The sequence below is a fragment of the Equus caballus genome, chromosome 15 (genome assembly GCF_041296265.1).
Source record: "Equus caballus isolate H_3958 breed thoroughbred chromosome 15, TB-T2T, whole genome shotgun sequence".
NCBI lineage: Eukaryota > Metazoa > Chordata > Mammalia > Perissodactyla > Equidae > Equus > Equus caballus.
Genome location: NC_091698.1, coordinates 23,118,228 through 23,406,585, shown reverse-complemented (window position 1 = coordinate 23,406,585; position 288,358 = coordinate 23,118,228). Strand labels below are relative to the sequence as shown.

The window sequence follows — 288,358 nt, the reverse complement described above, 5'->3', positions numbered from 1 at the left end:
ATCAAGCATTCTGAATCTCCTAAACATTGCACAATCGATAGTGGGCTGGAGCATCCAGAAATTTATTGTGGGTGAGCGTTGTGGACTGAATCGTGTCCTTTCAGAATTCATATGTCGAAGTCCTAGCCCTTGGTGCCTCAGAGATAGGGTCTTTACAGATGCAACTAAGATTAAATGAGGTCAGTGGGGTGGGCCCTGATCCAGGGACTGGGGACCCTAAAGAAGAGGAGATGAGGACACAGTTACACCCAGAGGTAAGACCACGTGAAGGCACAGCGAGGCAGCCATCTACAAGCCAAGGAGAATGGCCTCAGAAGAAACCAACCCTGCTGACACCTTGATCTTGGACTTCTGGCCTCCAGAACCGTGAGGAAATAAATCTCTGTTGTTTAAACCGCCCAGTCTGCAGTCCTTTGTTATGGCAGCCCGAGCAGAAGAATAGAGTGAGTATTTGTGTCTCAGATTCTTAAAAAAATTGTGCTATATTTTTCATTCCATGCTTTAAAATTTTTTATTCCTTTTATAAACTGTAAATTAAGAAAATCATGTCCCTCCTCTGGGCACATTTTAAGGTTTCTGTTCAGCAGGAAGCCTGTGGGCCAGAGGCAGAGGGAGGAGTTGGAACTCACGGGCCTCCCCCCTGGGGGCCTGGCCGCCCCTCGCCCTCCGCCACAACTTGAGTGCCTGCCTCTCCAGCCCTAAGACAGCACTATCGTTTGACTTCTGTTTACTGACTCCGCCCTGGTCAGCTGACAGGGCATTTCCAGGTTGTTGCTTCTACTTTGTATTTCATATTTGGTTGAAATACACCCCGACCCAGAGTAGTTCATTCAGGTTCTGAGGAGTGCTGAGAGGCAACAGGCCTTCTATATGCCAACAACAATGCAGCGCTGGGCACCCACCAGAGGGCAGCCAGGGTGTGGAGGGAACACCAAAGTTAGTCCCGTGAGTCCTTTGGGGGAACTTCCTCCCCGGATAAGTCAGGATGCTTTTGGTTGCAGGTGACAGACAACCAACTTAGGGGCTGGCCCGGTGATGCAGCAGTTAAGCTCACACGTTCCGCTTCTTGGTGGCCTGGGGTTTGCCAGTTCGGATCCCGGGTGCAGACACGGCACCGCTTGGCAAAAGCCATGCTGTGGTAGGTGTCCCAGGTATAAAGTAGAGGAAGATGGGCACGGATGTTAGCTCAGGGCCAGGCTTCCTCAGCAAAAAGAGGAGGATTGGCAGTAGTTAGCTCAGGGCTAGTCTTCCTCAAAAAAAAAAAAAGAAAAGAAAACCAACTCAGTATAGCTTAAAACAGAAAAAGGGAGGGATGGATTTAAGTCAATATAACTGGGATGTTTAAGATATGAAGGCTTCAGGTACAGTTTGATCCTGGCTGCAGAGTCTGTCATCAGAATGCTGTCTGTCTCTCTCTAACTGGAGACTCTGCTTCCCTGTGTCTGGGTCTATTCTAAGACAAGAACACCTAGTGTGTTGGCAAAGATGGCCACAGATTTATCAGCCAAAGAGACAATGATCCCAAAGAAAAGAACATGTCTCTTTTCCCAGAGTTATAGCAAAATTCTAGGGTAGGCCCCTGAATGGTCCAGTTTGGGTTGCCTGCTAATATCTAAAGCTATCATTGTAGCCAGGATGATAGAGCACTCTGGGCTACTTGCCCACCTCTGGGATTGAGAAGTGGGGTGGAGGTGGTTGGCCCCATCCAAACTGCTGAGGAGTCAGAGGGTTGATTCCTCAGTGAGGTGCCTGAAGAAAAAAGTAAACACATAAAACATTAATCTAGTACTACATTAGGCTGGCTTATAAAAACGTCCGCACTGGGGCTGGCCCTGTGACCAAGTGGTTAAGTTCACTCACTCCGCTGCGGTGGCCCAGGGTTTCGCCGGTGCAAATCCTGGGCATGGACATGGCACTGCTCGTCAGGCCACAGTGAGGCGGCGTCCCACATGCCGCAGCTGGAAGGACCTGCAGCTAAGATATACAACTATGTATGGGGGGGATTTGGGGAGATAAAGCAGAAAAAAAAAAAAATTGGCAACAGTTGTTAGCTCAGGTGCCAATCTTTAAAAAAAAAAAGCGTCTACACTGGCTGGCTTACATAAAGTACTTAAATGACTAATAAAAAAGGGAAAAGTGCCTTTTCAAAAATTTGGAAGATTGTCACATGGACTGGAAAGAGGATGAAGCTCAAGATTACACAGAGAAGTTATAAAAGAGGCAGAGTTCAGTTCAATGCAAGGAAAAACCCCTGGAGAAGCAAGGACAAGAAGGGGTGCTTCTTGAAGCGGCGAACCCCTTTCCTAGACGCCCCTAGTGGGGACGAACGGCCGTCCGCCGTGGTGCAGAAGACGGGGCTCTGAGTCAGGTGGGCTCAGGGACAGACCGATCTCAAAGACCTCTGCCAAGCTCAGGCTCCGATGATTTCCCAACCAGTTTCCACCGTAGAAAACACCAGAGCAGCAAAGAAGGGGCAGCCCAGAGGGAAGCAGGGCGGGCAGCACTGAGGTTTGGGGGTTTGAAGGTGACATTCCCGAGGCCTTTCTGTGTGCCAGGCACTGGGTAAGTCCTTGCGCCCCTTGCCCCATTTAGCCCTCACAGCAAGTCTCGAAATAAGTTTTAGGGACCCCCATTTAATGAATAAGGAAACTAGGGTACAAAGAGGTGGAGTAACTTGCCAACAGTGACACAGTAAGGAGTGAGGCTGGGCCCTGAATCTAGGCCAATTGTAATTGAAGCCCAAGCTCTGAGCCCCTTCGCTCTTGGGGTGCAGGCAGGCCCGCTTCTTTCCAGAGCAGTGTCCTACACCTCCCTCCGCTCACCTGCTCCCTCCTCCCTGCTCAGGATCAAGGTTGACAGGGTCCAGATGGCGGCAGGTGGGTCTAATGAGATGTGAAGGGTATTACTCACAGGGAGCCAAGAGTGGCTGGGAGAGAATCCCAGATTCACATCTCCCCACTTGAGATGTCAAGAGCACAGCTTATGGTCATGCATTAAGAACAAACACAGCAACAACAAACCCAGTGGTACCGTGAGCCCTTCCAACTCCAGTCCCTCCAGTTCCTTTGCTCAGCACATCAGTTAAGCCGGGCAGGCCCTGCAGTAGCTTTTATCTTCCTTCTTCACTTTCAGAACCAATAACATCGTCTTTCTAAGTTTTCTCCTTATTTCTCTCTTTTAAAAAACTAATTTCATCGCATACTTAAAGAGATACCGGGGAAAAAACAGGTGTCAGGAAGAAAGTGGAATTATTTTCTGTTTTCGTTGACCTATTTGCTCACCAAGCATTTCTTTAGCACCTATTATTGTGCAAGGTTCCAGGTTTTGCAGCAAAGATAGATAATTGTTTTACGTAGCTGTTGAAAATACAAGTCTTCTCGAGTAAATAATAAAAGAATCCATAATCAAAAACCATCCTATTCATCTTGACGATTCCTGGCGGGCATCAGTAACTGAACCACCAGAATTCATACTCAAAGCTGTGAAGGTGCCCTGCCATTCTTTGAAAGGGCCTTCCCCAGACACATTCAGCATGGGGACCTTACAGCTGGCTCCTCAAATTGCAGGCATAAATGACGAGTCTTGAGCCTGCCTTCAGCCCTCACGACCCTTTAGCCGTCTATTACATTCTTTAACACACAGATCCATGCGCCTCACTAGTTTGCCCTGGAGCCAAACCGAGTAAGCAAGACAGCCTCCCGTATTCCACGCTGAACTGGCTCCCGTCCAGGCTTTCTCTAGGGAGCACAGCAAGGAGCCTCTCAGACACGGAGGGACAGCAGACCAGGACTGCTCCTCAAGTCCGCCCCTGGCCCGTCCCACTGTTGTCACCGCGCCTGGCGCCTGAGCCCAGCCATGCCTCCAGCCCCAGCACCAGTGCCGTCCTTTGCGTCCCTCTGTGGCCCCGAGATTACCGACACTGGCAAACTCTTTAAGAACCACTTCACACACTAACTAGTAGGAAAGACTAAGAAGTAAACAGATAAAGAAAATACAAGAAGCATAAAACCATCCAAGCTTAGAGAGGACCACTTCCAGTCCTACTGCAAAGTTACTCATGGACCAGGCTCATAAGGTTTACCCCAACTGTTCTCTACCCTGGAAGCACATTAGAAGCACCTAGAAAGGGGTGTGTGTGTGTGTGTGTGTGTGTGTGTGAGATACCTGTCTCCTGGGCCTCATTCTCCAGAGGTTTTGGAACTTGGCTGGCTGCCCTACAGATGGCTAAACACACTCCCACAGACTCTGATTTGCTTGTTCAGAGGTGTGACCTAGACACAGGTATTTTTAAAAGCTCCCAAGTGACCTCATGTCCCGCGAGGATGGGAACCACTGCCCTGGACCAAATGAAACAGAATGAAGGTAGACGCTGTTTAAAAACTTCCCAGGTACAGCTGACCGCATTTCTAAAGATGGTGCAGCAGCACCTCCTGGCCCTCACGCTCGTCCACAACGTGACCTTGACAATGCCTTCCTTTAAAGGCGGAGGCTGATTCCCGTCCCCTTTCACTGAGTGGGCTTGTGTGCTTCAACCAACAGAGCGTGGCAAAGGGAAGGCCATGTGACTGACTTCCCAGGCTGCATCATAAAGGCCACGCATGTCTGCCAGCTTTGCTCTGGACTCTGATGCAGTCCAACAACCGTGAGACTGCTGTGCTGGAAAGGCCACATGTAGGCACTCAGGTCATCAGGCCCAGGTCCTCCCCTCCAAGACACTACACAAGCGGTAAAGCCATCTAGGACCCTGCAGACCAGCCCATCCAGCACCTGATATCACTGAGGAAGTGCCACTGGAGCCAAAGAGCCACCAGCTGAGCTCTACTCGGATTCCGATCCGCAGACTCCACGGGTGTAGCAAAATGGTGGCTGTTTTACACCACTAAGTCTCGGTGGATTTATTATGCACGGTAATATTAACTCGAATACCAGTTAACTCTAATGTGCAGCCAGGGTGAAGAACCAGCCTCTCATTCTGTGGCCATTTGCCTATGTAAATGGCAGATCGTGGTCTGTGGGCAGGCCTCATCCATGGTCATCATTGCAAGGGCCTCAAGCCCCTGGGTGTGGCATGGGTCCCATCTGTCACAGGTCCCAAATTTTCACTCTCAGATCTCCACGTATGCTGTCCCAGTGTCCACACAGCCAACATTACCCACAGGCCCAGCTTCCACAGCAATTAGCAATATGTCTACTCCTAATAGAGTAACTCGGAAAAAACAGAAACCAGATCTTCTCAAGCCTGCGCGCTCAGCGACACTGACCCGTCAGCTCACTGCACGCCCACTCTGGATGGTTTTACCCTTCTTTTCAGAGGACTTTTTCTGGATACCACTTGTTGTTTCCTCTCAAACTGGTGGCAAACCTCTGCTAAGACACTGAGACTTACCTAGGAATTTATATTGCCCTTTCTGAGAGAAGGCAAACCTTGAAACAAGACACAGACGACATGGAGGCCCATGGAGGACAATGGGCCCAAGTGTGTACTGTCTGTTAGAAAGGAGTGAGCAGAGCTGGCGCACCTCTGGATGCAAACAAGCACGCCGCGGCTGCCGCTCTGGGAGGGTCTGTTGTTTTCTTCTCCCACACTCGTGTTTCTCTTCCCCTCTGGGCCTGATGCTGATCATCAGATTTCCAGGTTGGTCACGGCTCCAGAAGTGTCACCGAAGCATGTGGCGGTCTGAGTTTGGAGTCCTTATTTCCTTTTTCATCAGAAGGCTCTGCAGTTAATGAGAAACACTTTAGCAGCCAGCTTCTCAAATCCTTGCTTCTGAAAGACAGCCTGCAATTGACAGGAGAGCTTGACAAAGGCCAAGGACACGGGCCTTTTCAGGTGAGCATGTGATGGCTCTGACAGGAGTACGTTTTGCAAGGTTAATTTCGTACCAAAGAGAAAGACAGTTTATTTCAAGGGCAGGTCTTACCTCAGGCCCACCAGCTTGGAGACTTGAACACAACAAAAGGCAACCAAGCTTGGCTCTTTGCAGGAGCCATTTGAAAGCCCCCTCCTGTAGATGTGAGCTGTGTCCTGGCGGTCTTAAAGGGTGGATTCTGAAGAGACAACATCTCGTTACCGTGACTTTGAGCTGTGTTGGGGAAAATTGTGCAGGCACATTCTTAGAATATATCAATTAAATATAATAACGTGAATACTAGAGTTAAAATGAAATTCAAATTCCTTGCCAGTAGCAACAATAGCAATGACTCATCCTATTTGTCTTGAATAAAAGTTATATTTCAGTAAAACTGCATATTTTAAAACCACAGAATCAAGGGCTTGCTTTTTCATTCAGTCACCTAAAAAGTACATCAACACTATCCAGGAATAATAACATTGCACTTCAGAGACCTAACGTGATATTGTTAGCATGGGTTAGAGGGGTGGGGGGGTGTCACTGCCTCCTGATTTGTTCTTTGCTCAAAGCTGCTGCCAATAAGCTACTGCTAGAGGAGACTGAAAGATGCTTTTCTGTTTTTAAAAGAACTAACATGTTTTATCAAGAACTATTATGATTATTGGAAGGAGGCTTTACTGCAGCATCTCCATCTCTTTTTCTCCCATTTTCCCGAGTAAAAAACGCAGTTCTATAATTCAAGATCTAGTCACAAGAAAAAAGGACCTAAGATAGAGCGTGCTGTGCCAGCAATCAGGCAAATAGACACACTGCTGTCTTGAGTTTCTAAGCTTGGCTCAGTTAAAGAATAAAACTGTCGTGTAACATCCACAGGATACTTAAGGTGTGATTAAGGCGTGATTCCTACATGCGTCTAATATTTAAAAAAAATTTTTTAAACAAGATAAAATAAATCTTAGGTTGTTACCTGTTGTTTCTGCAGGCACCACTCTGTGTTAGAAGAAATAGCTGTGCATCTTCACAAGTTAAATACAGCTGAGAAATGGAGGCATCAGAACGCACTTGGACAAAGCCAGCTCCATCAGTTGTGGCTTTTTAAAAAAATTTTCAGTGAAGGTAATATATATAAAGAAAAATGCACATATCATAGGTGTTTGGCTGAATGAATTTTCACAAACTGAACACACCTGTTGAGCCAGCACTCAGGTTAAAAAAACAGTATATAACCAGCACCCCAGACACCCCCTCCTTCTCTCACCCCTAGGGTAACCAGTGTCCTCATTCTAACACCGTAGATTAGTTTTGCCTGTTCTTGTGCTTTGTATAAATGGAGTCCTACTGTGTGTTCTCTTTTGTGTCTGGCTTCTTTCACATAAGGTCATGTCTACGAGATTTGCCCATATTGCCACATGTGCCTAGAGATGGTTCACTCTCTTTGTTGGTGGATATTCCATTGTGTGAATACACCACGATTTATTTGTCTATTCTACAGCTGATGGACATTTGGGTAGCTTCCACTGGGGGCTGTTCTAAAGAGCCAGCTGCACGGGTTTTTACATCGGTGGCAATATGCTGGCACCCAGGACTCCTCCTAATTTGCATGAACACTTTGTGGAGCTGTTTGGAACAGCACCGGCTTCAGAGCTCCTGACAGCATTGTCAGTCTTGTCCTCCCACTGGCAGATGCAGACCTCAGAAGAGAAAGGCCACAGCTCCCCACCTGTGAAAACTGACTCTTGTTTTCATGAAAAAAGTTTTAAAAAAAGATCAGCAACTGAGAACAGAAGTAAGTATTGTTTGCATTATCATAGAGACTTGAGCAGCTGGCCACAGGGAATTTGGATCAGAGATAATAAGGTGACTTATCTTATTGAAACAGGATACAGCCTAACAATTCTTGAACAGGGAATAGAGCATGCCCAGAAGATAGTATAAGCTGAGAGTGAAATGCTGCCAAGAAAACTTAACTGAACCATCTCATCTCAACGGGTTATGAGTTTAAAACAAGGGCAAAAAGCCAAGAGTCTTCATAAACAAAATCGCTGGCTTAGCTCTTCCCTGAGAAAGCAGGGCTTGCATCTTGGCCCTGGGCCACCCAGGGGACGCTGCCCAAGCTCTCTGTAGAGTTCCTCCTCCATCTGTAAACAGGGGTCAAGGCAGCACCCTCACAGGGCTCTGGGGCCACGAGACATCAGGTGAAAGTCCTGGGAACGTCCAAGAAGTGCTGATCAAATGCCCTGTTCCCTCTTGGCCCCCAAGTGCTATGGTTTAGACAAGACTTATGGGGCACAACCAAGAGCTCGCACGCTTAAATGGGCTAGAATGTGGTCAGTTGGAGGAAAATCAAAAGATCGACAGTTTGCTCCTTTTGAAAATGTGAAAGAAAATCAGCGAGAAGACCATGGCGGTGCCAGGCCAGAGCAGGAGAGTGAGGAGGAGACCAGGGCTCTCTGAGGAGAGCGAGTGGTGGCCGAGAGGCAGGGTCAAGGGGAGAGGGTGTGACCAGGCTGTCCGCCTTTTTATTCTGCTTGGCTTGACTCTATGTGTATCAGACTGGTTACCAAAAGAAAGGCCTCTAGAGTTATTTGAATCTTGGAATATTCTCTCCTGTCCAGACAAATCCATCTTCTTCCGCACTCAACCATTTGGCCAGGTTAGCAAAGTGGGGCCTGAAGTCTCAGGATTCAGGGCAGCTCCAGGCGGCCGCTTCCCAGACCTTCTCTGTGTGGGCCTCAAGTTGGTGGCTCCAAGACAGCCCTTCATTTCCACTGCCAGTGGTAATGACAAGTTTGGTGAAATCCAAACTTGGACAAAAGACAATATTATCTTTGGAAATAAATGGCAGGCAACACAATGATGCTTTGGGGTCCTGGCGCCTGGCTGAGGCTGTGCGCAGGTTTCCACCAGGCTTGGAGATGCCTCACCAAGCTTTCCCCACAGAACAGTGGCTGCAGCAAACAGAAAGAGCGAGTGCCCTCGAGTCAGGCCGGCTGACTCCAACTCCAGCTCCAGCTCTGTTGGCTTCCCCACCTTAACATGAGCCAGAGGCTCCCTTTGCCTGTTGGAATACCAGCCCCTGGCCTGACAATACTTCACACTTACTCATGGATGCGATGCTCTCTGGTCCTCAAAGCTACTTATTTTATCCCAACATGAAAGAGATAAGGCAAATATCACTACACTTGTTTTACAAATCAGCTCAAACAAACCCAGAGATAGTAAACGATCGGCCAGTGTATGAAGAGCCATAGGCCATGGGTCCAGTTTTCCTAGGCATGCTCCCAGACCACACCCTCCAGAAGGATGAATGTGAGCCTCTGACACAGGCAGAAATGAACCCCTTTCACGTTCTGAATGACCAGACCCTGGATTCAGGAGTCACAGACAGTAGTGACTCTGATGCCAGTGTGGAGAGGTTTAGCTTGCTACTTCCTATGTAAGAATGCGAGGGAACAGACTGGAGAGATGTTTAGGTGGTGGAGCGGACAGGATTTGGTGACAAACTGCTGAGGAAGAGGAAAGTCACGATACCCCTAGATATCCGGTCTGTGGATCTGCACGGATGGAGACACACTCACTGGGCCAGCGACCCTGGTGGTCACCCTTGATTAGAGAGAATAACAAACTGGATTTCAAGAATTGTCACTCATTTACTGCAGCAACATGTGTTAATCGAGTGCCTCTATGTGCCAAGCACACTGTTGGTTGCAGAATCACGTGGGGCTGGAGGAATTGGTATGAGTAATCAATTCCCCTGGGAGCTGATGGATCTGCTTAAAAGCCATCCATGGCCTCCTGTTGCATTTAGAATAAAATTCAAACTCCTTCCCGAGGTCTCTAAAACCACACAAGAGCTGACCTGTGTGGACCTGCCCACCTCATCTCCCCATTCTTTCTCTTACCTCCAGCCTGTGATCGCCTCCAACCCTTAAACCCTTCAAGCTAACTCTCATCTCAGGACCTGTGAATCTGAAGCAGGCCTGGAGTCCTCTTCCTCAAGATCCTCGAACATCGCCTCCTCAGAAGCCGCTCCCAACCACCCCGGGTCACTCTCTAGCCTACTTCCCTGGTATTTTTTCTTCACAGCAGTTAACATTATGAGAAACTACCTAATTGGTTTGTCAGTGTGTTTGTTAACCATTTCCCCCATCGCATTTTGTGTTAGAAGTTAGAAGACAACGGCCAAGCAGGAGAATCAGCCTGGGGTCATCCTGGCGGAGATGGAGAGACACGAGCAAACGCGTTTGAAAGGTGCCTAGGAGGCAAAGCTGACAGGGCTTGTGGGTAAAATGGATGGGAAAGAGGAATGTGAAGACACCTCCTAGGTCTGCATGGAGCATCGTGCCAGTCGCTGAACCAGGTTGCCCCGGAAGGGGGTCAGCTGTGGGTGTATAGGCATGAGTTGGGCTTTTCGCTTGCTGAGTCTGCGGTGCCTCTGAGCCATCCAGGAGGACCTGTCAAGAGTGCAGTTGATGCCTGGGTCTGGAGCTCAGCCCAGAGGTCTGAGCTGGAGATGTGATTTTGTGCGCCGTTTGTGTGTCGCTGGCAGTGGACACGGTGGGTGTGGATGAGATAGCCTAGTGAGAAGAGAAGAGGGAAACAGGAGAGGGCCTTGCAGCAACCCTGGAGGAGCTTCACAGGGAAGAGCTGAGCAGACGGGGGTGAGCTTGGAAAGGAATCAGAGGGGTGGAGAAAGAAAACCGGGTCACAGGAGCCGAAGATAGAAGAGTATGTGGAGGGGTGGATGGACGTGCTCGGCTCCCAGGCTGGACTCCCAGACAGCCAGTGCCTGACACATACATGTGTGTTGCACTGGACGTTCAGTCTCTCCAAGTGACCGTTACACAGCCTTTCCAAGTACTAAATCACCTAGGCCTTACAAGGATCCTACCCATTACTTTCCTCCATTCTTCAGAGGAAACCAAGACATACGGAGGGTAAATGACTCACCCAAGTCACACAGCCCGCAAGTAGCGGTCTCAGGATTTGACCCCAGAGTCCCTGGTCTGTATTACCACACATGCTAACACATTCCTCCATTTTTTTCAGCCTCCCCTTTTGACACCACTGATACATTATCAGATGATTTGCAATTGCCAAACTTCAACTTTAGTAATGAAAACACTAGCTTTGAATGCAAACACAAGGTATGAGCCAATCTCTTCTTAAGCATTTGGTTAAGATGAGGCAATCTTGATTCTCGAGTCTTTCTTTTTTTTTTTCCTTCCTCTATCTCCCTGAAGAATTGCTTTGTCACAGTCTGGAGGAGTTCCTGAGCTCTGGGAGGCTTCAGAAAAGCCTCTGAGGTCAGGACCCCTGCACAGGGACACTGGGTCATTCAGGCCTTCCCCTCCCCCTGGGGGTGGCTGGAACACCAGAGCCAGAGCACACTGGGGCCATTCACAGTGAGAGGGGCCGCTGGCTAGCCCGCCCGCCTCAGAAATCTGCACAGGGCGTCTCTCCCATGGCAGCTGGGCTTCCTGACTGGAGTCTAATTTGGGTCTCTTTCAGTTATGACCTGAGTCAGATGCCCTAAGTTATGGAGGACCTCGCTGGCTTGTGTGAGAGTTCCTCTTCTTCACAAGCTGCCCTCAGCATCACTCAGCCAGGCTTCCTTTCCTGTAATGGTGACGACCACCCCTTCTTTACCGCCATTCTCCTCACAAATGAGTCTCTTTAAACGTTCGAAAAACTGCATTTTCTTGATAAGCAACTAATCTTTCACAAGACTAAGCAGGAGTTTCTCTTTGGCTTCATAAGATCCCAGAGCAGCCAAGCTTGGGGTATATTTTAGTCACTTCGTATCCCAAGAACACCGTATGATCTGGAGAAAAGCCGTGTGTTTACTATCATGAACCATAAATGTGTTGAAAACATCAAACTGCTATTGTGCAGGCTCTTTGAGCAGCCTGTGGGAACTTCCCTCACTTCAGAAATGACACACTTTGGGGTAGAACTTCCTATTTTAAAAACCACATAAACTCCCCCACCCGTTTCCCTTCTAGCCCTTCAGCAACCCGATTAGGTTGCATTTTTGTTTTCCCACTGCGGCTGATGCTTTACGTCAAACGTTGCCGAGCTCGGAGGAACGCTGGGACTGCAGGCGCACGAAGGCAGAGTCACTTTGGTTACTGTTCTTGCTTTCAAGGTCATATATTCAGTATTTGGTCCCCAATTTGGCTCATTGCAATCAGGAGCTATCTGGAAAATATAGTATTGCCCCACGACCAGAACCCAGAGGGAACACGCCTGCCTTTGCAGTGATGTGACATTATGTGGATTTTGTAGTTTAAAAACAAAGCAACTTGGGGCTGGCCTGGTGGTGCAGCGGTTAAGCGTGCACGTTCCGCTTTGGTAGCCCAGGGTTTGCTGGTTCAGATCCCGGGTGCGGACATGGCACCGCTTGGCAAGCCATGCTGTGGTAGGCGTCCCACATATAAACTGGAGGCAGATGGACATGGATGTTAGCTCAGGGCCAGTCTTCCTCAGCAAAAAGAGGACGATTGGTGGCAGATGTTAGCTCAGGGCTAATCTTCCTCAAAAGAAAAAAAAAAAAGCAACTCGATTCTGCAACTGCATTCTTCATAGAAATCCGACCTTTGGCTTGGCTGACAAATCTCATCAACCCGTTAATCTCACACTGATGACCCTGCTCGTTCATTCCCAGCAACCAGCTGTAAGCAACACTTCCACGAAGGGTGGCCCACTCTCACCTGGGCTCTGCCTGGCTTCAGATCCTTCCTAGGATCTATGTGCATGATGACAGTTCTCGACCACAGGTCTGATTTGTTGGCTCTTCCTCTCTTAGCGCCAGTCTGAAGGGCTATGGAAGCAGAGAGACCCGGGCTCAAATTCTTGCTAAAAGCCCGCCATCTGAGCCAGAAACTTCTGTGCAGGGGCTTCCTTGACTTCTCCCTCTCCTTTGTCCCGCCAGACCCAGCCCATCACCAAGTCCTGTCACTTCTGCCTCTTCAATATCACTCGATATCGCTTTCCTCTCGCATCTCCACTGCTGCTCCCGGGCTCAGCCTCCATTGCCCTAGCCTCATAATAGTCCCGGAAGTGGTCCCCCTGCCCCCATACATGGGGTTCATCCATATAGAGGGTCTTGTAAAAACGCGAATTCGACTGCAGCACCCTCCTGCTTAAAACACCTCGACTGCCCACCATTTATCACCTCTGGATTAGAGACGAGGCACCTCTTTCTTACCTCGAAGCCCTTCTCCAAGACATGACCTGGCACTGCCTGCCTCCCCCGGCTAGTCTCCCACACTCCTGTTACCGAGCCCTAAGGGACTGGTGACCCGCAAGTGGGTCCTTTTGCCGGGAGCTGCCCGCGCCAGTAGAACCAGAGCAGGATCGGAACAGCAGAGCAGAAACGCTATTCACTGATCAACGAACGGAGGAGGCAGAGCTCACGTTCTCAACACCTTCTCCCCAAGGGAAGGCGAGCAGGCGTCTTGTAGGATGTGGAGGTGGAGGCTTCTCTGCATCATTGCTCGGGGTGGGGGCTTGGGGGCATGCGCAGATCTTCCCTCCTAGCGCGAGGCACCTCCTGCAATGGCACCCCATCGCCATCTTCTATTTTTCTGGTTTGGATTGGTTCTGCCATTTGGCCACGCAGCATGCTTCTGCCTTGGTACCTATAAGTGAGCACAACTTAAAAACAAAGCACGAGACAAGGAAAATGTTTTAGGGACTTCCCTGGGTGACACTCCCACTGTCACTTCCAGCCACCTCTCACAGCTTGAGACCCACACAATGTGTTAGTCCACAGTTCCATGTCGTGTCTCTTGGCGTTACTTCTGAGGGACTTCTTTCTGCCCCTCTTCACCTGATTTCTGACGATCCCCAGCACAGACCGCTGGAAACCTGCTCTGCACCCTTGCCCTGCACCGCAGCCCATCCCCGTTCACTCCGCCGGGTCCCCAAGTGGCTGTCTCCTGAGCAACCTGAACACTCTACATTTGATGGAATTTCCCTCTGCGTCTACCTCATCTTCCAGGCCAAAGTCCTTGTGGCTGAGGGCCAGCTGTGTTCTCTTCTGCATCTCCAGCCCAGTACAGAATCCATCACAAAGCAGATATTCAGTAAATGTTTGTTGATGATGGGGTTGGGGCTCAAGGCAGTTGTTAGGATACTGGACTTCCATCTATATCCCAGAGAAAGCTCCATATAGGTTTCCACAAATATTTGATTCAAATTTCATTTTTAAAAGATTGTTTGGGGCTGGCCCTGTGGTGTAGTGGTTAAGTTTGGCACACTATGCTTCAGGTGCCTGGGTTCATGGGTTCGGATCCTAGGCACAGAACTATACCACTACTCAACCATGCTGTGGTGGTGACACATATATAAAGTGGAGAAAGACTGGCACAGATGTTAGCTCAGGGCTAATCTTCCTCAGCAAAAAAAAGAAGAAGAAGAAGAAGATTGTTAAATTATTTTGCACATTGTAGTATAATAGATTCAAATATGTTATTTACAAACATATGACAGTGCAGATCAGCAAGCCAAGTGTGTTGCAAAGATAAATCATTTTGTAAAGACTCAGCATATCATTTGCTGGTTCCTTTAAAGAATATGCCAAAGTTATAAGGCTGCTTAGTTAAAAAAAACTGTTACAGTTTACAACCATTTATCTGTGAATTAGGAACTTTCTTATTACAATGTGACCAAAGCAAATGGCAGAAATAGACTAGACGCTGAGGCTGGCATCGGCTTGTAGTGATTTCCCATAACCCCAGTTTCTATTTTTTCCATTTATTAAAACAACTTGTAGTTCTCATTGTTTGGCTTTACAATGCAAGAGTATAATAAGTTTGAAGTTATAATGGAAATGTATGCTAATAAAATGTACCTTTCGCCATTTGATATTTTAGCAATTTCTCTAAGATGTTTGAAAGATGGGCTTAGCCATTTCTTTAAAAGTTTGAAAACTGCTGGCCAAGGGGAAGCAGCGCCCTGGGGCTGGGGCTGCCCAGAGATTCAGCACCCAGTTCCCAAGAAACCAAGGCAACCTCCCAGGGCCCGGGCCCAGGAGGGCCGTGGAGAGCTGCAGGAGCTGGGAAGAACATTTCAGAGTTCTGCCGAGGAACGGGGAAGCGCAGGCAGCAGCTGTGGGTACCCTCTGCACATCCAGGACCCCTAATCTCAAAGGGCTGTAGGCCGGTCTCCTTGCCTACCTCACAGCGGCGTCTCTGCTCTGCTGGTGGGGAAGCCCTGGAGGAACAGATGCGCACGCGCCTGTGTGCCAACCCCGGGGAGGACAGTCCCTCTGCCTCCGAATCTGCAAGGGGAATTCTGGTGGGACAGAGGTGAAGGGAAGCCAGGCCTCGGCTCTTTACAGGAACCTGGTGGAGCTAAACAGAGAGGGGCAGTCCAGGGGCTGCTGGAATTAGAGGGCAGCTCAAACGCCCCTTCCTTCTCTTTCCCCGGACATCATGGCAGGCCAGTGCTGTGCATTAGCTGTCCACCTGGGCTTTGTGCCCTTCCTCCTGGTGCCTGTGAGGTTCCTTCCTGCTCATGTAACAGATGGAGACTGGGCCCCCTGTCTGGGATTTCTCCAGCCACGCTTACCCGGGGCTTCCTAAATCTCATCCTAAAAAAAATCCTTCCTGCCTTTGATTCTGGTTGCTCCTCAAGCTGCTGTCCTGTGTCATCCCTACCCTTCAGACTTAAACTTCTGAATAATGAGGATTCTCTGCCCTAGATCATCACGTCACATCCCTGCAGCTTAACTGCATCTGGTTTTCCCCTGTGGCGCCAATGACATCGTTCTCTCAAAGGTCACCACTGACTTCCTGATGTTAAAATCCAGCAGCTTTCTGTAAGCCCTGCATCCTCACCGACAACGGGCAAGCGCCCTTCCTCCCTGAGATTCTCTTCGCTTCCGAGCCTTCACCTCCTGCTTCTCCCTCCGCCTCCCTGACCGTCTAGCCTGTCTCCAAGGGCTTTTCTCCCTCTTCTTGTTCTTCTCGAGGAAGACGGTCGTGTTCGCTTGCTAGAGCTGCTGTAACAAGGTACCACAGGCTGGCTGCTTAAACAACAGAAATTTGTTTTCTCACGGTCTTGGAGGCTGGAAGTCCAAGATCAAGGTGTGGGCAGGGCTGGTTCTCCCGAGGCCTCTCTCCTCGGCTTGTAGACGGCCGTCTTCTCCCTGTGTCTTCACGTGGTCTTCCCTCTGCGTGCGTCTGTGCCCTGACCTCCTCTTCTTATAAGGACTCAGTTGTATTGGATTAGGTCCCACCCTGATGACCTCATTTTAGCGTAATTACCTCTGTACTGTCCCTAACTCCAAACACAGTCACAGTCTGAGGTACTGAGCATTAAGACTTCAACATACGAGTTGGGGGGGGGGGGTGGGGAGAGGTCACAATTTAGCCCATAACGTGATCTTCCAGATTCAGTTCTTGACCTTTTTTAAAATTTCTTTCCTACACCCACTTCTAAAGCTTCACATATTATTACTGAGTAAATGATTTTGTCAATTTCGTTGTTTCGAAACTACAAACGTAATGTATCTCATTAAAACAAAGTGCATCATCCTTTAGTGTTTGAAGAAAAGGTTAATAGCAGGATACACTTGCCAAATAAATAACTATATTTCCAAGTTCTTTCCTGAGCTCTAAGACCAAATTCCCCACGTGTTTTGGAACACCTCCCCAGGATGGCTGGTGTATCACACACAGCATGTTCTCTCCACAAACACCATCTTACCTCTCACTCCTCATCTGTTCACCTAAATTCCCCACAACTCCCTCAGTTCCTTCTCTCCTCTGCTGAACTCCAAGCCAAACATTTTGTTGGGCTTATAGGTCCCCCTTTCAAGACTGGCTACACAATTTGGGAGACCCAGTTCAAAATCTGGGAGCTCTTTGTTCAAAATGTTAAGAATTTCAAGGCAGTGACAGAAGAGGATCAAACCAAGCAGAGGGCCCTTCAGAACATGGGCCCTATGGTACTGTGAAGGTCACAAGCCCTTGAAGCTGGCCAGGCCCCCTCTCCGTTATCGCTCCCACATCACCCTTCACTCCATCCCCACTGATGCCCTGGATTTCCACAGTGGCCTCCTGTGACCCCACATCTGTCTCTCCTCCCCCATCCCATCCCATCTGCCTGGTAGCTCCTACTCTATAGCGTCTGCACCTGGCATCCTCTGCTCAAAGCCTTTGGAATTTCCTCATTTCCTACCAAACTGGGCACGGACTCTTTAGGCCAGCATTTCAGGCCCTCATTTCCTGACTTGACTCCTACTCATGCCTCAACCGGACACAAAGCTCGAGGCAGATGTTCTAGTCACTTTCCCCTGACTCTTCTTCAAACAGCTTGACTTCCGAGCCTTGTCTTTCTGAAATCCTACCCTCTCCATCTGTGTCATCGGAACCTCTCCAAAGATCAAGGCGTACCTCTTCCAAGAAGTGTTTTCCGGCCTCTAACCCAGGTCTGATCACTTCTTTCCAGTCAGCCCCACGCATTCAGGAACCCAGATAAGCACGCACTGCATGCTGCTCCTTGCCCAGGGCTTGTGTACTTCATCCTTTAAATCTTCAACACCCCCAGAAGCAGGTTCTATCATTATCCCCTTAGGGGCTTAGAGGGGCTGGCTGTGTTGCACAAGGTCACTTGCATTGGCAACTGGTAGACCAGGGTTCAAACCCAACAGTCTGGCTCAGAGTCTGTGCCTGTCTTGTGCTTGTGTGGCTGATATTTGTGCATTTCTCCTATCCCCACGCTAGACAATGGGCCCTTTGAAGAAAATAGATCTTTTTCATCTTACTTTTTCCTTGAGGCACTTTCTTTGTCTCCACATTCAGCCCATATTGCTTGTGTGATGGAGCAGGAAGTTTTGAAACACTGGGTTAGCCCAGGAAGATGCAGTGATCAAATATATTACCTTACATTTCCGAAAACGCCACCAATTAAGGATTCTCTGGAGTGACAACAACCCCTTTCAAAAGCAATGTACTTTGGGGGCCATTTAGGGAATGTGTGTTTGTCAGTCACACTTTTATGAATTGGGAGATTCAGCCCCACGTTGGCTTCCCTCCTTCCTTCCGACTGAGAGCCGTCCCCAGGGGATCTTTGACTGGAGGGTGGCAGCCCAGCTCCCCCACACTTACACTTTTGTTTGGTTTTGTGTTAACTTCTGTCTCCACCTCAAACTCCCTGCTCACCCAGGCTAGGCTATCAAAGGGGAAAGGAGGAAGCCATATTCCTCAGTCTCCCAATATTTCTTTTCTTCCCGCTGGCGCTGGGAGCCAACTTCTTCCAGAACGTCCGTGGGGCCAAATGTAAATGGTTCTCTTCTCTTCTTCTCAGTCCCTTTCCTGCCCAAGAACCAGTGCTTCAGAGCAAAAACTGAGGCAGGTTTCAGAGAGAGAGGCTCGTGGTCAACGAAAAGTTAGAGAACGTGCAACCATTAAATACATCGTAAAATAATAGTTAATGACATGGAAAATGTTCATCATATATTACTGAGGGGAAAACAGATTACAAAGCAATATGTGTAACAGGATCACATTCTTATATTTTTATATTTAAACAAATGTGTGTCTATTGTACTTTATCCATAGACATTTGAGAAAATATGTATTGTAAAAAGGAAGATATACTTTCCAAAGATATTTGCCAAAGTATTTTCAGTGGTTGTATCTGGGTGGCAAATTTTGGGTGAAATTGTCTTACTTTTTTTAAACTTATTTTAAAATTTTTTCTACAGTTAAGGTGTATTACTCTGGGACGTGTGTGTTTTGTATTGAGTTGGAACCTTAGAAGCAAAGCTGCGTGTGACATTTAGGCACCACTCCTCTGGCGTCCATCTCCTCACCTTGCACAGTTCCCACCCTGGACGCTATCGGGAGAAGCAGGAGGAACTAGGTGTCACCAAAGGTCCTTTGCCCTCGGTCTGCAGGCGTGTGAGTGCCTTGCTGGGCAGCAGCTTGGTCAGGAGCATACCACTTCCCCTTCAGGCGGGAATTCCAGGGCCAAAATGGTGATGCGATTTGACCTAAGAGGGTGTAACAAGCCCAGAGGAAAAGGGAATTGAGCAGAGCGCTCCTGATTCACCGTCTTGTGTTTTCACCACAGTGCTCCACTTCCTGGGGTTGCTTTTTGCCACACTTGGGGACAATGTTGGCCTAGAACTCATTGGTGGTTTTCTTTCTGGGACCATGTGAGGTAGGGGCAGAGAATGACGGCTCAGGGGGGGTCCTTCCACCCCGCCAGCCAATGTCCCCTCTCTCTCCTTCGTGCCCCCTCCTTCAAAAATCTATCACCTGCTCTGCTCCTGACCTCTTCTCAGCTCACTGCAGTCTCCCACCGCAAGCTGGCACATTGTTGGCATTCTAGAAGTGCTGGTTGAGCAGCCAGATCTTCACACTCTCCGCACTCCACCCTGATTCCACTTTGCCCCTCACAGCTCTGCTTACAGAGAGACCTCTTAATAACTCCAGCCCTCTTCCATCCCATGATGGAAATCCAGCCTAAGGGAACAGAAAGGATATCATGTCAAAGAACACCACATTCCCCCACCTCATTCCCCAGCTTCAGAGAAAAAGAATGGGAGAGAAAAAGCATGAACACAATGAAAACAAGCCGAGAGTGTCTGAAAAGTTGGACACTGAGTCCTGTTTGCTCCTGACAGCACCATCAGAACTGAGACCTGCCTGGGTCCATGCTCTTCCACTTGTCTGACGTGGATGCTCTCCCTCCCACTTCCTCTGGCCTAGCCTTCTTTCCAAAGACTTCTCAGCCCATTTCAGCCCACAAAAGCTGTTTGTGACAGAGCTGGCATTATAATTTCACTGTTCAATTGTTTATATCTTAGCTCCTCTCAGACACCAAGCTCTTTGAGGACTGAAACCACATTCCTGGCCACAGCAAAGTGCATTGGTCTTGGACTGAGACCTGGGCAAAATGCCGGGCTCAGTTCCTTGGTGGTTATGAGTTGCTTGAACTGCTTTGAGGCTTCATTCTCTCATCTGTCAATCAGGCAACAATAATCTCTACCTCACAGGACTGGCGGAATGATGAAACGAGACAACGTATGCAAGAGTTCTGGTGATTTCCTTATTTCCCCAACATTGAACATCTGTCCATCCTTCACATCGTCTGCGAAGGGCCTTTCATGTAGTAGCTGTTCAACAAATGTTTGTTGATTGATTGACAGACAGTGAGTTACACTCCATTCCGCCCCGAATCTCATCCGTGTATCTCAGACAGTTGGCCCTTAAGAATGTGTTACGGGAGGGTTTCGATGTATACCTGGACAGCCACAAGAAATTAGAGATAAATATTACTGATTTTTATGTAACAATCTATCTATAAAGTAGTCTAAATATTTTTTATGCCATAGGCTTCCTATACCCAGAGAAAAATAACAAGAAAATAACGTGTTGGAGAAAAAGTCTGTGCCTACCAATCCAAATGGAGGACTTATATGAGCGAATGGTAATGTCTTCCAAAAGAGAGATTTAAGAAAACGTGATCTATCCAACAGAAGGTAGGTGTATGGCTCAGGGATCTGGCCAGAGACAGATGACATTCTCAAAAGAAGTAAGTGAAAGAGTTTGTTGAAGGGGCTTTTTATTTACAAAGGGTTGGAGGAGACCGATAAGGAAAGGAGAAATACTGTGGGTTAGCAACAATGGGGAGCTTTAGCTCTGCTAGACCTGAAGGATCAAAGGAAGCAGGAGTTACTGGTAAGCAGCAAGAGCTGTACCTGTCAGAGAAAGGCCACTTGACATAGGCTGCGGTCTCCACTAGAGGAACGCAGACCTGCAGAGAGCGAGCTGCTGGAACCAACAGCCTGACTTCCCTCTCCAGTGGTTCTTCAGTATCCTGCTGGGGCTTCCATTGGCTCAACCCAATGAAAAGCCAAAGGGGAGGGGGCTATATTGGTAGTCTATTGAGGTGAGCCCTTGGGCACAAAGTCGGTGGACAGTGGACCTGAAAGGCAAGTTAAGAGTATCCAGCATGATAGGAAAGGAGAAAGAGAAGTCAAGAGAAATTATCATAAATAAGAATAACAGCAAAAAATAAATGCTTGAAATAAATTCAAATATTTTGGTAATCACAATAAAGATAAATAGGTTAAAGAGAATCTCAGAATGAAAAGTAAAAAGATAAATTATCACAATTTTCATTTAAAGGAGACAGATCTTGAGCATAAATATAATGATAGGTAGAAAATAAATAGAAAAAGATATACCATGTAAATACTAACCAAAGGCAGCCTTCTCTAATCTCAAATGTGATATAATTTAAGGTGAAAAGTTTTGATGTAAATAAAGAAACCAATACACCACGAAGACATAAAAATCATGAAATCATACCTACTTAGTAATATAATCTTAAAATACACAACGCCAAAACTGATGGATTTACATGAGGAAATTGACAAATCTACAATCACAGCAGGAGATTTTAAAGCATATATCTCAGAAACTGACAGATAAAGCAGACCAAAAATTATAGAAAATTAAGATCCTCCAAGTATGAACAAAATATTTAAAACACGCTAACTCCGGTAGATAACACACAGACTCCCGCGCCTGTCAAATAAATAACACACATTTTTTTCAAGCACAAACGGAACATTTTCACACCTTGATCACACTAGGCCGCAAAGGAAGTCTCAACAAATTTCAATGAATCAATATCATAAAGGCCACATTCTCCGAAAGCAAGGTGATATTAGTGACGGTTAGAAATCACCACCAAAAAGATCTCTAAACCGCTTCTCACGTGTACTTTGAAACTAAATGGCATATTTCTAAATAGTTCATAATTTAACAATGAAATTCAAGGGAAATTATAAAATATTTAAAACTAATAGCTGTGAAAACTCAACATATCAACTCTTTTGGAATGCAGCTAAAGATGTACTTAGAGGGGAAATTAAAGCCTTAAATAGGTATACTAGAAAACAAAAAAGATGATAAAATAATGAGCTTGGAGTTAAATTCATGAAACTAGGAAAAAACAACAGTGAATTTAATTTTTATCTTAAAGAGTGCTACGTTTCAATGAGATGACATGTATGTAAATATATATCTATATTTTTTTCATCCATTGCGAGGCAAATCTATAAATGCTCTTTTTTTGTTGCTGTGGCTGTTTTGCTTACTCTGTATAATGAGTGAGTGGATGAGTGAAGGCAAGAAATTTCCTATTTTCTAGTAGCTACATTAAAAAATGTAAAGACACAAAACCAGTAAAATTAATTTTAATATTTATTTAATTCACTATATCAACATATTATTACTTCAACATATACTCAATATAAAAAAAACTGAGATATTTTACAGTCTTCTTTCCATACTAAGCCTTAGAAAGGCAGTGTGTATTTCACACTTGAAGCCTGTCTCCATTCAGGTGCCAAATTTTCATCAGAAACATTTGATTGGTTATTAGATTTCATAAAATTTACTGTTGAAAAGTATTTTCACATACTCAAGTTGTTTTAAACTTACTGAAAAGTTCTCTAGTAACTGAGTTGTCCATTTTTAAATTTAAATATTAAAATTAAATGAAAGTAGAAACTCAGTTTTTTGGGCACATTGTAAACGCTCGATATCCACATGTGGCTGGAGGCTGTGGGACTGGACAGTGTAGTCCTAGTCCAGATAGATATTCATGCAGCAAGGAACTGCCCTTTCCAGACTATTCCACCTTGACTTGTGTGCTAGCCTATGTTAGGATGTGGAACTTTCCATTCTGATCTCAGTATAAAGCAACTTTCCTGCCTAAACGTCTATGTAGAAGTAAGGTGGCCTTGGACTATCAAAGCACACCCTCCCCCGACAGCCCACAAAAATTTTTATTTAACAATAGCACTAATCATGCTGTTTTCTCTCTTGGTCAAGGATCAGTAAATTATACTTCAAAAAATATTCAAGTCTTTTGTAACGGAAGCATAGGGTAGTTTGCAAATGAATTCACAGCACTAGATCTCAGAGGGCCCCAGCAAGAAAGCGGTGAGAATTCCCCGGGTCTCTTCTCTCCCCAGTCTCTGAATTGGGTGTTTCTGAGAGTGAAATGGAAGGACAGCTCATGGCAACATTCTCATTGAGCTTGAACTCCCACCCTCCACCCTCCAGAGCTTCGGACAGGCCTGAGGCCAGCACGCCAGGCCACCTGTCTCCTCTCCCCGACTTGGATTGGTCACAAGGAGGACTTATTTCAGCTAAAGAAATTGAACACCCCAGTCAGGTGGTTCTTTGCACTTTGGCATAAATTCAAGACTTGCAGAACCTGGGGAGGCTCCTCACCACGTGGCTGCGCCCTCTTTGCCTCTCAAGGCTGGTCCTTCCAGCTTGCGGAAGGAGAAACTCAGAAAAGCAGCTTAAGGGCTCTGCTTGTATTGCCACTGAGTTGCAGTGAAACCTGGGCAAGTCTTTTTGGCTGAGCTCCTAAAATGGGATAAGAAGCTCTTTCCTACTTATACCACAGACTACGGTCAGGCGTTGCTTAACGGTGGGGATACGTTCTGAGAAATGAGTCCCTAGGTGGTGATTTGTCATCATGCAAACATCATAGAGTGTACTTACGCAAACTTAGATGGTATAGTAGGCTACACCACTAGGCGATATGGTACTAACCTTATGGGACCACTGTCGTGTGTGTGGTCCATCGTTGACTGAAACATCATTTTGTGGTGCATGACTGTACTTTATGCAACTAAGTATCATTTTTAAATCACTGGCTGCAAGTCTTCCAACATATGCCCAGGAAACACTGAAAAGGTAGGGAAGCCCAGCAGGCTTTCTTGGTTCTTGTTGGAGATACAAATTGGAAAAAAACATTTTGGAGGGAAATTTGGCCGTAGCAATCAAAACGTTAAATATTCATACCCTTGGAACCATAAATCCCACGTCTAAGAGTAACCAGAGAAATACTCACCTGTCGAAGATGTATGTACAAGGAGTTCGCTGCAGCATTGTTTGCAACACTAAAAATCGAAACCTGCCTGAAGTTCCAGCCACAGGAGGCAGAGGAGACCTGTGTGTATCTATGCAAATAAGGCCCTAAGGTGTTGATAGTTTATAAAAGCAGATTGCAGATGAAATGTATAAAATATAGCATAAATATATTGTTCATATTGCATTAAAACTATGGAAAACATCAGTAAATAACCTCTTAGGAGACGGACCTACGTAGACCTTTCACTTTTTACTTTTTGTTTCTATATTGTTTAAACTTTACATTGAACCTATGTCACTTTTTGATAAGCAAGAGCAGTAAAGATGTTTCCATCTTAAAAAACAATGAAAGAAAAAATTGTGACAAAAATGTGCTAGGCAGTGGGGATTTGAAATGATTTTAAAATGTGGTCCCATTTCCCTGAGGGATTCATAAATTGCCCAGGCGTGTTTAAAGAAAAGAGCACCGTCTTACTCTCCAAATCATTTCAGTTTTCCAAATCACTTTGTAAATTTTTATTTTTATGTGATTACGTGAGACCTTCCTTCCACTATTTTTTAAGTTTTTTGTAGCTTTTGAAGTCTCGGTATATACTTTACTTCACGTTTTCCTTTGTTCATTCAAGAAATATTTATGATACACCCCACAGCCAAGGCACTGTGCTGTGTGCAATGGAGGAACCAGAGGATTTCTCCATCTGACCTTGGGGAGTTGGCAATCTGATGGGAAACACAAGAGATTTGTACATAAAAGAGTAATGATGCGAGGGAGAAAATGACGATAAGTGCCCAAAGAGATGAACCAGACAAAGGGTTCTGGGGCCTCAGGGAGCACGCCCCAGGGAATGGAACAGGCAAGAAGACGGCGAAGGATTTGTAAGAAGAGTGCTGGACCTGGGCTGTGGAGGAGTGGTGGGATTTAGAAAAGTGAATACCACTTTCCAAATTTAGAAATGAAGTGAGAAATGTATAGTAGCTAAAGCAAGTGTTAAAGCTTATTCTGTCATTTGTATTTCCAATGAGTAAACCAACCCTCTTGCCACACCCCGCTCCTTTGTGTTATTCAAACAAAGGGGGAGTACACGGACTTGGTGCCCACTGATGGTCTACCACTCTCCCTCCTGGCAGGAGCGTGACCCGGGGACGGGCCTTTGGAGCTTTGGCTGAGTTTTGGCTATGCTGGTTCAGGGTTACCACCCCTCACCCCATAAAAGCAGCTCTTGGATAGATCTTTCTCGTAATTGGAAACCTCTCAGCAAACCTGATCTCTGAACTGAGTCAAAAGCCACGTCTGTGTGCAACCCACACTCCACCTTCTGCATATCAGGAGGCAGCTCATGTTCCCCGGGGCCCTGACACACAACCAGTGTGACTGGTGTGTGGAGCCAGTCACTGCCACGCTCCATGGAACCACACCCTTGAGCAAAATGCTCCTCTGTGAGACAGCAATTCTAATTATTTCCTCCGAAATCCTTATTTCAACATTCTAGAATGTCCCTCCATGAAAACACTCGTTTTCTTCTTTCTTTCTTTGTTCTCATGGCAGTTTAAGGAAAGCTTGCATGAAGGTCACCCCATCCTCTAGTAACAGTGTTGAGTCCTGGTAACCAAGTGGAGCCAGTCATATGGCTAGTGGCTTTGGTTGAGTAAAACATTATTCTAGGAAACATTTTGAGAATCACTGAGACTGTGAGCCACAGATGTTTGTAGACACAGTTAACCAGGATGGTTCTCTTCCATTCTGTCCTATAGACATTTATTAAGCAGTGAATTTGTCCCAGGCACAGGGGATGCAAAAATGAATGACCTGGTCCTTAACCTCTAGGCACCTGCAGTCCCGTGGAAGAGACATTGCTACAAATCATATTAACAACTACCATTATTTGGGGCCTCCTCTGGGTCAGACGCCATGCCAGTTTGGTTTCAATCATACTCTGCAACCCTGCAAAATAGGTTTCGTTAGTTTCTTTCCACAGACGAAGAAGCAGAGGCCTCAGGGAGCCCAGAGCTCAGGAGAGCCCAGGTAGAGGCTGGGATAGGAACTGTCCCACAGATGAGCTGGAAGTGCACACAAGGCCCACAGTGAGGAGCAAGCGAGTGCACAGAGGCTGGGAGTTCTGATGAAGCAGAAAGGACCAGAAGAGGTAGGCAAGCAGCCCTGATACCAGAGAGGTCTACAAGGATAGTCCCAAATCCATGAAGCTTGGAGAGACAGAGATGGCAGTGCTTGTGACCAGGAAACATGCAAGGGCTCTGCTTCCAGAGCAGAGATGGCTTGAGCTGTGTCTTCTTTCTTTCAGCAACTCCCTTCCCCTCGGTAGCCAGCTGTACCTCAGTCAGCCATCTTGGAGATTCAGGAGGACAAACACAAGAGAGACGTAAAAGGAGCATTGCTAATCTACTTTCCTGGAAGGGTGATGCTCCACTGGGAGTGACTTGGCAGAATCACCTCACATCAAGCAGAGTGCATTGGGTGTCTGCCACAGACCAAATACCCCAGTGGGAGGGAGTGGGCCCACGGGCTAGTCGAATTTGCACTGGTCCCAGAGATTTATTTATCTTTTCCCCCATTTCCCCAAAGCTCTGCTGGTAGTAGTCAAACTTGACCTGTGACGTTGGGCAAGACACACTTCCTGTAGATGCTTGTTGAATCATTAGTATAATGTGCAGGGTTGGACTTGATGGTTTGCAAGGTCCCTCCCTGCTCTCAACATCCACAAGCCCAAGTCAGCATTTTGAGAAGTAAGATGAAGTCTCACACCTCTCCATCTCTATTTGATGAGATGTTTTTACTGCAATAATCAAACTTTACACGTGAAAGGAAGTATCCTAAGTCTAAGAATATTGACAGAATATGGAAAGGTGGGTTTTGAAGAGTCTAAAAGCAGCTGTTGTCAGAGAATGCAGGTTTTCATCTAGGTTCTATCACCTTTTGGCTACTGAGCTTTAGACTCACTCTGCCCAAACCCCAATTTCTACACCTGCCACTTGTAGGAAAGCATCTTAAAGTGCAGAGCTGTTGCAAGGATCAAATAAGATGATGGATATAAAAGAGTTTTTGGAAAGATAAGAAACCAGACAAATGTATGTTAGGAATAGAATTTCCAGTATTAAATTCCTAATGATCCAAGATTTGGCTGGCAGGCAAAAGACAAGAGGAAATGTATTATGGGTGAATTTTGGCAACTACGGATCAGGGCCCATAAAGCAGAGAAAATAGCTTGTTGACGAAATGAGAATCGGGAAAAAGGTGATTTGATTTCAGCTGGGAGAAGGCAGAGAGCTATTGTGAGCATACGGAGTACTTCAGAGGAAGGATAGAAATCCATTAGGTGGTTCTCCTTTATGTAAATGTATCTCCTCCCACGGGAAACCAAGCACCTGGGTCGGAGAGGGCTGGAGTTCACGTTGCTTCTCAGATTGCTCACCTTGGGATCATCTGGCTGCCCCAACCATGGCATTTAAGGATGAGGAAACAGACCAGGGAAGGTGAGATGTTTTACCTGAGGTCACAGGAGTGGAAGCAAATTAAAAGGACTCTCCATCAGAAAGTGAGGGGGGCAATCATCTCCTGAGCTGGATCTCAGCTGGATTCTAAAGGATTGGAAAGGATCCCACCAGGAAAGGATTTTAACCTCAAAGATTGGAGTTAAGAGGGGGCTTGCCCAGTGGCGTAGCAGTTAAGTTCACATGTTCTGCTTTGGCAGCCCAGGGCTCACCGGTTTGGATCCTGGGTGCAGACCTACGCTCTGCTTCTCAAGCCATGCTGTGGCAGGAGTCCCACATAGAGAGGAAGATGGGCATGGATGTTAGCTCAGGGCCAGTCTTCCTCAGCAAAAAGAGGAGGATTGGCAGCAGATGTTAGCTCAGGGCTAATCTTCCTCAAAAAAAAAAAAAAAGATTGGAGTTACGAGTCAACCTCTTGTGTGAGAGGCAGGCCAGAACCAACAGGGCACAGATATGTATCTTAAGCTGTGTCAAGCCAGCTTCAATGATAAAATGTAAGTTTATACATTACTTACCTCTATGCAGTACGAGTAGATTCTTCATGTTATCATGAAGTAACTTTGTATTCTACGTGGCTTCCTTGGACATAGGATACGCAAATGAGCCACTAACAACTGGTTCGTTGTTGTCATCCCCCCCATTAAAATGGTGGAAATTATTATTTTGTTATATTATTGTGGCTATTATTTACTCAGGGCTTTCCCTGTGTCCCATGCTGTGCTATTATCTGTATAACCGCCAATCTGCACAATGACCCAGTCACTTAGACACTGGCAGATGAGTAAACTGATGTTCAGGAAAGTTAGGTAATTTGCCTGAGGTCACACAGCTGGTAAATGGCAGAGCCAAGGTTTAAACCCAGTTATGTCCGGTTCCAGAGGCCAGCCAATGTTCTCCCCACCAGTGCATGTTGCTCTGGGCCACAGCTCTAGGCAGAGAAGCAATTGCAGATCCCAAACTCTGGACAGTCCCTGAATCAAAATCATTAAACCAGTCAAAAATTGAAACTTCGGTCGGCAATAGAAATCATCATTTCCACACTGTACTTAACCACTGTTCCGTTTAGGTCAAGACACCGCTTTCCAGGTTTGGTATAGAGAGCAAGTATGCCATGGTTGCAGGTAGTCCCGTTCACATAGGATCTCAAAGAAGATGAGGACCCACGTTTGTGGGGCGTTGAGCACACCACAGGAAAATATTTATTCTCGGGTAACAACAGCTGAGTCAATTCAACAGGCACTTTTTGAGCTTCGACACTTACTAAATCCTGTGTACCTGGGAAGGAGTGGCTTCTTCATAAGACCTACAGGTGACATGTAAGAAGACAACATCATTATATTTGACTAATACCTATTAAGTGTCTTTGGACTCTTTTTAAAGATAATCTCTATTAGCTGAGTCAATAATTTCATCCAGCTGGGCCACGTTAGAGAAATGATTAAAAGAGGCTCTCTTTTTATAACATGGTTTAGAGGCTAGAAGAGAAATGAAGAAAGAATTAAATTCAAGTGCTAAGTTTGGAGGCGTGAATCGGTGTCTTAGGCAAGATGAAGGGGAGTGTAGTGACCCAAGCAGAGCGCTAGTAACAGTGCCTCCCTGATGCTGCTGTGGGGGTGGCTGGCGCACTGCCATGGATGGCGGCCGCCTGCACCCCTTGTGTCTCCAGGGCACTCCTGTTATCCCTTCACGAATGTCAGGAAGCTGGGAAGAAAGATGGTAGGCAAGCCAAGCTGGAAACATTCTGGTGATGGTAGTACTGAGTCTAAGGGGTGACTGACCCTATTTCAGGAACCTCCCCTCTAAAAGTATCCATTAATAAAAACAATAACATTTATTAAATACCTACTAAGAGCCAGGACTGCAGCAATGTCTACAGATGCTATTTTTCTTTTTACCTACTATCTTGTAAAGTAGGTTTTAATACCTGATTTTGGGAAATGAAGAAAACAGAAACTCGGTGAGGTGAACTCGCCCAAGTTTACACATCCAGAAATTGTCACACTTGCTTTTCTAATTCCAGGACCCAAGCATTTCCCTCCATCTCATACAACCTTCCTCTCTTCAAGCCAACCAACATTTACTGACCCTTCACTCTGAATAGTCAGAAACTATCAGGGAGGAATTGAAGAAAGCGAAAAACATACTTTTGGAGAGCAGGGAGCTTGAAATCTAGAAGTGCAAACAGATTCTCGTAAGAAGATAACTCACACTACAACAGGACAACAAAGAGATAAACAAACGTATGAAAAGAGGGGCTGGCGGCTTACAGATGGAGAGCGTTACCCTCGGCAAAGAGGGAGCTGTGCAGGTTGTCCCTGAGTTGGTCTCGGAGGATTGAGTAGAAATTAGACAGGAAGAGAGGCAGGGAAGACTTTCCACAGTAAACGTCCCTGCTCCGGAGAAAGGAAGGACAAAACTCTTGGTGCTTCTGAAGTTTGGGGGAGAAACAATGTGAGCATTCTGGAGGCATTTTGAAAGTCTGATAAATATGATAAATATGAACACTTACGTGATCACCACTCCAATCAAAGTATAAAACATTTATGTTACTCCAGAAAATTCCTTCATGCCCCTTCTCAGTCAGTCTCCATGCCCCGTCCCTACTGGCGACCATCGTTCTGATTTCTATATCCACAGATTAGAACTTCTTGTGAAGAGAATTGTATAGCGTGCATTATTTTGCATCGGACTCCTTTTGTGCTGCATAATGCTCTTGAGATTAGCTCATGTTGTTGCATGTGTTAGTAGTTTATTTCCTTTATTTCTGAGTATTAGTCCACGTGTGGATGTTTTGTTTATTCAGTGTTCTTCCGTTGATGGGCATTTGGGTTATTTCCAGTTTTGGGCTTCTGTGAACAAAGTTGCTGTGAACATGGTTGTTTACCCCAATAGTATAATAGTATTAAAATCCATTTTCTAGTCTCTTCTTTTTCTCTCCTTTGTTTATTTTCCGAGAATTCAGACGACATCCTGCTATAGACACCAAAAGTCCTAGAGCCAAAGTGCCTTGCCTGTTAGCACAATCACACACACGCGCCTTCTGTTCACACGTACCCACACCACATAGGAAAAGTCAATAATTTATGTTCACTTTGTTGTACTTATAAAGAGTTTTGATGAACTCAGATGAAATTATTTGCAAGAAACTTTGGAAATGTTTTACAGCTCACAATCCATGGAAGTTTTTAGCTGCCCCACATTTTAACTACTCTGCTTCTTCCTGAGCAATGTTGTAGTAACAATTTCCCCTATATTTATAGAAGGATGTCCCACCCCCACCCCCATCTATGAACCCATGCTGTTAAGGATGAAGGAGGTAAAAAAGCAGATGGTACTTACATTTCTCTTTCTCTTTCCTCCATTTGCAACAAATTAAGAGTCACTGAGGTCAATAAACTAGTTAAGTAACAAGAAGAAATTTGCCCCAGAATCACTTCTCTGTCCATATACCACTTCAGTCTTCCTTCTCCATCCCCCTCTACTCAAGCCACTAGTACCCTGCAGATTGGGAGTGCTCCATAAATGCTGAAGACTGACCACCTTTGGATGTGGCCATCATCCCACCCCTCAGCCACTCACATCCAAGGTGACTTTTTCTGTCAATAAACATCCATGTTTGAAGACCTTTCTCATTACTAGAATTTCTGATTCATTTAGGAAGGCCTCTAGAGGGATAGCTAGTCAAATACGGTCGACTGAGTCATGTATTTTCTTCCACTCCCTCCAAAACCCTCAATAAAATAATGGGCATGATAATTTTAAAAACGAAAAAGAAACCCACAAGGACACAGAAGAAGAAAGGAAACGACAGCAACAAAATTTTGGAGCCTGGAAATCATATGGGCTTGTGCTAACAGACTCAGCACTCTTGAGAAAGCTGAAATCTAACTAGTGGGAGACGAAACTCAGAAGTAGGCTGACTTGTGCAGCAGAAAGTCAGAAAGACTCAAGGATTCCCACTTTAAAAGTGGGAAGCCAAGTGAGACTGAAAACAGGTATATATGGCTGAAAGTCGTTTAAAGAACCAGTTACACCTGAATTTCCACTCTACCCTAAACAACCAGGCAACTGTTCCAGCCCCCCTGGGATAAGACCAGAGGTTTACTCTCTGGAGAGGAGGAGCTAGAGAGACTCTGGCCCCAAGGACAGCAGGAATGGTGGAGAATGGGGTTATCATACTGAAAAGAGGGTATTAAGTAAAGGTCAACACTTGGGAGAGTGACGTCTCTCATCCTGTCTCCAACTTGTCTCCAAGGACACAGACAGCCATGCTTATGTCTCCCAGGAGAAGGGGGACTTCCTTCCTTGTAGAAATAACTCGCCCGAGAGAAAACACCTACTATTTACAGCTGGGGATTTCCCAACAAAACATCTCAGCCAGATCACCCAACAATGAGGTCCGCCAATCAATAAGCGTCACATACCCACACAGAATTTCCACTCTTAGTTGTGAGTGGATCATGAGACATTTGAAGAAGGCCTCTAACATGAACCACAAGGGTGGAAACAAAAGGAACATGGGGTGGGAGGTGGAGATAAATAGGTAAAGAAAAGAAAAAAACATATATAATTAATATCCTTAAAGAGATATGTAAAGATAGTGCATCCAAGAGACAAGAACACGAGGTTATAAAAGAAATTTTTAAGAAGAGGGCTCTTAGGAATTAAAGATATGAGAGCAGATATTCAATAAAAGGGTTAGAAAATAAAGTTAGAAAGTATCCCAGGCACAAAACAGAAGGAGAAAGAAAAAAAAGCTGGAAAAAAATGTTAAATAGTGAATAAATGGAGATGGTCTAATCTGGAAAGGAACTCAAGAATGAACAAACAGCGCCGGCCCGGTGGCTGAGTGTTTAAGTTCACACACTCTGCTTTGGTGGCCCAGGGTTTCGCCAGTTCAGATCCTGGGCACGGACCTAGCACTGCTCATCAAGCCATGCTGAGACGGCATCCCACACAGCAGAGCCAGAAGGACCTACGACTAGAGTATACAACTATGTCCTGGGGGGCTTTGGAGAGAAGAAGAAGAAGAAAAAAAAAAGAAGATTGGCAACAGATGTTAGCTCAGGGGCCAATCTTTAAAAAAAAATTTTTTTAAAAAAGCATGAATGAACAGAGAAGAGCAAGGAGAAGAAATGAAGCAAACAATTTCCTGGGATGGAAGGATGTGCGTTTGTAGATGGAAAGAGTTCACCAAGTACCCAGAGCAAGGAAGGAACAGCAATGCACAGGACACATGAAGTTTCAAACAGCGAGGACAAACAGAACATCTTAAAGATTTCCGATGACTGAGAAAAAAAGACAGTCAAAGCCTTAGGAAAAGACTGGGAATCAGAGTAGATCAGACTCCTCATACGTGACATTGGAAACTAGAAATCAGTGATTATACACCTTCAAAGTTCTAGGGGAAATTATTTCAAAACCAAAATTCTACCAAACATCAGTGGAGGGTGGGGGAAGAAAAAAATTTCTGAAACTTAGCCTTACTTTCCACCTCCCCATTTTTTTTTTTTTTTAAAGGAAAGCTGTGCTCTACCAAAATGAGAAAGTGATCCAAACAGAGGCAAACACAGGGTCCGGGAATGGGTACTCCAACTCAGGGGAGAGGAAGGGCACCCCCCGATGAAGGCCACGGTGTCCTTCCATGACTACAGGCCTGGAGCGCTACCGGTTCAAGTAGAAACAGGAAGACAGAGAGTTACAGGAGGGGTGGCCCCAAGGGGAAAATAAAAAAATGAAACTGATAAATTAGCTACTATATTTGAATATATTGAGAGGTAATTTACATTTTAGGAGATTAATTAGTGATGGGCACATAAAAATCTAAATAGAAAAATTAAGACAGTTGCTGTTCCCTTAGGAAAGCAAAGAAAAAAAAAGATTGAACGAGAAATAAAACATAGTTAATTACAGTACTTGACATGGCTAAACTTTAAGTAATATTCCCATAGTCGTACTAATATAAAAACTGGATACTGATTTCTACTGGACACAGGAGTGGAATACATTTATATTGGGAGGGAAAGGGTAACGTGTGAGAGCTAATTCTTCTCTCCCACAGAAGGAAGACAAAGCATAACATCAAAGCAGAAAAAGAAAGAACAGCCTAAGCAGGTTATTTTAAAAATATGGAGGAAAATTAAAAATAAACAGCTAAACTAATTGGAACTGGGAACCTCTTAAAGTGGCCGCCAAGAGTGGGGAGGCAGGCATAGGGCTGCTGCGCTTGTTACAAGCTTGTAAAACGACTTCACTTTTTATGTTTGTACATAACCTAAAAAATTAGAATTTTCTAAAGAAAAGAAAAAAGGTAGGCTTCTGGACATCTTTAGGTGCCTAGAGACATGAGCACATTGAGTAATGCAGGATCTGACGAATGTCAAAAACCCCCATCCAGCCGGACGCAGCCACCCACGAGTCCCCAGGGTGGTGTCTAAACCTATTCAAGGACTCTGACCTGCCTCTGGTTCCTCCTTCAAAGTTGTTTTACAGGTCACTAAAGGCAGATTGACTTCTCTTTGGCGGTTTACACCCAGTGACCAGAATGCATGCTATAGCCCCAGTATCGTCTTTTTTAGCATGTGAAAGAAATGCATAGGTTGCCAGGCGAATGAACTAAATGTTATATTTAGCTGGGAAGATAACATATCCCTAATGTTTGGATTTATCAAAACAAATTCCAGATGGCAAGCAAGCCAGAGAAAGAGGGGCCATCTGGTAGGTTAAAACAGGGCCCATTTTTTAAAAGGTGAAAGGTAGTAAATGTCAAAACTTCTTATGGGGAAACTGTATCTATCTGTTGCTACTACTGGAGAAGCAATCCCGAGTCCCACATCCTATACGTGCTAATTTAAATAAGTGTAACACTACGCTCTTTCAAATACCTGAACGATTAACTACTTTCAAAAAACACTTAGTGAATATAGTAAGGTTTCAACGTATACCTGCTAAATGTGTCTTGTATGGTGACAGCTGTAGGCATTAATAAAACCATTTAACAGACTCGACAATTACACAAATTCTTTGAGAGTATAAACGAATAAAAACTGAAACAATATTTTTCAAAATGATTTAAGATGTTGCTGCCATTTTTGATTCAGTTCAGCAGTGATATTTTTAGTCCGTCTTCTCTTTGACAAGATGTTTCTTGCACATATTTTCTCCTCTGCCCGTTCCCACTGCTCCCTCTGAAACTAATCATTACATGCCTGTATTTATTCACCAATTTCCCAGCCCCTCCCTTCGCCCCCCACCCCCACCCTGGCCCCACTTGCACACAACTGCCAGCTTAATCTTCTTTAAACATTGCTCTGTTTACATAACTTGCCGGCTCAAAAAAACAGTCAATACCTCTCCAATGTCCAGATAATGTGTAGGCTTCTGCTTACCAACACCCCCCACTTCCCCACCTTACCCCCTGCTTGTGAATCCTGCTCGTCTCCCCAGGCTGCAGCCAGGCTATCGTCCCCAAGAACTGGAGCTCTGTCCCCAGCCTCAGTGCATCTGGCAGGGCCCCTGATTCTCCCTGCTGGGCCTAATAGCCTTCTCCCCAAGGAGTATGGACACTACTCCCTCCACCACATACTAAATCCAACATGCTACTTCCAGCTTGAAGGCGGGAATTGCTCCAGTAGAGGCTTCTGTGGCTGAGCCCAACTCTGAGTCAGCTTCCAGGGGTGATGCCATTAGCCCAAATCTTATGTGATCGGAAATGTCACCCTCAGTGGTAGTCTCAATAATGACCCCCAAAGATGTCTATGTTCCAATTCCAGTGAATGTGGCAAAAGGGACTTGGCAGATGTGTTTAAATAAAGGAATCTGAGATGAGGAGATTATCTCAGTGGGCCCAGTGGGATCACAAGGGTCCTTACAAGAGGGAGGCAGGACGGTCGGGGTCAGAGAAGGGGGTATGATGGAAGAAGCAGAGGTCAGACAGAAAGAGAAATTTTGAAGAGGCTAAACTGTTGGCTTTGAGGCTAGAGGGAAGAGACCGGGGACCAAAGAATGGAGGCGGCCTCCTTAAGATGGGAAAGGCAGGGGATGGATTCTCACCCAGATCCTCCAGAAGGAATGGGAAGTCCTGCCCACGCCTTGACTTTACGCTAATAAGACTGGGTTGGACTTTCGACCTCCAGATCCGTGAGATAACAAATGTGTGTTCTTTTCAGCCACTAAAAGTGTGGTAATTTGTTCTGGCATCAATAGGAAACTAATACAGCCCCTGTGCAGGCTTTCCTGGTTCCAGCCCTGATCATCCCGGCTAGCTCTTGTCTCTCTGTTGGCCCCGAGTCAGGTCCCAGCAGGTTTAGGCTGAGATTGACATAGATTAAAACCTGCACTGTCCAATATATTAATCACTAGTCACATGTGGCTATTGTACTCAAACTTAACTTCATTAAAATAAAATAAAACATGCAGTTCTTCTGTTACTCTAGCTATGTTTCAAGTGTTCAGTAGCCACATGTGGCTGATGACTACCACCCTGGATAGAAGATACAGAATAACTCCATCATCACAGGAAGTTCTACTGGACAGTGCTGGTTATAATGACATGCTGTGCAACACTCGTTTTCATAAGCCACTGAGCCCTTGACTGAATCTGGTTTTACCTTTCCCCCGTGGGCTATGGGGTAGACGATATAAGTTCCTTGGGGACCTTCCAGGCTGGGAACACAGGGCTTAGAAGTGAAGGAAGTGAGCACACGTGGGCGAGTGTGCATCCTGGAACGCTCCCAGTTCCAGGGAGTGGGGGTGGATGTGGGGGCCTCGAATAAAGCCAGGGAGGTCCTTCCAGAACAACCCCCAGTGCTGGGTCTTTAAGTTTCTTTAATTCATCTGAAATTTATTTTTGTGTATGATGTGAGGTAGTGGTCTAAGTTTCTTTTCCCCAATGGATAGCAAATGTCCTATCATTTTTTCCCCCGACTAATTTGAAATGCCACTTTGGTCATGTAATAAATTCCCACGTACCCACAGTGTTTTCCTATTTCTCTCTCCCTGGATGACTATCATCCTACTTTAACTGCTATAGCTTTGCAGTTCATTTTGCTGTCACGTAGGGCAATTACCCTCTCATTGTCCTTATTTTTCAATATTTTGCTTAATCTTGTCATTTTCTCTTCCTGATGCGCTTCAGAATCAGTTTGCCAAGTTTCACTAAAATATCCGGTTTGAATTTTTTTTGAAATTATTTTGAATTTAGACTAATGACAACAATGACATCTTGAAAACATCAAGTCTCTCAATTTAAGAACAAGATTTGCTGTTCCATTTACTTCGGTGCTTTTTTTTTTTTTAAGATTTTATTTTTCCTTTTTCTCCCCAAAGCCCCCCGGGACATAGTTGCATATTTTTTTTAGTTGTGGGTCCTTCTAGTTGTGGCATGTGGGACACCACCTCAGCGTGGCCTGACGAGTGGTGCCATGTCCGCGCCCAGGATCCAAACTGGAGAACCCTTGGCCGCCAAAGCGGAGCACGCAAACCCAACCACTCGGCCATAGGGCTGGCCCCTTAGGCGCTTTTTTTTTTTTTTTTAAAGTTTTATACTTGTCTTCATTTCATTGCAAGTCAATTCTTTTCCCCATGGATTTTTTAAATTACTTAATATTAGTATATAGAAAACCGCTGATTTTTGTGTATGGCTTTCTGAATGAATCTTCTTTCTATTTTAGTAGTTTTTCTATTGAGTCTCTGGGATTTTTTAGATAATCATACCATCTACAAACCAAGACAGTTTTTCCTCTTTTGTTCTTGGTCTCTGTGTCCCTCACTTCTTTTCTGGGCTTAACTCATTGGGATATCCAGCATGATGGTGAATAGTGTGGTAACAGCTAGTCTCCCCTATCTTCCTGACTTTTTAATGGGACTACCACTATTATCTCACCATTAAGTGTGATGTTTACTGAAGGAAATTTCTTTTTCTCATTTACTCAGAAAGAGATGTCAAAATTTAACCAAAATATTGTTTTACATTTGAGATGATTATATTGTTTTTTCTTCTTTAAATTGTAAATATTGAATTACCATACCAGATTTCTTAATGTTGAACTAGCCTTATACACCTGGAATAAACCCTACTTGGCCAGTCACATTAGAGTTAGCCTTTAAATACACTGACCCATTTCATTTGCTGGTGTTTTATTTGTACTCCCATTTTAGGATTTTTGCATCTATATTTTCAAATGAAGTTCTTTTACAGTTTGTTTATTATTTATTATTTGAGTTTTGTCCAGGCAGGTTTCTGTTAGCCTTGTAGATGATTTGGGAAACTTTCCATCTTTTTCTAGCTTCTGGAATGCTCATATGTCCTAAAGGTCTGTGAGAACGTTGCTGTAACTGTGTGAGATAGACCTTTCACTACCTTTCATTTCTTCTATAGTGATTGGTCTATTCTGTGTTTCTACTTCTTTAAAAGTCACTTTGGCTCCCATGTTCGTTGCAGCATTCTTCACAGTAACCAAAATGTGGAGACAAACCAAGTGTCCATCAACAGATGAATGGATAAACAAAATATGGCATTTACGTACAATGCGATATTATTCACCCATAAAAAGGAATGAAGTTGTGATACATGCTACCACATGGATAAACCTTGAAAACATGTTAAGTGAAATAAACCAGTTACAAAAAGACAAACATTGTATGATTCTACTTTTATGAAGTATCTAGAATAGGCAAATCAGAGACAGAAAGTAGATTAGAGCTTACCAGGGGCTGGGAGAAGAGGGGAAATGGGGAGTTATTTCTTAGTGGTTATGGAGCTTCTGTGCAGAGTGATGGAAGAGTTTGGGAAACAGATAGTGGTGAGGGTTGCACAGCAGCGTGCATGTAATCATGTCACTGAGTTGTGCACTTAAAATGGTTAAAACGACATATTTTAGTTATAATATTTTATCACAATAAAAAAATTTTGACCCACACAAGGTGCTTTTTGTTTCAAAAAATAGTTACTTTTGGTAATTTATGTTTTCCTAGAATGTCTTCCATTTCCTCTAGATGTTTAAATTTATTGTGAATTTACAGTTTCATCCTTTTCTTAATTTTATTTATTCCTATGTCTTTCCTTTTTTGTTGTTCAGGCTTGCCAAAAACTCATCTATTTTATTGTCCTCCTCTCCACCTCAAGAAATAGGCTTTTGTTTTATTGATGAAATACGTTAGTTTTTTTCTTTTCTATTAATTCCTCCTATTATCTTGATAAATTTCTTTTTCAGGAGTTATTTCAATGTCTTTTTCAGCTTTCTGTTTTGTTTTGTTTGTTTTTCCTCACTGTCCTTTATTTCAAAATAACTCACAATTTTAATTTGAAAAGATTTTTATCCTAGGGAGTAAACATTTTAAAAAATTTGTTCTCTGCTACCCTTTTGTTGTTGCTCATTTCTGACTTGACTGCCTTGAGACTGGACAATGTCTTCCGCATGTGTGATTTGTACTTGTTGAACTATGTTGAGATTTTCTATGTGCCCTAATTCATGGTGGCTTTTGTGAGTGTTCTGAGGTCACCTGAAAAGAATGTATGTGAATATATATGTATGTATGTGCAAATGTATATACATATATGTGTGTGTGTGTTATTCAGTAGTTAATTTTATTATTCAAAGCTTCCACATACATACAGAATTAAGTTTTTGTCTGTCTAACCTTTCAGTTTCTGAGAAAGTATGTTAAAATGTCCCACTAGATTTTTGATTGTCAATATTTTTGCATATTTGTATATATATTAAAGCTTCATTATTAAGAGGGCAAAGGTTCATGACAATATGTTTTCTTGGCAGATAGTACTTTTTATCATTATGAAAGGTCTTTTCTCATTCTATCTAATATGTTAGCCTTAAATCCTATTTTGTCTCATATTAATATTGGCATACTTACTATCTTTAAACTATTTTCTAATCTGCATACATTTTAATTTATATGGGTATATGGTTTTAAAAATAAAATAATTTTACAAGACTTACAACAAAATGAATTCCTTGCTTCCTCTCTCCCACTTGATTTTCTCTCCCTAGAGACAACCACTAACTACTCTTTTTATTGTTTCTTCTGATAATTGCTTCCACATTTCCAAGTAATAACCTTCCCACTGTTATCTCATGAGGTTTCAGTTTTTATCTATTTCCTTTTGTGCAAAATTATTATTTAGCTCCCTTCCATGACTCCACCATATTCCCATTTTCATTCCCCACGTCCTCCCAAAATAGTTACAATTTTTGGTTAAATCAATATTCAATATTCATTATTATGTCTATGAAAATATGGTTGTCAGCCAAGTTACTTAGTATGTTATGATTATATATCCTTTGAGGTGTAACTTTCTATTTTCCCTGGAGTTAATACATTTTCCCCTTTGCCTGGTTGTTTAGATACCCATCACTAATTCATCCCTAACCCTTCACCAGCAGTCTAAATCTCCCAGCCACATCCAGGCTTCTCTCTGCCCCCTTGTGCCACTGCTGGATCTCAAGACCTCCTGCATGAGAGTCCTCCTCGGACTTCTTGGCATCCTCATCCTGGCCATTCCCTTGATTGTTCTCCTGTGTTTTTATTCGCTATCTTAATCCCCTGTCTTTTTTTTTGTTTGTTTTGTTTACTCCCTTGTTTTGGTATACCCAAAGCTTCTTCGGACAGTGTACATAAGGGTGGCCTGTGTGAAATGTCCTTATTCTACTCTTCCATCTGATTGACAGTTTGGGTTTCCAAATTTCCCAAATTGCTAGTTTCCAGCCTTGCTCTTGAGACACATGATGCCAGTCTGATTCTCGCTCCTTTGTCTGCGGTCTGTTTTGTTTCCTGGAAGCATTTAGGATCTTCCCTTTGTCCTGAGCGCTCTGAAATTTCACAAGGAGTTGCCTTGGTATGGATCTCTTTTCATCCTCTGTGCTGGGCATTAGCTTTCCATCTAGAAACTCACATCTTTTATTTCTGGCGGATCTCCTGAGTTGATGACTTGATAATTTCTTCTTCGTTTTCTGTCTGGAGTGCCAATTTCTCAGGATAATGAGCCTGCTAAACTGATACCCTGATCTTCTATCATTTCTAGTCCATTTTCATCCTCCTTCTTACTCATGCTCTTTATTTCTTCTACTTCCTGGGAGACTTTCTCAAATTTATCTTCTTATCCTTTCATCAAATTTTTCATATGTGCTATTGTTTTTAATTTCCAAGACAATTTTTGAATGTTCCTTTGCTCATAGTCTACTGGTCTCTTTTTTTGTAGATACAACTAGCTTCTTTTACTTGTCTGAAAATATTGCTTTATTTTGCTTTCTGAGTTTTTTGTACTTCTGCATTGTTTCTATCTCCCCCAAATTTCGTTTTTCTCTTTTGTTGGTTTTTTGTTTTGTTTTCTGCTTTCCTGTGGAAGCTTTCTTCAAATATCTGGTGATCCTTAGATGATCTTTCACAGTCAGGAGTCACTTAAAAGTTTACTGGAAGGTCTCTTTGAGTCGCTGTGGCTTCTTTCCTGGTGGGTACGCTATGAGGAGATCTGGCTGGGCAGCACAGTTGGAGAACCCCAACCATCAATATTTGAAGGTCTTTTCTCTCAGCTTCCTGAGGGACGTCGTGTCCAAAGCCTGGCAGTAATAGTGTAGACCACCAGCATTCCTGGGGCCAAACGGAGGAAGGAGACCAGCGGTCTCACTCTTCACACCACGTGGCATTTCCCTTAACCCTGCTTTGTTCAGTATGGTCCCTCATTCCTTGCATGAGCGCTGAGTTGTGTCACTCTAGTTCATTCTCTCTCTAGTCTTCTGTGGAGGTCGGAAGCACAACTGGAGAACTAACACATCATATACAGACTTGAATCAATCACCTCATTTTTAGCCTCACACACACCCCACTTTCCATACTCAGAGCGGTGCCCCCTGCTTTTGAGCCTTTCTGGTGGTTTGTGGCACAAAGCTGCCTACTTCCGGTTTTCCCCTACTGCCAAACAGTTATCAGCTTTTTCTGTTGTTTTTCTTTAATCATTTACTAATTAGATGTCTTACTACTTTCCTTTTCTCAAGATACTGTTGCATCTCTTTGTCCTTATGAGTCTATGCCTCCATATATTAAAAAAGAATTCCCCTCACTGTATCGTTAGTGGGCTTTTGAATGGGAATGGGAGCAACTTCACTCCATCATATTTAACTCAATTCTCCGTTTATTTTTATTAGTATTTGGTGGCTCTATCTTTGCTTGTTTTTGTGTTTTTAAACTTTAAACTTGTCGTTTTGTTTCAGCCATCTCCTGTAGTAATAATAAGAGCTAACATCTATTGGGCACTAATTGCTAGGCACTTTACATGGACTGTACACGTCTTGGAGCACAGGTACTGTGCACGCATTGTCTCAGTTATTACTCATGACCACACGGTGAAGTTCTCACGCTCACTTTACACGTACCTAGTGAGCAGTGTGTCCCAAATGGAAATCCAGAGCCTGTACTGCTGTACTAATCACTGTAGTACTACTAATGACATCTAGATTTTTTCTCTAATCCATTAGAGTTTTTGTTTTTTAATAGGGGAATTTCAACTCATCACATTTATTGGGATAAATGATACGTATGATTGTATTCTTACTATCTGCGGTAAATTGTATTATTACTAGTGAATATTCACTCTCTTTTCCATCTGCATGATGGTTATATTTCAGTGCCCCTTTGACAATGGGTTTAGACACGTGCTTTGTTTTCGCCAATTGAATGTAGACGGCTTCTCTCTCCTTTCTCCTCTGCCATGAACGCAAGTATCTCTCAGTTAAGGGTACTCCTTCATTCCAAGTCTCAGAATGAGAAAACGCATGGAACAGACCCTCAGCCTAGAATAGAGACATAGCAAACCCATGACCTCATGTAATAGGAGCTGGAAATAAATGTTTACTGTCACAAGCTACTGAAATTTTTGAATTGTTTGATACAGCGTCCTTTATCTTCTAATTTCTACAAAAACTTGTTTTCTTTTGCTGAAGTCCATTCTTGAATATTATCTCTCTCAGAAACCCTATGGGATATAAACTTCTTAATCTTTGAATGTCTAAGACTGTCTTTATTTTGACCTCCCACTTGAATGTTAGTTTGGCTGAGTATAAAATTTGAGGTTTGAAGTAATTCTCACTTGGAATTTTGAAGTTTTTTCTTTCTTTTTTTCCCTTCTCCTGTCTTTGCTTTCTTATCATTCCTTTCTAGATAACCTGTTTTAGTCTTTTGGAAGTTTTTGGAATTTGTCTTTATCCTTGGAGCTTTAAATATTTTTTTCCCGAGGAAGATTCACTCTGAGCTAACATCCGTTGCCTACCTTCCTCTTTTTTTCTTTTTTTATGTGAGCTGCCGCCACAGCATGGCCACTAACCAACGAGTGTTGTGATTCCATGCCTGGGAACTGAACCTGGGCCACTGAAGTGGAGTGTGCCGAACTTTAACCACTAGGCAATCAGGTCTGGCCCTAAATTTTTTTTTTCACATTGTATATACAGTTGCAATGGTGACCTCTTTCACTTTTTTTTTTACTAAGGTGTAATTGACATATAACATTATATTAATTTCAGGCGAACAACATAATGATTTGATATTTGTATACATTGTGAAATGATCACAACAGTAAGTCTAGTTAATATCCTTATAGTTACAAAAAAATTTTTTGTGATGAAAACTTAAGATTTACTCTTTTAGCAACTTTCATATATGTAATACAGTGTTATTAACTATAGTCACCATATTGTACATTATATCTCCATAACATTTATTTTACAACTGGAAGTTTGTACCTTTTGAACCCCTTCACCCCTCCCCCCCACCCCCCACTTTGCTTTGGGCAACCACCAATCTTTTCTCTGTATCTATGAGCTTAGTGTTTTGGTTCTTTGTTATTGTTTTTTAGATTCCACATGTAAATGAGATCATACAGTATTTGTCTTTCTGTGTCCGACTTATTTTACTTAGAATAATGCCCTCAAGGTCTCTCCATGTTGTCACAAATGGCAAGATTTTCTCTTTTTTTATGGCTGAATAATAGCCCATTGTATATATATATATATACACCACATTGTCTATCCATTTATCCATCAACAGACACTTAGGTGGTTTCCATGTCTTGGCTATTGTAAATAATGCAGTGATGAACATGGGGGTGCAGATATCTTTACAAGTTAGTGTTTTCATTTTCTTAAGGTAAATACCCAGAAGTGGAATTGCTAGATCATATGGTATTTCTATTTTTAATTTTTGGAGCAACTTTCATACTATTTTTCATAGTTGCTTCACTAATTTACATTCCCACCAACAGTGCACGAGGGTTCCCTTTTCTCCACATCCTCATCAATGCCTGCTATTTCTTGTCTTTTTGATAATAGCCATTCTAACAGGTGTGAGGTGATGGAGGTTTAAACTTAAGATGACATTTTGGAATTATTTTTCGTTTTTTTTGCTCAACATACAGTGGACTCTTAATTTTGAAAATTCATATTTTCCATCAGTTCTGGGAAATTTTCTTCAATTATTGATTTGACTATTTCTTCCCTTCTTTTGTCTCTGTTACTTAGGAAAAATGTTAATTTCCATGTCTTCCATGTCTTGTACTTTCTGTCTTATAACTGATAACTGTCATTACTTTATTCTTTAGCACTATATTGAGGGAGAATTTCTTGGGTCAATCTTACATTTTCAGCTGAATCCATTCTTCTATCTAGCCCAGTTATTTTAGTTTTTATTGCATAAATCATTAGGTGTTGGAGCCAGGATTCAAATCCAGGGTCTGTGCTATTAACTACTACACTACCAGTAAATGGTATAAAGACTTTTTTCTTTAACCCAATTAGAGTCTTTGTACTTTAATAAAGAATTTTTAACCCATGTACATTTATTGGGAAAATTGGTATGTATGAATGTACTCTTACCACCTTGATTTAAGGACATGAAAACTTTAAAAATTTCTCTGATGATATCACTTACAACGTATTTTTTTCCTTTCCTTTATTAAGGCTATTTTCTCAGGGTTTATTTTTTCAATTTGATAATTTTTGATGCCTTTCTTTTCTCAGTGTTGCTTTTCCATAAATACTAGGTTAATCTTGGCTTTCTGTGTTCACATTTGAGATTTCCTCTTCACCTGTCATTGAATGTTTTGATTAGAATAGTCTGTCTCCTTCTGATTGTGGAGAAAGATGAGGATTTGGGATTATGTTGGTGTGGGAAGCTTGTCTTCTGGGTCTGCCTCTCCCCTATAGTTTGATAGTTCTCTGGAGGCCCAGCCTCACTACCTATTCTGTGGGTCTCCTCTGCCAATTTCCCACTTGGGAGGAACATTCTTGTGCTTTGGAAGAAAATACCGAGTCAGCTCTTTCCACCTCTATCTTCTGTCCTCCAATGTCTCTGTGAAGGTCTGGAGACACTTCAGAGTCCTCCTGTATCTGTCTTTAACCCCAAACTAGTGAATATTTCTCTTTTGAAAGCAGTTCTAAGGGTTTTAACCTGGGGACATGCTGCTGTCACCACTGGTGCACAGTGAAAGAAGGGGAAGGGGAAAGACTGCTCCAAATATAGTAGTTTAACTAACTGCCCTGACATTTGCTTGAAAGTCCAGGCCTGTGCTTTGTAATCAGTTACACTGAGTGTGGGGGAATTTTAGAACTGCTTCTATGGCCCTGAATTTTAAACAGGACTTTTGCTGTTCTCATTTTGGCACCAATGCAGTCCTATTCACTCTTTGTCTTCTAGGAATTCCTAAAATTTCTGGACCATGAAGATTTCTTTCATATTTTTTGTATTGTTGCTATTCTGCTTTAGTTATTTCTTTAATGGAGAGAGGGATAAAACATGTCTTCAGTTCTTCAGTTAGCAACTTGATTCAGTTGCTCTACTTCATTTCATTTAACTTGAATATTCAGAGTTGTCTAGTAGTCTACTTTCTCCTATATAGAAAATCATCTAAGACACTAATTTGCATTAAAAAGTTAGGAATTTAATATATTTTCCCTACCAGTAATATGTGTATATACTTTGAAAATGATGAAGGCAAGCAATGCTCACCTTAAGAGGTTGCTATGGACTGAATGTTTGTGCCTCCCAAATACTCACGGGGGTATGCACATGAAACAGGTTAATCATTTCTGATAATTCCCCCCAATCATTGGATTCCTCTTACATTGGGTGGCCAGATTCCATACCTCTCCTGCTACTTTTCGGTTTTTAACAACTCACTTCATTTTCATTTAATTACTTTGATAAGCTTAGACTGGAGACCTCCAATCTACCGTCCTCTAATTTGAGGTTCTTTCCACTTTACCATTTTGATTCCTGTCAAACACAGCAGTGTTTGTTTGTTTTTAATTGAGATATAACACACAGTAACATGCTCTAATCTTAAAGTGTACACCATGATGAAGTTTTACATTCATACACAACCAGATTAAGTTATGGAACACACTAGCCATGACTGGGTAACCTAATGGTTTTACTTTATTAAGTTGAGAATGAGTAGGCGTACCACTGTAGTGTGACATAATATAAAATGAAAGAAAGCTTTGGAATTCCAATACAATTTGGAATCAGAAAGATCAAGATAACAGATTTGTTCTAATATTACTATTTTTGCATGATCTTTCCAGAACCATCTATGTAGGAACATCGTGACAAAAAACATTTTTAATGTTAATTAAACATGTTTTATTATATGCAAATTAAAATATAAAATATTAAAGCCCCTGTGTCAGCCACATTTTACTACTCATCCCCCCATCAGAGTCAGTTTCAGGGTTCAACATGCTATTCTCCTCTCCCGGGTGCTGGTCACGGTGACTTCCAAGATGCAGAGGCACCAAAACCCAAATAGCAGCCAGGTTTCTGCAGAGCTACAGCTACACTCACTCCTTTCACAAATCGTCTCATGCTTCCCATTCCAGCCCCACTTTAACACTGTGTAAGAGAAGTAGGTATTCGGTAAAGTTTAAATCGTGCCTCTGTGTGTATAACACATTAAATACATCTGAAATGAATAGGCAAATCTGAGAGTACTCTCTAACGTTTCATTTTTCTTTGTCTTTAGTGAATTTAAGTTCACATCACACATAACGATCCGTGGCTTTCTTGTTTCAGCATTCCAAAATGGCGCACAGAATCACAGTTGGGGTTGAGCCTGTTTGCCTTTGTTCAAACCAACAAACTGGGCATTGTCTTTGCACAGTCAGTCAAAGCTCTAAATAGTTGTCAAGAATGTATAACCAGACATGTAATTACCCAAAGTGCCCTTTTACAGACCCCATTTTAAGTAAGCGCATTCCCCTCATTTCTCACATTTGCCAGGCTTGTTGGTTTCTCAGGATTGCAAGCCCAAAGGCTCAGGACCATCTGTGTCTAGGACAGCACCTATTATGTGGCTAGAATTCAGCAAATGTTGAAAAATAACAATAATTACTTGTAGAGCAAGTTCGAGGGTCCTTTAACATAATGCCAAGTATTTCCACTTGTCAAGTGATGGAATCTTTGACATAGAGGCCTTTTTCTTGAGAAGCAGCAGGCTGATGTAGGAAAGTAGGACAAGACAGATGTGGTCTGGGCTTCTCTGCATAGAGTGGTATGATCGTAAGTCACTTACCTTGCCTAAATCTGACCATGATTCTGTGCAAAATGCTGATGGTCATAAAGCTGCATCATTCCAGGGCTGTGATGAGGATCGGAGGAAACAGTGGGCAGGAAAACCCTCTGTAAACTAGTTAATGTCCCACCATCTTTACTACTCTTTGCTTACTCAGAGGCGGTAGTCTCATGCTTCTGAAAGACCAGTGAACTTATAGCCTTGAGCTGGGTAGGTAGCGCAGAGCCCTGATGTAACATCCTGTACTTCAGCACTTCTCTGATGGACAAAGGGTTCTTCTTGGACCCCATGGGAGACGTCAGGTGGCTAGCCATAAGGTATGTCTTGAGAAGTGATGGATAATCTACATTCCCCATGATATGTCCCTTGAGAGCTTGCATTAGAACTTGAAATATCCACCTTTGAACCTCGCCCTCTGAGAACTTGCCAGAGCCTCTTTGGAGGGAGTTTGACAAAATACACCAAGAAATTTACAAACGTTCAAAGTCTTTGATTTTGCAGTTTCATGACTAGAAATTTATTTTAATGAAATTACTAGCATATGTGGTATTTAAAACAGTGACTGATTAGAAACAATCTAGCTACCCAACACCATAGGATTGGTTAAATAAATTATATCACAGTCAACATAGCCATTAAAAATTAGGTTGTAACAGGGTATTAAATGATGTGAAACTGTTCACAATATATGAAGTGAAAAGAAGCAGGTCACCAAACAGCACAACTCTGATTACATTAAAACACACACACACACACACACACACACACACTCATGCTTAGGAAAAAAGACAAAGGAAATATATTGTGTTAATGATTGTTGGTAAGGATTAGGTGAATTTTATTTTTTATTTGACACTTCTCTGTATTTTCTTCAATTAATATGTATTATTTTAATTATCAGAAGACTGTTTTTTTTTTTTTTAAAGTCCCTCTTTTGTGTTAGGGAATTGGATCTTCCAAGACTTGGTTAAAATTCACAAGTTACCTAAAACTTACTGGTCAAAAGCATGGGTTGTCCACATGAATCTGGTTTTTAATCCTGGATTTGCTCCTTTCTAAAGGTGAAATTATGGCCAAATTATTTAACGTCTTGTCTTGGTTTTCTCATCTGTGAAATAAGGATAGCACAGGGTTGTGTGACGATTAACTGAAATAAGGCAGGTAGGGTGCTGAATAGAGTGCCTGGCACATGGTTAATACCCAGTTAATGGTGGCTACTACTACTAGTAGCACTCGTGCTGAGAGGCTACCAATTCGGCTGCAAACTACCCATGTCACATCAGCACAGGCAGTTCATCGGGTCAATTTGTGGCCGCCATCTTGTAGAGTAGAGGGGACGGGAGTGGAAGAGGGTGAGCACCTAGCAGATCCAGAGCTGGTGGGTGCCCTCTGCCCATCCGGTCAGGTCAGCCCTGCCCACGGTGCTGTGCAGAGTGGGGAGAAGTATATTCTTTTGTAGCCCAATAAAATTCCTATGAGGACAAACTGTCCTACTTTGACTTTTCTAACATGTAATGTTCAGAGTAGCCGAATATCAGCTGCTGAGAAAAACAACAAATTCTGATTTCCTGACTTGTATGTAGTAAAGTTTCACTGTACTGACATAGCTTTGTATTTAATTTCCTTAGCTTTTTAGACACAAAGCATTCTTAACAAGAAAATGGAAATAAAAGGGAATAGCTACACAATGGAACAGACACGCTGATTTGAAGATGTCACTGAGGGTCTCATAATTACTCATTAAATAGAAGCATGCGTGTAACAACTGAAATAAATATTTTTGCTTCCAAAGGCTTGCAGCAGCAATATAAGCATATTTTGAGAATATAAAGTCATGCTTGTCTTATCCATGCCACATTATATTCCCTTATTTATATTCTTATGTCAACCAACTCTGTCAAACTTAGCAAAAGACAGTATTCTTTCGAAAAATTAAATAAACACCCTTAAATTTCAATTAAAAAATGAAACTATTTCCAGCAACGCAGTGAGAAAAAGTCACAAAGAATGGTTCAAAGCTTGTAAGACGCTATTTTAAAACATTTAGCTAATTTACAAATATCCCAACCAAACTGCAGATTACTCAATGCTGAAAAAATATTCCTTTTGTCTTTAGAATAAGCAAAATTAATTTCTATTTGGATCTATTTCTACTTCAGTTTTTTCCCCCTTTTTTCCTATCATCTGTTATATGTTTGTAAAAAGGTCTAAGAAATTTTTTTACAATTTAAGTTAAAGATAATTCTTCATAGTGATTTGCAAACTGAAGTTATTCATTATAGTCAGTCTACTCAAAAATAACAATGTAAATGAAAGAAAGCAACTTGTAGCTAATGGTTAGAAGAGTTTTGTGTGATTTTTAAAAAAATTTTTGATAGATTAACACAGTGCTACAAACTCAGTATGTCCTAATAAATACATGTTAGATAACCAGAGGGGTGGCAAGAGAGAAGGTGAGGAAGTCATAGCAAAAACTATCAAACCACCACTTTCCTAAACTGTCCACGTGCTAAAACGTGGAAACCACTACATTGTAACGGTAAGAAAGAATAATGGTCTTCAACTTCTGTAAGAAACATCAAAATGGTTAAATTACTGTTATGGGTTGAATTGTGTCTGCCCCATCCCCCCCCAAAAAAAAGATATGTTGAATTTCTAACCCTCAGTACCTCACAATGTGTTCTTATCTGAAAATAGGGTCATTGCAGATATAAGTAGTTAAGGTAAGGTCATACCGGAGCAGGATGGGCCCTTAATCTGATATGACTGGAGTCCTCATCAGAAGACGGCCATGTGAAGACAGCCAGGCCAGAAGAACAACTTGCGATTGGAGCTATGCAGCTGCCTGCAAAAGCACGTCAAAGGCAGTGGCAACCCCCGGAAGCTGGCGGAGGCGAGGGAGGACTGACTCCCCCACAGGCTTCAGAGGGGGCATGGCCCGCCCGCACCTTGACTTCAGACTTCAGGCCTCCAGAACTGTGAGACAATACATCCCTGTTGTTTCAAGCCACCGGGTTTGGGGTACTCTGTTAGGGCAACCTTCGGAAACGAATACAATTATTTTATTCATTTTATTTTAATATTTGAGTTTATATTATAAAATAAGACGCTACAGAGGAAATTTATAGAACCACACGTCTTGAAAGAAGGAAAAAAATCACTCACAGTTTCATCGTCGAAAACCACTAAAATTTGATGTATTTCTTCCCAATTTTTCCTATGAATAGTTTTCTTTTTTTAGAGATTGGCACCTGAGCTAACAACTGCGGTCAATCTTTTTCTTTTCCCCCTGCTTTTTCTCTCCAAATCCCCCCAGTACATAGTTGTATATCCTAGTTGCGGGTCCTTCTAGGTGTGGCTCTATGACTAGTTTTTAAAGTTTATGTAGCTTTGACTATAATCTCATACCCATTTTGTATAGATATTACATTTCTATATTATTACAAACTTTTTATAACAGCTTTTAAATTTTTTAATGTAAGCGATGCTGTCCAGATTATTATTGGGCAATTCTGTTTTATAATTCTACTATTTTCATTATTTCAATCAGTCTTTTGGATCAAACTCTGAGGAATTAAAAATGTTTTTGATTATCTCAACAATTCTCTCTAAAATGTGCTGTGAGAAATACTAGGTAGGTTATCTAGTGAAAAACAGGCCATCAAATAGACTCTAATATACCATGGTCACGCTTAAATAGACAGGAACGGGGACACAGCTCATCCTCAGAGCTATGGATGGGGTCTAGCATGAGAGTGGAGCATTTGATAGTTAACGAACCAGCAGTTAGTGAATACTTGGTCCGGTGACACCAGGCTGGGTGATCTAACATTGCAACAGTGTAGGTTCTGCTAGAACTGAATCCAGAGGCCAGGTTTCCTGATTCCCACTCCTGCATCATTTCTACTTCTTTACTCAGGTCATGGCAAGGATTAAAAAAATGCCTAAAATGCTCCTTAGTTTTGAACTCAGCACAAATATGTGTAATAGATATCTCTGTCATATGATCACAGAAATCTTGGTTCTAAGAGCTTGTGACTTGCAAACTTTTCTTTGCAGTGGAAATCTTTCCTAATAAACTATTACTCATATTCCCACTTTAAAAAAACATATAAAAGCAGAACTTGTGTGCTGGAAGGAGAGAGGCCAGGCAGCGAGCTCAGCAGTTGTGTTACTAACTCCCTAGATCTCCCTTGGGAAATCCAGGAAGCCCCTGAACGACTCCAGGGAACCCTAGGGCTCTGAGGAACACAGTTTGTAAAACAGAACATATACCCTAGTTCTTCAACCCCTCTGTGTAGAATGGCTGTGCAGAAAGGGACTTTCTTAAGGTCTGATGTGTGCAAAGAATTAATAGTTATGAAAAATAGCTTTTCAATTTTTCCTAGGCCGCTGGTTCTCTCTTCTGAGTGACTGCTTTGTTCCCAGTTCCTGGAAATTTCAAAATAGATGGTGACATTTACAAGCTGGTGTACGCTGAGTCCATATCCAGAGCATTCCCTCTCCAGTTCCTCTTGCCATCTACTGGCATCCCACTTCCTCTGCTTTTTCTCCTCTCTCTATAACTGAAGAGCTAAGCTGTGATTCTAAAGACCATTTTTGTGTAGCACTTCTCCACAAGTACTATTTTAAATCTTAATACATTTTTTACAAGCAAAGCAGCTAATAGTGCTAAGTTATAATGCAATGAAACATAATTCTGTGAGAATAAGTGGTCCTTCCTTTTTGTGACTCTGAGTTGCATTTCCAGGAGCGGTAAAGACTTGTGCTGATCCAGACTCACTTTCTTGTCCAACTCTTCCTCTCCCCCGACACCTCCCCACTCTGCAATTCCCAATTAACCTCCAAGAGCTGTCTGTAGCTAAGTATTAGGACAAATCCAGGTGATCCATGTCAGTCACAGCTGGCCTCTCGACCTGGTCCTGACCATATTTTCTAAACTAGTTGGCCACAGAATATAGACTATAGATACAGAGAAGAAAATGGAGATAATTATCTTTGTTCAAAAGAAAGGAAAGGCCTCACATTTTATAATTCATAAATACGGCTTTTTCAGTTCACAGTTTATTGTTGGTATGTCATCACTTAATCTTTTATTACAGGGCATATTTTAGAAGATTTTGAGACTGGAATCACTATAATTAACAGAGAACAGCAAATCAATAGGACTGGCCAGCTTGCAGTATCACTAATGGAAGCCTGTGGTTCATTCATTTTTAAAGGGATAAACTTGATTATGATTGAACTCCTCTTCAATAGGGGTCCTCATGCATATTGGCCAGTATCTGATGCATTGTATTCAAACTCATAATTCTATTTCACTTGCGACACATTAAACGGCTGAGCATAAGAGGGGCCCACTGGTCTGGTCACTTCCTGAGATTTAGCTACACAGGCTTAGGACACAAGTATGTGATAAAGTGTAAATAAAGAAGTCTGTTATCTCTTTATCTAACAGGCCCAGAGTGGCCTTCCCTTGGCAGAGATCCTGATTCCCTTGTCCAACAACCTATAAAAACCAGACACACACAACAACAATTCAAGGTCCCCAAACAGCTTCTCCCAACCACTTCGTATGGCTCTCATCTTGATTTCCAAAGCTAGGGCTATCTCTGATCTCATTTCTGAGGCCTCTTGAGGATTTTGCAGATAAAGGACTTTTCATAGCTGAATTCAATGTAAGCAATCCTGATGTATGAAATATAAATTTACAAAAAGGATAAGTTAATGGCCAGTAATTCCCTTTACAAAAGATTTCAAATAGGTCTTTTATAAATAGCAAGTTCCTCTACATTTAAAATACTATTCTGTTTTTTTTAAAAAAATGTTTACAAAAACCTCTTCTGTGAACACAGGTACACATAAAGTAAGGTAAATTTATGTTTTCTCGCTAGAGAGGTACATCGAGCCCAGGGGCCCACAGTGATGACCTGCTCATGAACACACTCCTCACGGGTTCCTCTCCACTGCAGGTTTCACTTCCTCTTCTCCTTCACTTGTGCTTCCTGGGATCAGCTCCCAAATCCTTGTCTCAGGATCTGATCTGGGGAGACCCGAACTAAAGACAACTTCCTCATCACAGAAGTGACAACATCCACAGCCCTGGTAGCTAGGGTAGGATGTCTGTCTTGCCTTTGGTCTGCTTCTTCTTTTGTTGCCCTTTGATATGCTTCTGCACCCCACACCTTCCATCCTGTTGTGCACTAGAATATGTAGTTGCTTCCTTTTAATTCAACTGATACACTAGTTAAGAAAGGTTCTGAATGTCTCTACCAGTGCTCAAAGATGGCCTTCAAAGGGCTGAGCTTTGCTACTGAATCTACAGCACTCCTCATGTTCCATTAAATTCCATTGCTTTTGTCAACCCTCTTCCACTCTCGCTAAGAGGTCTGAACAGTTATAGGGCTGAGGCCAAGGTTATATAAATTAGAGTCTCTAAGGCCCTAAGAGGCCCTTTGATCATTTCCATCCAATCTCCTAAGCTTACGTGTTAGAACACTGAGGAGCAGAGAGGGTAAGCATTTGCTCAACACCTTGTCCTTGAGAGAAGAAGGACTGAGATCTCTGACCCCTAAGCCTATGCTTTTCCCTTTCTGAGCTTTATCTGAACACATCTCACCACTGTTTCCTTTGTTTGACTCAACTCCCCTTGCTCGTCACTACTTCCATCATTTATTTCTGGTTGACCTAAGTCCTCAGTGACCCTGAGCCTTTAAATTATATGGATGTAGTCCAGTTTCACAGCTCTGTGGCCCTCCTTGCCCTGCCCCATTCTGAGGCTGAAATCAGTTTCCATCAAGATTTTTGCAACAAAGAAACAACTAGGAAATAAGTAAAATGATGTACAGGGAGTTGTCATTATTGGCCTCTTGCACAATTAAGCTCCCCCTGGAATTTCTGTGACTAGGACATAAAATTTCCACAGCTGGGTGTGAGATGAGTGCCAGTCTGGCCCATCCTACCCTGGGAGGACGCACATATATGTAGCCCATGGCCTGCTGAACTCATGGCATCTTACCTCCCATCCAAGCTTTTGAAAGCCACGGCTAGGCTGTTTCTCCCTTGACTTAATTGATAATCTGGGTTCTGTTTTTAACCCCCATATTGCCCATGCTCAATTTTGTGTTCTTGTCCCACTTAACCTGTCTAGCTTTATCTCTCAGGGTCCTCCGAACTGAGTCCTCTGACCCAGCGTGGCCAGTTTCCTCATTATTTTAACTTCTCCTTCTTTGCCCAAGAGAGCTATTTTTTCCTCCAGCCTAAAATGCCAAATTAGTATTTATTTTCCAAATTGTTATCTTGATTATCTTTTTGGGTGGGTTTATTTTGTATTTTCTTTTTTTTTTAGATTTTTAATTTTTTTCCTTTTTCTCCCCAAGCCCCCCCAGGACATAGTTGTATATTCTTAGTTGTGGGTCCTTCTAGTTGTGGCATATGGGACGCTGCCTCAGCATGTCTTGATGAGTGGTGCCATGTCCACCCAGGATCCGGACCGGTGAAACCCTGGGCTGCTGCAGCAGAGTGCACGAACTTAACCACTTGGCCACGGGGCTGGCCCTATTTTGTATTTTCAAATAGATTTTGGAGGATAATGGCCATGACTTCGGTCTGCTTCCTGACATCACGTATTGCATAGGGCTTGTAATGGACTGAATGTTTGTGTCCCCTGATATGTGGAAACCCTAACCCCCAGTGTGGCTGTATGCTCCCAGAGATGGGGCCTCTAAGGAAATAATTAAGGTTAAGTTCATAAGGTCATAATAGAGGGGCCCTGATGCGATAGGATAGGTGTCTTTATAAGAAGAGACACTGGAGAGCTTGTTCTTTCTCTCTGTACTAGCACTGGGGAAAGCCCATGTTGAGCACACAGTAAGAAAGTGGCTGTCTGCAAGCCAGGAAGAGAGCTCTCACCAGAAACCAAATCAGCTGGAATCTTGATCTCGGACTTCTAGCCTCCAGAACTGTGAGAAAATACATTTCTGTTATTTAAGCCACCCAATCTATGGTATTTTGTTATGGAGCCTGAGCTAACACACGCGTGTTGATTGAGAACGTGGCCCCTACCCCTGGAGCTCAAGCAGAGTTGCAAGCTGGGCAGGTGTACACTGCTTCTGCATGACAAGTTAACCAACTTTGCACAGAGGCCAAAACCAAACCTCCCTCCGACACCACTCAGGCAACTCCTTTCCTTTCCTCTGTTCATGACAGCAGTCCCCTAATTGTGAACAAGGCTTTGAACCACAAGCACATCTTTTATCTCCTTGTCTACACTGCCTCTGGTATCCCATCAAATGCTAAGCCTTAAGAGAGTCTACTGGCCCAAGACCTCTTGCATCTCCTTTCTCCAGGCCTTGTTACCCTGGCCTGTGCTCTTGAGACTGACTCTTAACTGTTCTCTTTACCTCTAGTCTTCATCGAGTATATAGAAGAGGAAACAGAGGCTCAGAAGTTAAGCAACATATGCAAGGTTGCACAACTAATAAGTAATAGAACTAGGTTCAAACTCAGTTCAGCTTTGCCCCCAATCCAGGATACTCTCCACTAGAACTGTTTAGTGCTCTTTCCATCCAGCTAGAATTTACAATGTTCTCCCTTTAACTATGGCTATTTAGGAAACTCGTCCACCTATTGTCAGACTGTAAGCTCTTTGAGGGGAGGCTGTCAGAATCTTCCTTATATCCTGGGCGACGGCTAAGCCAGTGCCTTGCGCTGGGTAGGCACTTCAAGAAATGGTACTGAACTGACAGTAGGAAATGACAGTCACGAGGGTGATACGGGAAACAGCAGCATAGGAGGGAGATTTAGAGAAAGCTTGGAGGAGAAGGAAGAGACGGTTTCTGAGTTGAGCTGGAGGTGATGGAGAGAATTTGGCTAGGCAGAGGAGAAGGGTGGTCTGAGCTCGGCCTCAATGTCATGAGTTTAGAGCTGAGGCTACAAACCTGTGGAGGGACGCTGACTTGAGGGGCCTTGGCATTCCTGCGTTGAGTTAAGCTGTGCACACCTTAAGCTGTGAAGTCACTTAACTTCTTTAGATGTTGGTTTCCTAATGCACAAAGTGGGAAAAATAGGAGTACCTATGATTCGAGGTTAATGTGAAGAACAATGAGATCATATATGTAAAGAACTCAGCGTGTTGTCTGGACCCAACACATGTTATCTATTGTTAATAATAAACCGCTACTAGGGCCAGCCACGAGGCGGAGTGGTTAAGTTCATGCACTCTGCTTCAGCGGCCCCGGGTTTTGCCAGTTCAGATCCTGGGTGTGGACCTAGCACCGCTCATCAAGCCGTGCTGAAGTGGTGTCCCACATGCCACAACTAGAAGGACCCACAGCCAAAATATACAAGTATGTACTGGGGGGCTTTGCGGAGAAGAAAGAAAAATTTTTTAAAAAATTAAAAAAAAAATAAACCACTACTAAAATATTATTAGTAGCATTATGGTCTGAAGTTCACATGTGTACCAATCTAGCTCTGAGTAAACTGTTTAATTTACACTCATAGATAATGCCATTGCTGTTGATAAATTAAAAAACAAAAGCATTTAAAAACACTGCTAAATTCATAGGAACACTTTGGTTACTGTGATTTTCCTAATCAATGGATTCCAGGAGTCCCTGAATATATTTAGCCTCACAAAAGATTCTCAGAGTCGAAAATCTTGGAAACCAAACTGTTGGGAGGCAGGCGAGTGCTAACATGTTCGGGTAGAAGACTAACTTGGGGCATCAGAGACTGGGATTTTGGGAACAGGCTGACCTGGTGAGAGTCCCTGCTCCACCTCCAGGCTGTGCTTTAAGGAACTTAGTCACAGTCCGCATCTTCCAGTCCTTTGGTTTCCTCATCCCTAAAATGAGGACAGCATCACTCCAGGGCTACCGGAGGGATTAGACTGAATACTGTATTAAAGCAAGAATCGGTAGGTAATGATGACGGTGATGTGTGTGGAGCCTAATTGTGAAGGAACTGGATTTTCTTCCTGGGAGGCTCCTGTTCTCAAAGTGCGATCCCTTTATCAGCAGTGTTAGCACCATCCGAGAATTTGTTAGAAATGCAGATTCTCAGGCCTATCCGAGGCCTGAGGAATCGGAAACTCAGCAGCCCGGATGGGCAGTCAGTCCCTCCTGGTAATTCCCATGCACTCAGGTTTGAGAACCTGCTGTGAGGCAATAGCGAGCCATTCAAAGTTTTTGTCCAGTGAGTGATGTGATAAAAATGATTGTTGTGCACAGACGGCATATTATTGTTCAATAGGATTAATCTGCCTAACTACTGACTAGCTTCCAAAGTTGCTGGACCTGTTGTTTACCAATTCTTAGTGATCTCTAGGCACAAAACTTGGGTTACTACTTATGGCCCCAAACACAGGGCTCACCTACTGAGCGAGGTAAGGAACTCAGCACAAGGCAATCAGAGAAGCTGTTTTGGATTCTGTTTCCACTGCAAGTGGACCGGGCAGCCAAGTGATGCTCAGCAAATCCCGCAACGACAACCGTGCCACAAATTTAGCTCGGAAAAGAAGAGAAAGGAAAAGAAGAGCCGGGAGAGAAACCGGAAATGAGGGTCTTAAGGGTGCAGAATCTGGTGGTGGGGGATGGGAATGAGACGAAGCCGGGCGAGAAGAAAGGGCGGACCCTCCTCTGCGAGGATACAGCCTCTTCGGAAGCGTCCCCTCGGAGCGGGGCGCGGCGGGCCGCCGGGGAGGGACACAGCCTCTCCCCGCGGGCCGGGCGGCCGGCCTCCGTGCGCTGGGGGCCAGGTCAATTTTCCTTCCTTTATTGTCAGCGCGAGGCGGGGCGTGTCCGTCCCTCGGCACCTGGCCGGGGACAGCCCCTGCGCGTCCCCTCTCCCCGGGCCGTCTCGGCGAGCGCCGCGCGGCCGCGCCCGCGGCCCGGCCATTGTTCGGGCCCCACCCCTGATGAATATTCACGCCGCGCGCCGCCCGCCGCCCGCCGCCCTCCCCCGGGCTTCGGCGGGGAGCGCGTTTCCGCCCGCTTTTCCTGCCCGGGAAGGCGAGGGGGAGCTGTTCGCCCTCCCCGGCGTCGGTTGGGGTGTCCCGTTTCTCCTCCCCGCGCCGCGCCCCCGCCCGCGCCCGCGCCCCGCCCCCGCCGCCCGGGTTATCTTTGTCTCGCAGCCTCGCGCTCGGCGCTCAGCTCTCGGCGCCGCCGCGGCCCCTCGCTCCGGGCCGTCCTCGAGGCGCGGCGCGGGCGCCGGGGCCGAGGCGGCGGGCGACGCCCGGGGGCCTGCCGGCCGCCCGCGCCATGGTGTGAGCGCGCCGTCCCGCGCACGCCCCGCGCGCCCCCGCGCCGCCCGGGCCGCCGAGCCCGCAGCCCGCCGCCCGCCGCCCCCGGCCTCGCGAGGCGGAGTCGGGCCGCCCGGCTCCCTGCGAGGCGGCGCCGCCGGCGGCCTGGCCTGGGACTGAGAGAGAGAGAGAGAGAGATTTATTGTGACTCTTTTCTTTTGGTGGAAAAAGGGAAAATGGCGAACGACTCCCCTGCAAAAAGTCTGGTGGACATCGACCTCTCCTCCCTGCGGGTGAGTGGCCGCGGCGGGCCCGGCGCGGGCAGCGGGCAGCGGGGCCGCGCCCTGGCCGCCGGGCGCTCGGGCGCCGCCGCGGGGGCCCCTTTGTCTGCCGGTGGCGGCGTGTGGGGGACGCGGGGCGACCCTCCGCCGCGCGCCCTCCCGAGCCCCGAGTGCCGAGCCCCGGAGCCCCGAGCGCGGCGCGGCCCTCGGGCGCTGGGGACCGCGCGGCAGAGCGCCCCTCCTTTGTAACCGCCCCGCTGGCTGGATTCATTGTTGTGCTGCCTTTCGATTCTAACCCTCCCTCCTTCTTCTCCAGGATCCTGCTGGGATTTTCGAGCTGGTGGAAGTGGTGGGAAATGGCACCTATGGACAAGTCTATAAGGTCGGTGCGGGGCGCCGTCTTTGTTTCCCGGGGCCTGCTGAAACTTCTTGCGGGGGGACGAGGACGGGGTGATGAACGCGCTGCTGACTGGAGGCCACGCCGCTGGGCCGGAGTTGGGATGGGGGTCTCGCCTTGCAGTCCCTGTGTTTTTCAACAGTTTATGTTCAGACTGGCCTTAGGAGACCTTGTTTCCTGGCTTTGAGATAAGGAAATAAGCTACGCTCTTAGGCATGCACTTTTTTCAGTAAAATGGGAGAGCATTTTTTCATAAGACAACCTTAATTTTGTCTTTTCCCCCAAATCTGACCTCTGAGTTTGAGTGTTAATTATAGTTCAGTAGAGGCAGGCCTTGCTTTTGATGATCCTAAAGCTCTGCCTTGGCCGTCTTGAAAATTGTCATCGTGTTTCCTCGTTTGAATGCTTGCCAAGTGCTCACGGTGCGGAGTTTGGTGTTACCTGGGACTCCTTTATAACTCGATCATACGTTCTAGGCATGGATACGTATTTTGGGGAAGCAGGGAGGGGTATGTGTTTGGGCAACAGGAGCAGGAAGAATTACAGTGTGAGGATTATAAAGTCTGAATTCCAGGAATAACCTGTTTGACAGGTGTGTAATTGAAACAGAAATGGAGGAGAGCTGGGAGTAAAGAGGATGTCCAGATTGCACATCCACCCCGGGTCTTTCTCTCTTCTTTTACCCCCCGCTCCCCCTCCCCCCCCCCCCCCCCGCCTCCCCGTCGCCCCTCCCCCCCGTAAATGAACCTAACAAATCTGGAGACTTAGGAGTCCGCCCTGAGTAGCGGACATCTGATGTGACTGCTGTTCATTTTATCCACTGCACATTCTGGGGATTATGAAAGAGCTGTAGGCAGTGGAGGCGCAGGCCTTGAAAATTTGAAACAGAATATTAAATTCTCCTTGTCTTGATTTGTTTCTTATTACTGAACGTTTTCTAAAAGTTATCTGCACTGGGGGTGTTTTCTGGTTGTTAGAGTCGGTACAAGGTTGGGATGGAAGAAAAGAGCTTATGAAGCAGGGCTTTGTGGTTTCCCATGAAGAACTGTCATTGTCTCATTAAAAAATGGAGGGGAGGGGGTTGGAAGCTGACTGTAGATATTTTCTTAGGCTAAATTAAGTGTGGATCCTATTGTCTCTTTTCTACTTTGTGACTAGCGTTTATCTGTCACTTGAACGCCTGTGCCCTGCCCCAGCTTCCCCTGGCCTGGGCTGTGTACTGGCCTGTGGTCTGAACTTGAGTCAGTATTCTTAGGTGATCTCAAGTGAATTAGCCTGTGTTTTGTTGGTTAACTGTTGGGGCCGGGGCCAGATTTTTGAATTTGAAAGGGAGCCCTGTTAACTCAGCCTGCTGGGCTCAACTGAATTTGGAAGGCTTTGGAAAATTTTGGAAAAGCTTGTGTTGCAACTCTCTTGAGTGGCCTGGTAACTGGCTTAAAGGCATTCTCCTCGGCCCCAGTGTTTGTTTAAGCACCAGTGGGTTTTTTGTAACCCAGTTTTTCTGGCCAAATCTAAGTGGCAAGTGTGGTCTTCCAAGTGAGTTAGCCAAAGCTTGTTTTTGACCTGGTTACACAGTAGTTGGACTGTTTGTACCTTCTTCAGTCTGCATGGATGTGAAGGGCAGTGAAGTCAACTGGAAGCCAACAGGCTGTTTTTAAACTGTAAGAGAAAAGAAAGAATGAAACCTGAATGTATATTAGTTGGTTTGAGAGGTGGGAGCTCTTGATGGTAACACTTTGGGCACATTGGTTGTTAAGTGTTCCCCTCCTCGTTTCCTCTCGGGTTCCATCCTCTCCTTCCCCCAAGCTTTAGAAGTAGATGTGCTGAGCACTACAATTGGGCAGCCTTCGGGAGACTGGCAGCGACACAGCTCTCTGACTGCAAAGTCTGTACAGTTGAGGAGAAATTCTCAAATTATGCAAACCTAAGGAATTAAGAAATCTGTGCAAAGATGGCATATGATCATGAACAAAATAGTGCCTGAGATGTTGCTCGCCAGCTGTTCCATTTTATTATTATGGAAAATGTCAGACATACACAAGGAGGGAGACTAGATCACCCAGCTTAACAGTTAGCAGCACATGACTGATCTGCCTTCATCTGCAGTCTCCCGCTCCTCCATTATCTTACTGGAAAGCCTGGACAACCATCTCCCCCGTAAATACTTGACTGTGTCTCTTTTTTGTTTTTTAGATAATCACAATGCCATTCTCACACCTAAAAATTAATTCCTTAGTATCACATAGTCGGTGTTAACATTTTCCTGATTGTTTCTTACGTTTCCTTACTGTTGCACGAAATTCTTTAAGATTTGTGAACCGATGCTGGGAACTTTAGTCTTAGAGATGATGGAAATAGTAGGGGCAGTTAACCTCTGCATTTTCTTCTCCCTTTAAACATGTGATTTCTAGAACCATTTGCATTATGCTTAGGAGTTTTGTTGGCATGATTTGCATATACCGATTTGGGGATTAGATTATTAACACTCTAGTATTTGTTTATTGCTGCTAAACATCCATTAGTGTGAACAGCATCAGGGTTTGTAAATATTTGTGACTAATTTGTTATTTATAAAGATTTTTTTTTAAAAACATAATTTCAGGTAAAACAGCTGTAAGCTGAACAGCCTGTAGTCCCAATTTACTTCATTGTTATATTTTCTTTTTTTTCTATGAACTTTTCATTTTTTAGTGATAGTGGTTGCTTATTTTGAGGAGACTATATTTCTGTGAAGTGGATGAGTAGAAAGAGGGAGTTTTCTGAGTTTTGATATGTTCTATGAAAATGGCTTTTTTAAGGGATAGTTTATGATTTTCTATATCTCTGATAAAAATGGTAAATAGTCTGGGTATTGTTGAACGGTATATAGCTTTGTCTTAAAAAAAGGGAGTTTGAAACACAGGGTATATTGTATTTAGAGAAATCTGTTTTTTGCCTCAGGTTTTTGAGAGATCTTAAGGGAAGGATGCTCATAAATTAAAACTTAAAAACATTGTGAATTTCTGTTCACAAGGTTGCCTTCAGATTACCTTATAGTATTTATAAGAAAAGAAGTGTCTATGAGATAATCTTTTGCATGTTGAATAAATATGGTGAATTTGAATTATTTTCATCAAAGGGGGACAGTGATAGTGTGAAAAATCGAAACCAGAGAGAATAAAAGTTTGTTTTTGTGTTATTGGACTTTATTATTTTTAAGATTTGACCGTTTTTGTTTTTTTCTTGGGGCAGCTGCTGTTGTTTTGTGTTTTGTGAGCATGCAGTGGCTGGCGTTGGAAAACCACTTCCCTAGGAGGAGGGAGATCGTGCGTCTGGAAGGGCCCAGTGAGGAGTGAGAGGGGTTAGAATCCAGGAGGTGCAGTGTCTGGAGTCAGGGCTTACTGACGGGAGGGATGCAGCCTCCCTGAGGACTGAGCGCCTTGACCCTATCTGACCCTGTTCTTGGAGGAAGGGTAGGCTGTAGACCTGGGAGGCTGAGGAGGAGAGTACTCTAGGCCCAAAGATGGCAGGCAGAACCGACACTGAGAGTTTGCCACCTGTTGGGCACTGTGCTATGCTGTCCCCTCATTCATTGAAGAAGGCTGAGGGTGACCTTTGGGAATGGCAGGGGGTTTAGGGAGTAGTGGGCATCTCTGGGAGAGCTTATTTGCACACGAGTTGAGGAGGGACCTCATTCTTTGAACATTGAGGAGCCGGTGAAAGTTTTGTTGGGATTGGCAATCTCTGGGGGTAGGAGATGTGCTGGAAGATGTTGCTCTTCCTCGGAAGATGTTTACGGAGGAGCAGGTGAGATGACTGGCCCAGGACAGTGGTCCTGAAGAGAGGGGGTGAAGGGTGAGCGAGGCAGGGTAGAGGTGGTGATGGTAGAGAGGAAGAGGGGTGGGCTGGATTCTTGGGCATTCCTCCTTGCTAAGTTTGATGTGTTGAATTCACTTATTCCTTGCAGCTTTGGTGTGGCCCTTTAAATGGGTACACTGTTTGCCCACTGGCTTAGGAGGAGCCTGGGGATTTGTGAAAGTGCTAAAATTACCTTTGATTGCTCAGCAATCAAGTGCCATATAAATCGTGTAGCTTTTAAAAATCGTTAGTCTAACATTTTGGAGTAAGCACTTAAACTTGTGTGAGGGCTTCTCTAAATGTTATCGTCTAAGAGTAGCATCTCTTATTCTTAACTGGAGGTAAAGACGTCCCGTGGGGCACAATGAATTCTGTAGGGCTAGATGTTTTCATTCTGAAGAGGGTTGATCTGCTGCCGAGGGGCATGTACAGACTTGTTCTCAGATGGAGTTCCTTCATGCTCGAGGCATTCTGGCCTTGGGTGATGTGGGAGGAGGCCAGCCCTCTGGAACACATATTGGCGTGTAGCTCTCTTAAAAAATATCAACCCCAACCTTCGGAAAACTGTTGTGAAACTGAACAAAGTCGGGAAAATAAAAAACCTTACAGAAGTTCCAGCCACTGTTGGTCTGGGTGCTGAAGCCAGCTGTTGACTAGAGGGCAGCACTAATACGAGACAGCCGGGGAGGCTCGCTCCCCAGTGTAAGTACAGGTCTGTTACCAGCACGGAGGTAAAACGTACAAAAGTGCAGACTGTCTGACAGTTGATATTAGAGGCAAGGGCTTATTCCACAGTAAGGTCTCACAATCAAACACCGCTTATTTAGAATTTTAAGGGTTGAAACAATTTTAGGTCACAACCTTACCTTTTAAAATTGGTGTTTTAAAAACTTTGTTTCTCTCACAAGTAGATAGATATATAGTTAGTGGATCACAGGTCATCCTGTGAAGAACTTGCAAGTAATTGCTTTGAATATTTACTACAGATGTTTTTCATGAATTCAAGTTGGTTTCTGTAATACTAGTCTGAATTACCAGTGTTAAAATATTAAGATATATTTAATATTTAATTTAGGGCCAATTACTAGATTATCAGGCATTAGAGATTCCCAAGTACTTATTTAACTTTTGGAAGGTTTGGTTGACAGTTATTTTGTCTGATAATGTGATAACCCAAGAATTGAATCGGGGTAAATTTTTTGGATATTTGGAGGGATGGCTCGGAAGAGAACAGAGAAGGCCAGGGTAGTGTTACCAGTGAGCAGTGGGGCAGCTGTGTGCTCTTAGGTTTTATAATGTCATACAACTGTTCGCCAGACAGAATCTGACACTGTTAGGAGGCCGGGTCAGTAATGAAAGTCTGCTGGCGTTATTCAGAAGAGAAGTGATGTGTCGGAGGTAATGAGTTGGGAGGCACTTTTTTTCCATAAGAATTTCAAAAAGAAGGGCAGAAAAAGTTTTAGGACTTCCCAAGTTTTAAAAACTGGGATCTTAGACATTCTCACATCTATGTAGCATTATGAGGAACTTAGAACTCAGTTGGGGAGACAAGCTGTAAAATGATGAACCACACGGGCGGTCTCCTGCCACTTAACTGCTCACTGTGCTAGTACCCAGCTGGTACTGGCCCCGTTCTGTGTGTTAGGTAGACAGACAGAAGTGAAGGAAGCAGGCAATACTCAGGAAAGCCTGATGTGTGGGCACGAAATGCCAAACTGTGTAACAACTATCAGTCCTGTGATGTCAGCCTCCCCATGTGCTCCACCAGCGCGCTTGCTGCAGACACAGCACGTGCGTGGCACCCCGTGCTTTCTCAGCCTCGGCAGCGCTTCTCTGTGCTGTGAAGTAGAGTACAGACAGATGACTGGAAAAGTAAAGTGAAAAGTCAGACGTATAAAGAACCAGCCCAGATCTTTTTATTAATAGAGTCAAAGGAGAGAGTGTTAACCTGAATTTACTATGGAAGTTTTTAGACAGTTATTCTCAGGGGCTGCAATGATCTTGTTGAGGACCCCAGTGAGCGGGGCACTTGGAGGAGCACTGAACTGGCTTGAGTGGATCCTGTGCAGGGCTCTTCATGTGTTGCGTTAGCAAGCTGCGGAGCTGGGGGCCGCTGACCCCGCCCAGCACTTCTCCCACCTGGGGAAGTAGGGAGCCAGGGCACGAGCTGCTTAAAGCTTTGTGCTTAATTTGCTTTTGATCCCTGGGGCGTTGTAACTGTCTTAAGTTTGGCCAAATATTGACAAATTAGCCTATCAAATTTAAATAATTAAGAGAAAAAACCCCTACTTTTATGATAATGTCTTAAAAACTTTATTGTTATTATATGATAAATAGGGCCTTAAAAAACTTATCAAAGTTATAAATGCACATAGTAACAATCAAGTGATACTGAAATTCTTATATCAAACTTGGAGTTATCCTAGTCCCAAGAGGCATCAATTTTCGGTGTGTTTAGTTTCTATGTCTGAAATTTACTGCCATATTTTTAAATTATCTGCTTATGTCGCTATTTCTTATTTATCAGTTTTCTGCATTTATTGACTTCTTGTAGCAGTAGTTAAAAGTAGTTCTAGTTGTTGAATTACTAGTGTAGCTCTACAGCAGTTGAATACTTAGCTCTTATACTCGCCCGCTCCCTTAAATGAGTATATCATAGTTTTGGGTTAAAGTGTTAGTTTTTTATATTATTGTGACTATGTAAATGCCATTGATCTCTGAGGCAAGCAGTCTAAAAAGATTACATTTCGTTTTTTAAACACTCCTTCCCCTTTGCATTGTCTTACTTTTTCATTTGAGTGGTTTTCTGTGTACCTGTCATACTTCTCCCCTCAAACGCCTGGCAAAGGTAAGCCTTTATCAGCAGTTTTTCCAAATGCTTAAGTACGTCAGATAATTTATTGTTTCAGATAACCTATTGATTCCACTTTTTTTCTCCTCGGGAGGTAGCTCAGAGCTGGCCAGGTATGGTCGCTGCCTAGACCTGGTGCATTGCTGTTGTCCTGGAACGTCTCTGTTTCCTGGATATTGCAGTCTTCTTTTTTAGTTTACTACCTTATTTTCCTGAAGCACATCCTTCAGTAGCTTTATAAGAAAGGGTGTAAGTGTAAAGATTTCCTAGGATGGCTGAAAATGTCTTTATTCTTCCTTCACATGAGATTTATGCCAGCTGGTGGAAAATATTCTAGGTTGAATATTCATTTTTCCCTTGGAATTTTGAAGACATTGCTCATTTGTTTGAGTGTGACCTGTTTTAAACTTCTTTGGGGAAGCTTTTAGGATATTCTCTTTATTCCTGATGTTCTTAGATTTTCTAAGTGTCTTTTGTTGTCATTCACCGTTCTAAGTACTTATTTCTTTTTATCTGGAGATGCCCTTTTTTTCCTGGGAGATTTTTTTGTTCTCGCCTCCAACTTTTCTGCTTTCTATTTCTTGAAGTCTCATTAGTCACCTCTTCAATTTCTTTTCTTCTACTATTAGGTATTTTATTTTTTGTCTTTTTGCTCTATTATGAGGTGTCTTTGACTTTATATTTCACTATTTCTATTGAATTTTTAAGTTTATCATATTTTTTAATTTATAAGAGCAGCTCTCTTTCACACTGTTTTTTTTGTTTTTAAAGATTTTTTTATTTTCCCTTTTTCTCCCCAAAGCCCCCTGGTACATAGTTGTATATTCTAGTTGTAGATCCTTCTAGTTCTGCTATGTGGGACGCCACCTCAGCATGGCTTGATGAGTGGTGCTAGGTCCATGCCAGGATCCAAAGTGGTGAAACCTTTGGCCACCATAGTGGAGCATGCAAACTTAACCACTCAGCCACGGGGCCCGCCCCTGCGTTTATCATCTATTCTTTCATGGATATATCTCTTATCTCTCTAAGGATATTGAGTGTAGATTTTTCTGTTTGGTTCGCTTTCTTGTGCTCCTGCATTTTTTCCCTGTTTCCTCCAGATTTCATTTTTCCTGTTTGTGTATTTTGGCCTTTATCTCTAATGCTGAAAATTTTCCTTAAATGCCTGGAGATTTGTGGCTCTGCTCATATTTACGAGTAAGGAACTGGAAATGAATTGGAGGCTGAGTGTATATGGTCAGGAGGTTGTTGACTGGTGGTTACTTCAGTGTAAGGAGGACAGGCGGCCATCAGTATGTTCTCGTGGATGGGGAACCCCACTTCTAAATAGCTGTAGGTCTTTTCTTTGGGGTCAGTTTCACTAAGAAGAAGGCTCAGGCTTTTTCTATGTAGGGCCTATAGTATGTCTCTTTATTGGAGTTCTGGGGTTCAGGGTGAAAGAAGGAGGCTGCGATCCTACGGTCTTAATATCTTAACTTTTCAACCCACCAAAGTGTCCCACCACTTTGCCTCATGTCCCTTCATCTGGAGCGTTTCTCCTTCAGTTTCTTCAGGCACTAAACCTCTGGTTTCTTATGGGTGTGGAGTGATGTAGGATAGTCACCAGACTGTGTGAGCTAGAGAACGGGGACCTGGGGCATTCAGTCACTAAATACCAATTCTCCTGATTTTAGGTATTAGTTGCTTCCAAATGATAATCTTCTCAGGATTCTGTGTGGCAAATTGCCTGACATTTGGTGTCCTTCTCAGTAGGCACTTAGGTTGTACCATTTTCCTCTTTACTAAGTGAATTACCGCTCTATCCTTTTTTGGCTGTCAAAACCTGATAGAAATGATCTCTGCTGTCCTCACTTCCCCTTTGTCTCTTTATTATTCTGTTTACCTTAGATCATTTGTTATGAGAATTAACCCTTGTGACTCATGCTACCCCTTTACCAGACTAGAAGTTGTATCTTTGATTTTAAACTTATGGTTTTGCTCAGGTGTTTGTTACTTTTCATACAGATCAGTAACAATCACAAAAATAACAGCAACACAAAAGATGAAAACAGGAATAAAGCAGTGCCTTAGTGCGTGACCTCTGGGCTGATCCTTCATTTGGGAGATAGGAGCCCAGGGAGATGAGGACGAGGAGAAGGAAGAGTGAGACAGGATGCCTCGCAGTGCGATGTTCTGTGTTAGCAGGCTAGCTGCTCTAAACAAGCCTTCAGGAGAGAGAGATTTGTTCAACAGGTGTTTTTTTTAACAGGTTTATTGAGGTAAATTTTGTGTATCATGCAGTTCACCCATTTCAAGCCTACATTTCAATGATTTTTAGTAAATTTAGTGAGTGGTGTAACCATCACCACAAATCAGTGCTAGAACGCTTTCATCACCCTGGCAAGATCCCTCATACACCCCTTGACAGTTAATCCCTGTTCCAGCCCAGAGCCCCAGACAACCACTGATCTATTTTCTGTCTCTCTAAATTTGCCTTTTTTGAACAGTTCACGTAAATAGAATCATACAGTGCGTGGTCTCTGGTGTCTGGTTTCTTTCACTTTGCATGTTTTTGGGGTTCATCTGCACTGTAGGTGTGGTAGTTAGTTCCTTTTTGGTGCCGAGTAGCTTTCCAGTGTGTGGATGTGCTGCGTCTGTCTCTCTGTTCACCAGTTGGTGGATGGGGTATTTGTTTCTAGTGTTTGGCTCTTGTGAATACTGCTTTCAGCAGGTGTTTTGGGCTGGTATCCTGGACGTATTCAGAAGAGCTGCCTGATGGAACTGCACTTGGAGTCTTACAGAGGCAGGAGAAAAGAGTGGGGATTTACCTGCCTAGGTCTTCCCATTTCTCGGCAGTGTGACCAAACACCTCCCAGTTCTGATGACCCTGAATGCGTGTCTGCTTCCCTGAAGCCTTTACCTTCCCCACTCTCATTATTAGTCATCGCTGTGACTTTAAGTCATTTCTTTAAACATGAATACGGTTTCTTATCGCTGTAACGGCAAATGGTTCACTATCTGTGAGGTCACAGCTATCAGGAACTAGGCCAAACCTGTTTTTCCTTCTCACTGTTTTTTTGGGGGATTCCACTGTGTAATAGCCACTCATTCGCCATGTGATGCTAAAGACTGGAGTTTTGCTTTATCCCAGGCAGAAGCTATTGACTCGCCAGGATTTAAGAAACAAAACAAAATCTATTGTATTTGGTCAGAAGGATATATACCAAGTTAAATACATGATTTGTTATAAGAGGGAATATGATTACTCATTTGATTTGCTTCAAGTGTGCCTTTTAGAGTATTTTTCTCATTTTTTTATTCTGAACTACTTTTATGATGTCATAATTTTATTAGGGATTTATTGCATTCAGATCAATTTAATAATTTACTAGTTAAATTTAATAATAGTATACTTTTTAAAAATTCTCATTCTTAGAGCTTTCATTCTTGCCTGCTTCTGATAGTAAGAGAATTCTGTTGATGACCAGAACCGTCCCCCCATCAGTTTGTCTGAGACCCTCTTTATGTAATTGCTGTGTAGTTTTATGACTATTTAGTTTGGAGATCTCAAGTCAGAGACGAAATATTCCCTGAGTTAGGGCTGTACATCCAGTGGCCATAGGATTTATTGGGGAGCCCAAGTTGGGCACCGAGCGTTGCCTGAAGTTGAGGATGTGTGCTCAGGTGATTCACTGGTGTGTTCACTCACCTGCTGGGACATGCCTTAAATCCTAGGGCCTTTCCTGTTTGACTTGGCTTTTTAGGGTATCTCTCCTCTCTCTCTGTACATATGTTCTCTCCTCTGTTCTTGTTGCTCCTTCCCTTAGTTCCCAGGGAAGATTTGTGGATGTTCAACTCTGCTCTTTAGTGGTTTGAGGGCTTAGTATCTGTTTTGTGTTTTCACTGTTTGTAGTAGATGTTTTGAGCCTGCTCTGCTAGGCAAGGTCATTTATTACTCAGCTACTTAATGCATACATGATATGTGCCAGGCACCATGCGGGGCTTGCTCACTGCTGACGATGACCAAGAAGAACAGTTAGCTCGTGCCTTTGTAGAGCACACAGCGAGCAATTTTAAGAGGATGATACTGCAGATGGGAAGAGCAGGGTCTATGGGAGAGTAGAACTAAGCTGGATCTGATAAAGTAGATATGGTGGTATGTACAGTGAAGCTTTATGATTTGAATTCAGATTCTCTGGATGAGGCATAGATAGGTGTGGATCAGTGAACAGCCGGCCTGTAGTTAATACAAGCCAGTGAGCTGACGACTAGTCGCCTTGGTTAATAGAACTTTGAATAAAGATAGGAGGGGTGTGTTCCATTGATTATGGTAATTGCTGGCCTCTTTCAGTTGCCTTGAGCCGTCCATCTCTTGGGAGGCCTTGCGTCTGACATCTGGTGCTGTTTTGGTGTTCGTTACTGTTTTGAATCTCTTGCATCAGTTGGGAGTTATCAGCTTATCCATTTAGAACCCTCAGCATCCTCTTAGAGAGGTAGCCCCTCTCAGAGTGTCCTGTGAGCAACGTCTGGAGTGTTTTGGTGAATAGATGGTCCAAAGTAGGCCACAGGCTGCCCTGCACTTAGGAGAGACCTCTTTATTCAGCTTCTTGCCCCTTGACCTTAGGGCTGGAAGAGATCTCTGTAAAATGGGAACAATGGTGTACAGCTTTGTGGTAGTCAGATAGTTCTTAATCACTTTCTGGAGTTCAGATTGTACAAGGAAATGACTTAAAAGATGAAGTTTTGCGTTTCTTTTCAGGCGCTGTGTGTTTGCCTTTTGATAATGCAGACAAAAGATAGTTTTGTTTTCTTGACCCTATTGAGTGAAATGGTTTTGTGGGCTTTTTTGAAAAAATTTGGTATTGAGTGAAATATTTCTACCCTTTCTCTAATTGTACTGGAAAGAAGGCCTTTTTAATTACCAGTGCTAGCCATCAAAGTGTGAAATTCTTTGTGTTTTAATTTTGTTTAAACAAGGCCTCTGTCATTCATCATCCCCAATTTGCTACTCAGTTGGCTGAAAATATATATTCTCCTTTTTACTTATATGAAAAAAGTGATTTGAAATGCTAAATTTTACAGGGGATGTTGATTTTTTTTCTCTTGACCTTTATTCTGTGTTTCGTTTCTTTCTGGCGCTCTGCCGAGGACTAGGTATCATTGGTAGTTTGTCTTTTTGCCTTTTTTTCTGCTTTGTTTTACATTAATTGTTTTTATGATTCAATTTTCTGCCTTATTAGCTATAATGTCTACTTATATTTTGTAGGTTGCTTTAGGGTTTATAGTACACACTTAACCTGTTACAGTTTACCTTCAGGTGATATATACTTCATGTATATATACATATATGTATATGAACATTAGATCATAGTATTACTTCCATTTCTTCTTACTTGGCCTTATAATATTTTTGTTATACATTTTACTTTTATATGTGTTACAAATATTGAAATGTATTGGTGTTATTTTTGTTTAAACAGTCAACTATCTTTTAAAAAGATGTAAATAGTAAGGAATAAAAACCTAATACATCTACCCATGTGTTTAGAGCACCTCTGGTGCTCTTCACTCCTTGTAAAGATCCGTATTTCTCTCTGGAACCATTTTCCTTTTTCCTGAAGAATTTTATCATTTTTTTGTAGGATAGGTCTGCTGGTGATGATTTCTTTCAGCTTTTGTATGTGTGAAAACTTTGTGCTTTCATTTTTGAATGATACTTTTGCTGAGTATAGAATTCTAGGTTGCTAGGTTTTTTTCTTTCGATATTTTAAAGATGTTATTCCACTCTCCTCTTACTTGCATTGTTTCCACTGAGAAAGCTGTCTTTATTTTGTTCCTTTGTATCTGTATATGTCATTTTTTTCTGACTGCTTTTAAGATTTTGCCTTTGTCCCTAGTTTGGAGCAGTTCGATTATGATGTGTCTTGGTGTACTTTTCTTCATGTTTCTTGTACTTGGGGTTTGTGAGCTTCTTGGATCTTTGCCTTTGGAGGTTGCCTCAAATTTGGAAAAGTTTTGGCCACTATTTCTTCAATTTTTTTTCCCTCACCTCCCTTTCCCCTTCTTAGGCTTGGAGACTCCCATTGCGTGTTTGTTAGGCCACATGAAGTTGTCTCACAGCTCAGTGATGCATCTTTAATTTTCCTTTTGGGCTTCACTTTGGCTAGTTTCTTTTGCTGTGCCTTCATGTTAACTTATCTTTTCTTCTTCAGCGTTAATTCTGCCCTTAATCCATCCAGTGTACTTTTCATCTCAGACATTGTATTTTTTAATTTCTAGAAGATTTAGGTCTTTTAAAATATTTTCTGGGTCTCTACTTAACTTTTTGAACTTATGGAATACAGTTAAAATAGCTGTTTTGTCTGTAATTCTGATATCTCTGTCAGTACTGGGTTGGTTTTGGTAGATTATTTTCATCGCTGGTTGTTTCCTGTCTGGTAATCTTTGAGTGGATGCCAGACATTATGAGTGTTACCTTCTTGGGTGCTGAGTACCTTTGTGTTCCTATAAGTATCCTTGAACTTTGTTCTGGGGTACAGTTAAGTTACATGGATCCTTTTGTGTCTTGCTTTTATGAGTTTTGTTAAGGAGGTCTGGAGGACTGGTCAGTCTAGTGCTGATTATGCCCTACTGCTCAGGCAAGACCATTCTGGGTACTCAATTCCCCGTGATTTCTGAGTTTTTCGTTTGTGTGGTGGGAACAGGCACTCTTCCCATCCCTGTGTGAGCACCTCTACTGTTCCTTCCAATCATTTTGGATTTGAATTTCCCCCAGCCTTGGGTAGTTTCCTCACATGCCTGTGGTGATCGTTACTTGGCTGGATACACAGAGGTCCCTCTGCAGAGCTTGGGAGTTCTTCTCTTTGTGCACCTCTCTTCTCTGGTACTCTCTCACCTAGAACTCCAGCTACTTTGGTATATCTGGACTCTCAGCTCCTTCTCCTCAACTAAGGGAGTATGCCAGACTCTGGGTTTTCTCTCCCTGTGTCATGCCCAAAAATTTTGAAAAGGGAGTAAGTCCAGGCAGTTGTGTGGCTCACCTCATTTGTGTCTTATCTCTCAGAGATCCCTCACTACTTGATCTCTGTTTTCTTGAAAACCTTTGTTTTGTAAATTTTGTATGGATTTGTTTTGGTTGTTTCAAGTGGGAGGGTAAATCCAGCCCTGTTTACTCCGTCTTGGCAAGAAGTAGAAGTCTAATAGTATATCCAGTCTTTCTTCTTTATTCACCATTCATTCGTTATGAGACATCAGCAACACGGCAAACTGAAAACAACCCTCCTCCCTTTTTGATGAGCGTGGTGGGGAATAGGAGGAGAAAAACCTTGGATTGTAAAAACACCGTTTTTTAAAAAATAGTTTATTGAGAAGTAATTCAAACACCATAGCATTCACCCATTTACAGTCTACAGTTCAGTGGCTTTTAGTATATTCCTAGAGTTCTGCAGTCATAGTCACATTTTAGAACATACTCATCACTCCAGAAAAGAAACCCCATACCCCAGTCCTCCTGTCACTGCCTCTCTCGCTTCCCTCACCTCAGCTGTGGGCTACCACTCATCTGCTTTCTGTGTCTCCGGATTTGCCTCTTCATGTAAAAGGAATCAAACAATACGTGTTTTATGACTGGCTTATTTCACTTAGCATGTTTTCAAGGTTCATCCATGTTGTGTGTGTTGGTACTTCATTTCTTTGTGTTGCAGAGTAATATTCCATTATATGGATATACCACATTTTGTGTGTTAATCAGTTGATGGGCATGTGGGTTGTTTCTACTTTTGGGCTATTAGGAATAACACTGCTATGAACATTTGTGTACAAGTTTTTGTGTGGACTGTGTTTCCATTTCTCTTGAGTATATATCTAGGAGTAGAATTGCTTGGCCGTAGGGTAACTCTGTGTCTCACCTTTGGTGTACCTGCTAGACTGTTTTCCAAAGCAGCTCTACCATTTTACATTCCTACCAGCAGTATATGAAGATTTCATTTTCTCCACATCTTTGCCAATACCTGTAATTATGTGTCTTTTTGATTATAACCATCATAGTGATATTTTATTTTAGTGGTTTTGATTTGCATTTCTCTGATGACTAATGATGTTGAGCATCTTTTCATATGCTTGTTGGCCATTTGAATATCTTCTTTGGAGAAATGTTATCCAGAGCCTTTGCCCATTTTTAAATTGTGTTTGTTTTTTAAAAATTTTTGAGTTTAAGAGATCTTTATGTATTCTAGATTCAAGTCTTTTGCCAAATATATATATGTCTTGCAAAATTTTTGTCCCATTCTGTGGGTTGACTTTTCACTTTCTGTTTTGCTGGGAAAGATTTGCCCCCAGCTGACATCTGTTGTCAACCTTCCTTCCTCTTTTGTTTGTTTTTTCCCCCTCCCCAAAGCCCAACCCCAGTATATAGTTGTATATTCTAGTTGTGAGTCTTTCTAGTTTTTCTATGTGAGCTGCTGCCACAGCATGGCTACTGACAGACGAGTGGTGTGGTTCTCCACCTAGGAACCGAACCTGGGCTGCCAAATGGGAGCACGCTGAACTTTAACCACTGGGCCAGCAGGGCTGGCTCGTGACTTTTCACTTTCTTGATGGTGTACTTTGAAGCACAAAAGCTTTTAGTTTTGATGAAGTCCAACTTATCTGTTTCTTTTGTTACTTGTGCTTTTCTAAGAAACCCCTGCCTAAGCCAAGGTTATAAAGATTTATTCCTGTGTTCTCTTCTAAGTTTTATGGTTTTAGCTCTTATTTAGTTCTTTGACCCATGTTGAATTAATTTTTATAGATGATGTTGAGTAGGAGTGCAGCTTCCTTCATTTGCTTGGGGGCTATCCAGTACTCCTAGCACCATTTGTTGAAAGCACTATTCTTTTCCCATTCAGTTGCCTTGGGGCACTTGTTGAAAACCAATTGATCTTAAATATGAGAGCTTCTGAACTTTTTATTCCTTTTGAAACTTCTGGACTCTTAACCCTATTCCATTGATCTCTCTGTTTATCCTGTGTCCCATACCATGCTATCTTGATTGCTGTAGCTTTGTAGTAAGTTTTGAAATTGGGACGTGTGACTCCTCCAACTTCGTTCTTCAGAAGAACCTATTGACGTTACTAATCTTTTTACTAATGACTGACCCTAGCATATACTTCCGGAGAAGCTTTTTTTGCAGTTGCCAAAAGTTTTGTGAATTGGAACTTACTCCTCTCATGATTAAAAGCCCTACTATTTTGCAGACTAATATCTGTTCATACATATGTACATATGACAGTAGACACACTCCCCCATATTTGTGAGACAGTGTCTAGAGATATTCCTGAATCCTCTTCCCCCTGCAAATGCATTAGAGAATAATTTAATAATGTCTCTGATTCTTTCAGAATCTGATATCCCTGTAAGTTAAGTACCAGGTAGCACAGAAGAGGGACAATAAAAGATCTAAGGAAACGGAACCAAGTCGCGATATCTAGATGCAGAATAGCTCTGCCTAGATTGTTTTGCCATTTCTTATAAAAATTTCACTGTAAAAAGTCTAGGGGGATCACAGACTCTGGCCCTGAACCACTAAGAAATAGTTTGCCTTGAACTTCAAGAGTTGATTAATCAAAAATTGCTGTTAAACCAAAATCTTTGCTATGCTTAAAATACTTCATCTAAGAGGAAAAATGTGCTTTGCTAACACAGTATTCCAGTTTGACAATGATAAATGACAAAGTTCCTAATCTCCCATCACCCTGACCTCAGGAAGAGTAACAAATACCCAGGGAGCTTTCCATTCCAATTACAGTCTGGAAACTCAGCTGGCCTTGTGACAAGAGCAGGTTGTTCACTATCTTTAAGAAGCTCCCTCACACGATACAGATAAATCTTGATCTAATCCAGAGCGTTCAAGAAACAAGGGGACTTGAATGCACTTTGGAAGCCTGACGGTACCACATAAATGCTAGATAATCAAGTCTTGTCAGGTGTAGTTTAACTTTGATTATTCTCATACTCAAAACATAGTTTTCATTTAACTTTTTCAACTGCTTGTTTATAAGCAAAAGAGGAACTACCCAGAACACAGATTTCATTCAGGCAACTTGTTCTGACTAAATTACAGGAAAGGAAGATTTTGCTAAAATGCGTTTTCTCTATGTATGAAGAAATTTCTGTTGAGAAATGAACTTTAACTCTGAGAAAATTATGCCATCTCTATGCAACATATTTATACTTGAGAGACATAATCGTCTTTTATTTCAAAAGAGCTTCTTTGAAGAAAGCTCCTCTCCTCCAAAAAAGAGTATAAAAAATATATTCTACGACTGTCTTAGATAACTAATCATAAGAACTCTGTCTTCTGTTTCATAAACAAACTATGGGAAAACGGTTCTTTCTGTGCAGTTCAACACTGGCATCAACCAATGCTGGATGAAAATGGCAAGTAAAACTCCTCCTTCAGTCATTTGCAGAACTCCTCTGCACATCCCGATCATTATTTCCATGTGTGCTCATTAAACCTTAGGGCTGGGAGGAGGCTTGACGATTATCTGGTTCAGACTCCGAGAAAGAGTAGATCTGAGGTCTGTTCTGCAGAGGCTGCAGGCCCCTTCCAAAATCACAGAGCTCATCAGTCACAGACGTGGGCCCGAAACCGACCTCCTCCTACTTAAAAATCAGTTCAAAAGATTACTTGCCATCCAACATTTCTTCTGTGAATCCCTCAATAATTTTTCATTTTTCAGAGATTGTGGTAAAAATATGGGGCCACGAGAACAAATGTGTGTGAACTCCACACCTGTATTGCTTTGCTTGAGCTCCTCTACCAGAATGCCACAGACCGGGGGCCTTAAACCACAGAAATTGATTTCTCACCGTACTAGTGGCTGGAAGTCCAACATCAAGGTGTTGGCAGGTTTGGGTCCTCCTGAGGCCTCTCTCCTTGGCTTGCAGATAGATTGCTGCTGCCTTGCTATGCCCTCGAGTGGTCTTTCCTCCCTGCATCTGCATCCCTGGTGACTTGATATGTCCAAATTTCCTCCTCCTGTAAGGATACCAGTCAATCCGAACAACCTCAGTTTAACTTAATCAACTCTTTTTTTTTTTTGAGGAAGATTAGCCCCGAGCTAACATCTGCTGCCAGTCCTCCTCCTTTTGCTGAGGAAGACGGGCCCTGAGCTAACATCCCTGCCCATCTTCCTCTACTTTATATGTGGGGCGCCTGCCACAGCATGGCTTGCCCAGCTGTGCCATGTCTGCACTCGGGATCTGAACTGGTGAACCCCGGGCGGCCAAAGTGGAACGTGCATGTTTAACCACTGCGTCACTGGGCTGGTCCCCTTAATCAACTCTTTAAAAGGTCCTGTCTCCAAATACAGTCACATTCTGAGGTATGGGGGGCTAGGGCTTCGACATACACATTTTTTGGGGAGAGGGGACACAGTTCAATCCATGACAATACTATGAAATTTTCTTCACAGTAAAGACAAAAAATAACTGTGTTCTTAAGTACTGAAGATTTATTAACTGATAAATTAAGAACTTCATTGTTTAAAATGAAATATATGTGGTCGTCTGTTCAGATAGATAGCATATTTTATTCAACGCAAAAATTCTACAGACTCGATTGTAGGTGGTGGAGATACAGAATTGGCAAAGAGACACAGCTCGTGCTTTCGTGGAGTTTAAGAAGACGGAAAATAAACATATCAGTTGGCCTTTTCTGGGTGACACACCGCCCCCAAGACTGTAATGGCTTAAAGCAGCCATCGTTTTGCTTGCTGGCGGTTCTGTGGGTGAGCAGTTTGGCCTGGCGCAGGTTCTGCGTGGTGGTTGCTGGTTTCCCCCCGGGACCTTCAGGCAGCTGCAGTCACCTGCCCGCTCCCCGGGAGCTGCGCGCTGTGAGATGGGCTGGCAGACTTCAAACACCCTGTCCTTTCCTTTGACCACTGTTTTCTTTGTCACATCTCACTTCTCTCTTTCTCTTCCTTTTGTTCTTCATTAAGGAATATTAAACAGGTTTTGGATATTGTGCAAGATTCTGTTTTTGGGGATTGAGATGGAGATATAATGCTGATCTTTTTTAGTATCTTCATTTTACAAAAAAAGTCTAATCATCATTAGTTGTGGTGTTAACACATGTCCTGTTTTACAAGTAGGATTTTTTAATCTATCTATTTGGATAGGGTGATAATAGCAAAATATACGTACGTCGTCAGTTGCTTTGGTTTAGGTGTTCGAGTGCCTGGATTCTCGGATGGCAGCACTAGAACTGCTTTTCTTGGCTCAGCAGGAAATGAGAGTGGGGCGCGGGCCAGAGGAAGCTTTCAGTCTGCAGGCTCCTCGTTGGTTGTTTAGGAGAGTAAGCGAACTTTGTTTCCTTCCCTAAAGTGTTGGTTAGAAGGAGAAATGAGATTGTCTCCAGGTAAACTCACCAGATTGTATCTGCTGCTTATGTGTCAAAAGATGAAGTTTGAAGATGAGTTTCCGTTCTTAGGCAGAATAAAACAGATGGTGAGATTTGAGGGTTAAGTGCCTGAGGTTAAGGCTCTCATACGGTAACTGTTAATTTCTTTATATGTAGGGAAAAGAACAAACTCTCGGCTTGAATTAATCAGTTATTTTTAAAATTGGTAGCCTCTTCTCGTTAGAGGAAAAGTTGACATGGGCTCCATTACCAGGTGATTTTTAGCTTCACTGGGTTGGGTACATGGGGAATGTCTGGGGTATCTGTCTACAGCGCACAAGCCATTTGTTTGACAGTTGAGGGTATTCACACACAGTGATTATGGTGGGTTTAGAAAAGAATCAAGATGTGCTAAGCTCAGTGAGAACTCATTAGCCTTTGATAATGTGATTATATAAATTAATGGAAATGGAGAGGTGAAGACTCAGAAGAGGAAAAAATGCTGACGTTGAGGGCTGGACTGATTTGTGGGAGTTTTGGAACCAACATGCTTTGTTTGAATTAGTAGAGCGCTCTCGGGTAGGATCCTAGGATCCTCTCTAGGATACCTTGAAAACATGATCGCCAACCTGAGTACTGACTCCATGAGATCTTTTATATACATTTCCTCACTTTTATCCTTATTTTACGTATGCATAGAGAGGTTAAGTAATTTGCCTAAAGTCACATAGCTGGTAAGCAGTGGAGAAACCAGATCTTGAGGACTTTCAGTCTTGACTTTCCAGTTTAGCACTTAACCTGTCAATACCCTGGGTTGCAGTCTGGCCAACAGTCGAGTTCACAGACAAGATGTGACTAGGAAGAGAGAAGCTAGGAGGGCTTGGGGCCCTGGATGACAATGGGAAGCCGGAGCAGGTGGCAAGTATAGGTGGGGTTGAGAGGCAAATGAGGGCAGCCCGCAAGTTTTCCTTTTTGCCTAGTTTTCTGTGCCTAGTTCAGTGCTTCTCAGACTTGAATGTACGCCTGGATCAGCGGGGGCACTTTTTAACATGCCGGTTCTGATTCAGCAGCTCTGCGGTGGGGCCTGAGATCCTGCATTTCTCATATGCTCCCAGGTGATGTAAATCAATTTTACACTTTGAATACTGAGGACCCAGGTGGGCAAAGAAGTTAGAGCAAGAAGTGTGGGTAGTTAGCAGCTGATTTAGACATTTCATTGGAGCGTGTCTGTTAGGGTGGCTTATTTGGGCAAGGATTATGTTTTATCTGTGTGGTGTAAAGTGTCTTGGGTATGTGTCAAAATTGATTTTGTGAATGCGCTGTCACTTTCAGTTGGGATTCTAATCTCTGAGAACCACAGGATGTTTATGTAGGGAAGACTGTTAGAGACTATGCATCTGGCTGCTTAGGTTACAGATGTGGCCTGGTCAGGTCCAGGGTCACAGAGGTCTGGGGGTTCCCCTGCCTCAGCCTCGAGAGCTTTCTGTCTGTCTGGGTTGAAGGCAGTGCAGTGGAGTGCTACCCCTCCCACCATATTTGATGACTTGGTGACATGACAAAAGTTAGAATAAGAAACTGATTATGAGTCTCATATTCTGTTTGTGTTTGTAGCGCACTTCCTGGCTCAAAAGTAAGTGTTTGAGAGAGTGAGTGAATAAAGGAATGAGCACATGGACGCCAAGGTTTCTGGGTGAGGCCATCATGGTGTAGGTCAGGGGCCAGGGATGGTATGCAAGCCATGGCAGTAAGTTTCTAGTGAAAATAGATGATGCCATTGTGGTGTTGTGGAGAAGGTTGCAGACCAAAACAGTGGCAGGCCTTTCAGACGACAGTTCTGTTGGGAGTTGAGAGAGGGAGAAAATGGGCAGGTGTAAATATAATCAAGTGGATAACTCAAGAAGGACTTTTAGGCATGCTTTTTGCTTCTTGATTACATGCTTTCTCTTGTTCCTAGGAAAACAGGCAGAGGAATAGTCATTGTTGGAATAGAAAATTCAAAAGCCTGATTGTGAGAATAAGGAAGTTCCAAAAGGGGCATCAAAGGATGGAAAGTAGAAAGAGCTTGAAGATTTAAAGTACTGTTGAGAAAGGAGTAAGGAACAAAATTGGTCTGGGGAGGGATTTGTATATCACAGTTGTACTTGTGTGCGGTCTTTTGAGGGGATAGTGGGTGAGGCCAGTGGTTTCTCTGTTGAAGTCTTGGAATCGTAGAATGGTAGTTTTGGAAAGAACTTCAGAGAACCTGTGCTTCACCTGCCCGCATTTTGCCTAGAAAAAGCCCCAAGGACCCAGAGAGATGGAGGGACCCAACGGCTTAAGATATTTGTCAGCTCTGTAGTAGACTGCCAAATGGACCTTTACATTTTTGCCTGAAATGACTTGTTGACACTCTGGCTTTCTCTCCTCTTACTCATTTTTTAAAAATACGCTTTTACTGAGCGCATTTTACTGTGCAGGCACTGTAATAAACATTACTCTTTTTATCATTTTCCTTTGAGTTTTAGATTGTGCTTTCTGAAAATTCAGATATTTAAGCTAATCAATTCAGTAATCTTTTGTTACTCTTTTCCTAATATGGGAATAGTTACTAGACTTATCTGTATTAGGCTTTAATTTAATGTGGAAAGCAAGTGAAATTATTGCTGAATTTCTGGCTTTTGCAGAATTGATATATTTTTGCAGTTTCTTGCATCAGGTTGATCTTTAGAGAACATTTTTAATGCTCGAGTTTTCTATGCGTCACATTAATAAATTAAACCACATTTAAAAATTTGTCCTTTAAAAGCACTACTCTGTAGCTGAATTGCCTTTAGCACTGCTCCTAGGAGTTTCACTAGTGTTAACTCAGATCTCTCGGTCATCTGAAAAGTGCAGAAATAACATTCCTGTTTTGTATGCCTTTGAAATTTAATTTCCATTCTAGAATATGTTAGTAGGCTCTGAGGTAAAAAAAATAAATAAAACCCGGAAGGTTTCAATACGTCAGGGGAGACATTGATATAAAAGTAATCCCTAAAACAGCCTTGAGAATCCAGCATCCACGTCTGAACGGCTTTGGCGAAGGGCGCTGTTTCCCTCTAGGCCAGTGAAAAACTGGTTCCTGAGAGGAGGCTGCCGGACTTCGACTTCGTGAAGTAGGGAAGAAAGGCCCCAGGAAGTAATCTGGATGCGCATTGTCTTTGAGCTGGGCGTGAAGAATGGGGGTGTTGTGTTGTTTTTCATCTTTTGTTTTTCGTGGTAATTTGTATAAAATACAAGAGTCGTCATAAAGCTGGCGTGATGCTTCCTTCAGCTTTCCCTGGCAATCGCCCAGCAGGCAGAGCCCTTCTCGCCTTCTCCTCTTCCCTCAAAAACCAGTAGAAGTCAGCAAGACAGTAGTAGGTCTGCCTTTAGCTGATGGCAGCTTCTTTGGCTAGTTTTGTTCCTTAACTCTTGCTGCACCCGGTAAACAGAGGTCCTGCTGAGACCTCCTTGTGGCCCTGAAGCACCTGACTACTGTTTCCAGCAAGAGAGAGATAGCAGTCATAGGAATCTGAAGGAGAAGCCAGGAGCTGAGGTTCTCAACCCTTGTGCAGCTGGGAATCTCCTTGGGGAGCTTTAAAGCCTCACCCTAAACCAGTATCCTTGTCTGCATCGATGTCACCTGAGGAGCTAAGAAGGAGTTGGTCACCGTTCTGAAACCCCAGAGACTAAGACTTGATTGTCTGGGGGTGCCACCTGGGCAGTGGGAGTTTCAAAATTTCCCCAGATTATTGTGATGTGCATTTGTGCTTCTAAACCGCTGAGCTTGGTCAGAATCCATCTGCTGGAATTGCTCAGTTTCTGCCCTGAGGCTCTGAGGGAAGATGAGTTTGGAAGTCCATGTGCATCTTTACCTCTCCTTGCTTTTGTTCCTTTTATCTTTGTTTACAGTAACCCTGTTTTGCGGAACACAGGTTCACTTGCTTGTGGAAATTTGCTCTTTAGCTAGTTTTATATTTGAGAGAAAAAGGTAAATCAAATTCTTTTTTTTTATTTTCACTTCCATCTCCAGAATGGAAAGGTCGTGAATTACTATTGATTTTTTGGACTGGCTAAAAATTTTCAACTAGGTATTATGTTGGAGCTTCTTCCTTTGGGAGTTTGTCTTTAATTTTCATGGTTTGTAAAGACTTTTTCTCACAGATGTGACTTTACTAGAGGAAGTTCCCTAGGGGATGCCTGCACTGTTTTTGGAGGAAGGCTGTTGAGGTAAGGCCTACAAGGGTTTCAGGATCATCTGTGTTTCTTACCCACGTCTCCATGTTCTGCAGAATCACACATGGTTGAGTTGATCCTGCATATATCAAACATTGACACTGTAGTTGGTGTGTACAGCATCTTGTCTGAGGATGTTTCCCCTAATTTTTTTTGCATATAATACAAACATCTTGTATAAACTAATACACTAGTAATGTTTTTTGTAAATACGTGTAGTAAACATAAGAGAGAGTTGCTGAAGATGTTTAATTGTATATAGTAAAAGTAAGAATAGGCTTTGGATAAGTACAGAATGTGGATAGAGCAGATTATAATGTGCTTTTTGCACAACCGCCGGAAAACTCTTAGAGTCACTGTTTCTGTTCTGTGAGGTTAGGCTTAAGAAAGCCCTCTCCCTTGTGTAGCTTGCCTGCCTTGTGTAGCTGAGACCCTGGGTCAGTCACCTGCTAAACAGAGGCTGTAGATTTCCCCTTGAGGAGCTTGGAAATGGTCTTTTGAAGGTTCAAAGGTCTAACTACTTATTTTAAAATTCTTTGTCGCCAGCCTCGTTTTGTTCTCTCACCTTTGTTAAGAGAAATTGAGAAGAAACCATAAACTGGCCTGGCGGAATTAAGTGAGCTCTTGATCATGGACTTGGAGAAGGAGCCGTAGGTTAACTAGTCTGTGCTTCCTCCTGCCCACATTCAGGAATCTCCCTGATTCCCACAGCACAGCATCTCTGGCCAGTCCTTTGTCCTTGTCTCTTGCAAACTCCTGGGGACAGGAGCTCAGGGCTACCATTATTTACATCACTCACAGTTAGAAATGTTGGCTGGCATTTTCTTCCCTACAGTTTCTGCCCTAGTGAGTGATGACCAGCCAGATACTGAAGACCTCACTCATTTTCCCTCAGGCTTCTTAGCTTTAGACTGAGCATCCTTGGTCCTTTCAGTGTTGTTTTCATGTTTGACACATCTCTTTGTGTTTGACGTGATACCTATGGGTGTGTTCTGGTTTGATAACGACCTATTTAAAAACAGCGGTGCTTAGGAATCGACCCAGTGTTGGTGCTGTCCAACCGGTGTGCAGTGTAGCGTTACACTTGCTTGCCAGGCTCTGGACACTGAAACGGTCTTAGGGGACTAGGAAAACGACAAAGCCATGACAAGGCTCAGTGAGTGACAGAGCCTTGAGGGACCAGGAGGGATTTCCTTCAGTGCTGCAGCGATAGGCTCAGTTATCTTGGGCTGGTCATTTCATCTCTTTGGGCCTCAGATTGCTTTTCCACAAAAGGAAGGGGTGGGCCAGTGTGAGCCCATTCATCTCAAATTTTGAATGCTTTCAAAAGGCAGCCCTTTGAAACCTCTAGTACCGGGATTCATTAGAAGGTGATTGAGATTTGTAGGTTCCACTCACAGGATGTCCCCAGACAGTGTTTTCTGTCTAAATCGGTTTCTTGGTTTGGTATTTCTGCCACGTTTTCCACATTCAGAAGATTCTCTTTTGGTAGAGAATGAAACAAAGTCAGCTTCAAGTCTAGAATTTATGGAATAGTTTTCTCCCAACTGTGCAAGATTTACCCTGAGAGATGACTGTTAACACACTGATTCCAGTATCCTACCCAGGCCTATGGCTGAGGCCCAGAAATGCTATTTTTTTTAAAGCTCTGCAAATGACTCTCCACAGCCAGGTTTGGGAAATACTAGTTTCAAGGGCATTTGCTTCTTATACACAGTGAAGTATTTGCATATGAAATGACACGTGTCTGGGATTTACTTCAAAATAGCCCAGCGCAAGAAGGGAGGCGGTAGGATTAAAGATGCAATAAGGTTGCCCATGCGTTGATAATTATTAAAGCTGGTGATAGATGCACAGGGCTTCATTCCACTACACTCTCCACTTTGGTGGTGTGTTTGAAGTTTTCCAGACTAAAAAGGTAAGCAAAAAAAAGTTTTAGTTTTTGAAACGGTTTACTCTTGCCTGTTGTGTTTGTTCTGTAGTCACAAAAGGTAAATGGCGAGGTATGTGCCATGCTCATCTCATCCAAGACTTACTTGAATTAGATTTCTCGGGTAATCGGACTTTTTCCTCAGCCTGTGCCTCAGCCTCTGCAAGCACACGAGAGCTGTTGGGTGTGTTAACCAGTGTAAGGTTGGAGAAAAAACTACTCATCACCATTTTGCTTCGAAGACAACATAACATGGAAAGAGACATTCTCTCACATAGTGCTCCTATGCCAAAATCAGCATCTCAACACTGTTGGGTGTGAAAGGAAAACTCTGGTGGGTGGCACTTGTGGTTGATGATTTGGGGTGGAGCCAGGACACCTGTGGTCGTGTGCATTCGCAGATGGCATTCGGCATTCTGCAGGACTTGTAGTTTACGTTGTGGATTTCATCTTTTTCAATCTTGGCTTCTCCTTATAACTTGCTTCTTGGTGCCCACCTCATATTTCTTCTTGTGTAAGTCTGGATAAAAGCGAAGTGTCTTGATGAGTCCACTGACTGTCCAGGGAATCTTTGACCTGTCCTTTTTTAACTTCACACCTTCCTCAGCTTTGGGTTTTGCTGTTAGAATTAACTGGGACTCTGGCTTGGGATAACTCATTTGGCCATTTCATCTCTTACACTTTGACTATGAAGATAAACCAATCACATCTATTTATATGTTCGAGAGTTGCAAATTTAAGAGTTTTGAAACGTCTTTATTATGTTTGAGGATTCGGAATTGTAAAGGGTCTTTGGGGCTTGCATTTATGTCTGGTGATTCAAGGACTTTGAAGGAATTATGAAAACTCTTGAATTAGTGTGGGGTTTAAACCCTGCTGTAACCATCGCTTCACTGTCACAGATTACATGGTCTGTTGTGGGTAGACAGGTGGATAGGGGTGCTTTGCCACAGAGAACTACCAGCAATTAGCTACTTTATGAGCCATTCCTCTTTAGTTTTTAAATTTTGATTTTATTGTTGACTAAAACCCCATTAGTGGGGCTGGCCCGGTGGCGCAGCGGTTAAGTGCGCACGTTCCGCTTCTCTGCGGCCCAGGGGTCACTGGTTCAGATCCCGGGTGCGGACATGGCAACGCTTGGCACGCCATGCTGTGGCAGGCATCCCACATATAAAGTAGAGGAAGATGGGCACGGATGTTAGCTCAGGGCCAGTCTTCCTCAGCGAAAAGAGGAGGATTGGTGGCAGATGTTAACTCAGGACTAATCTTCCTCAAAAAAAGCTCCCTTGGTTTTAGTTAAATATCAGTGAAATATTTAGTTAGCTAATCATTTTTGAGTGAGTTGTGGGCCTTTAGTGGTTGTTAGCGTCTTCTGTCCACTTTTCCGCTCTGCAGTTGGCCCAGCTGATGCTTTCAGTGCCATCATCAAGCCTTCAGGTTTACTTAGAACACAAATAACTTTATTTTGGAGTTAAAGGGGCTTAGTGGACAGAGTTATGGAACGTGTTCCTTAAACTACATGGGGAAGAGCAGAACGTTCCTGTGATTGTTGTGGCTTGGTTGTTTTACGTGAGACAGAAGAGGAATTCAGTTCCATCCTCTCATGACGTTCTAATAATATATGTTCGAATAGTCTGCAAATGATCTATAGAAGCACAAACAGAATAGCTACCGTTTTCAAAAAGAAAAGGATTTATTTCTGTATAACTCAGTGGCGTGTATTTTAAAGGTCCTGTGAGAGTTGACAAAAAAATATTGTTTCAACAAATATTGTTATCTCAAAATACCCAGAAGTATAAAGAACCTTGTATAGTCAGTAAGGTTGTCTTTTGATTATAATTGTGGGGCTCCTTAAAGATAAAGCCAATTTTATTTATTTTATTGAAGTAAATATTTTTGTCAGACAGCTTGCAAAATAAATGGCCTGGGTTTTAGATTCTAAATTTTTTTTTGCAAGCATAGATTGATATAAAAATGAAAGAAATAGGAAGCACTTAATTGTTTGTTGATTTGGCAGTTAGCTCTTGTGCTAAAAATTGTAAAATGAAAAGACAACGGTGAGACCAAATAAAGAGCACATTTCGGACTCCATGTCGAAAGTGTGTGGAACCAAAGAGCGAGAAGATTGTCAGGTTCCACTTGCTCTCATTTAATAACTGAGGAAACACTCAGGGTTGGTAACTTTAAGATTACTGCCCAGATAATCTCCTGATTTCCCAGTCTAGAACACTGTTGGGCTTTTGATTCAGAAGAACTGACTGTGGCAGCAGGTAGCAAGGTCATGATCAGTGGTTCTCCTCCCGTGGAGTGCTTGTTAGGCCCAGATTGCTGGGCTCTACCCCCAGGGTCTGGTCGAGTAGGTCTGGAGTAGTGGGACTGAGAGTCTGCGTTTCTAACCAGCTAATGGCCTCTGTGAAAGCTGCTGATTCAGGGTCCACACTTTGAGGTGATGTCTCTATATTATCACCTGGGGAGCTTTCCTCCCAATATTTATTATGAAAAATTTAAAACTTACAGAAAAGTTAAAACTATAAAAATGTATACCCATGTATATCCACCTCCTAGATTTTTTAATGAACATTTTATTATATTTACTTTCTGACATAATTATCTACCTGTCCATCCATCAGTACATCATATTTTTTAGACTTTATTTTCTTATTTTTTTTGCTCAGTTTTATGCTCACAACAAAATTAAAAGAAGATACAGATATGTACCATACCTGCTGCCCCCACACATCCATAGCCTCCCTTGTTGTCAACATCCCCCCAAAGTGGTTCATTTGTTACAGTTGATGAACCTGTATGGACACGTCCTTATCACCCAGAGTCCATTATTTAAATTGGGGTTCACTCTTGGTGTACGTTCTATGGGTTTGGACAAAGTATAATGACATGTATCCACCATTATAGGATCATACGGAGAGTTTTCACTGCCCTTAAATCCTCTGTGCTCTGCCTGTTCTTTCCTTCTGCCTGCAGCCCCTGACAAGCACTGATCTTTTCACTTCTTTTTTATCTTTTGCTGGGAAAGATCCTCTCTGAGCTAACAGCTGTTTCCAGTCTTCTTTGCTCTCTCTCTTTTTTTTTCCCCTCCCCAAAGCCCCAGTACATAGTTGTATATTCTGGTTGTAAGTCCTTCTAGTTCTTCTGCGTGAGCCACCACCACAGCATGGCTACTGACAGATGAGTGGTGTGGTTCTCCACCTGGAAACTGGACCTGGGCTGCCAAAGCGGAGTGTGCTAAACTTTACTGCTAGGCTGTCAGGGCTGGCACTCTTTTCACTTTTTTAAAGTTTTACCTTTTCCAGAATGTCATATATTGGAATTAGATAGTATGTAGCTGTTTTATTTTTAAGGCATTTCAAAATAAGTTGCTGAAATCAGTGAAAGATTTTAGCTTGCATATCATTAAAGGGAGTGCAGTGTTTGCTTACAGTTTTTTTTTTTTCCTTTTAGGGAAAATTTACATGTAATGAAACGCACAAATCTTAATGAGTTTTGAGTTTGTAGAAGACAGTGCAAACACCTGTTTAACTCAAACCCTCTATCAAAGTATAGAACATCACCATCATACCTGGGAGTTTTTAAAAACTCAGCTGTTTCCACGGCCCTGTTGATTAATCTGGAGTGGGGCCCAGGCACGATATTTTTGAAAACAAATCCACCTGTTGATTTTAATGTGCAGCCGTGTTTGGAGACCACTGCTCTACATTCTTCTGTATCTTGTATGTGAAAAAAGTGATTCATATTTGAAAATCTGGCAAAATTAAGAAATAAATCAATCTGTGACATGAAGAAAACTGATGAGTGTTGCACAAATGCTCTTAGGAATCTGTGAAGGTACTAAAAATGAAGCAACAGATGAAAGCAGAAGCAACTCAAGCGTTATGGCTCAAAAAATGATTTGTTGATTTTACGTTTGTATCCCTCTCTCTCTACCCTTTTTTTCTTCAGGATTTTCTCTGAAAATACTCTGTTTGACATAGGAGACATTGCATTCAGAAAATATAGTTTTTGTTTAGTATTTGTTTAGTATAAAGGCTTATAATGTCTTGTCCTCAGTTTCTGCTTGCTTCCCATAAAATGGCAAAGTACGACTATGTTTCTCTAGTTATGGGGTACAGCCCATTAGTGGGTGGTGCAACCAATTCAGTTGGTTAAGACTGTTATCTTTCTTTTAGTTGAATAGAAAAGAGTGCATCACATATTCTCAGGGTGAGTGTTTCGTGGAACGTTTAAAACCCTTTATTTTGATTAAAAATGTGTGTTATGTATGTATTGAGTGGTGGTTTTAAATGTATTTTTTGTGATAGGTTGCAGTCAAGATGGTTTGAAAGCTAATGAACTGGGAGATGCTAGGTTCCTTTTAGCAAAAGTGGGAAATGGTTAAAAAAAAACTTTTTAATGACTGGATAGACGTTTCTATGGAAATGAAATCCAGCCACGTTGCCACACATTGTTCTTTGCGCTGCGATCCGCATTTTGTTCTGTTCTACCCTGGCCCAGGACTGCACTGTGCCTACACCTATCAAGATGACTTTCTCTTACCCACCTTTGTTTGGCTGCTCCGCAGCCCCACTGAAAACCCAGCACCACCTCCTCCACTAGTGTTCCCTGTCACTCCAAGTCACAGGTGTCTTTCATGAAGTCCCAGCTCCTGTCTCCTCCATTGCCTTACTCTCTTTTGGTACTCATGGTGTTTCCTGGCTTGAGGGTTATCTTAACTAGTGTTGAGGGCATTTCCTGCATGCCTCAGCCTTAGATGGTATGCCGAAGATGACTGACAGAGGTGGCCGGAACCTGTCCTTGTTTCTCCTCCCACAGCTCCACAGGCCTTTGTGGATGTCCTGGCACGTCTTCCCTGGGGAGACAGACTGGGAGCTGGACTGGATCCAGGGGACTCGCCCTTTAAAGTGTGTGTGGACCTAGGGTAGGCAAAAGAGGAAAGGCTTATTTGGTTTGGATTGTGCTTTCTTCATGTACTTTGCATCTGCACCATTTTTTCATGGTTCTTGTTAGTCTTCCTTATCATTTGAAATGGTTGCATGGCATTCTGCAGATTTCCACTGGTGTGATATTATAGAACAGTTGGGTAGATGGTTTATTTGGGGATTAGGGTCATAGTTTAAAACTACTTTTCTTGTTTTTCCTCTGTTTGTGAGAGATTTTGTGATGATATAATATTGAGTCTGGGGTAGAGGGGTGTGCAAAGTTGAATAGTAGGCCAGCTCTCCATGACTGAAGGGCCCACCCTTCTCTTTCCTCCACTTTTTAATGATGGGGGGAACAGTCTTTTAGACCATATGTTGGTTTATAGCATAAGAGAGCAGGAGTAAAACTCATGGCTAGTTAGTACAACTGCAGAGAAGTCCTTGTTTAAGAAGATTAGGTGGGGGAAGGAGCTGGTCCTGCTGGCTTAGCCTTTGTGGTCCCAGGGGGTCACTGTTGCGTGTCACAGACTCCTGATCGCTGACTCCAGGATTCTGGTGGGACAAGTGCCCATGAGCACTGGACATGGCTTCAGTAGGGGCTGTTCCAGTAATATTCAGAATGAATTGAAATGGTTCTAGTATGGTTGAAGTTACTTTTTTTCCCCTGAAAGATATCATAACTTATTAGAACTTAATTCCTGTCGATTCACTTCAACTGAGAAATATGTTGAAGAGTACATTTACATTGATTTGAATGGGACAGTAAGTTTTTTAAAATTATAAAGCATAGAACAGAAAATAACCTCTTTTACAAATGAAATGACGTATGGAGGCTGGGGGAAAGGAAAGGATTTTGAACATGAACCTGACGTTGCACCTTGTTCCTGTTTTTTTTTTCACTCGAGATTCCTTTGAAATGCAGTAAGTTTTGGTTCCTTTTGGTGGATTTCACCTTTCTTCCCTTCCTCCAGAAATGACTGGAAAATTATTCAAAGTCCCGTAATCTTCTGTGACTTAAGAATGTAGTGACTCCTCCCCTTAATTTTGAATTACGCTTCAGAATTGGGGAGGGGAAGCTGGTTCTGCTAGTTTCTGTGGTAACATGTATGGTAAAACCGACATTGAAGGAGTAGGTGTAGATTTTAATATAATTTATTATTAATTTTAAACTCAGTGGGAGATGAAATGGGCTCGGAAAGCCCACATAAGTAGCTGGTGTGTAATTTACTGTGGCCCTGGGGCTGAAGTAACCCACACACCCTTCCTTCATAAACTTTCCAGGATTTATTTGTTTTATGTTGATTTTATTCCTTTGAGAGCTGATTACCCCTCAGGAGTGTAATCAGGATGGGCTTGTGTTGGGTGGGGCTGAAGGGAAAATGGCAGGCCAACCATCTCAGAAAAAGTGGTTTTACCGTCTTGAGATTAGTAATGTTTAAAGTTTAGCTACTCAGAAGTGGGATGTTATACAATTCAGGGGGAGTTTTCCTCTGCCTAGTCTCCTGTCCCCTCCCAACCCCATGCAACTGCATTTCGCCCTTCTCTGGCTGTGTTGAAACAAAGCAGAGGGTGGTCTGTCCTTCCTGGGTGTTGTAGAGTGATTGCCATCAGCCCTTAGTTGTCTCCCCCCCCACCCCCACCCCTTACACGCTGCTGGGTGGGGAAAGGCGAAAGTGCAGTCTCTTAGAGCCATCGTCCTTGGTTTGTTTAGGATTTAGCAGCCATCGGTCTTCCCTGCCCCGGGCCTTGTGTCTTGTGACCTCTGAGTCAGCCGTACAGCATCCCAGAGAAGCCTTTCGGGTGACTTTCTTTCGGGACTGTGGATCGGAACTGATGGATGCTTGTGTGGTGAAATACCCCACTCAGTGAGCCCCAGGGATCTGAAAGCCAGCTCCGTCCTCACAGGCTTTCAGAGTGCCCCTGCCCCGGCGTATTCGGCATCTGCACGGTTGTACCTGACCCTCTTTGATTGAGGAAGGAAGTGACTCTTGCTGGTGACAGTCAGGGATGGTCAGGAAAGGCCTTACTCTTTAGAGGAATGATGAAAGGAAAGGGATGTCAGGAAACCACTGAGCATAAGGCTTGTAGAAGACACTCATGGCCATCTGGTCCATTAGCCTCATGGGGGGTTAAACTGCTTTCATGAGGTCACCCAGCAAGTTGGTGTCAAGTCTTGAATTAGAACTTGGGTCTCTTTGAAGGCTGGCAGTAGAGGGATGAGGACTAGGCATTAGGTGTTGACGGTTGTTGTAGGAGCAGGAGCAGGTACTCTGATGTTGAGGGAGAAGAGAGGAGTCGGGGAGGTGTAGGTGGTTGGCCTGTCAGCCCTGTGGCTCTCACCTTATCAGGCCAAAGGGCAAATGTACGGAGAGCTCATGGGGCAGTGGGAAGAACAGGAGTTCTGGAGCCAGACAGACCGAGATTTGACTATCCTTTCCACCTTACTAGCTTGGAAACCTTGGACAAGTTCCATAGACATTCCTTGAACTTTCATTTTTCTTCCGTTAAAAATAGAGATAATAATGCCCTGCCCATCAGGCTTTACTTTGGAGATGAAAGGCGCACAGGCAGGTGCCCTTGTACGATGCCAGCCTGTGGTAGTGATCAGTACTTAGTAGTCTGTTCAGGGCTCACCAGCTCTAGGATGGCCAGTCCCCTGGACAAGTGATGAGCTCTGCTATAGAAAGAGCAAAGATTTGGAGCGATGTTTCTAAGCCACTACCATTTCTTTCACAAACCCACTATGTGACCTTAAAAACGTCACTGGCCTCCTGGAGCTTTATTCCTGAACTGCAGCCTGGGAATGGTAATACTGGCCTCAGAGGGCTGCAGACTAAAGGACGGACCTGGCACAGCGTGTGGCATGTGGCGGCGTTTCATAAATTTGCCCAGTCTGTTCCTCAGATTCAGCTCTTTCCAAGAACTTCCGAGGTCACGTTACTGCACACACACCACTGACTCTTGGGCTCTTTAAGTGCAAGTTCAGATGAAGCCTTAGAGAAACTTGCTTCTCCCCAAAGACAGCTCTTCCCCATCTTTAGGCGATAAATAATGTTTACTGAAGAAACTTCTTACAAAGTCTAACTGCAAGTTTAACCAGACACTAGACTGGGATGCCAAAAGGACTGTCAAGAACTTAAAAGGAGTTCTGAAAGACCTCTTGCCCTCAAAGGTGTCTGGTAAGAATTTCTTTATCTTTTTTCCTTTGTTATTATTGAGACTGTTGGTAGAAGAGAGATCCTGTGAGTGAGGAGATTCGTTATCCATTATATAGGGAATCATGCTATAGTTTCTTTAATAATAGAGAAGATTGAAATATTGAAATTACTAGCCTGAAAATCTGTGCAAAATGAAAAAAATGAGCTCGTAAAATGTTATGCCCACCTCCACTCCCTTGTTTTTTCTTTTACATTGTAGCAGCTGATTGTTACATGTACAAAGTTTACTATTGTATTAAAAAAAAACCTATCAAAAAATTTGCAAGATAAATCTGAGTCACGTTAAGTATCTATATGATGGCTATTATGCTGAGTGGTAATTTAGTACAAATATCAGGTAGTTTACTTAAAAGATTGCAATTAGCCTTATTTATAATGGCAAGCCAAGATTTATATATATATATATTTTTCCATTTCCATTCTTTTGTGTAATCATGCACCAGTTCATCCATCATTAGTTTGCCAGGTGGACAGTGTTTGGTTGTTATACCTTCACCTGTGCAACACTGGCCAACTCAAGGACCTGGGTGTTGCTTTCTGAGGACTGGCTTGCCTTCCCCATGCTCCCATGGCCTTGCAGCTGGAGGGCTGGCTGCTGTGACTCTGTGCGGCCAACTCTTCTTCCCTGCCTGCCCTCTCGTCCTGCTTCCTAGGGAGAGGTTCTGGGTCTGTGCACTGGTCGTGCTCTCCAGGGAGCAGCATGGTCTCCACGCTGTGGTCTGGCTGGAGCTGAAGCTGGGGTGGTTATGGAGAAGAGAAGGCTCCTGAGAACATGGGCTCAGAGTTCCTTCGCATTCAAGATTCTTAGAACAGATACTGCCGATGAGATGACTTCAGCATCTCTGGACCTGGAGGAAAGAGGGTGGTGGGAGCCAGAAGGGGCTCAGCCCAGTTAGCTTATGTTTTGACTTGTGTTTGTGGGCAGGGTGTTGTTCAGAAAAAGAGAGAAGACGAAATTATACCACCTCCCCTCTCACTGGCTAGAACTTAAGATTTTTTCCTTCGGCACCAAAGCCCTTTGTTTTCCTTTTATATAAGGTAAAGGCTTAAGATGCAGATTGTCCAGTGTAGTGAATTCCAGTTGCTGTATGAATGAGACCCTGTTAAGATGGCAAGGAGGGGTTAGGCTGCAAAGCGGGAAGGTTCTAGGGCAGAAAGGGGGAGTCGAGAGGGACGTGGGGGACAGTTTTGCAGGGACGCATAGGGTCACCCGTGGCAAACATTTCAGAGTAATAATTTTTGCCAGGGCCAGCCTTGTTTATTTTCATCTCTGTACTTGTCAGAGGGCGAAGGTCTTTATTTCTCGGACAGTGTCTGAGCAAAAGGCTTCTTGAACAGCGCAGCCAGGGCAGCAGCTCGGCCCTACCTGCTTTATTTTATTTCTCGGACAGTGTCTGAGCAAAAGGCTTCTTGAACAGCCCAGCCAGGGCAGCAGCTCGGCACTACCTGCTTTATTTTATTTCTCGGACAGTGTCTGAGCAAAAGGCTTCTTGAACAGCCCAGCCAGGGCAGCAGCTCGGCACTACCTGCTTTATTTTTGTGCCGGGGTTTCCTGCTGAGATGAAATGAAAAGTCTCTAGGTTTTGGAGTAAACATTTCCTAGAATACGCTAAATTACTCTTCTCTGTCATCTGCTGGGGGAGGGACAGGACCAAGGCAAAAAGGCAGGCAGCCAGGGGCCAGCTGGCCCATAGGAGGACCTGTGCGTCAGGCCAGGGAATTCAGGCTTCATCCTGAAGCTACAAGGAGAGTTTGAAGCAGGAGAGGGATGCTGTTGGAATAGGAGCCAGAAGTGGAAGTAGAAATGGAGGTAGATAGAAGGGTGTAAATTTGAGAGTTGCATGAATATGATCAGTGAGTTCTGGCTGGACAGGTCAAGTTGTGATAGTGACACTAAAGTCTCTGAGCAGCTTTGAATGGTCGCTGACAGATCTCTTGGGATGAGTGATGCTGCTTCTGCAGTCCACTTTTTCAACCTTCTATTTACTAATGATGTTCTCCCTGTTACACTTCTCAGAAGTCTATCATTTACAGGTGTTTTATTCCACCAAAAGCAAGTTGCCATCAAATACTTTTAAAGCTGAAAATTCTAGAGCTGCTGCTGCTGCAGTCAGAATTCTTTCTAACTTGTTTTCACATAGTCCCTGGCAATAGCCTTCATCCTAACCGGTCTCTCTACATCTGATCTCTTCGTTATAGTTCAAATGACCTGTTCAAAATGAGAACCTGATCATGTCACCCTCCTTCAGTGGTTGCCCAGTGCTCATAGGATAAAGGCCAAACTCTTTAATATGACTTTAGGTCCAGGCTGGTCCAGTCCCTGACTTGGTCTAGGTCTGGTCCAGGCCCCACCAACGTGCCATGATCCCCCTTCGTCTTTGTGTTGCCATCATACTGGCCTTCTGTCAGCTGCTGCTTCTTGTCCCACTCCCACCTGCCAGGCACGTAAGGCTTCTGGAAGTCCCTCCCTGATGTAACCAGCTGGTGTCTTGTCACAAATAATAGGCACTTTTAGCACTGTCTCTTGCTGTCATAGCACTTGGCACAGTTGATTTTACATTGGTTTGTATAATCTTTGATGAGTGCTAGAGAAGGATCACCAGTGTGTGCCTGGCTCACGACTGCTCTTGATGTGTTTTGAATTCAGCTCTGGTGCATTGTAGTAACTCATTCTGTTGTAGACCCTCCATCATTCAGAAAAGTCATATTCAGTGTGTTTTTTCTGATTGTCCTATATAAGATAAACCCCTTTGCAGTGTGTCCCTTCGGACCCTGTTCTAGCTTTGTCAGCCTCCTCGCATTTACTCTGATGAATTGTTGGTCCCTCCTGCTAGGATGTACACTCTGTGAGGGCTGCACAGTTAGGGCTCTGACACTGACAGTACTTGGCACCTGGTAGGTACTTGGTGAATGAAGGTTTGTTGACTGAAAAAACACTTTAGAAACATATCCATTAAAAGTAATGAAAGCTCTGGTATCAGAAGGCTAACCAATTCCTCTCTTCCTTTCCTCTCCCTCTTTTGCCCTCCCTCCTCTTGTGACAGCTCATTTTTACTTTCACAGTAGTACGTGCTTGCTGCGCTATCATGAGCTGTCCACACACAGGAAAAAGGGGCTCTTGGGCAATTTGGAGTTTTGATTATGAAAAGTTAGTCATTATGACAAATCCGTGAAACACAGATGATAAAGCTGCTAATAAAATGTAGTCTTGTAAAATTATCTGTCACCTGGAAGGGCTGCCCTTCTGACATTAGTGCCTTTTCTCTTCTCTGGGGTGTGTGTATTTCTGTTGGTCAGACACTGAATGGTATTTAGTTTCTGGGTGATGGGAAAGTGGGGCCCAGGCTGTTGATTTACTCTGCAGTGAGAAGTTGTCACCCTTATTTGGTAATGAGGGTTGTGCCCTCTTTTTAATTCTTGGATTAAATTAGGTTGGTTACATGGTTCCAAAGAACTTATGAATGTATATTGTTGTTCCAGATTACTTAAGTTAGTTAGGACTTACCTAAGGTGAGGTTTTTTTCCCTACTACTTATTGTTGTCTCTTTGATGGATCTGAGTATAAGATTGGGAAATGTTCAGTGGTAATATGTGGAAAAAAGACAGGTCTGGAGTAGTCTGGATGTCGGGCTGCTTCATGTTTTATTAAACACGCTGATGAGTGCACACATTAAAGATAATGGGCGTTTCTTTTCCTTTCTCTGCCACTCCTTTTGAATTGCTCAAGGCCAGGAGCCTGTGTCTGGAACAGGTGACTCAGATGAAAGAAAGTTTAAAAAGGAGAAAAGCTGTCATTTTCTGGTTACTCACTATCATTCAGGCCCAAATTATGCGTTTTCTCTCTCCTCTCTCCTCCCTTCTTGCTCCTTCATTTAGATTTCTTTTTTTGTTTGTTTTTGGTGAGGAAGATTTGCCACAAGCTGACATTCATTGCCAATCTTCTTCTTTTTTTGCTTGAGGAAGATTAGCCCTGAGCTAACATCTGTGCCAGAATTCCTCTGCTTTGTCTGTGGGTTGCTGCCACAGCAAGGCCGATGAGTAGAGTAGCTCCATGCCCGAGACCTGAACCTGTGAACCCGGGCCACTGAAGTGGAGCATGCGAACTTGATCGCTACACCACGGGGCCAGCCCCCATTTATATTTCTGTCTTGTTAACCTTCTCTACCCTTTTTTTCAAGTTTGCTAGGAATGAATGGAAATGGAAAGGAATGCCATGAATTGATATTTTTGATCTCCTGCTCTGTGGCAGGCTCTGGAGATAGGAAATTCAGGGAGGTTACCTTCCATGCCAACGTCGTGTGCCTCATAGGTGGCAGAACTGTGCCTGAACCAGGGTTTGACTCAGACCTCACTTCTGGGCCATGTTGTCTCTACTGCCTTCTCCCTACTAGGGGAGGTGGGCCTAGAAGCCAACAGTGACAGCCACCTTGGCGTGCCCCCAACCCCCCCATAAATAAATTTTTAAAAAATGAGAAAGCCCTTTTTAACTTTTTCTTCCTTGAAGTTACTAAAATACATTCCCAGATAAAGACTGGGATACTTCAAACACCAAGGAGTATCTACTTAAACTTGGATCCTCTCTTAATCCGTTGAACAAAAGAAATTAGAAAAACAGCTCCTGACCAGAAACTCACTTGGACTCTTAATGAACACAGGAACCTGAGGGATAAAAGTGTGTTATGCTCAGTATACTGAGAAAGAGATGCCTTCAGTCAATACTAGAAGTAACTTACATGCAGATTTCTTTTAAAAAGCAGTAGGATGTCTTTTTTTATACAGGGCAATTAAAGTCAGTTTCAGCTGAAGGAAATTGATAGTAGTTGCCTCTGGGAGGCGATTTAGTGCTTTGAGATTTGTGGAGTGAAAGAAATAGGATAATGATCTGCAGAAGGCTTTATCGGTTCAGTGATTTTTTTTTTTTGTAGACATCTTGAATCTGTCTTATTCCCCCACGAGTCTTCTGTGCTTTTGAAGGGCCCTGGGGACCTAGACTGAGGCACTGTCTTATTGCAGTGTCTTTGACCTCCCTTTCCTTTCTTGGCCCTGTTGCTCTGCCTTGTTTCCGGGTTCTCCTGTCCTTGGGCCGATGTGGTTTAAAGGGAAGTACCAGTGGTGGAAAGATCACTGTCTGCCTGGGCTGCCACCAAATGGGTGATGACCTTGGGAAAGTGACTGAACCTAACAACCCATGTTTTCAGCTGTAAATTAGGGCTAATCACAATAGTGCCTGTTTCATCAGGCGGTGGTGAGGAATGCCACAGGTGAACAAAGCCGGACACTGAAGTGGTAAGGACGGATTTTAATCTGTAATAACTGGTGAAGTTGGGAAAAGAGTGAGGCATGAACTGAACTCAACCTCGATTTGTGCAGAAGTGACTGGGCATTTTAAAGGGAGAATGAGGAAGGGAGTGGGGTGAGCAAGGCCTCAGTGAGGCAGGGAAGTAGGGGTTGGTCCACGTGAAACCCGTCTGGGCTTGCTAACTAGTACTTATTGGAGTTAAGCTCCTGCCCTCCCACGACCCTGGGAGACAGGGCCTGTCTTCATTCAAGCAGTGGCTGGAACAGTAAATTCTTTTGGCAGTTTGAGTTTTCTCAAGCTTTAAGGGGGCTAGGGTCATGGTAGGGATGTGGCCTTGGGCTGTTAGAAACTGTGTGTGTGTTCAAGTCTTTCTAGGCCAAGGTTTAAGGCCTAGTTGAGAAGAGGGCTCAGAGGAACCTGGCTGGAGTTTAGTCAAGAAGAGAATCTTTGTCAGGGTTAAGTAAGAGTGTGTTCATGAAGTGACACATGTAGGTGATTGCTGCTGGCTGTCATATTCCTCGGAACCTCTGGGAGGGCAGTTGCCTTCTTGTTCTTGTTATCATGTTGTCTCCGGTTACGTTGTCGTTCCTGGGTGGCAGGATCGTGGCTTAGAGATGGTGCAGGGCCTGTCGGCAGGGAAGGCGCTGAAGCCACTCTAGTAGGCCCGCGACAGGTTTCACCTGTATCTGCAGTTGACTGCTCGAGTCACGCTGGCGTTCAACATAGTACTCTTCTTCCTTGCACATAGTTGATGTTCTGTAAATAAACAGACACATTCAATGAGGATGGTAGTGCCTTTTAAAAATGTCAGTGAGGGGTATAGATTTCTGTGTGGCACCAAATCCAGCCCCCAGGACTCTCCCTGTACTTATCAGTGCTGTTGCTTCTGTTGGCTGGGTGTCATTCCTTTTGCCTTCAGTTGCAGCATGGATGACCCAAAAGGGAAAACATTTATGAAGACATTTCATATAGGATATAAATGAAAACGTTATCTTCTCCATGGACAGGAGTGCTAAAGTGTTTTTCCCCTGAACTATCGTTTGATTTTGCAGGTTTTCTCCCCATTTACTTTTGTAATAGTTAAGTACAACTTAAGAAATATAAAGCAGAGGATGCTTCTGTAATAGTTGCTGTGCTGTGCTTTGCGTCCTTAGTGGTTGTAATTTCAGTTCCCTGGAGTTTGCTCCCTCCCTTCTCAGCTGAGCACTCTATGCGTTACTGAATTAGAGTTTATTGTATAGATGTACTTTTCCTAAACTCTGTTGACTAGAGAAAGGTTAAAAAAATAAGTAAAGAAAGCTGACTCTGAAAACTTGTTTCCTTTACAACATGCGGGTAGGAGAACTTCCAGTGACTCTCTAAACTCCAGAAGCGAGTTCAGAATTTACTCAGGTAGATGAGACTTGTCAGTTCCTTGTTTGGCCAGCTTTATTGGAGAAGTCAAGGGTGGAAGTATTGCGGGAACAGCCTTGGCACTGTCCCAGTGCCTTCTGCTTCTTAACCTGTCGGTGGAGAGGGGCCTTTGACTCTCCTGTTAGCAGGGGCACTCCTCTCCTCCCTCCTTTCGACTGAGGCTCCGGCCTTCCTTTGCTGTGTGTGGATTGTGGGCCCCAGGCCACGGACATCCGGGGAGGATGGAAAACACTTCTGAGCCTTCTGTGGAGCACCTGCCTAGGTCTTTGGCTTCAGAGGTGATTTGTATCACCTTAATTTACTTTCCCCTAACCATCATAATCTAAGGCCTCCTTTATTGTCTTGTGCCTCTAATTTATTGTATGAATCGAAGCTCCACACAATTAAGGTCATTTACTATCTCTAGCAGAATCCAGACTTGAAGCCATGCCTTTTGGCCTTGCTGTCTGCAGTAACTGTTCTCTCCAAGCTTGCTGTGAAGACAGAAAGGGATGTTGACATTCAAATGGGAAAAGAAATATTTGAAGATGGGTTTTCGTCTTCTCGGTTTGCATTGTCAGCATAAGCAAAGCCCCTTCTCTTATTTGCTTTGAAAAGAACCTTATTTTTAGAGTAAAGGAAGGAAACATGTCTGTTCAGAAAACCTTGCTAAGTTTTGTGGAAGTGGAAAATTCTCTCCTTAGTCCTTCTCTCCTTTTCTCTAGCTAATAATAACAGCAGCGATTACCGTCAGCATTTGAGGGTTTTTGAGCCGGGCCCCGTACTGAGTGTTCTACCCTGAAAATACCCACGTTAGTTGTTATTCCCGTAGCCACACATGTTGAGACTGAGGCCTTGAGGTTATTTCTCCCATCTAAGATCATCAAGAGCATTTTAAAAAAAGAAGGATCTGAGAGTCAAATCCAACTTTGTGGCTTGAGGACTCGACACTATTCTATTATAAACTTTGTAATTTTGATTCTCCTTCATTTTATAAGGGGAAGTGTGGAGGGCCGTGGATCTTTTCCTGCCTTGAGCACGTGTATCACAGATTCCATGTTAATGAGGGATCCCTTGCCTGTTTGCTAAGTTAGGTCAAGGGAGTTTGACTGTTTCTCTCCCTTCTCCCCTACTTTAATTACTCAGTTTTAATTTCTAATGTGGCAAATATTGATGTAAGTCACCTAAACAAAACCTCTTTGGAGTTTTTACTTTTTATGAGTGTAGAGAGATCCTGAGACTAAAAAGTTTGAGAATGCCTGGCCTAGTGGTTACAAGTGTTGGCTTTGGGTCGGCTGTTCCTCTTCTAGCCTTTACTAGCTGTGGGCCATTGTGAAAGTTATTTTTCTGAATCTCAGTGTCCTTAGTTGAAAAATGGGGCCGGTGGTAGTAACTAATAGGGTTGTGCGGATTGCATAAAATAATACTGCGTGCCAGATGTTTGCCTTAGGGGCCTTAGTAAGTGCTGCCACTGCTGTGCTGGTGGTAGGGATACGGAGATGAGCGTCGGTCTGCCGGTCTTTAAGGAGTTTACAGTCTTTGTTTGGAGGGAGACAGACGTGTAAACAGATGAGTAAACGTGTGGGTGGTGCAGCGAGGGCTCGAAGTGAAAAGCGTGCTGTTTGTATTGATCTTTGGCTTGGAAAAGAATGTTACCAAATGCATAGGGGAGTTGCTGAAATGGCTCAGGGCCTCTCGCCCCAGTGGGTTTGCCATCTGGGCAGTAGGAAGGTTATTAAGTATCCTTCCAAGTCCTGCACTCTTGGGCTGGGCTCAGCCTGACTCGTGAGGTGCCGCCCAGCAGTGAGTCTGAGCCCTCACTTCCGGCATGTGGGATTTCGTTTGGACGCCTTGCAGGCCGGTACGGACAGGTTCTGGCCTTGATTATTTTTGGCAGACTGAGGAGGCCGCAGCCCAAGCCCGTGGAGCTGTGGACTGGAAGCTGACAGGTGACCTAGGGAGTGCCTCTTCTCTTCAGGGACCTCTTCGGACTGCTGCTGTTTCCTTAAGCCTTTACAATAATTGTTTCTTTCCTAGTCCTGGGTTCCACCTGCCCACCCTCCCCGGCCCTTTGCTTTCTTCTCTCTGTCTCTGTCTTCGCCCTCCCTCAAGGATGTTTATGATAAATAAGTGTGTGCCAAAGAGAGTGAAACCCCCTTTAATTTAGTGCTAACTTTGGCCTGAATAAAGTGAGTGAGAGCTAAAGCAGTTGAGTACTCCTTCCCCGTTTCCTCCGCCCCTGCCTTCTTTTCGGGGAGATGTCCTGGCCCTGGTTGTCTTTGAGCAGCTGGCGCTGGGCGTGCTCAGCGGCCTTGCTCACCAGCCTTCTTCCTGCAGTGGTTTCATTGTAAGAGATTCTGACTGATGGGGAGACGTTAGGGTTTGGCAGGTAAAAGAGAGGGGACACTTTGTGACTTCTTAGGGCACACAGATGTGCCGCTGCGAATTGTATCTTCTGAAATGGATGAAGGAAGTCTTAGGAATTATTAGTCTCCATGAGTGGGGTGGTGAGAACTAGCTTCCACCTTTACCCCCGTAGTATGTAAGTTATATTTTAGAAGCCAGATTTTAAATCTAAAGTGAAACGAGAGGCTTTCCTCCAGCCCAGCATCCCGCTCCCATTTTTTTAAAGGAGTTTTTACTCACTTAGATAGATTCTTAAAAATAGAAATCTGTTTACATTCAGTTTTAACTTGGCCTCAAGTGTTCTGCCTGAGTGGGCTGGTAAGACTAGAGCAAGGTAAACTCCATCTTTGTGAAATTCGACGAGTCTTAGGGATGCGTGGTGGTGATCTGTAGTAACCTGCTGTTAGCGTATCTTAGGGACAGTTGTAAAGGGAAGGCTGCCTTAATTTTTAGGGCTATAAGGTCACGTGCCTCCAAAATGTGTATACTGATCTGAGAGGCTCTTTTAGGGTTTTCATTTGGTCAGCAGTATTCCTAAGATGGTGAAAGCGACAAAACAAAGAGTTCTTTGTAGGAGAACTGTGGACTTTGTCTCAGTCAGTGACTTGTAGTAAGGAATAGTGTTGATTGGGTTGTTTTTGGATCTAGTGTTTGTTAAGGCCCCAGCTCTCAGCAGCAGTGATCCTTTCCAACAACTGTGTGTCTGTTCCCTGCCATGTGACAGGACTGCGTGTTGAGCTCTTCCTGGGGACTTGGCATTTGCCTGACAAGATGCTCTGACCCTTTCTTTCTACTCTACCCTGCCACTGGACAGGATAACCGTTTCTACCAGGGATAACAACACCCCCCATTTTAAACCACTCTCAGAAATGGATAATACTTGAAAGAAGAAAACCTCGAGGAAGGGGAAGGGACTGCCTGTGTTTCTTAAGGTGTTTCTGGCTCTTTTTTTCTTTGCCACTCTGCTAAGACCTATGAAGAATCTGGCTGTTAGACTGTGTAAAATTTGTCAGTGGAATTTGTCTTAGCATATTGGAACAAAAGAACATAGAGGTCTTGAAGTGGCTCCTGAAATTGCCAGAGCAGATTCAGAGCATTTCATCTTTTTATCACTCAATGAAATTTAGTTTAGTTTTCTTTGTCTTACTGAACTGTAGATGTTAGATTTGCAGAGCCTGTCTTTTGACCAACACCAGAGGGTGCTGATGTCTCCTGCCCCTGGGAGGTGTAGCTTTCTGTGAGGAGTGAGGAGGCCTGAGCTGGGCCGTGGCCCCCTCCTTGGGCTGGGGGTGCACGGGGAGTGGGTGCTAGTGCACCTCGTGGCAGAGCCTTGGCCGGTGGGCCTCCCCTCCCCTTGCAGAGGCCTGCTGCCTCTTGCCTCACTTTGAAGACACAGGGGCACAGGGGCATTTCTGGTCATCTGCTCTTTGCTGATCTCTTCCTGAGAATCAAGTTGGGTGGTTTAAAACTTGAGTGCAGTTCTTAGCATGTGGTTCTGAACCTCCGTAAGCATTTGAAAAAGGCAAGAAATGAGTTATTCTGAGTAGTCAGTTTCCCAGAGAGCAATTCTTTAAGCACCAGAGGTTTATTTAGTAGCTTTTATGGTGGGAAGACTTCTAGCTACTTTCGTCATCTATACGGGGGTAGAAAATTTTAATTTCACTTTATTGATAGTGCAGTAGTACCTTTTTAATATTTTACTATTTCACTGGATGAGTAGCCACTATAGCAGGTTTAAATAGTGTGAAACCAAGAGTTGAACCTAGATATAATAGTGGCATTGGGACTTGATTTGTTGAAAAAGCATTTGATGATATGTTCTTTTGGTTATTTGCATCTTTTTCAAAGATGAAATACAGCATATGCAGCCTGTGTTTCTAGATTAGGTATCACAATATTTCTTCTATAATAAGATTTCATATTATTAAATAGATTGAATCAGAGAAATATTAAAAGATAGAAAAAAGTGAAAATACCCCCCCACCCCAATACTACTCCCTTTCCCCCCAAATAGTACTACTTAAGCAGAGTGGTTGCTCTGTGGTTGTTTCACACACACAGTGCATAGTATCATTTGCCCCCAGGTAAAAAACAAAAGTAATAGAACCCACGTCTTCTGACTATGAATCCTGAATTTCTGCTATATTGCATAGCTATCTTTGGGCCGTGAGTTCTGAGCTTTTTCTCATTGCATATGTAACTCTCTGATGTGTCTACATTTGAAATGCCAAACACACGTGCGTGCACACACACATATACACATGCACACCAGGCTTTTTAGAGTACTGGGTCTGAAGCGCATTCCAGACATGAGCATAGAATGTGTGCAGACACTTAGCCATCCATAGCTAAGTGCCCAGCTGAACACCTGTGTGCTAAAGTCTGGTTAAAACTACCTTTTAAATTGATTTCTGGAGCCAATAGCTTGGGAAACAGCCCTAGAGTGTAAATAAACCCTCTGCCCACTTTTATTTTGTTGCCTACTTTTTTTTTTTGAGGAAGATTAGCCCTGAGCTAACATCTGCTGCCAATCCTCCTCTTTTTGTTGAGGAAGACTGGCTTTAGGTAACATCTGTGCCAATCTTCCTCTACTTTATATGTGGGACACCTACCACAGCATGGCTTGCCAAGTGGTGCCACGTGTCTGCACCCAGGATCTGAACCGGAGAACCCGGGGCCACCGAAGCAGAATGTACAAACTTAACCACCGTGCCACCCGGCTGGCCCCTTTTTTTCCTTTTAAGTGGGTCTGCTCCTCAGAGTCTTACTTGTATTGGCCCCCACCTGGTTTCTTTGCCTTTGTTGCTGCCGGTCACCTACACTCATACTAGAGTATTTGAAATCCCATTTTCATGTGTCCTTTGATTTTTTTTTCTTTTTAAATAAAAGTGTATGCTGATATGTTTACTCTAGTTGTGATGAATGAATACAGTTTTCATTGCTTTAGAGCACTTGTGAGAAATGTACTTCAAATTTTTTTATTGTTTTAGAGCACTTGTGAGAAACTTCCTATTTTCTAAGTCTAAGAAGTGGCTTTTATTGTGGCTTAATTGGTTGATCTGCCACAGTAATGTATGTTATATTCATGCTGCTCACACCTGAATCACACGCAGGGAGCTGATTTCTACATCCTGTCCTCTGGAATTTTAATTTTGTGGGATTACGTTTCTCATTGCAGGATGAGAGCTTGCTATAAAAATGCTGTTTTGGGGATCTTGTACATTTTGGACTGTGCCTTTAACTATAAATATTTATTTAAGGAGACTTAAAATCATATTAAAACTGAATTACATTTCACATCTGAGAGCAGTGCAGACCTTTGGGGAAAAAATTTTTAGGCCAAATGAGGACCTGTTTCCTTAAGTATTTTTACCCTTTCTCTGGGAATTTCTATTTTTAGATCCATCTCATCTTGTTTTTTTTCTTTCTCCAGTTCTTTATAGAACCTGAGATTTCTAGCATAGAGTGTATTGTTGCTAACATAGGCAATATTGAGGAATGCAGGTTTTACTCAAAGGGTTATTAGCAACTACCTTAGGTAAACAAAACATAATACCCTTATGTGCCCACCCTTTTTTCCTCAAACCCTTTTTGAGGTTGGCATCCAAAGATAGAGTTAACTGTGAGAGGTTAGGATGAGACTAGGGGAGAAGTCGTAAGGCTTGTCCTGGGGCTGCTTTTGTGTACACACCTGGGACGAGGTTGGAGTTTGTTTGTGCCAGGTTTGAGAAGGGGAGGGAAGGGATATGACCCTGGTTCCCATAGCAGGGGTGGGCATTCCAAGGGTGGAGTAATTAAAGGCTTCTTTAAAGGAACAGATATTCTCCCTTCTAATTAGAGGTCTGCACTGCAGGTGGGCGCAAATTAAAGCAGCTCAGTTGGGACAGAAGATTCGATGCCATGTTCCAACAGCCTTATTCGTCTCTTCTTCCTTCCAAGGGAGTTGTTTTCCTTCTCAGCCTTCAATAAGGGATTAGGAAAGTTGTCTGAGGAAATGAACTAACTAACCAACAAACACAAAATTCCCAAAATGTCGTTTCAGTACTGGTTGTGTTCACTCAGGTACAAGAAGTGGGCTTGGTGAATTTCACAGCAGCCTTTGAAAGTGACTGGAAACACTAAGGAGGTGAATTGCTTGCATTTGTTATTCTAGTGGGAAGATGCTTTGGATGCACTCAAGAAACTGGAGCGGTGATTAATAGTCCTGTCAAAGCTGAGGGTAGAGTGATTTCCTTCAGAGAAGCATGAGGACTTTTAATGTCTTTTTAGTACGTTGATATCTTGGGTATATTATAGTGTGTTTTCCAGATCACATAGTTCAAAGGAGCAGCCACACCCGAGTCTTTGGTGTAAAACAGTATCTTAGTATTTTATGGGGTTTTCCAGAGAAAGTTGGTGGGTACTGTATGTGGAACAGTTCCCACTGTTCTGCTTTGGGTTTGAAATCAGAGTTATTTACTATCAGATGATGAATTTATTGAAGAGGTTTCATGTGTTCACTTAATTTTTTTTTACTGTTTCTTGACTCTGAACTTGGAATACATGAGACTGCTTTTAGAAGTAGGGAATGAAGAGAAGCAAGTGTCAGCAGGATGGTCTCAGTGAGCGGAGGGGTCCAGGGCTGGTCTCTTCTGCTGTAAGCCCTCTGCCCTTTGATCTTTTCCTTTCGCTTCCTCCAGGCCCGCAGCCTGGGAGCAGCTCTGGGCTGACGCTGATGCCTGCTGCCGCGGGAGGTAGCTCTTCTCGTTGGGTTTGTCTGCCACTTGCACCTCCCTGTTGGTGTGTTGGAAAGTATGACAGAGTTTTAATAACAGTGTTTCAGTGGTGAATTAGCATTTCTGCAAAGAATTCAGTGTTCTGCAGTTGTACACGTAAACGTTCTTATCAGGTAAAGGGGCATGAAGTCATCTAAAAAAGGAAACGAGAAAACAGACTTCAGAAATTGGTAAAGTTTAAGTAGAATATAATAAAAGGCTACCAACTTTGTAGAAATGCTCTTCCCCTTTTATTTTTGTACAACTGAGAGGCAGAATAGTTGGACAAGACAGATTTTCTCCGGCTTCCCAGTGCTGCTTCCAAGTCCCAGCTTGGTGATAAGAGAAAACGTAGAGCTGAACTCCTGGAGTCTGACATGGCTCATCTGCAAGATGGGGCTCAGACCAAAGCCCAGAGGGGGTGTCATTCAGCAGATACTTATTGAGGACCGCTGAGTGCAAGGCACTGTGTCTGCAGCTATTCAAATCTAAGTTAACAATTGGAACAGATAGTTTGGTACGGAAAACGGACATTAGACAACTTCAAACTCAATGATTACGTGACATGTAGGTCGAGAGTCTGGTAGGAGGGGCTGAAACTGAAACTGGGACTGACTTTTATTAAAAGACAGGTGAATTGCCCTTAGTTAGGGGCCTGACTACAGGCAGCTCTAGATAAAAATGACTAGAAGCAGAATCTGGAAGCTTTGATGAGTATCAGCACCCGTGGAATGTGTGTGTGTTATCCTGGTCGGGTGCCCAGTGTTGGCATGCATCTGAAGTTTCTGTGTAAGCTGCTGTTAAAATGGAGGTGTTGCTGGAGTTCTCAAGGTTGGTCAGTCCTAGTCAGTCTCTTACTTCTGTCTGGGTCACTTTGGAAGGTTCCTCTTTTCCTAAATGGCAGGCCAGTTAGTTTTAGCTGTTGGACGGACTTCTTTTTGTAGACTTTTGTTGTTGTTGGTTTGAGACTTGATGTACAACTTGGGGAAAAAATATTCACAGCTTCAAGGAGAGTTCTAGCCTGGGAGAGTTGTGTTGAGGTCATAAAAGTTGTGCTTTGAAGTGAAAATGCTGCAATCTGTAGAGCTAAATCCGCTTCTGTAAAAGGGTTTTCTTGTCAGAAGTCTGCAGACAGTTGTTTGTGAAGTATCTGCATAGATGGAGGGCTGTGCTGGTAGCCTGTGGGAAGGCCCCACCAGTGTGACAGGACTGGGCCAGGCATCTGTGGGCCAGGTTCTTGTCTTAGGAGTCTTGGGGTAAATGACAACCTCATAAGTCTCAGTTTGTACATTGGACATGGTGAAGATGAAAACACTTGACTTGTGTGCCTCTCAAGGATGACCAAGGGACGCAAGGGACATCAAGTGGAGGAGCTGTGTAAGGAGCATCGATGTGTGAAAGTGATCATTGTTATCTGGAGCCAGCCTCTTCCCTGTCCTGGGGTTGGTGGTAGTGGTGGTCTGGTAGTTCTCTTCATTGTCACAAAAGCACAGTGATTCCCTCTGGGTCCGGGCCTGGCAGTATCAGCAGTTATATGTATGGGTTGTGTTCATGTGTTGTGTTTTTAAGTCTTTAAGTAGCACAGGTACAAAGCATATTTCTGAGGAATAACCTGTGGTTTGGTGGAGTTGGGGGAGGGTACCATTTGTCTGGCTTGAGTGGACTGTGGTCAGGACATCACCCAAAGCGTCTGTTCTTCTGACTCTTGTCCTGTAAGCACGGGCTCCCTGGCCTGGTACTTCTGTGATGCGCACTTCTCAAAGCGTGTTCCTTTCTTTTTCGTGTCCCTGCTTGGAGAACATGGGAGAAATGGTCAATGGAATAGGCAAGTCATCCTTTTTTTTTTCCCAGCGTCTTTTGTTGTTTTTTAAAAATGTATTTTCTTACCTACCTTCTCCAAACTGGGTTAGGCTGGAGTTGGGTGAAGTTTGGGCAATGAAGGGGTAGAATAGAGCAGAGGGGGGCACATTTATAGCTTATTTAAGAAGTGCCCTTTAAATTGCCTTTTCATACACTGAACGTTTAACACCCTCAGATGTATGAATCTTGACAGTGGTGTGGCCGGTGTGTATCACAGGTGCTTATACCCTTGGGTTGCTGTCCATTTGTACTGGGTGCTACCTCAGTCTGGTCACAAAGGAGCTAGCACAGGGGGAGGTGTCAGCGCTTAGTCAGTCTTTCCTTCTCAGGGCTGTTTACTGCCTCCTCACAGGACAGGTGACCTCAGGGTCTGGAGAGTGAGCCATGGGGATGTTCCCTGAGGGTGCTGGAGAACAGCACTTTCTAACTTTTATGGTGTTCCCTTCCGTTTGATTTCATTATCTTTTTCTTCTGAGCCTCCCTTCCTTCCAGGGTTGTAAAGTGGATTAAAATTAATTTTACATTGAAGTTGGAAATTTTGTGATATGTCCGAGGGTAAATGAAGTCACTCCAAGGTATTGAAACCTTGATCTGTGAATGAAAGGTTGCTCTAAAGTCAGTAAAAATAAAATGGCGTAGGAATCCCACAGCCACACAGGTTGAAATTTCTTAGGCTGTGTTCACCGTGCACTAGCTTGTCTTTTATTGAACAGTTAGTTTCTCAGTGATTCATGTTCTTATCTGGAAGCTGGCGTTATCTCTATCTCATTAGTCCAACTGTGTGTTGTTTGATTTTTGGCTCTGGAGAGAATGCCACTCCCTATGTCAACCTACATTTTCTCATGTCCTTATTCAGATAAAACCCAGCCCATTTTCTGATTATCACAGTTGACAAGTTTACGCCTTATGCCAGAAGGCACTTAGGAAGTTACAAGATAAAAGAGGAAGGAAAGAAAGGATGATATTTATGGTGCACTGAGCCAGGCACTGTGCTAGTCCTTTCACCTGCAAGGACTAATTCAGATAATGTAATATACCCATTTAGCTGAAGAGCAAACTGGAGGCTTAGCAAGGTTAGTTAGCTGTCTGTAGTCGTACAGCTTGAAGGTGTGCTGAGTTGGAATTCAAGCTCATCCCACTGAACTGCACTAAGCGTTTTACCAGCCGTGTCCACATCATTATCACTGCCGGCCACTGCCCCACATTCACTTAGGAAACCACGTCGGTCTCAGGACACCCAGTCCTGTTCTTTACTGGTGCCAGGCTCCAACTGCAGGGAGTGTCGGCAGCCTTCCAGAGTCATGGCATTCGAGGGTAGCAGCAGACCGTAGGACAGTGCCAGCTCTGTGCTTGCTGCAAAGTGAATGATGATGATACCATAGCCAGTGCTTATTGTGTGTTTCATGCATGCCAGGGGTTACTTCACCTAGCTCCGGGAGTGCAGTGTACTTGTACTCACACTCTCTCTAACCCTTCAGATGACTGCCATGAGACAAGCACCGTTGTTTCCACTTTTTAGATGATGAAATTGAAGTTTAGAGATGCTTTTACTATTTGCCTGAGATTGTATAGAGGTAGTCAGTGTGGCTGACCTATGATTTGACTTCCTTCCTGAGCTTAAAAGCCTTCTCAAATTTGCCTTTGATTAAAACAGTTAAATCACTTTCTACAGTGCACCCCCCCAAACGATTTTTCAAAGACAGTCTTTGTTTGAAATAAAAGTTTTTGAAATGTGCCTTTGGCATTTTGAACATAAACATTCTCATTGTGCTGCTTACAGGAGACTGTGGAAAATGCATTCCCTGGAGGACTTAGAAAAATGGGGTAGATATTCATCTTTTTATTGAGGTCCTGGAGTCTGGGAAATCAAGGCACTGGTATCCTAAGGTCCCATCTAGCTCTGATTTATGAAACAGTGATATGGATTTTAGCAAGTTTGTGCACCGCTTTTGGCATTTCTCTGTATTATCCTTCCAAACAGTTTTGTCTGCAAGGATCCACTGAGTTTTGTTTAATCCAAATGCATGACTCTAGACACCCAGTGAAAACATTTCCAAGCTCCAGTCTGAAAGATTATCCGTTTGTTTCAAGCAATACTCAATTATAGAAATTACTAACACGCTATGGGATTTTGGTGATTCCTTTGGATTTAATCATTTCTGCACCTTTTAAACAGTTACGTCAACCTTTTGTGGTTTAAAGAGTTAAGGACCATTCATACCAAGATGGTTTAACTCTTTAAACCACAGAAGCTTGAGGCAAAATGTTACTGTGGGCATCTTAGCTCCTGCTGCTTGGGGATTTCTCTCTGGGCCTTGCAGGAGCCGTTGAAGCACAGCCCCCAGAAGGGTGGACTGCAGCCCTTGGGTGGGGGGTGTCTTTATTATTAGTTCCTATTTCCAGTGAAACCAAGAGGAGGGGATAATTGACCAGCCAAGGGTATATGGCACTTTGTTTTCTTTCTGTTAGTTGGGAAGGCTCAATCAAAGAATTAATTGTGTTTGTTTTTCAGATGTTAACATCTAACACTGTTGGCATCTTCTGTTTGTGTGAATGTGAAATGCTTTCACGGGGAGAGAGAATCTGCAGGGCATCTCTAGCGCTAAATGAGTTTTCATGTCTCTGACCAGAGTCAGGATCTGGTTGCTGCCCTGTTGTGTGGGAAATCCCTTTCTAGTGTAGGTTAAGACATGGTTCTAGTCACAGTACATTGGAGGCTCTGAGTGGGGAGAAAGCATTGTTGGTGCTTAGTGAAGTTTTCACTGAGCGGAGTGAATTAAAACAAAGCCCAGAAGAGTGTATGGTGGCATATTGGCTTGTACTAAAAGTGTCACAACTTCTCAGTCCTCAAGAGCTCCTTGCTGGAAAGGGAAAGCCTGATGATTTTTTTGGTTTATGAGGTCTTATGAGGGAAAGGTACGGAGATGGAAGGAGGAGAACGTGAGGATGAGGGGAGAGGTCCGGGATACTGTTTATAATGGCTGCAAAACCCAGTGAGTCATGTGCTGTCTCAAGATAGTGAACTAAGGTGGCGTGGGTAAGTTTGCATTTATTTATGCCTTGCTCCAGGAAGAATTTAAGGTGACTGTTTACTACTCAGGTGAACCTGTTGAGGTAGTGAAACGCTTATGGATATGAGCAGCTGCTCCCTTTGGAGTATTGTGTTAGCTAAGAAAACTTAATGAGCAATTGACCTCCTTTGCTGGATTGGGAGTCACTAATGAGTAAGAGAGTGTCACGGTTTGTAAATGCTTTTTTAAATTTTATTTGCTGTTTTGATATCTTTTCCTCTTTCTTTCTAGGCAGAGTGAAAACTTCTTGTATTCTAGGCTGAAATTCTTAAAGGTTTTCTTGTGAACTTCCTGGTAAAGGCCCTTTGTGTGTTCTGCAGACGCTGAATTCACATGACGGGTGCTGGGGCATAAATAACTGCTTAGACAGAGCGAAGGGAAAGGCTGGCCCAGCTTCCCGCTCCTTTCATACTTGTTTATTCTCCATCCCTCGCCCTGCGCACATCTCCAATTATCCCCGTCCCCAAGTCAGACTCTTGTGGAAGGAAAACTTTACTCATATTATTAGTAGGCGGCCAGAGACAACTGTTGAAGGAACAGAAACTCCAAAAGATGATGCTTTGAGTATCTTCTCTGTGTGTACAAATTAAAAGTTTTTGGTCTCTCTGTCTCTTTCTCTCCCAGCTACCCACTTTTTGTTTTCTTTTTTTTCATTAATCTCTTCTTCCTCACTTCCTCCTCATCTGCCTCTTAAATTTCTCCATTAAACAGGGTAGACCGTTTCTGTCCTTGAAATTGAGAGCTGATCTGGGCCTGTGTCTCAGGCTCTTTTGCGGTTTGTATGAACAAGTGCCTGTGTTTACTGCCTTTTCTTTTACTAGATGACTTCAGTAAGTGAATATCTGTCTGTAGAAGCTTTTGTCATATTTCTGTGTATTGCAGGGAAACTATTCGTAGCGTGAAATCTTGCGTTGCCCGTTCTCTGTATTATTTTCCTTTTTTTGTGGGCCACTCTTCTGCTCACTTTATCCAAGTTGTATGTTAGCAGAGTCTGTGGCTCTAGGACTAGACTTCCAGCTAATGAGTTTTCCAGACACATTTTCTTTGCATCACCCTTCTAGTTTTCAACAGTTTTAGATAAAGTGTTTATTTCTAAATAAGAAATAAAGTGTTTATTTTTAATTTAGACCTTCTGATAGATCAATTTGCTTTTTTTGAGGCAGATTCTTTAAATTTATCAGGAGAGTGATATGAAAGCACGTAAAACTTAATTGTGTCCCTTAAATCTGTGAGCTTTGTCACTAATCTTTGAGAAGGATTTGATTTTAGCACGTTCTTAACTTAGACCCCTTTTCTATAGTAGGAAAGAGGTATTAAAATACAATTCAGCATTTTTTGTTGGAAGGAAAAATATTTGTCCATACGGACACCTTGGAGCTTTGAACCGTAAGTGCCTGCATGAAGTAACAATTCTTGGCACTCTTCCTTAGTTCGTTGACTGAGGCAGACGTGAAGCAATTCCACCTGGCATTGCTTTTCTCCTCGCTGTGCTGTGAGGTGGATTTGGTAGTGTGCCTTCTTGGTGCCAGGGCTAGAATTACACATGGTGAGGGGGTGGGAGTGGGGTGTGGATTCACTTTCTTTTTACTGTGCTGAGTTGGATTATGTGCCTAGGCTTTTGGGGAACATAAAAGTAATTTCCTGGGTTTTGCTTGCCTTGGAGATTTTGTTTAGTTTGTTTTTGGTTGGGGTGGGGTGAGGAAAGGCAGTGTCGTTGTGTTGATGAGGTTTAAAGTAGGCTTGCTAGAGTGAACAGTTTTGAGGAGAAAGGGATGCTCAGGTTCAGCCTAAGTTATAAGCAGAGGAATGCACACCACCTTTACCTGTTTCTGAGTCAGCGGTGTTTCAGGAAGTCATGGAGACACCTTGATTTTAATGAAACCATGGGACCTCAAGTGCTGCTGCTTAGTCCTGTAAGATTTCAATGTGAGCCTTAGTAAAAATCTAATCAAGCCAGGAGGGAATCCGGGAGCTGAGTAGATGCTATCTGGTCCAAACTGCTCCTATTTTGCAGCTGGGAATACCAGCACTTGCCTCATGGCAGTTGAAAAATATTGTGGAAATATTGTTGAAAGTCAGGGATAAAGAGGTGGTTATTGACAGGATCAGAATCGAGTTTGTATTTTCTGGGTCCCAGTTCATCTTTACCCCAGGTGCATTTTATTATCAAATGGCCTGCATCCCTTACAAATGAATTATCCTGCTCTGCTCTGAAAAATGTCCACCCAGGTATTTATTTGGTGGGTTGTGTTTGGGTAAGGTCCTTCATGCCGCTGCTATTTCTTCTCCCATTTTACTTCATTTAGAGTGCAGCGGCACAGGGTTTGTTGAACTTTTAAGATCTCATTCAACTCTTGAGACCTCTTCAGAAGTATGTGTGTCTCCCTTTGGGGTAAGGGATAAACAGGAGGGGAACTTCTTTCCTTTGGAAAACTTACAGCATGAAGAGCCCCGGGACTTTGTTTTATATGATTACAGTGCCATTAAAAATGCATTGAAATAATTACAAATGCCTTTTGAAATAATGATATATTAACCTTATTATTTTTAGATCACCCTCTGTTGGTAACCGCAGAATACTTTGTACACGTTTTTAAAAATACTACATATAATCTTTGTTTATGTCTCTGTCTTTGTCTCTCTATAAAATGTGACAACGCCTTACTGGTAAATAATAAGTAAATAAGAGTAAGTGAATAGATTGGATCTACAGAAAAATAATCTTTAGCTTGCAGATGGTAGAAATCAAGACTTGGACCCAGTCCAAAAATTTTTTTCAGTACATCAGATGTATAGTAGTATTCATAGATCATATAATACAGGCTTCATGGGAAAGCAAAACTTTAAACATAAGTTTTTATAGTAATGAATATAGTCATGGAGCCCTCTATTCTTGGAGGATGATAAATCAGAGATATATTTGTGTGTCAAAATTGTAGTAACTAACTATTTTATATCCTTTGTTTGAAAAGGGGTGCTGCAGAGGGACGTATTGAACATTGTCAGGGACATCTTATTCTGCGTTTGTTTATGGCTGAGATCAGGTCAGTGATCAAGGACAAAGTTCATTATTTACTAAAATTCTCCCAGTTTTGCTGTAGATGCTCATCCTCTTAAGAGGAAAAATGTGGCCTGAAGAAAGGAGAGAAAACCTTTGAGAAGGTTGGCAGAGGTCAGGAATATAAGCATTGGAAATAATCACACAACACTTCACGGGACATGTTGTCTTGCAGTTAAATTGACCTCTCTTGGGAGTTTGACACTGTGAAAAAGGATTGCCGTTTTCACTTTAGAGATTTTAGAGTTCTTGCTTTAGTGTTCAGTAGATCGTAACGGCTTATAAAATTAGGTTAGGCTTCTCTCTATTTGAATAAAGTTTGTTTCCTTGGGCATTTTTCTTCTAGAAAGAGGTCTTATCTATTTCCCTTTTCCTTAAGGAGTTTGGTATGACACCATCTCTTTGGCATTTCCTTTGAGTTTGCTGTCCTGAATTCTCCAACTAGGAGGAAGGGTTTGTTTGTGAAGGGGAGCTGGAATATAAGTGAAAATTAACTGAGCTTTTTCTTTAATTCCTTTGTTAAAAAAAATTAGACTCTTTCACTTAGGCCTTTACGAAATTTCTGGGTTTTCATACTATCTGGGTTCTTAAGCTGGCTCCTGGGCATGCCGAGACATCTGTACATGAACTAGAGAAGATGTTCTACTGAAAAAATAAAAGCGGTGGAGAGGCAGATGTAAAATACTCTTTGTTAGAATAATACAAAATTTCTTTTTTTTTAAGCTCAAAACTGGGTCTTTTAACTTGTTGGCAGTTGCATAATAAAGACTGGCTTGAATCCAACCAGTGGACTTTTTGTCTTTGGGATTGTAAGTTCTCTGGGAACAAAGTAGTGTTTAAGCAATAATCACTAGAGTTTTAAAGTGAAGCGTTTGTGTTTGATGAACTTGCTGTAGAAGTTAAAGGTACTTTTCACTTGGTTTTGGTATAAATCAGGTGTTATTTCATATTTAAGATTATATAAAATAAGGTTTTGAAGTTTGCTAGTATTAGACATTTTTTCCTCCTCTTTCTTTCTTTTATGGCTGTGTAGATTATGTAGACAGTGATGATGCTGGACCTTTTCCAGTGACTTGCCTGAGATTTTGCGTGGGCCCAGCACCCAGCAAACGTAGATCCAGTGTGCTTTGTGTGTCTGGCATCATGCTGGGTGCTGGGGGTATAGAAATGAGCAAGAGAGTCAGCCTTTTTGCTCGAGATCCTCCTGTTTTGTAGACAGATAAATTACAGTGAGCATGAGAGCTCTGAGGAGGAAGCAGCGCTTTAATCCTCTGTTCAGCTCTGATCCCCCCTCCGTCACCAGGTTGCGTGCAGCACCTGCACAGAGCCAGGGCCTGCGCATGCCATCGTCCTAGGGAAAGGTAGGTGACGGAGGAAGCGTGGCTGGAGAGCAGCAAGGAGACAGACTGTGATGCAGAGACCTGGGTTGACCCTCAGGTCAGCAGCTCAGTGGGTCTGTATGCCCGGGCAGGGTAATTAACCCCTCTCAACCTGTTTCCTTGGCTGAAAAAATTGGGCCAGGAGTGCCTGCCAAGTAAGGTTGTTTTCAGGACTAGAAAGGGTATGGAGAGTGGATTGACTTTCAGTTAAGCAATCAGTAAATGGTGTTAGGATTCAGGTGATGACCCGTGCATCAGGAATCGTGTAGCCCGTATCGAGAGGTGCCTCATTTTATGCGCCTGGAAGAGATCCTCCTCACTGAGAGAATATGGAGTCTGGCAAATTGCCACACCTTGATAAAATGCTAAGTCTAGCCTGGCTTCACGTGGTGACAGATCCACGACTGGCACAGGTAGCACAGTTGGTCGTGTCCCCTGCCCCCGTACCCTTTGGGATGTGGAGGTTTTCCCTCGCAGTGACTTGAATTCCTGGGCTTTAGAATGTCAGAGGAGTTTTCAAAGGAGGTCCTTCTGAATAGAACCTCTGTCCGGCCCAGGCCCTCATACTCCCATTCAGGCCTGAGTACAGAAGTACTTTTGATACCATCTGCTGAGTTGTCAGCTCTTGTGGAGGTAAAACAGCTAAAGTGGCACAGGGGAAGATTATTAAGGGCATGGCCGTCTAAATGGGAGCTCTTTAACAAAAGTCTGGCAGCAAACGGGATTTCCTCATTCTAAATTGCTGTGAAGAAACCCCCCAAGCGTGTGTTGCACAAAGCTTTACTGTTGTCTCACTGGGGCTAGCAGAGGGCTGTGAGGCTCCCTCTGACTTGATAAAAATCCCCTCCTCCTTGGCTTTTCAGTGGTTGGCCCTCCCTTTGTGGGTGTCACTGGAACTGAGAGAAGAAAGGATTATGGAAAGCAATAGTCTGCTTTCTGCTAGTTTCCAGCAGCTGTTTTGGGCTGGTGGGGGCTGGGGTGTTGTGGAGAATTTGAGTGGCTGCCATTTGTGGAAACGTGAGATCTAATCAACAGTTGATAGGTAGCGAGATGAGTTTCTCATGGCAGCCTGTCTGTCCATCTCCTGGGGATGTGAATGTGAAGCCAGAGTAGTGTAGTGGCTAAGGGCCCAGACTCTGTAGCCCCAGACGGCTGGGTTGGAACTTACTAGTTGTGTAACCTGGGTGGGTTGCCTGGCAGTGTAGGGAGCAGTAGGTTTTGGTGGCCAAATTGGTGGGCTTGTAAATTTTCAATTAATTTCTTTTAGATTGAAAAAATGACCATAGTTGTTAGAAGAATGTGAAATGTATAAGTCCTTCTTTGCATCCTCTAGCTAAAGAAGATGTGGGTAAAGTAACCATTTTGAGAAGAGTTTAAATCCACCAGTAGTTTTGGCAGAGAAGGCCTTAGAGTGGGTGGACTCCAGCAGCTAGTGAGGCGAACTGACTTGAGAAATGTCTTATCAAAATTTCTATGAGAAGCAAAGGAGAGGAATTAATAGAATTCTTATATTTCTGTATAAAATAGGGTTATTTTCTGATTTTGGGAACTCCCTTAACTTAAAAAGAACTCTTGCTATATTTAACACATAATCTGGCTTAAAAAAAATCAGTGCCAGGCAGAGTGTGCCAGCATCAGGTTGTAGGTGGAGAGAGGGCTGGAGAGAGCTGGACGCAGAGAGGCTGGGCTGTTTTGCCTGAGCGAATGGGAATTGATTACAGCAGCACTGTCGCATCTTTTATTCTTTGGGGCTATAGTGATACAAATTTACTTATGTGGGAGCTCTGTGTTCCGTAAAGAGGATTTAACATTTTATAAATACTGTTTACTCAAGTAAAGGAACACCGAGACTAAAAGAACCGTATATTGTACATGTGTATGTGTATATGGATAAAACTGTACCTTACATAGATAAACCACGAACGTTGTGCCTGGATAGCATTGCACTGTAGTATTTTTCAGAAACACACACATAAAGGAGTTTCTGAAAAATTGCACCCAAATTGAACCTTGCGTTAAATCATAACTCATTTTATTAGAAAGGTCATTATACTGAGTGTCAGATGACTTGAATTTAACCTGAGTTTTAACACTTAGTTTGACACTGTGATCTGCTGAATCCTTGTCTTGGAGCTCAGATTCCCATTGGTAAAATGAGCATGAGAACATTCCTGCCCTGCTTACCTCCCTGGGGATGTTATAATCACCCATTGTGTGAATATCTATATGGACAGGCGGGTTTGGAAAGTATGTGTTGACTTGGAACATGGTATGCCATACAAAATGCATTTTAAAACATATTTTAATGGTCCCTGAGGAATTAGTTATGTGGGTAGTTTTGCACTGTTAGTAATCACCTAATAATTGTGTCTGCTTTAAAGCTCTTAGGTTTTTCTAAAGCAGATTGTACCTGAATACTACAAACCCTTCACTTTCTGGTCACGTTTGTCACTCGTAACTGAGGCTAATTTAGTTGAAGTAAATCAAGACCCTGACCTCTTCCGTATTTTGGCTTATCTATTTGCCTTATTTTGTTAATTATTCTCCTTTTCTTTCTCCTGCATTCTCCCTTACTGATAATGTCTGTAGAGATCCTAAATGCTTTTAAGTGAAGTAATTTCAGATTAAAATATTTATTTCACTACTTAAGTGATCAAATTTAGGATTACAAATAGTTGGACAAGCTGACATTGTGTAATCCCTTGCAATTCTGTAGAAGTATAAAGTGTCATCTATGAGCTATTGTTCCAAAAAAATGTTAATCAGAATCTAAGTAAGGTAGAATGGGGATAGAGGAACAAGTTAACAACACGAGTAATATAAAAGAATAATCAGATAAATCTAAAATGAGAACCTTCTAGGAGGCAGCTGGCCTAGTTTCTTCAAAAGGTCAATGCCATGGCTATCAAAGGGGTGAGCGGAGGGATTGTAGAAATGAGCTAAAAAATGGGGAGAGGGCATTAGGAATATTTGAATGTGGACTGGGTATTGGATAATATGGGGATTGTTGTTTTTCTTAGTTCTATGATAATGGCGTATGATAAGGGCGAGAGGATACTCTTACCTATACTTACTTCATTTATTTTTAAGTAATCTCTTGTATGCTTTTTTGGGGGGGGAAGGGGGGCGAGGAAGATTGGCCCTGAGCTAACATCTGTTGCCAATCTTCCTTCTTTTTTCTTCTCCCCAAACCCCAGTACATAGTTGTTTATCCTATTTGTAGGTCATTCTAGTTCTTTTATGTAGGATGCTGCCACAGTGTGGCTTGATGAGTGGTGTGTAGGTCTGCACCCAGGATATGAACCGGCAAACTCTGGGCCGCCATAGTGGAGCACATGAACCTAACCACTTGGCTGCTGGGCCGACCCCCTTACCTGTATTTAGAAATGAGGTCTTCTGACATCTACAACTTATTTTGAAATGGTTCAGTGGGGAAATCTGTCTTATTAAGAGAAACAGATAAATATGTGAAAATGTTAACAAATGTTGACTCTAGGTATTGGACAATCAGATATTCATTATATTTAGGACCATTCCTTCCACTTTTCTATATGTTTAGAAATTTCACAATTAAAAGTTAAAAAAGAGTATTTTCATTTTTGAGGCAGTTACTCTACAGGCTCTATGTTAAAATGTAGACTCACGTGAATTCTTCTAAAGGTTTTTCTTTTCCATAGCAACTTTTTGCTTCTTTTTGGCTTAATTTTTAATTTAATTTTTTCTTTTTGAGGAAGATTAGCCATGAGCTAACATCTGCTGCTGATCCTCCTCTTTTTTGCTGAGGAAGACTGGCCCTGAGCTAACATCCGTGCCCATTTTCCTCTACTTTATATGTGGGACGCCTACCACAGCATGACTTGCCAAGTTGTGCCATGCGTGCACCCGGGATCCAAACCGGCGAACCCCAGGCCGCCAAAGTGGAACGTGCGCACTTGACCACTGCGCTACTGGGCCGGCCCCTTCTTTAATCTTTGGTAATGAAAGATTGCACGCCCTACTCCAAGGCATGGGAGGCTGTGGAGGCTGGGGAAGTGCTGGTAAATGCTCTTGATAGCTCTTGGCTCTGGCACTGGCCCTGCAGGCTGCCTCCCAGACCCATCTTTGCTGTCACCAAGGGCAGTGGGCCCTTTTTACCCTCCACTTCTTCTGGGAAAACTTTCTCCCTTACCCAATACATTAAACTAAGGTGAGCACCCGGCCCTTAGGCTCTAAGAGTCTTTGAAATTACAGAAAAGTGAAGTTACTGGACTGGTCGTTCCTCCCCTTTTGAGTGAGTAGGGGCTGGACAGGAGGGAAGCTGGTTGTGGTCACACAGGCTTAGTGGGAAGGAAGTCACATGTGAGGTTTGTAAATTAGGAAAGTTGTTGTGATTTTTGCATAATGATAAGAATTATCATAAATGTCTTAAAGTTGGACTGCGGGAAGGCCCTGGAGGCCTGGAGCAGCGCCTGGCTCACATAGTCTTTGGGTTGTGGCTCCAGTCTCTTTAAAGTTACTTACTTCTCAGCAGTGTAAATCTACATGCAATTTGAATTGATTGAGTAGCTTTGAAGGAGATTAACCTTAAGCCTCCAATTTCTAGCCATAATCAGGTTTAGAGCCTTATTGTCTAAGAACTGGGTGTTTTTTTCTTTTTCATTTCAAAGTTTTCTTAAAAAAAAAATTTAAACATTTCATGTTTTTTCCTAACTTGTTTCCGGCTTCAGGATCTCTAAGCTCATTTCCCTTTGTTTCCTGTGTTAGGAAATAATTCTTTCAAACTCTGTCTGGTTGCATAGGTTGAGGCAACTTCTTTCCACTGGAGAGGTTTGTTGATGATAAAAGGGGATGGCTGGGTGGAACAATGGGGAAGTGAGCCAGTCTGGTGAGACAAGGCCACAGGGACAGATCTGGGAGACTCCTGTAGGAAGACTCAACCAAGAACCATGCTACTCTGCAAACAAGTGACTCCCTGGGAGTTGGGTGGAGAGCTCCTATAATTTAACCTGGTTTTTATGGAAATTTTTAAAATTTAAAATAGTGAGGACTTCTCCCCCCAGTCTGGTTTTTCAGAAGCTCTTCAGTTTGGAATTCAGAAGGAGGTGGCTCTGTTTTGGATGCTGAGGTTCTCCTTGGGCAGCTTGCTTTGGCCTGTCTTTGGCTTTCACTTGTACTGTAATGGGTTGTCTCCACAGTGACCTTGTCCTTGAACCCTCAGAGCTCGGGGAAGAATGCCAGAACTAAGCATTTCGCGTGAAGAAGCATCTCACCTTTGGAGATGCTTCTGCCTGTTTTTATCCCCAGGCAGAGTTCCTGGGCTGCTGGCTCCAGCCTGGTCTCGCAGACAGAGGTGCTCCCTGCCGGGTGGCGCTGTCCTCACCATGCGCTGCATGGCAGGTCACCTTGGCCTTTAATCAGGTGGGAAATTGATTTTAGTAATCGCTGGGATAGCTTGGCTGGCCAATGACTAGGTTGGAACGAGCTGTAATATTCTGTTGCTTGCACTCAGATTTACTTTTTTTCCTTTTTCTTACTTTCCCACAAAACCACCTTTTTGATTTGGCGGCTTACTATAAAGCAGTATGGTTCCAATAAAAGACTGGATTTCAGACTTTTTTGGAGTAGCTAATTGAAACAGGTTTTCTTTATTTTTTTCTTAGTTGTTACTTACGTGTGTGCTTCTTCACACGTGGCTTATTATTGCAATTACTTAAGCTGCCTCTCTAAGTATGTGATTATCTTGCATCATGATCATAGTGATATTTTAATATCCTAAAGTGACTTTCTGTTTGCATTTCCGCATCCAATTGAGGGGTATCCTTTGTCCTTTTCAGTAAGATTTTGATCTGTTTCCTCTAAAATTGACCAGTGGGCTTGAGATATAGATATAGAGAATGTTAGTATATTTAAAGTCTTGTTTGTTCTTGTGTTATCTTTTAAACAAAAAGTAGAGTGAGTTTCAGCTTCTTTTAGCAAATATTTACTGAGTATGCGCTGGGTGCTGGAGTTGTATAGTGAAAATTCAGCAAGGTAAGGTCCCTGCCCTCCGGTGCTTACAGACGCTTGAGTCTGTTCTTAACTGAAGGGGAGGATGGTCACGGCGGATAGAATTTTGAGAAGAAATAAGGATAAGTTAATGGGAGTGGGGTAGGGTGGGAAAATCAAGATTTTGTGCTCTGTGCTTCTACATTATATTGAAATGAATCGAGTTTTCATGCTTGAATATTAGTAATATAGTGTGATTATGGTATTATACTCATCAAGAAATGTGTTGAGATTTTGCGTCATGATTTTGAGCCATTTGGGGATTGTATATTTAAAGGAGTGTCTGGAAGGAAATAGGGGATGACTGACAACTCTAACAACTGATTGGTATCAGTGAGATAAAGTTTTCTGGCTTTTATTAATTTATCAGCAAAATTATATTCCGTAAACTAATTTACCAGGAGGATGAACTAGCTTCATTCACATCTCTTAGTGACTGTTGGTGTATCATATCACTTGTTCTCCTTCAACAGATAAGTTTTGTCCTTTAGAAAGGTGCTGGCTGTTTATTTCATATTAACAAGATGTTAACATGTATGTAGTTGGAAGCCCTCAAAGGTGACGGTTAAAAAATATGTTTTAGGTCTAAATTTCACAAAACGTTATATTTTGTTCATTCTTATTTTTGTAACTGCATCTTTCAAGATTGAATATTTGAGCCCCACTTACAGCATTGTGGCAGGGGTTTACTATTGTTAAACAACTAGAAAAAATACCTTTAAAAAGTGATTAAATAGTAGTTGGCTATGTCACCATATTCACATAAATAGGAGGTCTTAATGTTATCACACTGAGCTTTCCAAGCTGGTTTTCTCTTTGGCGTGTTTAAGACTCGAAGCTCTGAACCTGTCCCCAGGCTGGAGCATGGTGGAGGAGTCATTCCTAATATCTGGAAAGTCTTTGATCTACACTAAGGAGGAGATGCTGATACTGAATTGGGTGAGCAAAATGGGGAAAGGAGCAAAAGCAAACCTTGCTCCTTCCTGGAGTCATGATTAACTTAGTGGGGAGAACTTTTTCTGGAGCCCTAGGATCTGCAGTGAGATGAGGAGATGGCGTGGCCGTTTTGGTAAGTTACATCCCTTTGCTGTATCACTTACACTTAGGCCCAGGTCTTATTTAAACATCCCTGAACCATCCCTTTCGTGCTGTTGAGTTGTGTAAGCCATGTTTTCCTCTGAGCCAGCTGCTCAATCTTCACTTAGTTTCATGTTCCTGCTGGAAAGAAGGGGGAGCATTTTTCCACCTACCATTGTTCCTAGCCCTTGACCTCTTTGCCTGAATTTCATTCCTCCCTCTGTATTTGAAACTGCACGGAGGCTGTGCAGATGGCAGACGAGTAGTTTAGCTGTGCTGTGGCTCTGGTTAATGAGACCAGACCCACCATTTCTGTTCCCTCATTCACATGGTGATTTGAGAGGCACAGTATTTCAGGATGGACACGATCATTTGAAGAATTGGAAACTATAATGAGAAGATGCCTGACTGACCCCACTCACTGTCATTCTTTAAGTAGAAGCAAAATCTCTACGTAATTTACTAGAGTTCTAAGAGTGAAACGCAGTATGTTGCTGCAGGATTGATGGTTTGGAAAGCTGATTGCTGGTGGTCCTGACACTGTGGTCCATGTGGGTCAGCAGGGCTTTTCTGTGGGCCTTTCATGTTTCCCTCAGCCTGGTAAGGCGAGGCCTCCGGCGAGACCTGCCGTCCCTGTGCTGTGTGATTGCTCTGCTGGGGTTCATAGTTCTGTTGGCCAAGTGTGTGTTCAAGGACATTGCCCAAATAAGCAGTGTGGCGTTTGGCCTCTGCTTTGGTGTGACCCCTGATGGAGAGGACTGGGGGAGAGGCCCACACATTTGTACTCAGCATCTCAAACCCCTGAAAATCATTTGGAAACAAATTCCATGTTTTTTTATTCCCTGAGAGTGCAAATTGTCTCCCCTGGGCTTAGAGTCAGGTGTCCCCCATTTTAAACATACTCTGTATCTGAAGTTGTAGTTCACATGCATAAAACAGGACACCCAGGGGCCGGCCTGGTGGCTCAGCAGTTAAGTGCACCCATTCTGCTTTGGCGGCCTGGGGTTTGCCGGTTTGGATCCCGGGTGTGGACATGGCACCGCTTGGCAAGCCATGCTGTGGCAGGCATCCCACATATAAAGTAGAGGAAGATGGGCATGGAGGTTGGCTCAGGGCCAGTCTTCCTCAGCAAAAAGAGGAGGATTGCCAGCAGTTAGCTCAGGGCTAATCTTCCTCAAAAAAAGGATACCTAATAAAATTTCTTTGAACTGTAGTGAATGTCGCAAAAAATTCTTTACTCTAAGTACCAGCTTTAGGAACACACCTACTGACTGAGAAGAGGCATAGCTATAGAAATATTTGTCTCTAAATGAATTTTGTTCCTTTTGAATTGTGGACTGTTGTGACTCCCCTTCCAAAGATCCGGATGAGATTGTTTTGTGTGTCTCCATCCAAGAAAGGACGAGAAAGAAAAGTTTTCTCAGTTGGCCCCTAGTCTCGAACAATAGCATGCTTCACTTTCAGCGCTAGATGGGAAAAGTGTATGAAACAAAAATGTGTGATGAAATACACAAAACAAAAAAGTGTATGAAACAAAACTAGTGAATGAAGTCCTGTTGGCATTCATGTGGCACAGTGTTTCATCGGTTTCATATAATGCAGAGAATTGCTCGGGCAATCGTGATAATTAATGTTTCTTTATCTTGGCATGTGCCTGGCCCTGTGCGGGGCTTCCCACACACATCCTTTCTCTGTCCTTGTCTTCACTCTGAGCTGTAGGTGCTGAGGAGGGGGTTGGGCTCCCCAGGTTGCTAACACTGCTCACTGCTTTGTGTGTTTACTCTGCTTTGCTGTATCTGGGTCGGCAAGGTTCAGTTTTTTTGCACTGGGTTTTCAGAAACTGAGTACACCTTCACTTTGGGGCAGAGTAGTGCTTTGTCAATGCTGCAGAATCTGAGACTCCTTTTTTTGTGATCCTCTGTCCTAATGGGCCCTTGGTGACCTGGGGTAGGAATTATACCTGTCCTGGCTTTGATATTTGCCCACACCCAGACGCTGAATCACAACTTTGTTGCATGACAATGTCATAAGAATAGGAAAAGTGAGGGCCAGGAGGGGGAGGGAGCAAAGACAGTGCCAACAAAGCAAAATCCCTCAGCGGATGTGTCTGTGTGAAAGGCCCCTCACTGAGCAAACAGGAAGAGAGGCCAAAGGGCCCAGAGGTGTCCTGGGTTTTGAATCATTCCTGCTTCCCTTCAGTTTTTTAATTTTATTTTAAAAACCATCATGAAGTAAAGTTGACTTTTGTACTGGTGTACACGTCTGTGAATTTTTTTTTTAAGATTGTATTTCTTTTTTCCTTTTTCTCCCCAAAGCCCCCCCGGTACATAGTTGTATATTCTTCGTTGTGGGTCCTTCTAGTTGTGGCATGTGGGACGCTGCCTCAGCGTGGTTTGATGAGCAGTGCCATGTCCGCGCTCAGGATTCGAACCAACGAAACACTGGGCTGCCTGCAGTGGAGCGCGCGAACTCAACCACTCGGCCACGGGGCCAGCCCCCACGTCTGTGAATTTTAACACATGTATAGGTTCGTGTAACCACAGTCAGACGTGGAACAGTCCGTCAACCCCCTCGTGCTGTGCCTTTCAGTTCAGATTTTGAGTTCAGTCTGTGTGCTGAAGAGACTCACACTCTTCCTAGGCAGCACTCCTTGGTGGGACCCAGGAAGGGTTGTGGAGGGACACAGGTGCGGCGGAGTCTGGGCAGCCCCCAGGGCTTCTCCAGGGGCCTGGAGTTTACTGTCAGCAGGCTCCAGGCCTCCCCCGGGAGTCAGCGATGGTGTGTGGCCATCCTAGGTCTCGTTGCTCGTTTTATCACATTTCGATTTTGCTTAGTTCTAATGAACTAGGGTTTCCTCTTTTCTTTTCTTTTTTTAAAAAAAGGTCTGGACGATGGTTGTTGGCATTCATGGGTTTTGTGGTCGTATTTCAGGACTTCCTTCATCAGTCTTAACTCTTCAGGCTTCCTGCATGTTGTTGTTGCATGGCTTTCCAGGGCTGTTGTCAGGTACAGCTTTGGAGGGTAAGCTCCTGGGGGCAACTGGTTTATCTGTAAAGAACAACGTGGGGCACCTGGCCCCAGAAAAGGGCGAGCCTTGTCTACCCAAGAGGCAGGTCGGAGAGAGCTCTGCCCCTCAGAAGTGTGTCAGCTCTTGGGTCATTGGCCTCCTCCATTTGATTGTATTTCTTGTGAAGAATTTGTGTATCACCAAGTTTGCTCCTGGATGGTCTGTTGAAGTGGGAGAGTCCTCTGGTGGACTTGCCAGGAAGCCTCTGAGGAGAGCTCACCCGAGAGATTTGAAGGTTGTGCCTTCTGTTAGAGATTGTTTGTAAAGGTTGTGTTTACAAATCACTGAATAGATTCATCCTGCGAGTGTCTGCACCTACACTCATAACTTGGTCTTCATTGGCCTCCTGATTATTCATTGGAAAACCATTTACTGGGGCCAGTCCGGGTTAAGTTTGCGTGGTCTGCTTCCGTGGCCTGGGATTTGCCGGTTTGGATCCCGGCTGCGGACCTAGGCACGACTTGTCAAACCATGCTGTGGCAGGTGTCTCACATATAAAGTAGAGGAAGATGGGCACGGATGTTAGCTCAGGGCCAGCCTTCCTCAAAAAAAATATTGGTGGATGTTAGCTCAGGGCTAATCTTCCTTAAAAGAAGAAAAGCCGATTTACTGAGGACCTGCTCTGTGCAGGCAGTAGCCTAGGTGCTGGGGGTGTTAGTTTCCTTGCCTCTAACTTAGAATCTAATAATTAATGATTCGCCATCTGGGTAGTGTTTTTTTTCCTCTCCTTAAAACAAAAATTCTTGAAGCGCAGTGAAGGGAGGGTGACCATCCTTCTGTTTGCCCGAGGCAGTCCTGGTTCACACCTGCTGTCCTGGCATAGTTATTACCATGCCTCGTTCATTCTCAAGTGTCCTGTTTGGATGATAAATGGCTGTGGTCACCTCAGTGCAGGGGAAGGAGGCGGGGTGCTCGGCTGGTTGGTTACCAGTTGGTATTTCTGTTGGAGTGTTAGGTGGCGTCTGCTCCTGGGCTTCTCCACGCCATCGGGCTGCACTGGTTTGTTTTACATGTCCAGGAGGTAACAGCCATGCATTTATCAGCTACAGTATGGGCCTTCACTTATTATAACGTGCGATCCAGGGTGATGGTGTTTTGGGGGATTTTTCATTTCTTATTAAGAACGTGGGTTTTGGTGGTGCATACTGGAGTCTTTCTGACATTATTCCTCATGGGGCCATAGTTGCAGCTATTCTGAATTATTTAGGGCAGATGACAAAATACGGATGCTCAGGCCCCGCTCCTAGGGATTTTGATCCAGTAGATCTGGGTGAGGCCCAAGCATGTGTACTTATACACAAAAGGAAAAACAACCAGCAAGGATAACAAAAATCTCTTCCCGTAACTAATTGTCAGCTATAGCCCCTGATCCAGGACACTTGGCCCATGCCAGTGGGCCGTATACAGTACTATGTGAGTATTCCTAGAGGCGAGAGGCGTGGGGATTGCTGGAGGGCTCCTGCCGGTCCAAGGGCGGCAGCCTCTGCTCAGCTCAGCTTCACACATTGTTTCCTTGGGCGTAGGGACCCAGCTTTAACAAATCTGTTTTTCAAGAGAAACAACGGGCGGTCTCTTAATTTTTGAAATGTTCAATTAAAAAAGAGACAAAAAGCAACACCCTCTGCCCCTCGTCACACACATACAAACCACTGTAGGAAAGGTGATGTCCAGTTTAGTCAAGGAATTGCCAGGGAGAAGAACCTCGCTGTTAGCATGGTTACTGGCCTTTGAACTCACCAGAATTGCCTTAATAAGATGCCAGGGTAATCCGAAATGGGTGCAGTGCAGCCATGACAAGACAACACACAGAGGCTGTTTTTAATGGTCCATTCATAGGCTTTTGTCATTATTCACTAATTGAGTTTTGTGAGCTCACAGGCCAAGGTGCTGCTCACCAAATATTAATATGCAGCGATCTGCACCAGAAATTTAGGGATTTATTTGTCAATTAAATACATTTTTTTCCCCTCTGACTGTTGTCTTTACAGAAGAAAGGGAGACTTTGTTTCAGTGCTTGGTTCGAACATTGTAGCCTGGCTCTGTCAATAGAGAGAGGCCTCAGACCTCAACCTAGAGGAGGAATTTTGCTGAAGAGAAGCCATGTCGTCAGGTGGTGAATCTTGAAGAAATCTTGTAGCTTTTTTTGGCCAGAGCCTCTGGTTTTCCTCTTGCAGCCCCCTCTCTATAACCCAAGCTTGAGCTTTGCGTGAGGCAGTGGTCAGTGTTGAGAGTGGCTTGGCTTGCCCAGAGGAGTCCTGCTCTTGATGTGTGCTGGGCCGTGCCTGTTTTCACAGAGACACGCTGGGGCGCTGTGTCTGCTGTGACAAGAGGGAGCGGAGCAAGTCACCATTGTTGAGGCTGACTAGAACCAAGCTGCAGAGGATGATGCCCTGGCCAAGGCGGTGGGAGTGCAGCGCACCCTGTGGCACCTGCGAGCTTTTGTGTAGATGAATTGTGGCTCGCAAGGCCCTGCAGGGCAAGTCATTCACCTCCTCCTTCAGCTTTCTGCCCAAATGACAGGGTACCAGAGAGGGCTCCCTGACCACCCAGTATAAAATAGCAGCCTCTCCCAGCCTGGCACTCCCTCTCCTCTTTGCTCTACTAGGTTTTTCCCTGTAGCTTTTGTTTTTTCCCCCAGACCATCAGGATGTATTCACAACAGCAGCAAGTGTCTTCACCTGTTTATTGCTGTGTTCCTCTTTTAGAATGAGAGCACAGACTTCATCTGCTTTGTGCAGGTGTGTACAAAGCACCTGGTCTGTAAAGCAGCACCTGGTAAATCAAAGTGCTGGCCTGGTGGTAGACCTCAGAGCTGGGAACGTTTTATAGTGAGATGGCCACACTTCTGAGAAGTTGAGCCATTCATTCAAGGTCATAAAAATGTTTAGTGGCAGAGTGAGCAGTTGACTCAGATGATCAAAATTTCTTTTTACCTTTTTTTTGAGGAAGATTAGCCCTGAGCTAACATCTGCTACCAATCCTCTTTTGCCGAGGAAGATTGGCCCTGAGCTACTATCTGTGCCCATCTTCCTCTATTTTATATGTGGGATGCCTCCACAGCTTGTGTTGATAAATAGCACGTAGGTCTGCACCTGGGATCTGACCCAGTGAACCCCGGCCGCCGAAGCAGAGCACGTGAACTTAACTGCTGTACCACTGGGCCGGCCCCTCTTTTTACTTTTAATGTCATGAGTTTATTTTAGGAGGTTAAATTTTGGTGTATTTGTGGCTTCAAGAGTTTGAATTCTGTGTTCTCTTTCTACCTACCGTTCCGTCTGGTAATTGCAGATGCTTGTGGTTGTAGGTTGAAGAGGGTGACTTCCCTGGAGCAGCAAGCCCATTGACAGACTTTTTCTCATCAGGGGTTTGATGAAAGGGACCTGGTGGGATTGGGCTGATCCACAAGGCAGACTCTCTGTTCCTGGGAAGAAAGAGTGACACTGGGCCTTTTTCCTGCCATCCCAGTTAAGTCTGTTGAAAGACAGAGCTAATTAGGCAATTACAGAGATTTGTAAGTGCTCTCGATCGCTTCTCCCTGATTTGCTTGGCCAGCACACTGTGTGGGGCCACGGCTTCTGCTCCCCCAGGCAGTTGCAAAATCTTAGTTCTTTCTCTGTTGTATCATTTTCTGAGTGGTGCCCTTTTGTACTAAGAGCCCCAGCTTTGCCTAGACCCCAATAACCGTCCTTAGGAGTTCTGCAGGGTGGGCGCTGGATAGGAAGTGTTTGTGGGGGTAGCACCAGCGCTTAGGGGTGGTTTCTTGGCAGCTCTCAGGTTTCTTAAGGTGCCTTGGTTGCGACAGCCGAGGCTGTGGAACAAGTCAGGGGTTGACTGAAAGGTGGAGCTAGGGTTAAGAGGAGAGGCCTTTCATAAAACAGCCCACTGAAGTATCCCCTTGCCCGAGGGGCAGGCAGGGAAGCAGATGAACTTGTATGAAGAGACCTACCATCCCCTGACCGACCCGAAGTGCTTCTTACTCAAAGGTTCTGCAACCTGACTCCCACCGGCCCGCTGTCGACAGTTGCTGAGTGGGCTGGGACAGGTTTTGGAATGCACATCTTTAGCTTTCAGTCCCTGGGGCCTGTAAGGAAATGTACAAATCCACATCAGGGATTCAGGTACCTGGAGCTTTGAAGACAGACACATCTGAGCTAGAATTCCATCTTCCCTCTTTCTAGCTCTGTGACTTGAGGCTAGTTTTTTAATCTCATGGAACCTTCACTTCCTCTCTGTAAAGTAGGGATGCTTGTCTTCTCTGTAAGGTTGTTGTGAGAACTTGCTGGTTTACGTATTAGTCGTACACTTGTGTGTGCAAGGCACAAAACTAAGTAAATATTAAAAATAGTTGTTGAAAGAATGGACACCCAGTGGGTGCTTCTTTATCCTCTTTTCTTTGTAGGGTGGGAGAGGGGTTTATTTGTTGGCAGGAAGGAGGAGCAAAAGAGGAGACAAAAGTAGAGGGAAGCATGCATTTCATCACACTTTCACTTCATTCAGTTATGTAATGTGATCCCTGCACGGCCTCATCTTACAGAGTGGTCCGGGAAGGTGGTTAGAACACTGACTTTATTGGCTCCACTAGGTTTATTTAAGCCTTAGTACAGTTATAAAACTGTTCTTTTATTTTATTTACTTATTCACAAAGTCTTTCATTGTGATTCTTACTGTGAGAAAGCTGTAATGAGTGTGTACAACTCAAGAAGAAATGTTATGTAACACTGAGGGAAACTCTTCTGTTTTTATAATGTAGTTCTTTGTAGTAGATCATGATTTTTAACAAGGGATGCTTTGGGGAGAGAATTTTCTTTTTCAGATTTTTTTTCATGGAAATAGCTTTTAAGACATCAATTATCTTTTTTTATTTTGACCAAGTTAACTTTTATATGGACTTGATATTAGTTTGCATGAGGATGCTTTGACTTTGAAAACTTCACTCGATGGCATGGACGCATCATTTCCGGTGAGAGTACTATCAGATGGAGCCGCAAAGGGAAACTCTACAGGCGGGTTTTCTCTTTCACCTCTTTTTTAGTAGGAATAGGGGAATTATGAGTAATGAATGAGATGTCTTATGATTCAGCACAGGCAAATTAAGAGTTTATACAGAACAACTCTTTCACCTCCTTTTAAAGGAAAAATAGTGGAATTATAAATAATGAATGAAATATCTTATGAATATTCAGCACAGGCAAATTAAGAGTTGTGTACAGACTTTGAAAACCAGAAGGAAAACAAATACTGCCCTTCAAGACCACATGCCAGGGAAGAATTATACCCTTAAACGGTGCCAGTGCCGAGGACACAACAGCAGAAGTAGGTTAGGTTCAAAAACCAGATTATACTTGCATTTAGAAATTGTTCAGGGAGACACCAACTTGCTTACAGTTTGACTTTATATAAATATTGTAAATATATCCAGGTTCAAGGCAGTGTTATTTTAGGGTCAACTTCTTAAGGTGCTGAGAAAAAGGAAAGAACAATTTGAAAACCTTAATTGAAGGTCAGGTTGGTGATGAGTAGGAAGGCCCCTGGGTGCATCCAGAGGGGAATCTCATCCTTTGCATCACCTGGTCTCTTGCCTTTTGATTTGTCTCTGAACTTCTCACGTTTTTCTCTAAGCCAGTGAGAAGAGTTCAGTTTGAGTGCTTTAGTGATACTTTAAATGATATTTCAATATTGAAATTACACCGTGGGTATAATTCTAAAAATAGAGTGTACTGTGAAGTCCCGAGGGAGAAAGGTAGGAAAACTTCTTGGTGGGAGAGGGGTTAGTGAGAGCTGAGAGGAGGACGAAGGGAACCCTCGGAATTGTGTGTTTCATCTTTTGCTCTGGGCAAATGTTTAGCCGTTAGAATAAACAAACTTTTTATTAAAATTCACTGTGTTTTGTATTCATAGGTGGAATCAGAGGATCGTAGGACTCTTGGTTCCAGTTCTGTGTCTGCTCTGGCTTCACAGTGGGTGGTGTAGTTTACCCTGTGGATTATGTTGGGTTCTAACACTGGGTTCCCCAGCTGGGCAGTCATGAGGCCCCGGCTCCCTTCCTTGATTCTTTCTTACCTCTTCATGGAGAAACTCAAAAGTTAAAACTGTATATAAAAAAAATAAAGAGAGGTTTCCCTGCTTTGCAGTAGGGGCCTGTGGTTACCTTACATATTTACAAGTGAAGGCTGAAGCGAGGAGTTCAGAGTGAGAATTATATTATAGATTTACATTGATCATTAATCTTACAATAGTAAAAAACAATGTAACGTGGTATATGAATTGGTTTTAAGTGAATAAGAAAACATATCTGTTAGTAGTTACAGGTGGTTTTAATTTGTATGAGGTCTCGAGAAAAATTCTGGTTATATATTTTGTTTGAAATCTGAATGAATAGACATCTATTATTTTGTGATTGTGTTTGTATAACTAGGTTTATCTCCTCCCTCCCCCCTTGGTGATATCTCACATTGGAGGGAATCACGGAGCCACTCAGGGTAGTTTTGAACTTAGGCAGGTTTGACCGGGGAGGACTCTCTCTCTCCTGCTTTTAAAGCTGGTCTCTCGGATAGCAGACCTGTGGTAAGTTGTGCCCGTCCTTCCCTGTTGGTGCCTCTGTTGCACTCCCTGCACTCCCAGTCATGATGCTGTCTGCTAGGGCCAGGTCTGCTACCTTGGTGTGTGTTTTTTATGGTTAACAGGACCTACTGCAGAGGGTTGTTTTGTCACCATTGTACAGAGTAAGAAAATGATGTCTAGACAATCTGGTGAAGTAACTGGCCTGAGGGAGCTCTCCTAGTGTATGGTGGAACTGAGCTCCTGATCCAGGGCTCATAATAGAGAAAAGCGGAGAAAGGTCAACTCACTATCTTTAGGAGCTTCAGACAGTCAGTATATAAATATGAAAAAATATATTTTATGTGCAGTTCTTGCTGTGAGCGCAGTGAAGTGGGGAATGTGTGTTTTATGAGTTGTGTGTGTATCTCCATTGGTCAGTTGTCTTTTATCCAGTGCTGACTTAAATTACCTTCAGGTGTATAGTATTTTAATGTATCTTGACAGAGGCATATGATTGAATTTCAAGTCTAGTATTACCAGATTACTTCAGCCTTTGAATGTGGTATGCCTTGTAGGGGAGAAAGACAATTTCCTCTGCCCTCTAGGTCCTTCTGGTTGATCTAAGAATTAAATTGACATGAGACAGAGTAACAGGAGAAAATCAAACAGAGCTTTATAACATGTATACATGGGAGAAACTCGGGAAAACTGAGCAACTCACCAGAATGGCTGGAGCCACCACCTTAAATACCATCTTAGCTAAAGACAGAGGAGGATGTTGGGGGTAGTGGTTTGGGACCTCAGAGGGGAGGAAGGCAATTCACAGGGAGATGGAAATGCAGATGTGTTTGCTGGGCCATCTATGGACAATGTGACCTGAGAGAGAGAACTGTGATAAAAATGGGCGTAGCAAGGACTCTCCTGTTTTCCCAATACCCAGAGTTATCTATGGTGATGGCCTGTCCTGGAACAGGCCTTCTATCCTGCGTTCTTTTAGGCAGTTTGGAGGAAGGTCAAAGTTTCTTTCAGAATCTTTGTTCTTAAAAATCAAGCTAAAGAGACACACTTTGGGGTGGGACACACATTCTGATCCCGCATAGCCTTATCTTGTAGTGGCTAAGGTAGAAGAATAACTTTATACGTATGTTTGCCTGTAGTAAAGGATTTGGAGTTTTACGTGCTATTAAACGTTCTTTTGTTATTTTAAACAAAAATTGCAGAATCAGAGTCAGTTGGGTTTTTCAAGTGAGTAGAGGAAAAGGCAATTGCAAATGAGTGATAGCTGCTTGCAGAATCTGAATTCTCCGTTGTTTCGGGTGACATGAAGGTGATATGAAGACTTGCCAGTGCCTTTTCTTTTGCTATTAATATAAGAATAGATATGCTAATATTTTCCCTTCCTTGTATTTTCCAGATCCTTTACTGTTGGTGCTTTTTAATTTGCCTGTCTCCTTCCTAAAATGTAATTCCTCATGCTTGATACTGTAGTCCAGACACCGGCTCACATGGGTACCATACAGCAGGGCTGCTGCCTCCCTTGAAAGGGGCACCATCCCATGGCAGCATTTCTTCCCTTGCACCTTTCGCTTACGTGTTCATCCACTTTTTCTCCACTTCTCAACATAAAGGTGGTTTTTGCTACAGTGATAGCTCACCTAACTGGAACTTAGCGTGCTGTCTGGCCGTCCCCCCCCCCCCCCCGCCCCCGGTCTGTTCTAGAACACAGCTGAAAGTGATGCAACCAGCGTGCAGAGCCCAGATGACTGGGCCCTTTCTTGTAGGAGTCAGAATATTACTGCCTGATGTAATGTTCCCTGAGGCTGTCACCTAATTGCAAGGACAGGATAGTAATTGATGTTCATAATGATTTCCCTGAGACATTAAGAAAAGCATCTTTAATGTACTCAAGGTTTCAGGGTTTAGAAAGATTTCCATCCAGATTGGTCTCTTAAAGAAAAAAGATGTAGTGCATAAATTACTTTACTTTTAGCTGTCTGCTAACTCAACTATGCAAAATGACTCATTTATTGGGGGCTGGGCACTAGGTAATTAGTCTTTACCATGCTGTTTTGACTGTTTTTTTATTCTTAAGAGAAGTTTGGGCAGTAGGTAGTTAGTCTTTACCATGCTGTCTGTTTTGACTGTTTTATTCTTAAGAGAAGTTAAGTGTACACATTCTTTGCTATTGAAGCATAATTTTCCTTAAAGGGAGTGTTGTTCCAAATAAGGTAGCTCCAACCTGAGAACGGCATAATTCTATATTGAGGCCTTTAATTTTAAACTTCAGGGAATAGAAGCACTGTCTTATTAAATTGCAAGTCGTGACTGATCTCATAACACTTACATGTTCCTGTGCTGCTTCTCTCTTCCTGCTCATCCACAGCCCTGATCATGGGAGAGAGGAGGAGGTAGACAAACAGATGTTGATTATAGTAAGAAATAGTAGTTGCAGAAGTAAAATGTGCAGAAATATGAGCCTGCTCCCCTCACCTTGGTTTGGGCTTTAGAGGAGTGTGTCAGCTGGGTCGTGTTGCCGATATTCCTGCTCTGTTTTGAGGAGCTGTTGAGGAGGCGGCGGTGTTTCCTGAAGTGCTCTGAGCCATCTCTCTCCCAAGGTAATTATGTGGTTCCTTATCTTAGATGGCTCCCGGAGTGCTGTCTGGGTAATATGCCCTCCCGCTTTGCTTGAATTCTGGTTTTTTCGCAGACGCTTCCTGGAAGAGAGCACTCACAAGTGGGGCCTGTGGTTTTGGGGATTACAGTGCAGGATCACTTAAGCTGGCCTTTGCCTTTGGGGTAGATGGATGTAGAACCTTAGAAAGAGTGGTCAGTGGATTGCCCAGGGCCTAGCCCCTGCCTTTTCCCACATGGTCCTGTAGGTTCCATATTTGCTCTTAAAAATAAGGAAATTTACAGGGGAGTGGATTGTAATTAAAAACATTTTGTTTGAAGACAGTTTTTTCAGAGTAGTTTTAGATTCATAGCAAAATTGAGAGGAAGGTACAGGGATTTCCCATATACCCCTTGCCTCCCATATATGCATAACCTCCCCCATTATCAGCATACCCCACCGGAGTGTGGTACATTTGTTAAAATTGATAAACCTGCATTGACACATCATGATCACTCAAAGTTGGAATTTTACATTTAGGGTTCACTCTTGGTGTTATGCATTCCAAGAGTCTGGACAAATGTATAATGATGTGTATCTATCATTATAGTATGATGCAAAGTATTTTCCCTGCCCTAAAAATCCTCTGTGCTCTGGCTGTTCATTTCCTTTCCCCAGTTGGAATTTTTAAGTTAAATGATGAGTGACATGAATGAGCTATCCTGGGGAGAGAGTTGACACACCAGGTTTGGCTTAGCCACTGAATATGTGTCCTTATAGCTCTCTGGGTTTACTTTCTCATCTGTAAAATCACCTGTTGTGTTAAACTGGGCTTGCCTGTCCTTTCAACTCTTGAACATTTCAGAACATAAGTTACATGTCTTTATGATAAACATAATTGACATAATTGACATTTGTTAGAATTTACTTGTTACAAATCTAACCTTCATATACCAAAAGCCCCAGCTAAGACAATGAGTGCATATATTATTGTAATAAATACTATATAGTCCAAAAGGCATGTGAAGGATCGAATTTGGGCTTTTTAATAAAACCTTGGAAAAGTGGTTTCCAAACTTGAGAATGCATAAGAATCACCAGAAACTGAATTAAAAAGTCATGGATTTCTGTAGCTCACTTAAGGAATTCTCCTGTTTGGATGGGGTAAAGCCTGGAAGTCTGCAGATCATGGGTGAAAGTCAGTAACTGAACTTGCTTAATAGAAAAACTTAACCATGCCCCCCCACCCCCGCCACATCCAAAATATCACATCTCCAAAATGGCAAAACACCACTAAGAAAATCATTAAGATAAAGGGACAAAACTTTCAAGTTGGATGGGAATGAGGAACAGCCAGATCATTGCCCCTTCTGCAGCAGAGACACACACCATGTCACGATGGAATGCCCTCTTCCTACTTAGTGGCAGACTGGCATCTTCTTGGGCAGGTGCAGTGTATGATGAGCTCCTGTTGTCCTTACATGTCTGGAGAGAGGTGACGGCAGTTTTGTGACACAGCTTCTAGTCCTGGGTGAATCATTGAGTTCTCCCCTTTTCTCCTGGCCTGTTCATACCTGCATACCTGTCCTTTCTGTGGTTTGGTAGGGACTATTTGCAGCTCAGATCTGAAGGGATCCACATCCTGTCCTTTGATAATCTTCAAGGCTATCAAGACAATCTTTGAAGGCCCTGCCGCAGCCTCCTTGGTGGGTCTACACTGCTAGCCCCACAGAGATGTTCGCTTTAACAGCGCCTTCAGCATTTCATACCAAAGCCGAGCAATTGGTTTCACCCTGTCCTGTTTCCTAAGTGTTTCTGCTAGAGAGTACACTGTTTCTCTGCCACCATGTAATGCTCCTTCTTGTGAATTTTTTTTTACACTCCTCTAAAGTATAAGCTCCCTGAAGGCAGGTGTGGTGTTTTATCCCCTAGGCAGTGTATGGTGTGTCCTGGGCACTGGTTAAATGTAGTGTCTTCAGCTTGCTGAGATTTGCATTGATGGGCTTTGCTTAAGCAAATAGAAAGCCAATTTCAGGCAGTTAATCTCTAAAGTTTTTGTTTTAGATTAAACTCAGCAGAAAGGAAAAGCATTCTGATCTCCAATATTTATTGAAAGAAAATTTATGATGAGATGAAGGAAGAAACAAAAGCACATTATCGGTTTCAGAAAGTCATGGATGAGGGCCTCTGAATGTGCTCACACATTTCTTCAGATGCCCTAAAGAACTTCTTTGAGATGTTCTTTCCTTGACTTTTTCTGATTTATCATAGGAGAGAAAAGCCCGAGGACTGGAAATAAGTTCTTATTATTGGTTACTGTATTGCCATGTTGATTTATGTTGTAGAATAGTATACTTGGCAGTCCCTATGTAAGTTGATTAAAAAGGACATTTGTGGTCGTTTCTATTTTAAAGTCCACAATTTGGTGTAGGGAACAAGTCTGGGTGTGAATCTTGAGCTGGTTATCTTAACCTTCTCAAAGCTTCAGTTTCTCCGTCTGTAAAAGGGCATAATGAAAGATGTGTTGGGTTGTGTGAGGAGTAAATGATAATGCATACAAAGCGCTTTGTTCACTAAATGTCCCAGGAGTGAGGACATCATGGTGCCTGTGTCCTCCTCTCACTGCCTTATCTCCAGGACTGGAATGCTCCCCAGGTGTCACAAGGGCTGTGCTTGCTGGAGTTCAGGCTCTCAGTGTGCACTCCTGGGTTGTTGAGGGAAGAAAATATTTGTCATTCCTAAATTGTGATTACTCACCTTACATAGTGTCATAAAGTTAATGGAATTTCTTCTCTAATATTCTGTCCACTCTCTCTCAGCCTGAGTGAGCACAAAAGCTTTATGATTTGGTGAAGAAAGGGGAGATTTCAATAGAAAGTACTATGAGCAGAAGAGGTGCTGTCAAGTTGCACTGCCCTTCCTCGTTAAGGGATGAGCTGGTGGTACCCTGTAATAGTGAGGATATGCGAGGGAAGGTTGGAGGAGGAGTGGTGTTGAAGTAATTTTGATCGAGTAATTGGTGTTGAACAGGGACGGGACTATCCCTTAGGATTGGAGTCCTAAGTTAAGGGCTCTATCTTTCATTTCTTTGATTCATTTGCACCCCGTCTAAGTTTCCTCTTGTGAATGAGACCACCAGAACTTGCCTCTCAATGAACATACTTATTCATCACTTTTATTTTAATGGAGTTATTGGGGTTCTAGGTAAAGATTGTGAAACCTGAGTTAGTGAGCTAGAACTTGGTGATAGTAGAAAATTTAGGAAGATAGGAACATTGCCATCTTTTTCTCTTGGGATTTAAAAGCTTCCCTTAAATGCTGTTCCTTCTCCTGCTGGGCTCCTCTCTGGGCGTCAGGGACAGACTTCATCAGAGGCAGGTAGACAGGCTACCACACTGCCCTGCATTTTACAACCATGTGGTGCGATTTTTTTTTCTTGGAATGTGTGTCAAAGGTAATTCATATTTACAAATACAGGGTGGCAATTTTGACTCTGTAAGAAATGTGAAGGAGAGTTGAAAATTAGGGTATTTTCCTTAGCTTGGACATCTGCCAAGAATTGTTTAAGTTTTCCTTTTAAAAGAAGAAATGCATTTTCCTCATTTAAAGACTAAGCATGAATCAAGTGCCGTGACGGTTACTGTGCTGAGCGGGACAGTTCTGGGTAGTGTGAGCCCGTCTAACTTTGCGTGAAGTAATATCAATTGCAGTAACCATTTTAATTCTAAATCATGCTCTGTCTGCTAACATTTTGAGAGCATTGAGGGGAAATAATTTAAGCTGTTTCCTTAAAAACAAGAGACTTCAGTAGCAGGAATTTGTCAAGTTGGTGGGAACAGTGGGAGTCCATCTCTTGCATGTGGAAAGAAATCATTGTGGCAAGCGGATCCTGCTGCCGTGGGTGATAACTGAATAATAAATTTCCATCAAAGTTCTTCGTCTGTGGAATAGGATGAGGACCTGCTTTGCTGCCCTCACAGGATTTTTCAGGATCTATCGAGAAAATAGCTGGGAATAGTATTTGGGTGCTTTTCATCATTGGATGTCTCATAAGTGCAGTAATGTTTACATGGTGCTTCATACATAAAGCAAGCCATAGACCTTTCATCTCTGCCTTCTGGCAGTTTATAAGCCTGTATGGGACGCCAAATCCAAAATGTAGGCAGTGGGACAAGAGAGTCAAGTTCGTAACTGGATGTTAGGTATGTATATTTAATACTGAGCAAGTCATTTACTGAGGTGTTTTAAGAGTGGATGATCCAGTGGAAAGAAAGGTCCTATTAATATTAAGTTTCACGTCTCTCCATGTGCAGGTCAGGCATTTCAGTGATCCGGCATGCTGGGTCCAGAGTCAGGTGAAGGAGGGTGTCATCTTGTTCATCTATCGTGAGCAGACTGCATGAAGCAGCCTTTAAGAGACAAGCACAGAGGTCAAAATGGAACGATACAGTAGAGATCTCAGACCGCAGTGAACGATGCCTTTCCTGGGTCCTTGGGTCCCTAGCACAGTGCAGTTGGTTACAATTGTGTGTATTTTCTCTTCACTTACTACTGAGGCCATATGAAGGAGGGCTGTTTGTTCCAGCTGAAGCGATGCCAAGGGAGCATAGATGGAGCCTCCCTCATGGGTTGGGGCACCTGGCTTTCACAGACTTAAGCTTGCACTCACTTTGAGAGGTGAGTCATTAATATAGTGTCTCTTGGGTAGTGTTGAGTAAATCACAGACAAATTTCTATCCTGTCAAAAAACTCTCCATGTAACTGCTTTAGCACAAGATTACACGCATATTAACGTTCAGTACATTCAGTCCCAGCTTTAGGTTTCTTCCCTCAGGCTGTTTCGCTGGTGATTTTGGTTCCTTTACACAAAGATGGCCCATCTCAGCAGATAATTACTTTTGTACGTTTCAAATTTAGAGATTTTCTTTCTTTTTAAATAATTAGAGAAGTACATTACTTCACCCCCGCCCCATATTGGCCATGCCTTTTGAAAATGCGAACGGGCCTCAATCGACTGAGTTTGAGGTAGTTGCAAGCTGAATTAGGGAGAAAGGCTTGGGAATGCATTGGCTTCTCATGGGAGTGGAGAGAGAAGACTCTCATCCGAGGGCCCCCCATACGCCAGGTATGATGGCCAGGGCTTTATGTACTCTGCACTTTGTTTATCACCTGTCTTGTTCTAGAAAGACTTGAGGTGCCTTAACACAGTGGATCCTACAGCAATCTTGAGAAGCTCGTAGAAGTTAAGCAACTTTCTCAAGGAAGTACAGTAATGAGGTGGCAGCGGCGGAATCAGAGCCCAAGGCTGCCTGAATACCAGATTCATTTCTTCCAGTATGTTGTCTTGTTTCTCAGAAAGGAGGGAGGCAGAATTCTTAGACCGTTTTCTGATTTAAAGCTAAAATGGACATAATTTTGGAAGACCTAATATGTGTGAATGAAGACTAATGCCTTTGCGTGGTCTGTCCTCTGACACAAAAATAATTGATTAGTTGTTAGGTCCTGAGTAAGAGAAAATTATCTTCTATATAAAACAAATACTGAGTGAATTCACAACCCTCAGCTTTTATGCCACTGTCAAACTGCAAAGTCTTGAGAATACACTTGTGGTCTTAAGTTCAGGCATAGAGGGAACAAAGGAAGATGCTGCTGTTATATAGCCATCTGGAGAGTTTTTTCATAGACTCATGGATTTTTCTTGATATATAGGAATCTTAAGTGTTACCATATCAGATACTCAGAAGACCCCCCCATCTCACCTAACACATTCCCAACACAATACTGCTTATCTCTTGAAAAGAGGGAAATCTCGTGACTTTCTCGCATCACTTGGTTCTGTCAGCAAGAAATTTGCTTTAGTAATTTGGAAGTAACTTCACTGCAGGAAGAGTAATAGGTGTGTGTTTCCATATTTGAGGGCTGACAGGGTACAAAGGGATGATCTTTGTGTCCCTTACATGGAAGGTATTGGAGGATTACTTAATACTCTGTCCTCTTGAATTCTACTCTTTGTTCTTGGATTCGGGTAAATCATCATTTGGCTTCATGATTGTGTTACCAGTCATAGTCATGGGGATTGCTTGATACTGTGCTAATAAATTAATTTTCTGTCATCATTTGAAGGGAACAAGATCCAGTGTATTTTATTACCAGAGTTGTGCCTGACCACGTGCCATGCACTGTTCTTTGCACCTCGGTTATTCTTCATAATAAACTTTTGAAGTGGGCACTGCTATTACCCCGTCTTTGACAGGCGGGAGACTGAGACACTGTTGTGTGCCCAGGTCTCAGTTACCGAGCGGAGGAGGTGAAGTATGAATATAAGTCTTACACCAGAGTCCATGCTCTGGATCACTATCTGTAGCTGTAGGATCCTGCCAACGCCCAAGACATGAAGGATAGCTCCGTTTCCCGTCTATTAATGCTTAGCACAGAGCTGTGGGTTACAAAGCTAAAAGAAAGCTGAGGTTACAGGGCCTGTAATACACACAGGTAGAAATTTTAAATGAGCAGTTCAGAGGTGGACACCATCAAAGGATACTGAATCTTGGACAGACAAGTAGTAAAAAATGGCAGTAAGAAACAGAAATATGGGAGCCCTTAGAGTGTCCACAAATTACTATTTTCCTGACACAAGAGTTGTATTCTACTCTATGCATCCCTGCGATGGAGCGCGTAAAGATTTCACGTGGCTTCTTAGCTTGTTTAGCGTGCTGTGTGGTAACATATAGAGTGGACAACTCTTTCAGGATTGTGGGTTAACCAGCTGTGAATGCAGAAAGAGTGCCAAACTGTTCACCAGGGCTCCGTGGAGATGTTAGAGACGGGGTGATAATGGTGCACTGAGGTGGCAGTTGAGGTCTGTTGAGGCTGGGCATTCTAGAAAAGCATACTTGTGGAATGGTAGCTGGGAAATAACTGACAGGGCAGGAGGGCAGAGTTCCTTGGCACACGGACCAATGTGGGATAGCCCTACCTGCCTCAGACGCGGAGCTTTAGACTGTTTGAACTGTGATATATGTGATGTGGGAGGTATGCCCACACTCACATGGCAGCACTTTTGAAGACTAGGAAGGTAGTTCACGTTGGAAACAGTGGAGGGAGGTGGTGGTGTCTGTAGAGAGTTGTAGAGAGGTCTCTTTAGGTGCTTGTCCTGTGGATTTTATTTGTCTTAGTTTCCTGTAGGGTAAGTTGTTGCACGGTTCCTGCTTGTGAACTGCTGGCCCATTGCTGTACTCCATCTCACTACAACCACACATAATTGAGACATAATTGTAATACAGTGTCATTTTCATGGAGCCGTTTAGTCCAAGTTGTAACTTGAGTTCCTGCATAACCTTTCTGGAGTATGTGGAGAGCTTTCCTCAGGTTTCACGTTCTAAAGTTCATAACTCTTTTCATCATGAGACCGCAAGGGATGCAGGCTCTTGGAAACTATGGGAACGTTCTTTCTGTTTTAATGGGTTGCAGAAGGACCATTTTTCATGGTCCTTAAGTAGTAGATCATGTTTAGGGTATCTGGGTAGCTCTTTGTTACTTGCATGAGAAATGACCAGCAGAGCATTGCAAAGAGTGGATAGAGAGGAACTAGACTGACAAGAATTAAATCCAATACTCCTCATCTAGATGAGAAGAGAAATGACATCAAATTTGTTTGAAATACCTAGGGATATAAATGGATAACAGATCTTTAGATCCTAGGTCAGGAGTTACAAAGTGACTGTGAGAAAGTATGCACGTGCGTGCCCTCTGTTACCACGTGCAGGCGCTCTGTCACCCCAGTCTCTGTACACTCCCTTTATTCTGGCTAATTATTCTCCCTCTTCCCTGCATTGGGACTTCAAGAAAGCGTCAGAGAAGACTCTCAGTGTAACTCTTTTAAAGTCAAGTAATGGATATTGAGAGTACACCAGGGAAAAATGACTATTATCCATTTTTGACAATAAATATCTAGAGTTTTTTTGGGGTCATTTCCTTTAGGTGGAATGTTTAAGAAAGAGTGGTCAACCTGATGTGTAGAAGAAAACATTATTTAAGTTGCTTAATGGGGTAGTGATGCATCAGTTAAACTTGGGAAAGAAAGAGAGAATTGATGCTTTGTCAAAATTCATTTGTTCTGCTAATAGTTTTGTTTATTAAGTGTGGTTCATGGTATTACAAACCATATTCTGTTTTATCATCACTTTTGGGAAGAAGTGTAGAAGAGATGATGGTTTGAAACTTGAGCCGTTCCGTTTCAGTGATTGTGTGAAACAGTGGTGCTGATTATTGTTCTTTTCTCTGTTTTTCAGGGTCGACATGTTAAAACAGGTCAGCTGGCGGCCATCAAAGTTATGGATGTCACTGAGGTAAGGTTGGACCACAGATGTTTTTAAAGAAATCATTAGATAAGACACAAGGATCCCCCTGTCCCTCTAACCCCCAATGTAAGAGTATTATTCTGTTTGGAGAATCGATCTTGAACAAATTGCCCTCCTGTGACATTGTAGGTTCATAAGGTCCAGTCGACTAGTTGGCTTAAATTGTTGCAGATGGTCCCCAAGTAACTAAGAATCAGTAGCATTTTCTTTAAAAAAAAGCACATCTGAGTGATGTCATCCTTGGCAACATAATGGACCATAATTGGAAACATCTTCTCTAATGGGAAAGAAAAGATTTGAGAAGGGATCATGGAGGTCACATGAGCAGGGAGACTGAGGGGTGTGGGGTGGGGAAAAGCTTCTCTAGGGTATTAGGCCACATTTGGGCCATTTCTTTTATTTTTAACATGAGGAAAGAAAGCAGATCCAGCCAAGTTCCCAGAGGTTTGAAAGCAGAAACATCTGCTAGAATGCTGAGCAGATTGTTGGCAAATTTAGTAGCAAAAAATAGTTCTCGAAATGGTCACATGAGGATTTACTGTGTAGCTTTAGATGGGAAACAGGAGAGATGAACTCAGACAAAAAGTGTATGTGTGCCTGTGTGCGTGCATGAACATATATGCGTGAATCCATATTTAATATTTAAAAAATAGCCATAGAGGGGCTGGCCCGGTGGCCGAGTGGTTAAGTTCTCGCGCTCCGCTGCAGGCGGCCCAGTGTTTCATTCGTTCGAATCCTGGGCGCGGACATGGCACTGCTCATCAAACCACGCTGAGGCAGCATCCCACATACCACAACTAGAAGAACCCACAACGAAGAATATACAACTATGTACCAGGGGGCTTTGGGGAGAAAAAGGAAAAAAAAATAAAATCTTTAAAAAAAAAATAGCCATAGATTATAATGAACTAAATCCATCTTATTTTAAATTATTTTCATCTGAAATTTTACTTTGTACTTTCATAGTTGCTTCTAACTTGCCTAATGACGAATAAGACTTAGCATCATATATCAACAGATCCTAGAGAGGGTTAAGCAGCAGCCTCGGAGATTTGGGATATCTTTAAGTCAAGCCATAATCTCCCCAAATCTGGGGTCTGTCGAGGGAGATGATGGCTAAACTGATCTCAGGTCTACAGTTGAGTAATGGAGAGATGTCTCTGCTGCCCTGTCCTCTCCTTGGTCTCTGAGAACCCGCTCATCTCCACTGTGCACTTTTGTCAGTAAGAATTACCAACCATTGTTGTCTCTGGACCACAGGACAACTGATAGAGCTTTATGCAAGCGTTCGAAGATGTGACGTTTTATGAGATGACTGCTCTCTTTTCTCTGTCAATGAGATAATGGAGACTTTCTAATGAAAAAGTACCATTGCTTGGTTGAATGACCAAAAGATTCTTGTAACATACTGTGATACGGACTATTCTGTTGTGTTGTAGTGATCCTCTCTTGGTGTCCAACTCAGTGGGAAACTAGATGCTTCAGTTAAATATTATTTTTAGGGTTCTTTTAAAGAGTAGTTAAGGAGCAGCGAATTCTAACTTACTGTAATTTAAATACAATAGTCGAGTTATTTTTGAAGTGCCTCCTGTGAATGGAATGACCAGCGGCACCTTCCTACCGAGTCCCCGTTAATGCTGCTCTGCATTTTGCTGGTGCTGCATTGGGAAATGATACAGCTGGAGCCTGCATTCTTTGACATTTATTAGCACACTTCCTGACTTATTTACTGACAGACTTGTGGATGCCATTTTAAATGTAATCTTTTGGAATTTTGTGAAGCATTTGGAAGTCCTGAGAGTTGAGTTTCTCTCCTCACTTCAGCCTGTGCTGCCCTGGCTGACACAGCTGTTGTGGCTAGCCAGACTGTTCCCTTTCACATCTCAAATGGAATCTAAATGACGTTTGTCTTCTCCAAAGAGGTCATCTTCATCTAAACCTGGCTCTGATTATAAGTATGCAATATATGATCACTGTTTTAAAAAAGTGTAAAATATGGAAAAATATTTTAAAAAGTTAAATCCTTCCACTTCCACCACCTTAAAATAACCATTGTTGGTGCTTTGGTGTATTTCCTTTCAATCATCTCTCTATGAGCATAGCTATAAAATGGATATCTATTTGTATAATAGGTGCTTTTGTATTCCACTTTTGTTGAGTTGTATACCAAAGGTATTTCCTTGCTGGAAAAATCAGGCAATGTTGGACAAATGCATTTTCACGACTCCTTTAAAAATAATTATGCAAAACCCATGTGTTCAAGTAAAATGAAAACCATATGGTGAGTCTTCAGAACAAATACAAACCCAATCAACCAGTGACCGTGTTGGCCTCTCAGTAATGTTTCTTGTGTGCTCTTTTCATACAGTGTCCTCAACATTGTGTGACCTCTGTGCTGTAGCTGGGGGCATAGTCAGGACGAGAGCAGGTGTCGATTACGAATAGAGGGCGTTTTGCAGCTGCCACCCCGGAAAACATGTGCTTGCCTACCCCTCACATCAAGGGCGTCTCAGCTCTTCTTGTAAAGTTGTAGGCATTGGCCTGGGTGGGACCCGGGAGCAGGAGGGACCAGGCTGGCATGAGGGAGAATTGGGAACTGATGTTTCTGGTTTCAACTCCAGCAGGAAGGGCTGTTGGAGAGAGGATTCTGTTGAGGAGAGCAGGATTCTGCCTGGTTTTTGACTTCTGCTCAATTTCGTCTTAGGAGCAAAAAGGTGTGAATGCTTATTCTTGGGAAAATCACAGACTCGTCTTAACTCTCGAGCCTATTCTTTAGGTGACATTGAGGGGCAGTTACCAGGCTGCTAGGTCTTCCTCAGGCTCAGAAGGCCAGAAGAGCAGCAGGTGTGGGAAGGTAAATGGTGTGGCTGCTCTTCCTCCCAGACGTCAATTATGGGCAGCCCTGAATGAATTGCTCTAGGCTGGCTGCTCTAAGTCCACTTGACCTACTTTTATTTGATTATGTGACCCCGGAAAATAAAGCCAACTGAGAATTCAGATTTCACCCTAGGATGAGGTGGCAGGGACTATGTAGGAAACTAAGGGGTCTGGAAGGGAGGCATTTATTTGCAAGAGATGTACAGGTCTGTATATTTCTTCTCGGACTTTAACCAATCTTTACAGTTTTGCAGGGCTTTTTTGTTCCCCCCTGAGGAAGATAAGTGCTGAGCTAACATCTGTTGCCAGTCCTCTTTTTTTTTTTTTTCACTTGAGGAAGATTAGCCCTGAGCTAACATCTGTGCCAGTCTTCCTCCACTTTATATGTGGGTCACCACCACAGCATGGCTGATGAGTGGTATAGGTCCACAAACCTGGGCCACCAAAGTGAAACACGTGAAACTTAACCACTATGCTACAGGACCATCTCCTGCAGGGTTCTTTTTAAAAAAAGCTTGTCATTTATCTGATTGGTTGTAGGAAGAGTTTAAGGAGCAGGTTAAGAATAGGTTCACACTGGACGAGACCAGCACATGAGATCTATAATGTGTTGTTCTTGTTTTTGAAATAATTACAGATTCAAATGAATTTTCAGAAAAGCATATAGGGTAGTCCCATATACCCTGCACCCAGTTTTCTGTAGTGGTGACATCTTGTATTAGTGTAGTACAGTATTAAAGTCCATGCATAAAACAAAGCAAGGCAGTGATTGCTTTGACAAGCTAAGGATTTGACGTGCACCTCCGTGTTAGATTATAGCAGATGAGACTGCACCGTTAGACTGTGTCTGCTTGCATGGCTTAGCACCAAGGCAGGCCCCTGGAAACTGCGATTGATACAGTCTGCAGAGCTTATTCAGATTTCCCAGTGTGACATACACTCATTTGTGTGTGTGTGTGTGTGGTGTGTTTTGAAGGCTACCTGAATTGGTAGTTTGAATTCTTGATAGCCCCTTCATTTCACTCTTTGTGTCTTAATGTCAAACTTGCATTATTGCTCTTATACATGAGAAACTGATAGTTTGTTTCTGCAGTTTTGGGGTGTCCCATTATTCTGAGTTAACACTTTGGAAGGTAAAAAGGTAAATAAGCGAAATCAGGAAGTAATTCTCAACTTGGAGTCCATAAACTCTATGAGTAAGATTTGTCTCAGAATTAAATTTTATGCTTTAACTTTAATAATTTCCCCCAAACTTTTTATTATGAAAATGTTCATAATTGCAGAACTGTTGAAAGAATGAACACTCTCTACCCTTTGCTGAGATTCACTAGTTGGTAACATTTTGTGCATGTGTTGTATGTGTATTGTTGGCACCCCATGACACTTCACTGGTAAATACTTGAGTATGCTTCTCTTAAAATAAAGACAGTCTTCTGCATAATGATGATCCCACCCAGGAGAATTAATTAATAATTCCAGAATTTTACCTAATGTTCATCTATATTCACATATCCTCAGTTGTGCCAAGAATATTTTTATAACCATTTTTTCAAGTCATAGTCCAGTCGAGGTTTTTGCAGTATGTTTGATTATCTTTTAACTCACTTTTCATCTAGATCATTTCCTCTGCACCCTCTTTGCGCCCCGACTGTTTTTGTTTTTTTTCCTTAAGAGATTGACTTTTGGAAGAATCTAGCCAATTGTTTTATAAAATATCCCACGTTCTGGATTTGTCTGATAGTTTCCTCGTGTTGTGCTTTAATTTATTCCTCCCTGCTATATTTCCTATAACTGGAAATTAGGTTGAGAGGCTTAATTAGATGCAGATTAAATAGTTTTTGGCAAGACCACCTCATTGGTGGTATTAGGTACTTCATATTGCATCACAGCAAGGGCCACATTCATTCCAGTTGTCCCACTATTAGTGAAGCCAAATTTGGTCTTTTGATTAAAGAGGTGACTGCTAGAGTTCTCTGCTATAAAGATGCACTGTTAGCTTTGCACTTTGTAAATAATCTCGAGGGTGGTACTTTGGCACTGTGAATATTCTGTTCACAACACTTTTTTGTTTTTCTGAGGAAGACTAGCCCTGAGCTAACATCTGTGCCCATCTTCCTATTTTTTTTTTTTTTTTTTTTTAAAGATTTTATTTTTTCCTTTTTCTCCCCAAAGCCCCCCGGTACATAGTTGTGTATTCTTCGTTGTGGGTTCCTCTAGTTGTGGCATGTGGGACGCTGCCTCAGCGTGGTCAGATGAGCAGCGCCATGTCCGCACCCAGGATTCGAACCAACGAAACACTGGGCCGCCTGCAGCGGAGCGCGCGAACTTAACCACTCGGCCACGGGGCCAGCCCCAGCCATCTTCCTATTTTATATGTGAGATGCCTGCCACAGCATGGCTTGACAGGAGGCCCGTAGGTCCACACCTGGGGATCTGGACCAGTGGACCCTGGGCTGCTGAGGCGGAGTGTGCAAACTTAACTACTGTGCCGCCGGGCCAGCCCCTCACCAACACTTTTTTAACCAATGGTTTTGGCATTCATTTGATGATCCTTGGCTGAGTTAGTTATTACTGTGAAATGATGAGTTTCAGATTTTACCTTCTATATTTATTAGTTAGCGTTAGTCTACAAAGAAGAATTTGCTTTCTTACCTGCTCCCACCCTTCTTTGTCTTCTCTCTTTTTCTGGCTATTGCTGTAGACATGGGTGATTTTATGTAGTCAATGTCTTTCCCTCAGTTAAAGCTGCTGTCGTTATTATTATTATTATTATAATAATATAAACAAATTGTGCCAAATTTGGCCATGGGAGCTCTTTCAGACTGGCTTCTGTAGCCCTTTGACGTGACTCCATTACTTTTTAGCACAAGTGGATATTTGGAGCTCACCTGCGTGAGTGTGGAGTCCATTCCTCTGGGGAGCCTTGGTTCCTTTCAGTGGGAGATGTATTTGGAAACCAGTACCTGGGTGCCGAGTGTGCTCGTTGCCGCTGAGGTCTTGTTGCTTCCAGACCCTTTCAGCAGCCAGAGCATGGAAATGTATCTTTCAACAATCAGTTTTTCCTTAATTTCTTTTATCTAGTGTATTTTATATTTCCTTCTCTTTTCTCCTAGACTGAAGAATCTTCTTCCTAGTAAAATAATACATTTATTTACTTGCTTTTTTAACTTTTTTTAAATTTACTTATTTCCTTTCAGTGAACATAAAGTCATCTCGACTACAGTAACAATGTTATCATTTAACAGGAGACATGGAGGGAGGTTTAAGATTTCTCTGAAGTTCTTTTGTCGTAGAATATATCTGTTAGGGATCTACAGTCAGTGTGCTGGGTTCAGAAGTTACTTGAAGTAATCCTTTTCTCTGTATGGTTTATTAATTTGATATGTAGCTAGATTCAGTTTGTATTTTAATTCATTTAATAGGGTTTCTTTTTATCCTGATTAAATTTAATTTTTGGATGTGTAAATCATTTACCTGGTTCACAAGTCAAAACTATATAAATAGGTGTACATTTTGATGAGGAATTTTAAAAAGCTTAGGCTAGATCGTCTGGATGATGGGCCACCTGGTGCCCGAGTGTTGCCGTGCAGTCTCAGTGCCCTTAGTTGTGTTTGTTAGTGCTTTGGGCAGAGTGGACCTAAACATTTCTTTGGTGACTGCAGAGAGAATAGAGGCAAACTTAGCACGCGGTGGTGGTTGTTGAACAGAGATGAAATGGTGCGCTGTGGAATGCTGTTTCACTGCGGCTCGTCACCACAGAGTGGAGGAGCTGCGTTCAGTCCAGCCGTCTCTGGCTGGTCCATGTCTTTCCTCCGCTCGGCCTTCTGGCATAGGATGGAGATAAAGTAGTAGGTTCTCCAAATGTGGTCTCTGGACCCACAGTGGCACTTGGGAGCTTGCTGGAAGTACAGTGTCTCAGGTTCCGTCCCAGACGACTGCATTAGAAATCCTGGGCTGGGGCCCAGCAGTCTGGGTTTTAACAAGCCCTCCAGGGGACTCTGCTGTACTCTCAAGTTTGAAAACCCTGTCTTTAATGGAACCTTAGGAAAGAAGCTGCCCCCTCATCTCGACGAGTGAAGAATTCCAGTTCAGAGACACTGACACTTCCTCCTCAGGACTACATTGCTAGTTAGATCTCAGAGATTAGAACCCAGATCTTTGATTCTCAGCTTACTGAACCTTTGAAAGAATTAACAGTTTCGAACATCAGGTTCTAAGTAGGCTTCCTGAGAGAGCTGATTTGATTTGGACCTTAGAGAATGGATGGATCTTGACTCTTTTTCTTCATTCTGAAGTTTGTTTTTAGCAGATTAGCCAGAGCAGACTTTCTTTTAGTCTTACAATCAAAATGTTTGTGATTGGTAATTGTGGCCTATTCCTTGGAGGGCAAGAGGATGCTGGCCCTGATGCCCATTGGGGTGTAGGAAGCCAGTTAGCAGATTTTATTGATTACCCTCCATATTCTTTGCAATGTGCTTCTAGTAATGTGAGAATAAAAGCAGTGTAGAAACTTGGCCTTGCCTAGAACAGGCAGTAAAAACCTGTCCTCTGTCTATCATCAAATTGGAGAGACAAGAACAACAGAAGAGACGATCCCTTGCTAAGCAGTGTGTATCACATCTAGGGGCAGGTGTTTGAGCCAGCTGAGCTAGGTCCACGGAAGAGGGGGACAAATTTCTTCCTCTCCGGGAGTTCATGCTCTGACGAGAGGGGACAAAACAGGCTTACTCCAGTGACAAAGCAAGGCCCTGTGAGGCTGAACCGTTTCACCACTTTTCACTTGGAGGGCGGCACAATGTAATGAATGTGCTGTTCTTGTCTAGACTGAAAATAAGAACAAAAGGAAGGGAGGGAGAGATCTCTGTGGTCTGTGACCTGTTGTTCCATCCTCTTGTTCCTCAGAGGCCACTTAAATGCTGCAGGCCTTACAGCTTGGTACAGGCTTCTTCCATTTCAGGCAGCTGGTGGCACTTTGTCCCCGCCCGTCCGTGGCTCTGGCGGCCTCAGTGCAGGCTCAGGCAGGGTTGTCGGGGAGAACAGGAGACCACACTCAGCTGTCTGTGTTTGACAGCGGTCCTCTGTCCTCCCTGCCCCCAAATATTCTTTCTCGCCTTATCTTCTTCTGCTTTTTACCCTTCTTAACAAACTGCCTTCTCTCTCTTAGCGACTGAGAAACTGGTGAGCCAAGGCTGCTGGATGCTACCTCTCCTTATCTAACGTCTTCTTACCTGAGATAGTGTCTAACTTCATTTAAATGGTCTTGATCTTAGATTTCAGCTTCCTAATTTGGATTGTTTTCTTTCTCCCTTTCTGTAGAGTAAAGGTGACAAGTTGTACCTCTGTATTTTTAAAAAATATTGATACAAGAGAAGTCCTTGAAGAAAAGCTCTTAAAATCAGTTAGAAATTGATTAAATTTTGATTTATTTTAATGAAAAAGTATGGCAATGATTTTTGGAATAGTTCCACTGAATCCTCATGGCATACAGCAGTGTTTCTCTACCTTATTTTCGTTATCACCTTCCTAAGAAGCCTTTTAAGATCTTTTTTCCTCATCACCCCTATGAAATTTTATAATCTGTGTATATATATATATATGTTCAGGTACTGTATGTATATCTTTATGCTTTATACATAAAAGTGGTAATTCCCCCCCACCCCCACCTCCAGGAACCACTTTTCATCCCTGTGGGGGTGGTGGTGATATCACCCCCATTGAGAACACCTGGTATAGAGTCAGATAAACGACTTTTTATAGGAGTAAGCTTTGTCCTATTTCTAATATTTTCCTTTTTTAAAAAGTTCACTAGATATTAGAATTAGTCTCCAGTGATGAAGAAGCCCTGCTAGCTGGGAAAGTGTAGCGTGGCTGGAGTGCACTTCTGTGTTTTTAAGGACTGTGCCAGGCATGGCGCTGGGTAGGGTACAGGCAGTGGCTTGAGTTGGTGCAGCCGCCTTTGAGACAGCTGTGGTCATCCCCTCCCTCTAGATGAGAGGACGCAGGCTGGGGCTCAGACCCAAGCTTTTCTGATTGTAAAGCTTGCTTCTCTTTCTCTGATCCATTTCTCCTTCTTTTCTCCAAAGTAATGGAAAGTTAAATCAGGGTAAGGTTCAACTGCTCAACAAAGAGGCACCTGTTGAAGGGTTTTAAAGATAAGTATGCTGGGGATGATGTGACAGTGACATTTTTTAAAGGGTTAGTTTTTTTGTTTTTGGCAGGAATAGAATGTGTTTCTATTTTGGATTAATTCATTCTAATTTAAGAGTGTGACTGGGAATTTACAAAATAAAATTCTCCTGGTTTATTCTTGTCTATTTAATAAGTAAGCAGAGGAAAGTTAAGACTAAGTTAGCTGTATACCTCAGACATTTTATGCTTTTCTTGTTGAAAGCCTTCATTTTATTTATGGATGACAGCAGTTAATGTTCCGAAAGGTGATTGACCTGCCCAAAGTTCTGTAGCGCGTTGCGAGACTAGCATCCCAGTGTTTTCATTGCACCGTGATGTCTTCTAGTTCATTCTAGGAGCAGAGCAGTGGTATTCTGTAGTTGGGTTCTAATGTTGTGGCACGTAACAAGTTGCACCGCCCTGTGAATTGTGGGTACTCAAATCTTGTATGAATTCAGCAAGTTGTACTATTTTTGGTGGATACTTGGAGAAACATGTAACAGATAGACATTATTGGTTTCATTGTCTAAGAAAACTATAATATATTATTGCAATTGAGGACTGTTGATGGTATGATCATGTTTTATAGCTTTCTCAACTTTTTGTAATAAAAAATATTAAAAATAATCGTAGATGTACGTTAATCATAAGTAAATAATAGTAAGATCTGCTCTTCACACTTAAATTTCATCCCTCTAGGAAAGAAAATAAAGGAGCCCTTTAAAATTATTAGTGGTTAGATAGAGAGTACATTTCTGGGTTTTGTTTTTAGAATTGTCACTGAAATAATAAAAATGATTTATCTTTTTTTTCCTCTTTCCTGTGAACATAAATTTGAGGTCTATAAATATTTTTAAGGTGAATTTATAGTTTATGAGTCTCATAGAAAGTTGGCTTCGTTATTTAATAGTCGTGTCCTGGCATTTACCCCAAGACAGTATTAATACTCTTTGTTAGACCACGACCTAGAATTAAATTTAATAAAGCTTCAGTTTCCTCATCTGTAACATGGAATAATAATTCCTACCTCATACGCTTTTGTCAAAATTAAAATTATGTAATGAATGTGAAGTGTCCAGCACATTAATTTTTACATGGTAAATGAGGGTTTCTTTGTTCCTTTCTCCTCATTAAAGATATTAGAATAAAATAACGCTTTTCCTAAAGACTTTTTAGCACCCCCGGGTGCCGTGCCCTCCCTAGCAGCTGTTCTCATGACCTCTCCCGGGCGCCTCTCCTCTGTCTTTCATCCCTCCAGGCTTCTGCATCGGGTCACTTCTTTGTCTCCTCTGGTTGTGGCCATCACTGTCTGGTCCTTGGCAACTTCTTTTCTCCTGCCCTGTGAGCTGTTTTAATGACTAGCTAGAGGATAGGTTTCCGCATGTTCATTTCATGCTTGTGCTATTCTGTACTAGATCATAAACTCTGTGGGTAGGAACTCTTCAGGGCTCTCCTAGCCCTTCCTGGCTGGTGACAGAGCCCTGCACGTGGGTGGTGCTCACCTTGTATATATTGTTTCTAAAGCAGGTCCTGGCAATTTCAAAGGAGAATTTCCAAAAGTGTTTGGAGCATTGGTAAAAAATATATATATAGATCCCCTTGATAAAATTAGTCCACCCTTATTTTATTATGTATATGTTAGTATATTTTTTATTATATTACTTTATAATCATACATTTTCTCTATTGCTTTGTGCAATAGTTTTAATTAAAAAGGAATAGAGAAAAATACTATCATTCATTCATACTGAAAATATGACCAAGTTCTGATTGCTTTGCAGATGCAGTTTTGGTTCATTGGAGCTAGAAATGGCAAATGTCAACCATGGTTTGCAGGTTTTTTAAAAAAAATGCTATTCATTAAGTTGCACTAATTCATTCATTTAAACAATTACTGAACACTTACTCTTTTTAATACATACTGTTCTGAGATCTGGGGTGGAATAAAAAGATTAGTTCTGCTCTAGAAGGAGCTATTCTTGATCCTCTTGGTAAAATAAAACTTGCTGTGAAAGGATGCTCGTTGTAATTGTTAATGAGCACTCTCCAGGCAAAGCTTCCACAATTTCTTAGTTTCATTCCATCCCTTCATGAATCAAAGCATTTTTCTAAGTAAAATAAATAGTTGAATAAAAAAAATTTTGTCTAACCTAAACTGCTATTTCTTTCAAATATGGACACTGTTCTGTAACAGTCTCATCCCCTCTCCCTCCCAGGTGGTTCTTTTTTTTTTGGGCTATAAATGCAAAATTTTGTTTGTCATCCTGACACCGCCTTTCTTGCTTCCATTCCCAGCAAATTTATTGAAAAGGATGTGCATTGCAGGTTCTCAAGGCCATACTCGGATTCACTGATTCACCAGGAGGACTCAGAAGACTTAGCATGTAGTTGTACCCTTAGCTGTGATTTGTAAGACAGTGGAAGGACACAGGCAAAATCAGCAAAGGGAGAAGGCACAGGGATGAAGTCCGAAGGAACTCGGGCACAAACTCCCAGGAGTCCTATCCCAGTGGGGTCATATAGGACATGCTTAATTCCTCCAGCAGTGAGTTGTCACCACACATGTGAAATGTTGTTGACCAGGGAAGCTCATTAGAAACTCAGTGCCCGGAGTTTTTATTTGGAGCTGGTCACATAAGTACTCTGATGTTCCCAAAATTTCAGACTCCCACCAAGAAAGTAGGTGTGCAGCATAAACCACATTGGTTGTCCAAACAGTCTAGGAGCAGAGAGTCACTCTGATCAGGTCTTGGAGTGTTGGAAACCCTCCCAAAATCTGAGTTCTAGGTGCAAGCCGAGGGCCAACCTTACAGGCAGGCCTTTCTAGGGATCGCAGTCTCAGGCCTTGGGACCAGACTCTTCTCCTGAACCCTGCATTTGTTTATCATCTGCCTGTTCAGCATCCCTAGTTGGATGTCTGATAACCCAAACTGAGCATATCTCATGTGAGTTGCTAGTCTTCCCCCATAAACCTGTTCTGCCTGCAGCCTTGCCCTTTCTCACTTGGTGGCAACTCCAACCTGCTATTTGCTCAGGTCAGAAAAGCCTTGGAGTTCTCTGTGACTACTCTTCTTTCTATCGGATGCCACTCATCTCATCTGTTAGGAAATCCTGTTAGTGCTACCTTCACACAGTATCCAATTTGTGTCAAAATAATCTTGGCCAGTGAGGGGAGTAGGCCAGTTAGCAGTTGACAGTCTGGATTATAGGTGCAAGTGAGTTATACTCCTTTCTCTGCTTTTGTTATTTGAAATTCACAGCAAGTTGTAATAGTCTGTGAATCTGTAAGAAAATATCACACACATGAATCTGACCGCATCTCACCACAATCTCTACTGCTCATACCTACCACTCTGGTTTCAACTGCCATCTTCTCTTGCTTAGATGTCTACAGGAGCTCCTGACGCTTCTTCCTGCTTCCTTGCTTGTTCTCTAGTCTTTTCTCAGAACAGCAGCCCAGTGATCCTTTTGAAACAAAGTCAGATCAGAACCTTTCCTTGCTCCCTACTTAGAGTAAAAGCCCAGGTTCTTACAGCACCCTACTTGACTGGCTTCCCACTCTGTTGTTTCTCAGACCTCCTCCCCTACTCCCCCCACCCTCATTCTCACCACACAGGCCTGCTCACTGTTCCTCCGGCCTGCCAGGGTCTCCTGCCTGAAGATCTCTCCCTTGTTTGTGCCCTCCTCTGGAATGCCACTCCCTCATGACTGTGTGGCTTGCTCCCTCACCACCTTCATGCCTTGACACGATGAATGGTAACTTCTTACTCCTAATGTTCTTACCTTGTTCTCCACTTTTCATTTCTATACCACAGTATGTAACTGGCTTATTTATTATACTTAGTGTGTATCACCTGCCTCTACCGTTGTTCCACTCATCCCCTTTTCCCCAGGAATGCTCCATGATGACAGGGATCTTTGTCTGTTTTTTGTGATGCATCGTCCCAAGCACCAATGCAGTATCTGGTGCATAGAAGGCATTTCATGAATATTTGCTGAATGAATGTGTACTATGAGTGCTGGAAGGCATATTGGAAGTCTGCTAGAGTGCTCCTTCTTTCTTTGTATATGTGAAGAACTCAAAGAAGTTATAATGGTTGGTTGATGGTTTGTGTGATCATGTGTGTATATGCACAGGTGTTTTTGTTCATGAAACAATTTGAAAATTAAATTTTTAGTAATCTTTAAATTAGGTACGATGAGATACCCTTTGAAATGTGGTAAATGGTGAAGCGGTCCAGTTGGAAAGAAAAGGTTTCAAATATCCTATGCCCATTCCGTTGAAACACTTCACCTTTTTAAATGGGAAAGCCTTTTAAAGGATTTCATTAGTACTCCTACCCATGTTTTTCTAAATATAATTCCAGTAACTTCCAGTAATTATGGGACCTGAGTATAAATTCATAGCCTAAACTAAACTGCCCATATGATGAAACTTACTGGAATTGCTCACTTTATTAGTCTCTAGATGTCCAGTGAAAATCTATCATCAGAACATACACAGTATCTTAAGTTTATACGACAATGAAAGAGCTTTTAGAATAAGAGCTTTGATTGTTTAATTGGAGAAACCTTACCCCTCCGTCTCGCATCAGCGTCGCATTCTGAGAGAAGGAAAGTGAGAAATCTGTAGTGACAGAATCCCTATCTTCTAATTATTCTGATTTTTGTACTAACCCTATAGACAAGAGGGTTGACTTTAGTGAGATTGCTCTAAAACAGGTTTAGAGAGCCAGCTGGTTGATGGGCTCAGCTGTCAGCTTCCACATCTGCAACGTTGTGGGTGCACTGTGAATCCAGAGATGGCCCTTATGCAGTGCAGGCAGCTGGGCTCTCTCTTCCCGTCATTCCCCGTTAGTGCCCCATGACGGCTCGGCTGTGCCATGGCCTAGACTCTATCCCGTAGATTTTAACTCTGCACGCTAACACGGCACGACGAAGTCTGAGTTATATTCTGACCGTCATCCTGCCCCAAAGCTCCTGTTTGTTTTAATTGTTAACTTTTACGGGTTCACACTTGGCTCTGGGAACCTTGGCCATTGTATGTAGTGCAGTATGTGTTAGAGGTTTCAAATGATCTTTAGAATCATTAAATTATTTCTCTTTTATTTAAAACCATGGTGAGGTGAAAGGAATTGATCTCCTGGCTCCGAATTGGTCTCCCACTCTGATGCACAGGGCAGGCCCTGACTAGATGGAAACTTCCTCCGAGCCCAGACTGCTGCTCTGATCTGATGGGGCCCTGGAGTCCCGGGGGCTTTTCTCCTGGCCTGGGGACCCTGAGCCAGTTCTCCTTTACCCTTGCTTATGTCTAGACGTTCTCAGGCACTTTTTTTGTCTCTCCTAAACATATCTGTGGTGTAGCAACAGAGCCGACAGGTTTGGAAGAAACCACTTCTCAAGGGTATCTGTGTCTACTTAGCTTTGTCTGTATGTGAAGTTTAACATGTATATAGAAAAGTGCACAAATTATAAGTTCAGTAAATTGCCAAAAACTTAACACACCCTACAAGTGAACCAGCACCTAGATCAAGAAACAGAACATCGCCAGCACCCCAGGAGTGCCCTTGGTGCCAACCTTCCAGTCACTAACTCCTCCTGCCAAGAGTAACCACCATCCTAACTTCTAACCTGATAGATTATTTTCGCTTCGTTTATACTTGATGTAAATGGAACCATATGGTACTCTTACGCCTGGCTTCTTTCACTTAACATTGGGTTTGTGAGATCCATTCATATTGCTGCGTATAGAGAGAGTTTATTTATTCTCATTGCTTTTAGTATCCTCTCGTGTCCTACTAGCTTCCAGGTGAGTGCCTCTCTCCTGTAGAGTGTAGAGCTGGCCATGCAGCCTAGCACTGTCTGCTAGGTGCTGAGCTGAATTGCTGGAGAAGTAGAAGGAAATGTGCTGAGTGTAGGAACTTCTCATTTAATGGATAAGAGGTACTGAGGTGCATGTTTTAGGGAAAACCTTCCCTTTATTTCTCGTGTTTTGGGCATGATTAAATATTTCTTTGCTGATTTAATTTTATTTGCTTAACTGCCAGAGTCATGAGAAGGAGTAGGTAATGTTGCTAACTTTTGACGATTAAAGTATTACTTAGGAACTTCTTTCAGAACTCCCATCTTCGTTGGCTTCAGAGCTTTTCCCACTGTTACTGGCCTTCAGCAAAGAGTTTTTACGCAGCGCCCTGGGGGATTCTTGTGTGGCACGCATCTTAGCAGTGACGTCACACTGCTGTTGAGTTTTCATCCTGTTTGCCACTAGTTAGCTTTCCTGCTGAGCCTGCTGCACGGGCAGCGTGTCCTCCCCCTCCTCCCTTAAGGTGTTAGAGGTTTGGAGTGAACTACGGAGGGAGAAATGGAACCAAACAAATAAAATTCCAAGAAGCCTGTGTTCTTGCCCCACCCTGCGCCACTCACCGGCCCGTGCTCCCCTCTCACCGTGGTACCTCACAGACCTTCCCTGAGGCCTCTCGCAGGTCTGCTTTCTTGTTTCCAATGACAGGGATGTTTTAGAACAACCAAGTCTTTGGTCTGACATTTTGTCTTAACTAGGAGAGCCACAGTAACAGTCGTAACTGTTAGGTTGAGGGAATCTGTCATTTTCTGGTATTTCCTGATGATGAATCACCTTCCCATGAGGCCCCTTGGTGAACACTTCTTGTGAAGGAGTGAGAGAAGGTGTTTGTACAAGGGAAGGGTGGACACCTTCTTTGTCGCTGTTCCACTTTCAGTGTGCCTGCGGGACTCGGCAACTTGGAGTCTCCTCTCACTGTTGTTCATTACTGAAGATGCTGGATTTTTTCCCCTGAGGCTTCAACTACAGAAGACTCCCTGATTATTTGTTCCTCCTTAAAACAGTATATTTGGAAAATGACCGCACAGATGTTTTTGTTCAAAAAGGGAAAGGAAGAGAAGGCTGTTGAGGAAGAAGAGGTTACTGTTTGGAGCTGCAGGGTGGAGCAGCGGCGTCCGTCTGAGTCTGTGAGGACGGTGCGCTGACTGACCTGATGGATGTGTGTGATTCGGCACACGCGGAGCGGCGCTGCTCACACCGCGCCGGCAGCCTTTTCTCATCTTCTCCCCTCGCCTTTCTTTTAACCAGACATGGCGCTTCCTTATGATAGTTTGAGTAGATTGACTAACGTCATGTCTTGCTATGTTTGTCTAAGTGCTTTATAATATACCGTGGTTTCAGGATATCTGTGTGTAGGGAGAATGTTAGGGTAACTGCCAATTTCGTTTAGTGATTCCAGAGACAAAAGGAACAAGAAAGTGGTGACACTGATGATCAGAGATGCTTCTTCATAATGAATTCCCACAAAGTGAGTTGTTATTTTCCTCAAGATAAGCCCACTGCCTTACTAGTGACCACCAGTTCTAGTTATTTTCCTCTGTGTGTTTTTGTTTTCCTTGCTAGGAGGATGGGAAGTAGATACTCATTTCCCCTTACTTTGCTGGTGGGGTTGGGGATAACTAGAGATGAGTACTGAATGGTGTGGGTACGTTATGTGTGGGGGTTGTGGCCAGGGAGCTCGTCACGAGCGATTGCTGGCCTCGTACAGATGCAAGGACTCTGCATCTTCTCTTAACCCGTGGAGCCCGTGGCTGGGCCCTACCCTTGGTCCTGATAACAGCAAAATTCATAGCTGGTGCTGCTTCGGGTAACGCTGAGGTCATCACAGATGGTGAATGTTTTCTTAACTGCTCTTGTCCTGATAGCTTAGAAGTACGAGGTCTTTGGGGCCTTTGAATCTTACTGGTTATTTCTGCTTATCTCGATGGTAAGAAAATTAAAATTTATCTCCTCCTTCCCCCAAGAAAAGTTTAGTACACTTATAATGGTGAGTTTTATGGGATATAAATTATAGCTGTTGAAACAAAAAGTTTAAATGACTTCTGGAGTATTGTTTTTGTTTTTTTAATTAATGAAATGTAGATATTCTAGGGAGAAAATATAGAGAAATAAAAAGTTAAAAACGCCTTTCATAATTCTGTTATGTTGGCTTAATTACTGTAGCCTTGTCTAGTCTCAAACGTAGACTTTGTATAACTGATAACCGCCTCACAATACTCTCCCGCCTTTAAGCTTGTTAATAGTGTGTTCACACTCTTTCTGTTGCTGTAGTGGTTACTTCTTCTGTCCGTATGCTTTGTTTGGGCAGTGTGGCCTTCAGATTGGTAAACTGCTGCACAACAGGCCAGTTGAAGTCACTTCATAATACTGTGTAACTAGAAGCACTTTTTGTTTTTATTGTTTTTCCGGTTGGCCTACAAGATCTTGAAAGGTGGACGCTAATTGACACTGTACATAATTAGTTGTTACTTAATCAATATTTTCCTTGACACATGCTCCTTAAATGACAAGATATTTGTCATTACCTTTATTATTTCAACTCATCTGAATATAGAGAAAACTGAAGTTAGGGAATGGAAGTAGTATATGACTTACAAAGTCTGTGACTGTTTGAAACTGATATACTGTTTGAAACCTCTTTGATAGATTTTGTGTATTTCTGCTGATACTCAACTTAAATCTTCCATCAGTTGCTTAATTGAGTTGGTTCAGTCTCAGTATTTGTTTACATATCATCTTCAGCATCTGTTGCTGCATTTGTGTGGAAGGGAAGATAGCCGGCTGCCAGCCTGTCTGTAAGCTGGACTGTGACATCATGTCTTTGATCGATGGACACAGCTGTGGGGTTTCCATGTATGCTTGGCGGCACCAACACCCAAAAACATCTGGTCTAAGAATGCAGTTCTCTTGTCTTGCAACTATATGAAAATTATTTGGTGCATAATGGAATAATGCCAATATATATAGATATAGAAGACACAAGTGACTCACGAGCCCAAATGGTTTTCTGTGCAGACTTGAAGATTTCAGTGATTTGAAAGTATCATTGTCTTATCGTGTACCTATAAATCACTTAGTCCAGTGCCAATGAATGCATGCTAATTTTCTTCATTCTAAGTTTAAGAAATGGCCATTTTGGTATAACAGGTAGCAAAAACATCAGTGAAGACATTGGCCAATCAATCAGTGAATTTAGTTTGATTCAAAGCTCACAAGAATTCCTGTGTCTGAGATGCATTTCTTAGCAGCTCCTGTACATTTTTAGAAGGACTGTTTAGGGAAGATTCCATAGTACCACTGTGGGGTTTTCTCTTTATATAGATATTTAATGTGTACATTAATTTATTATATTTATATTATATATTATGAATTTATACATATAATTTATACACATAATTAATATGTAATTAACCTCCATAGCTCTTGCACTGGCACTTGTAGGGAAGTGCTTTATCTGGATTGACACTTGTATTTATAATATCTGAAAAAGTTCACAATACCATTTAAAAACTCAAAGGTCAGGCCGGCCCGGTGGCTCAGCATTTAAGTGTGCATGTTCCATGTCACTGGCCCAGGGTTCGCCAGTTCGGATCCCGGGTGTGGACATGGCACAACTTGGCAAAAGCCATGCTGTGGTAGGCGTCCCACATATAAAGTAGGGGAAGATGGGCATGGATGTTAGCTCAGGGCCAGTCTTCTTCAGCAAAAAGAAGAGGATTGGCAGTAGTTAGCTCAGGGCTAATCTTCTTCTTCTTCTTCTTCTTCAAAAAAACCACAAACTAAAAAACCCAAAGGTCTCCAGAATTTATTTATTATATTCCTAAGATTTTATGATTTTTTTTCCCCTAAGTAATTAAGGATATCATTGTCGTCAGTTAAAATTAACCATTGAGGGGATCTTAGCTCTGAATAGCAAGCCCCAAGTTAACTTTCATTTACTCTGGACTCTTAAGAGACATTTCTTTTTCTTTCCTTTGATTTTGAGGTTTTCTTTTTAAAATTGTAAGCCTTAGAGAACCTTAGATTTTATTTATTTAATTTTTTTTGAGGAAGGTCAGCCTTGAGCTAACATCTACCATTCCTCCTCTTTTTGCTGAGGAACACTGGCCCTGAGCTAACATCCGTGCCCATCTTCCCCTACTTTATATGTAGGACACCTACCACAGCATGGCTTGCCAAGTGGTGCCATGTCCGCACCCGGGATCCAAACCGGCGAACCCCAGGCCGCCAAAGCAGAACGTGTGCACTTAACTGCTGCACCACCGGGCCGGCCCCAACCTTCAATTTTAAATTCAGTCTTTCCCCCTGTTCTGTATCTGTGCTCTAGTTAGATAGATGGATCAACCTGATTAATTCTGCACACACAGGCTGCAGTACTCTTGTGTGCCGGTCTTTGGCACGAAGCTTAGTACTCAATAGAAAGACTACCCATTGCATGTACACAAGTGTGTAAACATCCATGCACAGTGAACGAGCACTGTTGATGGACTCGTGAGGTTGCCAGTTTGTGCTGAGCCTGTCAGGAAAAGGGGATTTTCTTGATTTCTCTTACAGACTTGTTTTGTTTTATTGATAACTTAGTCTAGGCTCTAGGAGTGTGAAAGTAGTTGTGCTGGCCTCTGAGTGTTCTTGCTTCATCCTGTATACTGCCTGATTCCTCTCGTCTGGATTTCTTTTATCCTGGCTCTTCCCAGCCCCCTTACTCTGTAAGATCTGCCCACATGCACCTCAGGAGGTCTTTCCTCGCTCTCCAGGGCAGCTAGTTAGTTGCCCTTTCCTGACTCTGTCACCAGCCATCCATCTCTGAGTCCTGTTCCTGCGTTCGCTCTTTCCAGCACCTGCACAGTGTCTGTTAAGAAGAGGGCTCTCAGAATGCTGGTTGAATGCACGTGCATCAGTGGATGGGCATCTGCAGCGACGGGATTCTTGCTAAAAGGCTGTCAAGAAAAGTGACATAGCAACTTCTCAGCCTTCATTTTTCGGGTCATGGCAGATGGTAAATTTGGTGGATTGTGTTGCTGGTTGGAGGTGGATGAGTTGGGCAGGTTCCAACATGATAATATCCTGCTTTGGGTTTATGAGTTTGGGTTGGTGAGTGACCTTTCAGGTTTTCATTGGAGGAATTTGTTTGAACGTGTAACTAAGAGGTTTGCATTTTGGCCTCTATAAATCAGTGTGTACTCTCAGAGAAGGAGATACCATGGTATGTGTGTTCGCGATAGTGATGGTTTACTTTCCTTCCTTCCTTTTTCCTTTCCTTTTGTGCAGAAATCCAGCCCCCTGTTACCTTTACTGTAGGCTTGGGGTAGTTTGTGTTCCTTTTTCTTGCCCTCTGTGCGAATTCCACTTTTAAAACAATTACTGCGACTTGGCCAGCCTGACTCAGGAGGCACCACACAAGCTCTCTCCATGTGTTTTGCTTCGTAGTCATTCAGAATGCAGGGAGGACTGTAAGGGAGGGTAGCGTTGTTCTTGAGGGAGTGGCATTGTTTGACTGTTGCCAGACGGATGGCATCTGTAGTGTCCCCAGGGCTGCCTTTCAGATCTCTCTTCCAGGGACTCGAGCCTGCAGTTTATTGTCTTGCTCTGTGTGTGTGTGTATAGAAGGAGGAAAAATGGATTAAGGGATATGATCTCAAGTTAATGAGCTATTTTTATACCAATATGGGTTCTTACAATTTTGTGAAATGTAGTAGGTAATAGACTGCCCTGAAGTTTTATATAAAGTGATTAATAACAAAAAGTTTGCTAATCACTTATCTTTTTGGTGATGTAAAAAAAGAAATTTACACCTTTCCTTTCTTTCCATAATTGCTCTGCAGCTGGCTGGCTGCTGATTGGGGCGATGGGGGACTGCAGGAGGTAAAAGGGGCAAGGTTAAGATAGGATATGGACTGGTGTCTGCAAAATGCGTGGAAACTTTATTTTTGTTTGCCTGTTTAAATTGGGTTACTTTAATCCTGTATTATTGCCTTCCACTCTAAAATTAAAGATTTATTTTCTGGAAAATAGTTTTTAATTCCTGCATGCAATAAAATTCACATTTTAAACAATAACCCTTGTGTATCTTTTAAAATCATATTCAAAAGAAAAATTATTTTCTGATAAAAGACAAATAGTACTATCAGCAGTAATATGTATTGTGTTCAGAGCATGTCTCGGAATGAAGACACTAGAAATGAAGCTGTAGCAGCAGAGTGAGTAGGAGCCCGTGGGAGCGATAACATTCCTTAAGGCTTCAGAATACAGTTCATTGACATCACTCTCAGCAACGAATCTTCCTATTTCTAATTGATTCACATATTGAAGATAATTGGTTGTCCGTCCCCTCCAATCTTTTTGGCATCTGAATTTTTGGCATCTTTTCACGTTTTTCCAAGAGGAGCGCCCGCAGTTTATCACTGAGTCTTTGTGTGAGCAGCGGTAACAGCATATATAGTTCAGGACGCAATTGCTAGTTATTCTTCAGCGACACAGCTAACCTCACTATAGCAGCCAGGAAGGAATAGGTTACGGTGGTGTTGACGGTTTTGGTGGCTGGCTGTTGGTTTAATTGATGGCTGGCATCCTTGCTTTGGTCTTCTTAGCCCATCACAGCAGTGAGTTGATAAGCCTGGCATAATGTGTGCTGATTGCCTGTCAACGTCCTTGCTCCCAGAGGGCAAGTGATGCCAGAGTCACGTGGTCCGAGTTTACCAGGGCTGCTTCAGGAATTCTTTGTGTTCAGAATTGTATTAAAGGCTCAGTTTATAAAGCTAAAGATAATTATAGTTCATTTTCCAAACATCGTATTTGAGTACCTACTATGTGCTTGGTACTATGAGGGTCTTTGCATGTTACCTAAGTTTTTCATTCACCCTCTCTAGATTGTGACTCATGAGCCGAGAATGGATTAGAGCTTCCTCATCTTGCGTGTAAGGAAACTGAGGCTCAAGGATTTACTTTCTTTTTCTTTTCTTGAAGATCACCTATCTTACCAGTATCCAGCTGTAAACGGTTGTACACATCTAGTGTGGTGGGCACTGTCAGGGGTACGGAGATGAACAAGATAGAGTCCCTGCCTTCCTGGGGCTTATGTTCTCATAGAGAAGGTAGATTTTGAACTACTCATTGTAGGACGATGTGTGCTGTGAAAGACAGTACCTGTCTGTCTGCAGAGCATGTGACTTTTATGCTACTGAATGTTTCTCTTTGCCTTTCTGGGTTCTTCTGGAGCTTGAGATGTGCGGTTGGCATGGCTGTGGTGCAGAGGTGGAGGGAGGCTTTTGGAGAGGAGGGGATTTCTCCAGCTTGGGGGCAGGGGACACATCTTGATGAATTTCTGTGGCAGAGTGTAAACCATCCAACAGGACTTTTCCCAAGAAGGCCCAATGACCCAGTGGGCTGTAGCCGAATATACTGGTTTGGTTTCAGAACAAAACTTCTCTTTTGGGTTTTTTTAAGTGATAGGAGGTCAGTTTACATATCTGGTCTAGTGCAGATGGTGCCCTGTAGAACCAGATCCCTCGTAGGCGGATTCCGTGGGGTAGGTTTCCTGTTGGGACGTTGAAGCTTCTGATTCTGTAGTCCTCTCATTTTCTCTCTTCACATGATTTATGTTTCTAAAAAGTAGAGAAAATTGGGAGGGAAAGATTTTAAGTTATTTTCCTACTTGGAATTGAAAAATAAGCAGGTGAGGTTTAATTACTGCAGTCACTATTACTGGTGCCATCCTATAGCTTTCCTCTGCGCCACAGTAGTGAGAAAAGAAGTGTTGGAGTGGTCTACACTTGCGTGCTAAATCCCCTCCCCAGAATATCGAGTAGACGCCATGTGACACTGCCAAATGAAGGCTCTTACGTGAGTTTGTCACCTAAAATCTCTTAAATGGGCGTCTGTCAGGAGTTGGAATATCTTGATTCTGTTTTCTGTTTTATGCAAAGATATGTGAAACTTAGTCATGTCTTCTTGAATGACTTCTGTGGAAAGCATCTTTGAATACTCAGAGCTGAGGGAATGGTTCTTCATTTGTGGTTTTCATGAGAATCTTCCAGAGACTTCTCCAGCACGTGAAATATGTTCAGAGGTCACTCAGTTGTATTTGAGTGGAGATGTCCATTTCAGAACAAAGAGGGGGATTTCTCTCCAGAAATGCGAATTATCCAGAATGAATAGAATTATTTGAGAGTAACAAAATGGCAGTGTACATACATTTAAACTACAGCTTATCTCCTTGTTGCCATAATTGGCACACCATAGCAAATTCCAGTTATGCGGCAAGCACCAAGAGCCAGGGTGGAAGTTTTTGGTATAACACTATGACATTTGAAAGATAGTTTGCCGAGGGAAGATTTTATTGCTTTTCTCTAGGTGATCATTGGTTGATTTCTTCTTTTTCCTTTTTTCACTCACTTACTGTGGTGTATCATGAAACATGTCAGCGTAATATAAGCAGAAATTAGAATAGTTTATGAATTAGGGGGAAGTGGGGCAGACAGGAAGAGTGAGAGAAAGATTAAGGTAAAACTATGAGACATTCCAAGAATCTTTGCGTGGCCGCTAAATATCCTCAAGGTCAGAATTAGAAACTCACTGAGCTAGGTAAATACTGACCGTTAGACACCGTGCGCTGCTAACCTGGCGGTGAGCACTTCTCCACGTGTGCTCTAAAGAGTAGTTGCTTGCTTCACTCTGGCGGCTTCTGTACTTTTGATTCTGATTCAGGCATAAGCTAATAGCTTCCTGATAGCAGTTGAGATCAAACAAAAATTGTTTTAATGATCTCATCAAAAGTAGGGTGATTTTGCACATTAGCTTCGTTCAGGTTTTTTCCTATGAGTGATTTAAGTTTTTTTAAAAAATTATGATTATATTCTTTTAGTGATGAGAAAGTGGAGCAGATGGTCTGTGTGATGTGTGGCGTTTTTACTTTGCCGCCCTGGTTGAGGAATTGGAACATTTGTAAATCCACGTTGTTGCTTTCTAAATGCTCTGGGTTCTCATTTAGTGGACCATATGAAACACACCGAGTGTCACATTCCTTCAGAGGCCAGTGCCCGAAGCGTGTGGTGGGGACTGCCTCCTGAGGCGCAGGCACAGGGATAGGGGGTCTAGAGTTGTCCGCTACTTGTGTCATCTGTGTCAGTTCTGGTTGATCTCCCCGCCCCGTATTTGTTTCTGCTCTCCTGCTCCTTGCAGGCCTGGTAATTTTTAATTGGATGCCAGACGTGTGAGTTTTACTTATTGGGTATTGGATATTTTATATTCTTATAATTTTCTTGAGCCTTGCTCTGGGATGCAGTTAGTTACTTGGAAACGGTTTCATCCTTGTAAGATTTGTTTGTTGGGATCAGATCAGAATTTAATCTGGGGCTGATTTTGCCCCACTGTTGAGGCAGGAGCCTGCTGAAGGCTGTACCCAAATTCCCGTGAGTGGTGAGATTTTCCAGTCTGGCCAGTGCAGCAGGCACTATTCCCTGTCCTTGTGAGCACGGGGTGTGGCTCCCCCTGCTCCTTTTGGGGGGTTCTCTCCCTGACCTCAGGTAGTTTCCTAATGAGGATGTGTGGAGCCGTGCCTGCAGAGTATTCAAGGGGCATCTCATCTCCAGAGCTCGCTCATGCTTTCTGTGCAGCTCTCTCATCTCTGGTCTTCTGTCCTGCAAGCTTCTAGCCGCCCTGGACTCCCCAGCTTCTCAGCTCTGTATCCTCAACTCTCAGACTCTTCTGGGCTCTGATTGGGTTTCCTCTCCCTTTGCTGCAGCTGGGAAAATCTCTCAAGGCAGTATGCTTGGGCAATTGTAGGGCTTTCCTCACAGTTCCCATCTCAGGTGTCACTGTCCTTCATTCCTTGATGGCCAGTGTCTTAAAATTTTTTCATTTGTTTAATTTTAGTTCACATGGGAGACTAAATCTGGTCCTTTTTTTGAGGAAGATTAGCCCTGAGCTAATATCTGCCGCCAATCCTCCTCTTTTTGCTGAGGAAGACTGGTCCTGAGCTAACACCTGTGCCCATCTTCCTCTATTTTATGTGATGCCTGCCACAGCATGGCTTGACAAGCAGTGCATAGGTCCACACGGGGGATCTTAACCGGCGAACTCCGGGCCACTGAAACGGAATGTGTGAACTTAACCGCTGCGCCACCGGGCCGGCCCCCACTTCATTCTTTTTAATTGAAGACTTTGTCCGGAGCTCAGCTTTGTCTGACTTGCCATGTCAGATTTGTAAGCAGGAGCTCTTGTGCATGTGAGCACACAAATGGGTTCAGAAGAAACGCACAAACATATGCTGTTTACCACATTCATACCTTCTTCAGAGCCCTGTCCCTTGTTGCCATTCCTCACTTGGGCCTGATTTTAAGGTTTTAAGCAAGACTATTCACTGTGCAAGTATTCTTTCCCTGCTTGCACTATGGGAAACTTCATGGGGTTTGCCACTGGCTTAGGGCAGGGTAGGAGTGGACTGAGGCAAGATTCTCTTTAAGGGATCCTCTGGCAGGGCGGGAAGTGAAGACAGCATGATGGGTGATCCTGGGCTCCATTTACCTTCTCCTTTGCTCCAGGAAAAACTGTAGCTTGGAAATTTCCGATCTCAAGAAGTTATGGGTCTGGATGGGTACCATTTAGCAAACAGGAAGAAATGATCATGAAAGCCAGAGCTCTGTGGTGCCACTGGCTCAGCAGAAGGCAGATTAGCCAGTAAGCTTCTAGTTCTTCAACCTCCCTGCACAGCTAACCGTTGGTGGACAGCAGGGAGATGGGCAGTGACTCGAGAATGGCAAGGACGGGCTGAGGACCCTCAGTCCAGGGAGACGGGGAGCTGGACCATATGAGTTGCCAGAGAGAAACTCATTTTGAATTCTTATGGAGCTAACTCCTTTATCCTAAACTCTTAAGTTTTTTTTCCTAATTAGAAAAATAGTACATGTCAATTGTAGAAAATGAGTTAAGGTAAAGAAGAAAGTATCTATAACCCAGAGATAATCTTTGGTAACATTTCTTCTTCTTTTTTCTTTCTGTATACTCATTAAAACATGTATGTAGTTATCTAAATATTCTTGCATGCTTGTGTTTGAATGGCAAAATGTTGATGTCAAGAACATATTATTTTGTTCCCTTCTGAGTATTTTGGATTACTGATCTTCTTTTGGTCTCATAATATGATTTCAAGTTTGATTATGTAGGGAGGAAAAAGTCTTTCTACCCTTCTAGTTCTTGACCAGGGGCTCTGTAACAAGACAGGTTAGATAGGAAAACAAACAGAAGTTTGTTAACGTGTGTATTTCATATATACGCAGGAGCCTTCACAAGAAAAATGGAGAGCCAAAGAAGTGGCAAACCCAAATGCTTTTACAGTAGGTTGGACAAAGAGAGGCAATTGTGGAAGAGCAAATAAAATATATGGGGAGGCTAAAGGGAGCTAAGAGTTATTTTAACAAGGTTTGCTTGTACAGAATTCTTTTGGCCTTGACTCCCAGTCTCTGATAAGAATGTTTTTTTCCAACTGGTGCAGGAAGGATATCTTTCACAGGGGAGTTTTATCTCTTGCTTTCAGGAAAAAAAGGGGAGGTCAGAGAACTCTTCTTGCACCTGCTATTTTTCAGGTGCTTTTAGTTCAAAATAATCCTCATGTCAAAGAAGCACATTTTGGGGTGACATATTCTAGTTTCCTTCAATTACAATCAAGTGTTTTGGTGGAGGATTTGATTTTGGTCACACTGGCCCTTACCTGGTAGATCTGCTTTTCATTTCAGTCAGGATCTAGGTTTCAGGTCCTTGCTTTATTTAGGGTCCCCAATAGCAAGTACTCTGTGTGTGTAACTAATTCCCTAATGGAGGAGGAAGATGGATGGATTCTAAAATTGAGTAGTAACGTGAACTATTTCCAGTTACAATATCGAAGCCACTCGTTCCCATGGTATTGTGTCCTGTAGATTGGAGCTTGACAAGGCAACTGTCAAGGCAACTTAAGGCAAAACATATCCCATTGCTAAGTGACACATGACTGTATTTTCATTCTAAGTGTATATTCATCTATACATTTTAGTGGTGAAATCTGCCAGGGATATTTGCATATCTCATTTTGTCAGTCCTCTCTTCAACTAACAAAGATAGAGTGAGTAATGAATTGCCCTTCCTTTTTTGTTCAACTCTGAGTGATTAGACTTGATTCTGTAAAGAGAGTACACTGGGAACAAAGATGATGTAGTTCAGAACATTTCCCAATCCTCTTGGATCCTCCCAGGTAGCTTACTTAAGGTTGGCCTGTCTCCTTACGTAGTTACGGCCATCAGTTGAAGGATAGAGAATTTAGGTAACAAGAGTTTAAACAACATTTTAAGGAGTCATTACAAAAAAAACCCCCACTAATAATATGCACTCTTGTATGTTCAGGTGGTAGAGTGGGCAGGGCTTGTCATATGACTCATTTACAAACCCATAGCTGCTTTTGAAAATTACCACTATTCAGATGTTCTCCCCTCCCCCATCCCCTAGCAGCCAAGGAAGGCAACAGAAGACTCCTGGCCGAGTCACATCCCAGCCTGAGACAAAGACCTTTTCTGTGGGAGTTCACTCCCACTGGTTGGAATCCAAAATGCTAATTGGCATCAGCTGCATTAAATCACTAAGTAGAGGCTAGCAGCTGCCTCATCTTTGGAGAAAACCAGGAGGGAGCCTTCCCTTTCTTAGCAAAAAGTCCTCTCTCCTCTGTTGTTACCCTTAATTTTTTTTTATTTGTATATGATTGTGGCCTCCTAAAGAGGAGAGTGAAGGGCAAAGTCATTTGGACTTGGCCTAGACACATGGGATATAAAAACTTGTGTGATGTGGTTTTGCCAATTCCACTTTCTTTTCATAAGTGGGATTTATCGTTGTTTTTAAATTTCAGTTATAGCCTGCTGCCAGGTCTGTTTCTGCTGTATCTTCTCAGGTTAGAGGAGGTATTTGTTTTTGGTGGTGGTGGTGGGTGTGATGTGTATGTATTTAAATGTTAGAGTGAGACCACCAAACTTGTTTTTTAATGACCAAAGGGAGATTTGAACTCAGAAGTTGGTTCATTATTACTGTACCCTAAAGACAACATAAAACACTGTATTATAAACATCAGTCATAATTAGGGTTCCAGTTGTAGTTGGCCCAAAGCCGTTGGCAGATTCTGTACTTCTGATGCTTTTTCTCCAAGGTGGGCACTCTTAATTAGACAATAAAGGACAATTAGTGCTGCTAAATCCCTTTTTATTTTATAAGATGTGTAATAGTTACCTATTTTAAAATCATAGAAGCAGGAGAGGAATGTTCAAGTATATATGAATTTTACCCTAAAAAGTAATTTGAGAGGACAGTATGCTTTCCTCTCAGTATCTTTTGTAGTTCAGTTTCATACGCTTCCAGGATTTGGCTACTTAAGACCTCGGAAATAATTCTGGTAAGCAGCATTGATCTGATTGCTGTATTTCTGGAAGATATTTGGATGGTTCAGTCATATTAGAAAAGGTATTGCCAAACTTGATTGTATTTAAGTTATTATAATATTTCGTTGATTCTAATATGCAGCCCAATTTCAAGGATGTAACGATGTGTGTCTTATGGTTGATGGTGAATCATAATTTCATTACGTAAAGTAATTGTGTGTCTCTATCTAGCACATCTTAGATTTCAGGGAAGTACATTGTGCCATGATAATCAGCCAGCAGTGTTTACCAATATGCAGAGTAAGTGTTCTTCACACCAGTGTACAGTACTGAATTTAAGCCTATAAGAATTTTTAAATGTATAACATGTATAAGGATTTTAACTCAATGGGCTCTAAAAACATCAAGTGCCTGTGGAAGCTCTTGATTCTTTTTATAAAGAGTGGTGAACAAGTTAGGTTCTAGAAGACATTGGTTTGTGTCACTAAAAGAAAAAAAATATTGAAACTAGTCAAAATATGTCATGATCCTTAACTCTACCTCAAGAAACTTCTCACGGGAGAATTGTAGGTAGCATTTGCTTTCTGTCAAGAAGTGAGAAGTACTGGCAAGATTGTAGGGAATAATGACCCTTGGAGGAATGTAGCGGGTCTGAGGAGGGCGAGGGCTGGAGTTCGGGACCAATCCATACAGCGGAGTCTGTGCCATCCAGTAGGACGCAAAGTGATTCGCTGCTCTTAGCAAAAAACAAAATTAAAATCAATATTTTCATTTTTCCCTATTTAGTTCAACATTGTTCTTTGTGTTTCTGTGTAGTCCTTATACCCCAGGTCCTTGTTGGTTTACTGATTTGGGACAAAAGGAAAAAATCAAACCTTTAGTTCACTCTGTAAACACCTGGTTGCAGTCCAGTGTATGAAAAGTGTCTGTTTGACTTTTTGGGGCCCAATATGTTAAACTGTGGGCCTCGTCCCAGGAGTAACACCACGTGCCTTTCTAACAGCAGCATGTTTATGACCATAGGCACGTGTCGGTTTTTGTTAGGAACCTGTAAGTCTTGACAAGCCTCATTAGGCCTGTCCCGGGCTGCTCAGGACCCGCAGATAACTGTCGGGACCGACTCAAGAAAGAGCAGGCTCCGTGTGCCCTGTCCCAGCACGTTGTGGTCACTACACACGATGAGCACGAATGTGATCGTGTGGAAACAGCATAAGATAAAGCTTTTGATGAACTGGGCTTTCCAGTTCTCTTTGGGGCATGCCTCCTTGTGCCTTCTGTTTTACATTTTAGTATTTTAAAGTTCCTGTGAAGAAAGGTTCCAAGTAGAAGTGTGTTATCCTGTAATACTAGCCAGGCTAATCACTTGCTTTGTTTAGAATTAAGATAGTTATCCTATATCTCATTTTTTATTACTACTTTAAACACGCCCATGTTTAAATCACAGATTGAAATGGTACTCACTTGGTGTGATTTTCGTGTATACAGGGTTTGAATGAGAATTATTACACAGACCATTGTATAGACTGTACTTGGCCATGTGGCTGTGCTCTGTTTGCGGTCATCCTCTGCCAAAGTCCATGACAACTGTGCCTGCAGCATGCGGGCTGACGTTCTAATACTTACGTCTCGGGGCCAGGCTGGGCACCACCACCTGGAGAATCACTGTTCTAAGATGATTACATTTTTTGTTATCTCTTTGGTTTCTAAAGCAGTGATGTACAACTAAGGCTTGTATTTTAAAAGACGATTTCTTGTTTTATTTGGTCTCATCATTAATATTAACATAGTGAATGGTGTTGCTGCCTTTGTCTTAAAGAACAGTGTTCGTAAACCAAACTTACTTTAGGCCTGTGAGGCCTTATGTGCAGGTTTTGAAGATGCTAGGCTGCAACAGCAGGTTTCTTCAGTGTGTGTGTGTGCGCGCGTGCACGCGCACGTGTGTGTGCGTGCGCGTGTGTCCTGTGCGCTCGCTTCACCTTCTCTTCTCTGTTAACGTCTTCCTTATTCCCCTCCCATGGTGTGTGTGTGCCCGCACACCTGCACACTGACAACGCAGTCTCTTTTTCCTGTGTGTGTACACACGCGCACCTAGACTGCTCAGAAGCCCTCAGCCTTTCCTGGAGAGGGAAGAACAGTCAGATGTGGAATGAGGATGTCACTGTAGGGAAGTCAGGAAGTGTTAGGAGCCAGTCATCGTTTCCTTTTGAAAATGTATGTAGTAAAGGGAATTCTAGAGATCTGCGTATCAGATTTTTCTCAAAGATGCTCTTTGTCTTGCCTCGAACACTGCTTTCCTAACCAAGCCTGACAGTCTCTTTTCCTGCACATTTTCTCTTTTTTCTCCCTTTAATTCTGCTTTTCCCTCATTCTCATGCTACCTGTAAGTCTTCCTCAGCATCACTCTTTACAGGTAGTTTGGCAGCATCCTCTCTTTGTGCTGTGTTTATGCAACAAGGGACAGGATGCCCGTGTGGGTGCTGCTTCTCCCAGGGGTGTGGGAGCGAGAAAGGCGCAGACTGGCAGCCTTCAGCCTTCACGAGGGAAGCTTATTTTTGTTTTCCAGACCTGTGTCACCATCTGTTTCCTTCATTCCCCCTCTGATCTTCTCACACAAACTCTGTGTTTCTTCCTCTGCTCATCTTATTTTAATAAAGCAGGAGGCTGGGGGATGAGCCAAGTCTGAAGCAGCCCGCTGTCACCGAGTGATGTTTTGTTACTGGGGCTTGCTGGACTCACCTGAGTCTCTTCGGGTAGCAGCTTCTCGTGGAGCACGCCGCCATCCAGGGCCCGCCGGCCGGTCTGTGGTCCATTCCCTTGCCCAGGCCTCTCCAGAGGGCGCTGCTCTTGTGCGAGGCTGTTAGAGGCGAGCCTTCTCTGCCTCGGGTCTCCCAGAGGATTTCTGTTGACAGATGTTTTCTAGACAAGAAACCGCCTTTCCTGGTAATTAGTTGAAATAGTAACAGTAAGTCTTCTGCCCCCATTTTTACAGGTGAGCAAATTGAGGCCCAGAGAAGTGGAGCAAATTCCCTGAGGTCACATAGTGGAATAGCTGGGATCCCAAATGCTCTGTGCTTCCTGCTGCTTCCTCTATTCGTCTTTACCTTTTATACTTCATGCATTTCTTGCATAGCTTGTAATCACCTTTCCAACAATGAGTCGCGTTAAAGTTCCCAGTTCTTGGCATAAGGATGAAATGAATGTCTCTCTCTACCTTACTGGAGGGACTGGACATTTCTATTATTGCCTGTGTGGGGAAAATAAAATGATGTATGTCATTCAAAAGCCACACATTTTATTTTTATTTTTATTTTTTCTTAAGGATGAAGAGGAGGAAATCAAACTGGAGATAAATATGCTGAAGAAATATTCTCATCATAGAAATATTGCAACATACTACGGTGCTTTTATTAAAAAGAGCCCTCCAGGACATGATGACCAACTCTGGGTAGGCAAATGTTTCCTGAGTGTTTTGGGGGTTTTCTCTGGTTATATTAAAAGAGCATTCAGGACCTTCCAGAGGGAGGGGAGAGAAAGGCAAAGAAAAAGGAGTTAGTGTTAGGGACCTTCCTTGGCCCTCTTGGTTGAAGGTGTACTCAATGTTTATTTTCATGTTGATTTCACATTGTATGGAAAGAGTTAACTTTGTGTTTCAGGAATCAAATGTCATGTTTTAAAAGGAGTATAACCAAATAGCAAGGAAATTAGAAGCTTGAAAATAAAAGCAGTAGAATAAAAGCTTTTCTTTATGAAAAACATGGAAGCTCAGCTACCACTTGGAAGTGAGGGACAAATCACAAGGATACCAACTTACGTCAGTAATTTGTTAATAATATTAATGATAATGGTTAATTAAAAACCGTAAATTCTAGAGAAATTTCTAGAATTGAAACATTCAGCTTCATCTCTGTTGAACACGTTTCTATTCAAGATGATGACACTGAGATACTGTCAGATCTGTGGTTATCACATCAGTTGTGCCAAAGGTGCTGAACTTATAAAGCTGGAAGATAGATTAATACTTAAAATTTTTTTTAAAAGCCATTGTAGAAAATTTGCAAAATTAAGAAGGTAAAAGGGAAACAATTACCTTTATCTTCATTGCCCAAATCCAATCGTAGTTAAAATTTTAGAAAGTTCAATTTGTTTTCTAGGCACTTTAAAAAATATACTTGTGTTCATATTGTTCATTTAGATATTATAAATGATAATATTTTTAAAAATTATGTACTGCTTAAAAATAGCATTTCTCTTTTGTACTAAACTCAGTTAACATAAAATAGTTTGAGAATGACAGTGTGTGAAAAATAGGACATCTTTGACTGGCAAATGAAGAAGAATGTTAGAGAGTATTTCTATCAGATTTCTGATAGTTGGGCATTAATTAAGAACAAAATGGTCCTCCCATAGGCGTGTGTTTATGAGGGAGAGGGAGCGCTTCAGAGCCTCCACGTGGGTGATGTGCTGTAAAATCTCAGAGACTCTCAGTCTCCTGGAGTGAATAGACATAGTGGACAAGCTGGATGGTGAAATGAGCGCTCAGTAATTTGGATGCCTCCAGAATGATCATGTGTTCCTGTCTTTAGGAAAGGTGGAAGGGCTTGGGCTGCTCTCCCGACTTCTCTGGGGTGTGTACTGAATCTGTATGCTCTCACTAGCTGCCGGGATGTGTTAGTCACAGTGTCTTGTCTGCCCTATAGCTTGTGATGGAGTTCTGTGGGGCTGGGTCCATTACAGACCTTGTGAAGAACACCAAAGGGAACACGCTGAAGGAAGACTGGATAGCTTACATCTCCAGAGAGATACTGAGGGTAAGGAGAGGGCGCCGCTTTGGTGCCCCACACGTAGTCTTGTGTTTCTGTTTACATCCTAGTCACAGGTGTTTCTTGGCATTAGTTGTAACTGTACAGATTACTCTTTTTGTGACATCCAGGGGCTCTGTATAGCTAGTTAGCTTTGATAGTTTAAGCTGCATCACAGTTTTGACTCTGGCAAGCACCTAAAGAAAGTAGACTTAAACAAAAAATGGTTTTTCTGTATTTCCCTGAATTCATCCTCCAGGCATTAAAAAGAAAATCAGAGTGGAGGGGAAAAGAAATAATCTCTAACTATTGTTTTTATAGGAATCCTGTGTCTAAGCTTTTAAATCAATATTGATGGTGCTGAATGCTGGCTTTCAAAATCATTTTGTGGACTTTGGCGTTAACTGTTAAAATCTGTTGTAATATTTTTGAGGAGAAGTTCTAATGTTTAATGTTATTTCCAGCCAGTTGGAAAGCTGGCTTATGATCTTAAGAGTAAGTTTCTGAACTACTGTTTTAGCAGCTTCTAAATAATTCCTTCTAGTAGTAGAGCCATCCTGACAGCACGGGCAGAGGGTTTGAATATTTACTATTTGAGAAGTGCATGTGAGTGGCCAGGGGGCCTCTGTCCTTTGGTCAACCATCACGGTTTTTCTCTCTACTGCTAAATTACGCACTTAAATTATTTGGTTGGATTTCATTTACACAACATATTTTAAAAATAAAGACTATGGAGTTAAACTGGAGTTTAATTCTTATGCTTCCCTCACTAATGAAAAAATCTATTGTTACTTTATTTTTCATTTATGGGTAAATTTGCCCCAATTTTTATATTTAAGTTTCATAGACAACTGTAGGTTTGAAAAATGCCATGTAGAATTCATAGAGATAAGTTTTAATTTCTTTTTTATTATTTTATGAAGCCCTTGAAAATAGGCAATTCCCTTAAGGCAGCTAGTTGTAGGAGGTGAGGTGTAGAACCGTCTTTTTATGGTCATACTCAAATTTCATTATTGAAGTATCAGGATCCTATCTTTTTATGATTGTTATAGGAAACAGACCCTAAAAATGGGAAACTAGGTATCTTGGCCTACACTGCTGTGATGGAGGCGAATTAATGGAAAGATGTATTTGTTATATTCATAACTTAAGACTGTTAGCGTGGCAGGCAGGAGAGAGCAGTGGCTAAGAGTGTGGACACTGGAGTTGGTCAGAGTTGGTTTTGAGGCCTGCCTCTGCTACTTCTCTCCTACACATCCCTGGCAAAGTCAACTTTCAGAACTTATTTTCTTTATCTGCAAAATTTAGGTACCAATCCTATGAAGGAATCACCACCGTTATTATGAGAATTAAATGGGTTATTGTATATGAATCATTTAATGTAATGAGTGAGTACATGACTAATTCTCAGTAAATGTTAGTTGTCATTCTCTCTTCTAAACATACACTGACACATGCTTTTCCTATATATAATTCCAGTGTAGGGTTTCTCAAGCAAAGAACTAAGTTTCAATATACAGTCATGCATCGTTTAACGACGGGATGCGTTCTGAGAAATGCATTGTTAGGCAATTTTGTCATTGTGCGAACATCATCGTGTGCACTTAGACAAACCTAGAAGGTATAGGCTGCTACACACCTAGGCTATATGGTGCTCGTCTTATGAGACCACCATCACATATGTGGTCTGTTGTTGACCAAAACATCATTGTGCGGTGCATGACTATAAATGTCCTAGGTGTCAAATGTATTTCAGCCATCAAAGGCAATTATACATGTTTTTATGTACACAGGCAGCATTGTTTACCTGTCGTATGCAATAAGTATATTTAGCTGTTTTACCACCACTGGTCTCAGGCAACGTTTAAAAGAATCCCAGGTTGTTTAAAGCGCCTGATTGACTTAAATATAGTAGCTTAATGGACATCTTTTTGAGATGTAGCAGATATTTTCCATCTGAGTGGGTACTTGAAATGAGAGTTTCCTTTATTTACGTTTCATCTAGAATGGTCTGGAAGAGTCAGTGTATTATATGCTAGTGTGTGTTTATCATGGGAGTTACTAAGGGTCAGTTTTGGTAAAGAGAAAGCAGTGGGAAGGAGATGAGCTCTCCTGGGAAAGGGAGGCAGCTGCCCCCAGCCGATAACCTCGGTTCTCCAAGACATGGCTGGGCGCAGCTGATTTCTGTAGTGGGAAGACTTGTCCTGACTTTTTGATAGATGTTAGGTTCAGATGCCGCTATGTTAAGATCCTCAAAAGGTTGAGAGTCTTGAGCATGTAGGCCTCAGACACCAGTAGAAAAGCCCTCTTGGGCCGGCCCAGTGAAACCCTTGAGACCGAAAGGTTTACCAACAAAGCCAGCATGTTCATTCCAGCCCCCTTGCATGTTCAGAGTATGTTGCAGTTTATGCATTTTGGTAGAAACCCATATTTCATATTCAGTATGGGCACTCAGAGCCTTTCATAACCAGTACTGAAGGACACCTTTCTCCTTTGTTGTGAATGAGACAGAGTTACAGGAACAGTATTTCCCAGGTTTGAAACGTAGATTCATTGCTCTAGGATGGGTATTTACTGTGTATTTGGACTCGTCTCTGCTAATCAGGAGTAATTGTGGCTTAACTTTTGGCGTGGGAGTAGTAATGCACACACACATCTCCTCCCTCCCTCCTAGGTACTTCATCTAGGGAAAATGTAGTCATTGTTGAGGACAGGCGCACCTCAGGTTACCGTGGTTCAGGAGCTGTTCGCCGCCCCTTCCGCAGGTTCTCGTGCAGAAGCAGCAGTCCTAGGGCAGTGGGACGGGGTGGACATTACTGTTTACTGCTCCTCAGGAACAAGGGAGCCTGCGGGTCACATTGGAGAAGATGTGGATATGCATGTTTGCTAAGATAATCCTGTCAAGTGTGAGAAGGGGGTTTGTGAAAGCTAGAGAGTAAACAATGAACTGAGGTAGTGAAAGTAGGCATTATGGAAGAATTAGGGAAGCTACATGTTCTGGTCTCTTCTTTTGCTTTTCAAAGTTATACCATGCAGAAAGGAGGGACTTTTCTTCCTAACTATAGCCCTAAGATACCGTATATTTTTGGTACTTTTTCCCCTAGTCAGTGCTTTGTGGCATAACCCTGCACATCCTGTGCGGTGGGAGAATAAACAGTCATCACATCAGCTCTGTTCTGTTTCACAGGCAGACCAGTAGATGATTGTTTAGAAACCCCCTGTGTTAGAAAAATTGGTGTTCTAGACCAACTGTTGTATTCAACTCATATCCTACAAACTAATAACAATAAAATCCTACAAAAATCAAACAATCCCCTTATTTCTAATCTGCTTTTTTTGAGTTGAGGCATTTCACAGTAAGTGGGTTGCTTTTAAGGAGGCAGGCTATAGATCTGGCTTCTCTAGCTGAAGATGGAACAAGTTAATAAGTTGTGAGAATGGTGCATTTTTGTCGTCAGACCGTATTTGGATGCAAAATGTGTTTTTGTTCTTCTAGCACCTCTCATAAGAGACACGCACTTTCTTGGGCTTCATTCCAGATAGAAGGTCATCAAAAGTGCTATATGCCCAGTCGGGTTTATTTCCTTAGGAAAGAAGGGTATTTTATTTGACCATAAAGCTCTTTGGATGGCAGAAGTGTTTTACACTTGGGGTGGAGTGGGGTTGATCAGCAGTCAGCACTTTGTCTCTGGGCGGGGGGGCAACTAGGCGGTGTTCCAAAGCCGAACTTGAAACCCTGCTCTAGCCCTTCGCTTTTCCCCTGGGATGTGTCTAGTTCAAATATACCCTCGGGGTCACCCACAGAAAGACAGACGTGTAGCGTGGGAAAGGAACCACCCTGTACACAAATAGCACAAATTACAGCGGAGAAACTGCAGATGGTAATCTGAAGTGTGTCTTCAGGGAGCAGCTAGAAAGTGGTAAAGTTGCTCACGTGGGGGACCTAACCCGCTGGAACGGGGGCGTGAGTGCTCTTTCCTGCCTGTGTGGTATTATTGGTGATGTCTTGCTGGAAATGCACTAAGATTAAAGTATATATTCTAAAAATCGTTCACAAAAACTTTTGGCATACATGTGCACTTAGTTATACAAGGTGTGTTGTGGCTATTTACTTACAGCGACAAAGACCTAAAGTTCGGATGTGTCTTTCCTATTCAGGGACTGGCACATCTTCACATCCATCACGTGATTCACCGGGACATCAAGGGCCAGAATGTACTGCTGACCGAGAATGCAGAGGTGAAACTGGGTATGTGATGAATGTGCCACGGAATCCAATACTTGCCCTGTGCAGACCAGCAGTACCCCTGCCCCATTTGCATTTAGCTAAAAGTTCAGTCTCTTACCCATGTTTTCTGTTTCTGTTCTATTTAAGAAGTGGGAGCTGGGCTTATTGCTTAGCCTGGCTCCCATCTCCCTTAGCCCTTGCTCCTCCCCTCTGCTCTGTTCTCCATATAGTAGACAGAATGATGTTTAAATCAGATCTTGTCACTTTCCTGCTTAAAGACCATTAATGGCTTCCTATTTCACTTTGAATAAACCCACATTTCTTAGCATGGCCCATAAAAAGCCGTGGCCCCTGCTACTTTCCAGCCTCATTTTGTGACCCTCCTCACTTCTCCCTTCTTTCTCAGTCACTCATTTTTAACTTTGTTGATAATTGCCTCAGGGCCTTTGCACCTCCTCTTCTCCATTAGGAACACTTGCCCTCAGTTTCAAAGTTTCAATTTTTTCCTCATCCTCAGAGGTCTTCTCTGACCCTCTGATCTGTATTGGGTGTCCCACTGCTTGTTTCCTCCAAAATACTGATCACAATTTATAATTATATAGCTATTTGTTTACTTATATTTCTGACTCCTTTATCAGAGTATAAGTTCTGGGAATGCAGCTGGTAGGATTGTTTTACTTACCAAAGTGTTCTTACCCTGCGCCTAGCAGAGTACCTTGAAGGTAGTAGGTACCCAGTAAACTTATGCATGGATGGGTAGATGGAACCCATGGGATCTTCCTGGAGATGATTTTACACTGGTTCTTTTATATTTCTTGTTTCCCTTACCTGGATCTGATCATATTCCCACCCCATTTTCATATAATGGTTCTGTCAAATGTTTAAACAGAGTTAGCAGTGAGTTTTCTTCTACTAAGGTATCACACACACACAAAGTTCTTTATGCTTATAAGAATCTAGTCTACCTCTCAAAAATCTTAGGCGCAGTAGTTACGCTTTAAAAATACAATCTTCATCATTGCTTTCTGGCGTCCTGCCCGCAGTTGTTAGTGTCTGTGGAGAAGTAGTCTGCCCAGCTGGAAAATCCCCTCAAAGCTCAGATAGGAGGCACTCAAATTGTCCTCATCCCTAACGACTCAGCAAGCTTGTGTGTTCCCTGCATTGACCCCCATGGTGCTAGCCTAGGGTAGACCCTCGGGAATCCCTTGGTGATCGGTCCTGCTGCTGTCCAAGTTGCCATGAACCGCCCTGACTGCCTGGCCTGTGTGTCTTTGTCTCAGGAGCATTCACATGTGGCCCACTTCCAGGCCAGGTGGTTTTCAGAGCATGTTCTGCATACACACATTGAACCTCTGACCCTGCGGGTGATCTCAGCCCTCTGTAAGCTCTTGCGCATGAGCTCCTCCACTGTTGTGCGCTCCTGCTGGGGGTGATGGCCGTGCGTGTAGTGATGATGTGGCAAGCACTCATTAGAAATGGTGGTCTTCTTGCCAGCTCTGCCTCCCGTCCTTGGACTTTCCTGAGACCACCACCATCATCAATGGGGTGGGATGTAGGAGTCACTTTGAAATGTCAGTAGGTGTCTCAGGTACTTTGGGGGTGTTTCTTAGTGTCTTTGTGATTTAGCTTGATTCTCTTTATTTAATTCAGTGCTGTGTTCTTTCCAGAAAACCTTTGTGGTTTCTTCTCTTTCTGTGGTTAGTGCTGCTTTGGAAGCTGAGTCACATGGGTCTCAGTCAGTTCTCTTGAACTTGGGGCTTTCTCTGACATGATCTTGTTTGTGGCAGACATGTTCCTGAAAGCACTGACGATCCCTGCTTGTCCAGAAGTCCCTCTGGTGGCGCTGTCAGGGAAGCTCAGGCGGGTGGCCAGGGCCAGGCTTCCCAGGAGCTTCCAGACTGGTGGAGGATCTTGCTGTCTTGGTGGCCTTGCTCTGGAAGGGGTACTCCTTATCAACGGTGGTGGCCTGGAGGAGGTTGTGTCCTTGGAGGGTTGCTGTTTCAGTTTGCTCTGAAGACACGGCCTCCTCACGTTTCTTTGTCGTGTGTGTGTGTTTGTTAATTTTGTTTCCCTTTTCCTTCCTTTCTCTTCCTCCCACAGTTGATTTTGGTGTGAGTGCTCAGCTGGACAGGACGGTTGGGAGGAGAAATACCTTCATAGGCACCCCCTACTGGATGGCTCCTGAGGTCATCGCCTGTGACGAGAACCCAGATGCCACCTATGATTACAGAGTAAGAGGCGCCTGCTGGCTGGGCCTTGACCGGGTTCCTGACATTCCTGAGGGATGGGGGCTTTGATTACAAACCACACACCACTTATCCCTTCTCGCTTTTTCAGTGAGGATGACATGCACCCTGTTGCAGGTACAAATTTGCCAGGATAGTATTTAGATGCTGTCTTTTTTTGGTCCACTCTGCACCACCTCTGTTCCCCTTACTAAGCAGTATACTGCTTTCAGGGTGGTGCAGCTCACTTCATTGTGCATGGGGGAAATTAAATGCTTTTGCCCTGCTTGCTCTCCCACTTAACTTGAAGAATGTATTATAATTAGATATTTATTCTTCTGAAAATATTGTCAGAATCATAGCTTCATCTATGTGAAGCTGTAAAGTGTTGGTAAAGGGCTTTGCAGCTGTAATTTGGTACACAAATATATGTAAGTTATTAGAGTGACCTCTAGGGACTTGTATCAATAATGCGCTCTTTTGGTCTCAATATAAAATCCATGTTTGATCAAGTTGAATTCAGGTTGAATATGTTTACAAAAACTATCTTTAAAAAAAATTCCCTTGCCTTAATTAAATGATTCAAAGTGGTTAATGTACCTTAATGATATTCCAAATTGAGTACATATCTTAACACTCTCTAGTGTATTTCAGTATTCATTGCAAATACCAAATTAATGAAACTCAATTTAAGCCTATGGCGCAGAGGAATTTTATTTTTTTATATACTTAAGTATTTTAAAATAGATTATAGACTTTATGACTTTTCACTCTTTAATACATCATTACATATCTCCAAAATTTGAAAGCGTTTTCCAGCATACCCAAAATATTATCATACCTAAGTAAATTAAAAATATTTCCTTAATGCAAAGTCTGTAATTAGACTCAGCTAGTTTACACTTGATTTGTCCAAATTAGTATTCCGTATAGGATAAAACATTGTATTTTGTTGTTTGGCCATTGAGTATCTTTTAATTGAAAATATCCCCTCTCCCCTTTTTTTTTTCATGACACTGACTTGCTGAAGAGGCATTGGTGTACCCTCCAGATTTATCTTACCATTTCTGAATTTAACTTTACGATCTTTGTAACGTCATTTAGCTTGTTCCCTATAAACTGGAGAGGCTCAGTACCAAGAAAAACCTTCTTAGCAAGGTCACCTCAGAGGAGATGGATGTGGTTCATGTTGTATCACCTGTGGGGGCACAGAACATCTGCTTTTCTCACCACTGATGCTGCTAAGATTTGTCACTGGGTTAAGGTGGTGAACCCCTCCTTTGTGCTCCTACAGCATAGAAAACTCCTTAAGAGTAAGGGAGAAACTCATGGGCTTATCCTTATTCTAATAATCAAACATGCGTTTGAACTCTGTAAAATACTTATAGGTTATTTAGAAAACCCTTAAACTGAGCAATTTTAATTCCTTCACTAGGATAGCATATAAACAAAAGAATGCTAATGACAATAACCATCCATTATCTGCTTTCAAAAAAATCTTGTTTGGATTTTAAGAAATGGGTGATAAGTATTCATTCGTTCATCAGCCAATGTTTATTGAGTGCCTACCACATGCTAATCACAATTCCAGAGATTCAAAGGTGAATAAAAGAGACAAAAATGCCTGCCCTTGTGGAACTTATATTTGAGTGGGCTGTAAGTTAAAATTCAAATTTTAAAATTCATATTTCAGGGGGATCAGAAAGGAAAGAGTCCGTGCACTTTGCTTACCCCTTGCCTTCTTGTATTGCTCGCCCTGATTGAGTTGCAGGGAGGGTGCGAGGCTCAGCAGCGTGGTGCGGGGCTGTGGGCTAGGCTGGGCTGGAGCAGTTCACTTGTGGACCTTCTGTAAAGGGCACTTCCCAGCCTTTCAACTTTCAGCAGTTAAATTGGAGAAGTGAACATATAAATGAATATAAATCTGAGCCAGGCGTCTAAATTGTTGACTATTTGTAAAGAAATGGAGAAGCACATTGAAGAGCGGAGCATGCGGTAGACAGACAGAAGCTTTTATGTGGACCGTTTCCAGTTCGTTCACAGAAGTGAGTGAAAGGTTCTAGTGAACAGATCAATTTTATCTTTATTTTATTATGCATTCATTCGTTTGGAATGCATTCTTAGAAATGTGTTTGTGCTTTTAATATCCTGCAAACGTCCTTTCAGTTTATACAACAAAGAACACTTTTATATCATTTGCATGAATAACCAGCAATGGTAAGTTAGTGGTTTTATAGCTAATACAGTACTCGTAACATACTGTTTTATTTTTGCAGAGTGACCTTTGGTCTTGTGGCATTACGGCCATTGAGATGGCAGAAGGTGCTCCCCGTAAGTAACATTTTTTCCTTTTTAGCCCAGTTATTATATGTACCTTATGCCTAGTTTCAAGGCTTCAAAAAGAACAGTTTCATACATACAGCCATTCCTGGTGGGGCATTTAGATGAAGGAATCATAAATACAGTGACATTTTAGATATAAAAGGAATTCTTGGCATCCACTATTCCTTTTAGAGCTCTCACTGAGGTCAATAGGCACATTATCTTTTATTTAAGTTGTGTTCAGATATGTGTCCTGAAATTAGGCTGACATCACGTAAGAGGCAGTAATTTTTATTTTTACAATTTAAACTTAATATTCAGTGAAAGTGGTCCTCAACTTTGAAATTTTAATTTTACCTGTGTTTGACTTCACATATAGAGGTGTAACTTTTTATTTGTATAATAATTTTTGTGTGTGTTACCTATGAAGTTTCACTTCTTTGGGTTAAATCAATGACAACTTCATACAGTCGATTTTTGATCAGGGACAGGGGTAGAATTGCAGAGAACAAAGGAAAAAAGCAGCGTTTTCTGCTGGTCCTTCTAAAAAAAAAACCACAAAGAATGTATAACTGTCTGGTGCATAGTTACTGCTCAATAAATATTTGTTGAATGAATGAAAAAAATTACCAACAGCTAAAAATTAGTTTGAAATGCAGAAATGGATGTCTGTCTTGAACACCTATGTTCCTGCGTGTTTCCCCTGAGGAACTGAGACAGGGAAGTACTGCCTGATACTTTGTCTCAGCTTTCTTTCACAATGGGAATAGCATTGTCTTCTTGGGCCCCCATTTCCCAGCTGCCTTGTAAGATTCTCGAGAAGGTAAACAAACACATGAAAATGCACATTGCCTGTTGTGACATACTAATGTGTACGTGTGCACCCAACATGTCTTTATTGGGCAAGTGATAGGAATATAAACAGTAATTGCACAGAATTAAACAGTTCCACTTTACTCTCACATTTTTGCTCTTTCCTAGTAGTACTAGCTATAACAGTGAACAATTAACATTGCTGGAGGGCCAGCCTGTGCGTGCACAGTGTTGCAGGCATAGTGGGAAGGCCGTTACAGGTCGGGTCTAATATAATCCTCACTACAACCCTCTGAAAATAAAGTGATCTTCATTGTAATCTTATTGATGGTTTGGAAACTTAAGCTGTTAACTCCTTTAAAGGCTTTGAATCAGTATTTATCTTTGATTTATGAGAACTTTTCAATGTCTATTTGAAATTGTGTATTCTTCTTGTTGCTCTCGTCCTCCTTATATTTTGCTAAATGGGAAATTCAAAGTATGCCCTAGGATTCGTAACGAGATGTCTAAACTGCTTGACATGATACGGCACAGCAGTCAGATGCTGGGCAGAGCGTTGGATATTATGAGTGAGCCCTAGAAATGGAGCATGAGTAACATAAGTGCCATACTGATCCGCCCGTCTCCTCTCCCCAGCTCTCTGTGACATGCATCCAATGAGAGCACTGTTTCTCATTCCCAGAAACCCTCCTCCCCGGCTGAAGTCAAAAAAATGGTAAGCATGTATGGTTTTTTTTGTTGTTGTTGTTTTCCTTTTTTTTTTTTTTAATTGTTTCTTTTTAGTTTTACTCTGAGACAAAATTCTGGCCACTCTAACTCCAGAAGAACACAAGAGCCAGTGCCCCAAAACACCAGTGAAAAAGTGTATTGATTTTTTTTAATGTTTTTTTCTTGATAATTCTCTTTGAATTACAAAATAGTGACAAGTGACCATATGAAACACCATAACATGGTTAAAGAAAAAAGTTCCATTTGAATATCTAAACGCACTTTTATGTGTAATATATTTCTGAACATTTTCACCTTAAAAAAGCAAAGCTGTATTTACTTCCAGTTCCTCAGGTGAAATAGGATTTTAAAATTAATGGAGGCATTTACTGTAATTACTGCAGAATATTGAAGTCAGACTTACCCCTTTTCATTCCAGAAGAACACATTAAAGGAATGGTCCTCTCTGGGCTGCCACCTTCCCTTCTTCCTGCAGCCCTCATAGATTTGCTAAACAAAAACTGACATTCACGGGGGCCGGCCCGGTGGCACAGCGGTTAAGTGTACACGTTCCGCTTTGGCGGCCCGGGGTTCACTGGTTTGGATCCCGGGTGCGGACATGGCACCACTTGGCAAGCCATTCTGTCGCAGCCGTCCCACAGATAAAGTAGAGGAAGATGGGCATGGATGTTAGCTCAGGACCAGTCTTCCTCAGCAAAAGAGGAGGATTGGCGGTGGATGTTAGCTGAGGGCTAATCTTCCAAAAAAAAAATTTTAAAAAATGATATCCATGGAGGGAGATGATGATAACCGTCACTGTCCAAAGAGGGAGATGATGATAACCATCACTGTCCAAAGCCTCAAGCATTGCAGCAGTGTGGGAAATGCTGGTGTGGTTTAGTTTTAAAATCTTTAGAGGGCAGTGCTTTGTTTTTTGCCTGAGAATTTTGCCCACTTGTTCCCTCTTGAACTTTTTTCTGAGTCCTTTTCTATCTGTTCTCGTTTGCACCCAGTCTCCTCATGGATGGGGGCCCTTGCTCCTTTTTCTGTTCCTGTTTCCCTGGGCTCATCTGTCTTATTAATGTCTACGTACTGTGGGTTTTTTTTCCCGTTCTGAAACTGTTCTCACTAGTTTTCCAATTAATGTTGTCTCCTTTTAGGTTCTTGGCTCTAATTTTGAAATACGCAGAAGATCTCAATTTTAAGCCTTCTATCTGGCTTTCGTGTTTTAGCTGTTGTATCTACTCTTTTCTTCTTGGTTGCTCATCTTCTGATGTTCTTCAGTTTTCTTCCCCCGTCTACGGGTATATACATGCTCACACAAATTTTCACTAGAGTTTCTTTCATACTCTTCCCTGTTTCTCCCTCTCCCTTTCCCCTAACACGTTTCCCCGTCCTTTCTCCACCTTTGTCCGCTGGTAAGATTTTTCTCATTCTTTTTTATAGTGTCTTTAACCACATTCAACGCTAGAGAACTGAGGTTGTCTAACACCACTTAGCATTTCTTGGAGAGGTTCTGTAAAGCTGTACAGTTGCTAAGCTTTTAGCCCCAGTTGGTCTTCTGTATTAACACATAAAACTCTGGGCATCCATGGGTGGCCAACCCTAGGGAACCAAATGCATATAATGGACATCACCAAGGAGTAACTGTGGGACTTGGGTAACACTTTGAATTATGCTGAACAATACTCCATTATTCCGGTTGTAGTTTATTAAAGGGGGTTTATGCTTTATTCTTCAGGGTACCTCAGAATTTACAACTGGCCCACTCCAATTATTCTGTCCACTACTCGAGGTTTTGGATTAAGCACTCTGCGCATAGCACAGTGATGCAGAGAGACAGATGCAGATGACAATACACCAAACTTTGTCTCACTAAACTTGATTAGATGCATTTTCATCTGTTTACAGCATTATTCCCGTTTTACCAAAGTATTCTCAAGGGACAAGATGAATGCATAGTTCTTCTTCCTTTGTGACTGCTGTCTTCCTGTCCACCAGGTGTAAATTTCTACTACTGTTTTTGGAGAAGTGGCTTTCAAAAGATGATCAGTGAACTCTCTTCCAGCAGAACTTTTTAAAAGAATATATGTAGATCGTTGATTCCCACATGTTCATCTGTAGTCATGGTACATGAGAATCCCTTTGGAATCTTTTAATTTAGGGCCCCAACCTCTGTTTCTGGCTTGTTAGGTCTGAAGAGTGATCCAGGTATTTGTATTTTTAATAAGCTCCCAAAATGATCCTTGTGGGCAGTGGGGTTTGGGAATCTCTGTGTTAGAGCATTCAACTACAGCTGTCTGTAGAGTCTGCCACGTTCCTCATTAACCACAGAATACAGGAACAGCTTCTTTGAGTGACTCTGATGCCCTTCTCAGAGCTAACCCTGACTGAGTCTTCCATTCTTTTCTACTTGTCGTGCTAGCATTAGTAAACAATTCATCCTTCCCTGATACTTTCCTACCTTTGTTCATGTTTGTCCTTTCACTCTGGAATGATGTCTTCTCTCTCCCATCAACCTACTTTTTCTTGCTGTCTCACCTACTGTTAACAGTTGTTCTTTTTCCTTCCTGAGTTTGATTATACATCTGCTATTGTGTGTACATAAATTTCCTCCACTTTATTTCCTATGTCTGTTTCTTATAGAGCCTAGCATAAACGAATGTAAATCATTGATACATAAATATTTGTTGAATTGAAAAAATAGTAAGTTTGAATGGAAATAGAAGACTATACAAATCGTTCTTAAAAGCAGTGAAGTAACTGGAAAAAACTGAACTAATTTTCTGCATCACATTTTTAAAGACTGAATAACTCATTCATTCAACAAAAATTTATTACATTCCTATTGTTGTCTGCCATGCTTAGTGTTGGGCATTGCTGGCAAATTGAAAAGTAGGAACCTGTACCATTTCAAACCAGCAGGGGGGACAGAAACATGGAGTGTACAGTCTGCTAAATGCAGACAACCCCAGAAGAAGGGCTCCTAGCTGGGGGCACGTGGTGGTGGAGTGTTGCCAGGAAAGGCTTAGCAAAAGAGACGATTCCTGAGCCGAGACTCAAGGTACTACTGTATTGAGTGGGTAAGAGTGTCTCGGCTAAAGCTAGAGATCGATCGTCATGGACCGGGCATGGAGGAACAGGCGAGAGTGAAAGAGCCTCGCAGGGTAAATGTTGGTGACCGAGTCATGCCCCTCTCCAAACTGTAATTTCTACCCCTGTACATTAAGCCTGGAGAACTGATAGCTAAACCAGTGTGATCTCTGATTGAAATGTCATGTTAACAGGTTCAAGAGCCCCTGGCGTTTGGTCACTGACTGCCTCCTTATCTCTTTGTCTGTCCTTGTCTCCTAGGTTCCAGTCATCTATCCTCTGTCTGCCCTTGTTTTAGGAGAAACCTCCCTCAATCCTCTTGCTTCCTCCACCTCATGATTAAATGATTAATAAGCAATATTAGATTTAAACCCACTTCATTTAGATCTCGTCCCTTCCTAGCTCTCTATTTGTGGTATGTTGTCAGCGATGTGGTATGACTCGTAAACCGTGTTTTAAGTAATGCTTCTGATCCCCAGTGGCCCTGAGTGCCTATTTATGTTCCTTAGAATATTCCTATGCCTTTTAGAATGTTCACAGTGAATTCTGAAGCTCTTCTTTGTTTTTAGGCTTATAAGTTACTGATATTTTAGAGCTTTGCTCTTTGTGGTAGAAATTTGATGATCTTTTTTTGCTTCCTCTTATAGGTCAAAGAAATTTTTTAGTTTTATAGAAGGGTGCCTGGTGAAGAATTACATGCAGCGGCCCTCCACAGAGCAGCTTTTGAAACATCCTTTTATAAGGGATCAGCCAAACGAAAGGCAAGTTAGAATCCAGCTTAAGGACCATATAGACCGGACCAGAAAGAAGAGAGGAGAGAAAGGTATTAAACCGGTTTTTATTTTCATCTTCAAATAATATTTTTTTTAGGTTTTTGCCAAGTGGAATAGGTTACTCCTTTCCCAGCCATGGGCTTGTGCCCGTCTGGCCAGTGCTGGAGTAGTGTGTCTGCTGTGCACAGGCTCCAGCCTGGCTCCGGGCGGAGCTCACCTGAGCTGTGTGGTATGTCACCAAGCTGACGCTGTTAGACAGACACCACGGCCGGTCAGCGTGGCGGGACGTTTTTCCTGTCCTCTTCTGGAGACAACTTTGTCGCTATGCTTTTTACTTCATGGTGGACGTTGTGTTTGTATGTGTCGCTCTGGGTTTATCGAGCACCAGCTATGAACGTTGTCATTAGCATGTGCGTCGTGTTACTCTCCTGCTCCAGAGCCCCGGGCTTTCTTAGCACTCACTGCTGCTGCAGGTGCTGTGGTCCGGCCTGGGCCACACGTGTGAGCTGACTGCTCCACATGGATGTGCTCTGAGGAGAATCACTTCGGGTTCCTTTCTGTTCCCAGTATTGGTTTCATGTCTTTACACGTTCCGCGTCCGCCTGCCTGGAGTGTCCTCTGTTTCCTTCTGTCCAGCAAGGTTCATCACTGTCCTCGCTAAAGCTGCTTCTCCAGCTCACATTGATCTTTCTGTTGTGTGACTTCTTACAGTAAATTTACAGAACAAGATTTGGCTAACTGCCATCCCATTAGTGAATTTTTTTGACAATGAAATTTCAGAGACAAAGAAGCAGCTAAGAAGAGTAAGTTCAAGGCAGTAAAAGTCAGTCATCTTTGGAGACCTATACTGAGCTTTTCACATGTTTATTTGAGTCTTAACACGACTTTGGTACTCTGAGTTAAATCATCGCTGGTGTTTACAATAAATCCTTTGCCCTCTGATATAGTCTGTCATTAAAGTAATTAAGTTTTGTATGTTAAGCTATGCAGTTGTAACGAAGTGCGCTAAAGTTTGAAAGTAAAATGAGACTTTTTTTTTTTTTAAAAAAGCTATTTGTACATTGGATCATTTCCCCATTACTTTGCTAATAGTAGCCAACAGTCATGGGACATCTGCACTGCGCCAGGCGTTTCCTCGGTGGTTAACCTGGAGCGCCTCACGTATTCCTCATCCTCCACCTTGTGCAGATGATAACAGTGGAGCACTTGACCTGCGTTTCTCTTATCTACAAGTCACAGTGCTGTCTTGTTTTTCCTCCTTGCATCTACTTTCCCCATACCTTCAGCCTCTCGTCAGTAGCTTAGTAGTTCACAGTACGATATTTTAAACATAGCAGAGTACCTGTTTAAAAGATTTCAAAGATTATTCAGTTTGCAATTTCCCTTGCAAGCCAGCATGTATCTCTATGATCGTTAAAATTAGAGTTTTGATTGTCTAGCCTAGAAAAGAACTAAAGTCACATATATATGTGTATGTATATGGGGGCGGGGGAGAGAGGTTGTGATGAATTTGTCCTGAACCATATTTTACGTCCTCAGACCTGTTTTTCTTACTGGTAAACTGGTTTTCAATTTGTATATCTCTGCAAAATGTTAGAAATGTATTTTTATTTGTGAATAGACTTTGTTTTAGAAATGTCTTCTTCAAACTTTCTACTTTTGATTGCTCTCTCGAGTGAAATTGCTTACTGAAAGTCAGGTGCTGACGTTAAAGTGCAGGGCTTAACAAAATGGACTGTTACTTTTGGGAAAATGGTATAAAACCTGTTGAAGTGAAGATAAGTTATTCATGTTGAGACTTTTGCTTAGTCTGGTCTAAGTAGAGCAACTTTTGTCTCTTGATGTGTGGTTTCATCAGTTTTTCCCTGGCTTCACCTTTATAATTTGTGGGAACATTTGATTTTGTTTTTTCTGCTCTAAGTACCTACCTAATGTTTCACTTTTTGTCAGTCCAGCGTACTTTTCTCTCTACTCCACTCTGTGGATCCCCGAGTGCTAAAAATAACCAAATAAATTCTTTCAGTTGATCCCACAACTAGAAGGACCTGCAACTAAGATATACATCTATGTACAGGGGGTGATTGGGGAGATAAAGCATTAAAAAAAAAAAATTCTTTCAGTTGCCTTAGCTAGTTGGGGCAGTTAAATCTCTTTCTTTTGAATTTTGGCACCGAGGTGGCTTTCTGAATTTGCTGACGCCCTTGAGCCACTTTTGTGTGTCAAGGACTCTGGAGCCCCTCTCACAGCCCTGCTACTCCCTTAGCATTTCATCCCGTAAGGAATTGTCTTGAATGCAGTGGAATCTGCTCTTCCATGGAGAGTGAGCCCAGCCCAGGACATTGCCACCGTTCACTGTGGGAATTTGCTGTCGCACTCCTCCTTCCCCCAAGTCCTCTGTACGTGTGTTATTTTCACAAGGAACGTATTGTTTAGTTTCTGCTGTAATGCGCTTGGAGATGCTTGCCTGTACATGCACGTGTCATGATTTGTGAGCTGTCCCATTCATCTTGTCCTTTTCTTTATAGATGAAACGGAATATGAGTACAGTGGGAGTGAGGAAGAAGAGGAGGAAGTGCCTGAACAGGAGGGAGAGCCAAGGTAATGGGAAAGCCACTGGTCAGCTCCCTCTTTATGAAGTTTCCTGTTGATGCCAGGGTTTCAGAAGATCCTTGTGTAGTATGAAGGAAGCTTAAATTATTTCGAAAGTGCCTTAATATCTTCCATTCTTTTTTTCTTTGAAAGATTCCTATAAATGTTTTCCCCCTGTGGATCCCCTTTCCCAGTGGTTCTTTACCAGGATTGCGTTGTTTCCCTTCCCCTAGTTGTTTGGTTGGGTCCTGGGGATGGGGAGCTTGCCGCTGGCATTTGTTGCTCCAGGAAGCATGGATGGTTAATGTCTTGTGGTATATAGAACAGGCCTGCTCATCGGCCAGTGGGGCCTCCATTGAAAAACATTTCAGTGCTACCCAAAACGTGTTTGTTTGTTTTGGTTTTCCCACAAGTGTGGTTTCCAGCCTTTCATTTCCTCTATTAGGGTATATTCTGTCCTGATCCATTTTATATTCTTTTTTTTTTTTTTTAAGATTGGCACTTGAGCTAACAACTATTGCCAATCTTTTTCTTCTTCTTTTCTTCTCCCCAAAGCCCCCCAGTACATAGTTGTATATTCTAGTTATGAGTGCCTCTGGTTGTGCCATGTGGGACGCCGCCTCGGTGTGGCCTGATGAGCGGTGCCATGTCCGTCCCCAGGGTCCGGGCCCGCCAAACCCTGGGCCGCTGAAGCAGAGCATGCGAACTTAACCAATCGGCCACGGGGCCAGCCCCATTTTGTAGTCTATGTTTTGGTTATCTCTGGCTCCCCAAGGTACAGTGAAGTGGAAGGTTGAAGATTTGGTAGTGTGAACCTCATGGTAACTAATTAGTCAGGGGATAGAGGAATTTGAAATTTTGCTGACGGCCTTGCCTGCCGTCGTTCATGCTGCAGCTCCACGTAACTGACTGAACAGGAGACGGAGGGGAGTAGGGAAAGGCCTGTGGGGACCCATGTGCAGAGAATGGGAGTTTGAAGACAGCATGTGAAGAGATGAGAATTTATTGAAAAAACTATAATACCTGTTTCTTCTTGCATAGGAGAAAATTTGAATCCCTTTGAGACTAAAAATTTTAGAGTAATTTGAACTGGTTTCATGAGCCATGTAGTTGTTTTTGGGTAGGAGCGTGATATAATGACAGAGGCGATTTAAGGAGATTTATTTCCCACATTATTCTGGGTGTTCTTGGAAGTGGAGAAGTGACTCAGCAGGGGGAGCAGCTAGGAATGATGCTGTTTAACGAGCGTGCAGTGGCTAATGCGTGGGGCCCACGTGGGCTCAGCTGCTGACCCTGGAAGTAAAGTAGGAGGGAATACATGACAAGACTGGCGGACCAGATGAAGAGGAAGTAACGGTGAGTCCTGAAGATTGCTCTGAGCTTTCTGTCCTGGCAGGCTGGGAACATGATGGTGCTTTTACTGATAGGAAATCAGTGATCAGAGAGGGACTAATGACGTGGGAGACGGTGATTTCAGCTTCTCGTTTGACAGTTTGAGTTGATGTGCGAATCCTAAGTAGAGATGTCTTGTCCAGCAGACATCCAGGACAGACTTTGAAGATATTTGTGAAGTGGATAAGAGAAGATACAGTACTGTTGAGTTGTAACTGTAGTTATTCCCGCGGATTATTAGCTGAATCCCCGAGTGGGCGCACTCGGTAGGAGAGTGACTGTGGACACGGACTGGCGAGCTGGGGCTGCCGTCTCAGTTAGGGGACCTGACGCGCCCTGAAAGCCCTCTTTCTCCCACAGTTCCATTGTCAACGTGCCTGGTGAATCGACTCTGCGGCGGGATTTCTTGAGACTGCAGCAGGAGAACAAGGAACGTTCGGAGGCTCTTCGGAGACAACAGCTCCTGCAGGAGCAGCAGCTCCGCGAGCAGGAAGAATACAAAAGGCAGCTGCTGGCCGAGAGGCAGAAACGGATCGAGCAGCAGAAGGAACAGAGGCGGCGGCTAGAAGAGGTAAAAAGGACCATGTCCAAGTTGGTTTTCTCTGTCTTTCTTCACGTTGGTGGCTGGACCCTCAGAGGAACATTCTCAGTAGCCTCCTGAGGTAACACCCTCCCCCGGCGCAGCTCTTCAAGTAGCTTCTGAGGGAAAGCGGGTGCTCTCGGACTGGCAGGCCTTCACGTTCCTGGAGGTCTTAGAAAGGTTTTCTTTGCTTGTAAAAACTTTAAGGACCTGCCCCCCAGTTCCTCGTCCTCACGTTGTGTTAGCTGAGGAGCGGCAGGGCCCCAAAGACGGCCTCCTCCTGGCCTGCGAGGGCCGGTCCCACTGCGGGTCGGGTTGGCCGGTGCAGACTTGGCCTGATTGCTTTTCCACTCATGGCCTGTACGTTCAAGTTGATGTGTACCTATTTTTCTGAAACTTCAAAATTTTCACAGGAAAAACGTTTTTCTACAAGTGCCTTAACTTCAGATATTTTTTATAAATGCCTTAACTTTAGGTACATTTAAGAGTAAGGGATGAAGAAAAGAAGTATCTTGGGCGTAGAACAAATGCTGTTCTGGAATCTAGTTGTTGGTATGGGCTTAGTTAGGTCCTGTGGGGGGGAAATGGGTTTTGTGCTGCCTGCTCATTGACCTCATCAATAATGTCAATGTTGATACTGTGCAAACGAACAGCTTTTCATTTTTACTTCACAGAAACATTATCTCCCTGTATTTTACTTGGGATTCAAAAGAGTCTGCTAATTGTCTTTTCTGATTGCCTTTTGCTATGTATTTCACAGCTCCAAATTTTTCATTTATAATAGTTTCCATTTCACTTAATTCATGCACCTTATCGTTTCACCTTTATCTTTCTGGCCAGAAAAGGCACCCAGAGCACTCACAAAGCCCTGGACTGATACTGTACAGTAGAGTTTAATTTAAACAACGCCACACGCTGGCACCCAAGTTACTTAAGAGCACATCATGGGGGGAATCTTTGTGTCGTTTTGTGTGTTTGTAGTCTAAATTTTGAAAACTATAGTTTGCCCCTAGTTTAGAAAACCAGTCCCTGTCTAACTAAGGAGACTAGAAACATTCAGCCAGGACTCATGGAGGAAAGCATCACCCTCCTCTGTAGGGACAGCACTGCTGTTCATGGAACTCTTTTTGCGGTTTATTTGCAAACTCTTTTTGTGCTGTTTTTAAGACTGTTCTCAGTGCTCTTTGAACATGACTGGAACCCCGAGTGGGTACTGAGGTTTGTTCCAGTTGCATGTTGGCCATTTGGACTTAATGAGAATGCTTAAGTTCTGAGGCTTTGGCTGTTTCTGGTTGTTTCTTTATGCAGTATTCTCCATTGTCCTTCTAGCCCTGGGTTCTAGTTTCCTTAAGCATGTAGTACAGGTTGGTTTGGTGGTTTATAACTTGGAAGTGCCAAGGACCGGGTCAGCTAGAGCTCGTTTGTAACACAGGCCATGGAAACTGCTTTCAGGCCAAGTGGCAGTGAGGTGAGCGTCCATTTTCCTGTCTGTACCCGGTAGGGAGTGAGAATTGCAAAGTGAATGGCTCTAGGAGAGGAACTGAAGTTTTAAAGCCATTTTGTTTCATTAGCTAAGTAGAGGCAAGAGAATTAGGGATGCCTGCTAAATGAGAACTTTCACTTCCCTTGATTCAATTAGCCTTTTAATTTCAGCTTCTCAGTAAAAGTTCAAACCCAGAGTCACCTCTTTGAACCTCTTCATCAGGAAAGATGGAGCTGGGTACTGAAACGGGGAACGTTTGCATGAGTAGAATCCACTGATCTGGATTCTTCATGATCTGCTCCTTTTTACTAGCCTGGGTAATTGGGCGTTGTTTGCACTCTGGCTCCCAGAAGGTCGCTGGGGAGTATTTGAGCCATGAGTGGTTTGTACCCTCTATTGCCATTACAGGTTCAGTCAGAACCTGTTCAGGGAACAGCATTCCTTTTGTTATTAACAGACGAAGTAGATAAAGATGGTCAGCCTCACTCCTAAGATGAATGACAGTTAAAGCTGAAAGGAGATAACAATTGGCAAAAAAAATAGTGCAAAAGTCAAGGTTGTGGGAGACACGGTGCAGATATTCCTTTCTTTGCAACTGCCACCACCAGGCCCGGGGGCTCGGGACTCCTCTTGCCACCCGGCTCCTGTTTCTGAACGCTGTTCCTGAAGGTCCTTGTCTTTAAGAGCAGTCTGTGTGTGGACACTCCCCCCTGCCTTTCGTGCTCTTTGGAATTTGCTGCTGCTCGGATCTCTCTCCTTTGTTTTTCTCTGCTTCCTCCTCCTTGCCTCCTGTGTGAACTGGAGATCTTGAAAGTCCTTGAAGGTATTTTCGAATCTTTCTCCCAGTTTTGCTGAAAATGAGGTTTATGTTTGTTTTTTCCATTTTCCTTGTTTCTTCTGGACGCTCCCAGGACAAAGAGGGGAGAATGCTGAGCCCATGCAGCCAAGTTCTTACCGGGCATTTCATCTCCTCTGCCTGCCCTCATGGCTCTTCAGATGTCTGAGTGTGCCCCTCAGTCTGTCTCTCCTCGACTCTCTCCACGTTTTCTCAGCTTGCTCTGAGGGAGGCATCCAGGTTCAGAACCGTGTAGGATAGCGATCTCCCCGCGTCAGAAGTTTGACCGTCACTGTATTATAGATGCCTCCTCACACCTTGGGCTCGTGTAGAACTTTGCCTCTCACTAATTTTTTTCCAAGAAATTGTACACAAGACAGCTTTTTCACCCATTCTGTTCTTACTCATTCTTCATTTTTTCTGCCCCCCCCCCCCCCCCAAATTTAATTGTGTTGTCACTTTATCCTCCTGGTTTTGTCTTCTGTTTTCATTGAATCTTGATTTGGTACCTATTAACTGTTTTTCCCTGCTCCCGTGACATCCACGTATTTGATTAGCGTGTCTTCTCGTTCTTCATCTAAGTTTAATAAAAATATTGAATGACATGTAATCTAAGTTGATTACTATGTTAGTTGGTGTACTCTGGATATGTTTTTGGACGTGTTACATATTTAACTAAGTTTCCTGTCTCCTAGTCAGTACTTCTTCATTTTGATCTCATGGGTACTGTCAAATTATTGGTAAAAACAAGATATATTTGTCTGTGGTTTGGTGTGCTACTTTAGTAAACTTCAAAAGAAGAGAGAATTTCTTAGTGAAGATTTGTTTTTGGCAAGCCTAAAGTGCCATCATAACAACAGCACATTCTTCTTCTTCTTTTTTTGGTGAAGAAGATTGGTCCTGAGATAACGTCTGTTGCCAGTCCTCCTCTTTTTGCTTAAGGAAGATTGTCACTGAGCTAACATCTGTGCCAAACTTCCTCTACTTTATGTGGGATGCCACTGCAGCATGGCTTGATGAGCAGTAGGTCTATGCCTGGGATCTGAACCTGCAAACTCTGGGCTGCCAAAGCAGAGCGCATGAATTTAACTGCTACGCCGTGGGCCAGCCCCTCACATTCTTGTTTTTTAAACCATGAGAAAATGATCTTTTTACTATAGATAGGAGTCAAAATTAAACTTTTCTTTTAAGGTTAGAACTTAACCTTTTCTTAAAAAAGGAAAAGGAAGAACCCTTCCCCTCTCCTCCCAGTCTCCCCTTTTGCAAAGATGACCGTGGTGCTTGTGCTCAGTAGACTTAGACACTTGCCCTCAGATCCAGTCACGGACTTCACTTCCAGGCTAGTCCCTGGCTCTCCCTCTCTGTTCTTGGAGACTTCTGATAGGATGTTCAAGGCATCCCCATCTCAGAATCTTCCTGAAGGTTTTTAAAAATAATCTCCTACTTTACCATCTCTCCTTTCAGAGTTTTTAGCCCTGGAGTTGCACTTGCCACTTTGTGGTTTGGGCTTCTGCTTCCTTTGAGTGAGTGTGTCCCCACTCTTGTTAGTGTGCTCCCCAGTGGTGTCTTTTCTTTGCCTTTTCTCACCAAGAAGGCACATGGTTACATTCATTTCTTTCATTTCTACAAATTCCATAGTGACTAAAAGTTTAGAGAGGTGAGTGGAAGAAATTGCAAACAAAGGAAAGCAAGAGAAGAACTATTTTCTGTGTGAACCTGGATTGGTACTGAAGCTAAATTGTAACACTAGGAAAACAGAAGTTTCCAGGAAAAAAATTAGTAAACCGTACATGTGTTTGTTGTGGATTTCTTGGCTCTGAGATCTTAGAAGGAAGGCACAGTGAACTCCTTCACCCCAGCATGTTCCCATGCATTTTAAAGAAATGGGAACCGTTTCCTCACACTTCTTTGCCTACACAAAGGCCTTTGTTTGGCAGATACTAGTATCTATCATCAAGAGTACATGTTAGCACAGTGCTGCCTTCTTATAGTTGCAACTTAGTGCATGCGGTGATGATGGCGTCGGGGTGGCGAGGACCCCTGCGGCTGGGCCTGGCTTCTGTGAAGTCGGCAGCTCCATTGCTTTGCAGAGGGTAGCTGTCTTGTCTTGTGGAACTCCTAAGGTCTTAAACGTTCTTTTGGCATCCCAGTGTAGTATCTGGTTGTACTTATAGTTAAGATTTTGTAAGAATTTTATTCAACGTTATTTCTTACCTAAAGATGAGGAAGAGCTGTCTTTGGGGAGAAGCAAACAGTTTCTCTACTAAGGCTTCATCTGAACTTGCACTTAAAACACTCAAGTCAGTGGTGTGTGTGCAGTAACATGACCTCAGAAGTTCTTGGAAAGAGCTGAATCTGAAGAATAGACTGGTTTATTAAAGTCAGTTTCTACTAAAACCAGTAAGCCCAGTGGAGTGTGTTTAAATGGACCTCACTATTATCAGTATGACCTGTTTAGAAAAGTTTCTAGAATTGTGAGATGAAAGCACTGCTTTTAAGTACCAAACTAGAAAGGGAACTTAAAGGTAATTAAAGCGTAGTTGGAAAAGTGCATGTTTACTCAGGCGTGCTTGGAGAAATGTAGGTAATAAGGAAATCTCTTTTTAATTTGACAGGTTTGGAAATCACTTTACAGCATCGTGCAGTTTTCAATTTGTTTGACTTTGTTTTTGAAGAAAGAATGATTTAAGGAAATAACGATGACATTAGTTTGCAAACATTTTAAAGGATTATATCATGTTTATATTCTTAGCAGGGTGAGCCTGGAAAGGCACACTCGTTAGAGTCTCTTGGGTTTCGTGATTTGAAATCACAGGCATAAGGTTAATCCAGTAGGGACTGATGGGACGTAGTTGATGGGTGATGGTCTATGTGTTTTATTTTTGTCCATTTTCTTTTGAGGTTCTATTGCAGGAGGCCAGCTTTTCACATTCATCATCTATTAAGATGTGTTTACTAAGAGCTTTCTTTAACTCCTCCAGCTCACCCCCGCAATTGAGGGCCTGTTCTGACCCTAGCGGTTTTGATGGTTGGTAGCTTAAGTTCTTGCTCTTGGTCCAGTTTACAATTTCAAGTATTAGAGCATAATGTGGAGGAGGGATTGGTAACTGCCTTGCTCTTGCCTTGGCTGTTGGTCTCCCAACCAGGACTAGCTTAGTTGACTAGTTCTAGTAAACTTACTACTTTCCACATTGTCTTGTGGAGTTTTTAAAAGTATATGACTGGGGGTCCAGCCTGGTGGTGCAGTGGTTAAGTTCGCGTGCTCCCCTTCAGTGGCCTGGGGTTCACAGGTTCAGATCCTGGGTGCGGACCCACACACCGCTCATTAAGCCATGCTGTGGCAGGCGTCCCACATATAAAATAGAGGAAGATGGGCATGGATGTTAGCTCAGGGCCAATCTTCCTCAGCAAAAATTAAAAAAGGGAGGAGCATTGGCAGCGGATGTTAGCTCAGAGCTAATCTTCCTCAAAAAAATAAAAGTACATGACTTATCTTACCTACAAGAATAGGGGGAGAGGGGCTGTGTCTAACTCATCTTTGTGTGCCCATGGTGCCTAATAGATATTTCTCAAGTAGATGAATCAGACATTTGTAGTCCTAGGTGTATCTCGGGGAAGAAAGGGCTTGTTCTTGAGATTTATGCCATTCTTAAGTGGACCTTTGGCCTGAGATCTCTCATTTGAGTTCCAGTGCCACCGTAAAGGACTGTAAAGGGCCTTGTAGAATGTCCTGAGGCATAGAGAGTGTGTTGTGTAAAGTGTGAGGCACTATCCAAGTGGAAGACTTCCTGTTGAGCCTTTCCGTACTTACTAGGTGACCTTGCAGAGATGAGATGACTTTGTGATGTGGTTGGACCGTGTAGGCCCTGGAGACATGAGTGGATTCTTTAGTCTTTCGTTACTCTAAATGCTGTTTGGAGATCAGATCAGATCACAGCACTTTTGGCTTGGACGTCATGTGCTGGGTGTGAGGCTTAGATGTAACTAAAAAAGGGATTTATTGTGATATTTACTACAGGGGGGAAAAGATGAGTGAAGCATGATTCCTGCTCTCAAGGAGCTTATGGTCCTTTTTTGTGTGTCAATCAAGTAACCAGGAGCGTGTACTTACACAGGAAACGGAGGAGAAGTTGTCTTTCAGAGGCCTCAGTGGTAGCCGGTGCCTGTTAGTGAGATGTTTGCTTAATGTTATTTAATCATGTTATTTTATGACTTACTATAATAATTTTTAATTATTGTAATTAAATAATTACATAATAATTTAATTATTTTGACTTTGGAAAACAGTTGAACACAAACAACTTGATGCTTACCTCACTTTCATTGAGAAATCCCAGTGAAATGCCTGAAGAAACAAAAATGGTGTAAACAACAAGGCCAGGGAGAACAGGAAAGGAAACCAACTTGTGGAAGTTCGGTAGTGCATGAAGGGTGAAGACTGTACTGCCCGTCCTGGAAGGGAGGCAGGAATGGGAGGTAACAAGTGGGGCTAAGATGTGTCTGTGCAGCACTCAGCCCCCCTCCTGTGCGGCCAGGCTGCTGTGCCCCCTCCTCGGCAGGCGCCGACGTGGAGGCCTAGACAAAGCTAAGGCAGAGACGGAGACGTGGAGAGATCAGGCGCAACTGAGTGTGTGGAAGGAGAGGTACTGAAGACAGGGGCGTGAAGTGGAAATCCGCACACCAGTCCGTGGGACTGCGGGCGTGCTCGCCTCACTAGGCCCCGCAGGGCCGGCAGCCACACTCATTACAAACACCATCTCCTCTTCCTACACCCTCTCCTCAGCCCAGGCAGGGTATTGGGAGGATTCCCAGGATATTGCAAAGAGTCCTCTCTGGAGATACTGGTGGTGGTTCCTTAGAAGTTAGGCGGCGCTGAGTGTCTCAGTAAAAATGGTGGAATAGGAAGCCACGCTCGCCCCTCAGGACAGAAGCTTCCGTGGTCACCTCTTCAGGGAGAACGCTCCTGTGGTTTAAGCTTTAAAACTGATTGACTGAGAGACTCTACTTGGCATTTCAGCTTCAGGTGTATCAGAAGGCTTTTTGTTTTATCTTATTTTTAATGTATTTTTACTCAACAAAAAAGTTCAAAAGATGTTTTCCTTTGGAAAACGTGGCTAGTCAGGAATAGCTGAAGGAATTAAATAATTTCTACTTAAAGCAAAGAAACCTATGTTTCCCAATTGCAAAATGTAATGATTTTATTACCAGTGTTAGAGAAATGGTCATGTTCTTAGCTATTGTACACTTATTGTAAGTGATGTACTGGGGAAATCCAGTCTGTTCTTTTTGCTCCTGTATAGAAAAAACAAAAGATACAAACTAAAAGATCTGAGCTTACTTTGCTTTGAAGAGGAAAGGCTCCAGTAACACTGCTTGGGTGTGATTCTCAGGTTTCTGTGTAAGGTTGTTACGGAGGCCCGGGGGGGTGGGGAAGGTGGTTTTCTTTGTTTTCTTTCCCGGTAGCTAATTTTTATACGGAAAACCCTCCTTCCTCCGAGGGTGGAGGGCAGGTGCCTGTGCGCGCTCCCTCCTGGCCCTGGGCGCACACCACCCATGGCGGAAGACGGTGGCATCAGCGCAGAAAGCCCCAGCTTTCCAGGCCTTTGGTGCACAGACAGTTGCTCTCAGTTGTTCTCCCTAGATTTGGTTTTGAACAGACTCTAGTGTCTTATTTTTCTCTTTTCTTAAAACTTAAAAAAAGAAGTGTAAAGACATTAGGCCAGCAAGCGACAGGCAGCACGTGCATCATATGGGGACAGTGTTGGTGTTGGGATTTAATAAAGAGACCTCGGCCGTTTAAGTTGTAGTTTCTAAACATCAGGACAGGAACTCAGCTCTTTTTATGACCCCATCCCGTGGGAAACTTATGAGTACTGTGCACTGAATTCTAAAGGTAGACAATGGGAAAACACAAAAACGGAGTAAGACAGGAGGTGGGATCCAAAACTGGCTCAAAATGTCATTGAGCATAGTGGTGATGTAGCACTCAGCTAAGAGAGACCAGATACCAAGTAGTCGTTTCTCTCAGTTATTCCACATGTGAGACATTTCTTTACGTTTCCCAGAAAGCCGTTTTTAAGTGTCTACCTTCAGATTGAATGTTAGTCGAGAGTGGGGGGAAGGCCCAGAAGGAATACTTAAACTGTAATAAATAACCTACTTTGTATACCCACTATAAATATTTGTGTCTAATATCCCAATAGCTTTACCCCAAACTTTCTTGTTTGTTTAATAATCTCAGTGTCACATTAAACTTTGCGGTAATAGTATCGGCTTCCTGTATCTTGAGAAATTTGATGACTGTTGTATTCCCCAGAGCTGTGCCATCCAATACAGGACCCGCTAGCCACGTGTGACTATTTAAACTTAAATGAACGTCAATGAAATAAAATTAAAAACTCAGTGCCTCGGTCATACTGGTCACATCTCAGGTGCTCAGCAGCAGTATGTGTCTAACGGCTACTGTTCTGAACAGTGCTGAGATGGAACATTTTATCATGCAGGCGAGCTCCGTTGGACAGCGCCAGTCTCAGAGGCCTGTGTTTTTCATATTCATGGGAAGAACTGGTTAATTTTATGCCCTGCACTGCATGAGTGCTTTATTGACAGACGGATGTCTGGGACTGGATGAGACAAGCAGCCAGATGAGTGTCCAGTGTGTCGCACGGCTTTATGTTGTGGAGTTACATCGAGCAGCCTGGATTAGGAAAGGCTGTCAGAGCAGGTCTCCTGATTCAGTATCATCTTTTGCACCTGTTGCTGGGATACAGGATGGTGTCTGATTAATAGTATAGGCTTTAGAGGTAAAGGGGCCCTTCCAGCTGGGGGCTTGCCAGCTGAGTGACGCTTGGCAAGTCATTTAACTTTTCTGAACCTGTTTTTTCATCTGTAGGGTGGGAATGAAATACCTACTTCCTAGGCTTGTTATGAGAATTATATTAGGTAAAGTAAATGGAATGAAGAATATCAAATACTTAGCACAGTGCTAGACACATAATAAGTATGTGCTCCATGGCAGATTTTTATATTCATAGTAATAATAATGGCATGTTTTATTTTTGTTGATGTTAATTCCTCTTTTCTTGATGTGTGCTTCTTTTTTTTCCTGTTGATAATTATCCCTCTCTTTTCTTTGCCCTATTTCTGTTCTCCTTTATTCCTTTCTCTTCTGTCTTAAGGGCCTTGGGTAACTCTGTTAGTGATACTCAAGGATAAAGAATTCCCTGTCTGCTAATTGCTGTGGTACAATGAAGAATGGGGAATAACTGACCTCAGAATGAAACTAAACTTGGTAAGGAGTCACAGAAATGCAGCACCTTTGACCAGTACTTTTGAGGAAGCTAGTCTTTATGGGCCTCGGGGGCCCCGTGGAAATAATTGGCCAGTAGAGATGGGTCCATGAACTCTGCCTCCTTTGCATCTACCTGAAACTGGTGGGCAGACTGTCGTGAGAGCTGTAGCCAGAAGATGCCTGCTGATTGTATGTCTGTACTTATGCAGCAACAAAGGAGAGAGCGTGAAGCTAGACGGCAGCAGGAACGTGAACAGCGAAGGCGAGAACAAGAAGAGAAGAGGCGTCTAGAGGAATTGGAGAGAAGGCGTAAAGAAGAAGAAGAGAGGAGACGGGCAGAAGAAGAAAAAAGAAGAGTTGAAAGAGAACAGGTTAGTTCACAAACAGTCTTCCAACCCTGAATTTGTGAAGTTTGGTACTTTGTAGAGTTGGGAAGTTGGGAGCAAAAAGTATATACCCATTTGCGTGCACATATGTATTCAGGACTTTAGAGGTTTAAAAATGCTGAAACACAGTTGGAAGCACGCCAGTAGATCAAGTCTCTTGGCTTTACAAAGGGATATATAAATCAGAAACAAGCTAAGTGATCTCCAAACAGTAGGACACCTAGAAGATCTCTGAATGTGGCTTCTCGGGTTTGGCTTACATGCTTCTAACCCCAAATATCTGGATGATAGGTAACCCTTTTTTAATGAAATTAAAAACCAGCCATAAGAAATTACTTATGAGAAATGTTTGAAGTATCCAGTGGCTAAATGAATATTATAATATATATTTGCATATAATTCAGTATATACATGTGTGACATTAGAAAAATGAGTAACACTGTTTTGTTTTGCCAAAAAAGGATCAGGTTTTAGTAATATTCATAGCATTTTATTAATGCCAGATAGAGTTGTCTTTAGAAATCTCTTTTTTTCCTGAACCACCAAATGAAAACCGACTGCTTTTTGTTGTCTGTATTGTCAGTGCGAATGCCATCACTAGCTTCTTCGCCTTTCGTGTCTTTGAATTGATCATTCTTCATTATGAACTCTGAATAAAGAAGAAAGATATGCATGGGGACCAATTTAAATGATACTTGAAATTCATACTTAAAATATTTATAAACAATGGTATTAACTTCCAAATATGGTTAGTTATCTACTACGCTTGATACTAATCATATGCCTTGGGTTTTTCTGAGACTTGGGTCTGCATACTTACCAGTTTTTCCTAGAAATTTAAGTGATACTCTTTATACCTTTTTGACATTATTGGCCAGTTAACTATGATGTGTTTTGTTTTGTTTTGTTTATGTTCTAATTTCTGCTTTGGGACTGCGAAGAGGAGAAAGCCTGTAAGCTTTTAAAAATGAAATCATCCAGGGATAATTCTCACTGTTTGATTGCAAGAGGAGGGTGTGAAAGTAATACTTAATTTTTAATGTTCTGATGGCAGTTATTAGCTTTTGTGTATAGCAAGTATTCTTCACCTCTTCTTTTAAAGAAAATAGCTTCAAAAATCAGTTTTATTCTACTTTCCCTATTCCTTAAAGTAATTTTTCCCCATGTTAAAACAGTGTTGTAAGAAACATGTCATTTCTGCATAAGTGTACATGTTTGTGTACATGTATATTTGTGTTCTGTGTGTTCAGTGACTGTATGTTGGGACTTCTGTGATTTGGATAAATGTGAATTTTCTGGTTGTCCCCGTGTTTTGAAGGCAGAAAATAAATGAGTGTACTAACTTGATCTTTCAAATTATGGTTTAATTCTGTGTAGTTCAAAGAAGAGATGAGTTGGGAGTCAGATTCCTTTCTCTGCCATTGCTGGGGAAGGCCACACACCATGCTAGGGCAGCTCTTGGCACAACTTGTGTCATGGAGGGTTAGACCTAAATACATGGGACTTGAGCCCAGGCTGGAATCAGGGTACCTTTGCCAATGGCCTTATGGATATGCTTTTCCCCAGACTGACTTTTTTGGGCAAAATTTGCTCTGTAAGATAAAGGTTTCTAAGGAAATTTGTATGTCATGATTTCTCTTATTCAGCATTCTCTCAACCAGAATTATTGGTTAAAACTGCTCAGCCTGGATATATGGCTGTTTTTATTTTAAGGTGTGTGCTATGGTTCAAGTGGATGGTCAGCAGTAGACACTGTAAAGGAATAATCTGAATTTCAGAAGCAAATTTCTCATAGACTCCTTAGTCTGTTCCCCTTCTAGAGTAGTTGGCTTTTCCTCTGCTGAAAAGCAAGGAAACTTCTTTTTGTTTGTCAGATGTTCGTACTTTTTGAAGTTATCTTATATCTATCTTTCTCATATTTGAGCCTCACAAAACGTCCTGAGTGTTGGGAGAAAATATTCCTGATACTCATTTCTCAAACGAGGAGACTGGAAAATGAGAAATTGAGGGCCTGCTAGAGGTCATAGATAAGGTTTCTTGATTTCCTAGCCCATGAAATATGCATGTAACTTGAAGGTTGGATTTTTCCTCTTTGCATATTTTGGATGTGTTTACCTGTTTTCATTGTTACAGAGGTTTATCCTCTTCTCACTGAGAACAAATCATCCTCACCCCCTCTTCTTTCTCTCTCTCTGAGACACACACACACAGCCTCATCATGAAGAGTCTGGGCCTGTTCATTTGTGAGATGTGGCCTGAGTCTGGTGTTCCCAGACCATGGCTTTCAGAAAGTAATCATTCTAAGTCCCTTCTGTATCATCAGAGAAAACACAAGTCATGTTTGTTTTATTTTAATATTAAACAGGTTTTGGGTTAAAAAATTGGCAATCCATGCTTGTTATAAATAATGACTAATAACCAGAAGTTTATTAATGAGAGCCCTCTGGTTACCTATCTAATTAAACTCTTGATTTCCCTGGCATCTACCATGCTTAAGAGGAATATCATGGTCCATTAAAATGCTGCATTTGTATATAACAGCTGTGTTCTAACAGAAAAGCTCTGAATACCTTTAAGTATATCATTAGAGTGCATGTCATTGTTTATGAGACTCTTTAGATCTTAGTGGCCAATTTGAAGTCCTTGGGAAAAACCTTAGCATAGATTTTTTAGATATTCATCACTGAGTGAATTACCACTAAAGATGATGGGGCAGGTGGTTCTCGGTGCTCCATTCAGGTGCTTCTGATGCTCTCCTTTGGGATAAATTGATTGCTGGGTGATTTCTGTGTGACAGGAGTATATCAGGCGACAGCTAGAAGAGGAGCAGCGGCACTTGGAAATCCTTCAGCAGCAGCTGCTCCAGGAGCAGGCCATGTTACTGGTAACGCCCCGCGTCTGTCTTGTTCTGTAGTGTCAGCACTCGTTCATCTGTCCCTCCCCTGAGTTGGGCATAGCTGTGGTGATCACCAGACCATTTTGGTTTGTGTCGTGGGCCGACAGGCTCAAATCGAGACGTCCTCTGTGGTCAGACTGCTTTGGGCACATTTCGAGGTGGCTTTTATTTATTTCCCATTAATGAGTTCACTGTTCTCATTTGGTAGATAGACAAGGTTTTGAACAGAACTTGGCATTCACTGAACCAACTAGAATGCTAAGGGCTGAGGTTCAAAGCACACGCCATGGGATTTTTACCTGGGATACTCTAAGTATCTTTTGAAACCACCGAAACCAACATGTAATGGAATTCTCTCTTACTCTGTCCAGTGATATTATGGTTAGCAACAAGCTGTCAGATTTTTCCACAGGTAATATGCTATTTAAAATCCCAGCCATTTTGCTTTGTTATAAAACAAGGGGGGAAGAAACATTGTCTTTAAAAGAAGTTGAGAATGAATCCAGAGAGGGGGCGAGCTCTCCAGTGTCCCGTAGATTTAGTGTTCTCTCCCTCTCCAAGGAGTGCCGATGGCGGGAGATGGAGGAGCACCGGCAGGCAGAGAGGCTCCAGAGGCAGTTGCAACAAGAACAAGCATATCTCCTGTCTCTACAGCATGACCACAGGAGGCCGCACCCGCAGCAGCCGCCACCACCGCAGCAGGAAAGGAGCAAGCCCAGCTATCACGCTCCAGAGCCCAAGCCCCACTACGAACCCGCTGACAGAGCTCGAGAGGTATCTCCTTCCCTGTGTTGCCTAGACATCCATCCTGTGGACTGTTCCCTGGAAAGTGGTTTCAGGACTCTTAAGAACTGTATGATGTTAATGCTAGAGGGGGGCCTGGAGGTCACCTGATGAGCCGCCCTCTCGGTTTCCTAGCTGAGAAATGGAGCTTGAGAGACGTTAAGGGGCTGGCCCATGGTCTCTTATCTACTTAGTGTCTTTTCTATAAAGGACCAGTGTGCCTGTGTTAACAAATCTCAGATCGGTTGAACACTAAGATAAATAGAAAGGGAGATGGTGGAATCGTTGTTTAAAATGTAAATGAGGGGGATGGCGGCCTGGGTAACTAATTTTCCAAAACTGCCATGAGGATGAAGTGTGCCTATGGCCCGATTTACTGGCTTTTCACTGATCATGATTTGTTACTGAATTAGTGCATTTGGGCTACCCAGAGGCTTAGTAAGGATGTGGCGAAGCAGTAACGTTCGGGAATACCAGGAAGATAGCGAGCGAGCTGGTTGGCCTCCAGAGGATGTTGAATCCTGGCCTCTAGGTGGCACCCTTCCACTGTGTTCAGCCCTCACACTGAGCAGATTCTCAGAACAAGTGTTCTACTTGTTCTGGAATGTCTTTATTTTTGGTGGAATAAAATGTGTTTTGGATTTCCGATGATCTTTTAATCTGTTGGTGTAGTTGGTTGTGACAGGTTAATTTTTTTTTCCTTGTTTATCTTCATGTACAATCCTAGAATTCTTGCCAGGAGGAGATTTTAAAGGCTGACTCTTAATTTTTGTCTCCATAAGTGTTTCTTTATCCTGAATCGAATCCTAGTCCTGCTTTATTTGCCTCCTCCCTTTTTAATCTACTCCTCTCTTTTCTTGTAGTTGAAGAAAGCAGAGAATTCTCTTTGGAGTCCTTCCACTTTCAGGCTTTCTTCAGTATCTCCGCTTTTCCCCTACTAACACTGAGTTGTATCTTCAATTCTCTGATGCAGGTGGAAGATAGATTTAGGAAAACTAATCACAGCTCCCCTGAAGCCCAGTCTAAGCAGACAGGCAGAGTATTGGAGCCACCAGTGCCTTCCAGATCAGAGTCCTTTTCCAATGGCAACTCCGAGTCTGTGCATCCTGCCCTGCAGAGACCAGCCGAGCCACAGGTAGCAACAGCCAGCTGGCCGCGGGTTGAGGAGACTCACGCGAGAGCTCGCTGAGCCATGGGCCTGCTTGTGATACTCAGTTTGGTTGGTTACCGCATTTAGGAAGAGAAGAGACTAGCAGGAGTGATTTTAGACAAACTTAAAGAGAACGTACGCTGAGTTGATAGGGAAGAATAGGATTTTTTTGGTTAAGATTTTTGTTATACTTAGTAAGAATGTCTAGATGCAGTGATTTCTCCTTTTAGTCTAACTTTTTGCCCTCCCTAACTCAGATGTTCCAAACAAGTGCCTGCTTACTCTCGTACAAAGATTTTTCAGTTTAGTTTTCAGGAAGTTAGTATCACAAGTGTATAGAGGGAGAACCAGAACCTTTTCTTAGCCTGTGGTCCTCGGCTCCTGGCCAGTTCCATGTGTGGGCCTTAGAGAGCCAGGGAATGCCCTGAAATTCCATGTGGAAGTTTTTAGTTTGTCAAAATGTACATATTTTTCTGGGAAAAGGGCCTTTTACCAGATTCTCAACAAGTTCAAGATCCAAAAAAGGTTGTGATTCAATGGGTTAGGTGTGGATTTCCCTGAAGTAGGTCAGGGTAAAGATCATGGCCTCTTATTGGGTTGGCCACAGCATTCTGCCCTGTCTAGGTGAGGGAGCACCTCTGGGCTGAGTGCTGTGTGGTTAAGAGAGAACCGTCTGCTCTCTGGAGAAGAAACTAGATAGCAGAGATTACCCATATCAAAGATCTTACAGGTCCTTAAGACACTAATTCCCACTCTCTCACTGAAAGTAATTGACTTTTAGATGTTTTGCTCCTTGCAGTTGTTAATCAAGAATATTGGGAGCAAGTTATTAAGCCGGAGGTTACTTGTCACTGATGTTTGCTTGTGTTGGGGGACAAAAGTTCATATTCTTGTGATAGAAGTAGCTGTGGTGTTCTAAAAAACAAATTCAAATGAGGATTTGAATGTACTTTACAATAAATAATCCCAGTATGGAGGAATTAAAAAAAAAAACCAGGACCTAAACAAAGGGTGTGGGAGGAGAGAGTATTTACCTGGCATCGGCAGTTGCTTGATTCACAGAAGAGCTGGCCCACAAGCAAACCGGCAATTCTAGAGAGTGGGGAATGGAAAGACAAGTAAGCAGAGGAGAGCAGCGTACAGGGGAGGGGCGGGAAGAGGGCCCAGGAATAGGTTCGATGACACTTGTACGAAGAGTCCAGGGTTGAAGTTTTTATTCTGAAAGTTAAACAACCATAAATAGAAAATCTTTATCTATTTGGCCACAGCAGTTTAGAAAATAGGAATTCCTGAATTAGGTAGCCTACTTTTTATATTAGTTAATTAATGTAGTGCCTGGAAATAGTCTCCCTCCTCCTCTTTCTATCTAAACTGAGTTTTGGCTGAAAAATAGAGGTATGACAACATTCTTTTTTTCATGTAGGAATCTATTTTAAAGCCCACTTTTCGTTGCAGTTACAGATCATACTTTCAGTTATTACATGCTTTTCCCTCTGAAAATTTTAAACATTTTAGAGGTCCGGGCATATACCAATAACTGGAATAATAACCCTGACCTAGAAATCATAGACCTGGCACTAATTCTGAATCTTGCATTTGGAAAGGTTGAACCCATTATGATTTGGTACTTCCATTTTTCATTCAATACGTTGATGTAATAAGTATATAGCTAGAATTATGGAAATTGCAGTATTGGACAGTTATTTTTGAAAGATAAAATTAATTTAAAGAAAATCCAGATTATTTCAGAGATTGTTTTCCCAGTTTTAGAGCAACCAGATAAACTCAGTTGACAAGTAATTGTCGTATTTCTATAATTGTCAGTAGAAGGAATACCCCAGCAGCAGTCAATTTAGGGAATCGTAGTACTGAATATTTCTAAGAAATTCAAAGTGCTTTTTTTCATATCTAGTATGAAGACTTCTGGAGACATGTAGGGTTTGAGTGTTTTAAGACTTGGGAGAAGAAAGAAGGAAAATTGTTGGTGTGTTTGAAAAGTTGATTGCTTTTAAGTTATACTGTTGCAGTCTGTCAAAACATGAGGGGTTTGTCTTTGCTCATTAAATGTGTTGTTTTGTTGTTACTTGGTCTGAAATCTTACACTGCCAGGTAACGTGAGGATGGAGACAGAGGTTTGCATGTATGGCTATGTCTGCCTTGTGGTTTTTCTCCCTCTCTGCCTGTCCAGTCTCTGCTTTGACATGGATGTGCATGTGGCACGTTGTCCCCCCTTTCAGGACAGGAAGGCTATAAGGCTTCTTCTGTTGTTTTTAATCTTCATGTTTACTGCTATCTGTAATGTTTGTCTGGATATTAAAAGAGTTTTCCTTGTAAATGTACATTTGTTCTTTTCTACATATTGTTTTCCCCAGGCCATTTCTTCACTTAAAAGTATAACTGTTTTACTGCTTGGCTTACCTAATACTGTACCTCCCCAGTTTGCATTCCCCCAGTTCCTGCTTTGGATTTGGTATTGACCAGAAAAGCATTTTATGCAGAACGCATTGAATGTTTTGTGTTTTGTTTTCTTGTAAGGTACAGTGGTCCCACCTGGCATCTCTCAAGAACAATGTTTCCCCTGTCTCGCGATCCCATTCCTTCAGTGACCCTTCTCCTCCCAAATTTGCACACCACCATCTTCGCTCTCAGGACCCATGTCCACCTTCCCGCAGTGAGGTGCTAAGTCAGAGTTCTGACTCTAAGTCGGAGGTACCTGACCCCACCCAAAAGGCTTGGTCTAGATCAGACAGTGACGAGGTGCCTCCAAGGGTAAGAAGCAGAAAGACAGACGTGTGCTTCTTTTTCCTTTTTGTTATTTTTTAAAAAATTATTTATCTTAATTAAGGGTATGGTGACTTCACCAGAATTAAGGGGCAATGAATTTCTAAGGAACTTTTTACAGCGGGGAGAGAGTTCCGTAGTAAGGCAGTTACCGTCAGCCATTGGCCAGTTAGCTTGTCATTGTTGGTGTTAACTCTGTACTTAAACACGAGGTAACAAAACGATGTGAGAGTAAGTCTGTAAAGAATGTGCTTTTAGGACAAATAGAATTAAAATGTATTTTAGCTGTTGTCTTGTAAGTTTATACAGAAGCTACAAATTATTTTTATAAGGAAAAAAATTAGCATAAAAATGTCAAACGAAATTACTTTTTCTTTTTAAATTGAGGGATTTTTGTTTTTATTTGGGTTTTTAAAAATTTGGGGTTTTTTTTGTTTGCTTTTGGTAATTACTTAATGATGAAATTAAACAAAAAGGTGCATTTTAGTTTTTTTTTCCTCCACTTGGAATTTACTTCCTCTAAATATTTTCTTGCTTCTTATCAGTCTTTGTTTCCTGCTGATTCATTTGTAGACCATTGTTTGGTTTCTCTGAGCTTATTTTCCTGATTCTCACATTATCTCAGCACAATGCTTTGTATGTCCCCTGCCACCAGGCTTCAGTGCAAACATCGTTTAAATGTTACAGAAGCGTAGGAGGGCTGTCCATCCTGGCCTTTGATGCCTTAGACTGAATTTTCTCTTTCTGTTGTATTGGTGGAAGGGCGGAGGAGGATCAGGGACGGGGGTAGGTCGGTAATAGTAAGGCCAGTGACGTGATTAGGACTGCTTTGAAAATATATTTTGGTAGGGAAATCTTTTTTCTCCTTCTCATATGTTCAGTAGTTTAATTGCTATGTTTTCTACCCCAAGGTCCCTGTGAGAACAACGTCTCGATCCCCTGTTCTGTCCCGTCGGGATTCCCCACTGCAGGGCAGTGGGCAGCAAAACAGCCAGGCGGGTCAGAGAAACTCCACCAGGTAAAAGAAGAGCGCAGCTAAAGAGCAGGCTTCCTGCATGGTCTCCTGCAGCCCTTTGTCGTCTGTTTTCGTAAACGTGGGAGTTCTGGGGCAAAGAGATTATCAGTTTATAAAAGAAAAACTGCCATAAATTCCGTTAACATGAATAACACGAAATTGATGTGTAGTGAAAGGAGAGTGTAAATCTGATTGTGTATTGTGGCAGTTTTAAAGTGAAAACTCCCTGTCTGTAAGAGTAAGTGGAAGGAGCAGCAGGGAGCGGGAGAGAGGTCCTCAGAGAGTTGTAACCTAAGGGAGCTTACTATCTGCAGGAGGTGCCGGGGCCTTGGGAGTGGTGTGGAAATCACCACCAGGCTACTAAGGAGAGAGTCAGTGGTTGACTTAGAGTCTGCAGTAAACAGTGAATTAACCAAAGAAAATTTTAGGGTCTAGAGCGATTCTGTCCTATACAGTAGCTGTTAGCCACATGATGCTACTCAAACTTGAATTTAATGGAATTGAAATTAAACGAAATGAAAAATGTCCTTAACTGTCGTAGCCACATTTCAGGTGCTCAGTAGCCACATGTAGCTGGTGGCTACCATATTACACAGCTCAGCTCTAGGACATTTCCATCATCTCACTAAGTTCCGTTGACTAGCACCATTCTAGAGGACACAGAGATCATTATGTTGAGTGTTTTGTGTCTTGATCGTCACTAAACGTCTGAAGTTAGCCTTTTGCACATGGAACCTTGGTGTAACTTGAAGCAGTGAGGTAGATGAGAGCTCGGGAGCGGCAGGGCGCCTTCTCAGTCCTCAGGTGATCAGGGCGGACTGTGGATGTTCTGTAACTGAGTCTGCGCATTAATTCTCACCTGGGTGTGTCCATGTGGGGATGCATTGAGCCCATGTTCCCTGTCGTATTTCTAACAGCTCATGCAAAGGAGTATATGCATAAGTGTCAGTTCTTGAGAGCAGTGACGGATGGGTGAGAGCAGCAGCCTGGAAACAGTATAATTTTGTGTGTAATTATATAAGGGGAATTTTTGATAGAAAGAAACTGATTTTGTAGCTGTGACAGAAATAACGACACTTCTAGACCAAACAGTAGCATTTCCTCTCACACCTCATAAAGATTTTGGGTCTACTAATGGTAGAACATCATTTAGCATTTTTGGTTTGTTAAGGTATCTTAGATAAAATTCATGAATAATGTCATTATAACTTTTGGAGAATTTTATGTTAAATGCTGTTTGTGGGTTGTTTTTCTCATCATACCTACGTTTCAGAGACATTGATGCACACACCATGCGTGTGTTTATTATTTGATACTACACCTTGGAATAATGCATTAGCTGTTCTCTCCTCTTCTTTCCTAACAGCAGTATTGAGCCCAGGCTGCTGTGGGAGAGAGTGGAGAAGCTGGTGCCCAGGCCTGGCAGTGGCAGCTCCTCGGGGTCCAGCAACTCAGGATCCCAGCCTGGGTCCCACCCTGGGTCTCAGAGTGGTTCCGGGGAGCGCTTCAGAGTGAGATGTAGGATGCCTTTCTTTTTTTCTCTTTCCCTGTAAACGATATTAGGCTATGATTAGGATATTGGAAATCCTTTTCAGTCCTGTAAAAAGACCTGTGGTTTTTACACAGCTGCATAATCACAAAACAATGTTTGAGTATAGGTTGCTCATGACACTAATCATCCTCATAATTTTAATAATAAAGAGCTAACTTTTGAGAGCTTGCACATGCCTAGCATTGTGAGCACTTTACATACATTGTCTCATTTAATCCTTATAATAACCCCATGAAATAGATAGATACATTGTGTCTCCATTTTCAGATTAAAGTAAGTGCAATTTAGTGAGATTAAGTAACTCATCCAAGATCGTTAGCTAAATGTCTGAGCTGAGATTTGAACCCACTTCTTTCAGTATAGACTCCATCAATATTGTCATCAATGTTGGTTATTTTATCCTACTTATAAAAACAGATTAGTGAAAATTCCCTCTACTGTCTTACTGACATACCATAACAAGGTATTGTGAACACATGTTAAATAGAGTGTGTGATGAGGGAGCATTCTAAAAGAGAGGAGTCAGAAATGCTGCTGGAGATTCCAAGTAAGGAGTCAGAAACCCTGGAGTTCAGACCTGCGTATGGAGACCTGGCCATGAGTGAGGCTAACACAACTGGGCAAGGGTGAGGGGGAACAGAAGGCCAGATGGGCTCGACCAGCTTTATCTATCTCTGTCTCTCACACATCTTTATGTTTATATGTGTCTGCCTTTCTGTCTCTTTTGAACAGCATCGTCCAAATCTGAAGGCTCTCCATCTCAGCGCCTTGAAAATGCAGCAAAAAAACCTGAAGATAAAAAAGAAGTTTTTAGACCTCTTAAGCCTGCTGTAAGAATTGCACAAAATCAGTTTTACCTATTTCAAGCTCGAGTCAGATCTTTCTATAAAAACGTGTGGTTGAGAGCCTGCAGTCCTTTCTGTGGGGCCCCTCACAGTTGTGAGGAATTAGAAGGAGTGCTATAAACATCAGACACATTTGTGCCCCCACCTTGTCATTTAAAAAAAATACAAGCGAAAGAAAAGCCTTTTTATCTCTTTGCTTAACAGTAACCTTTATGTATTCTTGATGAGTTGGGCATGCGCAATACTGGCTTTTAGAATAAGTTTTTTACATCACTTTCCTAAACTCACCTGTTACTTAAATTCTGCTTTTTGATACCTGGGGTAGCAGTTGTGACTGTTTCTCCTTCTTCTTTAATCCTTATTGCCTTAACTGACCATGGAACTGTATACATTGTTGGGTTTCAAGCCTGTTGGAATTTTGATTTCCTGCTTGGATTGATTTCTGTACTCCCCTGTCTCCCCTTCTTTCTCCCTTGTGCTGTGCGCTCTTCATCATCGATGACCTCTCTGACTCGATCAAACTGCTGCTGGACTGAAGGGTGAAGTGGTAAGCCCCATCTCTTGAAAATTCTGTGTCAGAGCAGCATTCTAACTGCCTTTGAAACGTAGCTCGTGTTCCATCTACATTCCTTTTCCTTCCTCAGCTTGCCTTTTGCTTCTTTTCTAGAATTAAAAAACCCTAAACTTTAGCTTCATCTTTGTTAAAACACAAAATTTGCTGCATGTGTTTCTTAATCATTATTAAATACAACTTTTTAAAATAACTTCTTTAAAAAACCACCACTGTAATCGTGATATTGTTAGCAAGGCTCAAGGTCTAGCACTTGGTATTTCAGAGATTGAAGCTCAAAGAAAACAGCTTTCTTAACTGTGGAGAGGAAAGCTCTATTGGAACTAGTACAAAGGAAAAGGAAAAATGGCTACATAGCCTGCTTTTTAAAGAGTCCTTACTTCTAAATACAATTGCCAAGTAGAGAAAGATATACTTTGGACTTCTATATGAAAATGTAGAATGTAAATAATAATCACGCTTGCAATTACATTTGGATAATTGATTGAGTTTTAAAATATCTCAGTGTAGAAGAGTGAAAGGAAATGAAGCCCTTTTTGAATAATCGCTTTGTGGATTTCTTTTCTCTCTGTTCACATTCGTTGGCAGTGTGACGAGGCAGCGATGGAGGGCTGCCTGGCCGCCTGCCCACAACAGCACGCGCTGTTACCCCTTTCTTCAGATGTCATGAACTTTTTAAAATGAATCTGGCAAGTTGTTAGCAAGCAGTGAAGCAAGATATGAATGGTGTACTGGTGCTCACTTCACTCTTTCACTTTTCTGTAGATTTGAAATTTTTAAAAATAAAAGTTGGAGTTAAAAATAAAAACTTCACCAAATAAGTACTTTAATCAGCCCTATTTAACTAGAATCTTGCTTTCCGGATAATCTCCTTAAAAGAAGACTTTGTCATACAGGCCTTTATCTCTGTGATAAACTCCAAGGATCTATCTGCACACATGTCGATCGGGACTTTTATCTTTTAGTTGGAAAAAACCCACTATCAGCCTATCATAAGCAGATTATTATGTTTTTTATTGTGAGATTTGAACTGTATACAATATCTTTGATGGGTTTTTTTGGTGTTTTCCATTTTTTGTCTATATTTTTACTTTTCTTTGAGTCTTTTCTGTCAAGAGCTTTAAGAGCTCACCTTCATAGGATGCTGGCAAATACTCTACAAAACAGTTGACAGAGCTGCCATCGTGGCTGTCTGTCAGGAGTTAGACGAAGAACTTGTTGTTGTCTGCTGTTTCTGCCCTCTTTCCCCTGTGCCTGACTCTCTTTTCTGTCCCGTGGATTAGGATTTGACCGCACTGGCCAAAGAGCTCCGAGCAGTGGAAGATGTGCGCCCGCCGCACAAAGTGACCGACTACTCCTCCTCCAGTGAGGAGTCGGGGACGACAGACGAGGAGGACGATGACGTGGAGCAGGAGGGCGCCGAGGAGCCCAGCTCCGGACCAGAGGACACCAGAGCCGCGTCAGTCCCGGGTGTATTTTAGAGGATGAGAGTGTCCCCACTGGGCCTTCTTTCCACTTGGAACCAGACAGTTTTTTCTCAACCGGTCATGATTCTGTGAACAGATTTACCGTTGAGTTCATCCAGTCTACCAGTTTACTTGGTTGTCTTGAACGTTTGGTTACCGTGGACTCGGCAGCAGGCAGCCTTTATGTTTCTCCTCCTCCTCTTCGTTTGTGTGCATGCGTGTCAGTGCTCCTCCCCAGTACCCTGATGTGTATTTTATTATTTTTTTAAATTTGGTAACATGATAGAAGGGAAAGTTCAGTTCAGTTTTACTACTTTAATTAAGCATAAGCGTCCATCCTCATATTTTTGCTCAGAAAAGAACCGCACTGGCAGAGAATTCTTTGTTGAAGGGTAAAAGCTAAGCATTTGCTTTCCTTGAGGAAACTTTATGCCTGTAGCCTAATCTCGTTTTAGGACTGTGAGAAGGTGAGAAATCTAAGCAGGATGTCCTTGACACCTGGGATTATGACGCTTGACTTTGGCATTTTGTCTGAATAGGTCATCTCTGAATTTGAGCAATGGTGAAACGGAATCTGTGAAAACCATGATTGTCCATGAGGATGTAGAGAGTGAACCAGCCATGACCCCATCCAAGGAGGGCACTCTAATCGTCCGCCAGGTACCTGTGTCTTCTCTCTGTTAGAGGCTGAGCTTCTCCTGTAGTCATTAACCCACTTGCTCATTCACTCACTCATGCTGTTTCTACATCATCATCTGTTTTCATGTTAACAAGACCCCGAGGGTAGAGTGGGGCTAGGGAGGCAGGTCTGCGCTGCATGCCAAGAAGATAGCCAGCAGTCTCCACCCCACATTGCTGCTCCTCTGCATGTTTTGCGGCAGCCCTCATTCAAGCACCACGCTGAGTCTCACAGTCTGTCTGAGCAGTAGAAGAGTCACAGGGAGTCCTTCAGCAGGCTCACAGAGCAGGGAGGCCGGTCCCAGGCCGTAGCAGAGCAGCTCTCCACTCTGAGAGTCCGCAGTGCTGCAGGGGGAGTGACGAGTCAGGCAGGACTGCCGAAGAGCGGGCGAGCCTCGCTGCAGTGGCAGGGAGGGCCTCGTGGAGCAGAGGGTTGGGAGCGCCCGTGTGTGTTCCAACATGTTAGTTTCTCACATGTTGAAGATTAAATGTGTACCACCTGGATGTGCTCAGTTTGGATTACTAAGTTTTACAACTCTGTTCATTTCTTAGCTTAGATATAAGAAAAGTTATGTTTTCATTTAAATAGAACAGGGCATCTATCTAGTATTTTGGACTTCTTCATGAGTGTGTTTCATGCTCTGGCAATGCATTCAGATGGAATGTGGGAAGAACATGGAAAAGACCACGATTCAAAGAAGCGACAGGGTACTTTCTAAAGCTTTAGACAGAAAAATTTAAAAAGGAAAACACGAATGGTGGTTTTGACAACAGCGGCTAGTGTAGCAGGTGAAACACTGCTTGAGTCCTGCAGCCACCAGATGAGGTACTTTGAAACCTGTTGGCTCAACTTAAGCATTTGGCAAGGAAGTGTGAGCAATTCAGGCTAATTTCCTCCGGTCTTTCCTGGATAATTAACAGTTTGAAAAGTCAACACAGCACCTTGAACAAAGTCAGTTGTCAGTAGGGTCATAGGCAATTTCAGCAGCGCTTGAGCAAGACCAGTGTGCCTGTTTTTTCTGCAGAGTGCAGTTGACCAAAAGCGTGCCAGCCATCATGAGAGCAATGGCTTTGCCGGTCGCATTCACCTCTTGCCAGATCTCTTACAGCAAAGCCATTCCTCCTCCACTTCCTCCACCTCTTCCTCCCCATCCTCCAGCCAGCCGACACCCACCATGTCCCCACAGACACCCCAGGACAAGCTCACTACTAATGAGGTATGTCTCGCACCACAGCTGGCTGCTTTCCTAGGGTTAGACCAGCACTGCCTAGTAGCTAGTTTGCAGAGGAGACCTTTTCACCACCCGTCACCCCTTCCCTGCCCACCCGCTTTCTTCTGTCACCTACCTTTCTCCCCAACCCCCAAGTAACATGTTCCAGATCTGCATACAAATCCCTTAACCCTAGGTCAATTTCCCTTCAAACTTGCCAGTTCACTATTTACTTTTCTCTAGATAAGTGTAGTTGCATGGCTTTCTTTATTCAGTTTATTTTTTGAAAGTCTAAATAAAATGATTGCTGTGTTCTCAGATCCATTATGTATCTGGCATGAAATTTTTGTAGTCATTTGTGGAATCTACCTTTTTCGTTCTTTTCATCCAATAAATAAAATAGAGAAAAATTTGGTTAAGCAGACATTGCCTTGTCTGGACAAATCTGTTACCCTGTACAGGAATCCCCTGGATCGTTTATTGCATTGGTTTTTGTTTTTTGGGGTGTGGGAGTAGTGTTGGTTGGTTACTCTTACTTGTTTTTGCCAACCCTGTTAAAAGGGTTTCTTTCCTTGAGATTCACAGTCAGTCAATTTAAGAAGAAGCCAAATGCTTTTCGGGGAAACCTAGAAAATTAGGATGTTAAGCAGGAAAGGCAAATGTCTGAACATGCTTGTAATTTAAAATTTGGAATGGGAAATCGTGTGCTGGTCCGAAGGCGTGGTGCAGTGCTCAGTCTGGGTGCAGTTGGGTGATTCTTTGCTCTTTGGAACAGGGTTATGCCCCCAGTGCAGTGACAGAGGCCCCCGTGAGCACCCTATACTTAATTAAACAAGTGGTTTGATTTCATGGGAGGTTTAGTCTAAATGCATTTGTCTGACAGTTGAAGGAGGTGGAAAATGGCACCTTCTCAGTGTAAACATTTAACTGCTCGCCCGCCCCCTGCTCTTGTTTTGGTTCCCTCGCTGGAACGAATCAGGATAATCCTCTCCCCATGAGGAGCAGGGGCAAGGCGACTGCTTCCAAGGCAGGCTTCTGCTTCCAAGGCAGGCTTCGCATCAGATTGGCCATCGGCTGGATCGAGGCAGGGCAGGAAGCCTGCCATCAGGCAGCCGAGTCGGGTGGGAGGAGAGAGCCTTTGCTTCAGAGGGCACGGGCCCCAGGATGTGGTGACTCTCACCTGCCCCAGGTGAAATGGGGCAGGACGAAAGCGCTTGATCAGACGTGTTCTTTTTCCTCCAGTGATATAGCCCACCTCCACTCACATTCCTCCTTATATTTATATTTAAACCTTGCTCCATTTTGCTCTGATGTACAGTATTTACTATAACCCTTAACTCACTAAACTGGCAAGTTTATTTTTCTGTTTGTTTTGTTTTTAATTGTCATTACATTTCCACTTAACAATTTGTTTCACTTTCTTTGTGTTTTTTTAATCTTAAATTACATTATTAACCAAAACACTAGTGCTCCTAAAAGAGCAAAAGGATGTGCCTTATTTTGTCGTTTGCACCTTTCACTAATGAGCCCCTGTTTGATATGGTTTTAATGATGATGCACCTGAAACGATGTAGCCAAAGCTTCTGTAGCTTTCTGGCAAGAGGCTCACTTTGAAATAAATAATATAAAATTAAGATTTGCCAATATTCTAACATAGATTAATTGGACTTTTTTGTGCGGGAGAGTAAATTCAGCAATTAATGAATTGAGATCAAGAAATGTCAAACCTCTTTTAGGAGTCTTCATTATAATTAATAAAAATAAAAAGCTAAGAGCGTGAAGTGTAGACTTGATTGGTAGTTTGCAGCATTCCTGTCTTAGATGAGCAATATTTCCGAAAAGAGATGTAGCTCTTTCATTGGTTCCAGGTGAAACAGCTCGTTGTTGGGGTGTGTTGTGCACACGCAGAGGCACCCTCGAGAGCATTTTGGGGAATAATGCAGGAGATGCAGGGCTTTGTCTTGGGAAACAGTGCAGTATAGCAGTGGATTGAAATGTTTGATGTTCATCTTTTTAATGTCGTTTGTATTAATGAAATTGAAATTTACATTGCAGACTCAGTCCGCTAGTAGCACACTCCAGAAACACAAATCTTCCTCCTCCTTTACACCTTTTATAGACCCCAGATTACTACAGATTTCTCCATCTAGTGGGACAACAGTGACTTCTGTGGGTAAGTAAAGCAGCAGCAAGAAAGCAGCTGACAGACAGGACTGGGTCACTTTGCGCTGCTCTTTCTGGTGGCTTAGGCATGGCATGGCGGTTGTTGCAGGCACAGACTTGATACAGGAACGCCCATCCTGCTTGCATCGCCTTATTTGCAATGAGCTGCACAGTTGATTTCCTTTTCCATATACATTTCTTACAAATTTCTATTCCTTGACAAAGAGGTGGTTATGACATGTGAATATTTACTTGAGGTGTAGTGGGGGAGGGAGAGAGGCGCAGTGTTTGTGTATACAGAAAATAATTTCAAGTGTACTGTGTTTTAGTGGGATTCTCCTGTGATGGAATGAGACCGGAGGCCATAAGGCAAGATCCTACCCGGAAGGGCTCAGTGGTCAATGTGAATCCCACCAACACTAGGCCACAGAGTGACACCCCAGAGATTCGTAAATATAAGAAGAGATTTAACTCTGAGATTCTGTGTGCTGCCTTATGGGGTAGGTATCTTAATGGCTACTCTGACCCTTTTATTTTTATTCTGAAGAGTGTACTGGTCTCTTAGAGAACTACTATTTTGGATAGTGTGGGGATTTTTTGAAAAGTTGTTGACAGATAAGATGGAAGGCGTCTATGATGCCCATCCTTGTACCTTGTCCTATAGAATCATGTAGGTACACATGCATGCCTGCCCTTGTTTCAGCCATCAGGTATTGGAAACAATGACTAATCTCCATTTCTTCATGTAAAGGAGAAAAATAAAAAGATGAGAAAGACATTTGATTTGATCCATTTTTATAGGGAGAAAGAAGAAATGTGTTGAATTGCTTTTCTTTAAATGTTTCAGTTTAACATTTTTTTCTTTGATCTTTGTCACTTGGGTCTAACATCTAAATGAAGCTTTTAAAAGCAGTCTCCCACTGGCCAAGAGTCTGCACAAGGTGCCTGTTGAGGTGACTTTACCTATTGAATACCTGCAGTGTTGGTGTAGCATCTTCGGAACTTAATTCACCATGTGAGGATATTCATGGAGAGTGTGTCATACACAGAGCCTTGCCATCTTACCTTCTGAGACTTGCCTTTCTATCAACCCTGGTCCATCACTTTCCTCACTCCCGTAGGTAGATGCTGCTTCATCCCTGGTCCATCACCTTCCTCATTCCCACAGGTAGATGCTCTCTTGGCCTTACCTTGTCTTCCAGTCCCACACTTTGTTTTTGTTCTCCTCCTCCCTGAACCCTGAAATTGGCTATTTTTAACAGGGATCCTGTTTCTGCTCAGAAAAGTTTCTTTATCCCTTGGCATTGCAAGTATAAATGGAGACATGGAGTCCACTCATTGGTTTGAGTCCATGGCACATCCTCCTCAACATGATTATTCCGTGAATGTCAACGACAGCCTCTGTATTCCCCACAGGGACTGCATTAGCTCTCCTCTCCTCACCCACTTCAGCCCCCTCCTTCTCAGCCACTGACATTGCCCAAAGCAGCTGAGGCTGGCGGGAGGGCTTTGGCATTCGTCTTCCGAACCTCCAAATATTCCTTGTCATTGAAGGAGGAGCCTGTTACATGATAGAATTTCCTCCTCGTCCACCCTTTGGACGTGCGTCTGTCCATTGACTTCTCTCTTGCCCCTCTCGTAAGCTCCTGCTCAGCCTCTCTCCCAGGGTTTTGGAGGAGTTCTGTCTACCATGGCACACACACCTGCTTTCTCTTTTATTTCCTAAGATTGGGATTTCTGTCCTCCTCACTACTGAGGAGTTTAAACCGCGTCATGAGTCGAGGCCGTTGCTTTTTTAACCTCCAAGGTGGAGGCAGCCAGAGTCGTTTGGGGGATTGCTGGGGTCACAATGTGGTCATGACATGCTCCCGTGCTCAGTGCATGTCAGTTGTGCTCATTTCAGGGAGCTGAGTTCCATCATTTTCATTCATATTAAAGGCCTTTCTTGGAGGTGTTTACGTCATCAAAAATGGTGGTATTCAGTGTCGAAATGTGTTAAATATGTGACTTCTTTGGAATCTGGTCGAGTAATTTTTATCCAGAATGTTTGCACTTGGTAGCAGTCTTACACTTATTTTGTATCCTCTAATGTCCTGCAAAGTTCTGGTCCCATTCTAGGTGACATTAACTGATTTTTTGAAAATTAAAAGCCTTATTTTTCCTAGTTAACCTCTCCAATACCTCTGAGAAAAACAGCATATCTTGAGCCTATGTTTTTGAAAGTGCAGTGCAGCTTCCATTTTATCATTATGTTACAGAAGAGATAAGAAGATGACTTAAAGTTGAAATACATCTCTATAAATCCATGTATTTGAGTCGCTCCTCGGCTAGGGGCACATCGGTGGTGGATTTCCTTACATTGCTTGTGATAGCTATCATGAGTTATCTTTTAAGTTAAGTTTAAAAATAAGCCTCTTAAAGACTTAGACCCAGAAAAGTTAAAACATGTACTTTTAGATCGATAACTCAACAAGAGGAGAAAATTCAGAGGACACTATAGTGTTGTGAGATGACAAAAATTGGCGCATTTATGTTCTGCTGACCAACGTTAGGTAGGTTAGTTTTTTGTGTGCCTTCCTAGAAAATGCTTGCAGCAAGCATTTTTTTAAATCACCTTATATATCTGATTTTTGTTCTGTAAATTGCTACGTAATTATTAAATTTTTTTAATAAGGCAGTTCCCCCTGTTTGCAGCCAGGATTATTTTAACACATCCTTTGAACATGGTTGTTTCCATTCTTGTGTTCATAATGAATTGTCTGCACTTAGCGCAGAGCTTTTCCTGTAGTATCAGAATTGATCATAGGATTTAAAGGAAATCTTACATCACGTGTTAGAGAGGGCTTAGCCATTTTCCCACCAGCCTACACCGGATTCCTGTGAGTACAATTCCAATTCCTAGGACAGCTTACGTTTGAACAATTAGCGTTATAAATGTTAATTATGTCTAACAATTGGAAAGGTTTAAAAGTATATTTATAAAAATTATTGCAACGTGCAACTTAATTTTGTTCATGGGCCTGTAATTTCCAAGGTGGTTATTTTCCAGTGACTGTCTACATTCCTTCGACTGCTAGTTCTCAGTACTTTACAAAATTACACAGTGCTTGAAAACATATGATGGAGAATTAGAAGGCAGGGTGTAAGTGCCAAAATATCTGCAGTTTTTATGTATATGAAGAGATTTTTTTAAGCTTTATCTTTTATTCTTTCATTCTTTCTTACTGTTAGATCTTGATTGATGTTTGAATGCTATTTATTTTTGGAAACCACATAATAGAAAGATTTCACAAGGCTCATATTTTGCATAGTTCTTACCAGCTTCTTGACTTAGATTTTTTAGTTACTTGATCTTGAAGATTGACCAGGAAAATATTGAAATATTTTTATGAAATGAAACCTTTGGAACGGACTCTTTGTCTGGCAGCAGCTGGATCAGTTAATGTTTTGTTTTTTTCTGCTGCAAGCAACTTTAAAGCTATTTAGAATTCTCACCTAAGTATGTGGAGAGAAAACACTAAGAATAATGTCCAAATAAATTCTACCTTGATAGGGAGGTAGTCATGGCAAAATGGCCAACTCAGAAGTAAAATTATATGAAAATGAGTGGAGCATTGCATAACCATTGATTTCTTTTACACTGATCATCTGTTTTTAAACTGGACAGTGATTTTTTTCCCTTAGCATTGTCATTATTTGATGGGTGTGATATTTTTATTAAAGAAGAACTTCTTTTTTGTAAGAGCATAATGGCTTGTTGAAACCTTACAAAGTGTAAGGCCATGAGTGCTAATTCAAAGCAGTGATGTTGCCTGATTAATAAAATACCAGGATCATCCATGGCTGCACTGGCTGTTATGGTAGCCATTGGCTTCATGTGACTATTTAAATTTAAATGAATTATAATAGAAAATTCAGTTCCTCCGTTGCACTAGCTACATTTCAAGTGCTCCGTCGCCATATGTAGTCCATTGGCTATTGAACATCACAGTAGAAAGTTCTATTGGATAAGGCTGGTCTAGATCTTAATTACAGATGATAGAGGAAGCCATATGCATTTATAAGTCTTTTTCCTTATATTGTACAAATGATCATATTTTGCGGGTTTTGTTTAAGTATCACTCTAGATGAGTAGGGAATGTTCAGGTTTTCTCCTTTTCCCCAAAATTCCAGAGGTTTCCCTCACATTTTCTTAAGTTATTTTGTGGCATATCAGGCTCTAAGAGAATGTCTCCAGAATGCACCTGTGATTTGGTGGTGGCATCTGTGGGGCAGCATGCCCTGGGCTGCTCCTGTAGCACGTATGCTGTTTCTATAAGGGCCAGACACAAACTTGCATTGTATGCCTAATGGATGTTCAATGGGGGACTTTTGTCAGGTCACACTATTAGGAACTGTAGTTGTGTATCCGTAGAATTCATGAGGATTTCCTTACACGTTTTACATTTTTCAAGGAATTATGCATTTGGGTCAGTAAGTGAATGATAGGGAGGGAGAAGTAAGTTGGCTCAAGGGGCAGAGAGTTTTGAATGTTAACGAGGCATTTTTATGCTCCTCTATATAGAGTGTGTAGCTTTTGAAGATACAGTATGACTCAGTATATATTGTAGGAAGATGAGGCTTGTTTTGGTGTGCAGTCATGAGAAAGTAGAAGGAGACTGTTGGAACAACCTCAGTTAAGGTCTCTATCCATCAATTACAAGGTGGCCAGGGCCTGAAGGAGGGTGAGAGCAGAGTAAAGGGAAAGGACGGAGGTCTCCTCAGGGTTTGCTGGTTAGTGTAGCTAGTCTTACAGAGCAGTTGTGGGAGAGGGGATGCTGTTGATAGAAATGACAGAGGTGAAGTAGAAATTTATAGCGGGTAGAAAAGCAGGGAGGATGGGGTATGGAATTAGGAGTGATGGTTCTGAGGTAGTCCCCCAGCAGACAGACAGCAAGGGAGAGGTCTGTAGTTAAGAAGCAGAGAGGGTGCGTGGGGACAAGGAAGGAGACTAAGCGCAGCTGGAGAGAGTGGGAAGACCGTGGCGGCGCATAGTCAGCCAGGATGCGTCCCGGGGGGTCACAATATTTTAATATTCCTGAAAAACTGAGGGACAGAGGACAGAGTGCAGTTGTTTCTTTCTTGATGATGGAGAATGGTCTTTAAGAAAACTTTAAACTGAGTGATAAAGCCAGATCAGTCATAAACTGTTAAGGATTTAAGTGGGCTATATATAGCTCATTCCGGAAGTTTGCTGGTGAAGATAAAGACAGAGATGATAAGGGATAAGATAAAGAGATCATGGTGTCAGGTGAAGGTTTGTGCTGGTGTCTCATGTGGCTAATGAGATGTAGAATCTGTAATACCAAGGAGATGGCGAGCTCAACACGTTGTGGGGGAAACTGAGGAAGAACTGGAAACTGGGGGATCAGGGAGGACATGGAGGGGATGAAACTTGCTCGTTTTCCCCCTTACATCCTTTTTTATATCTAAGTAACTAGTTCACCGTTACTCCTCTGTGGTGATTGCTGCAGTTCGGTTACTTCAACCTCTGACGGTACTAAGGATTTCTTTTTGTGGGTGAGTTAAGGAAACCACTCTTGTCCAGAAAGGTGTTGTCCTTTCCATATAGTGAGGCTGTTTTCCAAGCACAGAGTAAAATTTAGGCTTGTCTGTGTTCTTGAAACAGGAGTGAATTTGTTGGTGGGGACAGAGAGTGGCCTGATGCTGCTGGACAGAAGTGGCCAAGGGAAGGTATATCCTCTGATCAACCGAAGACGATTTCAACAAATGGATGTCCTTGAAGGCTTGAATGTCTTGGTGACAATATCTGGTAAGTATTTGTTTAGTAAAGCAGGATTATAGCACTGTTTAAAAACATCGTACTTCCCAGCACTAAACTTCAGTTAGCTCATTTTCTAACGTAATGGCTGAATGAGATACAGCCGTAGCGTGATTTTAAAATAATGCAATAGATGGGGCCAGCCCGGTGGCACAGCGGTTAAGTGCGCATGTTCCGCTTCTCAGCGGCCCAGTGTTCGCCGGTTCGGATCCCGGGTGCGGACATGACACCACTTGGCACGCCATGCTGTGGTAGGCGTCCCACGTATAAAGTAGAGGAAGTTGGGCACGGATGTTAGCTCAGGGCCAGGCTTCCTCAGCAAAAAGAGGAGGACTGGCAGTAGTTAGCTCAGGGCTAATCTTCCTCAAAAAATAAATAAATAAATAAAATAAAATAATGCAATAGAAAAATGTATTCGGATGTGATCCACACGTGCACACGTAACCTAATGGCTCCTCTAAAGAGCAGTCTTGGGGCTGGCCCGGTGGCAGAGTGGTTAAGTTCACACGGTCTCCTTCGCCAGCCCAGGGTTCATGGGTTCAGATCCTGGGCGCAGACCTACACACGCTCATCAAGCCATGCTGTGGCGGCATCCCACATAAAAAATAGGGGAAGATTGGCACAGATGTTAGCTCAGAGACAATCTTCCTGACCCAAAAAAAAGACTTGAAAAGCATAGGACCGTGCACTTTGTGATTGACAGATCTCCCACATGACCCACACGCTCCCCTCTTGTTGCTGGTGGGTTTACTTTGGCTCATCCAGTGTGTAGGTTTGTGTTGTCCACTTCCTCCCACAGGACTCTTTCATGCAAAAGGGATGATTCTTTGCCATGGTGGCAGAAGTATTGTGTTCTGTTTTCTCCTTACATCAGTTAACACTTACTTTAAGTTTCTTTTTAGAAAGAGCATTTTTTTAGTATAAATTTTATAATGTATGTTCATTATAGAAAGTAAGAAACTACTGCAGAAAAGCAAGTAGGAGAAATAAAAGGAAATCATTCAGAGACAACATCTATTACTTTCCAGTTTTTAACTTCTAATCTTTTAAACGTATGCACACTTAAAATACACACTTGGGGGGAAATCTGCATAAAAATGGTTCTGCAGTATTTCAAACATAGAATAATAATGAGAGAATAATATGATACCCACATACTGACTAGCTGGTTTTAGCACATGTATTTAGTTAAATACACTGTCATACATACAGTTAGCATCCCCTCCCTGTCCACCCGCCTGTGGTAACCACTGTCCTGCAATTAGGGTGGATCCTGTCCAGTCCTGTTTGTCCAGACCATGTAGCCTGCTCTTGCCATGTCATTGAGCATTCCACCATGATACCCATTTTACGTGCCTACAGGATGTGTCTTTGTATAAATGTACTAAAATTTACTCACTCATCTTCTGTTGTAAGTCTTTCAGTTTACCCTCTTTTATCCCTCTCACATAAACATTTTTCACAAATTATCTTTGTAGCTTACTGAACATGTTGCATAGATCACAATTTACTAATAATTTGTATTGCTAGGGTCAAAGATTATGCAAAATTGTAAGATTTTAAATAGGTCTTATAATTACCAGCAGCAATTTTGATTTAATTATTTGCTAAGTCAAGCTTCTTAGTTTATATGTAACAGATTTCTTGCAGTTATTTTGGTCTTCAAATAGGCTTTTGGTTGTAAGTAAAGACATTTGCTGAAATGCAGAAATTTCACCGTCTCATACTTAAATGAGAAAACCATTTAAAACTTGAGTGTTGATGGGAGTAGGGTTTAAAATTGGAGGAAAAATAAATCTGCAGCTAAAAATGGTTTAAATTTCATTTTGTGATCCAGTGAGCAAGGTGATTCCTGGGTATCAATAATCAGCTGATACCAGTGACAATGTATTGGTCTCTTTTCTGTATTCTTTTCCCTTTAGTAGCTTTTATTGGTTTTCACAATCATAAAAGTAACACATGTCAACTGTAGGAAGCTTCAAAAATAGAAAAAATTTAGGAAGAATAAAACAAAGTGTTACCCCCATCTCAGAGATAACTCTTGTTAACATTTTCTTATATTTCCTTCTCCTCTTTTCTATAAATGTATCTCACGTTACGAGAATAAAACACTATACATAAAACTATGTGGTCTTTGTTCTACTTAACGTATTATCTTGAGTATTTTCCCACACTCAAAAATTCTTAAGAACTTAAAATGATTGAAGTATAAAATGTAATACAGAAAGTCCAGAGATGCTCAGTGAACTGTCACAGTTAGAATCCATCCCCCATGTAGCCCCCGTCCTGGTGAAGAAGTGGAGCAGTCCCAGCACCGCAGAAGCCACCCTGGGCTGCCTGCCCACTGCCTCCCGGTCACTGTCCCCTCCTCCCCAGAGGGAAGCACTGTCCTCACTTGGAACACCTTAGGCTGGCTTTGCCTTCATTGAACTGAATTCATATAAATGGTGAAATGGAAAGTGTTCTTTTGTGTCTGGCTGCCTTCTTTCTACAGTAGTTTTAGGTTTAGAGAAAAAGTGAGCAGAACGTATAGGCAATGCCCATCTTACCCCTCTCCCCCAGTTTCCCCTGTTAGCTTTCCTTAGTGTAGTACATTGTTACAATTGATGAATCAGTATTAATAAACTATTGTTAATTAAAGTCCATGGTTTACATTGACATTCACTCTTTCTGTTGCACGGTTCTGCCAATCGTGTAGTTATCCACCATTACAGAATCACAGGGACTAATTTCACTGCCCTAAAAATCCACTGTGCTCCACCTGCTCATCCTTCCCCCAAAGGCCCTGTGAACAACTGAGCTTTCTTACTGTCTGTATGTTGCCTTTTTCAGAATGTCATAGTTGGAATTACGTAGTATGTCGCCTTTTCACACTGGCTTCTTTCCTTAGCAGTATGCATTTAAGCTTCCTCCATGTCTTTTCATGACTTGATAGCTCATTTCTTGTTATTGCTTGAATAGTGTTCCATTGTATGGGTGTACCAGTTTGTTTATCCATTCACTTGTTGAAGGACTTCTTGTTTGCTTCCAGGTTTTAGCAGTTATGAATAAAGCTGCTACAAACATTTGTGTTCAGCTTTTTGTGTAGTCGTAAGTTTTCAACTCATATATTTGTAAATACCTGGGAGTGTAATTGCTGGAACGTAAGGTAAGACTACATTTAGTTTTGTAACAAATTGCCGACCAGTCTTCCGAAGTGGCTGTATCATTTTGCCTTCCTACAAGCAGTGAATGAGAGTCCTTGTGCTGCACGTCCTTGTCACCATTTGGTGGTGTCAGTGTTTTGGGTTAGTGTGGTGGTATCTCATTATTCCTTTAATTTGAAATTCCCTGATGACATACGATGTTGAGCATCTTTTCATATGCTTGTTTGCCATCTGCATGTCTTCTTTATGACGTATCTGTTAAGGTCTTTTGCCTGTTTTATAATTGGGTTGTTTGTTTCCCTTTTGTTGCGTTGTAAGAGTTCTTTGTATATTTTGGATACAAGTCCTTTATCGGATAGGTGTTCTGCAAATATTTTCTCCCAGTCTGTTGCTTATCTGTTCATTCTCTTAACAGTGTCTTCTGCAGAACAGAAGTTTTTAATTTTAATGAGGTTTGACACCAATTTTTTCTTTCATTTATCATGCTTTTGGTGTTACATCTAAAAAGTCATTGCCAAATCCAAGGAGATTGTACCTAGATTTTCTCCTATGTTACCTTCTAGAAGCTTTATAGCTTTGCATTTTATGTTTAGGTCTATGATCCATTTTGAGTTGATTTTTGTGAAAGGTTCCAAGTCTGTGTATAAATTCACTTTCTTTTGCCTGTGGATGTCCAGTTCGAGCAACATTCATTGAAAAGACTGTTCTTTCTCCATTGAATTGCTGTTGTTCCTTTGTCAAAGATTAGTTCATTACAGTTGTGTGGGTCTATGTCTGGGCTCTCTATTTTGTTTCATTGATCTATTTGTCTTTTGCTAATACGATGCTATCTTGATTGCTGTAGCTTTCCAGTAAATCTTGAAGTCAGATTGCGTCAGTCCTCCAAATTTGTTCATCTGTTTCAATGTTGTATTGGCTTGTCTGGCTCTTGCCTTTCCATATAAACTTTAGAATCAGTTTATCAATATGCATAAAATAACTTGCTACGATTTTGTTTGGGATTACGTTGAATCTATAGATCAAGTTGGGTAGACCTGACGTCTTAACAATACTGAGTCGTCTTATTCATGATCGTTGAATATCTCTCCGTTTATTACATCACCTTTGATTTCTTCATAGTTTTGTAGTTTTCCTTCTCGGGATGTTGCACAGGGCTATTTTGTTAGATTTATAACTAAGTATTTCACTTTTTTCTTTTAGTGCTACTGCAAAGTGTACTGTGTTTTTAATTTCTAATTTCTTGTTGTTAGTATATAGGAAAGCAATGGACTTTTGTCTGTTATCTTTGTATCTTGCAACCTTGCTATAATCACTTATTAGTTCCAGGGATTTTTTGCCAGTTCTTTAGCATTTTCTACCTTGACAATCATGTCTTGTGCAAACAAAGATAGTTTTATTTATTCCTTCTCAATCCGTATACCTTTTCTTTTTTTTTTTCTTATCTTATTGCATTGTAATGGGAGTAATGAGAGGGGACATCCTCCCTTTGTTCCCCATCTTCGGGGGGGAAGTATCTAGTTTCTCATCATTAAGTATGATGTTAGTTCTAAGTTTTCTGTAGTTGTTCTTTATCACATTGAGGCAATTCTCCTCTATTCCTGTTTGCTGAGAGATTTTATCATGAAATGGGTGTTGGGTTTTGTCAGATACTTTTTCTGCGTCTACTGATGTGATCATAGGACTTTTCTTCTTCAGCTTGTTGATGTGAGTGTCTGATTTCTTTTGCTCAACATCATTCTTTTGTTGCTTGTAGCTGTAGTTTGTTTTTCATTCCTATGTGTGACTACACTACAATTTCTTTACTTATTCCACTGTTGATAAACATTTGTGTTGTTTTCAGTTTGGGGCTAATATGAACATTGCTGCTATGAGCATTCCTGTTCATGTATTTGGGGCTCATACACACACATTCTTATTAGGAGAGAAATTACTGGATCATAAGTAGAGTATACGGATATCCTACTTTAATAGTGCCAGGCTTTTCAAAGTGGTTCTAACAGTTACAACACTAGTCTCTGGAGTTTCTAATTGTGCCATACCTCCTCTAGTTTTGGGTATCATCACTCTTTAATTGTAGGCACTCTGATAGGTGTATAAAATTGTATCTCCTATGGTTTTAATATGCATTTACTGTTGACTGTTGAGAGCAAGTGCCTTTTTATGTATCTTATGTTTAACTTCTTTGACCTGTTCTAGTTGCTTGCCTAGTTTTCCATTGGATTGTCCCTCTTCTAATTGATTTATAGGCGTTCTTTACCTATTCTGGATGTGAGTCCTTCGTCAGCTCTGTCAGCTGCATACATCTCCAGTTTGTGGCTTGCCTTTTGCTCGATTTGAGTCCCTGCATTGGGTGATTTGTTCAACCCTTCTGTGCTATCAAATGGGAAATAATAGCTACACTGGAGGGTTTTTGAGAATCAGATGACATAATATTGTGAAAGTATCTTAGAAACTCTGTTGGTTGTATTGTTGTGCACGTGTGTTGTGTGTCTTATTGATACTGTACATCTATATGAGTTCCTTATTCTTCTAAAATCTTCCCTTCTAGCTCAGGCCTACACTTGGTGATAAGTCTATAGGGGTTTTCAAAGTCCATCTGAATAGCTTGAATTGAGTTTCTGGTAAAACTCTGATACAAAATGGTTCCCTTAGGGGCATTATATTTATTTATTGAAGTTTCTTTTGGTTACTATTGTTATTACTGATGATAGGTGCTTTTGAATATGTATGTGAAGTATTTGTATTTGTTTTGCTAGGCAAAAAGGATAAATTACGTGTCTACTATTTGTCCTGGTTAAGAAATAAAATACTTCACAACGATCCAGAAGTCGAGAAGAAGCAGGGATGGACAACCGTGGGGGACTTGGAAGGGTGTGTGCACTATAAAGTTGGTAAGTTCCAGGAGGCTCATAAGGGTTTTTTGTCCCCCAGGGTTTAATTAGTTTCCATTTAAAATTTACATATTCTTTGAAGCTTTTAATAATAAACTTGTGTCTGATACCTGTAGCTCATTTCTGTTGTGATGTTTCTAAGGTGTCTTCTGCTAATCCTGAAGTCTCGTCTAGACTCATGGTGCACCTTTAGGCATAACCCAGTTCATCCTGCTGCGCACTCGGTCCTCCCTCTGTCTCGTCCACATAGTTTGTCCTGTGAGAGTCTCTCTTTGACAGTCCGCATTCTTCTCTAAGGTGTTGTTTGAATAACCATGTTAAAGAAGTCTTGCCAGAGGAAAGTTGGCTGGTGGATTCCTCCTTTGTGCTCCAGGTTTATTCTCCATTTTGAGGATGAGGCCTCTGGGTCCTTGCCAGTCACTGATAGAATGTTTGAGAGTTTGCCTAAAGAGCTGTTGCGTGTTGTTTTAAATTAACTGCACTGTGCAAAGCTCCTGTGCTCTTTACTAGTGAATGTATCTAGCTGGCTAGTGAGTGTTTCATGGCAACTGTGCTGTTGTTTTCTTTTTGGCATGCATGCTGTAGTTCTTGTGAAATAAGATGTTGAAAGAATAAAACCAAAACTTTTTTTTTTTTTTGCTGAGGAAGATTTGCCCTGAGCTAACATCTGTGCCACAGTCTTTTTCTATTTTTTATGTGGGTTGCTTCTACAGCATGGCTGCTGACAAGTGGTGTAGGTCCATGCTCGGGAACTGAACCTGGGCTGCCAAAGCAGAGCATGCCAAACTGAACCAATAGGCCACAGGGCCAGTGCCCAAAGCAGATTTCTTTGTGTATGAAAAAAACCCAAAATTCTGATACTAATGTTAGAAATAAAGAAGAAATAATGGAGCTTAGCCAAATTAAAGATTTATGGGAGAGATGGTATACTCTAATGGAATTTGAAATGGGTAGTTGAGAACAATACCAAATGGTCTGTGTGTACTTAAGACTGATTAACATAAGGGGCCTATTGAAAGTTGATTTCTGCTTATATGTTTTCTTTTTTCTATGTTTATGAAAGTACGTAGCATATACTAGAGTCAGTTCCTCTGCTCCCAGGGCTATTACAGTCCTTGACGTTGTCTCCTTGTTTATCTGATCTGTTCGTAACCCTCAGCTCATTGGTTAATGATGACTGCGGGAGCCGCCGCAGTACTGGAATGATTCTGAGAGGTACTGGAAAGTAGTACTGTCTCCTTGGTGTAGATTTGGGGGTTAGGATTTTCTGTGTTGTGTTTATGTGAAATATTTTTATCTGTTGAAGTGTAACTAAAATCATCTAAGGCTGACTTTAATCAGAGTTCATAAGATCTGAAATGGTCATGAGTAGATTATACTACAGGGGGAGCTAGAGGCAGATGTCTTAGACCATCTTGGGCTTTTCCTCCAAAGGAAACAGTGGTCCTCAGGCCTGTCATTCTTCCAGAGACGAGTGTGTAATGCCATTCTTTGTTATCGTTATGCTTTTAGGAAACTATTTGCAGTTTATCAGGACCTGTGCTGTACAGTGTGGTTGCTATCAAGAACGGGGGCTGTTTAAATTTACGTTTAAATTAATTAACATGAAATCAACTTTAAAATTTAGTTCCTCAGTAGCACCGGTATGTTCCAAGTGTCCTCTAGCCACATGCAACTACTAGTGGTCCTCACATTAGCAGCACAGATATAAAACCTTTCCATTATCACGGAAAATTCTATTAAACAGCCCTTGTTTGGACAACCTCTTATAATCCTTTGTGTCTTAATCTTAATGTCAATGGTTTATTTGAATAGTGACAATATATGGAATTTAACGAGAATTATCAAGTTAACAAGCCATCTCTCGTGTACAAAGGAAGAATCAAGTAGTAGTGTGCTATTAGATAGCTTAGAAAGAAACCAGTGGGTTTGCACCAGACCAGTAAGTCCTGTGTGGTCAGGGTCCCTCAGAGCATGTTTTAAAGCAGAGTGGCCTGGCTGTAAGACAATCAAAACAGCTGTGTAAGGGGACATCTTTTAAAATGTGTATATAGTTGAAGAGAGATTTCCTTTGCTACTGCTCTTTTCGTACAGAACTTCAGGGGGAGTTCTCACAGTCACTACCTCTAGATCAGGAAGTGGTTTGAAGTCGGGCTTGGTCTTGTCCAGAGAAACAGATAGAGGTCACACTCAGTCAGTGAGTATTGTGGTATAGCCTTCTGTGTTCCTCAGTCTGTAGCCCTGTGCAGGACTCAAGAAAAGCCACGTGGGAGATTGGACCTCTTGCTGTGACTTGAGCCTATTGGCTGATGAATCACGTCCTTCTGAAGTACTATAATACTGTGCCCTTGAGACTTTAGGGTGGTGTCGCTGGCACGGTCTTGATTATTAAATACTTGCAAACTGAGAAGGTTAGGAACATTGGTGAAAGTACTCATTGATGGGAACCAGCGTATTGGAGTTGAGTCCAACGGAACATCAAGAAAGATGGGGACAGCCTGGATTATACATGAGAGAATTGGAAAAGGAAACTGTGAGGCGTGATCTCTCTCAACATGTTTCCCCTGTTGGTTTGGGTGAAATAATAGAAGGCGTATTTATTAAGTTTGCAGAAGACCCGTAGAAGAACATAGAGTTCCATGTTGGTACTGACCTGTGCTTCTCTTGTTTTGTGTTTGTTTTTTCAGTAAAATATGAAAGAATCAAATTTCTGGTAATTGCTTTGAAGAGTTCTGTGGAAGTCTATGCGTGGGCACCCAAGCCATATCACAAATTTATGGCCTTTAAGGTAACAGTATCAAGTGCACTTAAAAGTAGCATCAGCTGCGTATGCTGTGACCAAGAGCCAGCGAAGAAGGTTAAAAACTCTGCACAGTTACACCTGATCCTTTACAAGCTATGTACTAACATAGTGTAGAGCCTTATCGTAAGAGAGGCCATTTCTAATGTAATAAGCCTAAGCTGTCTGCTTTCTGCGCTCTCCCAGCATAGGAACGAGAGAGCTGAATGTTGGGCAGGCGCTTTGATGGATGTGGCAATGTGGTAACAGAGGAAAAGACAAAATAACACTGCCTCCACTTAAAAAGCAGACCTTGACCTTCTACTTAAAATCACAGATGTGTGTAAAGATTTAGGTATATTTTTGATAACCAGAAATTATCCAGTAATAGGCAGCTTTATGGTATATCTGTTCAATAGAGTACTAATTAAAAACTAAACTACAGAAATTCTTCATGACACAAGGAATGTGTATTACACATTAAAAAAGTAAGTTAACAGGGGCTGGCCCCGTGGCCGAATGGTTAAGTTCGTGCGCTCCGCTGCAGGCGGCCCAGTGTTTCGTTGGTTCGAATCCTGGGCGCGGACATGGCACTGCTCATCAGACCACGCTGAGGCAGCGTCCCACATGCCACAACTAGAAGGACCCACAATGAAGATATACAACTATGTACCAGGGGGCATTGGGGAGAAAAAGGAAAAAAATAAAATCTTTAAAAAAAAAAAAAAAGTAAGTTAACAGTGTGTGTAATATACCATTATTGTTTTAGAAAAATATTAGAAGTTATTTTTCTTTTTATAATTCTAGAGTTCACACTAGATACAAATTTATAATTAAATTTATAATTAAATTCTTAATTAAAAGTGATATTACCATGACATTAGGTATTATAAATAACTTAACATCACTTCTAATATTAGACACAAAACCTTAAGCATAGCCCCTGGGGATGTTTTAGTGCAGGGCAAGAAATTAAGAATTTTTCATCCGAAATGATTCTATTTACTAATTTTTTAAAATAGTTTTGATGTATTTTATAAGGGTAAACTTCAATTAGTTGGAAAATTGACATATTTAGATTGCTTATTGCTGGTTCCCCAGTAAAACAGGATAGATGGGGTGACAATATTTGCTTAAAAAATAAGCCCACATATTATTGACTAAAAATAATTGGTTGTAAAATTACAATTATCCTCTGAGATCTGGTCTTAATATCCTTTATGTACCAGGTACTGTTCTGTTTGCTTTTATAAATATCTTATTTCAATCTGTCTTGTGAGCTGTAGGTGTTGATATCAGTGAAGAACTGAGGCCCTCCAGTATGCTAATAGGCCATCCAGGCTCTTACAATACGTTACAGCCTTTCGTCACCATATCATTCTAGTCAGAAAATTAAAGTACCAGTCTATACAGCTTGAGTAGTGACTGCTGATCATACTGATCCAGTTCTCAGTATGTGACTCCTACAGCTCCTCGAGGCTCTCTTTCCGTCATCTGCATTTGAATAGTTGACTCAATGCTACAGAAAGTCCTCATTATTTCACGTTAGATGTTTTTCTCACCAAGACAACAGAACTGTAAGTGACAGAGCAGAATTCCTGGGCTAGGTAGGGGGAGTCTGGGACATGCTTCTGGAAGGATAGTCTTCCAGATACTGGTTAAGAGACAAATCTTACTGTATTACAGACTTGTTTTATAGGGTATTTTTGCTTATAGTTGTTGCCAGGGAGGCTTAGTAATTGAATAACTGAGTACCTAGGGTCTGGCTTCTCTAGTTTGATCTAGTATTAGAAATAAGTTCTACTTCGTCTTAACTGCTTCTCTCTTGGTTACTTCTTTGTAGTCATTTGGAGAATTGGTACATAAGCCGTTACTGGTGGATCTCACTGTTGAGGAAGGCCAGAGATTGAAAGTGATCTATGGATCCTGTGCTGGATTCCATGCTGTTGATGTGGATTCAGGATCAGTCTATGACATTTATCTACCAACACACGTAAGAAAGAACCCACACTCTATGGTTGGTTGACTGGCTTCATTTTGTTTTGACTTTTTTCTTTACTCTGCTTAGTGAACTAACACAAGCAGGGATTTCTTACTTCCCCATGGTGTGGGGGTGAGTATTTAAATGATGTGTCATTTTCAATAGCTCCATGCTCTGAAACAAGTGGAAATCCACTCTCCTGGCTCTGTGAAGCCTTCCTGAGAACCTCTTAGCCCTGGCTTTGACTAACATGGGATGGATTTGGGGCAATTGCTGGCAGATCAGAACATCCCTGGGTTGGGAGTGGTTTAAGGAACATAATTTCTTACTTAGAGCCCACAATCCAATTATGTTCCAAGGGCCTCACAAAATGTGGACTAGTGGAGTTTGTGACCTTACAAGGTAGACTTTGGAATGTATAGCTCATGTAGTTTCCAAAATGTTGTCGAATTGCTGTATATATCACCAGGAATATGAACCAGAGCTTTCACCAGGACAGTCTGATTGAGCACTTTTGTGGGGATAGCAATAGCCACAAACATGCTTCCCTGCACTTTGTTCCTCTTCTCTAGATCCAATGTAGCATCAAACCCCATGCAATCATCATCCTCCCCAACACAGATGGAATGGAGCTCTTGGTGTGCTATGAAGATGAAGGGGTTTATGTGAACACCTATGGAAGAATCACCAAGGATGTGGTTCTGCAGTGGGGAGAGATGCCAACATCTGTAGGTACGCATCACTCACAGGAAAAGGTAGCACTTAGAAGAGTGGAGCCGCCTCTAAAACGGCATATATTCATCACACTAATTTTCTGTGCTGTTCAGACCTTTTGGCCATTTACCAGAGTGGTTGGCAATAGATTGTGAAAAGTTAGATTGTAGACTATGGGACTGACCATAGTCTATTTCACAACAAAATCCAAGTATTTATTTAATATTTCTTAAAACCCTGTCGTTCACAATCCTTCATTTAATCCTTAAGACGTCCAGGGAAAATAGGACAGGTGGTGTTGTTAACTCACTTGTGGAAAGTCAAGGGACGCAGAGAAAGGTAAGTGATTTGCTCTTGTGAGTGGCAGAGCCACAGCTGGAAACAGCCTCTTAATCTTGAGGCGTGCGTCAGCAATGAAGGCTGGCATCTGAAGCGTCCGTGGCTTTATGTTGGTATCCCCAGCCTATTCTGATTTTATTGCTGTTAGGTCACTGTCTCATCCACTTTCTTTACTTGTTCCTACCTTCCTTCGTGACTGGTGTGATGAAAATCAGAGCACTTAACTGTAGATTCAGTGGTTCATTGCTCAAGATAAGCGTGATGTACCTTGGGAGTTAATAGAGTCACCCGTTGACACAAACTGCCACTTCCCAGGATAGAGCAAAAGGTTGCAAAGGTGAAGTTCAAAACAAAAATCCTTAAATGTTAGATGTTTGGCGGGGGGCAGGGCGGGGAGGGGGGAGGGCACATAAGCAGCATCTTTTCATAGCAGTTTCCCTATCTAACACTATGTGTTTTTCCCCTCTCTAAAAGCATATATTCGATCCAATCAGACGATGGGCTGGGGAGAAAAGGCCATAGAGATCCGATCTGTGGAAACTGGTCACTTGGATGGTGTGTTTATGCACAAAAGGGCTCAAAGACTAAAATTCTTGTGTGAACGCAATGACAAGGTAATGGTTCCTTATAGGTTCTTTTTACGTGCTATCATCTTTGAGCAATGGTTTATTTTCCATGGAGTTTAGTGAAACTTTTCCTTGGGATTTTGATAGATTCCAAAGTAAATTCATCAAGGAACTTCTTTTTAGGCCTGTTTAATGAGGGTTGAGGTATATTTTATTTTGATTTTGCTGTGAGGGGGTGGAGATACTTATCTCTACAGAAATCGTCCTATCTTGGCTTTTTCTTTTTTAACCCCATTTGGTGACCTGTCTAGGCTATGTTTGATTTAGGGCTAGGGAGGGTTAAAACTGCCAATTTAGATGGATGGGATCTCTTGTGATTAGAAGGAAGCACCCCTGCAAGTTTGAGTGCAGTAAGTTTCCTTTGCCCTGATGGGTATCAGAAACATACCACTTGTTAGTCTGCCTTTTGAGTAGTGAAATAACTTCATAGTTGCAGGTCAGAAATGCCTAACAGTATAAATCATTTTATGCAGAAGCTCGAGCACCTCCTGCAGCTGAGACCTCAGGGCAGCAAAGCCCCACTTGAAACCTTTGTTTTTCAATCTGGCCACGTCCTTGTGTTCTCCAGGGCCTACTCGCTCCCCAGGAGTCCCTCCCCAAAACTGGCCTTGGACAGAGCAGATCGATGACCAGGGGTGTTGTCCATCCCGGCCTGCTTTGAAAAGGACGTCAGGGGGTGGAACAGATCATTGCAAAGCCCAGCTTTTTCTCTCTCTTCTGTCCACTTGGATAAAAACATGTCTAACTACCTGACGCAGCCCACTACAACCTTAGAAGCTTGCCTCTTAAGAATATTTCCACCTCTTGCTTCATGATAAAATATGTTAAACATCCTAGTAACCTGCCTGCAGGTCGACTTCTCAGATTAAATTTAAAAATTCATCGTGACAAAGAAAAGCTTTGCATCTTTTCTTGCAGCTGGTCCTCTTGCCTGCCCACCTACGTACTCAACACAAAAGCCGGGTCACCACTGACCCACTTTCTCCTGCAATCCTATAGCTCATTTACTGTTAGAGTTGACTTTTTTTTTTTGCTACATAGTATCTCCCAAATCTTTTACCTTGAAAATCCATACAACCTTAGAGCTAATCCAGGATTTTGCCAGCCTTTTGGCTTATCTTTTCCTAAGTATGTATTGTAGCCATAACTGTAATATTCTTTGAACTTTAGGCATTTAAATATTTTTATCATCCATGATCTCATATCCCTTAAGGTTTATTAACAACAGGTACAAAAGTAACTTATGTTACTTTGGCTATAAAGTCATATCACATAAATGATATATTTAGCTTAATTTCTTAAGAGGAAAATTGGGTTGCTGAGTCCTCCCCGTTGCTCATTGAGTTTTCCAAACACATTTATTGTGTAGCAGGTATTAGCAGTGAGATAAAAAGAAATAACCCAGTTTCAGAAACGTCACTTTTTTTCTTTGCGTTCTCACAATATGGCAGTGTGTACAAGGAGTTACCTACTTAGCCTTCTCATTTATAATAAAAATTGGCTACAGGTGATCACTCCTTGTAAATGATAAAATGACATCATCCCAGATTTTCTTTTGAAAAGGGCCTTTGGGCTTTTAAGCGTCCTGCATTTGGAGGCGTCCAGGTTGTTGGGGGCTCTGGGCTGCCCGCCCGGGACCCGCAGGAAGCGTTGCTCCGCTGGCTGTGCTGTTTCCTGACCGCTCCCTCTCTCTTTTGCCTTTGCAGGTATTCTTCGCCTCTGTTCGGTCTGGTGGCAGCAGTCAGGTTTATTTCATGACGTTAGGCAGGACTTCTCTTCTGAGCTGGTAGAAGCAGTGCGATGAGGATTGCCGGCCCCCAGAGTCTTCAAGATCCTGAGAACTTGGAATTCCTTGCAACTGGAGCTCGGAGCTGCACCGGTGCAGTCCAGGACAGCTGTGGATGCAGACACCACGTGTGGGGTTCTTTTTCTCCTTTCCTTCCTGCTTCTTTCTTACCAGTTTATCCCCATTCTCTTCTTTTCCTTACTCAAAAATAAATCAAGGCTGCAATGCAGCTGGTGCTGTTCAGATTCTACCCTCAGGTGCTATCAGTGTTTGAGATTGAGCATCAGACCAGAAAGCAAACACCTTTCCTTCAGCTCCAGAATTCCTTGTCTCTGAACGACTCTGTCACATGGGTGTCTGAAGGCGGAGACTATGACCATGCCGCTGGTGTTGGAAGTGGGCACAAGGAGGTGTGAAGTGGTGGTCTAACAAGCAGTGTGCTGAAGCAGAGAGCAGATTTAATATAGTAACATTAACAATGTATTTAATTGACATTTCTTTTTTGTAATGTGACAATATGTGGACAAAGAAGAAGGTGCAGGTTTAAGAAGTTACTATTTATAAAATGTGAAAGACACAGTCACTAGGAGAACTTTTTTGTGGGTGGGGCTTGGGAGGTGGGGTGGGGTGGGTTAAGGGCGCCCCATTTTGTTTCTTTGGAGTTTTTTTTTTTTTTTTTGGCTTGGTCAAGAACTCAGTCATTTTTCTGTGTACCAGGTTTTGCCTAAATCATGTGCAGAGGGTTCTTAAAAAAAAAAAGGAAAAAGAAAATGTGTGCATTTGTCTAATGGCCAGAACTTTGTTGTGTGACAGTATTAGCACTGCCTCAGTTAAAGGTTTAATTTTTGTTTAAACCTGGAAGTGCGACACCAGTTTCACCATAGTCTGCACTTAACAGAGGAAAAAAATTTTTTTTCAACCACATTTATTTTTTTGCCTACCTCATTGTTTTTAATGCATTAAGAGGTGGTTTAGTTTATATGTTTTTGGAGAAAGACATTAATGTTTAATTTAATCTTAATACCAAAACTATCAGATTGAAGTGTAACTGTTCTTTTGTCACAGGTCTCAGTAGGCACAAGAGAAATTGTCCCTGAAGACAAGAAATAGCCATGTGGCTTTATCATGCTGATTAATGCAGCCTGCTTTCTAAGTTGAGAGAGCAGAATGCTTTGTTTTCACCATATTCACCATTAGTGGCTGATGGGCAGCGGTAGCCTACAACACAAGGGGCCTCATTGTTCTCCGTTGGGGGTTTGGTAGCAGACAGGTGGTCATATTAGAATAGTCACACAAACTGTTCAGTGTTGCAGGAACCTTTTCTTGGGGGTGGGGATATTTCCCTTTTTTAAAAATGCAATGCACTAAAACTATTTTAAGAATGTAGTTAATACTGCTTATTCATAAGACAGCATCTTCCTGTGTTTTAGGTATAATATCAAAGCCCTGGCTTTTCTTGTTTGCTCACTTGCTCTCTTGTTCTCTCTCTGTTTTTTAAACCAGTTTTACTTTATGAATATGTTCATGACATTTGTAATAAATGTCTTGGGTAATAATTTGTTTCATGGCTTCATGGTCACTCAATTCCTCTGAGGACGTTAATCTCTTGGTACAGGAGCAATGCCCAGTGTCCTGGTTCTCCTGTCTTGCTTTCCTCTTGTTGAGTTCTGAGTTGGGAATGTTGTGTGATGGCTACTTTAAACTTTGTTCACCAGACAGAAGCTTGGTGTTTCATAGGTTTAATCCTCCTTTGTAGTTAATTTTCTTTTATAACATGAAAGTGGGGAATTTTCCGCCCAAAAATGTAGTAATTATTTGCACCTATTTGCCGAGGCTTTGCCCAGCATTGTCATCCCTCTTAGCATCCGTTTTAAATGCTGTCATTCTCTTCCTCCTGGTTCAGCATTTTTGCCAAAGGCTCTCTTTTGAATTACAAAAATCTAGTGAAAAATACATACACTCAGAAATGCATAAATGACAGCTGGTTGTGCATACCCACAAAGACAAGATAAGCTGAGAAAGCTTTCCTCTCTTTTGGAAGGACAAGGCCATGGAAATGGTTTTCCCATGTGTGTGACTTTAGAGTAGTGCTCATGTCCAAAGCAGAAAGAACTAGATTTTTCCTACAAATTTGTAGTTAACATAAAGAAGATTGAAGAGTTAATGCCACCTTTGGAGAAGGGACTTCTGAGATAGGCCAGATTCCATCACCATAGGACTTCAATCAAAAATCAGATTTCTGCTGGCGATTTCCTAACATGTTTGGCTTTGCAAGTGAGATGGCACGTGCCAGTGAACACGTGTGCATGCCAAGAGGAGAAAGAATTGGATGGCTTGATCGATTGTAGCCCCTCCACGGCTTTAGAGAGAGGTAAAAGTTGGGCAGGTTTCTTTGGAAAAATACTGAACTTCTGATACCAGTGTGGAAAAAATAAAAAAGAACGAGGTATCATGATCTTAATTATCCACAGACTTGAAGCTCAGTGTCTCTAAGTCAAGATGTGTTTCACAAATAATGCAAGTGGTATGTCATTGGAGTTACTGAGTATTTAGAACTTGACAAAGACTGGCCTTATGAAGTGATGGAGTCTGTGCTCAGGTCAGAGTGGTCCCGTCCCACGTGCACAGTACCAGGCCCCACCTGGCATCTCTGGGTGTTTGAGTTGAACGGAATCGAGTCCATTGCTGGGCATCACGTACTGAGGTCGGAGCACCGTTTGTCCTGGCGCAGGCTTCTGGCGTGTGCTGTCCCTGGCTGTGGTGTCCTTCCTTCCTCGCCTCACCCTTGTTAGCCAGACTGTGTGCTGCAGCTTGAGGCAGGCGCCCAGTTAGGTTTCTTTGTACACGATTGTGACTTGTTGAGATTTCGTTCTTCCACAGAAGGGATGATTCTTTTAACAGGGTAGTGACTTCCCAGAAGTGCCAAGATGGCAGAATTACAGAGGAAAACAGTATTACGATGATACCATTAAATATGGAACATTGGAAACTAGTATAGCAGTGCTCTTCAAAACACAGATGTGTCTCTAGGTTTAGTCAAAGCTTTAATAAGTAATACCTTTCTGTATTTAAGTCAGAGTAACTCTGTATTGAGTGCAGTGTTTTTACTTTTTTCTCATGCACATGTTATGTTGGAGAAAATGTTTACAAAAATGGTTTTGTTACACTAATGTGCATCACATATTTATGGTTTATTTTTAAGTGATTTTTTTATGGGTTTTTTAGGTTTTTGTCTTAGTTGTAGTCCACTTATGGTGATTCATAATCCCTAATTTTGCCAATTATAAATTTGCTAAACAGTAATAAAAATGACAAACTGCATTAAATTTACTAATCCTAGAGCTGCAAAGCAGACTGGTGGCAAGTCCACAGCCTTCTTTTTTCCAGTGCTGATTTGTCTTCTGTGTATTATGAAAATTACTGTGTCCCTCCTCCTCCCCCTTTTTTCCTTAAATAAAGTAAAAATGACACCTATCTTATGTGGCATGAGTTTCAAATATATTCTGATCCTTCAGAATGTTTCCCTCCCATGAGGATCCGTATTTCGTGTGTACCTCCTTCTGCAGTGCAGCCCCGGCTCGAGTGGGCGGCTCCCCTGTCCCGCCATCTCCTGTGACGGGGATCACCAAGATCTCAGAAGGAAATTGGTGGTGAGCTCTTGATCACCATGTTCCTGAAGCCAGAAACAGAGTAAGTTGATCCTTCAGGAAGAAATAAGGTTTTACTTTTCAAGTCTGAATTGGATCAAAACATAAAACAGCAGGATATCTGTACCTAATAAGATAATGAAAGTAGCCCTTTTTCAAATTGGCACGTAATTACTAACTTAGGCCTAATTGTTGGAGCTCCTTCAGTGTAAGGTCATTGTCGCTAAGTCCTTGGGGTGGGCCCCCTTGAGTCCGGCCCGGCAGGAATGACTCCCATTGGACAGATCTGGGGCTGTGTCCTCCGCTCAGCACCTTGCCCAAGCCTCTGGGGTTGCAGATGGGTGGACACGCTACGTTCTCATCCGTTAAGTATGTTAATAAACTAGCTCCCTGTGCTTCAAATAGAAAGATGTTATTTACTTAAAGGTGAAAATAAAATCCTAAATATCTAGGCCACCAAAATGAGTAAGTTTTTTCTTTTCCTACTTGATGTTTGTTGCAGCTGGTAGATGATTAGGAATAAAAATCTGGGGAAGTGCTAGTTAACTGTCTTGGGACCATCGTTCATTCCTCCTGTTCCAACCTTCCCTCCGTTGGTTGAGATTCCACTTACAGGAAACAACCAGAATAAGATCAGCCCAGTAACTGACACCAGCTCTGTGTTTTGGTGTCATGTTCAAGGGGGCAGTGAAATTACTGCTTTCTCTGCCGTCTGTGACTTTAAAAAATATATAATGTCCATGCTTCATTTAAGAAGTAGGTGTTGTATTTTATAGTAGATGTTGTATTTTATAAAGTAAAATGGTTAAGGAATTAAAAGTTGGGAAAAGTATTTGTTGGATTTTCTTAAAGGAGAAGTAACAGGTGCTCAAATACTAGGTTCTTATAGCTGGTCTCCCTCTCTCTTCATCTTAAGGTTAATCGTATTCTCTCCGTGTTTCAGAATCTTCCATGTTTGCCTCTGCCTTGCCTAACTTCCCTGTGCGTACAGGTACAGCCTCTTTTATTCTCTCCTGTTCCCCCCTGACTGGACGTGGTATGGTTTTGTCCATTCTTTGCTTCCATCTGAATACAGAGCCTGCACATGAGCTGAAGTTGGTTCTCATGTTCAACCGTTTATTAAATCCTAACCTCTCTGCTCCTCAGAAACAACCAAACATGTTGCTGGCACTGAGCAGCTCTCAGAAATTCCCGGTTGTTTGCTTAAGTAGCATGAAATTAAAACCCTGATGTTCATCCAGGGGAAAACCAGCACTCCATGCTGTGTGGGGCTTGTGAGGACGTGCACTGGGCCCCAGGAGGGGTGTGGAGCTTTGCTCGGGCTGGGCCAGGAACAGGCCCTGGTAGCAGCGGTCCCCGCGGGTGCAGCGTGGCTTGCTGTAATGACAGTGCAGGACCCTTGATGCCTAAGTCCTGTTTCCTAGTTTGCTTGGTTATAGGAAATTTGAATTTGATGGTGCAGCATGGAATGATAAAGTCTTACTTCTGTTTTGGTCTCAGTTGTAAAATTCTGGCAGCATGCCCCAGGAGTTCTGCGGAGAGATGTAGGCAGAGCTTGAGCAAGCTAATTCTGCTCCTTCCTTAAACTGTTTGCAAGTTGGACATAACCATAAACCTTAGAAACCAAGATGAAACAACTTTCCCACAATAAATGATATTAAATACTTACTTGATTCCTCTTCAAGCAGCTTTATTGAGGTAGAATTTACATGCTATACAATTCTCTCATTTAAAGTAGGCAGCTCAGTGACCTTGAGTCTCTTCAGAGACGTGCCTCAGCACCACAATCAATGTTTAAACATTTTTACTACCCCAAGAAGATAGACCACACCCCTTTGCTGTTAGCCTCTTAGTCCCGCACCTCCCCATCCCCCTAAGCTTTAGGCAAATGCCTATCTACTTTCTCTCCATATCTATTTGCCTCTTCTGGCATTTTATATAAAATGGAATCATAAAATGTGTGTCCTTCATGATTGGTGTCTTTGATTTAGCTGAGTCTTTTGGGGTTCATCCATGTTGTAGCTTGTTATCAGTACTTTGTTCCTTTTTATTGGCATCCTTGGTTCTTAATCTTTGTCCCTGGTGCCTTCCTCCAGCTTTAGGACCAAGCACCTCACTGATGGCCAGCTAGGTCCCAGGCTTAAATGAAAGCTGCAGAATTAACCTTCCACCCCACAGAGGAAACAGCCTGACAAGCAACCCCAGAAATGGATTCCTCCTGAGATGTGTTTTTAGTTTGAGTTCTTGGGAACCCAGTGATCCCCTCCCTAAGGGAGATCTTGATGCTAAACATCAGGTGCATCACAGGTCAGGTGCAGGATGGTCAAGTTTTGGAATGGGAAACTGCTCCAGAAGCACAGCTGCCATGTCTGCAGGCACAGGCTCTGCCTGCCAGTGGAGAGCAAGCCTCCAACCCCAGGGAAGGTTGGGACTGGTCGGCGTGCTCGCTTGTATCCAAGGCCTAAATTGGTGCTCAGGTTGTCCCTGTAACTTAAGGACCATAAAAGCTGGTCTTGTTGAGCCAGATCCTTTTCTCATCCTGGGCAAATACGTACAACTGTCACATTTCTGAAGGGCCTTGTCCTGTTGGGACCCCATGCGTATCTTACTGGCATCAAGGACATTTCCTCATTACTGCCTCCTGGAAGGCCTTCTAATTGTCCCTCAGTCTTCCTTGGCAGGGTACATGGTTGAGTAAGTGTGGACGCTAGTAAACTTCTGGGAAATTGGTGGCATTTTGGTCTAACAAATTGAGCAACCACTGGGTGCTGAGCAGTCTTGAGATATGGTCCTCCTCTGGGGAAATGCAGAGGAGCTGTCTACAGGGGCAGCTTTGAACATGGTGCTTAGTGTGTTCCAGATGTTAAAGCAGAGCCTTTAGTAACGATGCAGGTGACAAAGATCTACACCTGTTAGCTAAAACAGCAGTTGGCTGCCGAAAGAGCTGCTGTGAGTTTGGACTGATTGGATAAAACTGTGCAGTGAGAGAAGATGGTACCTCCATTCTAGTGAGGTCCCACTCGGTAAAGAGCTGCTGTGAGTTTGGACTGATTGGATAAAACTGTGAAGTGAGAGAAGATGGTACCTCCATTCTAGTGAGGTCCCACTCGGTTGGCCACACTCGTCCTGGGACGTAGACCATCTGCAGCCGTGGCAAAGGAGGTTCTCCACTGGGAAGGGCTCCAGATAGTACCAAAAATATTAGGAGAAGTAATTATGTAAACTTCTAAAGATTGTTCAACTAATCCATCATAGTTTGTGGTTATTAATGATGGTAATAGCAAATACTTGGTGTGTATTTGCCATGCGCCAGGCGTGTAGTAAGAGCTGTTACACATAGCCTCTCAGCCTGTAGAAGAGAGGACTTGTGGTACCCACTTGCTGACTTTATTTGGAGAGAGATCAAGTGCAGGAGGGGCTGCTCTGTAAGACGCCAGGTGGTAGAGCTAGGACAAGTGGTTTGTCCCCATAGACGGAATCTGCCTCGAGCATGAAGGGCGCATTTGAAATTGTCCAGGAGAATGAAATGGGCAACTTACATGATTGGCCAGGTCTATGTCCTTGAGGCTGTCCATGTTGGGACGTAGAGGGGGTCCCTTGAGGTTTGTTGGGACTAGATGTAAACAAGGCTGGTAAATATGAGCCATTTGAGAGCATTTATGAATCCACATACAAAGTGGATGAATTTTTAAATTTAAACTGAATTTTTGAGTAAATAGATATTTTGGCAGTAATCTGAGGAGTTACTGTGTCTGCAGCAGAAATGGAATAGGCAATGGCATAGCTGGGAACTTCCTCCAGGACACATTGATGTGATCACTGCTCCACAGAGCTCCCCTTCCGGGCCTCTGGAAGGCTCACTGTATTTGATTCCTCTTTCCCAGTAACGTGGCTGGCTCCGCAGTGAACCCTACAGCCACTAAGTAGGACGCCTGCAGACTTTCCCACCACAGGAAATGGGCAGGTCTGCTGCATCTGAGACCAGGGGAAATTGCTCCGTTTGGTCCTGAGAGCTTTCTGTATTACGAAAGACAAATGATTGCATGTTCCCAGATCCAAGTCTGCCTCAGATTTCCCCCCTTATTTAAACAATGGGATGCTAATCTGTAAAGCAGAGAAAAGAAGTATTGGTGTAGATATTAAGTTTGAATTTAGAGTATTCTTCAAGGATCAAACAATGAGAACTGATACTGCCTTGCTATTGGAGTTTTTGGATAACTTCTGTCAACGTCAGTCTCAAATTTATTTTTCATTTTTAGTTCTCTAATATAGACATATTTCCCGACAAGTATATGATTGCAATTTTTAAACAGCTAACCTTGCAAGAAATGAACCTAACAAGTGTATGAAGCCAGCAATTCGGGGATACTTTTTAATGACTTGGGTAAAAGCAGAAGGTTTTAAGATACGCACAAAAAAAGTTAAACTTGGCAACACAAACTACTGTTTTGTTGGTCTCTAGTGTAAGATATACACCTAATTGTGCACATTTTCGTAATATGTTTTATTTAACTCGGTATATTCCAAAATATAATTTCAACGGATAATTTATTTTAAACAATAGAGTAGTTTGCGTTCTTTTTTTCGTACTAAGACTTTGAAATCTGGTATGTATTTCACGTAGCACATCTCAGTTCTGACTAAGAGTATTTTGAGTTCTCTATAGCCACATATGGCTAGTGGCTGCCATTTTGAATGGCGCAGTGCTAGAGGCTTTGTATACCTGAGCACCGTTAATCCACTGTAGAATCTTTTGAGGTAAATATTGTTGCTACATTATACTAAAGCTCCTAAAAGTTCAGTGACCTGCGAGGGGTCATCCTAGAAAGTATGAAAGGAACAAGGGAGGGTTAGGACCTAGTCTGTTGGTCTACAAGTCTGGTTTTTCTGTACCTCAGTGGGCATTATTTTGATTGATTTTTTAAAAAATAGTTTGAAAAGCGCTTTAATTTTTTAAGGCAAATTTCCACTGTTATGTTAACTGGGATGGGGGTAGGTGGGTGGGATTCTGATTTATTCATTCTTATTTTCATCAACAATCCTGGATTATAGAAAATTGATTTTTTTTTTCATTTACAAAGCTTTTGTTCGCTGGTTCTATTGAAGTAAATGTGAGAGAGTCCAAGAAAGGCAGACCACATAATTGGCAAATATCAAGGGACCAATGTGGCAATGCCTGATGCATAGGAAAACCACATTCTTCCCTGTGAGACGGACAGGGTGTGCTCCGACACTGAGTCTCCCTGCCTCGGTGTTGCCTTCATTTCCTAAGGCCTCGAGGAAGAATGCTGTCAGCTGAGGGTTTTCACACACCCCACAGGAAGTCGCGTGCTGTAGGATCTGTGCAGCTGGGTGGCTGCTGTTCCCAGGACAGGTCAGCGTTTTAGACAGAATGTCCTGTCCAGTGCCTGGGAACGTGTTCAGTCAGGAAACTCTTGGTTCGGGTGACAAGAGCAACTAGTACCTCATTCTGCTGAGAAATGAGTTTGTCAGAGACATGCAGTTGGGAAAACCCATTCCTCCTCACATCCACACACTCTTCGCTGCCCTTGTGTGATCCATGAAAGAGTGGGACCCATGTGGGAGAAACCGAGAAACGGAATGGTAGCTCTATAACTTGATGCACTCATGGCGTATTCATAACCTAGTCACTGACAAGATTTTAAGAGTGTTCCGTCCTTGAGTCATCCATGCTGTCGAGAAAATGCAGGATAGGCAAATGTCTCCTAAGAGTCCAGGCCAGAATTTCCCTTGTGTTGAACCACAGCCCCTTTTTTAAAATGTATGCTCTTATTGCTCTGGCACAGTTCTCGAGAACGAGCTGCAGGTGCTTCTGCTGCCTTATTTCTGTTGAAGCCCTTGTTCTTGTGAAGTGGGTGTAACATAAGAGTGCTCATCCTGGAATCTGCCAGAAGTAAGGGCTCATCGTGTAGGACCAAACTCTTAAGACAACGTTCCCCCAACATCAGCTATACAAGTTTAGCATACTTTTAACCTAAAAATATGTTCTACATAAAAACAGTTTTACATAAAACTGAACATGAAGCGTCTGCATCAAAATAAGTTTTATAGTTGTATGCACTAAATAATTCACCCATTCAGTACATGTTTATGAAGTACTGTGCTTCGAGTTACTGTGTTACGTGCTGGGATTATTGCAAAAAGTGAAAGAAGAGGATCTAATTGTAGCTCAGATTCCAAAAGGAAGTTCATTATAAGGAAGTAAAAAGACAGCGGCTTCCCCACAGCGTGGGGAGAACCCTGGGGGATGCCAAGGAGAGGGCGGCCGGCCTCAGAGAGGAATGGCAAGAGTCGTGTAGATGAGTGGTTCCAAGCCTTGGACATGGGTCGGTTCACCTAGAGGGCTTGTCAAACGCAGACTGCTTAGCCTTATTGCCGGAGTTTCTGATCCAAGAGTCAGAGGTGGGGCCAGAGAATCTGCATTTCCAACCAATGTCCAAGTGGTGCTGATGCTCTTGGTCTGGGGCCACGCTTGGAGAACCACTGTTCTATAGAAATTCATGGTAAAAATAGGAAGATTAAGAACTCTGGAAAATGCATAAGGTCAGCACAGTAATCTGAGCCAAGTTCCAACATCACATAGAGAAGCTCAGAGAACTCCCAGAGGAGATGGTTCAGACCGGAGGGGAGAGAGGCTGTCTCTTGCCCACACCTCTTAAGCCTCATTAGAAAGTCCCTTAATGAAAAGGCATCAGAGACAGACACCTGAATCTGTCACCATCCTGTGGCTTATTTTCCATCTGTGCTTTCATTGACGGAATGTCTGTTTTGCTCTTGCAGTGTGAGAAATACAAAAAGGGCTCCAATGGATCTTCTCACCCAGGGCAGCCAGGCCTGGGCCGCCCCCTTCCCTCCGGGTCAGTGATGGGTTAGCATTTCAGGGCCAATATAAGTTGCCGGGCACCTGGAAGACAACCGCACTGCCAAGATTCTGTTTAAGAGTCCAGGGCCACTGGGGAAGTTTGGTGGAGAGGGACACAAGAGGGTTTTGTGTGGACTGAATTGTGTCCCCCTAAAATCATCTGTTGAACCCCTAACCCCCAATGTGACTGTACTTGGACACAAGGCCTTTTTAGGGGTAATTACGGTTAAAGGAGGTCGTCAGGGCCGAGCCCTAATCCAATGGGATGAGTGTCCTTCTAAGAAGAGGAAGAGACATTGAGTGCCCACACCAACAAAAGGCCATGTGAGGTCACAGTGAGAAGGTGACCGTCTGCAAGCCAAGGAGAGACCTCAGGAGCAATCATATCTGCCAGTACTTTCATCTTGGACTTCAGCCTCCAGACCTGTGAGAAAATAAATTTCTGCCGTGGAAGCCCCACCGTCTGTGGTCGTTCGTTGTGGCAGCCTGAGCAAGTAATACAGGGTGCAACCAAGGTGAGAAGGTGAGCTTCTGGAAGCCGGGGAAGCAGAGGGGTGAAAAGGGGTCTGCGAGTGGAGATGCGTTCAGGCCCTTCAGGTGACGGCACCTCTGAAAAGGGGAAGTGTCACGAGAGGTGAGTGCCAGAAACCGAGGGTGAAGGAGGTAGAGACAAAGATTCCCGGGTGACTGAGACTCCATAGGCTTGAACAGTGAATGTCTCCTTGGGCCAAAGACTCGAGACGCATCTCCTCTTATCAGATGACACATAAGCTCCAAAGATTCTCATAGAATCCTACCGAGAAGCCATCCCCCAGACATGATTTAGCTTGAATTTCCCAACATTTTAACCAATGGGGTCTTAGAGAGGATTGGATCTGACTTTAAAAATAATATGTCAGGGGCTGGCCCCGTGGCGCAGTGGTTAACGTTCTGCAGGCTGCACTTCAGCAGCCCAGGGTTTGCAGGTTTGGATCCCAGGCATGAGGACCTGCTCCACTCATCAGCCATGCTGTGGAGGTGTCCCACATACAAAATAGAGGAAGATTGGCAATGGATGTTAGCTCGGTGAATCTTCCTCACCAAACAAAACAAAACAGCAACAAAAAATGTCATTCTTTGCCCTGAATGTTGTGGATTAAATTCATATCTACTGTGCAATGTCTAAATAAATAATAAGCTAGGCTTAAAACATTTTTAAAACTTTATTATGAAAAAGTTATATTTGTACGAAAATAGTAGAAAGATGTACCCCTATGTATCCACCACTCTGCTCCACCTGTAATCCATATAATGCCATCTCTTTATTCTTCCACTCTGCTTTCATCATAGATTATGTTGAAGCAGTCACAGATGTCATATCATTTGATCCATGAATGTTTCAGTATCCAGTTCCAAATCTGCTAAGTCATTATCACACCTAAAAAGCCAACAAAAATTCCTTAATTTCTTCAACTGTCATTCAGTCTTCAAATTTCTCTGATTGTCTCAATGATTTTTAACAGTATCTTCGAATCAGAATCTCTGTAAATTTAACACATAAATGGTTGATACATCATTTTTTCTTAAAGTCAGGATTATTGATGCTCAAACGGTTCCAGCTTTGGTCAGTAGGTGCCTATTCGAGTTGGTTCCAATTGAGTATTTTAAACACGTCTGTAGTGGTCTTTGATAGTTGTGCTTTCTGGTATTACAAGTTCCAGACTCATTTTGTTCATTTTCTACCCAAACCCTGGAATCTCCCCATTTCTCCAAGAGATCTGAGTTTTCTAAGTCTTTTCAATGAAAAGAATTTTTTTTTTAATGAGAGAAAATGCATCATGAATCTATACGGAAATTCAGGATGATAGAATTTTTCTTTAAACTCTTTGGTCTCATCATCTTTATCTCCTTTGCCCCATCCTGAAAGTCCTCCTTCTAGATGGCACCAACAATATCATTCATTTGCTACAGTATGTACACCAAAGGCTCAGAAGAATAATGTCAACACTGTCACCAATGACATAAAAACAATTTAAGGTTTGTAGGTAGGTTTTATTTTTGTTGTTTTCCCTTAGAGTGGTCGTGCCACCAGCTTGGTTTTTCATTTTGCTTTGGATTTTTAGGGATTGCTTTTAAAATTTAACTTTGTTTTATAATTGTGTAGATTATTACCTTGTTCTAAGTCAAATCTGCAAAACAAAATCTATTCAGAGCATTCAAGCTTCCCTCCCTCCTCCACCCAAGTTCCCCCTTTCCTTTTATGTTACTATTTTTATTAGTTTTTGGTTTATCCTTCCTTTAAAGAAAAAAAAATATGTATATATATATATTATAAAAGCAAGTGTGTTTGTGTATTGGTATTCACCTCTTGTCCACCTCACTTTTCTCCACCTTGTTTTTTCATTTAGTTATCCCAAAGATCCCTCCACAGCCACGTATAAAGATATTTTTCATTTTTTAGAATACTTTCTTGAGGTGTAATTTACATACCAAAAATTTCACCCATCTGAAAGTTACAATTCGGCGAGTTTTAGTATATTTATACAGTAATGCAACCATCGCCACAAGCCAGTTTCCCCAGAAATCCACGTCCATTTCCCCAGAAAGCCACCTCCTGTCCCCTTGCTGCCAACCCGCCCTGGTCCCAGCAGCTGATCTCTCTTTCCATATTGCTATTGACAGCTGCATAGTGTCCCATTGTGTGCATGGGCCATCGCTCATTCCACCAGCCCCTAAAATCCTTCAATGAATAACCTTGTGCACATGTCTTGTTTGAATTTTCACCAGTGTATCTTTGGAATAGATTCCTAGAAGGATTTCTGAGTCAAATGGTCAATGAATATGTAATTTCTCTAAATAATACCAAGTTCCCCCTCTGGAGGAGTTGTACCATTTTGCGTTCCCACCAGTGCTGTATGAGACTGTTGATTTCCCCATGGCTTCACCAACAGAGTAGATTGTTAAACTTAGACATTGTCTCTCAACATAGTTTCAGTTGCGTTCCTCTTACTGTAAAGAAGGTTGAGCATGTTGTCACGAGTTTCAGAGCCCTTTGTGTTTCTCTTTCTATGAGATGTCTGCTCCTGTTGAGTTCTTCTCAATGTTCCTTGTTTCTCTGGGATCTTAGACTCCCAAATCTTGGCTGCTTTCGTAGCCCCGACATCTACATTTTGTCTCTCCAGTTACTAAGACACTCGCGAAAGCTCAATTCAACTTCCCAGCCTCTTAGCCAATATTTCCTGCTCTTGGACCTACACCACTTTCAGATGAGCAAATCCCTCAAGGGTAGAAGCACTACGGAATACTGGGCTCACCTGTCTGCAATTCCTTCTCTATAGCATCATGCCCCTTTAAGGCCAGCCTGCGTTAACCGCTCTCTAATGCTTTCAAACTGATTTGATTTCTGTTTTTTATAGCATTTCTAGATGTTCTCAGTGGTCTGTAACATGCTGTTCTATCATTACCTGGTCCTTTGCCTGCACATAAAAAAGAAACAAGTGTGATTGCTAAAATGAAAAAAATCAGTACACACACTGAAAGTCAAAGGCAAGAAAAATTAGGAAGTAAGAAGAAAGACAATGTCAAACACTTTCATTAAAAAGACAGAAAAAATGAGACAGTCAATCCCCCAGGTAGAACACTCACCTAACAGGAATTCCTATGATGTCAGAGTTAGTGAAAGCGGGGAACAAAACAATAGGAAAAAATGTCCCAGAGTCAAATAAAGTCACCAGACTTCAGACTGAAAGAGACTACTACATGGATAATTGAAAAATAATGCAATAAATGAAAAAGGACTTACGAGTATTCAGAACACCAAAGATAAAGGCAAAATCCTAGATGCTTCCAGAGGGGGAAACCTTCAAGTACCAAAGAATGCGAATCATATTGATAGAGATCCTCACATTAGCAACAATCAAATGATAAAAGACAATGGAACAATACCTTCACAATTCTGGGAAATTTATGTTAATATGTAGTTTTATTCCTAGGCAAACTGTCAATCAAATATGAGAGATGGAACAAATAAGAGACATCTTCGGAAAGACAGAGACCTAAACTTTTTCTGCTCACGTACCCTTTCTGAGGAAATTACTCAAGGGTATGCTTCAAGAAAATAAGGAAGGAAAACAAGAAAGAGAAGGAAATGAAATACAGAGAGCAATTAGTATAACCCACACAGGAGAAGGGCAGTGACCAGTGAAGAGAAGTCCCAGAATGAGAACTGGCTGGCAGTCCTAGATAGCAACCAGTCCAGGCCAGAGCAGGAAGTTGTGATGGCCCACAAGGGGTGTGTCTAAGAAAAGTGGACTGTGTCATATAGGTGCTGTCAGGGAAAGCCTGGGTGACTTGGAAGGTAAGATGAAGACATCTTTCTTTCAAGGGACTTTAGGATTCTAGGAAAAACATTCTACTTGGGAAAACCATGGTTAAAATATGAACCATGGTTTCAGCAATAAGAGCACAGAAAGAGTCTGTTTGACCCAGATACCAGAAATACCCTCCTTTCAGTGGTAAAGAGCTCATAACATTTGACTGTAAAGGAGGAGAAGTAGTTCTTGCCATGTTGGACTAGCAGAGGATAACACTTGAGTTGGCATAATGTAAACACTGTATTTTTTCAAATTTCAGAATCAACCCATAGACAATGCATGGAAGACAACTATAGTAACAGAACAGAATTCAGACATTATTAGGTGTGAAATTGTGAAAAAGAAAAATTACAGAGGCACAATTTGAGAGGTAGAAGATGGAAAAGAGTGGTAAAGGGCAGTCATCATACTCCAGGAGGAATTAACACACTGACTAAATTTGATGCAACCAAAATATTGATGTTTACATGTTGTTTATTTCTCTTGTGCTGGTAGTTACATGGGTATATAATTTTGTCAAAACTCATCAAAATGTACATTTAAAATGTTACTTTTTATTGTATGTAAATTATACCTCACTAAATTTGATTTTTAAAAATTAATCATTAAATTTAAAATGCAACCAATAGAAGAATAAAAATCTACACTTCTGAAGATCTGGGGAGAGGAATCAGAAATGAGGGGTAAATTAGGCAAAGCATTGTTTTTCTTTTTTTTTTTGTTTTTGAGAAAGATTAGCCCTGAGCCAACTGCTGCCAATTCTCCTGTTTTTGCTGAGGAAGACTGGCCCTGAGCTAACATCTGTGTCCATCTTTCTCTACTTTTTTTTATATGTGGGACGCCTAGCACAGCATGGCTTTCCAAGCGGTGCCATGTCCACACCTGGGATCTGAACCAGCGAATCCCGGGCCACCGAAGCAGAAGATATGAACTTAACTGCTGTGCCACCGGGCCAGTCCCAAAGCCTTGTTTTTCTTAACAAGGAGTTAATAAATATTTAAGTAGATAAATAAAAAAGCATTTAAAAAAATTATGAAGTCTCTATCATTAAAACAGTGTGGCATTTGTGCATGAATAAACAGACTAATGAAATAAAACAAAATCCATAGTGCCAATTATATACACAAATTTAGTATATGATAAAGACATCATCTCAAATCATGAGGATAAGCTGAGGTTTTAAAAGTGTTATGAGGAATCAAGATAACCATACAGAAAAAGATAAAAGCCGGGCGCTGGCCCCGTGGCCCAGTGGCAAAGTTCGTGTGCTCCACTTTGGTGGCCCAGGGTTTCGCCGGTTGGAATCCTGGGTGCGGGACATGGCACTGCTCATCAAGCCATGCTGAGGTGGCATCTCACATGCCACAACTAGAAGGACCCACAACTGAAAATGCACAGCTATGTACTGGGGGGCTTTGGGGAGAAAAAGGAAAATAAATCTTTAAGAAAAAAAAAGATAAAATCAGGTTTGTTCGTCACACTGCACATCAGAATAAATCCAGTGAAATAAGAAAATGAAATGGTAAAAAAAAAAAAAGCTATACCAATACTATAAGCAAATTACTCTGTAACCAGGATTGACGAAGCTTTACCTGACTCAAAATCCATATGAAATAAGGGGAAAGATTGATTGTTAAATACATTAAAAGAAAATGCCTATCCAGTGTAAAAAAATAATTTAGAAAAGTAAAATTGAGAAAAATGTTTGCAACTTATAACACAAAAACTATCCCTAATGTATAAAGATGCTAAAAATAGTAAAGAAGAGAGAAAATTGCAACCAATTTTCTCCTCAGACATTTGCTGATTCATAAGCAGCAGGGGTCCAACAAGCTAAGAAGCTGGGGAACTAAGCAGAGCTTTTGGCAGTCTCATGAGTCTGGGGAGGCAAAAATTTCAGGTAGTGGCGCCCTAAGCAGGAAAAGCCCTGGTGAACACCTCGGCCTTCCTATTGGTTCCATGGAAAGGCTGCACTCTAGGATTAAGAGCAAACCAGGAAAAGACCAGCCTTCCCCAAAGAGTGAAACTCAAATTTGAATCAGTCCAGTCCCATACCGATTAAGGCGATTTGCCTCTACTCTAACTGCTCTAACCGCAGAAAACAAAATATATTCCCCATGGAGGAAGATAACATTAGTGAACCTCAAATTTTGTCTACAAGTTTTTATATACAGTGTCCAGCATGCAGTAAATTATCAGACATTCTAAGAAATAGCAAAATAGAAACCAAACCAGGAAAAAAAATATTAATTTTAGAAAGAACCTACAGGTAATGCATATATTGGAGTTACATTGGAGCGTTTAATGATCGTGTTCAATAAAATAGATGAGAAGATTGAAAATTTCTGCAGAGAACTGGAATCACTAAAATAGAATCAAATGGAAATGCGATAACAGAAACCACTGTTAAGAACTCCATGGGTGTGAAAAGACAACCTACAGAATGTGAGGAAATATTTGTAAATCATATATCTGGTGAGGAGTAGATATCCAGAATATATAAAGAACTCCTATAACGGAACAAAAGCAAAAAGCTCCAGTTAAAAAGTGGGCAGAAGACTTGATATTTCTCCAAAGAATATGCACAAACGGTCAATAAGCACATGAAAAGATGCTCAACGTCACTATTCATCAGGGAAACACTCAAAGTAGAAGTACAACTGTGATTAGAACAGATCAAACAATGGTGTTTGATACTGGGATATGAAATCAAACCACAATGTGATACCACTTCACACCCATCAGGATGCCTGTTATTACAAAATAGTAAGATGACAAGGATGTGGAGAAACTGGAACACTTGTGCATTGTTGGTGTGAATGTAAAATGATGCAGCTGCTGTGGAAAACAATATGACAGTTCCCCTCCAAAATTAAAAATTGAATTATCTTGATCCAGCAATTCCACTTCTGAGTATACACCCGAAAGAATTGAAAGCAAGGTCTCAAAGAGATATTTGTACACACATGTTCATAGCAGCATTATTTACAACAGCCAAAAGGTGGAAGCAACCCAGTGTCCACTGATGGATGAAAGGATAAGTAAATGTGGTGTGTACATACAATGGAATATTACCTAGCGTTAAAAAGGAAGGAGATTCTGAAATGTGTTGTAATATGGATGATCCTTAAGGACATTACTCTAAGTGAAATAAGCTAGTTACAAAAAGACATACACTGTATGGTTTCACTTAGATGAGGTACCCAGAGTAGACAAGTTCATAGAGGCAGTGGTTGCCAGGAGCTGGGGGGAGAAGGAAGTGGGAAGTTATTGTCCAATGGGTACAGAGTTTCAGTTTTGCAAGATGAAGAGAGTTCTGGAGATTGGTTGCGCAACAATGTGAATGTACTTAACACTATTGAATGGTACACTTAAAGGGCTAAGATGGTAAATTTTGTTATTTTTTAAAATAAAATAGTTTTTTAAAAATACTAAAAGACTTCACCACAGCCAAAAAATAATTCCACAGATGAGTTAAGCCTCTAACGGCAGGTTAGAGACAGCAAAATAGAGGATTAGTAATCTGGAAGTTAGGTCAATAGAAAAAGACCTAGAATGAATGAGAGAGAGAAAAGGCATGGAAAATACAAAAAAGAGCATAAGAGACATATGGGACGTAGTGTAAACGTCTAACGTGGAGACTGGAGTCCCAGAAGAAAAGGAAAGTGAAAATGGGGCAGAAGCAGTATTTGAAGAGATTGCAGGCAATGATGTTTCCAAATTGATACAGACTTTAAGTGACAAATTGAAGAAGTTCTGTAAGATGGGAGCAGGAAGAGAAACACAACTAGACATATCTTTATGAACCTATTGAAAACCTGGTAAAGAGGAAATCTTAAAGCAACCTGAAGAAAAGGATAAATTAGAGTCCATCGTCATTATTTTCAGTTTCCATATTTGTGACGTTGTCCACATGCTAAAATTTATTAGTGACCTTAAAATCAATACCTCTGGTGCCTTCACAGACATGCACAGAGCAGGGAAAAATTTGAGTTTCCTTGATGCCCCTGAACTTCTTGCAACCACTGATCTTTTTACGGTTGCTATAGTTTTGCTTTTTCCAGACTCTTAGAGTTGGAATCATATGGTATATAGCCTTTTAAGGCTAGCTTCTTTCACTTAGCAATTTAAGATTCCTCGATGTCTTTTTACAGCTTGATAACTCGTTTCTTTTTATTCCATTGAGTGGACGTACCACCGTTTGTTGATCCATTCCCCTATTGAAGGACATTTGAGTTGCTTCCAACTTTTGGCAATTATGAATAAAGTTGCTATAAACCTTTGTGTGCAAATTTTTGTGTGAAGATAAGTTTTCAGCTCGTTTAGGTAAACGCCAGGGAGAGTGATGGCTGGATTGTATGGGCAGAGTATATTTAGCTTGTAGAAAACTGCCAGACTGTTTGCTAGAGTGATTGTTACCATTTTGCATTCCCACCAGCAATGAATTAGAGTTCCTCTTGCTCCACATTTTTGTCAGCATTTCGTCTTGAATATTAGCCGTTCTTACAGGTGCTAGTAGTGTCTCATTGTTAACGATGTTGTATTTTTAAGTTTGGGTTCTGCAGACTTACTTTTTGTACGTAGAAGTGTGATTGATGTTTGTGTGTTTATCTTGTATCCTGCATCCTCTCTCAACTCACTACTTCTAGAAGGTGATAGCGTAGATTCCCTGAGGTTTCTATGTGGACAACCATGTCCTCTGCAAATAGAGACAGGTTCATTTCTTCCTTTGGAATCTGTATGTCTTCTCTTTCTTTTTACAGTCTTATTGCAGTGGTTAGAGCTTCCAGTACTCTGTCAAATAAGAGGTGAGAGCGAACATCCTCGCCTCGTCCCTGATCTTAGGGGGAACGTGTTCAGCCTTTTTACTGTTAAGTATGGTGTCTGTGAATTTGTAGAGTTCATCATCAAGTTGGACGAGTTTCCCTTTATTCCCACTTGTTGAATGTTTTAAATCATGAATGGGTTTTGCTAAAGCAATGTTTAGAGAAAAAAATGTATAGTAGTAATGCTTACATTAGAATAGTGTCTTCCACCCTAATGAACTATAAAAATAAGAGCAAATTAAACCCATAGCGTGCAAAAGGAAGGAAATAATAAGGACAGAAGCAGAAATCAGTAAAATTAAGAACAGGAAACGAGTAGAAACATAATCAATGAAACAAAAAAAACTGGAAGGCAAGCTCATTCTAAATGTGTATGCACTGAAAAACCAAAGCCTCAAAATAACGGAAGCAAAATTTGATGGAGCTGAAAAGAGAAACAGACAAAGTGACAACTATGTATAAGTTGAGGATTTCAACACTCCTCCCCACCCCGAAATAGATATAACTAATACACAGAAATTCAAGAAAGATATAGAATAACAAAAAATCAGTAAAATTGATAGACCTCTAGCTACACTGACCAAGAAAAAGAATGAGAAACAAACTATTAATATCAATAAATAGAAGATATCACTAAGGACCTTGCCAACGTTAGAAGCATAATGAAAATGTCCTATGACTAACTCGATGACCGTAAATTTGACAACTTAGATGAAATGCAACGGTTTTTTGAGAGACAAAAACTACCAAAACTCAGGAAGAAACAGAACAACCTGAGTAGTCCTATATCTACTAAAGAGACTGAATTTGTAGTTAAAAGTTTTCCCACAAATCAGAACAACCACCAAGAAAACTATACAAAATAATACTCTCAAAATCACTACAAATAAGTCAGGATAGAATCCTTAAAAATATCTTTAACCCATGGGAAGGGAAGAAAAGAGAAACAGAGGACCCAAACAATAAGCAATAAAATGGCAGACAAAAGCCCTAACATCAATGACTGCCTTAAGTGTAAACGGTCTAATTATATCAGTTATAAGACAGGAATTGACAGAGTGGATAAAAAATCATGGCCCAACCATATGCTATTTAAAAGAAACTTAAAATACAAAAAAAAAAAAAAAGTTGAAAGTAAAATAATGGAAAATGATGTATCATGCAAGAATTAAAGAAAGAGTAGCTATGTTAGTATCAGATATAATAGGCTTCAGAGCAAAGAAAGTAACTAGGGACAAAGATGTAGGCACATTACAGAACGATAAAAGGATCAATGCACCTGGAAGACAAGAGGATTCTAAATGTGTATTTACTGAAAAACCAGAGCCTCAAAATACTTGAAGCAAAATTTGATAGAGCTGAAAAGATAAACAGACAAACCCACAGTTATATATAAGTTGCGGATTTCAACACCCTCTTCCACCAGAAATAGATATAACTAATACACAGAAATTCAAGAAGGATATAGAATAACTAAACACTATCAACCATCAGGTTGATCAATATGTATAGAACATTCCAGCCAGTAACAGCAGAACACACAATCTTTTCAAGTGCCCATGGAAGATTTCCCAAGATAGGTCCTATCATGGGCCATAAACTAAACTTCAACAGATCGAAAAGAATTGAAATCAGAAAGAGTATGTTTTCTGACCATAATAAAATCAAACTAGAACTCAGTAACAGAAGATAACAGAAAAATCTCAAAACATTTAGAATTTAACACACTTATAAATAATCTAGTGTCAAAGACAGTTTCAGAAATTTTAGAAAATACATTTTAACAAAAATGAAAACAAAATATGTGTGACAGTTAAAGCAGTGCTGGGAAAGAAATCTATAGCACTAAATAGTTGGTTTAAAGAAAAGATTTTCAAATCAATGATCTAAATTGCTAACTTGAGAAGCTAGAAGTAGAAGAGCAAAGTAAACCCAAAGCAAGCAGACAAGAGGAAATACTAAAGATAAGGCAGGAAGTCAATGAAATTGAAAACAAAAACAATAGAAAACAGTCAATGAAACAAACAGCTGTTTCTCTGAAAAGATCTATGAAATAGGCAATCTTTAACAAGAAAAAAAAGAGATGGTCATTACCAATATCATAAATGAAACATCAATACAGATTTAGTAGTGAGTAACAGGATAATACGGGACTACTAAGAAAAACTCTACACACATTAATTCAACATCTTAGATGAAACGGACCAATTCCTTCAACAGCATAAATTACCAAAAACTCACTCAATAGAAAGTAGATCATTTGAATAGCCTTATAACTATTAAAGATATTGGATTTCCAGTTTAAAAACTACTAGAACTAATAAGTGAGATCAGCAAGGTCACAGGGTACAAGATCAACATACAAAAATCAATCATATTTCTATATACTAGCAATGACCACGTAGAAACAAAATAAAAAACAATACCATCTACAATCTCTCAAAACAAATAGAAATACTTAGGTGCAAATCTAACAAGTCATGTGGAGAAATTGTATGCTGAAAACTGCAAAGTACTAATGAAAGAAATCAAAGATCTAAATAAATAGATGTGCCATATTCATGGATTGGAAGCCATCAACATAGTAAAGATGACAACTCTCCCCAAATTTATTTACAGGTTTAATGCAATTGCATAAAAATCCCAGGAAAATGTTTTTGTGGATATAGACAAGCTTATTCTAAAATGTGTATGGAAAGATAATGAGCTAGAACAGCAAAAATAATTTTAGGGAAAAAGATGTATAATGTGGGAAAAGTAGCTCTACCTGATTTTAAGACTTTCTATATAGATCATCAAGACAGTGTAATATTGGCAGAGAAATAGACAACTAGATCAGTGGAACAGAGTGGAGAACCCAGGAGCTGATTCACAGAACGACGCCCAGCTGATTTTTGACAAAGATGCAAAATCAATGCAACGAAGAAAGGATTGGCTTTTTGACAAATAGTGCTGAGGAAACACGACATCCATAGGTAAAAAAAGATTTTTGATCTCAACCACACTACTTATACAAAATTTAACTTAAAATGTACCATGAACTTCCATGTAAAACATAAAAAACAGCACTTTTGGGAGAAAAACACTGGAGACAGTCTTTGGGACTTAGGGATGCGTGAAGAGTTCGTAGTGCCATTCATGAAAGAAAAAGTGATAAGGTGAACTCCATCAATATTACAAACTTTTGTCTGCAAAAACACCTCTTAAGAGGATGAAAATACAAGCTTCAGAATGGGAGATAATGTTTGCAAACCATATATTTTATAGAGAGCTCACATCTAGAATACGTAAAGAACTCTCGGCAGTAAAAACACATACCATCCAATTGGAAAATGGACACGAGACTTAAAGAGACATTTCACCAAAGAGGATATATGGCTGGCAAATAACTGCATGAAATGATATTCAACATTATTAGCCAGTAGGAAACACAAATTAAAACTACAGGGAGCTTACACTAGACACCTATTTAGAACTAAAATACAAACTAATGGCAATCGAAGATTCCGGTGAGAATGTGGAGAAACTGGATCTCTTATACGACTGGTAGCAATGTGAAGAGGTTGTAGCCACTTGGAAAAGAGTGTGGCAGTTTTTGAAAGATCTTACATCCACGGGGCCAGCCCAGTGGCGTAGTGCTTAGGTTTGCACACTCCGCTTCGACAGCCTGGGGTTCACAGCTTCGAATCCCAGGCACAGGCCTACACACAGCTCATCAAGCAATGCTGTGGTGGCATCCCACATACAAAATGGAGGAAGATTGGCACGGATGTTAGCTCAGGGCCAATCTTCCTCACCAAAAAAGGGACAACTTGTGTCCACAAAAAAACCTGAATGCAAATGTTCACAACAGCTTTATTTATAATAGCCCCAAATAGGAAAGAGTCCAAATGTTCTTTGATGGGTGAATAGTTGAACTGTGACACATCCACATCATGGAATGCTGCTCAGCAATAAAAAGGAAGAAACTATTGATACGGGCAATGACTCGTATGGATCTCAAAGGCATTACACTGAGTGAAAAGAAGGCAATCTCAAAAGATTATGTACTGGAGAGGACAGTGCTTGCCAGTGTTTAGGGATGTGAGAGGTGGGTGTGACTCTAAAGGGACAGCATGAGGGACGTCTTTGTGGTGATGGCACACTTCTTGATTGGGCTGGTGGTTACATGAATATGCACATGTGATAAAAGACATTTAACTGTAAACACACACAAATAAGTGTATGTAAAACTGTGAGATCTAAATAGATTCGGTGGACTTCCAGTTTTGATACTGTATTATAGTTAGTTAAGGTGTTATCATTGGGAGAAACTGACTTGAAAGGTACATGGGACCTTTCTGTCCTATTTTTGCAACTTTCTGTGAATCTATAATTACTTCTAAATAAAAAGGTTTTAAAAATCAATTCTATTTCTGTTCAGCAGCAAAAATCTCAAACTAAAAAAATTTTTGACATACTATTTACAATAGCTTTAAAAAAATTAAAGTCTCAGGAATAATTCTAATGAAAAACATGCAAATCCTCTACACAGAGAACTTTTTAAAGATTTAAAAGAGCTGAACAAATGAAGCGATATGCTATGTTCATTGATGGAAGAATGAAAAAGATATCAATTCACCCCAAACTGATCTATGTGGATTTAATACAGACACAATCAAAATCTTGGCAGGGAGCCAGCCCTGATGGCCTCGTGGTCTAAGCTCTGCACGCTTGGCTTCAGTGGCCCTGGTTCAGTTCCCAGGTGTGGAACCACACCACTTGTCTGTCCGTAGCCATGTTGTGGCAGAGGATCACATAGAAGGACTAGAAGGACCTATAACTAGAATATACAACTATGTACTGGGGCTTTGGGGAAGAAAAAGAGGAAAATTGGCAACAGATGTTAGCTCAGAGTGAATCTTTCCCAGGGAAAAAAAAAATCTTGGCAGGTTTTTTCTCTTTCTTTTTTTTCACCTTTGATGGAAGTAACAAACTGACTCTAAAATGTATATTGAAGTACAAATGGTAGGTATAGTCAAAGTAGTGATGGAAGAAGAAAAGTTGGAGTATTTCCAGCCCAGATATCAAGACTTATTGTAAAGTGACAGTGTGGTATTAATACAAGAATAAGCAAATAGACCAAAGAAGGAAAATGAAGTTCAGAAATAAACTCACACATATACGGACACGTTAATTTATGACAAAAGTCCAGAGTAGTGGGGAAGAGAGTTCTTTTCGGTAAATAGAACTGGATCGCTTTTATATTCATATATGAAACAATAAACATCCACCCATACCTCACACAGTACACAAAGCCAATCTGAGATGACTTGTTCCTGACACGATTCTCACATATTGAGGTCTACAGGGTAACTATTTGAGTTCAAAACTGATTCAGCTTGACCTACGAAGCCTGACTTATGGCCTATCAAACACACATTGTACATCTGCTTATCCATTAAAGTAAAGAATGCACTCTCAAGATAAAAACTCATACTTCCCCTCCTATGCCCTATTGGTAACGTCCTATTGGTAAGGCTGGATTAGTCCCTTTCCTGACATCAAGGTTATGTTGACCTGCTAATTTGCAACTGAACTCTGCCTTGAAATTTTGATGAAAATGTATCCTGGGTGTGTTAAATGTATGTTCTTTGTTCTAAAAAGATATAAAACTGTACTGAAACCCTGCTTCTCTGGAACACCTTCTAAGGCCTTCCTGGGTTATAATCCTCACTCTGGCTCATAAGAAACTCACCCCAATTCTGCGTCAACATGTGAAAGGTAAGACAATAACACCTCTAAAACATAAAACATAAAACATAATAGGGAAGAATTTATTTTGAGCTTGAGGCAAGTAAAGATTTCTTCAACAACATGTGAAAAGCATTATATATTGTTTTCTTGAGCTCTTTATAGATTTTATTCCTTCTTTATAGCATCTTCTTGTTTTATGGATGTAATATTTTCTCCATGGTGATATAAATTAGAATCTCTTAATTCAGATTTCTTGATTTTCTAAGTTCACTTTTTTGCTTGTTTACTTTTCCGCATTCCTGGCGTCCACATTTGTCTGATGACTCTAAGTTTTCCTAGGACTCAATTGCTAATAGGTGACTGACGTAAGTTTCCTCTGTCGTTGTGTAAGTAGGTTTGTTTCCTCATTAGGTCTCAATGGCAAAGCTGATGGGGAGCTCTGGGTACATGGCTGGATGGGCAGCCCTTTGGCTGGGAATCTCTGAAATGCTAGGATTCCTAAACCACTAGCCTATCCTCACCCAACCAGGTCCATTTTTCTAGAGAAAAGCTCCCTGGCTTCTTTGACAGGCAGTGCCTTGGAACCTGGCCATCTCTGGGTCTGAAGTCCCTGAATGTCTCCAGGAAGCTCTCCTCCCTGGCCCCCGGAGCCCTCTTTGTATATAGCCTTCCTCTGGCTTCTTTCAGCATCATTCTCTCATCCACTTTTCTTCTCCCAGAAGTGTGTTAAGATCTTACTTCTTTTGTTATTATTGTTGTTATTTAATGGTTGTGAGTAGAGAAAAACAGATGTTTTCAGTCTACCCTGTTCAAGTGGAACCTTCTAACTTGTCCTTTTAACTAGCTTAACTTCGTGTGTGCCTAAATTACTTGGAGGTCCTACCCTGTTAACATCCAAATGGAACATGTATTTAGAAACAGTATTATAGAGAGATTTGAGGGCAGCATGAGAAGGTTGATCAATCTGACTGTGAGAATAAAAATCCTCGTGTCCTTTATGAAGAAACCCAGGTCAGCATCCCCACCTGTGGGGTTTTGATTGTACCACCTGCTTCAGCAATGCGTCTTAGGCATCCTGGTGTTCACAGACTCTGGGGTGAGAAATCTGAATCACTGAGCGCTTTTCCGAGTGGCAAAGTGAGTCCAAAACTGCTTCAAGGGAAGCTCATGTTCTGTCCACTGGTGCTCAGTTCTCTTCAGGGCAAGACGGCTGGTTAGGTTGCAGAACTTTACAAAAGATTGCCAACTCCCTATTCGCTTACCGCTTCTCTTTGTGCACCCCTCTGCCTTCAGCCAGCCGCGTGGAAAAGCAGAACACTGGGCCCTCCTCAGAGAAGAGAATCTCAGCCCGTCAGCTGTGCAACTCTTCTCAAAATCCAGGCTGAGGAAAAACCATCTTAAGAAAGATCATTGAAAGCAACATTTCCCAAACAGTGTTCCAGGGAGCACTCTTCTGCCCGATGTCAATAGGTCTTCATGGAGGAAAGAAGTTCCACGGTTGACCAAATGCACATTTGCATATTGAAGGGTCTGAGAAGGAAAACATCATCAGGACCAACCTGTTTAACTTGGTTCAAGCCAGCCTTTCCTTACGGTATCTGACTCGAGAACTCTTCCTGGGGGTTTTTACCAGAAGCACACGTAGGAAATCCACTTCTCTATTTGTTACACAATGCTGCTGGAAACAATCATCTCTTGTGATACTTATTGTCCAAAATGCTCCAAAAACAAGTGTCCTTCTGACTTTGTGTGGAGGAGTGGTGGGAAGCGGGGCTTTGCTCTTTCTGATGAGCAGAGCCGTGTAACTTGTTGTTCCCCTTTTGGCTCAAGGAAACTCTGAGTCAAACTTGATATTCAGTCTTAGTAAAGATATCTTTCTCTGTGATTAGCATATTTTCTTCCTTCCTCTTTCCATATTCTTATTGTTTTGAGTTTATTTAACCCTCTGTTACTATTATCTTTTGGCAAAACCTTTCAAAAACATTTGAGGAACAGTCAAGGTGGAAATGTGTTTCAGAGGCAAAACGTGGCCAAGAAAACCTGCCCAGACTGTGACACTGATGTTGATATGTGATCGTGTAATATCCATGATCACACAGATTCAACAACACAGTCATAGTCTAATCACACAATGTGACAAGTTCCCCAGATATCAAACCATTTTTATTTTCGATTTCAATGAGTTTCAATTGTAAGAAAATATTTGGCTCTACAATTATCACTACCACGTTCTTGTGCCCTGGTGAAGTATTTGATGGCAAAAAGGAAATCCTTAGGGAAACTATAGTTTTACGATTCCAGTTCATGGGGGAATGTGGACCACATTTAACTAACAGAGTAGTTTAGACGTGTTTTATTTCAAAATGCAAATTCATCAGAGGAGGAGGGGCTGTTCCCTGGGCTTCTCTTGAACACATTACCACATACGGCATGCACACCGAGATGTTCTTAGGAAATTTCTTGAGTTGGCTTTTTGAAGTGACAGTGCACAGTCCTGGCTAGTGGGGGAAGGGAAGCAAGGCGTGAAGAAGAGGACTCGTGGCTGAGGCCTTCGTGACAAACATCTGCGGTCCTTGTCTTAGACTTTATCTTGAGTTCAACAGACCACATTCCCCAGGACACTGACTCATGGGCTGTGGGGCAGAGGAAACTTAAACATCCGGGAATATGAGACTAGTCAAATAGCTAACAGTGGAACACTACCAAACCAATAAAACTGAATTACATAAAAATATTTAACGGCAGCTTTGACGCAGCTTTGAGCACTCGTGAATTTGGAACAAGATATATTTAATCTTTCGATTTAGTCAACATTTGCCATCCTCAGTCAGAGACACAGAAACAGAAAAGTTAAAATTTATTACTCTGAATTCGAAAAACTAAAGTATGAGAGAAATTTAAATAAATGATGCTATTTTGTAAATCTGTAGATTTCTACTTCTGCCTTTAAAAGAGCTAAAGCGGCACGAAGACTTTGGGACACGCTGAGTTATTTATTGAACACTGCAGGCTACTAACAGTGTACACGGGGTGTTTCAAATTTTGTAAAGCATAACATATGTCTGTATATTCATAGAAAAAAGTCTACAGAATTATAACCATGCATATTTACACAGCTGTTTTCTCTCTTGTGAGATTTTTATTTTGCGTGTTTTTCTGTGTTTTCCACACTTTCTGTCAACATACATAGAAATTTTAGTATGGAAGGAAAAAAAATCATAAAAATGAGTGTGGTAAATTGGATCTGAGGAGACATTTCTGGTCAGCCGTCCTTTCCCCTTCCACACTGAACTGTTGTGGTTCAGATCTGTGACCACATGCCACCCACCCACCTCTGGCTGGGGCTCCATAGGGTGAGGGTGCCCCATTGACCTCCAGGTAGGTGATCAAGAATGTGCATGTGGCTGACTCTGAAAATGAGACTTGTGGGCAAGTTTGCTGGAAGTTTCTGAGAACAGTGTCTTCACTTCTGAGCAAGAGCTGGGGGAAGAAATACTGCTTTCTGTTCCTCCGATGTCTTTGCTGCTGCTTGAGAGGCCTGAACCTGATGCTGCCACGGATGAAGCCAGCACCCAGGGGAGAGCAGCAGAGGCGCTCAGAGAGCAGGCCAGGGCCTCAGGATCAGCCAGCACAGACCGCCGGACTGCTGCCTCCAGGTGGGAGACCCAACACCTGTCCTCATGTGCAGGCCAATTCAAACTGCGATTTCTGTTTCTTTCACCCTAAAGCATCCTGACAGATACAGGCTCCTTCTGAAATCCTTGCTGAAGGAGTTTTCCTTCTTCAGTCCAAACCGTCTGCTCCTGGCAAGTGAGCAAGGCTCGGTTGATTTGAGGCCAGCAAGCAGATGGTGGCTCTCAGTTTTCCTTCCTGAAAAATATGATTACTACGTGGAGCTTAAGGTTGTTCATGTGTTTTCTGTTCGGAAGAAGGGCGTTTATTTTTAACACACTGAGGGGAGGAGTAAGAAGGCCCAGAATCACTTTCTTCAAATGAAACTTCACTCTCTGAGCTTTTTCCTTTACACTAACATCAGGTAGTCCACTTGTGCTCTCATCCGTCGGGAGCCCTAAATAAAACTCTTAGGGAGCTGAGCGTCAGCCTGCGTGCTGTGGAACAGCACAAACTCACATGTCCGCAGAGGCCGGCAGGAGAGCATCATGGCGACAAAGAGCTGGTGCGGAGGTGCCGGGGATCACGGCCCACCGTGCTCCATCCAGAGCAGGCAGCCCTCCTCCTCCTCAAGGGCAGCTCAGAGTCCCCGCATAGTGATGCCTGGCCGGCCAGCCTGGGCTGCCCCAGGCCTGCTCGTATTCCGACACTGCACCCTAGACGTGTTCCAGCAGCGAAGGGCCGGCCGAGTCTCTTCCCTCCCGGAATCTGAACAGTGTGCTGTTAACAAGGCAGCCTGTGCTCGCCCCGTGGACTGTCTCTGAAGTTGGGTTAGCCAAATCCCCAAGGTTTTTTCCCTCCAGCTACCTTCAAGCTGGCCTGTCTCGTCCTGTGCATAAACAAGTGGAGAAAAAAATAGTTGCCCTTCTAACCCCTAACTGCGTGTCGACCTATGTCATAGTAAGGTCATTTAACGGTTATCCAAAGGATAAGTTATTTTTCTGCATGTGTCTTACTTGTTTTGAATTTGTGTTAGATACATGTCCCAGAGAGACTGTGGGGCTAACAGCATGGACATTCTGTCACTCTCATGTGGGTACACTAGTGACTCTTTTCATCTGCCTGCTTAGTCTTAAATACAGGACTTGGTAAATCCCATCCTGTTAGTTTAGGCCCATAACGCTAAATTATAAAAAGTTTTCCCACTTCTGAGTCTGTTGTTCACTAAAGTAGCTATTGCTTTGCGTCATCTGTGTGTTTGAGAAATAAGGATGTTCTCTGGTTTTGAGGCGGACCTCAAACGAGTTTGCTCAGGAGAGGGTCAAGGGCAGAGCTCAGAGGGGTGCCAGCAGAAGCCCCTCCCTCACTGTTTAGTTGATAAAACCCATCCGAGGGGCCTGTCAGCAGGTTCACATCTCTCCAACTTATCCAAAAGGAGGACCTAAAAGGCTTAATCCAATACCTTCCTGCGTGGGCAGAACACACTTGGCTCATCCTGGAGCCCAGTCGCAAAGCGAGGGGAGGCTGCGTGCCCAGGCCCGGTGCGAGTGGCTAGTCTGTGTCAGACTCCATTGGGCTCCAGCTGCCAACTTAGAAGGAAGATGTTCTTGCTTGAGGAGGTCTTCTAAACCCCTATGGTGTAAATAAGATTTCCTGCATGCTCTTCTTGGATTTGTATTGTTTTATTTTTTATATTTGTTTTAATTCATCAGGAGTTTATTTTTGTATATAGTGTGAGATAGAGGTAATAGGCAGTTAAGCTAGTATCTTCTTTTACAGATAATTTGGATAATATTTAAATATTAATTAAAAAATATTTCCGGGCGCCTACCCTGTGGCATAGTGGTTAAGTTCACATGCTCCACTTTGGTGGCCCAAGGTCCACAGGTTCGGATCCCAGGTGTGGACCTAGCACGGCTTGTCAAGCCATGCTGTGGTGGCATCCCACAGAAAATGGAGGAAGATTGGCACAGATGTTAGCTCAGGGCCATTCTCCCTCACACACACACACACAGACACACACACACATACACACATACACACACACAAAATTTCCATCTATCTTCAAATAAGAGATAGTCGTCTCCCCTTTTTATCATTATTATTGTTATAAAGTTTTGTATTAAAGTGATGCTAGCTTTGTAAAATAAATTGAGAATATTTTCACACTTCTATAGTCTGAAGTAGATTAAATGACATTAGAATTAACTAAGAAGTGGGACTCAGTTGTGAAACCATCTGGTCCCAGGTACCCTTTCAATGGTATATTGTTCATTGCCTTTCAAGTTCATCTATGGTAATTGATTTATTTAAGGTTTCTACTTCTTGGTTTAATTATGGTAATTTTATATTTTGCAAGGGAACTTGTTTCCTGGAAAGTCTGTTTCCAAGTACGTCACCATCGGGTTCTAAGTCGTCTTCTTCGAGAGCAGGCTCGTCTGTTCCTGTATCTGCGATTATCTGACTTTCTCATTCTACTCATGTGCACTTTGTGTATCTTTTTGCCTTTATCAGTCTCACAAGAAGTTTATCTATATTACTGGTCTTTTCAGTGAAATGCTTTTGGATGTGTACATCCTGTCTACTGTGTTTTTGTTTCTATTATATAGATTTTAACCCTCGTCTTTATTAACTCCCTCTTCCAACTCTTTGTGGTTTAATTGGTTGCTCCCTTACTTGTTTCTTAAAATGAGAACTGCTGTGGGTTGAGCTTTGTCCCCCTTTTAGGACATGTTGAAGTGCTAACCACCTGTGCCTCAGAATGTGACCCTATGTGGAAATGGGGCCGTTGTAGATGTGATTAGTTAGGATGAGGTCTTACTGGATATGGGTGGGCCCTTAATCCAATGTCACTGGTGTCCTTATACAAAGATGTGAATACATGTGAAGACATACAGCCGAAGGGAGAACACTGTGCAAAACAGAGGCAGAGAGTGGAGTATTTATGCTGCCACCAGCCAAGGGCCACTGTGCCCACCAGAAGCCTAAAGGCAGTAAGGAGGGATCTTTTTGCATAAAGCTGACTTATATTTCCCAGGGTAACCACTAAGAAAAAAACAAAAAAAGAATATTCAGAAAAAGAAATGAGAACAGAATTAAAATTGTACACTAGAAAAAAATCAGTTAATCACAAACAAAGGCAGAAAAGGGAGAATTGAGGAACAAGAATGATATGACAAATAGAAAACACATAGAAAAATGACAAAAGTAATTCTATGTCAGTAATTACTTCAAATGTAAGTGGATTATATTCACCAGTAAAAAAGGCAGAGATTTGTAGAACTGACAAAAAACCATGATCCAACTATGTACTACCTATAAGTGACTCACTTTATATCCAGACACACATAGGTTGAGTGTGAAAGGATGGAAAAAATATTCCAAGTAACTAGTAACCCAAAGAGAGCTGAGCTGGCTGTTCTAATATCAGACGGAATAGACTTTAACACAAAAGTTGTTGCAAGAGACAAAGAAGGACATTATATATTGATAAAAGAGTCAATCCATCAAGATTTAAGCATTGTAAATATATATGAACCTAAAAAGAGGGCCCCAAAATGTGTGAAACAGAAATCGACAGAATTGAAGAGAGAAATAGTTCTAAAAAAATAGTTGGAGACTTTCACTCTGCTTCCAATACTCCACTTTCAATAATGGATAGAAAAACTACAGCGAAGATCAATAAAAAAAATAAGACGAACAACACTATTAACTAACTAGACCTAATGATCACATACAGAACACGCCGCCCAACAGTAGCAGGATACACATTCTTCTCAAAGTATGTGGAGCATTTTCCAAGAAAGACCATATTTTAGGCCACAAAGTGAATCCAAATAAATTTATGAATGTTGACATCATGCAAAATATCTTCCCCAACCACAGTGGAATGAAGTTAGAGATAAAAAACAGAAGATAAAGGGAAAATTCACACATCTGTTGAAATTAAACCCACACATTAAAAAAAAAAGTGGGTCAAAGAAATTGCAAGTGAAATTAGAGAAGAGAGACAGATGAAAAGACAATATACCTAAATTTATGAGATGCAGTGACGGCAATGCTCAGAGAGAATTTATAGCTATAAACACCTACACAAAAAAAGAGGATCCCAAATCAGTTACTTAACTTTACACTTTAAGGAAGTGGGAAAAGAAGAGCAAGCTAAACCCAAAACTGGCAGAAGGAAGGAAATAATAGACATTAGAGTGGAGACAAACAAACAGAGAATAGAAAAGCAATGAAGAGAATCAATCAAATAAAAAATTTATTTTTGAAAACATCAGCAAAATTGACAATCCTTTAACTAGACTGACCAAGAAAAAAAAGAGAAGACTCAAATTACTAAAATCAGAAATGGAAGTAGAGACATTATTCTAGACTTTATAGAAATAAAAGGATTATAAGAGCATACTATGAACAATTGTATGTCAAAGATTGGACAAATTCCTAGATACATACAAACTACCAAAACTGACTCAAGAAGAAATAGAAAATCTGAACAGACATAAAAAGTAAAGAGTTTGAATCAGTAATCAAAATCTCCCCAAAATGAAAAGCCGGAAGTCTTCTCTGGTGAATTCTGCAAATTATTTAAAGAAGAATTAATGCCAATTCTTATCAAACTTTTCCCAAAAAAGTGGAAGACTAGGGAACACTTCTTAGTGCATTCTATGAGGCCACTATTACTCTGATACAAAAGCCATATAAATACATCACAAGAAAAAATCCTATAGACCAACACTCCTTATAAATATACATGCAAGAATCTTCAGCAAAATACTAGCAAAACAAATCCAACAATATATTAAATGGATTATAGATCATGACCAAATGGGATTTATCCCAGGAATGCAAAAGTGGTTCAACATATGAAAATCAATCAACGTAAAAACCACGTTAATAGAATGAGGGGAGAAGAAACACATGATCATCTCAATTGATGCAGAAAAAGAATTTGACAGAGTCCATCACCCTTTCATGATAAAAACACTCAACAAACTAGGAATAGAAGAGAACTTCTTTAACATGATAAAGGGCATTTATTAAAAACCCACAGCTAACCTTATATTTGGTGGTGAAAGATTGAAAGTTTTTCTCCTAAATCAGGAACAAGCCAAGAATACCCACTTTTGGCACTTCTATTCAACATTGTACTGAGAGTTCTAGCCAGAGCAATCAGGCAAGAAAAAGAAATAAAAGGCATCAAAATTGGAAAGAAAGTAGTAAAATTATATCTGTTTTTAGATGACATGATCTTATATGTAGAAAATCCTAAAGAATCCACAAAAAAAGTATTAGAGCTAATAAATGAATTCAGCCAAGTAGCAGGATATAGGATTAACCACAAAAATCAATTGTATTTCTATACATTAGAAATGAATGATGCAAATATGACACTAAGAAAACAATTCCATTCACAATATCGCCAAAATGAATAAAATACCTGGGAATAAATTTAGTTAAGGAGGTGCAAGACTTGTATACTAAAAATGGCAAAGCATTGCAGAAAGAACTTAATGAACACAAATAAATGGAAAGACATCCTGTGTTTGTGACTTGGAAGAATTAATATTGTTAAAATGGCAATACTACCCAAATTGATCTAAGGATTTAGTGAAATCCATACCAAAATCCCAGTGGCTTTTTTTCTTCAGAAGTGGAGAAGCTGATCCTAAAATTCACATGAAAAGCAACAATAGCCAAAACAAACTTGAAAAGATGAACAAAATTGGAGGACTCACATTTCCTGATTTTCGTTCTTACTGCAAAGCTCCCATAATTGAAACAGTGCGGTAACGGCATAGAGACAGACGTGTAGAGTTGAGAGTCCGAAGATAAACTCACAGATCTATGGCCAGCTGAATTTTTGACAAGGATGCCAAGACTGTTCAAGGACAGAAAGAGCAATCTCTTCAACAAATGGTGCCGAGACAAGTGGATTTGCACTTACAAAAGAATGAAATTGGATCCCTACCCCATATCATATACAAGAAGTTAACTCAAAATAGATTGAAGGCTTAAATTTAAGAGCTAAAACTATAAAGCACCTTGAAGAAAAGTGCCAAATCTTATGGATACAGCTTGGTGAATTTTCCCAAACTGAACACATCCAGGTAACCAGCACTTAGATCAAGAAATCTTAATTTGCTGGCACCCCAAAAATCTCCCAGTGACTATCCTTGTTCCCCATAGATAACCACTATTCTCTTCCTAACACTACAGATTAGTTTTGCCTATTTTTTCCAACTTTATATAAATGGAATAATGTGATGTGTAGTAATTTTCCCTGCCTTCTTTCCTTCAACGTTATTTGTGAGGTTCTTCCACGTTGGTGTATAGAGTTCTGGTTCATCCTTATTTCTGTATAATATTCCATTGTATGAATAAAATACAATTTGCTTATTCATTTTGCTGTTAATGGACATCTGGGTTATCTTTTATGTTATTAATATTTTTTATTTTATATGTTTGTCTAACAGCCAGCCCTGGGGGTCTAGTGGTTAAGATTTGGCACTCTCACTGCCGTGGCCTGGGTTTGTTCCCAGTCAGGGAACCATACCACCCATCTGTTGTTGTCATACTGTGGCAGCTGCATGTTGCTGTGATGCTGAAAGCTCTGCCACCATATCTCGAATACCAGCAGGGTCTCCCATGGTGGACAGGTTTCAGCAGAACTTCCAGACTAAGACAGACTAGGAAGAAGTACCTGGCCACTCACTTCCAAGAAAATTGGCCATGAAAACCCTGTGAATAGCAGCGCAGCGTTGTCTGATACAGCGCTGGAAGGAGAGAGAGTGGTGCAAAATGACCAGACAGGGTCCGCTGTGCTGTCCACAGGGGCGCTAGGAGTCGGAATTGACTCCACGGCACTAACAGCAACAAATATTTATCTAGCATGTTGTTTAGGATGTACAGATAAAATCCTACTATATCTTTGTGGTAGGCTGAAGAGAGGCTCCCTGTCAGTGCATTTGGGGTGATGTAACAAAATGCCAGAGACGGGGTGGCTTATAAATGACAGACATTTGTTGTTCACGCTTCTGGAGGCTGGGAAGTCCAAGATCATGGCACCAGCAGATTCAGTGTCTTGTGAGGAACAGCTTCCTGGCTCATAGAAGGCCATTTTTTGCTGAGTCTTCACATGCCAGAAGGGGCGAGTGAGCTCTCTGGAGTCTATTTACAAAGGCACTAATCCCATTCATGAAGGCTCTGCCCTTATGGCCTAATCACCCCCGGATATCCTGCCTCTGAATGCCATCACAGTAGGGGTTAGGATTTCAACATATGAACTTTAGGGGGACACAAATATATAGTTCCCGCCCCCCACCCCCCCATCCCCCCACCCCACACCGCCAAAGATGTCTATGTTCTAATCCCTGAAAACTGTGAATGTTATCTTACTTGGTGAAAGAGACTTTGCAGATTTCACTAATTTAAGATGTTACTCAATTAAGGATCTTGAGATGAGGAGATTATCTCGGATTATCTGAATAAACCCAATGTCATCACAAGGGTCCTTGTAAAAGGGACCCAGGAGAGCCAGAGGAAGGAATGTAAGATGATAATGGAAGCAGAAGAAAGGGGTTTGAAGGTGATGTGTTGCCGGCTTTGAAAATGGAGGAGAGGAGCAGAGCCAGCAAAGGCGGGCAGCCTCTGGAGGTTAGAAAAGGCAAGGAAACTGACGGGCTCTGGCTGAAGCCTTGGCAGGGAGCCAACACCTTCATTTTGGCCCAGTAAAACAAATTTTAAACTTCTGACCTCCGAACTGTAAGGTAATAGATTTGTGTTGTTTTCAGCCACTAAGTTTGTGATAATTTGTTATAACAGCATTAGGAGATTAATGCAATCTTAGGAAATTTTGCCTTCATCGTTATATAATGTTCCCTTTGCTCCATTTGTCCTGTTTAGTACTTGTAACCTCAAATCCCACTGTTTCTGATATTAATATTGTAACTGGGGCTTCCCAAGACTGTCCTCAGACTCGCTGACTTGCTGGAAGGACTCACAGGACTCAGAAAATCCATTATATTCATAGTTATGGTTTATTACAGTGAAAAGATCCAGATTAAAATCAACAAAGGGAAAAGGGTCATGGCACAAAGTCCAGAAGAAACCAGGTTCGAGCTCCCAGGTGTCCTCTCCCGGTGGAGTCGTGCAATGCACTTAATTCTCCCAGCAGTGATATGTGACAGCACATGAGAAGGGCTGTCTGCCAGGGAAGCTCGTCTGAACTTCGGTGTCAGGGGTTTTATTGGGGTCAATCACATAGCTAAGGCACACCCGTGTGACTGACCCCAGCTCCTCAGACTCCAGCTGCCCCAGAGCCAAAACAGGCATTTAGCAAAAATCACACTGTTAGCATAAACTACCTGATCCTCCTGGTACCATGAGGCCCAACCGTCGGGAATATGACCTAGGTGTCCGCCACACATCATGTTGTTACCATAAATTATCTAATTAGACGAGGATAGCATGGCCCAAGGCCCCAGGTGCACAAAACTACTCATCAGGCAGGGTGTTCAAGGGCTCAGAGCTCATCTCCTGGGAGCTGGCTAAGGGCCCGTCCTGAAGAGCCTTTCCTGTGAAGGTGCAGGGCTCCAGCTACCCGGGTCTGCTGAGTTAACCCTTTCCTTAATAAATATGTCCTCATCTTTTTTGCTTGGTTGCATTTTTCAGGTTCTCTCTCTCTTTGCATTTGGAAGCAGCATATGGCTGGGTTTTGTTTTTCATTCAAATTGATAAACTCTCTTTCCTCTGGAGAAATCACCTTATTTGCATTTAGTGGAACAACTGACCTATTTTAGTGTTTTAATGTAGCTTTATGCTTACTTTTTATTTTACTCTGTTGTTGTCTATTTCTCCTCTCCCTCATGTTTGCTAGTGTGATCTCATAGATGTATATTTCTCTTCCCCCTTTGTTAGTTTGGGTATATTTCCATTCTACTGGTGTTCCCTTTACCTACCCTGACATCCACAGTCAACCACATTTCTTTATCATGTATGAAATGTCATACCAACTATTCCTTCTCCAAGATCTCCATTTCCTTCTTCGGCCAACCCCAGGCACGAGACCTTTAGAATACACTCCCTCCTTACCCTCTCCCCACCAGCTGAGGTAAGATATTGGGAATGCTTTACTCTGCTGTCTGTCCCTCCAACCCCTAACTGCTCTATTTTTCTGAAATCATTTAGTAATTCCAATTTCAGAATATGATTGGGACTTCCCTGGAATGTGTGTTTTCTATTTCAAGAATTCTTTTTTTTCCTTCTTCTTCTTTTCCCCAAAGCCCCATAGTACATAGTTGTAGGTTGTTCTGGTTGTGCTCAAGAATTCTTATGTGCAGACTCTATATTATGAATTCCCAGGCGGAATATCATATTATGATTTGCACACACAGACCTCCCACCAAAGTTTATGAGTCACCGCCAATTCCCCTGTCATTGGAGGTGGTTGTCTGTGTGATGTCTCCTCCTCGGGTGGGGTAGGTGCTGATGACTTCTTCTCTTCCTTGTGTATCTGCAAATATCATTCTTTCACTCTCGTGGGTGACTAACATCTTGACTGGGTGTAAGATTCTCGGCACATGGTTCTTCTCTCTCAGTAATTTGTATCAGGTTTTCCATGGTCTTCCAGCCTCCAGCATTGCAGACAAAAGGCCCAATGACAGTTGATTTTATTTCTTTATAAGTAATCTGATTTTTCTGTCTGGAATCTTGTAATATATCTTCTTTGTCCATGGTGTTCAGGAGTTTTACTGGGATACGCTTGGGCATGTATCTTTCCTGATCAGTCTTCACTGTGACTCATCGAATCTTCTCATTCCACACACTCAAATCCCTTTTCTCCTCAAGGAAATGATTCTCCATTGTCTGTACATCGTCTTTCTCTCATCTGCTCCCTTTCCTCCTTCAGGAACTCCTATCCTGGATCTGTCCTCCAGGTCGCTCTTGTTTCCCTTCATGATTTCCACCCTTCTTCATGTATTTTGGTTCCATGGTTTGAGCTGTGGCTCTCATTTGGTTTTCCACAGCACTCTTGCTAGCCAGCTCACCTGCTCTAGGTCCCAACAGTGACTATAACAGTGACTCATTTAAATCATCTACTGAATTTTTGGCTTAAATATATGTATTTTTAAGTTCTAAGATATCTTTTTTTGTGTTATTCTTGAAAACCTCAAGGTGCTCTTATTTCTTTTTTGTCCAAGAGGTAGCATAGTGTAGCGGTTAAGACCATGGTTCTTGGGGGCTGGCCCCGTGGCGAGTGGGTAAAGTTTTGCGCGCTCTGCTTTGGCAGCCTGTGGTTCACAAGTTTGGATCCCGGGTGCAGACCTACACCACTTGTCAGCCATGCTGTGGAGGCATCCCACATAAAAAGTAGAGGAAGATTGGCACAGATGTTAGCTCAGGACTAATCTTCCTCACAAAGGAAAAAAAAAGAAAGAAAAAAGTGTGGTTCTGGAGCCAGCCAGACACACTGCCTGGGTTCAAATCCTAGCTCAACCTCTTACCAGCCATGTAATCTTTAGCAAATTATGTGTCCTCTTGGTGCCTCCATTTTCCTATCTGTAAGACAGGTGTAATAATAATGGGGTTGTTATGCCAAAAACTGTAAATTCTTCACAATCTCAATTTTGTGCATCTTGCTGTCTGACCACAACTTCTGTCTTTGCAGTTGACTCTCACTGCTATCACAACCCTGATGATATCCTTGGGCCTCACTTGTCTTCACTCCACTGGAAGCTCCTATTTGAGCTTCAAGACTACTGGAAGGAATTATACCCCCTCCTTGCATACACCTTCCATCCCCCTGCTCCTCTCAGTTTTTGGCTTGCTTTACCAAATCACAACTCTGGTTATACGAAATTCTTCTCCCTTGCACTGTGCATTTGACCATGGGTGCAGAAAACACACGTCCAAGCTGATGGGCATCACTCTAAATGCTATCCACAGACCTCCGTGTGCCCTTCCCCTGCCTGGCATTCATTTGTACTACACTTTCCTCCCTGTCTCCCGGCCCTCCATTCTCACTTCCCATGTAATCATCCACAGTGGCGAAGCTCCCATGCCAGCTGCAGCAGATGAATGAGCACCGTGGTTTGTGACAGAGTTAAATTTCAGAGCTCTTCCTGCATCTTAGGCAATTCGATTTTGCCCCCAAGTCCTGAAAGGGCCTGAGATTAGAAAAGTGCTTAACCCGCCTGGATGCTTGATTGTTTAATTCAAAGAAGAAAAGACTGTTTGAAAATTTCTGTGCTAGACAGCATTCCTGACGGGACTGCTCCTGGTTCCCTGCGCTAGGCTTCAAGGAGCTCATGGCGATGGGCTACGGAATCGGTCTATCAGTTGCGTTTGCACAGTTTTCAGGGAAAGGTCTCAAGTCACCTATGTGGGAGCAAAACTGACAAGTGGTGGGGTCCCCAGCTCTACCAGGAAGAAAGACTAGGAGTTCAAATGAAATTAGCTTCTCCCCGCGAATGCTCTCGTGAGTGGAATGTGTTCTGTGAATCCAGGAAATAGAGTTTGGGGGTAAACTATTTCTCCTACTCTCTCTCCAGGAAAGGAAAGTCAAGTCAAGCCTTAAAACAGCCAGACTTCTCAGAACTGAGGTCATGCTCATTGACAAATGCGTTTTTACACTGGGATTTTTATCTTTGTGTACCTTACTATTTTCCAGAATGCGTCCATCAGCCACTCCCAGTTGGAGGGGGATTCCCTCCGTGTGAACAGCCTTCGTGTCCAGGAAGTGGTCCCAGAGGAAGAAGGAAGAGCTAGCCCACCTTGGGCAAAATTCTCAGGGGCTTATGAAAAGCAGGTGTCAAAGGGCAATCCCAGGGAACTTACTCACTGGGCACCGTGACCTCGGAACTGGTTCTGCCGAATGAGTCCCTGGAGTGAGAAGAAGCCCCTAGCTTCGATCCAGCAGAGTGCAAGGAGAAGCCGGATCGGCAAGCTGAAGCGGGAGTGGTGTCGGTGGTGGAGCCCTCCCCCACTTTAGCTGTTCCCACTAGTGGGACAGTTTGCGCCTCACAGGGAATTGTTTACCTGGGCAGTTAAAAAGGCAGGATTGCGTGGTGTCTGTGGGCTGCGGGAGACAGACGGGTCCTTTCTCTGTTGACCCTCGCCACGATCACTCAGGCTTGAGTCCAGACTCAGTGACCAGGAAGGAAATGTGGAAAGGATCAACGGGTCACACGTACCCCAACAACTCCCAGCAGCCAGGTCCCAACGTGTCCAGGTGGTAGAGACGAGAACCTGCAGCCGAGCATCAGGGCAGAAGTCCTTGTCTTCCCGTGGACATTCTCTAGAAGAGAGTAACGCCGATCTGGGCTGTTGGAGCAGCGTGCACTTAGGAAGCCAGTCGATCCCAGGCTTTCTCCACGCTTGAGTGGCTTACAAAATGTGCTTGCCTGAGTCCAATGCCGGTGTTAGGGAACTGCGGGGGACGGTCAGAGATGAGAACAGCCAGGCTCGCTCTGAGCTTGTGAGGCACAGCTGGCGAGGGTGGGGGCGTCTCTCCAGCCTGTCGGGCACCATGAGTGGGCAGGCTGGGCAGAGGCAGGAGACGGACGCACTGGGCCCCCTTCCCTTCCGTGGTTCATTTTATCCCCCAACTCTGCGTGGGAACGTGGCTTTAGGAAGAATAACACCATCCTCGTCTTCCTGCTCTGGGGATCTGAGAATAAGTTAGGATCTGCAGAGAGGACAGTTACCCAGGATAACTTTCTGGAAGTGAATTTGGGTGAAAAGGTAGAAACATAGATTTCTAGTGTTCATGGCCCTTTCTCAGATTCTCTCTACCCAGTGAGGGCTGCGCGCCAATGGTGCCTCCCTCCCTGTCGCTCATCTCCTCTTGCGTCGCAGCAGAGGGTAGGTGGCAGGACTGTTTCTAGGGGAGAAGTCCTTTATCTGGAAAGAGGGGGTCAGGGAAAGGAGACTGCTGTGTCCCCGACCCCATGTTACTGTTTTACCTTAATAAATATATATAAGGACTATATTTGGCTCATTCCTAACCTTAATACCATAAACTGATTTTTTCATAAGGTTCAAAGAGCAGTCCCAAGGTTTGTTGCCCACCAGAGAGCATGTGTGTAGGTGCACACTCACCTCATACACACCCACACGGCCTCATCCACTAACACAAAGAAGATGCATGCCAAGTTCTAAGGCCTCAGATGACTCAGCCAGCCTGCCGGTTGCCTGGCCTGTTGGCCTCTGTTACCAGAAGAGAGTGGAGGTTTGGAAGAAAGGAGGAATTGGAAGATGACCCCAATGCCCTTCCCACCAACCACCTACTTCCTCTCCTAAGCCGAGCAGCAGCGGGGCTGGCTGGCAGGAGGGGCTGGGAGGGCCGGCCAGGCCTTGGTTCCACAGGATTTTGCCCCACTGGGCAGGATGAGAGTCTGGGGACTAGAGTTAAGGGCCTGGGGCGAGGAGAGAGCGTTTGTGGGTGGAGAGCTGGGTCTCCTGGAGGGGCAGTGGTGGCTGTGAGAGTCTCCATGGAGGGCCCACTGTCTCCCTGCCCCTGGAGGCCCCTCTGGAAGGGATGAGGCACTGAGACCCCTCTATCCGTGGACTTGCAGAGAAAGAGGTCTTGCAGCTGAAAGATACTAGTACTAAACCTCACTGTAACCACGGTCTAGGAACCGTGCTAAGCACTTGTCTTAGCTCAGTGAATTGTCACAACAACCCTATACTACTACTTCTACTGTATTTCCATTTTACAAAGGAGAGAAGTGAGGGACAGAGAGGTTCAGCGATTTGCCCAAGGTCACACAGCTAGCATGTGGCAGAGGTAGCTGCCAAATCCGGCAGTTTGGCATCTAACCACCATGCCACACTGTCCTTCTGGGGTCAACTGTGGTTTACTTATTACATGTTGCTGGCACCACTAACCCTCATTGAAAGAAAGTAAAGTTATACTCCTTCCTGATTCCATATTCAACAAGAAATTACAGATAAATTAAATGCTAAATATAAAAATAATTAAATAAGAAATCATGAAAGAGAATTTAAGCAACTGTGTTGTCCCGTTAGGATGGGGGAAAACTTTTAAGCCAAGATAATACATCTGGAAGGTATGTTAGAAAAGACAGATGTATTTGATTTTATAAAATTTTCTGAATGACAAGTTATACTACAAATGAAGTCAACAGAGTAACAGTAAAAAGCGGAGGTATTTTCAATTTTCAATGCATGTTGAAATACTACTAAAAATGCTTTTAAATTTAAGGAAAAAATAGTAAACAAGTAGAAAAATGGGCAAGACATGTGAATAAGTATTTCATAGGAAAGCAAATAAGAAGGCTGTTAAATATATAGAAGGATGTAGAACTTTGTTAGTAGTGAGAGAAATGCAAATTAGAATAACATGATTTCCAAAGCTAAGAAGTGATACCCATTATTAACGAGAATTGGAGGAAAGATCTTATGTACTATTGGTGGAAAAATGAATTGTGTAGCATTTGGAGACAGCAACGCAGTAATAACTGCTATAATAAAAAATATGACCCATGCTTCTTCCCAGGAATCTTACTCTTGGGCTCTAACCTAGAGAAATCAAAGCACCGACACGGAGGGATTTATGCATATAAATTGTTCTGCACAAAACCGGACACGAGGCCAATACTCATCAGTTGGAGAATGTTTAAATACACTTCGTACATCCAGCTAGAGGACTATTATGAAGCCATTGAAAGCATGAGTTAGACTTATGCTAGTGACTAGGAAAGATTGTCATGACGTGTGCGTTTTTTCCCTTTTTCTTTGGAAATAATTTCAGACCTTCTGGAAAGTTGCGAAAGTAACGCAAGGAATTCCTGTATTCCCCTTCACTCAGATTCCGCATTTGTTAATTTTTTTACCACATTTAATTTCTGTCTCTCTCTTTCTCTGGGTAGATGTAGATAATTTTTTATGATTCTTCTTTTTGCCTAAATATTGCGCTATGTGCTTCTTAAAAATGAGGACTTTCTTTTACATAGTGCAAATAGCAAAGTCAGGAAATGAAAATTGTTATAATGCTATTATTGTACTGATTGTACCACTGATGTCCTTTTCGGAAAAAAGAAATATTAGGTCTCTAGAATACAGTTCAGGATCAACCCAATTCAGGATCCACATTGCATTTACTGGCCTTATCTCCTCAATCTTCTTCAGTCTGGGATACTTCCTCAGTCCTTCATTATTTCTCTTGATCTTGATCTTTTTAAAGAGGACAGGTCAGCTATTTTGTAAGATGCCCCTAATTTGGGTTGTGTGATGTTTCCTCACGATTAGACGCAGGTCATACATCTTTGGCAGGAGTATCACAAGCGGGATGCTAACCTTTCTGAGTGCCATCATGTATTAAGACCACGGCTTTTTAGTACATTCACAAAATTGTGCAGTCATCATCACTATCTAATTTTAAAACATTTCCATCAACCCAATAAGACCCCATACTCTTTAGCCACCACTCCCTATGCCGCCAGCTCTAGGCAACCACTAATCTACTTTCTGTCACTACAGATTTGCTTATTCTGGACATTTCATGTAAGCAAAATCATGCAACATGGGTCCTTTGTGTGTCTGGCTTCTTTCACTGAGCATAACATTTTCAAGGATCATCCATGTTGTAGCATGTCTCAATACTTCATTCCTTTGTTTGCTGAATAATATTACATTGTTTAGATATGTCGTATTTTATTTATCTACTCATTTACTGAGGGAAATTTGCATTATTTGCAAATTTTGACTATTACCAATAATGCTGATGTGAAAACTTGTGTGCAAGTTTTTGTGTGGACATATATTTTCATTTATCTTGGTTACATACCAGAGAGTGAAATTGCTGTGTCATATGGTAACTCTATGGTTAAAATGGTTGTATTAGTCAGGGTTCTCCAGAGAAACAGAGCCAATGGGATGTGCATATGTAAAGAGCTTTATTGTAAGGAATTGGCTCAAGCCATTATGAAGACTGGCAAGTCCCAATCTGCGGTGTGGGCTGGCAGGCTGCAGACCAGAGAGCCAGGGGTGCCAGCAATGTCTGAGGGCAGGTCACTGGAGAATTCTCTCTTGCTTGGGAAGCCTAGATTTTTTGTTTCAATCAGGCCTTCAACTAATGGGATGAGGCCCACCCATGTTATGGAGGGCAATCTGCTTTACTCAAATCCACTGATTTAAATCTCAATCTCATCCAAAGACACCCTCACAGAAACACCTTGACTAATGTTTGACCAACTCTCTGGGCGCCCTGTAGCCTGCCAAGTTGACACATAAAATGAATCACCAGGATGATGTAATCTTAAGTGATAGAAGCAAGATGCAGAGAAAGGTATATAATATGCACCTTTTTTGTAATACAATGATCCCAAATCCCTGCTTATATTTGTCATAGATGAGTGAGCTCCGGGGAAGGGAAGCAGGGAGGCACACCAGCTCCGGGAAGTTGCTGGGGAAGTGGGTGCAGACAAGCAGCAAGTGAGGAGACTATGTTTATGAAAGGCATGCACAAAAACAAAAGCATGTATTCTATGTAAAATTTTATATATGTGTGTGTGCGTTCATCTGCAGATACATAAAAGATGGTCACTAAAAAGTTAATGATGTTTCTATGTAGATGGCAAAGTTTTACTTTCTCCCTTTTAATTTTATGTAGCTTGAAAGCTTTTCAGTGTGTATTATTTACATAATTTTAAAAAGCAACAAAACTCTTTTCGTTGTAAAAAATTGAGACTTTGAGGTGAGGTCTCAGACCCTTGCGTTATTTGGCATTTTCATGTCCAGCCCTCATGTGCCCCGCTACTCAGTGTCCTGCCTCCTTGTCATGCCAGCACGATTCAGTGACTACTGGCCATCCCAGGCCTTTCAAAGGCCTCGAGCACAACTACCAGCTTTTATCACAACTCCTTGCTTGCTAGGAGTTAGGAGCTTGTGCCATTATTTCACGTGGGAAATGGGAGGGGAAGATATCGTGACTAGGTGATTTTTTTTTTTTTTAGGAAGATTAGCCCTGAGCTAACTGCTGCCAATCCTCCTCTTTTTGCTGAGGAAGACTGGCCCTGAGCTAACATCCATGCCCATCTTCCTCTACTTTATATGTGGGACGCCTGCCACAGCATGGCTTGCCAAGTGGTGGGTAGTTCTGCACCCAGGATCCAAACCGTGAACTCCAGGTCACCGAAGCCGAATGTAGGAACTTAACCACTGTGCCACCGGGTCAACCTCCTGACTAGGTGATTTTGAAGGGCTGTTCCAGCTCGAAGATGCTGACTCCGAGTCAG

The 288,358-nt window shown here is 42.5% G+C and overlaps 1 protein-coding gene and 2 long non-coding RNA genes across 52 annotated transcripts in view; 1 reads left to right on the top strand and 2 right to left on the bottom strand.

Moving 5' to 3' along the window:
• LOC138917809 (uncharacterized) overlaps positions 1-136 on the bottom strand; it is a 7,057-nt gene extending 6,921 nt beyond the window's left edge. The window contains exon 1 of the long non-coding RNA XR_011426276.1: positions 1-136. This exon is cut by the window's left edge and continues 403 nt beyond it. This is a non-coding gene — a long non-coding RNA (uncharacterized lncRNA).
• A 4,620-nt stretch (positions 137-4,756) lies between these two features.
• Positions 4,757-14,300, bottom strand: LOC138917808 (uncharacterized). Its single transcript, XR_011426275.1, has 3 exons — positions 6,820-14,300; positions 5,922-6,083; positions 4,757-5,717 (listed from the first exon to the last, which is right to left on the bottom strand). It is a non-coding gene; the product is annotated as an uncharacterized lncRNA (long non-coding RNA).
• Positions 14,301-58,026: 43,726 nt separating this feature from the next.
• On the top strand, positions 58,027-245,512 carry MAP4K4 (mitogen-activated protein kinase kinase kinase kinase 4). Of its 50 annotated transcripts, none has more exons than XM_023618512.2 (32): positions 58,027-58,388; positions 58,693-58,758; positions 142,970-143,026; positions 174,650-174,775; positions 176,028-176,138; positions 180,288-180,378; positions 182,458-182,588; positions 184,856-184,910; positions 186,351-186,429; positions 190,163-190,338; positions 192,814-192,886; positions 194,630-194,840; positions 204,668-204,829; positions 207,642-207,728; positions 208,302-208,514; positions 209,497-209,658; positions 212,209-212,442; positions 213,366-213,472; positions 214,836-214,987; positions 215,754-215,851; positions 217,721-217,896; positions 218,443-218,563; positions 219,607-219,798; positions 221,848-221,965; positions 222,285-222,455; positions 227,624-227,767; positions 233,679-233,813; positions 236,501-236,601; positions 238,436-238,609; positions 239,146-239,305; positions 240,101-240,240; positions 241,959-245,512. In XM_023618512.2, the coding sequence occupies exons 1-32, from the start codon at positions 58,332-58,334 to the stop codon at positions 242,040-242,042; spliced, it is 4,164 nt and encodes a 1,387-aa protein (XP_023474280.1). In that variant the 5' UTR covers positions 58,027-58,331; the 3' UTR covers positions 242,043-245,512. The 50 variants fall into 50 exon arrangements, with proteins under 50 accessions (XP_023474280.1, XP_070092128.1, XP_070092131.1 ...); XM_070236024.1 differs by having other exon boundaries at positions 58,029-58,388; positions 214,839-214,987; positions 238,436-238,585; XM_070236023.1 differs by having other exon boundaries at positions 58,030-58,388; positions 238,436-238,585.
• The last annotated feature ends 42,846 nt before the right edge of the window (positions 245,513-288,358 follow it).

Excerpts from the sequence above, each read along its gene's own strand:
- MAP4K4 (XM_023618512.2), top strand. The coding sequence starts at position 58,332 with ATGGCGAACGACTCCCCTGCAAAAAGTCTGGTGGACATCGACCTCTCC. Across the intron at positions 186,430-190,162 it reads CGGCTGAAGTCAAAAAAATG|GTCAAAGAAATTTTTTAGTT; the intron begins GTAAGCATGTAT and ends TTCCTCTTATAG. Across the intron at positions 194,841-204,667 it reads AGAGGCGGCGGCTAGAAGAG|CAACAAAGGAGAGAGCGTGA; the intron begins GTAAAAAGGACC and ends GTACTTATGCAG.